General features: G+C 44.1%; 2 protein-coding genes and 1 long non-coding RNA gene across 14 annotated transcripts; 1 reads left to right on the plus strand and 2 right to left on the minus strand.

Moving 5' to 3' along the window:
* Positions 1-8,135: 8,135 nt before the first annotated feature.
* Positions 8,136-145,573, minus strand: TRAK1 (trafficking kinesin protein 1). 10 transcript variants are annotated; one of them, XM_073232487.1, is made up of 17 exons: positions 145,356-145,572; positions 105,671-105,865; positions 61,629-61,705; positions 49,815-49,931; positions 47,453-47,553; positions 46,500-46,608; positions 44,605-44,683; positions 43,572-43,702; positions 42,846-42,920; positions 42,288-42,425; positions 38,591-38,667; positions 31,037-31,273; positions 29,845-30,161; positions 22,700-22,918; positions 13,859-13,961; positions 13,014-13,104; positions 10,802-10,940 (listed from the first exon to the last, which is right to left on the minus strand). In XM_073232487.1, exons 1-17 carry the CDS (start codon positions 145,444-145,446, stop codon positions 10,935-10,937), a joined length of 2,163 nt encoding a protein of 720 aa, XP_073088588.1. In that variant the 5' UTR covers positions 145,447-145,572; the 3' UTR covers positions 10,802-10,934. The 10 variants fall into 10 exon arrangements, 9 of the variants coding, with proteins under 9 accessions (XP_017513622.3, XP_073088586.1, XP_036859327.1 ...); XM_017658133.3 differs by lacking the exon at positions 13,014-13,104 and having other exon boundaries at positions 8,136-10,940; positions 145,356-145,573; XM_073232485.1 differs by lacking the exon at positions 13,014-13,104 and having other exon boundaries at positions 8,136-10,940; positions 22,763-22,918.
* LOC118973375 (uncharacterized) lies at positions 119,579-230,775 on the minus strand. 3 transcript variants are annotated; one of them, XM_073232488.1, is made up of 3 exons: positions 230,073-230,775; positions 149,025-149,321; positions 119,579-120,718 (listed from the first exon to the last, which is right to left on the minus strand). In XM_073232488.1, the coding sequence occupies exons 1-2, from the start codon at positions 230,759-230,761 to the stop codon at positions 149,114-149,116; spliced, it is 897 nt and encodes a 298-aa protein (XP_073088589.1). In that variant the 5' UTR covers positions 230,762-230,775; the 3' UTR covers positions 119,579-120,718; positions 149,025-149,113. The 3 variants fall into 3 exon arrangements, with proteins under 3 accessions (XP_073088589.1, XP_073088591.1, XP_073088590.1); XM_073232490.1 differs by lacking the exon at positions 119,579-120,718 and adding an exon at positions 223,431-223,553 and having other exon boundaries at positions 149,185-149,321; XM_073232489.1 differs by lacking the exon at positions 119,579-120,718 and adding an exon at positions 223,359-223,553 and having other exon boundaries at positions 149,185-149,321.
* A 12-nt stretch (positions 230,776-230,787) lies between these two features.
* Positions 230,788-241,982, plus strand: LOC140848528 (uncharacterized). The gene is made up of 2 exons (XR_012129582.1): positions 230,788-231,282; positions 241,691-241,982. It is a non-coding gene; the product is annotated as an uncharacterized lncRNA (long non-coding RNA).
* The last annotated feature ends 27,684 nt before the right edge of the window (positions 241,983-269,666 follow it).

The following is a 269,666-nucleotide window of genomic DNA, read 5'->3' on the forward strand; positions in this document are numbered from 1 at the left end:
TCATCTGCAAATAGTGACAGTTTAACTTCTTCTTTACCAATCTGGATTCCTTGTATTTCTTTGTTTTCTCTGATTGCTGTGGCTGGGACCTCCAGTACTATGTTGAATAACAGTGGGGAGAGTGGGCATCTCTGTCTTTTTCCTGATGGCAGAGGAAAAGCTTTCAGCTTCTTGCTGTTCAGTATGATGTTGGCTGTGGGTTTATCATATATGGCCTTTATTATGTTGAGGTACTTGCCCTCTATAACCATTTTTTGAGAGTTTTTATCATGAATGGATGTTGAATTTTGTTGAATGCTTTTTCAGCGTCTATGGAGATGATCATGTGGTTTTTGTCTTTCTTTTTGTTGATGTGGATGATGTTGATGGATTTTCGAATGTTGTACCATCCTTGCATCCCTGGGATGAATCTCTCTTGGTCATGGTATATGATCCTTTTGATGTATTTTTGAATTCGGTTTGCTAATATTTTGTTGAGTATTTTTGCATCTACATTCATCAGGGATATTGATCTGTAGTTTTCTTTTTTGGTGGGGTCTTTGCCTGGTTTTGGTATTAGGGTGATGTTGGCTTCATAGAATGAGTTTGGGAGTATTCCCTCCTCTTCTATTTTTTGGAAAACTTTAAGGAGAATGGGTATTGTCTTCTCTGTATGTCTGATAAAATTCTGAGGTAAATCCATCTGGCCCAAGGGTTTTGTTCTTTGGTAGTTTTTTGATTACCGCTTCAATTTCGTTGCTGGTAATTGGTCTGTTTAGATATTCTGTTTCTTTCTGGGTCAGTCTTGGAAGGCTGTATTTTTCTAGGAAGTTGTCCATTTCTCCTAGGTTTCCCAGCTTGTTAGCATATAGGTTTTTAATAGTACTCTCTAGTAATTCTTTGTATTTCTGTGGGGTCCATCGTGATTTTTCCTTTCTCGTTTCTGATTCTGTTGATGTGTGTTGACTCTCTTCTCCTCTTAATAAGTCTGGCTAGAGGCTTATCTATTTTGTTTATTTTCTCGAAGAACCAGCTCTTGGTTTCATTGATTTTGCTATTGTTTTAGTCTTCTCAATTTTATTTATTTCTTCTCTGATCTTTATTATGTCCCTCCTTCTGCTGACCTTAGGCCTCATTTGTTCTTCTTTTTCCAATTTCGATAATTGTGACATTAGACCATTCATTTGCGATTGTTCTTCCTTCTTTAAATATGCCTGGACTGCTATATACTTTCCTCTTAAGACTGCTTTTGCTGTATCCCACAGTAGTTGGGGCTTTATGTTGTTGTTGTCATTTGTTTCCATATATTGCTGGATCTCCATTTTTATTTGGTCATTGATCCATTGATTATTTAGGAGCGTGTTGTTAAGCCTCCATGTGTTTGTGAGCCTTTTTGCTTTCATTGTACAATTTATTTCTAGTTTTATACCTTTGTGCTCTGAAAAGTTGGTTGGTAGGATTTCAATCTTTTGGAATTTACTGAGGCTCTTTTTGTGGCCTAGTATGTGGTCTATTCTGGAGAATGTTCCATGTGCACTTCAGAAGAATGTGTATCCTGTTGCTTTTGAATGTAGAGTTCTATAGATGTCTATTAGGTCCATCTGTTCTAGTGTGTTGTTCAGTGCCTCTGTGTCTTTACTTATTTTCTGTCTGGTGGATCTGTCCTTTGGAGTGAGTGGTGTGTTGAAGTCTCCCAAAATGAATGCATTGCATTCTATTTCCTCCTTTAATTCTGTTACTATTTGTTTCACATATGTTGGTGCTCCTGTATTGGGTGCATATATATGTATAATGGTTATATCCTCTTGTTGGACTGAGCCCTTTATCATTATGTAATGTCCTTCTTTATCTTTTGTTACTTTCTTTATTTTGAAGTCTATTTTGTCTGATACTAGTATTGCAACACCTGCTCTTTTCTCTCTGTTGTTTGCATGAAATATCTTTTTCCATCCCTTGACTTTAAGTCTGTGCATGTCTTTGGGTTTGAGGTGAGTCTCTTGTAGGCAGCATATGGATGGGTCTTGCTTTTTTATCCATTCTATTACTCTGTGTGTTTTGATTGGTGCATTCAGTCCATTTACATTTAGGGTGATTATTGAAAGGTATTTTGCCATTGCAGGCTTTAAGTTTGTGGTTACCAAAGGTTCAAGGTTAGCTTCTTTACTATCTTACTGTCTAACTTAACTTGCTTATTGAGCTATTATAAACACGGTCTGATGATTCTTTATTTCTCTCCCTTCTTATTCCTCCTCCCCCCTTCTTCATATGTTGGGTGTTTTGTTCTGTGCTTTTTTTAGGAGTGCTCCCATCTAGAGCAGTCCCTGTAAGATGCCCTGTAGAGGTGGTTTGTGGGAGGCAAATTCCCTCAACTTTTGCTTGTCTGGGAATTGTTTAATCCCGCCTTCATATTTAAATGATAATCGTGCTGGATCCAGTATTCTTGGTTCGAGGCCCTTCTATTTCATTGCATTAAGTATATCATGCCATTCTCTTCTGGCCTGTAGGGTTTCTGTTGAGAAGTCTGATGATAGCCTGATGAGTTTTCCTTTGTAGGTAACCTTTTTTTTTCTCTCTGGCTGCCTTTAATACTTTGTCCTTGTCTTTGATCTTTGCCATTTTAATTATTATGTGTCTTGGTGTTGCCCTCCTTGGATCCCTTGTCATGGGAGTTCTGTGTACCTCTGTGGTCTGCAAGGCCATTTCCTACCCTAGTTTTCAGCAATTATTTCTTTAAGGACACTTTCTATCCCTTTTTCTCTCTCTTCTTCTTCTGGTACCCCTATAATGCAGATATTGTTCTGTTTCGATTGGTCACACGGTTCTCTTAAAATTCATTCATTCCTGTAGATCCTTTTATCTCTCTTTGCATCAGCTTCTCTGCATTCCTGTTCTCTGTTTTCTAGTCCATTAATGCTCTCTTGCATCTCGTCCATTCTGCTTTGAAGTCCTTCCAGAAATTGTTTTCTGTATTCTCCCTCCTTAGTTCTTGAATATTTCTCTGCAAGTCCATCAGCATGGTTATGACTTTAGTTTTGAATTCTTTTTCAGGAAGACTGGTTAAATCTATTTCCCCAGGTTCCTTCTCAGGGGAAGATGTAGTAGATGTCGAAGCTGTCTGGGTTATTCTTGTCTGGATCAAATTTTTTTGCCTTTTCATGTTGATAGGTGCAATGGTGAGCTATTGGCTCATCCGTCAGTTGGGAGAGCCAAGGCTTTCCACTTGTTCCTGGCCTCTTTATTGGGACAACTGCGACCCCTAGTGGCTTGTGTTGGGCAATTGTGTGTAGACTGTGTCTCTGTATCTTGCCGGGCCGGTATGGAGGAAGCTCCTTTGCTGTGGGTGTGGCCAGCCTCAGGCTGTTGCTCTGCTATGGCCGTGGCCCAGGAGGGGTAATGGATGGGGGGCTGTTTGGCTGTTTACCTCCATGAGGGGTCTCAGAGCTGTTGCCCAGGGGGTTAGTGTGCCTGGAGTTCCCTGGAATTTCCAGCTGCTGGACTGTGACCTGGGATGCTTCCATGCAGTTGTGGGGTCCCTGTCCCTTTAAGACTTTAAGTCTTTTCCCTTTAAGACTTGCACTGTGTGTCTGCACTCTGGTCAGAAAAAAAAGGAGATGAATAGTTGAATGATTCAGAGTTGGACTTTTGACACATGTGTGCAACAGAAGGGTCAGAAAACTTAGAAGCTGGGGGTATTGGAATGATAGGGCATGGTCTAGCCTCGCTAGGAAAACAAGTGAGGAGATGAGGGCTTGGTGGTGAATCAAAGGAGCTCAGAAGTCAGGAGACTAGGTGGACAAGCGGACAGTGGGTAATTGATAGAGAAATTCACGTGCCAAAGGTTGCAGTCAAAGTGGGGTTATTGCATTTCACATTTCAGAAACTGATCAATTCTGGGTGATAACAAGATCAAGGTCTGGCTTTGAGAGAGCTTGACCAAAATGGAGTGATTGAAGGCCAGTGGAGATGAAGAGGTAGAAGAATTAAAGGCCCAGCATCAAAAGGGTCACCTTCCTGGTGGTTGAAGTCACCCAGACTGATAGCAAGGCACATGGTAGAGAAAAATAGAGTAGAGAGTAATGATGAGTCTCTATACTAAATGTTCAATGCAAACTTTCAGTGAATCACATGTACTATTTTCATAATTCTCTTACTTTTTCCTATATTATGTTTGTTTTATATTATTAAAATGCCATTTAATGTCCGGGCAATCATTTCTTTAGAACCTGGGTCCATCACTCAGAACAGCTGAGCACATAGGGCAAGTGCTTCTGCAGTCACGGGCTAGTGGCCCAGCAGTGACCAAGGCCACTGCTGGCAGGAAGCCAAGCAAGCAGGAGAGTCGGGGTCACAGGCTGCCACTGCCACACCAGGCCATAGTGTCACAGGTGACTAACAGAGGCTCCAGGAAAACTAAGGGTCAATTGCTTGGGGATTTAGGAGAACACGTCTCTGCTTTTTCTCTTCTGAAGTGATGTCCCTAAACTTTGGCCTGTCCTGTGTGGGTCACCTCCACCAGTGGCCTCCAGTGCTGCAGCCACCTAGCCTAGAGGACCCACTGAATCCAGCCATCCCTATCCTGCTCACAGTGGGCACTGGGCTCCTGGATTGCTTCCTTTTCCTGGACCTCTCATGTCTACTCACAGACATCGCTGAGCCTCCACATCACTAGTCTAAGCTACAGGCCCTTCTTTCCCTCTATGATCTTCAGTTTTTGGGGACTTTAGAGCAGGATCAGCCTGAACCTTGGGTGTCTGGCATGATAAATGCCAAAGTACCACCCAACAGACGCTTCTTCCAGCTCTGAATTCCATCACTTTGCTGTGGCTAGGTAGAGCTTAGGGGATACAGGCTAATGTATTAAGAGTAAAGGAGTATGGTATCGCCAACTCTCAAATGTTTTTGGAAAAAGCAGAGAATGAAAATTGTTTTGAAAAGGATGATGCATTAAAAGGGGGTGGATTAATTAGCAAAGGTGGAAACCCCCTAGTACAGGACACATTTTGTCCACTCCTTTGCTCTCCTCTGCCTCTTGGTGTGGCAGAAAGATGTTCAGGGTGGCTTCCTCCGATTCTGTGATGAATTTCTTCATTGACACCCCACGCCCGTGTGCATGCTGCCCCTGTCTAAAATGCCTCCCTCAAGTTCATCTAGAGAAGTTGGGTCATACCTTGGTGTCTGTTAGGCATAGTAACCTGCCCTGACTTGCTTTCTAGGGAAAACTGGATCTCCAAGGCCAGTTCTTTTAGGTTTTCTGCTGTCTCCAAGTGCCCCCTACTGACTACAGAAAATACATCCTCTCAGTATGTTTTTCAGCCATGAGCCCAAATGTATAAAAAAAATATTTTCCAAATCTTGGCTTACTACCTAACATGAGCTCCCAATCAATTTACATAATTCAGAATAACTTCTCACCTCCACCAACATCTCCTGAGGTGGCATCAAAGTTCTGGGTGCCAGGACTAACCAGCTGGGGGGAGGCTTGTGCCCATGTTCTTTGTCCTGTTGGAAAGTCTCCCTAGGGCACACCTGCCTCTCAGCTCCCAGGCGGTGTTTGGCCGTGTGTCCCACATCTGTCTGGTTCCAGATACTTCAGGGTCTTCAGGAGATTGTTCTGTGACACCCACTTGCTACCATTTCTACTCTGCCCACCCCATGTGGTCACTGCCCTGTAAAGAGTAGCTACACTTTCTCAGGCACCCCTGTGAAACTAGCTCATCTGTTTGGGGATCCCCAGCCTCACCTGGGGCTTTTCTCAAGACCCTGGTCTTGGCCTAAGGACAGGAAATGTGAAGGGCTCCCACACAGGTTGTGGGCAGGAACCCTCTCCAGGTCCCTCCTTCACGCGCCAGCTTGAGGAAATGGAGCTATGGGAGTAGCAGAGGTGGAATAAGCACAAAAAAGAAAAACTGGCTTACTAGGTTTCTTTGCAGATTTTTTGGTCTTATACCAGAAAATATTCAGCCTTTTCTCTCCTTATAAGTAAACACCAAGAATTTGACATCTTTGTTTTCTGGTCTCATCAATGCCTCTTTGACAACTTCCTCTTGGGTTCTGGTGCCCTTTTGAGCAACCTGGGCTGGGGTGGGGCTCAGGATATGCATGAAGAAATTTAGCATAGACCAGGGAGGACAGACCAAACCACCTCCAGTATTCTCCTGCCTTAGCCACAAGACAGGAGAATGCATCGATTTTTATAGTTTACAAAACACAGGATAGCTTCTACCTTTTGAGATTTCCTTTCCTTGCATCTCCCTTTAAAACATTTTTTTACTTGCTTTTTCCAGAAACATCTGAGAGTGACTTGAAGATGAAAGTCAAGCCCCTTTATCTTAATCCTTTAGTTAGTATCTCCTAGGAAATAAGACATGCTTTTACTTACCCAAAGTACGATTGAATTCAGGAAATTTAACACCGATAACAATATTTTTAAATATGCTCCATATTTAAATTTCTCTAATCCTCCCAATATTTACTTTTATAGCATCTTTTCAATTCAAGAATTCGATTCAATCATGAATTGTATCAGTTTTCTCTTTATCCTCCTTCATTCTGGAACAGTTCTTCAGTTTTTATTTCATGATACTGACATTTGTAAACAGGGCAGGTATCTTGTTTTATAAAATATCCCTCAATTTGTCAACCTCATGACTGAGGGCTGGCATTTTTGGCTGACCAGCACAGTCCTACCCTGTACAAGGAGGCATCTGATACCAGTTTGTCCCAGTGGGTAAAAGGAATTTTGATGAATCTTTTAAAGTGGTGCGCAACAGGTTTCTCCAAGGAGATGCCTTTTTCCCAGGTTGAAAATTAAGAAACTATCTGTGGGAAGATACAATGTGTGTAAATATCCTGCTACCTAACAAGTTCTTATCCAATGGTTTTAGCACCAGTTGTCTAACAATGAGTTAGTTTTATGGTTGCAAAATAGTGGTTTTTCAAACCCTCTTGTCCCTCCTGTATTCATCACTTGCCATTCTACTTAAGAAAGAGCTTAGAAGAATGCATTCTAGGATCTCTCTCCCAGCCCTCCTCTACACCTTCACCTTCTGCTTGAACGTGTTCCCCACCTGACCCATCCTGCCCGTCCTGAAAAGCCCCAGATTCATGGCCACCTTGTCCCAAAGCCTCCCTCACCCCGGTGGGGCAGACGAACCCGCCTGCGTTCTCCCCAGCAAGGTGAGCCCCAGCTGCCTGGCCCTCCTGAGCCCCTGAGGCAGGGGGAATCTGGGGAGGGGGACCCTCCCTCCCGCGGCAGGACTTCCATCCCAACTCCACCTGGGATAGCATGGTGGTGCTCAAACTTTAGTGGGCCCCAAACTCACCTGGAGAACCGGTAAGACACGGGCCCCTGGGCCGTAGCTCTGGGAGTTCTGTGCACTACCCGAGAACCTCACTGCTTAACAACAAAAGTTTGTTTCTCCTCCCAATCATATGTACAGGCGAGTTGGCAGGGAGTCTGGCCACGGTGCTCCCTGCAGGTTCAGGATGATGAAGTCTCTGCCGGTTTGTGCTGTCACCATGTCACACGCAGATGCAGGGGAAGTGTGCGTGGATTGTTCTCTGCTCATAGCCCTCTGGAGAGAATGGATCCTGTGCCTTGCCCATGCACTGCAAAGTGGTTGGGAAACATGAGGATCCGATGGACCATTTGGTGAGCACCAGGGTCTCTGCCTCAACCGTGCTCCCCTTGTCTACTAGCACATAGCCGTGTGGGCCTCCTTTATGTTCCTCAGACACACCCAATACTTTCCTACTGTTACCCCTTTGCACCAGCTACTCTCTCTGCCCCATGTTCTTGTGCCAGATCTCATGTGGTTCACTCAAACGCAAAGTTACGTATTACAGTGCTGTGATAACAAAAGACAAGAATTAACTCAATACCCAGCTGTAGGATACTGGCCCACAGGGGTGTGTATGCATTCACAGTTGGTATGTGATGCTGTGGAACCATACCCAGCCCTGAAAAGGAGGGAACAGCTTTGGGTTCTGAGCAGAAAGTGGTCTAAGGTACAGTATTATGCTAAAAGAAAGGGTGGCCATAACAGTATGTAAAGTATATGGATTTCATTTAATTTCCCCAAAGAGTTGAATACTTTCAAGTCTTATGTAAAGAGATCATCTCAGTGAAAAAAAAAAAATACAAATCAGAACACCAGTGTGGTTTCCATCATATTAATTATTTTATTGGTACTTATTAACAAATAAAATTTTATTGTTGATGTTTGAGGCACCACAACACACTTTTTTGGTAGTGGTTGCACAGTGTTGATCATTTATTTACTATACTAAACACTGCAACCTCCGAACTGCTGATTTTCACGTGGGTGGCTCCTTTGTGATGATGGGGGGCTCCTCTCTGTCGTTACAGGAAGTGGGGCCCTCAGTCCGTGGTTTTTATGTTCTTTTGTTATTCTACCTACTGCTTTAAAATACATTCAAATAAAAAGAGTTGTGTCCCTTCCTTGCACTGGGTGCACATGTACAACCACAAGGAGACTTGGGACATCATCAACCAACACCCTTGTGTTCAGAGAATAAATCTCCTGAAATTGGGGGGCTGAAACTTGCTCCTGGGGACTTTCTCAAGGAATCTTCAGTGGACGTAAGGTTACACTCACTCAAGTGAAGGACACCTCTTTTTGCTAAGGAACAGGGCATACAAAACGACAAGTTCATTTGTACGTGATGCTGTGCCTCCACGAGGACCTGGAATACACGGCCACAGAGCGCGGTGGGGTGCAGTGCAGTCCTCAGACTAGAATGGAATGCCGCAGGCACACTGTGCCCCAGCTGGGAAGGGCAGAGGATGTTTGTTTAAAATACAGCACATACATTAATAAATAAAAGTTCAAAACTCAGTCGGCAACAGCAACAGGCCCAGATTCCCACTCACTTGGGGCTCTCCTCATGAGCACCTCTACCATTTTCCTAGGAATAAAAAGTGGCACAACTGGAAACAAAGGGCTTTGAGGGGAGAAAGTATCTTGTGACCATTCTGTTCTGGAACAAGAGGGCAAAACATGTGGGCATCGAATGGCTGCAAAGGAAGACCACCTACGGGAAAGCACGAGGGCCGGGCCAGGCTTCCAGAGTAAAGCCTGGAGCCCGCGGAACACCAGGGCCTTGTTTCTCCCATGGACTGAGTTAAGAGTATGTTTGGTTGTGGTTCTTGCTATTTTTACTTGTACCAGACTTTTTTCACAATCTGTTCCCTAGTCCCTTTCCTTTTGATCCCATTGTGAAAGTTGTCTTGAGTCTGGTTTAATCATTTTGGTGGCGACCCTGGGTCCCAGAAATAAGCTACCTTGGCGGCTTGGTGTGTTTGAAACTTGTCATAGAGCCACACAGAGAGCGTACACTGTGACTTCCCATCTAGTACCATTACTTAAAAAATAAAAAATATATAAAAAATGAAAAAATATCACACAGAACACACAGTGGCTGCTGAATAGTGCAGTGGGAGTATAAATACATTCTCTTTCAAGTCAGATGTCTGGCCTGACAGCTGATTACAAACATTGAAGGATGACCTCACGTTGAAGACATGGAAAGAAAAAGTCACACCTCAAAACAGAAGCGACTGTCCACTGGTACAGAGCAGTGGAGGTCTTGGAGAAGCTGGGCCACCCGTAAAAGGAAGTGTGGCCCTCCAATCCTGAAAGCTACATGTGGCTGTGGACGGAGGCTCCTTGCACTGTTACAGGCTGAGTGAGGCAACGTGCCTGACGACACTGGGTGGCAGAGGCACTGTGCCCCATGCCCAATGACAGCACTGGCAGCCAGCCACGAATTCACTGGTTTCCTATCCATGGGATAAGAACACACTTGGGAGTTTCAGTGCTTCTCAAAGGAAAGGAGAAAGGACACCTGCCTGCCCCTGTCCCCAGGCCAGCACAGGCAATGTCCTCAGGAGAGTGAGGACAGTGCTGGGCTCTTCCTGGGGCATCTGCAGAAAAGGCAGGGCGGATACAAGGTCCCCAAGTCCTCTGTACACATTTTATAAAGTCTCCGCTCTTCCCCACTAGGCACAAGGTTGATTTGTCTAGCTCAGGATGGGATGAGCAGAGGAGGGAAGAGGGCGAGCGTGCAGTGCAGGAGGAAGACAGGGAGGCAGGAGCCAGACTGGTCTCCTCCGGGAAAGGGCCCCCATCCCAGCCTCCCAGCCTCACCGTAAGCCAGTTTGTTTGGGAAGCTTAGCACCCATCAAGATGCCTGAGGCAAGAGTCACGGGGGCTTTCATCTGCATGCTGGACCCCACCATGGTGGGGAAGCTGCGGTTCCGTCGGATGCCGCTGTGGAGCTGCAGCCCGCCGATGGCACTGCTGACCACGGGGCATCCGAGGGGCAGGCCCTCAGGGACCAGGCCTCCAGGGACAAGGGCCGGTGCTGGGCCCGGCGGCCCGCAGAGAGGCCCCTCATCCTCAGTCAAGGTGGGGACATGGGCTCGTCCCGAGTTCACCACTTTGGCTACACCAAACCTCCTGACTTTGTCCACGAGGTTGAGGTTGGAGACTGACACATCCGTCTGGCTTTCACTGCTCCGGACATTCTTCTTCTCCCTCACCTCCCTCAGGATGGAGCTGGCCGGCTTGGAAGCCAGAAAGTTGTCATAGGGAGGGCTCGTGCACTTGAACTCGAAGGAGGGTGGGGAGGATGTGGGTGTCTGCATAGGTGAGTTGGGTGGGGTGGAGGGGATCACAGCCATCCTGGGTGTGTGGGAGTGCAGGAGGGAGCCCCTGCCGGCCCTGTCCCAGCTCTGGGGGTCATACACAGCCGCGGAGATGCCCCGCTCCTTCAGTAGCCACACCAGCCCCAGAGACGTGCTCATGGTGGTCGTGGACTCACGGATGTTAGTGAAGGATTCTGCCAGGCTCAGTCTCCGTGGAGTGCACGGTGTGGCCACTGGCGTGGACTTCAAGTGGCTGGCACTGCCACAAGCTGGAGTTGGGGCTGAGTTAAGGCTGAGAGGAAAGACAATAGGTCATTCATCAGAAAGGGACCCTGAGCACCCACAAAAAGGGCTGGTAGCCAGCATCCTACAGGGGCACAGGGCAGGTCCAGGACATGAGAGGATTCCCCCAAGCTCCCAGGTACCTCTTTTCATGTCCGCTAATCCTCTCACCCATGGGGGCCTTGGGGTCCCTGAAGTGGAAGCATGGCTTAAGTTAACAGGAAGCTGTGCACAATTGCCTTCTCTCAGTTCTGGAAGGTGGGTGTAACAGGTGGGGGAACCGAGGCTCAGAGTTAGGTGGCTTACTTGCTATCACACTCAGCTATCAAGATCCTGGATTCTAACCCAAATCTGAGTGACCCCAGTGGGAGGAAGCCCTTTGGCAGAGAGGCATTCTTTCCCTATCAAATTTACTCGAATTCCAGCATTCCTTCCTAATACCTGCTTCCTTGAGGCAAGCAGCTAACCGGGACTGTGGGCTAGGAGAGTTTATCCCAGGAATGGCCACAGCAGGTGGGACATCCAGGTGGAGGGCCCTTGGGTGACGGGCAGGCTGAGGCTGAAGGTGCATGCCGAGTCAGCAGCAGACCCCGGCCTCCCGGCTCCACTACGGTGCTCTTCCCTCTATGCTGTGCTGCCTCTTCACCCTCCTCCTACGGTTGCCCAACTCCACCCCGAAGCATGTAGTCACAGGGGCGGAGGAAGCCATGTCATGTATTACTAGGCCCACTTGCAGGGAGCCTACTGGACAAAGGCCACTGGCGTGCGACAAGTGTGTTACTAAGGAAGCAGCAAGAGTCCTTCATCCATGAGTCATGCTGACTGAGGCCTCACCATGTTCTAGGGAGGTAGGACAGAAATGAGTAATAGGGCAGCAGAGGAAATGCTCTGCTGTCTGGGTAAGGAGCTGGAAAGGCCCTCTTTACCAGCTGCTCCAGGGATGGGGTGAAGCTTCACAGGCACGGAAGCCCTGCAAGGCTGCTGGGTGGGCCACCCGGGGCAAAGCTGCACATCCCCTGACAGTGTTATGGGAGACCTGCCCAGGCCCCTGCCCGAGCACGTGGTGCAGGCTGCAGGCATCCCGGGAGCAGGACGGGCAGCAGGGTGGTACCCAGGACCAGGGGATGGAGCCCTCTCCCCCCAGCCTGTAGGGGGAAGGCCAGATAAGTGGGGCAAAGCGCCAAGTGGGGGAGGGGAAAGAAGAGGCCCACTTGGGAGCAGGTCCCTGCAATGACCGGAACGGGGCTCCTCCTAAGGAAGGGGCAGTTCACAAGCAGGCAGAAGCTGAGGCATCACTTGGCTCCGCACTCAAGTGACCTCACTGCTGCTAGTCAGCACAAGGTGAGGAGCACAGAACAGGACTGTCACGCGAGCTCAGGGCGGGGGATGCCTGAGGGTGGGGAGTACTGAGAGAGACATGAGGTTAGAGACCACAGCAGACGCCTAAAGTTAACAGGTGCGCTCTTCAAAAGGCACAGGTGGAATTCCACAAAATGTTGGTGTATAGACAATAGAGGGCAAAGACGTGCTGGACTTAAAATCCTGTTTGTAGGGTCATTCCAGGGAGATTTTCAATTTTATTTCAAGCTGTCATTCTTTCAAACTCAGGCACAAACCTCTTACTATTGGCTGCCCAGGCTTTTTTGGTCCTGACAAGGCCCTATGGGCTTAGAGATGAAGACAGGTATAGTTTTGAGTCCTATGACTACAGTCAGAAGAGCACCAGGGCACCAGTCTCTCTGGGGGAAGCTCTGTCTATGGTTTTAAAAACAACATCTTCAAACATAAAGCTACAGGATGGGGAAGTTGGGTTCTTCAAAGGCAGGAAGGGAGACAGAGTAGACAAGCTATAATAATGTAGAGGCATCCTTCTGGGGCAAACTTTGGTTAGGCCTGTATTAGTGCCGGCACTTGGCTCAACTGGGGCATTTAGATAGGTTAGGGGCATCCACAGTCAAGGCCATGTTAGGCAGGCACAACCAGAGACACATCCATGCCTAGGTCCTGGGTTAGTGGCGGCCCTGCGCGCACACACAGTTCTGTCCACGGGCCCTGCCGGGCAGGCCTGCTGCGGCGTGCTCACCCCCTGCCTCGCCTGTGGGCTCACTCTCTGCCCTACACCTCCTCCCAGCTCAGCGGGGCATAGGGCTGCTTCGTCGTCCTCCTCACTTGACCTGCGGAGAATGATTCATAGTTTAAGGTGCTCCTTGGGATGGCTGCTCCCTCTGAGCAGGCCTGCTCACCTCCCTCCCCAGCACTGCCTTGGTTACACTACAGAGGAAATGGCTGAGGGGGGTCACTTCAGCATGTTAGGGGAGACCATTTTCTCTTTCACTGGAAGCCGTGGAAGGCCCGAAGTCAAGCCCAGCAGACTCTCGCGTGCCAGATGCTGCCAACCTCGCCAGCTTCTTGGAGGCACCGGAGGGAGATGGGCCACGCTGTGCACGTGGCTCAGGGTCCCCACCTTATCATTTCAGTCATGTCTGTGTGGCTGTGGTGCATGGTCCCTGTGGTCTATTCCAGAGGCCTAGGGGCTTCCACAGAATATAGCTCCGTTCTGTGAAAGAGCTCCATGCTCTACTAGCAAACTTCGGGGCAAAAGCCAGATTGGGCCTTAGGACCTGTGGGAGTGTCCGCTTCAGCTGGTTGAGGAAGAGCCTGAGAACCCTCCCTGGACAACTAAAAGGGAAACTAAAGTTGGGCCCAGGTCTCTCTGCACTGGATCTACTTCCATGGGGGCCTCAATCAAATGGAAAGATGATGATTCAAAAGCCAGTACCAGTGACTGCAAGTGCTTCAAGATCTTCTGGTGGCCCGAGCTGGTTTTTTGAATGAGCTTGTCTATTTTGGCTCTCCTGAGCATTAAGTCTTGCAGGGAATGCCCCGACCTCACCACACCCCTGCCCACTCCAGGGCCAGGCCCCTTACCTTGGCGTGACCCGCGTGAGCTCATCAGAAGGATGCAGGATGCGACAGGTGGTGAAGGTGAAGGTGGAGTTGGTCTGTGACATGCACTTCCCAGGGTGGTGTGCTAAATTGGGGGGAACAGAATATATTCCTTGCATCCAAGTGTACCCATGAGAAAGGTAAAAATCCAGCCCAGTCCTCAACAGACGTTAAGAAGCAATGAGCTACCTTTTTAACTGGATCTGGGCAGGAAGGTGAAACACAGATGTTCTGTATCGAAGGTGGTTCCTCAGAAATAACCACACTTTTGAGCACTGTGCAAAGCATCGAATTCCAGCTTCCAACCCAGTCCAGACAGGGTCCCCATCAGTGTTCTGTGGCCAGTAGTGGACCCAGTTTGAGGGGCTAATGGGCCCTTGGGGTCAATTTGGGTTCCCTCCTTCAGAGGTCAGAATAAGCTTCCTTCATTGGCAGACAGGTGTCAGAGTGGGGGGGTGAGGGGAGGGGTGCAGGGCAGGGAGGGGCGCTTGCTGTGACGAGAAAGGGCTTGGCCAAGGTGCTCCCTCTGCTGTTTGCATGAAGAGGGGCTCGGGGAAGCTGGCTCCACTACTGTCTGTGGTTGGCAGGGTGGGAGATGGGATCTCAGCTGCCTCAGCAACAACGCCGCAAGAGTCCAAGAGCCCAGGGCTCTCTGTGGCGCTGAAACTCTGGGATCAGGTCTGGTGTGATGCCCTGTGGTGGGAGCAGCCAACAGTGACCCCAGGCCGCTGTCTTACCATCTCTAGGATGTCTGATTTTAATGAACATGTATGGGAACATGTTGTCCTCAATTTATTTCCTTTTAAGCTCTAAAGAGTTGTTGTTAAGGCAGTTGTGACTATGATCTGGAGCAAAGTAAATCACAGAAGCATCAGGACCGTGATCAGAATGCTGGAAAGAGGTAAGTAGTAATGAGTAGTCAGTGGGACACATCATGATTGTAGGTCATCCTTGTTCATAACTCAAATGTAAAATAAAACAAAAAATTAAAAGAAAAAGGAAAAACAGATGCCGCTCCAAACAGCATGCACGGTGAGGAGCCGGGATAGTCCCGCCCACCCTGCCCAACCCCAGCCCTGCAGCAGCTCAGCCCCCAGAGACCTCCTGGGAGAGACCCATCAGCGAATCAGAGGCCATGAGCACTCTGAAGATTCAAAAGGCTGTGAATTAGAATCTTCTACCTCTTTACGTCAAGTTCTCTCTTGGATTTGACAAAAAGGAAAACAAAACAGAAGAGACTGTTTCGAAACCTACAGGTCTACACACAGGTGACTGCGTCTTAAAAAAAAAAACAACCCAAAAAACAAAACAACTGAAGGCAGGCAGGACAAAGCCAGAGGACAAAAAAGGCGGTGGCGCTGGAGCAGCAAAGAGGGCTCATCTGCCCAGGACGGTGGCCCGGGCGGCCTCCTGGTGTCCAACGGGCTCTGCGGCCCTGGCCTGGCAGCCAACCCCAGCCCCCGCCCCACTAACTCTCAGGCCCAGGGAGCTGGACCCAGCAGGGCAGGAGGGCGGGGTGGGACACACATAAAAACTGCCTTCATGCGTCTTGTTTCTCAACCAATCAGTGTAATGGTTTGGGAACTCAGGTAACTGAGAACTTGCTGCAAGCGAAAGAAAAATGAAACAAGCTATGAAGGAAGGGGAACCAAACAATCACGACTCTGACTGTGTAAGGTTTAGAAACAAAAGCAACAAAAAGCCTGAGAAGAGCATCCCAGACAAGAGGCATGAGGGTTATTTGGAAAGAAGGAAAGAAAAATGCAGTACATAGAATTAAGACAAGGCAGTTGAAAGATAACATTAGAAAAATCAAACAAAGGCAAGGTTCGATTTAAAATTAGAAGCGTACCCCACAAATCAAAAGGTCACAATGTTCGTGTCCTCCTCCACCCTGTTACATATGGGATCTTCAATTACAACAGGTGGTGTGAGATGGACATTTTAGGGACACAGTTGCATCAGCAGAAGCAAAACCCATCTTATGCAAATGGGTTTTGGGACTAGGAAGAGGCTGCTAAAATTCAGAAGTCATCATTCCCCAGAAGCAAGGGATAGCTTTACAAGACTGAGGAAGATCAACAAGTATCAAAAGCGCCCAAGCCAGAGGTTCAGCCCCTCCAAGATACCACTGGGATGCCTGGGCCGGCCAGCTCTCCGCAGTCACCAGTGCCTGCCGGGCTGCTGCAGCGCCTCCCTTCCTTGGGACACAACAACAGAGGCAGTGAGTCGCCCAGGCCCCTGGTGCTCACCACAGAGCCACTGCGGGCTGAAGCCTAAAGCCCTGCGTGCAGGAGAGGGCAGTTTTCTCAATGCAAGAGGCATGTGACACATTCGTCTTGGGGAAGCAGGGGGCTCAGGGTGAAGGCTCACCACTGAACTCCCAGGTCCCCACCCGGCACAGAAACCCTGCCTCAGATGCTGTGTGCTTGCCTTGTGCTGCTCGGCTGGGGCCTCCAAGGCCAGACTTTCTTAGATTTCCTACTGAAATCCTTACTCTTTTTCTCATTCTCACAGGATGACCTCAGAGGGTTGTGAGGAGAGAGTGAACAGGTCAGAGCCTTAACACTGACAAGTGTTCTTCTCATCGAATACTTTATTTCAGAATGAACTTACATTTCCAGAAAAATGCCTGATCCTTTATTATTTTTATTTGCTCCTTCTCCCTCAGGACTAACATTGCACACAATCCTAATCTATCAAAGATAACCTTTAAACTTAATTAATCCTTGATTATCCAAGATCTTCTGTGTTGGCTAACTACATACAGGTGGTGAGCGTGCAGATTTTTCACTGAAAACATGCCAACAGCTTGCAAGCTGATTCAGCTGGCTGCAGGTGGCGCAGAGTTGGAGGGCTTCATCAAGGCAGAACTCACCCCGCTCAGTTGTGCCCTCTGATCTGACTCTGGTGTGCTTTCTGCCTGGAGCAGGTGCACTTGGTAAATGGTACAGAACAGCTGTGCTCCCCTGGGGGCTTGTGGTGCCTGGTACTGACTAGAAAGCTGGTTCCTGGGATCTTGCTGCCACAGCCAGTCATGAGGGTACCCTGACCCAGCTCCCAGCCCCCAGTGAGTTGGGGTTTCCTCCCTGGATGTCCCTGTGGACTGCTCAGGAGTTATCCTCAAGCATGCTATGTAGACCACGGTTGACTAGTCTTGGTGGAATGCTCAGGCCTCCAGGAGAGACAGGTGGAAAGCCCCCTGCTCTCGCCACAGCCCACTGCTCTACTTGTGAGAACGGGAAAGGTGCATGGATAAGGCCAGAATGCTCTGGCAGGGACCTGAAGGATTGAGGCTGTCAGTCTGGCCATCCACTAGCTACGCTTTGTATACACCAGCCCATGCCTTTCAGTTAATCCAAATGATGCTTTCCCTCCCCCATCCATAGGGAAGGCAGGCTGCTAATATGCTGGGAGAACAGGAACTTCTCTTTCTAAAGTGGCACCCAGTCCTAAAAAGAGCCCGCAGCTGAGCCCACACAGATGTCGGAGTGCACTTGTGCACAGCGATTCCTGCAGGGAGTTGCAACACACACATACAAGGCAACTTTAAAGGGTAACTCCGAGGACAGAGAAATGCTGGCATGCCACACATCCAACTGTTTTTTTGCTTGCATACATAACTTCTTAAAATGTGAAAAAAAATTTACAACACATCTCAAATCTTGGAAAAAGGGACTCCACACTGAGAGCCTTCTATGTTCTTTTCCCTGTTCTTCATGGGAAGTCGTCAAACTTGGGTAAAATACCCTTGACTTTTGCCTTTTCTTAACTTCAACATGTAGTGTGAAGCTGCTGTCATGTGATTTGATCTGCTTTGCAATTTCTGTAAACTCATCAGCCAATGCGCGCGCGCGCGCACACACACACGGACGCACCCACACTCCACCCCCTCCCGTAATTACTCCACACACATCAGCAGTGGCACCCACAGGCCAGCCTTTTCTATCCATGCAAAAATAAACCTATTGGAAAGAAAAGCCATTGTCCATCCAGTTTAAAGGTGTGGTTTGAACTACACTGTCAGAACATCAGTACCTTTTTTTTTAAACCTTTTTCCCAGCTTCTAATGACTTCCTTGTCTTTTGTTCAAGGCTGCACTGGGATGGGGGAGGGGCATTTCTTTACCAGCTGTGTGCCCATTAAAAAAAGACAAAAAGCAATGGTTTACAGTTCTTCCTTAAAGACAAAGATACCAAGGCATAATGCTTTGAAGACTTTTTCTGTTACTTCTTTATATAACACTGCCCATTAATTTTTCTGGGGGAAAAAAAAAGTTCTATGATGAGTTCATGTGGGAAAAGCTCCATAGAATCTTTGCCCGAAGGTCCATCATTAACATAAATAGTGTTTGGCATTGATGTGGCTTTAACAAGTGTGCTCCTCTGGGAGGTGAAGAATTAAGAACAGGCCAGATACACATTTCAGATATAGTAGTGCAGCTTTCTTCCCTTGTAAAAAAAAAGGAAACTGATTATTTAAACCATGGAGTGTTACAAATGGTATTTTTTAAGCCCTTAGTTCCAGGTTTCCCACTGGCCGGGTAACTCTTTTTCTCTGCTTCTTAAGCATTTCTTCAACAAAGCCCTCCTCACCAGTCCTGCAGCCCTACAAGGACCCGAGTCCCTGCTACAGACACCCGGTCTGCAGGCATGAGAGGTTTCTGTCAGAGATTTTGAATCAGATCACAAGATCTTCTTCTGGTTTCTGTACACTTTATTTTTAATTCCTACAAAATTAAAATAATTAAAAGTCTACTCTTCCCACTACATCAAGCTGTCTGCTTTCTGTGTCATCTAAAAAGTATGTGATTTAACAGATGAACAATCTCACTGTACCGTGCAGGGAGGGGCAGAAATTCCCTCAGGTAGCCCAGGAGGTATCTTCTGAAGAAAAAGGAACTTTTTTAGAATGCAGTTGAAATATCAAAAGGGAAAAGGCAAAAGTCTCTCCGTAGCTTTCAGATGCCATTACCAAGCCCCGTGCCCTCTGTCCTCAGCCCTTCCGTCTGTGACAGACACCGGCAGGCACGGGAAGCTGGCCGGGCTAAGGTGCATCAAGATCTCTACTGGCCGCAGCTTTGGAAGCCAGCCCAAGGGTGCACATCACCCTGGTCCCTAGGTGGTGCCACAAGATATCTCCAACGCCTGCACCCACCTGTGTGCTCCCTCAAGGGCCCCGCCACTGACCAGTGTCACATGCATTCACCAGCTCCCCCGCAGTCCATGTGGGGCCTCTCGGAGCACTGGAGGCCCTCCTTTGGTCGTCAGGAGTGAGGCTGTCTTAGAGAAAGTGCTCCCAAGCAGGCTTTGTCTGGGACGTTTTAAGCAGGGCTGACTCTAGGCCTTTTGTCTGGGAAAAGTCCCTTCCTTGTTCTCCACTAGTCCTCCCACTGCTGGGCTGCAGTTGGCCTGCCTTGCTCTGTTGTGATGTATGTTCTGACACAAGAATGCAAGGGCTTCCTCAGCATCTCCTAACACTGGGTGTGAGCAGCCCTCTGCTCTGTCCACAGAGGCTAAAGTCTTGGAACTACTCCAAACGTGGGCTAGACTGAAAGGCCTTACCACCAGAGCAGGAGCTCACCCAATGGCCCCTGCCCCAAATGGTGCTGGGGGGCCCCTCGGCCCCCTGCACTTTCCTTCGGGCTCCTTTCCTCCACAAGTTGTTCCACCCTTCCTTGCTCAGTCACCACTCCTGAAAAGACCCTGGACCAATGTATCAAACAAGTAGCCTACAAAAGAAGCCGATTCAGGGTCCTTGCCTCTGGGGCTGCAGCTTCAGGGAATTGTCAAGGGCTGTTTTGACTATATGTGATTTTTGTGGATCTCACCTCCACAGCAGGGCCACTGCTAGATAGGCTGCCAGGATTTGTATGAGCCTGTTTTAGGTATTTCTTCCCCAACTTGAAATGGTCTCCACTTGTATGAGTATTAAATAAACTGATCTTTGCTTTCCTTTATTTATGCTTCTTTAATCCCACATCCTTCTTCCCTTTAAGGGTCAAAGCACCCAAGGTAATTCAGCTAAGATGTCTGTTTAACCACTCATCTACCAACCTAACTGTGTGAATTTAAAACTCTGACCTTTATCCTTTACCACCTGCAGGCTCTTCCCTACACATACATACCTAAAATTCAGAACACTGACAGCACCAGATAATGCTTATTTCTGATAGAATAAACATGAATAAAAACATAAAATATATCACTGAAATAAAGTAGAACTATAACCTAAAGACTGTTTTAAACAATCCATTTTAAATATCTGAATTATTTACAAATATAATAACAGGGAATCATCCTTTAGAGGACATGGGATTATAAAAACCAGTAAATGATGATATAGTAATACATTGAAATATATTAATATTTGTTTTCAATATTCAAAATTTTTTCTCTATGAGTTAGAAAGTTCTGCACAGAATTGAGTAATAAACAAGCCTCCCCAGTTTCCTCCCATAATACCAGTTGCAAGGAAAAAGGATAATCACCTGACTTCAAAGTTTCTCGCTACTAAGTCTTTCCAGGTGGATGGCAGCTCCTGGGATGGTGCTATTTATAGGCCACAGAAAAGTCCAAGTTCAAGGGTAGACCAAGGCAGGGAACAGTCCAGCCCAGATACAAATCCTAAGACAGAAGATGCCCAGACCTTCCTGCCGAAGCTTTTCTATCTACCTGTGACTCCAAGGTTGTGTACATAGTGCCACTCAGGGCCTCTGGGATAATTTATTCAAAGTGACAGGGTTATCACATTCCAAAAATCAAAATGGTCCTGTCACTCCTAATACAGAAAAGAGAGCCAAATTATTGTTTGCACCTTTCCCCTGTGCAATGAATTTTTAATAAGTCTTATCCAGAAATGAAGCTCAAAAGAACTCTTGTCCAAATGATCAGACCTTTCCTAAATTACCTTCAGCAATCTATATTATTCATTTTGATCACACATTTCCAACTACAGATTTGTGTGCCTCTCCTCAAACAAAGTTTCTGGCCTGAATTTGCTGCAGGTTTAAGTAAAGAGAGAAGAGCAATATGTATGTTTCCATTTGTAGTCAGGACTTACGTCCTCCTAACTGATCCCCTCTCTCCCTCTGCCTTCCAAGAAAAGTTCTTGGCTGACTTATTCATCAATTTATTCCTTTGTACAGCTTCCCAAAGATGCACCTCGTGGTGCTTTAAACTTACAGAATTCATCTTCTATTCCACCTGCAGGACTGCAGGAAGGGGTGACCACACTCAACACAGTTCTCACCCCTTCAGCCACAAAATTCACACTGCTTCCTGCACCGTTTCTGCCTCCTACCCAGGGCACCAGTGCCGACAACCAGGACAGGAACAGTACTGCTGCTGGTTTCTCCATTAAGTGTGAAGACACTGAATAATAAACATTTTCATTTTCATGCCCTTGCATGGTTAATCTGGTAACTGAAATTGCTACAAAAAAATCAAAGCATAAATAAACTATATGCTAAACCAATACTTTTTACTTGAAGATGCCTCTAAAGTTTACATCAAAGAAAAGAGAAAAGCTGGTCCCAAATAAAGTCCCTTGGCCACAGGCATCTGAACTTATCCAGGGGTGGAAAATGCCACCGTGAACCTCTATTCTCACCTACCCTGTACTGTATGGGGAGTACTGTGGCCTTCACAAGTGAAAATGATGAGTAACAAAGATGAATGTCCTCTCCTCAAATATGGTGACTTGGGAACGTTGTGAGATGACAATATTGGGTTAATTCATCTTTTTATGGGTCTCTCCCTTTATCCCATAGAAAAGCCTCCTTGTCTTTTTAGCACAAGCAGCCAGATGGTCTAGGGAGCCCAGGGCAAACAGTAACCACGTAACTTCTGACATCCCCGGGCCTGGCATCCCAGGGCCCTGAACATAAAACTCTTCATTCCAGTGATGCCTAGGATGTGTGAGTGATTTGCAAACTCCTGGTCACACCTTTAATGCTTGGTAGGGTTGAGGGTGGGTTAAGCAGTTGAAACTTTTCCAACTTCATTTGGAGTCCTCTCTCTGGAAAAGTTTACTAACATTCTTTTAGGATTTACTGGGTTAAGAAGTACTGCTAAAACACTTTTTAAAATATCTATTTTAAACACATGTGTAAGCTGGAAGGAAAACATATACTGTCATTGAAGTTAGGAAAGTGAAAAGGCTACCTATCAAGTGTCTGAACCCCTGAGCACATCCTGAGCTTCTTCCTACTTTAATGTGTCTCACAGGTAACAGGCTCTCCTTCACCTTCTGAACAATCCAGCACTCACAGTTTCCCCTGAAGCTGCCCGACTTGGCTCAGCTCAGTTTGGCAATCACCAGGGGACTCAAGGGTCTGCCCCTCAGACAGGGAGAGAGATACCCACTAACAGGAAAAGGGGAGCCGATGTCATGTGGGCAATAATCCACTTCTCTTTAGCAGCCTTTCCTGCTCCCGCTTCAAGAGCCCTGCTGGGCCATGCACTCCAAGATGGGCAGGGGGCTATACCCATTAAGTTAAAAACAAGGAGGCATCAGACTCTGTATTAAAAAACAGAAATGCACAACGGGAATGCTTTAATCATCACCCACACAGACGAGTGGAAGCTACAGACAGAGAGCCACTATGGATGGTGCTCGGAACAGAGGTGACAATGGCCCAAAACTCCACCTCCAGTAAAGGTGCCAGATTTACAGGCCTTATCGTGGTGCCCTCACCATACCCCTCCTCCTCCTCCTCCTTCTTGGCCGCTGGCGGCTCCCGCATCTCTTCTGGGAAAGCCTGAGGCTGGCTCGGGTAACTTCTGCTGCCTGAGACAGTCACGCATACCTGGGACCTCTCACCTGAGGTCTCTGGGTGCTGAACTGGCGTGGAGGTAGCTAGGCTCGGGAGGGAAATACGGTCACCTGTGTCATCTTCTTCAAAGTCGTTAAGGCAGTACACTTCATCCAGGTCAACGTCCAGGGTCCGGAAGCCCTTGGTCACCACACCGGGCCGGGGGTCCAGGATGCCCCCGAGGTGAGGCTGGGCCAACTGCTGCCAGTGGTGAAGGGTGGCAGAACCTTGCAGAGAAGAGGCAGAGATGGGGAACAGGGAGAAGAGAGGATTAGGATGGAAGTCTAAGCTGACAGCTGCTCACCACCCTCAACATGTGAAACATGAATCCCAGCAGGCCCCCAGCTGCACAGGTGGCCTTTGGTAGGGACCCTGATGGGTGGTCTTTGCCCTTCATACTGTGCACCAGGCACTAGAACCCTACCATGCACAGGAAGGGCAGCAATTTAAGGACTCAAAATTCATTTCTTACAAAGTAAAATTAATGCCATACTGTGTGCCAAGGATGTTTGGTGACAACCTATTATAATCGACCCCAAACCCAACAAAGAATCATCTTATAAGTAGAAGAAAAAATAAGCAAGCAAGCACCAAGGGGGGTAAGTGCCGATTCCAGGCCAAGGGAGTGCTGCTGCTGGAAACGGGAAATGCAGCAGAGGTGGAGCAGGACAATGTCAGACCGACCCCAGGACCCTGAGGGAGCAAAGCGGAAAGAATGTAAAGCCACAGCACACAGAGGTAAGTGGCAGGCATGACAGTGGCCTCCTTTACTTAAGTTTTCTGTATTCTGCCAACAAGCCTGAGAGGCTTCAGGTTTGGAGAGAGGAACTCTGGCTAACGAGGTGTGATTAAAGAACATGGTAAGTCCACACAGAGGTCTGAGGCAGAGGAGCAGATTTCCTCAGTGATACCAAACCCTGAAACTCAGATGGTATCATGCAAGGTCTGTAATAACACCGGAGTGCGTCCCTGAGGACCTCGAGGGTGACACAGCTGCTCACAAAGAGAAGTGTTCCAAGACAAGTGTGCTTAGGAAACCCAGGTTAAGAAGGGCATTTACTGAGGAACATCTCAGAACCTTTAGTATGTTGCTGTGTCCTGGGATTCTGCCCATCCTATTTGTCAGAGCAACCCTTTTCCCCTCTGAAACACTTTTTACACCCCATATGGCCCTGGTATTGTGGGTACAAGCCCATGAGGCTGGGCATCTATCCCCATTCCACAATTAAAGAAGAGGGCCATGCAAATAAATATTCTACACTTGACAGAGACTTTGAGAGAGTTTCTCAGCTATGAGAACGCATACATGCTTCCCAGTCACTGCTGGTTCACCAAGGGTGCCCTCTGTTGGGTGGACAAGAATCCGTCCAGGCTACCAGGCTGCCCTAGGAAATGTCAGAAAGGGGATGCCAGGGGCCAGCAGCTTAGGAGTCAAGAAGAAAGAGACGAGAAAAAGAGGCAGGCACTGGGGTCAGGGAGCAGCAGATGAATGTGAATGAGATGCGGAGAACTCATGCTCATCAGGGGCTCCCAGACTCTCTGGTGTGCTCAGGGGATACGCTGCCTTCTAAATACCACTGGAAGCAAATTCTCATGGGATAATCTCAGCCAAGAAGTCTTGTAAATGGGCAATTTCAAATCCACTTAAAATAAAAAAGTGTACACACTGCCAACACATGTTTACAAGAGTTCCTTGACACCCACTTTGAGGTCTACCCCAGTCTTAAACATTCACAAATACAATAGCAACCTACTTAACCCGAATCTATTGAATATAAATAGAAAATATTCTATATTCTAAATGCAAACAAGAAGGTAACAAAGAGAGGCATATAAAGAACAAGGGCATCACACACCTGTTCTCTCACTACATGGTAAGACAATCTAAGCAGTGATTCTCAACTAGGGACAATTTTAGGACCCCCAGGACATTTGGTAACATCAGTAGACATTTTCAGTTGTCACAACCATGGAGGAAGAGAGGGTAGCTAATGTCATCTAAGTGGGTGGAGGCCAGGCATGCTCTCCATCCTACAGTACCCAGGACAGCCTCCACAACAGAGAATGAACAGGGCTAAATGTCAACAGCACTGAGAATGAGAAATGCTACCCTAGAGCTGTGGGTCTCAATTCTCAGATCCTTGAGAATCTGCAGGAAGTCACAGACTCTATCCCCAAAGGAAACTCTCACGTAAGCACAATGTGCGTAAACGGCCAGCGCTTTGCAGACACACTGAACCCAGTTCATGGGATCCTGAGTCCTAGGGGTCATAGCACTGCTTCTAAAAGAGGTACCCTTAACTAAGCATGCCTGTATAGCAGCTTGTTTGAACATGTTACATCAACTCACTCTTAAACTGCCTGATGAGCTCATTGTTACTACCCACACTTTACAGATGAGGTAACTGAGGATTGCTGAAGTTAGATAATTTTCCCAAGTCCCTGAATTAGTGGGGCACAGTCAGGGATCAGTGCCAAAGGCCAGATTCTTTCCGTAATCATGCTGCCTGTCCCCCAGAGTCCACAGGTCTAAAAACAAGCAAGGACATCAGTGTTCCGGAAGTGGAAATGGTGGCCTTCTAGGAGGTTGTCTAGGGCCCACCAGGAGACACCCTCTTCCTGCTCGTGGGATTTTCCATGCTGCCTCAGAGACCACCATTCACACTGCATAAAGGGCCCTCGGCTCCCGTACCCCTGGGTGCAGAGGCACAAGACCAGCAACACACCGGCCCTGGGGACTAACACCACGTGACTTCACTTACATGTGGAGCCTGACAAACCACACCAACAAACAAGCAAATGACACAAAACAGACTCAGACACAGAGAACTGGTGGTTTCCAGAGGGGAGGTGGGGTGGGGAGATGGGTGAAATCAGCGAAGGAGATTAAGGGGGTACAAACTTCTGGTCACACAGTAAAGAAGTCATGGGGATGAAAAGCACAGCATAGGGAATACAGTCAATAACACTGACATAGTTTGGATGGGGACTGCACTTATTCTGGTGAGCATTTCATGATGTATCCAGTCAAATGATTGCTAACACACCTGAAACATTGTATATCAACTACACTTCATGTTAAAAATACATTTTTTAGAAACGGCATTGGGGAGAAGTCTTAAAGGAGGCAGTACGGATCCAGCTTGGGACTGCACACACAGGTCTTAGATAAGAAATCCCCGGGTACAGTGTGGCCAGGTCACCCATTCTGGAAGCGGAAGAAAGGGGAAGTCAGCAGGCACTGGGAAGTGAAGACCCATGTCAAGGGAGTGCCCAATCTCCTCATCCTCCTGCAGGGGGTCGAGATGTCTGCCCCGTGCTGTGGAGGAGCTTGGTGAGCCTGGCGGTCTGGGCCTGGATCCTCCATCGTTTCCACAGACAGCCCGTCTCTCCACACCCCGTGCATGGGCTCCACAGAGAAATGAGGTTACAAAGGGTGTGCTGCTCAGAGTTAGAGGCTACAGAAGAGCATGGGGTTATTTGCATTCCCTGAAAAATGACAGCCAAAGAAATGTAGTGAGATTACAACTGAAAAATTATCCAGAAAGATGCATCATACTTGGATTTTTGCACCCTGCCTTGGGCATCCCTTACGTAAGAACAGCCAACCTATATGGAGTACTTACTCAGTGCCAGCCTCTCTTCTAAGAAGTCTACGGTTACTACCTCCCTTCATTGTCATAACCCTATCATCGCCATTTTACAGATGAAGACACTGAGCACAGGGAGGTAAAGTAGTTTGCCACAGGTTGCACAGCTGACAAGTGGCCAAACTGGGATTCAAACCCAGGTTTGTATTTTAACAAACTGTCCATCCTCTTAACCATATATACAGCCTCTCAGCCGATGGGCATCAGATAACACACCCAAGTGGCTTTTCTAATCCTCATACAAGTGTTTTCTGTTCTGCAAGAGTGAATGCTGGTGAAAGCTTCAGCAAATCTATTGAGTTCTGTCATGCGTGGGATACAGGGCGGCTCCACTTCTGACTGGTTCTGAGCCCCAGCAGGGTTTGCTGAGCACCTGAGTAGACACTTCACACCCCCACCTCTCTTCTACTGCCACTGCCTGGACAGCCATGTAGGAATTCTCCCGATCTCCCGGCTGCCTAAAGTCCTTTCTTTGATACAAGAGGGAGTACAAAGTAAAAACTAAACATGGATTGCATCTTGCTCAGAGCCTCTTTCCTAGCCCCCATTTTCCCAGCTCATTCCTCAGTCCAGCTCCCTGTATTTGTCAAGCATGAGGAAGGAGAACCACTAAACGATCAGCTACTTCCCATCACCACCACCTCCTCCTCCCACCCACAGGAGAATGAGGCTGGAGTCAGGCAGAGCAAGAGAAGAGAACCTTTGTGATCCAGGTTGGCACGAAGATCAAGTTCTATTGAACAAGGGCGTGGACATAATTAGTCACTGCCCCTTCCCCTGCTTGCTTTCCTTCCACACCCCAGTGTTCTAACGAAGTTTTCATGTCATCAGAGGAGAAGAAAACTGAACCCATTTGTATCAGAAGAGCAACTGTTGTTTTCAGTTGTAATTCCACTACTACAGAGCCTAGAAGTTAGAATAAAACCTGCTGGGTAACATACAGCTAGAAGTATAGCTTTTCCCTTACTACACATTAACTTGCTTACTTGGAAAGACTCTCTTGGTCAGAATTATCAAACAGGAACAGCAAAATTTGGGGGGTTGGGGGCAAATACTGCCAGACTCATTGTTTTAATGAAGATGTATCTCTTCCAGTCTGAATGTGTTGTTTGTTCCTCACCTACTTAAAACCATAAGGGAAGACTAAGAGATGGATGCTAGCATTCCCCAACACCTAGCCAGTTACTTTAGCTGACACCAATAAGCAGATGGCAAGCTTTAATTAAATAAGGGAGGCACAGATGGAAGACAAAGACTGGCTACCTGCTATGATCCCCGCCGACATTCTCCAGGGACCTCAGCCCAGGTACATTTACCTGCAGAGCACAGGAACCTTACCAGCTTCTTTGTGGGTCAGTGGGAAAGGATGACGTAAGAACAGATCTCAGCACCGTGGAGGTCGCCCCTAGAGCAGGGCAAGTCTGGGGAGCCTAAGGCTTATTTGGCACTATCTGGATGCTGGGCATAATATAAAACATATCATATTTACTCCTCCCCACAATTGTGTGTGGCAAATTTGAGCCCTCTTTTACAAATAAGGAAAATAGGGCTCAAGTGCTGAGGTAATTTATCCAGTGCCACACTAAGAGCTGCACTGAGCCTGGCTGTCAGGCAGACTTATCCTTACCGAATTTAGCACTCCACCTTATCAAATCTAATACAGTAACAAAAAAAAATAATTGTGGAGAGGAGGAAGAAAGAAAATATTGGTTGTATTTTAAATATATAAGAAGTCAGAGAACTACAAAATGGAGCCAGAGGGATCTCTACCATAAGGATGCATTCATTAGAGGCCATAGTGATAAGAGATGATGTCTTAATGGTAGTTATTAAGCTTCCAGGTGAGCAGGGTACTACAGGTGAAATTTATCTTGCATATCTAATGGCATTTCCTATTATTCTCTCAACAAGACTAAAATAAGATTATTCTACCCCAATATTAAAAGAAAAAAAAAGATGAATCGCTCAAAACAAAATCTCTTCCTGCAATATGTTTGGAAAATGAATACAAAAACATATCCTTAGATGATCTAATGAAACACAAAGTCAAATATAGAAAGCAGACAAGATAGAGATGATAAATTCAATGATCTTTAAGAGACAAAGGAGAAAAAAAGAAAAGAAAGGCAAAAAGTAAAATTGCAGAAATGGAAGACTTTATTGAAAGAAACACAAACATAATTGTGGATCAGAAAACAATCACCAAGCTTACAGCTGAATAAGCAATTAAAAAGAATGAACCATCCCTTTTCTGAAATCTAAGAAGGCCCTAAATTATACAATTGAAGAATAATCACAAAGAAAGACCATTAGCACGCCCTCTTCCTTCCTTTGGAGAACATGGGACCCAGCATGTCTTGGGTCCTTAACAAGCATGACGTCACCTTTCAGCATTCTCAGCAGGGGCGATGCTGCCCCCAAGGGGTCAGAAACAGGTTCTGGGGGGGGGGGGTGACAAGAGTCACACTCTTCAGGCACAGAGTATAGATATACATATAGCACATAAACAGTGTACCTGTGGTATTCAACTTGGAGGGGAGCAATTAAGCAGTGATGTCTAAAATAGCTCCATAAAGGGGGCAGTATTTTTTTTTAAGTTGAGAAATACTGCATGACAGAAATTTTAACTTCGCTTTACATCAGAGATATAATCAGAATTGTAAAATACCTTCTCAAACACACATGGGTTTCCAAACTAAAGGAGTCAAAAAATGGAAAGTATAAAGACATAGTGGCTCTTAGCAGGGGAGTGGTAGGTAAAGGGGTGACATTTTATAATGACTAAAAGAAAAAGAAAGGTGAGTTTTTCCGTGAGTTTAATCATCTGGGGGTGTGTCCTTAGCACTAAAAAATAGTCTCTGGAAAAGGTAAGCTTAAGGAGGTACAAAATTCACTTGCCTCCACAGCCACCCCTCTTCCTAGCCCCCGAATAGTGACCATCTAGGAGCCTTGCTCAGAACACACTACCTGGGAAGAAGCCACACCCCCTGTATTTGAAGATGGGAGCAAAACAGTGCGGGCCCACAGACAGGCAATGGTTTCACGCCGTTACTGGGAAGACAACTTAGCATATGCTTTGCACCTGTCCCTGACACTGAACTTTCTGAGAGGTCAAAATGTTAATTCTCTGTGTTTCTCAGACCCCCAGGGTCAAGACCTATTTAATGTCTGAGTATGTTAGCGGTGCCTACCTCTCCAGATTTTTATTTCTAAGGTTCCAAATGCATAAGAAAGAGAACTAGAAAACCACCGCCAGCACATTCTCTTCCTCTCTTTGGCTTACTGGCTGAGGTGAGGTTTGGCTACTTGGGGGCCTTTGCAAACCTGCACAGGGCTGCCCAGGCTGCCAGCCCCTCAGAGGAACTCAAACCAGCAGCGCGGGTGGGAATCCCTGAAGAAGAAGGAGTAGGCGGTGCCCGGGTGCCCCACCGGCCGGTGGTGGATCAGGGCCCACAGGGAGTCGCCGAGGAGGGCGGCCAGAGGTCGAGGCCCCTGGTGATCACCTTCCAGAGGCTTCACGATCTGAAGTTTCTCAGGCAGGTAGGAACGGCTGCTGAAGGACATGCTGGAGAAGCCGGTGACCTCGGAGAAGCGGGAGTGTGTGCCCAGGGACATGATGCTCTCCGTGGGCGTGAGGGAGCCGCTGAGCAGCTCGCCCTTCTCCGCCAGCTCCCTGAGCTTCCGCTCCTGCTCCTCCTCGAAGAACCTCCTCTCTGAGAGGTAGTTCTCCCGGCGGAGGGACAGCCGCCTCAGTGCGGTCTCCAGGTCGTGGGAGCCCGGGGTGCCCGGCGTGCCCGGCTTCTTACTCTGCGCGTCGTTCCTAGAAGCAGCGGAAATGGGGGTGAGCGGGAGCGCCCAGCAGGGGGAGCTGCACACAGCCACGGAGGTCCCCTGCTAAACGCGCGGTGGGTATGTCCAGGCCTGCAGGATTTTCCGGGGAAACTAAGGCAGCAGTTGAAATTTTGTCAAAAATGGGGAAACAAATGTCTGCCCAGAAGAACTGATTTCCTCTGTTGGGTTTTGGCGGGTGTGAGGGGAGGGGGGTGCACTAAAACCACATAAAAAATCAAGTTCCTAAAAACATCTCCCTCATGGGCTATTTCTCTTTCCTCTTGAATTCAAGGACCTGAGAGCTCAAGGACGGTTCCCTTCAAGCAGTATCCCAACCAGTGGGCCCGACAGGTCAGACGAACCAGCTGTACTGTTAAGGAAAACGTGCCCAACAGCGGACAATGTGGGAGGAGGTGTTTCAAAACAAATGGCTGACCGTGCTGAGGAAGGCCCGCTCCAAGGACACCCCGTGCGATGGGCACTTGCAGGGTGCTGCACCCCATCTTCTGAAGCAAACAAGGTTCTGGTTATAAGATGGAGCCTCAGTCCTCAGTCTTTCACATAGCCCAGCTACAAAGGAGTTCATGAAACAAATGTCTACCTACTCTATAGCCTGACTGTGCGGATTAACAGAAGAAATACTCATTTATTATCCCCTTCAGTATTTTACTAAAAAGCTGACTTCTTGGTGCAGCCTGTTATACCTCTTTAAATTGGTCAAAATGGTCAAGAATGAGTATAAGCTTGGAGGATTGGGAAAACAGACCTGGGAACTGAAATGGCGATACTTTTATCAGCCTGCCTCTTCTGACTGTCCCACACCACCTGCCCCCTGCTGACAGCCAAGAGCTCTGGGAGGCTCACCCCAGGCTGGCCGGCTCTGTCTCCAGGACACCACTGCTGGTTCTGTTATCCAAGATGACGTTGTTGACATCACTGCCGTAGAAGCTGGACCGGCGGGTGCTGGCGCAGCTGGACAGGAGGGAGTGCACGGATGAGGACTGGTTGGAGCCGGGGATGTTCATGGGGGACGGCGTCAGAGACCTCTGCTTGACAGCCTGGTTGATGTTCCTCACAGTCTCAAAGACTCGCTTCTGATGACTGGGGAGAATACATATCATCACCCAGGAGTGAGGAATGCAGGAATGACCCAGGAAGACCCTCCACAAACTGTCAACCAAGGAGCCAAAAGGCAGCCGGCCCCCGGGAGCCCCAGCAGCTTGCTGTCCTGTGCCTAACTCGTGTTTTTTAGGGTGTTGGTTGGAATTTGAGAGACCTCCCCCACCCCCGGGCCTGCAGATTCAGGGCTTTACCACAAGGTGTCCTACAGGTGAGGCCCGCAAGAGTGATACTGCTTTTTACTTCCCTTAAGTTTGGCTACAAATACAAATATTTAAGTAGTACTTTTATCTCCCAGCTAGTTTCCTACACTCATGATAGTCCCTAGATGGTGGTGTTCACTGCTCAGCACATAACAGGGCTCAGCAAATATTCGTAGAATGAGTACTGGACCGTATATATATCTATACATGAGAAAGCAAGACTTAAAGTTAGTCTTAAACTTCTATAATGAGATGATAAACACCAGATAAATCTTTTTTTAGAAACTGCTATTTCTGAGAGCAGAGTCACAGTTTGACACTCATTTTTTTTTGCCTTTTAAGGAGAAAAATAAAGGCATGTCGCTATAATGGCCATTTTCTGGGATGCAGAGGGCTTCACACATACCAGTGAGAATACTGGTCACTCCAGGGTCCTATTTAAGTTCTGTCTATGCTGCTTGGGTACAGAGAAAACAATGAAATAGGATTCATAGGTTCCTTCTAAACACTTAAGGGCAGGCCAAGAGCAAGACCTCACATTAGGAAGAGAGATGGTAGAGGCTGATATCCCTAAATGTGCCCAGGAAGGAAATGGGAGCCCTGCTCACACCCCTTGAAGGGCTCTCTGTATCTCACCCTGCATCCTATTTTCATTTTCCTAACTGATGTTAAAATTTTAAAAATACTTTTGATGAAACGAAAGATAAAAGTAAGCAATAAGAATAAAAGAGGAAAGTGGGATTAAAGATGGCAGCATGAGAGGTGAGACAGAAACTCCCTCCTAAAACCACATATAACATGAAAATATAATTAATACAACTAATCCTGAAAAAGCAACAGGAAAGAAGGCTGCATCAGACTGCATACACCTCGACAAAAGAGCAGACCTCACGGAACAGGGTAATATACCAAAGCTGTGACCCGGCGGGGCCCAAGCCCTTCCCCCACCCCAGCTCACCAGCAGGAGGAAGAGAAACAGAGTGGGGACTAGGACTGCTGAACACCTAGCCCTGGAGATCTGCTCTGGGAGCACAAACCTACATTGCATGGTGCTCTGGTGATTAGTGGGGTTGTAAAGCTAAGACAGGCGGAATACCTGGAGAGACAGAGAGTACAGCTGCTTGTGGAAAACAGGGATTCATATCTGGCTGATCTGGATGGGCAGTCTGAGAGACTTCCTAAAAGCGAGATGGCTGGCTGCTAAGGGGCAAGGACTGCACAGAGCTTACTGCTCAGGAGAAAGGACAGGTAGACAAAACTGTTCGGGTGCACTCTGCCCAGCAGGTTGGGAGCTAAAACAATTATCAGGTGCTCCATCCTCCTGGTTGGTTATGCAGCTCCAAGGTGACCCACTGTGATATGCAGCCTGCTGTGTCTTCCTCCTGGCCAGCCCTCACCTGGCTTGTAAACTGGCAACTCCTGCCCTGGCATCAGGCCAGCCAGAGGGAAGCCCCGCCTACAGCAGCTACCAACACAAAGCATAGAGGCTTACCCCTGTGTCTCTGGCCCACTGGTTCTCACAGTGGAGACAGGCATAGCAGCTGGGAAGCAGAAAACAGCCCTTTCCTCCCCCCAGGCACCAATACTGCTCCCCTGTGACCCCCAACACTGCTCCAGGGTCTAAGCTGCTTCAGAGACAAGAGCTTCTGGGCACTAGAGGGCACCACAGACAAATATGAAACATCAAAGGAACCTTGTTCAAAGCAAAATTATGAATACACCTAAGGAAGATTCAAATGAAATCAACCTCATGAATCCTGAAAGTGACTTCAAAATAAAAATCATTAACATGCTCATGGATGTACACAAAACTATTCAAGAACTCAGGAATGAATTCTGGTCAGAGATCCAATCGTTGAAGAGCACAATGTAGGGTATTAAAAGCAGATTAGATATGGTGGAGGAGACAATAAATGAAATAGAAATAAGGAAAGAGGAATACAAAGAAGCTGAGGCACAGAGAAAAAAAGGATCTCTAAGAATGAAAGAATAATGAGAGAACTGGGTGACCAATCCAAACGGAATATTATTCATATTAGAGGGGTATGAGAAGAAGAAGAGAGAAAGAGATAGAAAGTGTCTTTGAGGAAGTAACTGCTGAAAACTTCCCCAATCCTGTGAAGGAGATAGTCTCTCAGGCCACTGAGATGCACAGATCTCCCAACACAAAGAACCCAAGGAAGACAACACCAAGACATAATAATTAAAATGGCAAAGATCAAGGATAAGGACCGACTATTTAAAGCAGCCAGAGAAATAAGATAACATACAAAGTAAAACCCATGAGGCTATCAACAGACTTGTCAGCAGAAACCTTACAGGCCAGAAGGGATTGGCATGATATAGTTAATGCAATGAAGCAGAAGGGCCTAGAACCAAGAGTAATTTATCCTGCAAGGTTATCATTTAAATTTGAAGGAGGGATTAAACAATTTCCAGATAAGTAAAAGCTGAGAGAATTTAGCTCCTATAAGCCATCTCTACAGTGTATTTTGGAGGCACTGCTATAGATGGAAGTGCTCCTAAGGTTAAATACTATCACCAGAGGTAATAAAAAGGGTTAGACAAAGATTATAGAATATGATACCTAATATATAAAGAATGGAGGAGGAAGCAAAGGAGGGGGAAAAAAAAGAACCTTTAGTATATAATAGCATACTAAGTGAGTTGAGTTAGACTCTTAGATAGTAAGGAAGTTACCCTTGAACCTTTGGTAACCACAAATCTAAAGCCTGCAATGTCAATAAGTAGATACCTATCGATAATCACCCTAAATGTAAATGGTCTGAATGCACCAATCAAAAGACATAGAGTCACTGAATGGATAAACATACAAGACCCAACTATATGCTCCCTACAAGAGACTCACTTCATACCCAAAGACATACACAGACTAAAAGTGAAGGGATGGAAAGATATATTTCATGCAACTAATAGGGAGAAAAAAGCAGGAGTTGCAGTACTTCTATCAGACAAAATAGACTTCAAAACAAAGAGAGTCACAAGAGACAAAGAAGGACATTAAACAATGATAAAGGGGTTAATCCAACAAGAGGATATAACCATTATAAATACCTATGCACCCAACACAGGAGCACCTACATATGTGAAACAAATACTAAAACAATTGAAAGGGGAAATAGAATGCAATGCATTCATTTTAGGAGACTTCAACACTCACTCACTCCAAAGGACAGATCAACCAGACAGAAAATAAGTAAGGAGACAAAGGCACTGAACAACACACTAGAACAGATGGACCTAACAGACATCTACAGAACTCTCTACCCAAAAACAGGAGGATATACATTCTTCTCAAGTGTACACAGAACTTCTTCCAGAATGGACCACATAGTAGGTCACAAAAAGAGCCTCAGTAAATTCAAAAAAAATTTAAATTCTACCAACCAATTTCTCAGATCACAAAGGTATGAAACTAGAAATAAATTGTACAAAGAAAACCAAAAGGCTCACAAACACATGGAGGCTTAACAACATGCTCCTAAATAATCAATGGATCAATGACCAAATTAAAACAGAGATGAAGCAATATATGGAGACAAGTGAAAACAACAGCACAAAGCCCCAACATCTGTGGGACACAGTGAAGGCAGTTCTAAGAGGAAAGTATACAGCAATCCAGGCCTATTTAAAGAAGGAAGAACAATCCCAAATGAATAGTCTAAAGTCACAATTATTGAAATTGGAAAAAGAAGAATAAATGAGGCCCAAAGTCACCAGAAGGAGGGACCTAATAAAGATCAGAAAAGAAAAATATAAAATTGAGAAGAATAAAATAGAAAAAAATTAATGAAACCAAGAGCTGGTTCTTTGAGAATCTACACACACAAACAGGATCAGAAATGAGAAAGGAGAAATCACAATGGACACCACAGAAATACAAAGAATTATTAGAGAATACTATGAAAATCTATATGCTAACAAACTGGAAAACCTTGAAGAAATGGACAACTTTCTAGAAAAATACAACCTTCCAAGACTGACCCAGGAAGAAACAGAAAATCTAAACAGACCAATTACCAGCAACGAAATAGAATCAGTAATCAAAAAACTACAGAAGAAAAAAACCCCACACTAGATGGCTTCACCACTGAATTTTATCAGACATTTAGAGATGACATAATACCCATTCCCTAAAGTTTTCCAAAAAGTAGAATAGGAGGGAATACTTACAAACGTATTCTATGAAGCCAGCATCACTCTAATACCAAAACCAGGCAAAGACACCACAAAAAAAAGAAAACTACAGACCAATATCCCTGATGAAGATGGATGCAAAAATACTAAACAAAATATTAGCAAACCAAATTCAAAAATACATCAAGAGGATCATACACCATGATCAAGTGGGATTCATTCCAGGGATGCAAGGATGGTACAACATGCAAAAATCCATCAACATCATCCACCACATCAAAAAAAAGGACAAAAACCACATGATTATCTCCACAGATGCTGAAAAGCATTCAACAAAATTCAACAAAATGGGTATAGAGGGCAAGTACCTCAACATAATAAAGTCCATATATGACAAACCCACAGCCAACACCGTATTTAACAGCAAGAAGCTGAAAGATTTTCCTCTGAGATCAGGAACAAGACAAGGATACCTACTCTCCCTGCTTTTACTCAACATAGTACTGGAGGTCCTAGACACGGCAATCAGATAACACAAAGAAATAAAAGGCATCCAGACTGGCAAGGAATAAGTCAAACTGTCATTGTTTGCAGATGAATGATATTGTACATAAAAAACCTTAGACTCCACTCTAAAACTACTAGAACTAATATCTGAATTCAGCAAAGTTGCAGGATACAAAATTAATACACATAAATCTGTTGCATTCCTATAAACTAATGATGAACTATCAGAAAGAGCAATCAGGAAAACAATTCCATTCACAGCTGCATCAAAAAGAATAAAAATACCTAGGAATAAACCTAGACAAGGAAGTGAAAGACCTATACACTGAAAATTACAAAACACTCCTAAGAGAAATTAAAGAGAACACTAATAAATGGAAATTCATCCCATGATCTTGGATGGAAAGAATTAATATTGTTAAAATGGCCATCCTGCCTAAAGCAATCTACCGATTCAATGCAATCCCTATCAAAATACCAACAGCATTCTTCAATGAATTGGAACAGATAGTTCTAAAATTCATATGGAACCACAAAAGACCCTGAATAACCATAGCAATCCTGAGAAGGAAGAATAAAGCAGGGGGATCTCACTTCCCAACTTCAAGCTCTACTAGAAAGCCACAGTAATCAAGACAATTTGGTACCAGCACAAGAATGGACCCATAGACCAGTGAACAGACTAGAGAGTCCAGATATAAACCTAAGCATATATGGTCAATTAATATACGATAAAGGAGCCATGGATGTACAATGGGGAAATGACAGCCTCTTCGACAGCTGTTGGCAAAACTGGACAGCTACATGCAAGAGAATGAAACTGGATTATTGTCTAACCCCATACACAAAAGTAAACTCAAAATGGATCAAAGACCTGAATGTAAGTCATGAAACCATAAAACTCTTAGAAGAAAATACAGGCAAAACTCTCTTAAATATAAACATGATCAACTTCTTCATGGACATTTCTCCACTGGCAAGGGAAACAAAAGCAAAAATGAACAAATGGGACTGTATCAAACTAAAAAGCTTCTGTACAGCAAAAGACACCATCAGTAGAACAAAAAGGCCTCCTACACTATGGGAGAAAATATTCATAAATGACATATCTGATAAGGGGTTGGCATCCAAAATATACAAACAGCTCATGCACCTCAAGAAACAAAAAGCGAATAATCCAATTAAAAAATGGGCAGAGGATCTGAACAGACACATCTCCAAAGAAGAAATAGATGACCAACAGGCACATGAAAAGATGCTTCGCATCACTAATCATCAGAGAGATGCAAATTAAAACCACAATGAGATACCACCTCACACCAGTTAGGATTGCCATCATACAAAAGACAAACAATAACAAATGTTGGCGAGGATGTGGAGAAAGGGGAACCCTCCTCCACTGCTGGTGGGAATGTAAATTAGTTCAACTATTGTGGAAAGCAGTATGGAGGTTCATCAAAAAACTCAAAATAGAAATACCATTTGTCCCAGGAATTTCACTCCTAGGAATTTACCCTAAGAATGCAGGAGCCCAGTTTGAAGAGGACATATGTATCCCTATGTTTATCAGAGCACTATTTACAATAGCTATCAAAAGGAATCAACTATAAGTGTCCATAAGTAGATGATTGGATAAAGATGTGGTACATATACACAATGGAATATTATTCAGCCATAAGAAGAAAACAAATCCTACCATTTGCAACAACATGGATGGAGCTAGAGGGCATTATGCTCAGTGAAATAAGCCAGGTGGAGAAAGACAAGTATCAAGTGATTTCACTCATCTGTAGAGTATAAGAACAAAGCAAAAACTGAAGGAACGAAACAGTAACAGACTCACAGAATCCAAGAATGGAGTAACAGTTACCAAAGGGAAAGCGACTGGGGAGGATGTATGAGAAGGGACAGATAAGGGGAAAAAGGAGCATTACAATGAACACACATAATATAAGGGGAGGGCACAGGAAAGGCAGTATAGCACAGAGAAGACAAGTAGTGACAGCATCTTACTACACTGATGGACAGTGACTGTAATGGGGTATGTGGTGGGGACTTGATAATGGGGGGAGTCTAGTAACCACAATGTTTTTCATGTAAGTGTATCTTAATGATACCAAAATAAATAAATAATATAATGAAAAAAAAAATAAAAGAGAAAAGGATAAACATAAAAAGATAAAAATGGTGTGAAGATGGAACTTGTATTAATAGATGGGAAGCATCCCTCCTTTCCCAACCTTCTGGATGTTCACAGCACCTCTTTAAAACCTAACATGGGGAGCTGGGTGATGCTGCCAGCTGGGTTCTCTTTCCCTTCATCTGGGAAGGACTGCATGGTCACTGGTGGTGTCTGAGGCCCACACATGGCTAGTTCTGGTCACCACCAGTCACAAGCCAGTCCCCAGAAAGCTCAGAACTTAGGCCGTACATGATGTCGGGCGACTCGGGCTCTTCCAGCTGCAGCTCCTTGCGCATCGTTCCCTCGATCTCTGCTGCCAGCGAGTCCTGGGAAAAGCCAGAAGACATACACTGAGTGAGCAGCAACACAACTGCTCTGTCTCTAAAAGAGATGGGCAGCCAGGCCAGCCACTAAAGTGTAATCTGAGGCCTCAGAAGCCCACAGACTTCCCACAACACAAGGTGGGTTGCTTTCACCACTGTTAGAAACCCTGGTGACCAATCTCCACAGCAAGGTTTGGCTGTAGCAGGCCAGAGGGCACTGAGCATAAAGCTCCTGCACTCCCAGCTACGGGCCTGAAAGCAAACCCTTTGTTGCCTTGGACAAACCATGGAGCCGTGCCTCTGACCATGAGGAGAGGCAGAGAGGTTGGTGGGGGGTGGGAGTCAGGAAGGACCTGAGTCATGGGCACTGTCATCTGGGCCTCTGCTCTCAGGCCTCCCTGGCCTCCTGCAAAGAAAGCTCCTCTCCCCATCAGCCCATCCACCTTTAATGGCCAGCTCACCTCTCATTTCTATGAGCAGTCCTTCACTTCCTTCCCAAGGAGATACCAAACACATTAAATCCTTGCCAGTTCTCAGAGCCTCTGTGGCTTTTTTTACGCCTCTCTGGCTAGGTCATGGATTTTTGTGGGTCAGGGAAAGGCCAGCCACTAGCAACTCCTCACTCCCCCGATGGGCCAGGCCTCAAGCTGAGACTCAACAACAAGCTGCCTGACGAGAGCCCCTCTTGCTGAACCCTCGCCACCCCTCACCATGCGAGGTACAGCCCGACAGATGATCCCTCACGCGGATGCATGCATGCAGTGGCGGGACCAGGTATGTGTGGAGAAGCACCTGCTGAAGCCTCAGAGACACCATGTGGACATTCCTCAGGGAAGGGCTGGCCATTACAGATGCTATTAGCCAACAGGGCTTCCTGTGATGGTGAAAATGCTCTTTCTGCACCGTTCAGCACAGAGCCACTGGCTGTAGGTGGCTACTGCTCACTTGAAATGTGGCCAGTGTGGCTGAGGAGCTGAATTCTTACTGTACTGATTTTAAGTGATTTGAATTTAGGTAGCCACTTATGGCCAGTAGCTTCCCAGCAGACAACACAGAGGGACTCCAGGTGTCAATCCCCACATCCCCATAGTTCACCCTGGGACATTCCAGTCTGGACACTGGAACCAAGTGGGGGAGACTCAACAGGAGCCAGCAGGGAGCTCGAGTCATGCAGGGTTACTGGGCTTGCCTCCAATTCCTATTCACAAATACACAATTTTAGTTAGTCATTATTGCCCACAGATTGCCATTAAACATAATTCTGTGGCAAAGGGCTTCCTATGTGAGTCTGACATTTTTTAAACCAGTTTATTTTCCTTTATGTTATTCACCATAGAGTTTATATTCAGAGTTCCACATAGGGAAAGGACCTGACTACAACTTAGGAGACAAGAGGTATTAAACTACTAATTACAAAGCCATGCTGGAAGAAAATTGCAAGCAGGGTCAATAAATGAATAAAACAGGACTTAAAGGAAGCCAGATTATTGAGCTAACTACTAAAATATTAGTAATAATAGCTGTGATATAGTAATATAGGATCTGGATTCAGGACTGGTAATTACTGTCATTTTGAAAGTGGAGATTAGGATAAATGGTATTTGAGATGCTGCAACTGAATGTGTCATGAAAACAGCTGTGATTTCAACAGGTGACAAAGTCCCCAGGGGTGCCAATATCACAGTGGCTTGTTGCCTACCTTCACACAAGAAGGAAACACTGCACGCAGTTAGGGGTTAATGAACATAAAAGATATAATCTTCCTTCAAAGTTACTGGGCCCCCTGTATATATGTTGAATATAAAGGTTCCTAGCAGTTTGTTTTTCAGGCTGTCCATCCACACACCCAAATCTAGTATCTATTAAACATCTACTTCTGCAACATACCAAGGACTGTGCTAGGTAGAGATTATGAATGCCTGCCATAAGGCAAGAGAAACAGGAACATACCTGAGCAAAAGCTGCTCCTCACTGTTTTATTCAGCAAGTACAAAGGCTGGGAGCAAGAAAGGCCGATCTGGGCATTTTGTTCCAGAAACATGGGCATTGTACAAGCTTTAGATTGCCTTAAATACTTTTAATGTGTAATGCACTTTAAAAATAGCCATCTTGAACAACTGAGCTGTGCCAACAGCTTCAGAAAAAGGCTAACAAAAGCTCTACCTCAGCAAATATGAAAGCTGAGACTCTCTCCAGAAGAAACCCAAATGCAGATTTTCAATTCAACTTTTCCTATGTAATGATTTAGTTTTAAGATACAAATCTGTTCTTGAGAGTGTGTCACACAATGGACTGAATCTTAGGTACACAAGAAACATGGCAGCGCCAGGAGGCCCGTGTGTGAGCTGAGTGTGGTCTGCTGTAGCTGGAGGAATTTGGGGGATAGGATGCTCTTTGCTGCCTTTCCTGGGGTTCCTGGAATCACTAGGTTACCAATCTCCTCCTTAGGAAGCTATTTACAATGTGTCTTTCATTTTGGTTTCATTAGACTTCTATCAAGTTGAAACAGAGTGAGAGAGAGCGTGCACTCTAGCCCGACTTAGATGTTATGAAAGCAAAAAGAACAAGTGATCGTGAATCAGGAAAAGTGGGCCAGACCACAAGAAGTGGGGGACAGTGTCAGTAATGGAGGGGCGGGGTTTGGAGGGAAAGGAACCCACAAAAAGGCCACAGTCAGAAGGTACCATGTCTCACAAACCTTTATACAGCTACCCACTCCTACCCCATTTAGGAGGGTTTCTCTCCAAAGTCCTTCTCTCCTCAAAAATATGGTATTTATCAAACCATGGAAACGGAGGTTGAATATAAAAGTTCCTAGCAGTTTGTTCTTCAGGCTGTCCATCTACACACCCAAATCTAGTATCTATTAAGCATCTACTTCCGCAACATACCAAGGACTGTGCTAGGTAGAAGGTATTAAAGAGGGGGAAGGAAGAAAATAGCAAATAAAATAGTGCTCACCTTCGGGGGGCTTTAGTCTGCTGGAAGTAAAATGAGTAAGCTCACCACGTGTTACAGGGAAATGACCAGCAAAAGGGGCCCAATTTCAACAGGGAAAGGTTAACCTCCTGGAAAATCCCCTTTTCACCATGTTCCCCTAAAGCCCAAACATGAAATAGATCAGGCCAGGGCTAATAAAATAAGATTGTGGGGAAATGACTTTTTTTTAAAATTTAAATGCCACTTCTAGCAGAAAGAGAAATATTTTTTCAGATCACAGATACTGACAGTGACCAAGGGGATGACTAACAAGCACATAAAGAGCCGAGATAACTGTATGGGCAATTCAAGAATTCTGGAATGTTCCTGTGAGGCCAAAAGAGCACCTCCTCTAGGAAGGTCAGAAAAATAATGCATAAATCATGTCTTCCAAATATCTGAGGCTTCTATTTAATTTATCTTTTATGGGCAGGGATGGAAAATAAAGAATCAATTTGTGTCACATAGTTAAGAAGCCACCACCCGGGCACAAGAGCCCTCCACCACTCGGATCCGGATCCAAGCTATAAAATGAGATGCCACCTGCAACTCAGCTCCAGACCCTGCCCCTGCCTCCCTACCAGGGGTTCTCCTGCTGCCCTCTGGGCGGGCAGAGGGGTGCCAGAAAGCCAGCAGGGACTCACCATGGGGAACAGGCCCAGTGAGTGGTAGCGCCGGGGTGTGGTGTTGGGCATGGTCTTGTTCCGCAGGTTCTTGAGCTCCTCCTGCGCCTCATGAAGCATCTCCATGCACTCCGCGTACTTGTCCTCCAGCTCGCGCAGCTGCAGGGGACCAGGCAGATGTGCGGGCCAGGCTCCCATGAGCCCCAGGGGCGTAGTGCACCCTAGGCCCAACAGCCAAAGAGCCCTGGAGGCTCAGGGTGTCTTTCACTCAGGGCATGCTTACAGCCTCAGACATCCCCTGAAATACTAACGGGGCAGCTGAGATAAAAACAACTTGAAACTAATGGCAGAGCAAGCGGTCACACCCGCGTTTCCAACTGCGGCTCTGAATGGCAACTTTCATGTGCTGTGCTCTGTAGCTCTTATTGCAGTGTTTATGGGGAGACAGTAACAGCGGGCGTTACCTTAGGAGTAAGAAAAGCATTCGATTGTATAAAAACGGCTGCTAAGATGCACGTGACCCACAACCTGTCAGAGGAAAGCCACCGTGCCCTAATGGGCATCGGGGGAGCCACTCACCTCGGCTGTGAGCTGCCGCTGGGCATCCTTGGCAGCCCCCAGGTGCTGGACGAGTTCTTCATTCTCCACTGCACACTGAAATGGTGCAAAGCTATGTCAGTTACTCTTTTAAGCTATTTGAGAAATTATAACTTTTACCCCTCATTATAGGATCCATTATGATCCTATCACATTTCTGCAATAAGACTTTTCTCTTATCCTGGGGTAAATTTTCATCTTTTATATAATTTTGAAGGTAGTCTTTCCTACATCCATATTCCTTCTCTGTAGCCCGCCCCCACCCCACCCCCATAGTCACAGCTGCTCTCCGGAAACATTTCTCCTCATGATTCCAGCAAAGGCCTAACATGGAAACTAAATTGTTTTTTGCTGTGTCATCTTAAATCTGAAGGGAATATTGTTCTGCTGCAGAACATTCCAGGTGTGCCATGTAAAAGCAAGTACTAGACTAGATGATTCAAAAGTTAAATTCCCAAACTCCATGTCTATAGAATTCTATTAATTTGCAGATCATTCTTAGAAGATAGGTGCTGATAAATATAATCTCCTCACCAACTCAGGGCAACCAGTTTTCTATTGAATCTATTTCTATTTCTATTGAATCTACTCAGGTTTATCTCCAAAGGGGTTGCACAAACTCCTAAAATAGGCAGCTGTCTTGTCAAATAAATGCCCCTTCTCTGTCTCAGAACAGCTATGTGTGTACTGGCCGGAGAGAAGCCTTACAGCTTTTGCCTTCTTCTGCAAATCCACTATTTGCGAGAGCAGGTGTGTGATCTCCTCCTGCTGGCGGGCAGCATCTTCAGTCTTCTTGGCCAGCTCCTCTGAGATACTGGCAATCTGCACATTGGCGTCTCCTTTGACCAAGGCAAAAGCATCTTTATTAAGAGACAGGGAAGGAGTGGGAAGGAATGTAGAGACAGTGTGCATTTTCCTGCATGGGCTCAATCAGGCATAAGATGGAACAGGACCCCACTATGGCTCCCAGGCTTGGTGTTGGGCCCTAACCCCACTGACCAAAGCTGCCTCCCCAGAGGCAATCGGGCAGGCTTCAGGAGTCCCAGCCAGAAGGTTGCACACCAGCAAAGGCGTGTCTGACTGAATCTCCACACTGCACACGTGCACAGCTCCACGTCACTAACAGGAAGCCATGCTGCTCCCGGTTCTGGCGGGAACCATGGCCCTGCACAATACAGTCCTGTGGGTGTTTTCACTCCATATGCACAGCCATAACTCATTTTACTAGACTTGAACATAGGGTGTATTTCATTTATGTCACATTTTGCTGAAACCCAAAATACTCTATTTGCCTCTTTTGTCTTATTATATAACTTGTAAGCTTAACAGTGGTTTGAGGGAGAATGGGCTGTTTGCAAAGCTGAGAACTCTGGCCTCAACTTTTACAAATCAACCAACCAGAAAATGGGTTTTCACATCTACACAGGACTTCATAGCTGGGCCTTAGTTAAACAGTTCCAATATTCCAGTAGAAAGCTAAAATTCAAATTAAATATCCATCTCAGCAGGAAATTGAGACAGTGCATGGCCCACAGCCTAGCACCCAATGTCTCATAAGTCAGGGTGAGGGGTGCCACACAAGATCAGGGGAGGCCTCTAGCTTTAAGAAAAACGCTGCTGAGCCCAGGCTGGCAGGGACACTGCCCTTTACCAAAACAGATGCAACTCTGTCGAGTCATAACGATGGCAGGTGTGGAAAGTAAGAACAGGGAGTGGGGTGGGCAAGGGGCCAGAGACATACTCAGCTCCTTCACACAGTCATTGACCAGCTGCTGCTCCTTCTCTTCATAGGTGATGGTCTCTGTCTTCAGCTGGCAAGCCTGTGAATAAGGCTCAGGTCAGAGGCCCCACGTTCACACCTGGACTGGTAGAGCAGGCAAAGCTGGGGCACACGGCAAGGACGGTCTGGGAGGTTACCCTTCACCATCTACCCACCTGTCACCATTACCCCCACAAATACAGAAACTCAATCAGAATTCTCCACTTGGTTAATCTCAGATTCTCAAAGCAGAAAAGCTGGAAAATATACCACTAGGGGGTGCCAAACAAACCAATGAGCACAGGTGGCACACACTGCCCTGCTAAAACTGTGAGCGCCACCCTGGTGTCCGTCTGTCTATTCACTCGTGTCTGCTCTGGCTCGTTGACATGGACCCCTCTGTGACGCAAAGAGTGCCTTGGACACAGGTCTGCCTATCATGGGCACCCTGAGGCTGGCCACCAGAATGGCTAACACTTAGCACATTCCCCCTTTGTGCCAGGCACTGTCCTATGAGGTTCTGAGCTGTGAGTTAAGCCAGATGCATTCAGGTTAGCACAAATGAGGTACAAAATGAAAACATTAAAATTCAGAGACCCAAGAGCTATCCCAGGACTGTAGGTAGTTTGCTCCCAGCTGAAAAGCTGTAAAAATAGAGTTCTGAAAGTCTGAATGCCCCTGTTGGAGACACTATACTCTTGAAAGCTGAGGTGAAGTAGCTGGAATGTGTAGCTGTGATCAGATTCCCTCAGCTTGCTTTAGGTGAAGATTCTGACAGAGGGACGAACCACTGCATCCCAGCACTGGAGCATTTACCTGGCACGGTGCTGAACTCAGAGTGCAGAACAATGGGCTATATAGCTCGGCTCGGCCACTGTCTGGTGGAGAGAGCCCTCTGGCTGCTCTGGGTCTGTGTTTTCCATCAGTAAATGAGGGCTGGAAGAGGTGAGGGCTAAGGGAACATGGCCGTGTTCTCGTGCCTAAGAGTATCTGCTTAAGTCCAGACCTGAGGCTCTTTCTAGCATGTGGGCAAGTGCAAGGTAACTAACAGGTGGTCTGCCCTACTGGAGGGGCTTTGGCGCTGTGGGCCAGCTTGGGTGGGCATGCAGCCCAAATGTGACAAACAAGGGCCTAATAAACACAGCTGCACCATGGGTCCGGCTACAGAGCATGAATCCCTGGTAATTAAAACAAGAAGTACTGATTTGCACACATCAGTGTTTCTAGACCGGGCAGCGAGTGAAGCGAGTAATGGGTATGGAGCCACAGGGACATGTAAACCCTGGCTTGTCACTCACTAATTTGCATGACCTTAGCACATCAGAGTGCCTACCAGCGTGGGTCCTCATTTCTCACTGTAAATGAGAATCAAAGTAACCAGCTTCCAGGCTTGTTGTGAAGATTTAGAAAAAAAATAAAATGCAGGCAAAGGACCTAGCACGATGACTAAGCCAGTCAGAAATATTCAAATGCACGAGCTCCCACATTGCCTCAGCTCACCCTTAAGTTAATTGTCTAAGAAGCTGTTTGCAATTTCTCCCGATCTACTTTCTTGGAGCCTGTCAGACCTGCAGTAACAGGAGAACGAGGTTCTCACGCTGGGCCCCCAGGTCACTCCTCTGCCGGGGCTGCGGCCGCCCCGGTTAGACGCCCTGTGCAAACTTGTGCCCTGGCTGCTGGGGGCGCGGAGGCCCGCCCCTCGAGCCCACCGCTCACCCGCGGCTCTGCCCCAACCTGGGCGCGCGAGCAGACGGGAAAGGAAGGCCCAGCACGCACACGAGGCCCGCCCCCGGGCGCCTGCTTCTTCCCGACCGCCGCCCTTGAGCACGGGCAGAGGGCCGGCACCGGAGGGGGCCCGAGCGGGGCGCGCACATCACCTCGGACCGCAGCACGACATTCTCCTCTTCCAGGTCTTTAAGTTTCTTCTGAAGAGAATCCAGATGAAAGTAATTCTGGACCGAGGAGGATGACTCATTCCTCTTCAACCTAGGGGAGACAGCCGGCCGTGTCCTGGGGAGGGACGCCCCGCCCAGCTCCTGGCAAACCCTGGGGCGGCAGCACCGGGGCCGCTGTTTCGAGGGAAATTCATGAAGCGCGCAGGGGCGGAAATGACACGCGGGGAAACAGCACACAGGCCTACCGCCACTTCGGGCCCACAGCGCAGCCCTTTGTCCGCGATCTGTAGTTGCCACATGGCCACAGAATTTGGGGGAATCAATTCTGTTTGAAGCCTACACAACTCCAGGATGCCTGGGAATTTACTTAATACTTAAAATGTGCTTCTATGTTTCCAGAACTGTTTTAAGTACTCTACATATATTAACTCATTTAATGCTTATAACCCTATAAACTATTATTAGCCCCATTTTACAAATCGAGAAAACAAGCACAGAGAGGTTAAATAACTTAGTGAGGAGCCCACAGCTAGAAAGCCACAGAGCACAAGGTCTGACTCAGGCCACCAGGCTCTAGGGTTCATGCTCCTAACACGAGGCTCTGCTGACTCTCAGGTAAGTCCCCACATCGTGGCACCTCTGGTTCCGGAACCCTTTATTATCCTCTAATGGTAGAGCCCCCCCTGTTAATCCATTAACATGACAGGTCAAATCAGTCTAAACTGACATAAGCAAAAAAGACTCAGTATAACTAAAACTTTGTCCATGTCCTACTAAAACAGTAAAATCAACCTATTTGAGGCACTTGGAAATGCTTGGTCTGGAGAAGGCTGAGAGATGCTGGTGAAGGTGACTCTGCCTGGGGAACTCCAGGGACACGGACAGCAGCCAGCCTGTGCTCTGACCTCCAGAGACACAGCCCTGCTGGGACTTACGGGGTTGAGCACACAGACTCGGGCTCGCTCTCCTCCGCGGCACTGGTGTAGAACTGAAGCAGCTCATCCTTCATGGTCAGCTCGTGCCGGAGCTGAGACACCTGTACAAAGGCAGCCGGGCCTGTCATTCTCTCCCCAAATGTGACAACACCCCCACTCATGCTCAGATACATACTGCTTACTGACAGTATCACTATTTTATTTGCTTATTAAAAGTGAAAGTATGTGACTGATTCTGTGCTTGTCATAGACAGGGTTGTATCTGATCCCCTTTAAGAAAGATGCAATCCATTACGGCTAAATTTATAATTTATTATTGTAATTATATAATTAAATTTATAATTATGAATTTATAATTACTTTAGTGAGAGGCAACTGGAAGGCTCTAGAATGATGTCTGGGGGGACAAGACAGCACATGAGCTCTGCAAGTAGCCAGATGACCAGCTGGGCAAATGGCCAGAGAATGGATCATGTTACCAAATGCAAGAGGCCATTCCCTTCTGCTGAAACCAAACACCACCTCAGGCCAGGATCCCAGTGATGCCAGCTCTGGGTGGGCAGCTCTGAGCAGCTTGTTTGCCTTTGCTGTCACACTTGGAAAGCCTCACAGGCTCCCCCTGTGCCTGCTGTGCCCTCACAGGGCTCTCAGCCAAGTTAGGCCAGCCCTTGCTGTATACTCAGTGATCGTGAGACAGGAATTTCAGATACAGGAAGGTAAGAGGCAGCCATCTAGGAACTGGCAATATTGACTACTGCTAGGGCAGTTTTACAGATCACACTGACTTACACTTAAGGTTTAAGGTAAACAAACCTGTGCCATAAAATCTTTTGCTCCCTTTCACCATTTAGTACTAATGAATACAAAACCAGAGCTAGAAGCAAGACCTGAAATTCTCTTTAAATTTTTTATTGTTTCTAATTTGATTTGGGGTCTATGACAATGGTTATTCCAACTTTCCTATACAACACAAGGAGTATATTATGACTTCCATGGAGAACCTAATTTTAAGTGCAGAAAGGCATTAGCTTCAACACGTAGTAATACTTTTAATGATGTGACAAAGGGGAACATATTATAGCTTTCAAATTCAAAGCTTTTCCAAGGGAAAAAGGCCCTTCCATTGCCAAAGAGTAGGATGCTCTTTTTGTGATGTGAGGAAGCCCCAAGCAGGGGCAGTAACACTGAGAAGGGCGACAATCCTTTACTGGTTCCTTTGCTCAGAAGGGGCTGAGAAGAGGACCAGGCTGACCTGGCATGGTTTAATACCCGGAGCTGGGTAAGTCAGGTCAGGATGCTGGCAGGCAGGGAAAGCAGGGGCCTACTTTATTTCTCTGAGAACACAAGTATACTCTACCTTGTCATCTTTTTAGAAAACTTTTCTTATATAGTGGCGACTCTCTTTCATCATATTAAAACTATTATTAATCTCAGGCAATGATAGTTGGAAATAGCCTTAATGAGGAAAAAGTTTGAATATACCTCAGGGACATCAATAAGGGCATTCTCTCCTACTAAGCAAGTTTCTGATAGAAAATAAGGAGAAAGAAACAAGAAGAAGGAAATCAAGTTAAAGTCCTCACAGTTAAAATTCATTGTTTAAAGAACAGGATGATGAGAAAGAAGCTATGAAGTGGGACCTGGCTCCAAGCTTCTCCTCCTTGTTCCAACGGAGCCCTCCCCCTGCCCCTGCAGAGCCTTCCTTCCCCTGCCCACACCACATTCCTTCCGGAAAACCAGTGACACTCCTCTGAAACCTCAGCCCCTTCAGATAAGCCTCAGACATTCATGACCCCGTCACTGCCACCACTGATACCCATCAGACAAGACGGAATCATGGTAAGAGTAGGGTTTCCATCATGAAGACAATAGGCTATTTTTTGTCTTGTTTCACAAACACGGAATCATATTGTAGTGATGACTGTGTAAATCCTGCCTTACTCTGGGGCACCGGCTGGCCCTCCACCAGGGATCCGTCTCCAGACTGCCCGTGCTCACCCCAACGCAGGAGCCCCTGCTCATACTAGGATGCGTGCACTTTTGCCAAACGCTGAGTCATGATCTAGACTCGGAGCACAGGGACTGTGGCTGGCCCAACACACTGAGGCTTGCCTGGGGACTGAGCATAATGGGCCTATTGACTGAGCGAGGGCTGTTCCACACCCCAGGGCGATCCCGTCCACACTGCTGGAAAGAGACACAGGAAATAGGAGGAGCAGCACGTACGCTGCCTTCTACAGGGAGGCCACTTCTGAGCAGGCAGCTTTGGGCCTCAGGACTGGGGCAGGGGAGGGACCCTGTTACGTCATCCATGCCTGTGGCACCCAGGCCCCTCCAGAAGCCTTTGCTGCCAGCTCCTTACCTCCTCCCTGATGTGTTCCACTTGCTCCTCCAGAAGCTCATTCCTCTCGGTTAGTGTCTTGTTCTTCTTCAACAACGACTGGCCAATTCGAGCGGCCAATTCCAAATCCCGCTCTTTCTACAAAAGGCAAAAGCAAGAGTAGAGATTCAAAATCCCCATGCCTGATAGAGCCAACTGTGTTCAGTGTCACCTGAGGAAAACAAGGGCATTCAGATGACAACCGATTCGCCATCCGTTCACCAGCACATGATACCCATTCAGAGAAGCCTAAGCTCTGCCCACACCATGTGCAAGAGCTGAGCAGACCTCATGCAACGAGAGGGATCCTTAAAATCAAATGAAAACAAGCCTCTGCTCCTACGGGAAGAGAATGCTTCCAAAAACATGTCTCTGCAACTGCTTTTGGTACTTGTGTAATTATTTCATAACCTGCCTCTCCAGCCGAGGGCTGACTATTGCAGGGCCAGGATCCAGCACATGGAAACACTCAGTAACAATTTGCTGGATGAATGAATGACTACAGACATTCCAAAATGTTTGCACAATAAAGCCAAGGGCTTACTCAGGGAGGCTGCCTCTTTGGCACAAATTTAGCTGAAATTTACTGAGTTCCTTGTATTTCCCTCCTATCAAACAAAAATGTTTAAAAGTCACACTGAAATATAACATGTTATTTTTATTTAATGGGAGCCCTTTAAGCTTTATTTTTAAAAAATACTTTCAAAATGGAGAGAGAATGCATAAAATTGCCCTACTTGAGAGAGAAAAACTGTGTTAAGGACACAGACTTTTCTGTTAGTGCAGGTGATGACATCACTTAGAGTGAAGCAGCACAGAGGAAAATCTCCAGTGGCTCTAAAGGTACAGCTGCCTTTATGGGAGGACAGATATCCTGACAGTGGGGATGGTGGGGTGGATGTCATCACCAGATGCAGACTTACTACCCCTGCCAAGAGACTCCTGCCACCGTGATTTAGATTCAACTTACTGCTTTTAGGTGGGGGTTAGCAAGGGGAGAACTGTGGAAAACTTGATCATTTAAGAAGCTTATGCCAACTATTCTGTTCAACTGCTATAAAAAGCAGACCAATGGAAATGTGTAGTTCAGAGCAGGAAAAATGCTGGGGAGGAGTGCTGGCTTCTGACCAGCTGTTGACTGACCACATGGCCTCAGGCCAGTGGCTCCTGCTTAACAAGGAACGGATATGCTCTACTTTTTTCCAAACATAGGTTATAAACCATCAGTAGACTGAGAATCATTTTAGTAATAGCAACAGATACTTTGTTTTAAATGAAATTCAACAGTGCAGAATTGAAATACCAAAGTGAATTCCACATGAGGGCATCATCTCACATTTAAACTTTTGTTTAAGTGTATTTACCTAGTTGAGTACTGACTCACAACCTAAGACGTGTTTCTTACAGCAGGTACTGGTCAAGAACTTAATCGCTCTAGGTTAAAACTGTAAGAACTGCATTCTTGTTCATTCTCTTACAAGAATAAACCTAAAACTGCAAGGGTTCAGGTTTTGACTGAACACCCCTAGGGCCCGCTCCCTCACCTGTTAGGTGGGGTAGGTGGGAGGGCAGATGGACTAGCTGAGAGACCCTTGGAAAAACTCTCCTAGCTTTATGACTCATTGAGTCGTGCGATACAAAAACGAAAGTAGCTTTTCTTTCTAGCTTCTTACACATGGACCAAATTATTCTGTGAAATTAAAAAAAAAGTGGTACCCCTTCTGGTGCTTATCAGTCCTCTGAATCACAAGCAGAGGTCAAAGAACAGTTTGGAGATATTCATCTGACCTATTTGGCTCTTTCTTGCACAGAGGTCTCTCTCCCCTAGGTTATCCACAGTCCTGAAACCTGTAACTACTGTCACCACTGTCCTAGAAGCTGGCCAGATGTCACATCAAGTGACCCATAAATACCTCCGACTCATCCCCATATCTGTGTCTCTCCACCATGCCCTCCACATGGAACAGAGGGACCAGTGAGTCTGCCCAGTCAGCCAAGATGGACGCTCATCTCTGCATATTCACCCATGCTGGCCAGTGTCTACCAAGGAGGGTCCTCATCTCAATGGCCCTTTATCACTTCTCTCACTCAACAGTTGTGCTTATTTTTACCTGGAGGAAAGGACCCAAAGGAACTGTGTGAGGGAACCTACCTCTTCAGGAGCTGACTAAAAATTAGCATCTAGTGCAAGGGGTTTTAGAGGACCCTCAGTTAAAACTGCAACACCAATGTCCATTTCCCTGTGGAAGTGTGGTCTCCATAAACTTAACTCACAACTATAAACATCTCCCCTAGAACAAGTTCTTAGACTGAATACACAGCAGGTGCCTCACATCCTTCAGCTCAGTAACATCATGCACTGCCCCACCATCATGTGTCCAGGCTGCTACATCCCAACAAGAGGGGGCATTTGGTATGTTTTAGCCACAGTTTGTATACAGGTTCCATTGCAAACAAATCAAGCAAAAATTTTAATAATGAAGGCTAAGAATGGTAAAAGGGAGGAAAAACCAACGGGGTGGTGCACTCAGCTGTGAAGCTCTTGTCACTCTCATGACACAGGAAACCTCCCGCCAGAGGGACTCCTTGTCCTCCCTGCCCCACAGAGGGGGAGCCCTCACCTCATCATACCCAAAGTCAAATTTTAAAGCAAGAAGGAGAGGAGATTAAAAATGGTGGCGTGAGAGGAGAAACAGAGGCTTCCTCCTAAAACTGGATACAAGCAGAAAATATAGGTGGCGCAACAAATCCTGAGAGAGCAACAGGAAAGAGGACAGCGCCGACTGCACACAATTGGAGAAAAGAGCAGACGTCAGCAAACAGGGTAACTACCAGAGCTGTGGCTCCGCGGGACCCAAGCCCCTCCCCCACCCCAGCTCACTGGCGGGAGGAAGAGAAATGGAGCAGGGAGGGAGTGGAAGGCCTGGGACTGCTGAATACCTAGCTCCGAGATCTGCGCTGGGAGCACAAACCTACATTTCATGGTGCTTTCATGAGACTCACATGACTACTGGGTTGGAGAGTTAATACAGGCAGAGTTCCTGGGAATACTGGGATTCTGGCCGCTTGTGGAAAGAAGGGATCCATATCTGGCTGCTCTGGGACAAAAACTTATACCTGTGTGAGCAGCCCACTGGCTCAGGCAGTGGAGACAGGCACAGCAGCCGGGAGGTGGGGAACAGCTCTTTCCTCCCCCCAGGCACCAATACTGCTCCCCTGCGACCCCCCGACATTGCTTCAGGGGCTGAGCAGCTGCAGAGTAGAGCTTCTGGACACTAGAGGGCGCCATATGCTAACATGAAACGCCAAAGAAACCTGATCGAGAGTAAAATTGTTAATACAACTCTGGAGAAAGATTTAAACCTCTATATGGACCTCGTGACTCTTCCTGAAAGGGAGTTCAAAATAAAAATCATCAACATGTTTATGGAGGTACGGAAAGATATCCAAGAACTCAGGAATAAATTCAGGTCAGAGATCCAATCATTGAAGAGCACGATGGAGGGTATTAAAAGCAGGTTGGATACAGTGGAGGAGATGATAAATGAAATAGAAACTAGAGAAGAGGACTACAAAGAAGCTGAGGCACAGAGAGGAAAAAGGATCTCTAAGAATGAAAGAATATTGAGAGAACTGTGTGACCAATCCAAGTGGAACAATATTCGCATTATAGGGATACCAGAAGAAGAAGAGAGAGAGAAAGGGACAGAAAGTCTCTTCGAAGAGGTAGTTGCTGAAACCTTCCCCAATCTGGGGAAGGAGATAGTTGCTCAGGCCATGGAGATCCACAGATCTCCCAACACAAGGGACCCAAGGAAGACAACACCAAGACACATAGTAATTAAAATGGAAAAGATCAAGGATAAGGACAGACTGTTAAAAGCAGCCAGAGACAGAAATAAGATCACATAGAAAGGTAAGTCTATCAGGCTAACATCAGACTCTAAGCAGAAACCTTACAGGCCAGAAGGGAGTGGCATGATGTATTTAATGCCATGAAGCAGAAGGGCCTGGAACCAAGATTATGTTATCTGGCAAGATTATCATTTAAATTAGAAGGAGGGATTACACAATTTCCAGATAAGCAAAAGCTGAGAGAATTTACCTCCCACAAACCATCTCTACAGTCTATTTTGGAGGGACTACTATAGATGGAAGTGTTTCTAAGGTTTAACAGCTGTCACCAGAGGTATTAAAACCACAGTAAAGAAAGTAGAACAGCTAAGTACTAAGCAAATGCAAAATTAAATTAACTATCCCCAAAGTCAATCAACGGATAGACAAACAGTACAGAATATGATATCTAATATATAAAGAATGGAGGAGGAAGAAAAAGGAGGAGAAACAGAAAAGAACCTTTAGATTGTGTTTGTAACAGCATACTAAGTGAGTCAAGTTAGACTGTTAGATAGTAAGGAAGCTAACCTTGAACCTTTAGAGCCACGAATCTAAAGGCTGCAATGGCAATAAGTACATACCTATCGATAATCACCCTAAATGTAAATGGACTGAATGCACCAATCAAAAGACATAGAGTCACTGAATGGATAAAAAAACAAGACCCATCTATATGCTGCTTACAAGAGACTCACCTCAAACCCAAAGACATGCACAGACTAAAAGTCAAGAGATGGAAAAAGATATTTCATGCAAACAACACAGAGAAAAAAGCAGGTGTTGCAGTACTAGTATCAGACAAAATAGACTTCAAAATAAAGAAAGTAACAAGAGATAAAGAAGGACATTACATAATGATAAAGGGGTCAGTCCAACGAGAGGATATAACCATTATAAATATATATGCACCAAACACAGGAGCACCAGCATACGTGAAACAAATAGTAACAGAACTAAAGGAGGAAATAGAATGCAATGCATTCATTTTGGGAGACGTCAACACACCATTCACCCCAAAGGACAGACCCACCAGACAGAAAATAAGTAAGGACACAGAGGAACTGAACAACACACTAGAAATGATGGACCTAATAGACATCTATAGAACTCTACACCCAAAAGCAACAGGATACACATTCTTCTCAAGTGCACATGGAAGATTCTCCAGAATAGACCACATACCAGGCCACAAAAAGAGCCTCAGTAAATTCAAAAAGACTGAACTCCTACCAACCAACTTTTCAGACCACAAAGGTATAAAACTAGAACTAAATTGTACAATGAAAGCAAAAAAGCCCACAAACACATGGAAGCTTAACAACATGCTCCTAAATAATCAATGGATTAATGACCAAATTAAAATGGAGATCCAGCAATATATGGAAACAAGTGACAACAACAACACAAAGCCCAACTTCTGTGGGACACAGCAAAAGCAGTCTTAAGAGGAAAGTATATAGAAATCCAGGCATATTTAAAGAAGTAAGAACAAACCCAAATGAATAGTCTAACGCCACAATTATCGAAACTGGAAAAAGAAGAACAAATGAGGCCTAAAGTCAGCAGAAGGAGGGACATAGTAAAGATCAGAGAAGAAATAAATAAAATTGAGAAGAATAAAACAATAGAAAAATTCAATGAAACCAGGAGCTGGTTCTTTGAGAAAATAAACAAAATAGATAAGCCTCTAGCCAGACTTATTAAGAGAAAAAGAGAATCAACACACATCAACAGAATCAGAAATGAGAAAGGAAAAATCATGACAGACCCCATAGAAATACAAAGAATTACTAGAGACTACTATGAAAACCTATATGCTAACAAGCTGGAAAACCTAGAAGAAATGGACAACTTCCTAGAAAAATACAACCTTCCAAGACTGACCAAGGAAGAAACACAAAATCTAAACAAACCAGCAAAGAAATTGAAGCGGTCAACAAAAAACTACCCAAGAACAAAACCCCCGAGTCAGATGGATTTACCTCAGAATTTTATCAGACATACAGAGATGATACAATACCCATTCTCCTTAAAGTTTTCCAAAAAAATAGAAGAGGAGGGAATACTCCCAAACTCATTCTATGAAGCCAACATCACCCTAATACCAAAACCAGGCAAAGACCCCACCAGAAACGAAAATTACAGACCAATATCCCTGATGAACATAGATGCAAAAATATTCAACAAAATATTAGGAAACCGAATTCAAAAATACATCAAAAGGATCATACATCATGACCAAGCGGGATTCATCCCAGGGATGCAAAGACGGTACAACATTAGAAAATTCATCAACATCATCCACCACATAAACAAAAAGAAGGACAAAAACCACATGATCATCTCCATAGATGCTGAAAAAGCATTTGACAAAATTCAACATCCATTCATGATAAAAGCTCTCAGCAAAATGGATATAGAGGGCAGGTACTTCAACATAATAAAGGCCATATATGATGAACCCACAGCCAATGACATACTGAACAGTGAGGGGCTGAAAGCTTTTCCTCTGAGATCGGGAACAAGACAGGGATGCCCACTCTCCCCACTGTTATTCAACATAGTACTGGAGGTCCCAGCCACGGCAATTAGACAAAACAAAGAAATACAAGGAATCCAAATTGGTAAAGAAGAAGTTAAACTGTCACTATTTGCAGATGACATGATGTTGTACATAAAACACCCTAAAGACTCCACCCCAAAACTACTAGAAATGATATTGGAATACAGCAAAGTTGCAGGATACAAAATTAACACACAGAATTCTGTAGCTTTCCTATACACTAACAATAAACTAATAGAAAGAGAAATCAGGAAGACAATTCCATTCACAATAGCATCAAAAAGAATAAAATACCTAGGAATAAACCTAACCAAGGAAGTGAAAGACCTATACCCTGAAAACTATAAGACACTCTTAAGAGAAATTAAAGAGGTCACTAACAAATGGAAACTCATCCCATGCTCCTGGCTAGGAAGAATTAATATCGTCAAAATGGCCATCTTGCCCAAAGCAATATACAGATTCGATGCAATCCCTATCAAACTATCAACAGCATTCTTCAATGAACTGGAACAAATAGTTCAAAAATTCATATGGAAACATCAAAGACCCCGAATAGCTAAAGCAATCCTGAGAAGGAAGAATAAAGTGAGGGGGATCTCACTCCCCAACTTCAAGCTCCACTACAAAGCCACAGTAATCAAGACAATTTGGTACTGGCACAAGAACAGAGCCACAGACCAATGGAACAGAATAGAGACTCCAAACATTAACCCAAACATATATGGTCAACTAATATTCGATAAAGGGGCCATGGACATACAATGGGGAAATGACAGTCTCTTCAACAGATGGTGCTGGCAAAACTGGACAGCTACAGTATGGGAGAATATATTCATAAATGACAGATCTGATAAAGGATTGACATCCAAAATATATAAAGAGCTCACACACCTCAACAAACAAAAAGCAAATCATCCAATAAAAAAATGGGTAGAGGATCTGAACAGACAGTTCTCTAAAGAAGAAATCCAGATGGCCAACAGGCATATGAAAAGATGCTCCACATCGCTAATCATCAGAGAAATGCAAATAAAAACCACAATGAGATATCACCTCACACCAGTAAGGATCGCCATCATCAAAAAGACAAACAACAACAAATGTTGGTGAGGTTGTAGAGAAAGGGGAACACTCCTACACTGCTGGTGGGAATGTAAATTAGTTCAACCATTGTGGAAAGCAGTATGGAGGTTCCTCAGAATGCTCAAAATAGAAATACCATTTGACCCAGGAATTCCACTTCTAGGAATTTACCCTAAGAATGAAGCACTCCAGTTTGAAAAAGACAGATGCACCCCTATGTTTATTGCTGCACTATTTACAATAGCCAAGATATGGAAGCAACCTAAATGTCCATCAGTAGATGAATGGATAAAGAAGATGTGGTACATATACACAATGGAATATTACTCAGCCATAAGAAAAAAATAGATCCTACCATTCGCAACAACATGGATGGAGCTAGAGGGTATTATGCTCAGTGAAATAAGCTAGGCGGAGAAATACAAGTACCAAATGATTTCACTCACATGTGGAGTATAAGAACAAAGGAAAACTGAAGGAACAAAACAGCAGCAGAATCACAAATCCAAGAATGGACTAACAGTTACCAAAAGGAAAGGGACTGGGGAGGATGGGTGGGAAGGGAGGGATAAGGGTGGGGGAAAAGGAAAGAGGGCATTACGATTAGCATGTACAGTGCATGGGGGGCACGGGGAGGGCTGTGCAACAAAGAGAAGACAAGTAGTGATTTTACAGCATCTTTCTACACAGATGGACAGTGACTTTGAAGGGGGTAATTGGGGGGGTCTTGGTGAAGGGGGGAGCCTAGTAAACATAATGTTCTTCATGTAATTGTAGATTAATGATAACAAAATGAATAAAAAAATAAAAAAATGAAAAAATAAAAAATAAAATAAAGCAAGAAGGTGTAAAAATATTTAGTGATGAAAAGATTGCACAAAAAATTGCTGTTGTATATCTGCCTTTTCTTTACTAGTGGGACCCACCAGTTGGGTTTCTCTAGAATTACAAGAAAGAAAAAGCCCCATTTCTTACAACCAGCCAACATATGATAAATGTTTACTGCTTCTAAAGACAGGAAAATAGCTAAGAAATGACCAGTGAATTAAACTACAGTGATAATAAGAGATGAAAGGTAAATAATTTAGGCCCTTGGAACCAAGCTACTAAAAGAACTGGCTCTTTCATTCCTCAGGAAACACGGCCAAGTGGAGCTCCTTCTAACCCTGCTGGTGCCCCATTTGTGGCTTTGCTTTGCTTAAAAAGGCTGTGACTTGAGTCTCAGCCCCTTTTACCAATGAACACTGTATTGTCTGGCACCCTCCTCCCCTCACCCCCTGGCGATGGAGAACAGCACGCCTCCTACGCTTAGCGGCTGACTCATCTCATTCACTGATTTCAGGATAAAAAGCATGACTATGGGGCCCAGGGAATAACACTCTCCATAACCAGGGAGGAGGCAGGCTCTGCCCAGAGGTAAATTCCGAACACCAGTAAGCCGAGGCAGGTACTGATTCCTCTTCCCCTGAAACCCAGAAGCAAACTCTCCCGCTGGCTGAGAGCCATGCTGTGGCAACTTGTGCAAGTCCCCCCAGCACCCTGCCTGCGTGTGGCAGGTCTGCAAACCAAAGTAAATGAGCAGAGAAAACTAAATCACAGCCAAGAAAAGCACAGCACAGTGTAGATGTCACATGACTGGGACAGTCAGACTTTACTCAGGAAACACACCTAGTTCCAAAGAAAGGCAGTTAACTCCACTGCGATCCTAATCACAATAAGGAAAAGAATGGTGCTGAATGTAAAGCACACAGATACACACAGACCACTCCCATGCTGACCGGCTAGAAACAAAGGGGGCACAACAACGAGCTGCCAAATATTCTTGCCAGGAACTCAATTTTTTAAAAAGTTGGCAGAATACTCTTTATACAGTGACATCCACTGAGGAAATCAGCTGGGAGGAATGTGGACTGTTGATACCCAAGACCTACAAAAGGGCTGCAGCCGAGGCTCCGCGGGAAGTGATTCTCGCACGTCTAAGCAGAGGCAGGTCTCACCTGTGCTGGGATCGCCCAGCACCACAGCTCAAACTCAGCAGGAGCCAAGAGCTGCGGACAGTGGGCATGCAGAGGCACCAGCTCATGCCTTTAAAGTAAAAGTGTCCCACCAACAATCATCTAACTATATTCCCTAAATTAAATCAACAGGCCACTAACACTACAGCCAAAAGCAAGAGTCCCAGGCACAGCAGTTGAGGGCCTGGGGTGGGAAGTGGCTCTGCACTCCTGGCTGCCTTCTGTCTCTCAGATTCAGGTCCCTTCATGGTAGAATGGGGGAAATAATAGCATCTGAAAGCTATCGTAGAATTAATGAGATGTGCATGGTCAACACAGCCCTCAGCAAAATCTTATCCTTAATGATAAACATGACAACAAAGGCAGACATTTATCAAAGGCCCCTCATTTCCAAGGTTAAAGGGGAGAAAGAAACCATTCAACAGGGTTCCCACCTTGGAAAAGCTTCCAGCTATCCAACTAGAACACAACAAACAGAACTGCAGGATAGCTGCTGTATTCAAGGCTCAGTGGGAGCTACAGCAATGGTGACAGTTTCAAAGGTCCCCAGTGAGCCCTGAACAAACCCAAGACAGGACAATGGCAGCCAAATGGTTCACAAGGTCAAGGGTGGGAGAGCAAGCGGCAGGTTCCTGGTGATGAGTAAGAGGAGGTTTCAGAACGTGACCAGGTGTGTGGCTTTGAACGCTACACCAAGAAGTTCCAAGTGTCGGGGGAAGGAAGGTGATTCCACAGGGCTTGGGATGGCGGCCACTGCGAGGGAGATTAGAGCAGAGAGAAACTAAAACTTCACTACTGAGTCTCCGGGAGTGGAGCGGTGGCCTTGTAATAAAAAAAGAGGTACAGAAGTAGGAGCCCACAGAAGACTTGGCAGTGAACTGGGTACAGGGTGAGCAGCGGGTGCTGTAGACCCTGTACAATCTGGACAGCAGCGGCATCGCTGGGGGAGATGACACGGGAGGGAGGGTTTGGTCGGCAGCTGCTTCCAAGAGTCAGTGGTGCAACCAGGCTGGCCTCCCACATGGCTAATGCCAGCCGCTAAGGAGGCTGCAACAGCAGTGCCATGAGAAAGCCCAAGCCCTAAATGGGTCCTGTCACACAGCCAAAAAAAAAGCCTGATGTCACTTATTTGGGGCTGAGGAGTTTGTAATTTCTCTGGTGTGCAGGTGGTCAAGCAGGTCTTGGCTCCTGCCCCCCACTCAACCCAACTGTGTCTACTGGCCCTCAGGAGATGGGAGAGGACAGGACTGCAAGGCAGGTGAGCCCTCAGGACTCAGAGGGAACCAGAAGGGCCAGCCTTCAGAGCATGTGTGAGAATGCCGGACATGCAAGAGGGAAAACACAGGAAGGGAGACATCAAACATGGGACAAAAGGATGCCCCCTAAAAAACTCCAGGTCCCACCCCTCCTGCCTCGGTCCTCTGCTTCGACCTTCTCCTCTCACTGGCTGAAAATGAACCTTGATTCCTATGCCTCCCGTCCTTCTCTTCTCCTGGAGAAGAGCTAATGCAGGGTCACAGTGAACGATCCAAAGTCATTCTTGATTCTCGAGCAGAAGCAAGGGTGTACAAGTCAGTCTCCGGCGGGGCGGGGGGCACAGAGTTCACAGATGGGCACTTCCACAATAAACACAGAACCTACCATGCTCTGGCCTACTCTAGGCATGGGACACACCCACAGTATTCATCCGTTTCCAGAGGCCTTCACAGCGTCATGATTCTCAGCCGCCACCAAAGTGCTGAGAAGAAATGGAGAAGCTAGTCTCCAAAATACCCCCAGCTCATCTAATCCTAAGCAAGTTTTTAGATTTTTCTTGCCATGCTTGTTTTGCTTACTTCCGTGCTGACACTGCATAGAATATCCCCTTAATTTGATATAAGTAAAACAAAACGAGAAACATTACAAAGATATGGATGATGATGTATTTTTCTGACTTTTTTGGATACACTTAAAATATATTGTTAGAATATATTTTAGGGGTTTTAAGAAATCTAAACTGGGTATTCTAGCAAGTGTTTCCATGCTACCTTATTTTGTGTCATTAATGCATTCTTTTTAAAACCTGAAATAACTTGTACAAAGGTACAGCTACAAAATAAAGCCACTAAATTATACCCTCAGAGGGCCCAATTTCCGAGATTCTTCACTCAGAAAGATAAAAATGTATGCTTTAATCAATGTAAGTTACAGTCAGTCAATTACAGGCAACTGTTTACCTTCCCCTGAAACACTTACCTCTTCAAGAAGCCGAGTAACAGCATCTATGTCATTATATGTTTTAGTCATCTGGCCAACTCTTTCAGCACATAAAACTGCAAGAAACAAAAATGACAGTGAAACTACTGGTGCCACAAACCTGCAACCAAATGCCCCATCTGCACAGCAGCCCTAAAGTTGTGCCCGCGTATTAGGCACAGAGTGTCACCGGTTTTGCCAAGTCCAAGCCACACTACCCAGCACCAGCAGGTTTCCTTTCCCAGATCCAGGGAAGAGCCCCAAACTTTGAGGGGGGCAGTGGGGAGCAACTTCTAATAGCGGCAAAGCCTTGACATTCTGTGTGTGTGTGTGTGTGTGTGTGTGTGTGTGTGTGCTTGCAGAACAAGAATAGTTCTGAGGGCAAGGCACTGGAGCAGAAATAGGTCTGGCCTCATAAACTCAGCAAACTGAAATGGGTCAGCAGCACAGCCACAAGCTGATAAATTTTCAGGACCTACAGCACATCGACGGCAATAACGTACAGACCCAAGCACAGAAAGAGCGGGATCCTTCAGAAAGCAGCTACTGGTATAATTACTGAACAACAGGCTTAGCCAATAATTTCATAAAGGCACAGCCATTCCCCCCACCCCACAAATGGCCTAAATTCTAAGGCTATGAAACCGATCACCATACCATGAAAACTAGGGTGATATATTTTTTTAATCCTTACCAAAAAGACTACAACCATTACTGCTACACGTATAAGCACACACAGAAAGTGAAATTTCACCACCTGTATAATTTACTGTGGTCATAAGAAGCTGCATACAGGACACTTTAGGCCTGTGTGTCTTTGTTATTCTTCAGCTGGAGAAGTTGTCTGTGCGATGAAAGAAAGCTTTAGTCTGATGAAAAATCTCAGGGTTGTTTTATTTTAAATCAATGTCAAGAAATTGACTTGTAGTTCAGCAAACACCAGGAAGGTAGCCTTAGTGTTATTCTGGGCAAAAAGGAGTGAAAGTAAATGGATTTAGGACCAAAGTGTAAAATTTTTTGAAGCCTGCCACTTTTGCAATAAATAATATCTAGTAACTCTTTAAAACTAAGACTCTAGAATATAATCCTCTCAGAGTTCAAGACTTAGTCCATCTTTCACAATGACCCATATTCAGTAACAGCCCAGGCAGGGCACCGGGGAACTGACAGGTGTCACCAACCAAACGCATTGTTAATGGTAAACTGCACCCAGAACCAACAGGTCTCTAAGTGTTTCATTAAATGCAAACAGAGATCATCCCAGTGAAGGAGCTCAGAGAAATCCGATCTGTTGGAAAATGATTTTCTAGTTTAAGGAGGAAACCCAAAATCTGGTTCCAAATCTGAAACCCTACCCTCAGGGCCCAGAGGGGCCTGTCCCCCACCCAGCACCTTATGCCGCCCTGCTGGCTGGAAGGAAAAACACTGCCTCAGGCACGTTCCTTCCCTCTCTCCAAGGTGGCCGCGAGGTCAGGAAAGGCTAGGGAGACATAAAAGGATTGGTTTAAACCAGAATTTAATTTGATGGAGATGGAATTTAGCTCGAATTGTTCTAAATAGTTCATTAGCTCAAGGTCACAAGAAATCCTTAAGATTACTTTGCCGTAGACAGGTCTTTTTTTTTTCCATGCTGTACAGTTGCCGTATGCTGCAGCGTGCTGCTGGTGAAGACACTGGGGTGCGCAGCCAGTGGGCTGCAGGGCTGCGTCAGCAGGCCCAGGGCACCACCCGAAATGCCCGCAGCGGTTACAGAAGGCCTCCGCACTGGATGCACCGTGACTCCAGCGCCCACTGAAGGCCCCCTAGCCGTTCAAGGATCGATCCTCTGGCCGTCCTGGAGAGAAGAAAACCAGGCTGCATTTTCACTGACCTGGCTCTGTGCCACTCCAACAGAGGAGAACAAGATTCGGAGCTGCTTTTTAGTCTGGGACTGTATATAATCAGAAATCACACTTACGTTTTTAAGCTAATTTTTGGAACTACGATCTTCATAGTTAATCGTGTAGATAATAACATGCAGATCTAAGAATTAACATAGAGCCCCTTCTGCCTTTACCCAGCTTCCCGCCATGGGAACATTTTATAAAATTATATCACAACCAGGACTGATACAATCCATGGATCCTACTTAGATTTCCTAGTCCCGCCTGTACTGGTGTCATGCGTGCACCCACATGTATTAAGCTCTATCTATACACTTTTATCTCCTATGCAGGTTTGTGCACCCACTGCAAGGATCCCTTGCGTTGGCCTTTTATAAAGCTAATTTTAAAAGATTTAAAATACTTGAACAACTGAATCCAAGAATGGACACTTCAGCCAGTGTTTCTCTCCCAGCTTTAACCAGTCACCACACACAGTGACAGGAGGCTAGATGTGTCTATTTATGTTCAGTTGGGGAGCAGAGGCACGTAGGGATCTTCTGAAAGTCCTGAGGCCTTTGACAGAGCCCAGCTATGGAAGGCAGAGGCATAAATGAGCACCTACTGCTGACTCTGAGCTATGAAACAACATGCTTTATTATTCCAGTTATGTTTTTAAAAATACATAAAATCCCAATTGTGGGGGAGAAATGTACAGATTTATAATACACAGAAACTAGAATACCCATACAAATACTGACATTTGGATAAAATTACAAATTTTTATTTTATTTTCTTGTGCTTGAAATTTTTTATTCTGTAGTGACCATGCACTGACAGGAAAAACAAATACTTAAAATATCTTTCAAGAAATACACAATTAACTACAGTACAGGGTCCTGGGATGCTCCCTGAGGCAACCCGAAGAGAAATCAGCAGCAGCACAGCTTTACTGAGCACAGCTCACTTCCTGTGGCCAGGCCTTACTCACAGCCTCTGTATAGGCTCTTATTTATCCGCAAGGCAACAAATACTACAAAGTAGGCATTTATAGTAATCCCATTTTACAAATGGGAAACTGAGGCCCAGAGAGGTTAAATAGCTCACCCAATGTCACACAGATAGCAAAATTTCAAAATTAAGAAGAGACTCCCAGTAGGAACAGCCGGTTATCATTTATGGAGTTCCTACTATGTCTGGGGATTTAATGTGCTTTTTAGTTTAATTCTCACAACCACCTGCAGGGTAGGCACTATCATGATCACCACTCCGCAGATGAGGACACTGAGGCTGGAAAAGCTGAGGCCCCAACCACAGCCACAGCAAAGAAGGTTTGCATGGCAGGGACTGAACCCAAGCCAGTCTGGCTCCTGAACTAAAGTGTAGAGCCATGAAGGATCAAGGGCAAGGTGGAGGCTGGCACAAATCAATGATGTTTAGGAAGCATACACAGAGCAGGAAGAACCTGCCATGTAGAGAGAGGAAGATCCTGGGCTCTGGGCCTTTGGTTTTCATAGGAGACGCTACCACAGCCATGAGGTCCTGGACAAGCTGGAACTGTGTCTCGTGTTTTCTCTTCCAAGAAATAAGGGGCAAGGGTGATACCACTGAGGGTGGGAAATGAACAAATGATGTTTTTTTTACAGTAAGACAAGCACCGGCTGAACTTTGCAAGCACTGACTTTCTAAAAACTTCATCTACAATAAAACATGGTCAAGTTTCTCTCTCCAAAGAGTGGTATTCCACATGAAGGTTCCACTTCTAGCTAAGGGGTCTCTACCAAAGAAACCCACTTGACCCCAAAAAGTGTCCGAAAACAAAGTGGAAGAACAGCCATAAACCTCTATTCAAACTTAACATGAGAAAAGTAGGGTTCAAATCCTAGGAAAAGTGCAACACACCTACAGTAGCAAAGCAGATATACAGAACATACAGCACACACCTGGCAATATCGACATAACACTAAGCAATATATATTGCTGGGCACCAGGCTCTGTGCTGAACAGGACAGATGTGCCCTTCTGGGGTGCACAGAAAATGGGCAGCCCACGTGCCAGGCCAGGGCACCCCTGGGCGGGGCTCCAAGGTTTGCAAGGCCTGGCATGCCCCTTTAAGGAGTTGGAACTATTACCATGGGACAGCGGGAAGCCAGTGCAGGGTTTCCAAAGGGGGGAGGGGGGATGTCCACATGACAGTTGTGTTTCAGAAAAGATTCTGGCTGCAAGCAGAGAAATGGTGGGGTGGGGGAGGGGGTCGGGTCAAGGCTGTTGATTAATCAAAGGAAATCCTGGATGGCGCTGGGGGGTGGAGAGAAGTGCTCTCTTTTACTGAAAGAGTTAATAGGTAAGACTGGGTGGGAGGTGAATCAGAAAGAATAGGTTCTGGGCTTCTTAATGGGACAAATGGGACAAGAGCATTCCATTTCCTGTGCCTAGGGCCCCCCCGGTGAGACAGGCATGTGAGGCTGAAGGTCAAAGCAAGATGGAGCTGCCCCAGCACAGTCACTGGCATTGGGAAGAGGCTGAGGTCACCGAAGACGTGCCAGGCAGAGGGCTGTCCACACCCACAGCGGTAGGAGTTGGCGGTAGGTGGCAGGAGTCCTTCCTAGAGCAGAATCCACTTTGAGAAGAGAATCAAGAGCTTATTCCTGGGAGAGCCAGTGGAATCATGAAGCCAGATTCAAATGAGTGGCCTGGGCTGACAGCCCAGACAGCGGAGACTGCCTGAGTGTCACAGCTGACTGAGGGTCGGGGACACGCAGCTCCTCCGTGGGCTTTCAGCTGAAAATCAGCTAAGGTGACTTTTATGCAAATTAAATTGTGCCCCAAACAATTTTAAGAGTAAATGCTGGTACCCATCTCCCAACTCCTGTTCATAGGCATGAGATGCCACCCAAGAAATCCCAAGTACCTACAGTGAGCAGGCCCCGAAGAGAAATGAGTCCCAGCTTAGCGCCAAGGACAGACAGCAGCGGGGAGCTCGGGTGAACGGGAGGCCAAGAGACCCTCACAGGAAAGAGAACAACGGGGCAAGGGCGGGGGCTCCCGGGTTTTGACAGGATTACATCAGATGTGGGCATTCAAATGATCTGTGGGCAGGGCGGCCGGAACAGGAGAGTCAGGCAGAGCTCGTGAGGCCTGACTGGGTGCAGTGGGGTGGCGAGGAGGTTCTGGCCTGGCAACCTGCTCTCCCCCAGGGCCCTGTGCGTCCTGTCATATCACCAGGCTTCATAGGCCCCTGGACATTCTGCCTCTATCAGTCTCCTAGAATCTATGGTTAGCAGGCCTCACTTCTTGTTTGTGGACTCTTTTGGTGGAAAGATTCTCATAAAGTTGTTAAAACAATTAATTGATCACTTCTTAAGCCCATTTTGATAACATTTCTCTCATGTCAGTTTTACGTATCTTTGGAGCAATTAATCCAAAGCAATTGCTTTGGAGCAATGCATGTTTTACACACACATGCACACATGTGTATATACATATACATAAGTGTATATACTTATAAAAATATGCATATATAAATGTGAGTGTATCCCAAACCCTCAGGAGGTGCCATTCCCCTCTATGAAGGCCAAGTAGCTGATATCTCTGAACTCGAAGCAGACACCCACGCCTGCATTATGTCCCTATTTGGGTTGTTTGGGCTGTGTGGGCCACCCTACTTACAGGTGACTTCTTTCAGTAATTAGAACATCGTTTTTCTACTTTTTTTTAGAACCTGGACCCCAGTTTCCCCCAACGCAATAATTTCTCCTATCTTTTGTACCTTAGCATCAGTTGTTCAGTAAATTTTATTTTCTATAAGTTTATTATGAAAACCATATACATACTGAATAAACTTTCAAAATAGATATGTGCCCCCAGAAATCCTGATGTTTCCAGTTGATAGGACCAGGCACTTGAATATCAGAGAAAAGAATGGTCTGCAAATAGGTGGATTATCCCTCTCTTTGACCAGTGATAATAGTTGTCAGCTGAAACTGACATTTGGCCTACATTTGGCCCCTGATACTCCAAGAAGTAAATCTAATACTTACTGTCTGCTCTGTTCACAGGGATGCAGGGTGGAAGGTTTAGGACCTGAGAGCCATAACTAAAATGTTTCCCATAAAATTCTAAATGAGTCACCACTGATGCTAAGTTTCCAAGCAATTACAAAATAGATGTGCTTTAAAGCTTTGTCTACACACATATGAATTTAATTTGTCACTGCTTCACTTAAAAACCTTTACCAGCTCTGCCACTGTCTACAAGCAGCAGCATCACCACATAAGACAACAGGGACCATCCTTACCTGGCTCAGCCTACCTGTCTCACCTCCTCACCTGCTACCCATGTCCAGTCTCCACCACAGCTCATCCACTCCCAAGGATGCCATCCTCAGATGTCCATCTGTATGGACTCGGTCTTGCCTACTTCCCCAGCTGGAAAATTCCTGCTCCTCTCTATGGCCCTGCAGGAAGTCAATGCCTCTGTGTAGTGGACACCCTATCCCAGTCTTGGCCATTCTGTCTAATGTTGTAAAAACTGCCATTTACAGTCAGTCTTCCCTTGGAAGACATCTAGCAGACACCAGGCTGGGAGGAAGTGGCAGAGCATTTCTGACAAGGGGGACATTTTTAAATGGTTGTTTTGACCCAGCTATAAAGCAGCAACTCCCACTTCTCTTGGCAAAGACACAAAACACATATCCCCACACTTTATGGCAGGGTAACTGAGGCTCTGAGAAGTTAGATGAATTGCCTAAGGTCATAAAGACTTTAAAAGTCTCCTCGGTATCTATCCAAGAGAAATAAAAACATATGTCCACCCAAAACTTTGTACAGCAGCATTATAGCCAGAAAGTGGAAACAACCTAAATGGCTCTCACCTGGTGGGCACATAAACAATATGTGGAATGTCCAACAATGGGATGTTTTTCAACCATAAAAAGGAATGAAGTATGGATACACACTGCAACATGGAGGAATGTCATAAACCTCAGAAGAGGCCAGACACGAGAAGACCACATGCTATTTGACTCCATTTACGTAAAGTATCCAGGATAGGCAACTTAGCGAGACAGGAAGCTTCAGTGGTCATCTGGGGTGGGGGTGGAAGTGGGATTAACTGTAAACAGGCATGAAGGATTGTGGCTGGGTGGGTGGGGCACAAATGTTCTAGAACTCAATTATCGTGATGATTACACAACTCAGTGAATTTACTAAAAATCACTAAACTGTCCACCTAAAATGGGTGAATTTTTCAGTATGTAAATTATACCTCAGTATTTCAAGTTACTGAATAATGTGAAAACAGGCATCTCTGGACTATACACACTGTATTCCAAACACCTCCCCATTACATGGTAACGTGAAAACAGTCTTCTATTACCTCAACTTCTGACTGAGCCTTCTTCAGACCACAGGGATGTGCTCAGACAGCAGAACTGTTTAGGGGTAGCAAATCACCCCTTTAAAAACCAGCACTGATAAGGGCACATAAATGTGCTAGTCTGCGCCACATAGAATACGTTATTTTTAATTACATAACTGTCACTGAAATTTACAGACAGAAGAATTTCATGACACATCCTAAGTAAACCAAGAGCCAAATCCCTCCAGTTTTTCTAAGTGATTTTGAACCTGCTTCCTAAGCACGATACACTTCTATCCTTTTCCCAAGATATGACCACATGGAGGTTCAGCCATGTCCTTCACTGGGCTGCTGTCTTTCAAGATCTATCTTCAAAATAATTTAGACTTGGCCCAACAGCACAACTGTATTAACTAAGACCTATAAGGCACACATTATTTGGCTTAAAAAAACAAACCTTCGAGAAAATAAACAAAATAGATAAACCCCTAGACAGACTTATCAAGAAAAAAAGAGTCTACACACATAAACAGAATAAGAAATGAGATCGGTAAAATCACTATGGACACCACAGAAATACAAAGAATTCTGAGAGAATACTATGAAAAATTACATGCTAACGAACTGGATAACTTAGAAGAAATGGACAACTTGCTAGAAAAATACCACCTTCCAAGGCTGACCAAGGAAGAAACAGGAAATCGGAACAGACCAGCAAGGAAATTGAATTGGTAATCAAAAAACTACCTAAGAGCAAAACACCTACACCAGATGGTTTCACTGCTGAATTTTATCAAACATTTAGTGGAGACTTAATACCCATCTTCCTTAAAGTTTTTCAAAAAGTAGAAGAGGAGGGAATACTCCCAAACTCATTCTATGAGGCCAGCATCACTTTAATACCAAAACCAGCCAAAGACATCACAAAAAAAGAAAACTCTGGACCAATATCCCTGAGAACATGGATGCAAAAATACTCAACAAAATATTAGCAAACAGAATTAAAAGGTACATCAAAAAGATCATCCATCATGATCAAGTAGGACTTATTCCAGGGATGCAAGGATGGTACAACATTAAAAGAACCATCAACATCATCCACCACATCAACAAAAAGGACAAAACACACAAGATCATCTCCATACATGCTGAAGAAACATTAGACAAAATTTAACATCCATTCATGATAAAAACTCTCAACAAAATGGGTATAGAGGGCAAGTACCTCAACATAATAAAGGCCATATATTACAAACCCATAGCCAACATTATACTTAACAGTGAGAAGCTGAAAGCTTTTCCTTTAAGATCAGGAACAAGAAAAGGATGCCCACTCTCCCCACTTTAATTCAACATAGTACTGGAGGCCCTAGCCACGGCAATCACAAATAAATAAAAGACATCCACAAAGATAACACAAAGAAATAAAAGACATCCAGATTGGCAAGGAAGAAGGTAAACTGTCCCTGTCTGCAGATGACATGATATTGTACACAAAAAACCCTAAAGAATCCACTCCAAAACTACTAGATCCAGTATCTGAATTCAGCAAAGTTATAGGATACAAAATTAATACACAGACATCCGTTGCATTTCTATACACTAACGACAAACTAGCAGAAAGAGAAATCAGGAAAACAATTCCACTCACAACTGCATCAAAAAGAATAAAATACCTAGGAATAAACCTAATCAAGGAAGTGAAAGACCTATACTCTGAAAACTACAAGACACTTATGAGAGAAATTAAAGAAGATACCAATAAATGGAAACACATCCCATGCTCTTGGCTAGGAAGAATTAATATTGTCAACATGGCCATCCTGTGTAAAGCAATCTACAGATTCAATGCAATTCCTATCAAAATACCAATAGCATTCTTCAATGAACTAGAGAAAATAGTTCTAAAATCCATATAGAAACAAAAAAGACACCAAACAGTCAAAGCAATCCTGAGAAAGAAGAATAAAGTGGGGGAGATCTCACTTCCCAACTTCAAGCTCTACTACAAAGCCACAGTAATCAAGACAATTTGGTACTGGCACAAGAACAGACACATAGACCAATGGAACAGACTAGAGAGCCCTCATATAAATCCAAGCATATATGGTCAATTAATATATGATAAAGGAGCCATGGACATACAATGGGGAAATGACAGCCTCTTCAACAGCTGGTGTTGGTAAAACTGGACAGCTAGCTACATGGAAGAGAATGAAACTGGATTATTATCTAATCCCACACATAAAAATAAACTCAAAATGGATCAAGGACCTGAATGTAAGTCAAGAAACCATAAAACTTGCAGAAGAAAACATAAGCAAAAATCTCTTGAATATAAACATGAGCAACTTTTTCCTGAATGCATCTCCTCGGGCAAGGGAAACAAAATTAAAAATTAACAAATGGGACTACATCATGCTAAAAAGCTTCTGTACAGCAAAGGACACCATCAGCAGAACAAAAAGTCATCCTACAGTATGGGAGAATATATTTGTAAATAACATATCTGACAAGGGGTTAACTTCCAAAATATATAAAGAACTCACACACCTCAACACCCAAAGAGCAAATAACCTTACTAAAAAATGGGCAGAGGATATGAACAGGCACTTCTCCAAAGAAGAAATTCAGATGGCCAACAGGCACATGAAAAGATGTTCCATATCACTAATTAAATGTAAATTAAAACCACAATGAGATATCACCTCACACCAGTTAGGATGGCCAACATAGAAAAGAATAGGAACAAATGCTGGTGAGGATGCAGAGAAAGGGGAACCCTCCTACACTGCTGGTGGGAATGTAAGCTAGATCAACTATTGTGGAAAGCAATATGGAGGTTCCTCAAAAAACTAAAGACAGAAATATCATTTGACCCAGGAATTCCACTCCTAGGAATTTACCCTAAGAATACAGGAGCCCAGTTTGAAAAAGACATATGCACCCCTATGTGTATCGCAGCACTATTTACAACAGCCAAGAAATGGAAGCAACTTAAGTGTCCATCAGTAGATGAATGGATAAAGAAGATGTGGTACATATACACAATGGAATATTACTCAGCCGTAAGAAGAAAACAAATCCTACCATTTGCAGCAACATGGATGGAGCTAGAGGATATTATGCTCAGTGAAATAAGCCAGGCAGGGAAAGACAAGTATCAAATGATTTCACTCATCTGTGGAGTATAAGAACAAAGCAAAAACTGAAGGAACAAAACAGCAGCAGACTCACAGAACCCAAGAATGGACTAATAGTTACCAAAGGGAAAGGGACTGGGGAGGATGGGTGGGAAGGGAGGGATAAGAGGGAAAATGGGGCCCTACGATTAGCACACATAATGTGTGTGTGTGGTGGGGGGCACAGGGAAGGCAGTAGAGCACAGAGAAGACAAGTAGTGACTCTATGGCATCTTACTACGCTGATGGACAGTGACTGTAATGGGGTATGTGGGGGGAACTTGATAATGAGGGGAATCTAGTAACCACAATGTTGCTCATGTGACTGTATATTAATGATACCAAAAAAAAAACAAAACACCAAAGTACTTTAAAGCAGCCCTTGAGATGGCTACAGGAACAGGGTTGAGGGCCCACTACAGCCAAAATGCATCACATTCTTACAAATGTCCCCGGCCCCTTGCCACCTGCACTGTCTAAGCCACATGAAGGGTGTTACTCAAAAAAGTGGAAGATTTTCTTTTATTCCCAGACCAGTGTGTGCAAAGAAAGGCTTGTTTCTAACCAAAAGCACAGAGAGGGTTGGAAAACATAAAAGCCCTAGTATACATCTCATCACCCCAAGTTAAGCTAGTATCCAACTGAGTCAACCCCTCCCATGGCCCCAATCCCCCAGCTTACTGGAAATAAAAAATGAACCATCTGGAAAGGGACAAAATTAAGTCCAACATAACAAAAAGAGATGAAGAGGTAGTTGCTAAGAAAAAAGTTCCATCAACAAGAAAGGCATCAATAATAAGCAGCTCTGCTCATAAGCCAGCTGCAGACAGGCAGAATGCACTGTTACTCCCCTCCAGTGAAAGGTGCTGGCTCATTGCGGCAACCTCCGGGGCAGCAGGGTGGCAGGGGCTGGCCCAGAGGCAAGCTCATGATGAACAGCAGTCTGCTCAGCCTCTACCAGCACCTGTGTGGGACCCGGCTGTGCACAGGGAGGTGGGAGAGAGGCATCGCATACCAAGAGCAGGTACCTGACAGTTGAGCTCAGGCTGTCTTACTGCTCTTCCCAACACTAACTGAAACTTTAGTGTGACTACGGTAATGGCTCACTTTCCCTTGCCAAGGCAGGCTGAGAGCAGTGCACCAAAGCAAGTCACTGATGAGGCAGGGAAGAGGAAATGAAATAACAATTAAGTGTCTACAACATGCCAATTGCTACCTTGGCACTTTACAAATATTATTTCACTTAAAACCCACAACAACCCCATGACACAAATGTAATCCCCACTTAACACACCAGACAGGGGAAGAGGCCAAGTGGTTTGTCCAAGGTCAGGCGGGGCATAACCATGGTCCTAAACCTGATCTGTTAGGTGTTGTAATCACGCACCCTGCCCTAGACCGGAACCCTCAGTGTTGATCTATGGTGGCCACTCATCATCAGGATATTTAATAAGGGCCTATCTGGTGATAACGGAATGGCTCACGTACGACAACTCACCATGTGCTGGCACTCTGCTCAGCGCAGGGCATCTATCATCCCCTTTAGTGTTTATGTTCAGTCCGTGAGGAAAGTATTACCATTGTCCACATTTCAGACATGAAGAAATGGCCCAGGTGACAGAGCTACTATGGGAGGGCCAGATCTATTTCCCCCTGAAGTTGGTACTCTTAGCCAGTCTCTTGGGTAAATAACTGAATTCTACCCTCAAGGAGCTCTCCACCCCCAGAAGGTAGGACGCTTGCATGTAACAGCGGGGTGTAGAGGAACAAGCAGCAAGTGCTGGTGAGCTGTGCTGCTGAGGATTTCCAATCAGGAAGGCTGAGGGCAGGAGCATGAGGGCAGGGGACAGGTGCCAGATGTGGGCAGAGCAGCTAGGGGACCCCAAAACTCACAGACCATGGGTGAAACCTGGTGTGATGCGGTACCCACACCCAGTAAGAGGAGTTCCCTGAGCAACCGACGTTGCCGGTGGGGTTGCCATGGATACTAACCAAACCCCAGGCTGGAGAGAAAGCAATGAGGCCTTTGTAACAGTGCTAAGGTCGGCATTGATAAGCCAGGCCAGCTGCTTCCTCATCCGTGACCCTTTGCATTCTGCTTAACACCCTTAAATGCTGGCAGCCAACTGTGTCAACACAGACAGCAGGGCCTGGCCCCGATGGCGCCTGCTCTGGGGTCAACGTTCCCACTCCACAGTAGCCTGAGGCATCACCACAGCCACCTCCTGGACCAGCACATCTGGACCCAGCTACCCTCCACACGGTGCAGCCCTCCGCTGGTCACAGCCACCTGCCAGACCAGCACATCTGGACCCAGCCACCCTCCACACGGTCTAGCCCTCTGTTGGTCACGGCCACCTGGCAGACCAGCACATCTGGACCCAGCCACCCTCCACACGATCCAGCCCTCCGCTGGTCACAGCCACCTCTTAGAACAGCACATCTGGACCCAGTCACTCTCCACACAATCCAGCCCTCCACTGACCACAGCCACCTCCCAGACCAGCACATCTGGACCCAGTCACTCTCCACACAGTCCAGCCCTCTGCTGGTCACAAACACCTCCCAGAACAGCACGTCTGAACCCAGTCACTCTCTACACAGTCCAGCCCTCCACTGACCACAGCCACCTCCCAGACCAGCACGTCTGGATCCAGTCACTCTCCACACGGTCCAGCCCTCTACTGACCACAGCCAACTCCCAGACCAGCACATCTGGATCCAGTCACTCTCCACATTGTCCAGCCCTCTGCTGGTCACAAACACCTCCCAGACCAGCACGTCTGGACCCAGTCACTCTCCACACGGTCCATCCATCCACTGACCACAGCCAACTCCCAGACCAGCACGTCTGGATCCAGTCACTCTCCACACAGTCCAGCTCTCCACTGACCACAGCCACCTCCCAGACCAGCACGTCTGGACCCAGTCACTCTCCACATGGTCCAGCCCTCCACTGGTCACAGCCACCTCCCAGACCAGCACGTCTGGATCCAGTCACTCTCCACACGGTCCAGCCCTCCGCTGGTCACAGCCACCTCCCAGACCAGCACGTCTGGATCCAGTCACTCTCCACACAGTCCAGCCCTCCGCTGGCAGCCCAGGATTTCCCTCTCAAACTACAGAAAAGTTTTATTTATGCTGCTTCTTGGGGTTTATCTTGGAACCAACTAGAGAACTTGGGATGGCCCAGCAGGATGCAGCTGTGCACACAGACATGCGAGGCTGGGTCCCCACTGCCAACTGGAGTTCCACCATCTCTGCTTTTCCAGAATAATAACTGCTGGTTAGTGCCCAATATCTGAAAACCACCCTGTGCTGCCACTCCTATACTGACTGTCAGAAGCCACATCTAAGGACAGGATGCACACTTACCTGCACCCTGTGGGCTCAGAAAACCTAAACTTGCTGAAAGCACTCAGCAAGGCCCAGAACACTGCACATGCTCTTTTCAAATCCTGCCACCTGAGACCAATCCTGGATGATACTTGTCAGGAACTCAGTGACTAATCTTACAATTGGGTAATAGCCTCAAAAGTGTCCAGGTGAGAAAACACTACCAAGTCAGGCCTCTTTAGGCATGTTCTTAAGAAAGCCATTTCTTGTGACAGAAATCTGTCACATTATGTACCATGAGGAGTGAGAACATGATTTCAGTGTTTTCTGGTGCTGTGGTGCTGCCTGGCATAGAGGGGGCATGGCCTACAACTTCACTTACAGCAACCCTGCGATTTCCCCCTGCACTATCCCACCGTGCACAGAAGGAACTGGGGAATCCAAGAAAAGCCCTCTGCCAAGAAGGCCACTCAGATAAAGTGCTTGTGATCAATTCAGTTTCTGTACCAGACGAGTCTCCAGGGACCAAAAGACACAGAGCCCAGACATTTTCTCTCCCTGAGGACAGTAACAGTAAAGTGGCCTCTATAGATGCATGATCCAGTGTGCTTCTCCGGGCGCCTGGTCCCCGTGAGCACCCACTTCACAGGTTATGAGGATAAATGAGATGATGTGAGGGAAGGGTCTATGACTGGGTTTGCTTACAGCCTGCGTGTGGCACAAGGCAGCCCCAAGGCAGGGTGAGGGCCCTGCTCTGTGCAGGGACTCTGGACAGGGACAGCTGTTGAGCCTTAGGTGCTTTGACAGGCAAATGGAACAGCATTTATTTCAAAGACTGTTTTGAAGATTAAGTGGGAGACATCAGAAAGTGCATATCACCCCACAAGGTCACCAGGAGAGAAGAAATGTCTTCTGTATCCACAGCAATCACGGCAACCCAAATACGAGTTTTGTCCTTCTTCAGTTTTCAAGCAAAAGCAGAAAACCAGGAAACAGTATAGAAAACCACCTAAACATGCTCAGAATCCAGGGAACACAGTTATGTCCACATCCTGCATGTATTCTCACTACTCATAGAGCATGTCTCTCTCACACATGGGACATCCTTCCCATGAACTCAAGACGGGGTGGTATGACAGTGTCAGAGAAAAATGGGGTCCTGGCCAGCAAAAGGCTTGCTCTGGGATATAGAACAGGTTTCCTGCAAACCCAGCCACAGACACTGAACCTTCTAAACCAAACCTCTACATTCCCAAGCTACACCATGGCCTTCCTTCCGGATGGGAGCAAGCCTGTGAATTTCATTTTGCAAAGAAAACTAAGCATGTTGGCAGTTAAGCACCTTTCTTTTGAGGTTACTGTCCTGAATATATTAACACTTCACCTACAAGACAGCTAAAACTATTTTATTAGAGAAAGGAGGGAAATGAAATGGAAACAAACAAGAGAGAAGGAGAGAATACCCTCATAAGATGGCAGGGTCACCCCCCTCAAATGTGATCACAAAGAAGATACCTGATAGCTCTGAAATGTGGACCAGCACAGGACAACGTGCATTGGAATTAGCCCGAGGGTGTGTTGAACAGAGACTGCTGGGCCCCACCTCAGACTGTCTGGCTCAGGGGGTCTGGGGCAGGCCCCAAGAATGTGCATGTGTGCATGTCCCCCACGTTCCTGAGTGGTGCTGCTAAGCGGGGGCCCCACTTTGAGAACTGCTACTAGCAAGGTGATTTAAGAGCAGAGTCCTTGAGCCATTCTATGTAGGTTGAAATTACTTCCTAGCTGGGTGACTTTAGATGAGTTACTTAAGTTTCCCCTTAAAAACCTATGAAATGGAAATTATAATAGTACTTAGCTTCATATGGCTGTTTTAAAGATTAAATGCATGAATCCACATAAAGTACTTAGAATGGTGCCTGCACATAGTAAGTACACAAGAAACACAGGCCATCACCACCACCACCTGGTTCTCAGTTTAAAAAAGAAGTAAAAGATATATAGGTATATGAAATAATGCGGAATACAAGTTCTTTCTTCTCTTGGCTAGGATATATAACACTGCTCCTGAGCCTTGTACACCCTTTACGTTACAATCAGATGGTTCAGAGACTGGTTTTTTAAACCATCTTACTATGCTCTAAGGCAGCTGCTCCTCTCATACTTTAATGTGCACAGGAATCTCCTGAAGATCTTGTTAAAAGGTAGATTCTGCCTCAGTAGATCTGCAGTGGGGCCTGGGGGTCAGCATTTCTAACAAGCTCTCAGGCGATGCGGCACATGCAGGCTGCAAGTGAAGGCCTCGGAGCTCCCCTGGCTGGCCCGGAGACTCTGGGCTCGCCCTACTTCTGCAAGAGCAGATGGAAGCCTTTCTCTCAAGCTCTTCAGGAACCCCACAAATGCACAGCCCCCACGGGTCTGTCACCCCTTTCTTTCCCACCTCTACCACCTTCTCCTTGAAAGGACCAGGTGGGGCGCCACGCCACCGAGCTGAGCCCCTTGCTCTGTCCTGGTTGTTCCCACTGTTTGCCTTTTTGCAAAGAAATATTTCTAACTGTCCTGTAGGTGAAGTGCTAATATTCTCAGGACAGTCACCTCACAAGAAAAACACTTTTGGTATATGGCCAATTATAAACAATTTTAAAAATAAATGTTATGCTGAGACATGGAAATAGATCATCACAGAGCAGAATTTTGAAAAGGTATCCTGACTGTTTTGGCTCAAGACCTAAAGGACATCATGCAGTCACTGTGTTAACATGCTGCTTTGCCCCTAAAATCCCTCTCCCCGGCTGTGGCAGCGGGCCCCGGGGGCCGCTGGGGAAACTCGCACCAGCATTTGGGTCTGTCTGAACGCCTCCTTCTTCCCCCAGCAGCCTCCCTCTGAGGAGCCCAGTGGGGATTCCCAGGTGCTTTTGATGTCAGTCCTTGTACTTTTCTATCTGAACTATTTCTAAGTAAAAAAACAATTCCCAATTTCAAATTACTTTTTAAAAAGTAAACAATGCCAGTACAAAAACATGTTTTATTTAATGACTCAGCCTCTCGTCTACTAGCTTGCCAAAAACCTGTTTGGTCACAAGAAAACAACTGAAACTCTTAAAACACTGTGCTGGAATTCTACAAAGGAAAAAAAAAAACCACTACTGATATTTGCAATAACATGTATGAATTTTGAAGATTGCAGTTAAGCAACAGAAGACTGACAAGGAAATACACACTGATTCCATTTGATTAGATGAAGAACAGACTGAAATCTCAGGTAGTAGGAGTCAGGACAATGGTCTCCGAGCAGGGAGGTGTGAACTAGAAAGAGGTGCAAGGAGACTTACATCTGCTGGAAATGCCAGCTCTCTCATGGTGGTTTTATATGGGTGTCACTAAGCCGTTCACCACCTAAGATCTGTCTACTTGACATTATACCTCAATAAAAAAAATTAAAAAGTGCTGTGAAACCAGTAAAACAGTCAAGCCTACCTAGGCACTAACAGGGAAAGAACCAAATTCGAGCAAAGTACAGAATTTACCCTCTTCCAAGAGGTCCAGGGTATCCTGCTGCTCATCGGTGGGCTTGCTGTTTTCATCTTGGCAGTCACACTCAAAACATTCTTCCTCCCCTCCTGTGTCTCTCAGCGACATTGCTGACATCACCCCAAGGCCAAAACATTTCCCTAAGGAGCTGTCTTTGGGGGAGCTCCTGGCTGCCCACCTGGAGGAGCCATGGGAGCCAGTGCCCATGCGGGCCCCAGACAGAGCCTTGGACCTGCCCTGGCTCAGCTGGAGTGGAGGGTGTGCACAGGGCCATTGGCCAAGCAGCACCCAGGACAGACCGGAAGGGGGTGGCTCCCAGGAGCTGGGAGGAGGGCAGGGCCCGGAGAAGCACCTACTAGAATGGGAATGCTCCCCACACCTTCGCCCCCAGGTGACCCTGCCAGGTGTTGCAGATTCAGAGGAGAGGCCAGCAAACAAGTGCAGAACCTCAGGCAAGTTGTCAGCCTTCAGATTCTTCTCCCCACTCTTCCTCCCCCTAGAAGCAATAAGGAATGGCAGCTTCCCAGAGGTTTCATAGCAACTGCACAGGGCACTACCAGCCAAGCCTCAAGCAGACACACCTGTGTGAAGGCAGGGCTCTAACCGAGGAGCTGCCCTGGGACACGACTGCCCAACGCCCCCAGATGAGAGATTTCCTGTGGGTGTGCTTCAGCAGGTGAGCCAGGTCTGACTGTGACCACAGCCTGACAGAGTGCTGAACAGGGAAGGAGGCGATCCATCTGATTTCTAGTAAAAGGTGGGGGTAAATGGCAGTGACCATTACCTGTGTTAAGCTTAATTCATCCCAGGCTTTTATTTGGTAATAAAACACAGCATTTGTTATTTTTAAATCTGCATTTTATAAATTCTACTTTCACCCTACATCTATGTACTCACAGTCAAACGTATAAAGATCTCTTCTAATTGTTAGGGTAAGTAGGGGTGGTGGAGGAATCTAAAGCCTAATAGCTTACAATGTTGCCTGGACAAAGAATCCACATTTAATTGTGTAATGTACCTCAAAACCAATTCCCTTGCCTGTAACAGTGAAAAAGTGGCAGGTTCTTCCATCAAACCCACTGAAAGGTACCCTGGAGTGCTGGCATCTCAGAGATTCGCAGCACATTCTCCAACATCTGTACTTCAGCCACTTCCCAGTTCCACTGCGGCTGGTTTCCTTGCTTCTAAAAGCTGCACCAGGAAAACCTACTCCACCTCTCTGCGGATTCACTTATCTTAACCAAGAGGGAGGTGCTTAGCGGGGCAAGATCATCATAAAGAATTCTCTGCACAAGTTCAGGGACTAGGTCTCGCTCATTTGTGAATCCTTAGGGCTCAGGATCCCGTTTTGGTGGCTAAAAATGTCTGCTACATTGAATTTCTGCCTCCAAAAAAAAAAAAATGAATATAGGACCATATACAAGTGCCTCTAAACAGAAAAATGGATTACAGTAAAATTTTATTAAAAATTAAAACCTAGAGACATATGCACAGCCTGGTTAATTTTTAGGAAACTAAAAAATGATTACATCATTTTACAATGTTAAAGAGGTATTCTTTGTAAAAAGGAGGTTTTGTAGAAATTCACTGGTAGGGAGTTCAAAGTCACTTTGAAAATCTGCAAAACAAGTACAATGTTTATGAGGACACACACTAAGGAAAAAATCTATTTAATTTCAATAAATGTTATCGAATTGGGTTTGTTAATTCCACTGAATTCAAATAACACTGAGTCTAAAGCCCTGGGGAGGGAGGGAGGCAAGGAGAATGTCCACCTTAAACACTATTTATTTGGCAACTATCAGATTGACTGTAAGATATTTAGGATCCTGTACTGGAAAACAGTGAATATAAGTATAAGGCTGGAGGCACTTGAGGGAGGGGTGAGCACGTCAGACAAGCTCAGCCCTCAACAAATAAAGGGAGGCAGCAAAGTCCCCCACCCCGGCCTAGTAAGGGAAAGAGACCAACAGATTCCGGACTGATGACGTGCCCAAATCCCCGGCTGCTGCCCCCTCCCAACCTGGAAAAGGAGTAGTAACTTTCTAGTCTTTTGTCTACTGTAAGGGCCAATGACACGTGCCTCAGGCTAGCCAATCCTCATGCCACTGTAGACCTATGCTCTCCCTCCCCCTAACTTCTTTATAAACTCACTGCCTGCCCTGCTGGGTGCAACTTCTCTGGCCTATGACTAACCAGACCAGCAAACATTGCCCGGGATTGCGCCCTATTAAACTTTTGGCTCCTTTGTAGCCTCCTCACCTGGTCATTTTGGCTCAATTTTACCTTACAATAAGTAAAATAAAAATTGATTTCATATATTTGAAAATACTCTCAAGTGATTACTCATACATAACAAAGTTGTCTATACTCATTTTTAAACTCAGATCTAGGCCATCCTTAACAAATGATGTCCATGTCTATATAGTATATCATAAACATTTAGGACATGGCATTTTGAACACAAGCCCACCCTAGGCTCTTCATGTCACCCTACTTCTCTGGGTTTAGTCGTTCTTCAGGATATTCCCCACCCCAGACCCCAAACCTCTCCTCCTCCCTCTGTGGGGATGTGTGGGAACTCTCAAACCTTATCCACTTAGCATTCACTTCAAGGGTAAAGGCAGAGATGGGCCAAAGCGCACCTTTGCTGATAAAGCAGTTTTCCCAAAAACCAAAGAAGGGAGAGCCTTGACATCCCTGGACCAAGTGAGACACGGGGAGGCCTGAGCAAGGCCCTGACCTCTGGGGGACTCCCACTGGTGCGGGGTGCGGAGCCAAGGGCGTCCGGCCCTGTCTGCAGAAAGCTGCTCACCCCAGGAAGGGGCAAGGACCAGACACTGATGCCCAGAGCAGGAAGGCAGGGGTGTCAGCTCCCAGTCTGTCTCCTCTGGGAGTGGTGGCTGGGGAGGCCAGAGGAAGGTGTCACTGGCCTGCTGCAGGGGAGACAGACATTGTTCTGTGACTGTCCCTTTCTAGATCTGCTCCACACACCACCACGGAAGTCACTCACTGTCCAGAAGCTCTCCCCTGCACTGTCCAAAGAGTGGCCACAAGCCACTGGGGCTGTTCATGTTTAAATTTAAACTGATTAAATAAAATCTCCAAATTAGTCCTGCTGGTCCCATTCAGCCATTGCACATGTGGCTAGTGGCCCCCATATGTCAAAGCACAGAATATGTCCATCACCACAAAAGTCCCCTGGGCAGAAGCACCCTGAAGGGGCACCCATTTGTGTCAAGATGTGAGTTTTGCCCTTGTCGGCCTCCCCAGCCTGCGCCTCCTGCCACCTCCTGGCCCGCGACTCCTCTGCACTCGACCCCAGGCCACCCGCTGCATGTGTTTCTGTCGAGGCTCTTCACACGTTTCACTTCTCTGCTCACACAGAGAGGAGCAGCCCACACTGAGGGTCATTTCTCCAAGAACCTTGCTGATGTCATTAAAAAAACACATAAGAGAAACATAAGCTCCAACACCCTGGGGCTCTGGGCTTCTGGTTACAGTGTGCATTTATGTTTCATGCCTCAAAAAAATCACTAACAGCCTTGCAGAAAAGTGCTAAGTCTAGAAAGGGAAAAGGCAGCTTCTACCTCCCAAGGTACATCCCATAATAAACAAAGATGAAAAAATGGGGGCCTGCTTACATTGACACAAAGTGCAGGAAAATTAGAAAATCATCTCAAAGACCTAGTAACAGGTTTTCAATTAATGCTTAAAATACCTCCAATAGACGTGAGTGCACACAGCCAGCCAGCCTCCCCATTGGGGTGGCATTTGAGAGGTCACTGCCGGCAAGCCACTAACAGGATGTGTGACTGCCCTTGTGTAGCATCACAGATTCTCACTATTGAGTAAGAAGTCAGAAGAACAACTTTGGTGACCATCTACCTGAGTTTCTCCTTTTAAAAAATCAGTATGAACTACTCCACCTCATGCCCCGACATTCAAATCTGTAATATTGTAAAAGGTGGAAGGGGGGTTGATTACAGAAGAAACTGCTGCAAGAAACAGGTAGTCAACATATTGCATCTTGCTCAGAATACCATTCACCTTTTCAAAGGGATTTTTAAAAAGAAATGAATAACTAATACTATTTCTAAGAAAATAAAAGTAAGCACTGGCCTAGCACTACACCATTTACGAAAAGCTTTTACTTTATTTACACTCCTTACACTCATCATGTGACTCTGGTCGATGTGGTTATCCCCATTTCCGGATGAGAAATCTGGGTTGACGGAGGCTCACAGAGGTCCCAGGATGTGCCCAGACCACACAACCGCACAGAGCACAAACACGCCTCAAAAGCCAGCGCTCTTTCTACCATCCTACCTGTTCCTAGAAAGACTACAGAGGTACACTGTTTCTTTAACTTAAAGACATACACTTTGAGCCCAAGCCTTTCTAAATATTGAAAGAGCCTCACACTCTTTATAACCACATTTTTTTTTTAAATGACCAGTGTAGGAAAGAAACAACCCAAGATTCCATGACAGACTTAAAGAATTATTTTCCAGACCCCTGTGCCTGGGGCTGATTTCCACTGGCATTGGCACAATTTCCCTAACACACCTGATGTGAAATATCACCTAAAACCATGTGCTAAAAGTTCAGATTTCTTAGGGCTTCTCCTGGTCTGAAGTGCATCTGAAAATCTGCTTTTTTTAATCAGCAGGTGATTTTCACAATCTGCTAGCTTTTGGATCTCTGCAATTAGAGCTGGGATACATCCAATGTAGGTAACCACAACCCTGTTCGACACCAGATTTTAAACTGCAAACACTGAGTATATCTGTGCAAATTCTGTGAAGGCTGTGATATACTGTGCCTACAGCTAGCTATTTCAAATCTCTAAAAACTACTTTAAGGAAGGTACTGGGCAATCAACCCCTCCAATTTCTTATTATTCTAAGGACCTGCCTCATGCCCCTTGTTACACCCTCTGGGGTGTTATTGTGTGTTTCAAGGGTGGGGAGGATAGAGTGTAAGACTCCACAACAAAACTGATAAGGGGAAAGGACACAGCCTTCTGTACTGAATAAAGCTATTCTAAACCTCAAAGGGAAAAGAGAACAGCAGCATTTCTTAATTCCAACCTTAAAAGAGGAGTTCTAATTGTCCTGCTATCTATATTACCACCTGCATACATTACTTTTTCAATGCTAATCCTGCAATTTAAGTGTGAGTCAGTAACTCTGACATTAATGATGATTTTGCATTTTTTTCAAAACATTTGACTAATCTTTTGTTATTAGCATGGAAGTTCCCTAGAGTTTCCCTCATTAAAGATTCAAATACAAAATGATGAGAGAGAGAAAGCAGTGCTAGGGCTCTTCTCCTACCTGGCCTCCTCATGAGGCAGGTCAGGACTGAGAAATGAAAGGGCTATTGAAATTTGCAGTTTTAAAGATGCATATAAACAGAGGCAAATGGTATTTCCAGACCAACCTGCTTAGGCCAGGAAACAGCCCAACCACTTAGAAATGTGTACACAACTAACAGGAGAACTAGCACATGCATGAGACCTGCCCCACCCCACTCCACACAACACACACACACACACACCTTTTATGGGTTTCCTAAACTGGATAATTTCTGGGCTTCCATTCCTTTTATTTTGCTTTGCTAACTATCTTTAAAATGGGATTATAAAAATGCCTGTTGTCCTAGTAAATTCTGTCCCAATGGCCTTCTCCTCTTCATCCAATCTGAGATGGAGTGTAAAGACAAGTCTTTTGCTCAACACACAATTAGACAGTAACTGCAACTAACATTTATTTACCCTTGGATAGATGAGCCTCCTCTATTTTCCTTTTCTGTTGGTAGAAGATAGATCTGGCTGCCTCGGGGGCTAAAACTCAGCTGAGAAGCTGTGGGTAGGAAAATCCTTCTGACAAACACCCAGAGAGGAACAGGCCTCCTCTGTCTTCAGACTGACCACCACAAATGACTGGCTGTATTTCCACAGACACGGGGTGTAGAGAGCTGGGCAGTGCAGCAACTGGGTCATGAAACCTTCATCCCCCACTTCTAGGATGGATCTGTGGGAGCCATAGCTGCACCCACACGCACAGGCCTGGGACAGGTGCTCTGCTGTGACCAGTGCTCCCTGACCCACTGGCCCACTGAGGCCCACACTTTGAAAAGTTCTGGCAGGTTCAGTGAGTCACAAGGCACCAAGGAAACCAAGAGAGGTCGGTGGTTTTTCAAAAAGAAGTGTGCCTCTGATGGTCTCCTGCAGTTGGGTAACAGGATGGGAACTTGCTTCAAGAATAATATACCCAAAAAGAAAAAAGAATCCACTCACCTTTTCTCCCTGAGACCCTTGGAGCTGCTCACCATCACCATTACTCACAAGAAAGATGCACACAGACTCAGCACAACATTGTCTTCATCTAATGCTGGGGGACCGTGGGGCTCAACTGGGGATTGTACCTCAGCACAATACCCACCCACCCCTCCAAGAAAGCCTCTTGGTCTCTCTCCTACAGCCCATGGTCGAGGCAGAAATCAGTAGAGAAGAGATAATTATGTAGATCTTCAGCTTGCTAATGAGGCCAGCTCCCAGCCTGTTACATCATTTGGGTTAATGAAACATAGTCATGGTTAGAGCAATCTCAAACTCCCCATTTAAACTCCCCAGTTAACAAGCAAGTTACCTTACCTCCCAATGGTTTGTGAGGCAGGGAACATGTCACTGGGGAACTGACCCTCAAAATATAAATATTAATTGTAAATTGTGTTCTGTGTGTTGTGTGTGTGTGTGTGTGTGTGTGTGTGTGTGTGTGTGTGCAAAGGTATGTGACTTGAGGGTCATTTTAAAGAAAACAGATTAATGTGTCATACACAGTTTTGAGGCCGAATACCACAAGAGCCTCATGCCCCTCCCACGGCCTCCCTCAGAATGTACCTTCCTGCTATTTTCCGTGGGCTGAAACCTCCTCCAGCTTGTCCAGCCACAGAAACTCCACCCTGTCTGCTCTGGAATGTGCCACACCCTCCGTGCACAAACTGAGCCGGTGACAGAAGGAGGCAGTCTCTCCCGGCCCCTCCCCACACCTCTCCACCCACATCTGTGTGGGATCCCACAGGCAAAATTCATCTGAGTCGCCTGCTTGGTGGGAAGCTGCTTCTGCATTTTCTCAGCCTCCCCGCAGCCTCCAAGGCTGGGCTCAGGAAAGGGTGGATACTCCAGGCCTGCTGCTGCCAGTCCAGAGCCACCTCCCGAATACACTATTCCCGAGCACAGAGGACAGGCAGCACTTCTCCCCTTGCACATATACACACACACATACACCACCACAATCGTGCCTCACCCCAGGGACAATTCAGTCCAACAGAATTATCATGCTCCCCTTTTGAGCCCACAGCAATGAGCCCTGCCCACCTGCCATCCCCTCCACCATGCCTTGCAAACTGTCAGAGCCATGCATGCCCGCCGGCACGGCTGTTCCAGTTATACCCTCCTTCTGCCAGGCTTCTCAGAAAGGTTTCAGGACACCCTTCCACCCTCTAGCAGACAATGCCCCTACACATCCTGCTCTGTTTTGCAGGAGCCATAATTACCGTCTGAGCATTCTTCATAATACCAGTCTAGTTCATAATAATCCGCTTCAATAAATTTCTGCATAGTCAGTATTCTTGCAGACTTCACAGCGCCATCAGCATCAAGTCAAACGCTGCCGTGCCTCCCTGCCCTTCCAGAACACTGGGCAGGAGGGCATCCCAAAACACACCAGAATTAAGCTGTGCATTCTTACTGATAGTCTGGAGCCAGATCAGAAAAGGGACTGCGGAAAGAAAAATTCTGCGGGGTTGGGGGTGGGAAGGGTAGCAGGAGCAGAAAGGGCAGCGATTTGCAGAGCTATCAGAGCCCGGCAGCGCAGCTAATAAAGCAGCCAGGCCAGCAGCCCTGAATGGGAGTAGCCGGAACCGTCCTATCCGGATGCGCGGAGGGTGACGTCAGGGACACACACCACCACCTGGAGGTCTCACTCGGGCCTCGCCTCCCGCTCACCGCTCATCTTTCAATCTAACAGTTGCCATAGAAACTGGCTGGCTCTGAAAAATGATGCAGAGATGGAGGAAATGTCTTCCAAGGATGCTGGGCGCAGGGGCTGGCAGATGCCTCACAGGGAGAAAGGGGCATGCAGATGGTGGGGGGTACCACCATCACCTCAAACAAATGTAAGGACAAATTTTTTCACCTGACTCTGGGCCACTACCGAGTCCTCATTTGAAAAATGCCACCTTTTAAAATTTGCAACCATTACCTCTGGTTTTATTTCCTCAGCCTGATTTAAGACATTAAACACCCTTTCTTAACATTTTTGCCACCACCTAAAGGAAATGCAAATTACTCAGAAAATGAAGACATTCTTAGTTACAGTACTGCTCTCTGCTCATGCCTTTGCTTAAACTTCTGGAAAAACAGCCTGCAACATACAAAAAGAGGAGAATGCCATTACAAAGGAGCCCATACTATATGATATACTGTTTCATGAACATTCACATGTGTAATCAAAGTATAAAAATGTATGACAGGAGGAAATAGCCCACCTTTAGGAAGGTGGCTGCCTCCAGGAAAGGAGTGAGGGGATGGGGCTTTGTCCTTATAACTGCGTCTATAATATTTTATTTCCTAAAAAAGAAAAATGAGGTTAACATTTATCAGTTCTGAGTGTTTGGCATGTTTGAAACATTCAATAAAATGAGTAATGGATGATTAGACAGAGTTTAGACCTATTATAGGTTAAACTCCATCCCCAAAAGCATGGTTTTTCACCCTCTCAGTTCTAAAGACATTTGGGATCACATCATTCTTTGCTGTGGGGCTGTCCTGGGCACTGCAGGGTGTTTAGCAGCATCTGTGGCCCTACCCACCTAGACGCCAGAAGCAGCACCCTCTCTCCCTGCAGATGTGACTAACCAGAATGTCTCTGGATGCTGCCAAATGTTCCCTGGGGCAAAATCTCCCCTGACTAACCACTGCCCTAAAGCAAAGCTACCTACAGAACCTCCCCGGCCTGCTGGATGGGCACTGGGACTATCTTCTGTGTAAAAAGCAGCGGCACGACCTTGGGGCAGTTTTCCCTTAATTTTCTACTCAAGACTGTACAATGTGAAAGTGAGTAATAGTAAAAGGCCCCTTCACTCTGGGTAAAGAGGGCCCACTTCTTTCCGTCCATAGGGACCACACAGGGACAGTTTCCCTTTATTTTTCCAATGGCATATGCTAACTTCAGTTAATAAACTTGGAGGAAAAGGTATCCCTCCAGGGCAGGGCTTCCCGAGCTTTCATGTGCATGAATCACCTGCAGCTTTTACTAAAATGCAGAGTCTAATACAGCAGGTCTGCAGCTGGGCCCGAGAGTCTGTATTTCTAACAAGCTCCCACGTGACGGCAATGCTGCTGGTTCCCCTCCCACACTTTGGTGAGGCTCTTCAATGGGATGGGCAGAGTGGGGTGGGTGGAATTTTATATATATATATAGTGTGTGTGTGTGTGTGTATGTATGTATCTCTTTGAGTAGAAAATAGAAAATTAAGAGGAAAACTATATATATATATATACATGTACACAATTACCCCATATACAGAATCTTGGGCAGAATCTACACTGTATGCCAATCTAAATCTTCCTAAATCATTAGAAGTAGATGAGCCTTCAGTGCTGTGTTACAGTCCCTATAATTGGCTTCTTATGTTCCACCTGTGTCCCATAAGTCTCTCCCAACTCTGGGGTGCCCCTCCTCTCTTTAACAGCCTGGTCTCTTTACCAGGCCATGCTTGTACCCCAATGCAGGATGCTACAAGTGTATCTTCCCACTTGCCAGGTGGCTGATGGAGCCCATCTGGTCCAGCCTTTACACTGTGAAAGCACTTGCTGCCTGTGGATAAAATGAGTGTTCCTGTGGCCGGGATTCTCATCTGGCTGTGGTTGACTAGCTCATTGCACACCTGTGGGCAATATATGGCTGTTGGCTCTATACAAAGAGCTCTACCCAGTGCTCTGGGCATGACACGGTGGCTGCAAGGCTACAGGAGAGCAGAGCAGAGGCTGGAGTGGTGGCAGCACCGAGGACAGAGGCCCAGAGGATGGCTGTGTGGGACGACTGTGCAAAGAGGCCCAGAGGACAGCTGTGAGGTATGGCTGTACAGACAGAGGAGTCCAGAGGCAGAGACCGGCTTGCTGCATGCAGACTTGTTCTGAGTGAAAGGGACTTTAGTGACTGACCTGCCACCTGGAAATAAAGTTGGGTATAACCCTTTCACCCCAAGAACACTTTGCTGCCAATTTCTTTGGTCACACTGAATCCATAGTGTACTTGCCCAAGGCTGAAACCCATTGGCAAGACAAACATTAACGTGGTTCCTTGTAGAGTTGCTGATTCCATGTCTTGGGGCAGGAAAAACCCCTATGGGCCTGCAACACCAGCTTGCAAAAAAAAACACAGACTGCTCTAGGAGGTAGGAGTGATATGGTCTAGAAGCCAGCTTAGAAAGACAGTCACTGGCCAGGCTGTGATACTCTGAACCTCAAAAACAGAATCCAGTTAATAACAGCTAAAGGGAGTAAGTCGGGTCTGTAAAGGCCATGGGTTATCAGGGGGCATCAAAACAAAAGGGCTGCCAAGCGAACAAGGCAACTGACATATAAAGAAAAGACTAGAATAGGAGGATATTTTTAATTCATCTTAAGAATAGGGGAGGGTGGGTGTGTATGATTGCTCTGCTTCTGCCACTAATATCTTTCATAAAGCATGGTATGAACATTTCTCTAAGCAGGGTGGCTATGAATAAGCCAACCAGATATGGAGTGAGGGGGCAGGTACAAGAACAGGAAGGCCTGACCTTGTAGTTGCAGACTATTCCCAGGTAGGAGGACCGGGTCCTGCGCTGCAAGCTCTGCTATAGATTCTCTGGTGTAAACACTGAAGAGAACTAATAGATTTGGCCTGCAATTAAGAAAAATCAATAAATACATCTGTAATCAGATTGAAATGTTTAGAAGAATTTAGTAAAATTGCTGTTTCTAATTATTAATTATGTGAGCATATACATTAAATATTCATATACATACAATTTTATATATACATGTACAACAGTTATAAGTAAGTTGCTATTCAATACATTTTTTAAATGAATAAGCACTAACAATTTTGGGTTAAATGACTCATGAGGCAGTTGTGAGTTACCCCACAGTGTGGCAGACGGCAGAGGTCTTGCTACATGCCCCCTTCCTGTGCACCCGCAGCTGATGGCACAGGCCCTGCCCAGTCCCTTGTCAAGCCAACTGAACAAACAGGTCGGCATAAGGGGGGCTCCCTGAGCTCCTGCCTCCTGCCTGGAAGCAGAGCTACTCGGCACTGTCAACCCCTCTGCAAGGTGCTGCCAGTCTCCAGTGCTTTCCTGCCTTTTGCAAGTACTGCTGGCCTTCCACCTGCAGCCAGGAGCCCAAGACAGAAGAGGGAAAAGTCCCAAAGGGGTTTCCCATTCTTGGGTGGGGGACAGGTGGGGAGCACACAAAATAAAACCTTACAAGCAGGCCTTCCTTCTACTACAGAAGACTGACTAACAAGATGCCTCTGCGGGTTCTCTCTCTCTGATCTGTATTTTTTAAAAACATTGCCCCTGCCAGTCACTGAGCGCACACAGCAGAAGGCAGGCTGCTACGAACAGCTTGCTGTCAACTACCTCCCTCCACCAAAACCATCTCTACCTAATTGTAGGCACAGGAAAAGCAGGCACCCATTCCCCTCCAAGGGGCAGGTGGGGGCAGAACAAAGCCTGGCTTTTAGGAAACACACCCCAAGGCAAGGAAACAGAATCCAATAGAGCACTGCAGAGCCCAGGTGCACCCTGGCCTCAGGGCCATTCTCATGAAAACCCGGACATCTGAGATGGATACAAGAGAACACAGCACTGGGGCTTATTGCACAGTTCCAAGCTGCCGCCTGCAGCCAGTGGGGCAGGGGGCTGCATGGGCCATCGCACTCTTGGGACAAGTGGGTCGTGTGGTAGATGTCTCAGGCTTTAAAACACAAACTAGAAGTTCAAAGGGTCCCCAGTTCTGCTCCTGCCATAACTCTGAACTGCTGTGGCTCGAGCCCAACACCCAGGAGGAGCGAATGGGGTGCAGCTGAGCCATCATGTCAATTTCCTACCTGAGTCCATTCCAGCTTTGTCTTAGACATGCTAGATTAACATGAAAAGGAAAATGGTCAATCTGTACAGAATAGCGTGCCAAACATTTTTGTTCTTTAGAGAAAAAGAAAAGATACTCAACATTGGAATCTGGTTTTATGAGAACAATGAAAGCTGGCAGATGACAGATGACAAAAAGTAAGCCTAAGGGCCATGTGGTAGATCAGCCCACCGGGATGAGAACCTGGTTGCCCTGCTTCCCAGGACACTATGCCCAGGAATCTGTGCTGTGAGGACCTGGCTGCTTTTGACCACCTCCCAGAGTCAGGCGCCTTCAATCCTCCCAGCACGTGGTGTCCAGGCCACACCGGATGGAGGCACCGCGACCATGCGTGGCTGACCTGTGGGGAGCACTGCACAGCCAGGGCTTCTCTGCTCCCACCTCTGACCCTGCAGACATCAGTGCAGCTAAAAGTGGTAAAAATGCACGCGAAGAAGAGTCCACTCATGGGAGGAGCAAGCCAGAGATGGGGGAAGGCACGACTGCAGGGCCCACTCAGGACTCCGCCTATAGACAGGACAGCCGGGGTCTAAGGGGCAGCAGAAAGGACGGCTGGGACACGGGCATTCCCATGAGACAGATTCATGGCCACTGTTCATAAGTGTAATTTGTGTATTTCAGTATTGTTTTGTTAGTGCATGATAATGAAAAGCTTTCCCTGGCCATTAGATCCCTTCTCCATTCCACTCCCATGATTTATCTTTCCTTCCCTCACTTAACCACACCCACCACACACAAGGCCCCCGTGAGAACAGATCCTCAGTGTTCCACAAGCGCCCCCACCCTCCAACCCCACATGCACACCCTGTTTTCTCCTAGTCACCACCTCATAAAACTATTGACCCTCCGGTTCACAAGGTCACTCTGGCTGTTGTTTATCCATTTAATTTGAGACTTAGTGCATATTGTGGTCTTTGTTTTTATTTCACTTAGGATTTTTATTAGATGAAGGTGATCTTTGGAAGGTGGCAACAAAATGATCTTTGTACTCTTGAGAGGGTTTTAAGCTTTGTGTTGTTTTTTCAAAAAATATGAGAAAGGTGCCATGTACATAGATAAATCTTAATGAGAAAAGTCCTGGGTGATTTAAAACATGCTTAGAGAATAGGCAAATACTTCAGTAGTGTTCTATTTGAGAATCCTCTCAATTCTAGCTAAATGCCTACAGATAATATGCATTACTGTTCTCTCTCATGAAACTGCCCTTGGTAAGAAGTTTGATTCCTTGATAACACTTTAATTTACAAAAATACACATGCATACACACACGTATCTTTAAATGATTTACCACACTTGCATAAACTTCAGTAATCTCCTTCATGATCATTATCTATTGTTACCATTTTCTGAACATTCACTAATGGGTAGCAACCTGCACAAACTAAGAGAAAAGTCAGGGGTCTTGTAGAAAATATGTAAGATGTGTTCACACTTCCTAAAGACAAAATCTGATGTTTTCAGACAAATTGCTTCTAAATACTGAATGGCCTGATGTCCTGGAAGTAAAAAGGTTTGGTTGAAGCTGAGAAGATCACAAGTCAGAGCTCAAGAAATGTGATATTCTGTCCATTTTAGGTACCTCAAAAGAACATAAGACCTTTTCAAAGCACATATAATATGAAAGAAAAGGCCTGGGCTGCACTGAGGATATCATACTATGGAAGAGAAAGGGCCTGGGCATGGTACAGCGGGACTCAGGCCCTGCCTCTTACCCTTCCCGTGTGACCTTGGGCAGATAACAGAGGGTCCCTCTGAACCTCAGCCTCCTTCTCTTAAAACAGAGATAAAGACAGTCTCCACCTTGGAAGGCTGCTGGCAGGACTTGGAATGCCAGGAACATAATAAACCTCAGTGGATATCCTTTTCATCAATTATTAACCACCTTCATTTACAAACCATGCAGCAGAAACTGGAGGTGAAACCCAAAAGGAATTTTTAAGACCAAACTCCTTTTAAAGACCACTTATGGTCATTAGAAGGCCAGGACTGAGAACTGAGAAAGGGGTGCGCTCCCTGATTCTGTAAACAGAGGCAAGTACCTCTGCTTTCTCAACCTGAAAATCAGAAACAGACACTATCTCCCAAAGCCGCATTTTCCAACAGTCACAGAACTCTCTGTAAACCCACCAGAAAGAAAACTGAGGGACAAAGAGGTTCTGTGATGTCCTCATGGTGACAACAAGAACAGGTTTCAGAACCAGGGCCGAAATGTCAGTTTAGTATCTGAATTTAGGAGAGGGGAGACCATGCCTTTGTGAATGGAAGGATGTGAAGGGGCTGGAGGCTGAGCGCCTGGGCCCGCGACAGCCAGGCAGGCGGTGAGGACAGCTGGCCTGAGGGCGACAAGCTAGTTTCACATGAGGTCCTGACAATACGTCCAGTGCACAGAGAGGGAAACGCCGATGCTGCCTATAAGGCCAGCAGATGCTGCCTATAAGGCCAGCAGCTCGAGCCAAGGAGGTGTGCAACAGGAGACCCCAAGACAGAAGACTGACAAATTTCCACAACTAAGCAAATGATACAGCAAAGAGATTCACCAGAAATGGAAACAAACAAAACCAGAGAATCAGTCTGTGGGGGAGGAGGATTAGGATACTGCCCCAGGTGGTCCAATGACACACAAATATGGGCTGTAAAGGGAAGGCCCAGTGGGACATACTTTGAATAGGGCTTTTGTCTTCTACCATCACCCCAGTCCTCTTTAACAAGAGCACGGAGAGGAAACGTGACTTGTGGTAAGGAGGCTCCACTTACCACGTGTTGGTTAGAATGCAGGAATGCACTACTGGCCTCCTCCTCCTTTTTCTAAGCACACCTGGTTGACCTCTAACCAAAACAAGGAGCCACTGAGCCCGTGAAGGCCCCGCCCGATGCCCACGGCCTGCTGGCACCGCCGGCCAGCAGACCACCACGTGTGCCGGACCACTCGGGCTCCAAGGGATTCGGCCCTTGCCCCACTGACAGTCGTTTGCTCCCAAACCGGTTTGTGTCCATTTTGCTTATTAATGTAAGTATACAATTATGTTTATTAATTCGTGGATAGTACAAAAAGAAAGGTGTTTATATGAAAGCTAAGTTTAATACTTTGAAAGACACAATTTAGGATTAAATGGCCAATTAGATTTGATGAAACAACTGCATTATATTTGAGAAAAACCACGTAACAAAAACAGAATCATATACTTCAAATGTAGCGTATGTATCCTACTGGGCTCCTGGCAAACATGGTAAAAGGCTTAGTGTAAGCCTCCCAAACAGAGCGCACTCAGCATCACTACTGGCTACCACCATGCGAGCAGACAGAGTGGTGAGCTGTGGAGGCGGGCAAAGGAAAGGTAACAGGAGTGGGTGAGCTGGTCCAGGAAGGTTTCTCTGGGGAGGCACACTTGTGCTGGGATCTAAAGAACAGGAAAGAAGGGGAGGAGGGCACAGGGGGCCTCTCCTCCATTAGGCGAGTTTGGAGCACTCACCAGCCTGGCTGATGCTCTAACAGGGAGGGTGGAATGAGGCTGGATGCAGAGAGAGCAAGAGCCAGGTCAAGGGTGCTTGAAGACCCTGCATTTTATCCAAAGAGCAATGGGAAGTAAAGGAGTGGTATGACCCAAATAGGTCTCGAAAAAAGCCCAGCCAGGCCACTGAGTCAAAGGAGAATGGGTGAGCAGCCCAAACGGAAGCAGAAAGGCAGCGCAGCAGCCCAGGAACGAGGGCACAGCAGCTCCATCCAGGGTGGTGGCGGCAGGCTCAGAGAAGGGATCCGAGATGTACTGGCAGAGAGAATTAACAGGGCCAGCTGATGGCCCGGAGGACATGGAAATGGGGTGACTATGTCACATATGGCCAGACAGACATGTACAGAGGGGAAGAATTCCAGTTTTATGTTAAGACAGGGTTTCTAAGCCTGGAGAGGGGGTGGAGGAAGGGAGAGGGGAGGTCAGAGGGGGCATACATTTGGGAGCACCAGCACGTGGCTGGTATTTGAAGCCTTGGGAAGAGAGCACAGAGAGAGAAGCGGGCTGGGCACTAAGCATGAGAGCAGCAATTCTGGTGCCCCGGAAGGTGGACTCACAGGCCACACGAGACAATTTCTGCCAGTGGGGCCTGAGGCAGGCACAGTTTCAAAAGTCCTCTTGGTTCATCAGGGTTGAGGCCACTGATTTAGAAGCTCAGAGGAAAAGAAGAGAAACTGGTAGAAGAGGCCGGAAAGACAGACGGGGAATCCAGGAGCAAGTAAGGTACTGTCCAGACGGAGTGGTCACTGTGCCAACCCGCCCCAGAGCACCAGGAGGAGGAACCTCAGGTATGGTGTGCAGAGAGGGTGGGGTTCAGCCACACTGCCGCCAGGTCACCCCCAGGCTGCACCTCGTCCCAGGCAGACTGCCGCCACCTGCGACGAGATATGTGCGAGTACCGTACCACTAGGCTCAGACAAACACGTGTGATGCCTGAGGCTGTGTGGACACAAGTGAATGAACAGGCAGAAACGGGGGCATGATACCCACTGTGGGTTCCACTTCATGGCCCAACTCAAGTGCTGTGGCGACAAGCAGGGGACCATACGTGGCTGCTGGCCCCGAGCAAGCTGGCCGCAAGAGCTTGGAGTCACTCCACTAGAGGCCTCAGGTGCCCCATCTGTACGATTATGGTTGGACTGTATTCACAGAATTTTTTTTGTTTGTTTAAACTAAATTTTTAAAACTGAAAATGGCATGGGGAGCTGCTTTAATATGCAGGTCCCCAAACCCTGCTTGCTTCTCCTGTAAGAATAGAAATAGGTTGGCATAAGCATAGCCATCTTAAAGGCTTAGAAGCTATTTTCTGAGTATGTGACTTAAAAAAAAAAAAAAACCTGGGCCTGGGTAAGGCCTTGAAAAACAAGTTAATCATGAGCACCAGGTGGTGGGCAGCTGTGACCCTTGGTCAGCTAACCTTGGTCAGTTAATCTTACATACCAAGCTTATCATGCAGAACCTCCCTAACCATTGAGGAGTAGTCTTATCCTGCCCTTGCTTAACTCCAGGATGTATGTCTTGCAAGAATAATGTATAGGTGTAGAAAATTACTATGAGTTAAGTGCTTTGAAAATGCTATACAAACCCTTAGCTCTGAGTGCTCAGGGTCCTTGTTGAGACCCGCTGCGTCGGGCTGACTTGGACCCCAGCTAGCTGGCTGAATAAAGACTTTGCTTGAATTTACATCTCTATGCCTGTGTAGTTTGTTCTCTGGAGAAGCCTCGGAAGCCCGGACCCTAACATTTGGGGGCTCGTCCGGGATACGAGCAGCTTCCCTGAGAACAAAGGACAGCTGGAGGCATGGTCTAATTGTCCGGACGGGGCAGTGTAATTCGAGGGTTGCCCCCTCGTGTCTGCATAAATCCATTATAAAGAGAGAGTCGCCATCCCGTGTATAGTCTCAGGTTAGTGGTCCCAAGTGAATAAGTCCGAGCTGGTAGTTCCGGCCCCCAGGTTAGCGACCCTGGGTAAAGGCCCAGGTAACCAATCCTGGCCCTAAGGTCCGAGTGACTTGGCCTTAGGAAGACAAATCCAATCAGCAGAAAACTGGCGCCCGAGGAGGAAAAGATCGAGCTCGTCACCCTGCGGCAGTCCGAGTGGACGCCCTTCAGGAGAATTACGAGAGTTTTTGAGGACCCTGAAAGTGGTGAGTGTGGTGCGCACCAGAGTGAGAGAAAGACCGGTCCGAACAAGTGCGATCAGATGTGGTGTGTGTGCTTAGTGTTATCATTGACTGTTTTACTGTGTTTTAGTTTCAGTTTATATTTTTTTTGCGCTTCTCATTTTAGGTTTCCTTGTTCTAAAGTTCTCCTGCTCTCTCCGTTCCTCCTTTCTGCCACTACATCATTCCCCGCGGGCACGGGTCGGGCAATTAAGAGCCATTAAAGCACCCACCGCTAAAAGACTCCCGTGACAAGATAAGGGGGTCACAGCCACAAATCCCAGATAAATTTGCGTCCCCCATGGAAAGAAAACTGTGCAACGACAGACACTTGTTCACAAGCACATACAACAGTCATTTTGTTTGAAGTGGCATCTTCATCCTTCGCCTTTGTCTCCCTCATATTCTTTTTCCTTCTTCTTTCTCACCATAGGGCAGACTCAGACGACCCCCTAAGTGTGTAACAAGCGCTTGTAAAAATTAGGTATTCTAAAACTTCCAGAAAACCTGATAAAAAGTGTTAAGCATTAATGCTAATTTGAGTTTGCCTGAGGCGGGCATGTCCTTGTAGTTATCAGCTGCCTAAATTTACCTGAGGTCATTTAAGTCATGTTATCTGCTAAATCTTTTAAGAATAAAATGCTTAAAGGCTTGGCTTTGTCTAATATTCAGTAAAGGTCTTGTAAGTAATCTAGAATAGTTGTTATGAATGAGTGAACTAAATGAGTGTGGCAAGTGAACACCTTTTTAATTGTGTGTTACAGTGTGTATACCTACCTACTGCCTGAGAATCTTTGTAGTAACCTAAAACCTTAAAGTTTTGCTAAGTTAAGAAGATATACTCTATGAGAGATTGTGCTGTAAAGCTCATGGTTACAGAAATTATAAAATGTGTTCATAAATTTGTCAATCTAAAGAATGTTAGTTTAACAATTTACAATAGCCTACTTCTCAGTGTTCACTAGAAATTAAAGTTTCTAATAGTTTTAAGTTCTAATTAAAACTACTTAAAGTAATAAAGAAAACATTTATCTATGCTAAAAGATGTATGTTTTAATAAGAAAAAGTATAAGGAATGAAAACTCTTCTGCATGCTAAAGAATGTGTTTTGTGATAAAAGAAAGTAACTTTGTTCTAAAGTACAGCTATTTATTTAAAGAGAGAAAACAGCGTAGTGCCTTTTGTTGTAGAAGATCCGCTCAGCCTGTTGCTCTCACCGGCTTATGTGCTTGAGACCATGGGGCAAATGAAGAATAAATTACTATATTCTTACAGATATAGTCGTGCCTAGTGAAATTAAAGCAAGTGAGTCTTGATATCAAGTGCACAGCAAAATTAGAATCTCGTTTCTAGTTAAACAGTTTTCTTTAACTGTTAGTCTGCTCTTAATGTTGAAAAATCAAACCAGTTTCTCATGCTTAAAGTCTCAGTGAGTTGCCAGAATATTTAAAAAAAAAAAAAATGAAATCGTAATATTAAAAAGACTAAAAGCTAAAGTTTGTTAACAACTGTATAACCTTTATTTACCTTTGAAATATTTTGTTATTGAAAACGATTGCATGGCCTGAGAAATTGAATTATTTATTCCATATATTTTTATAAGTAGAAAAATCTCTAACCAACAAATAATTAAAGTTGTTACTGATTATTTGTTTTCTTAATTTATCCTCCTAAGCAGAATGGTAACAAAGCTTTTTTCAGCTGATTAAATGCACTTAGTTAACAAACCAAAATTTATTCTTAAAAATTAAACTAGAATCTAGACAAGATTATGTTTCTCCCAGAAAAACAAGTTTCACTGTAAAAGTTTAAATGAACAAACGTGTGACCACTTTTGAGAAAAGTTGTAATAGATTTTTTTGACAACCACCAGGTCTTCTTGTTTAATTTATATGCTGTATGTTTTAAAAAAACATGAGAGATGAAAGGAAAGGAGCGACACATAGCAGCAATTAACCGGAGAGTTCCGCTTTATTAAGGAAAGGTGCTGAGTTATATAGGAAAGGGCATGAATTGATTGAAGTGTCACTTCTACGCGGCTAGTGGCTGTTGGCTAGGTGCTAAGATTGAGAGGGGAGCGAGAAGTGATTGAGCTTCAGGTAGCGCCGGCGGGAGCCAAGGACCCCCCCCCCCACAAAGGGAAGCCGGAAGTTTGCCATCTTACTAGTGGTAGTCCTTCAGGAGACTCTCCATATTTTTTAATGCAAATGATCTTAGAGCTTTTAATAGAATTTGCATAGCAGCTTATATCTACTATTAAAGAGTAAAACATTCTTGAAGCTTTCAGGGAAGACCTGTAGACTTAAGCACTTTCTCTGTTGTTTTTTTTTATCTGGTCTTAAACACTTATGCTAAGTTCAAAAAAATTGCTTTTACCTCTAGTTAACTCTGATATTTTCCAGAAAGCCCCTGGAACATGTCAGAAGAATTTTTTCTCATTAGAGAAAGTATTTGACTAATTTAGCTTATTTATCTGATATATATATATATATTTACCAGGAAAGCACTGTCAAAGAGAATGATGCTAAACTTTGTTACTAAATGTTTTGTATTACAGAAATATCAGAATTTCCTTATGTCAACTGTCTTACAGTAAGCTCTCATCAGATCTTTAACCATTGCCATTTGTAAGTCTTTTGTCATTTATAGTATTATCCCTAAACTAGTAAAGAACTAGATTTCAGCAGAACAAGTATTAGTTACATAAGATTACATAAACTAAAGAAAATGATTTTGTGTCTTTTTGTTTCAAATGTTGCTGATAAAGTGTTTTAACCTTGTTCTCTTAAACTGACAACAGTTTAGTAAATAACTATCTTTATGAGCAGAATTGAAACATCCTTCTCTCTACCTGATCCCTCCAGAGTTTAAAAACTTTCAGTGACTGTTTTTGTATTCCATGGCAGTATGTTTATTTGCATGAGTTCAATAAGAATCTGCTTTCCTTGTGATAAGACTACTTAAAAACACTAGTTATACTGCCAGGGCTTTGACTAGAATGTCATACCTGAGAAACATGTGCATAGACTCAGATGTGAACAACTTTAAAGAACTAAGATTGACTTTATAAAGCCAACAAAACCCCTTAGAAGAACTGGCCTGGTACCTTGCTTACAGAGTTCCCAGCAGCCTTACCAAGTGAGCAAAGAAGGTCACTTCCTGGCAGGTGCAGAGACCTCGAGAAGAGAAGAATTCATCCAAATCTACAGGTACTGCAGGCAAAGCCTGATGGCAAGTCTAGTTTAGCTGTCTGGCCTCAAGAAGCCTTTAAAAGTTCAATCTGAAATTCCTTACAAAAAGTTCCAGCAAAGCATATTTAAAAGAGCCTGTGTAATCAATTGCTCTTCTTGCTGCACTTGTGCAAATGATCAAGCCAGCTGTTAATTATTTTCTTAACCTAGTTACTTCTAATAAAAATGAGAGTAATTTTAGAGAAAAGTATTGTTTCAATAATGGCAGCCTCCTTCCAGAATAAAAAATCCAACTCCAGATGTTGCTACATAACGTAATAACACAATTTGTTTTATCTTGCCTGGAAGCCACAAAACTGCAAATAGTAATAGAAATGAAACCCAGAATAGAAGCGCCAGCCTTCTGAGGCCCTCTCAACTGACCAGTGATAGAAATCTAGCTGCACCCTTTACTGCGCCCCCTGCTCAGCATGAAGCAGCCAGAGCGGTCATCGCCCCTTTTCCCTAGCAGCAGCTAGAGTCCCTATCTGTAGAAGAGAGAATGAAACAAAGACCAAGACTCACTTTATCCTCTGTAAGTAAGCAAAGAACCTGCATTGAGAGAGTTCCTAAAACTTACACCTCCCTCTGCAACAAGACAGAAGTAATCAGCACCACCCCAGCTTATTCTAACAAGTAGTAAGCCTGCCAAACCGGAGTCACTCCATGTGTTACCTTTATCAAAGAACGCATTAGCACCATGCAAATCATAGTGTTGAGACAGAACTATCAGAGTGTTAACCAAACAGATGACCCCTAATTTCATGACTGAAATAGATACAAGAAGAAGAAGAGAATGTAAGAATAGAAATAGGTTAGCATAAGCATAGCCATCTTAAAGGCCTAGAAGCCATTTTCTGAGTATGTGACTTAAAAAAAAAACAAAACCTGGGCCTGGGTAAGGCCTTGAAAAACAAGTTAATCATGAGCACCAGGTGGTGGGCAGCTGTGACCCTTGGTCAGCTAACCTTGGTCAGTTAATCTTACATACCAAGCTTATCGTGCAGAACCTCCCTAACCATTGAGGAGTAGTCTTATCCTGCCCTTGCTTAACTCCAGGATGTATGTCTTGCAAGAATAATGTATAGTTGTAGAAAATTACTATGAGTTAAGTGCTTTGAAAATGCTATATAAACCCTTAGCTCTGAGTGCTCAGGGTCCTTGTTGAGACCCGCTGCGTCGGGCTGACTTGGACCCCAGCTAGCTGGCTGAATAAAGACTTTGCTTGAATTTACATCTCTATGCCTGTGTAGTTTGTTCTCTGGAGAAGCCTCGGAAGCCCGGACCCTAACATCTCCCACATGAGCAAGGTGGCCAACTCCATGTAGGATGCCAGCCAAGTCCTGTAGAGCTTCCTGCATTGGCCCAACCCAGAGCAAAGTCCCTGGTTAGGTAATGGAAGAATATCAATAACGCAGGAGAGGTTTTCACTTCCTTAGCTTGAAAATCTCAGCTGGAAATCAAAACAAATTCCATACAATGTACTCAAAAAATACCTGCTGGCTGACTCATTAATAGCACTTTACAGTAAGGGCAAACAATGGGGCCATGTCTTGAACTCATCTGCTTCATAACCTCTTCTTCTCAGGAAAAAGACTGTTCCAGGTAAACTCAGGTATGGAGAAGACACCAGACCATATGCACTTTAGACACAGAGAGATTTCTTTCCTTGATCAAGGTTCCTTAACAAGAAAGTTACAGAGGAGCTGTACACCAACAGGGCAACCTCCATGCCCGTGTCTGTGGGTGCTACATGACTGGAAAAGTCCTCAGCACAGAGTCACCTCCACCTGACATCAGGGACATACAACCTACAGATCACAGGATGGAGGCAAAAATCACAGGGAAGAAGGAAGCCTTATCTTGAGACTAAGCTACATCAGACTGAGTTTTACGTAAGATAGCGTGACCTTGAGTGAAAAAAAAAGAATTTTGAATACATCAGACTTACATTTTATAAAAAAATAAGTTATTGACATATTCTGAAACTGAGGGACTGTTGTCTTTTCCATGTTTACTAAATGAGCTTTACTCTTAAACTACAATTTTTCTCTCACACGGCTACTCTGAGAGAGCGGTTAAGACACAGAGTCAGAACAGAGAAACTAGGCTGGAGACTCAGCACCCACGCTCAGCGTGCGCCGTTGGGCGAGCTTCTCAGCTCCCTGAACCTCAGTGCTCTCATCTTCAGATCGGGGGCAGCGAGGCTGTTTTATCCAGGGGTCACTGTGAGAATTAAACGAGACGCATGTAAAGCATTAAAAACAGTTCCTGACACACAGGAAGAGCAAACTGTCGGCTATTTCTTCTCGTCAAACCATCTCCTCCTAAAGATCCCGTATTCATGGCACATTCACTTTGTGGCCATTTTCACTTTTTGTGTTTCTCAGACTCATCAGGAGTCAAAAGCCACCTGACTAGGAAAGTTTTGAAATTTTTCTGAAAAGGTCATTCTAACACCTGACGAAGATGGACACTCAAAGCCTTCTTGCTTCTTAAACCATTCTCAGGATGACACGCAGGAAAGGGAGCTCCTCTCCTGACACCCGAGGTGTCTGCAGGGGCCTGGGCAGCACTAGTGTGGACAGCCTGCTCATCCGGGACCCTCCCGAGCGGGAGCGAGCATGTCAGAGCCCCTGGGGTGCACCTTACCCCCACTCCCCCCCACAATGGAGAACCACTGCCCTGATTCATGAGAAAATAAATCTAAAAGGAAACAAAGGGTTATGCTGTGCTCTCGCATACCTAACAACTGGGTTGACACAACGGTGAGTCACAATGCTGTGAGCCACTCCATCTCCTGGGTCACACACATGTAAACAAACAAATGCAACCCAAAAAGGATGCCATGTACAGAGCAGACTTCCAAGCCCCTCAGCCAGTTTATCAAGGCTCACAGACCCCTCCTCAGGGCCACAGAGGAAACCAACCATATTATAGTGCAGGTATTAAAACATGAAAAAAGGGTGTGTATCAGTGCACTAAAAAACAAGGTCTAGCAACAGATCCAATAAGGAATGCAATTTCAAAGCAGTGATGAGTAAAGGCAGTATTCAAAGTATCTGCTTCCCCTGGAGCATGACATGAAAATATCTGTGATTTCTATAGTGGTGACAGAGCCACAGGTCCTAATGCCACAGTGCTTTGTTTCCTGCATTCATCATGAAAGGCGATGCTGCATTTCAGTTAAAAGTTAGGAAAACAGAAATGTGATTTATTTCTTTATAAGTTCATAGAACCCTGTTTCTTTCTGTAAACCCTTTGAGGGTCCCAGGACCTCAAATTGAAAGCCATGCTCTGGAGGGCGCTGTATTTAAGAGTTAATGCCTGATCACTCACGTAATTGATAGTTAGCAAATGCCTACTTTGCTCTAAGCACAGGTACCATAGAAGAAAACAGAACTGAGGCTTGGCTGCCACCATGCTCTAAGAACTTTCAGAATCTCTGCTCCAAATTTATTTTGATTCTTCCCATTTTATCATAATTTGTGTTATCCACTGCTCTTAATATGTAATTAAAATCAAAATTATTTAGCTGAATGACCTTGCTCTTAATATATAATTAAAATCAAAATATACAAACAAAAACATGCCACTATGTCTGTTCAAGCCTACCATTAAGAGGATTTTTAGAAGCTATATATCAGTGTTATGGAACAAATACTATGTGTCCTCCATGCTTCTATTTCCTTGATAGTAAAACCAGCCCTGCCCCAAAGGTAGATGCTTATAGAGATGAAATGAGGCAATTCACATAAAAGTTCTCTGAAAACGGTGAGGCACTCCCATTGGTGGTGCTCCGACCTCATGGGACTGTAAGCGATTACCCAGTGTAGACGAGAAGGGGCCCAGGGGCCCCTGTGGCAGGAATGGCCCTGCAGGGTCCTGGGGAACCACAGGAGGGTCTCTTAAGGAAAACTAACATGAGGATTTATGGAAAAATGATTGTGCTGTGAATCCTACTGTGAAACCGTGAGAAGGAACCCAATATGAATCCTACCAAGGAGGTTACCCTGGACATGGTTTTCCACGTGACACCACATCTCCTTGGTAACGCAGATATTGTGAGTAAACTGAAGTGACTCGCAAAGACACAGCAGAAGTTCTAAAGCTTCAATGTGAACTTTAGTACCAGTCTAACATGCTTCATATCTGCCTTGGTGTGATTATTCTATTTTTATTCCTATTGAAATTAATTATCTACTGTGTTCACAAGGAAACTATACAGTTTCCTGGGTATAAAAACACAACTCAATTTAAACAAAATTCCTTTCTTATTATTATCTAATAGGAAATAGTGTGAAAACAGACCCAGATACACTCTAAAGGAGAAACTTACAGTTCTACCTTGTTCATTATAAATGATTTCATAAATTCAAGAAAACTGAGATTGGTCTTTATTAGAGAAAATAATTGCAGAAAACCTTACAGGTGCATCATAAGCTGGTTTTGAACCAAGTTATCTCCATATAGAAGCAGGATTGCTGTTTTTTTAAAGGTGACACAATGATACAGATATGTAAATGACATTGCTTTGAAAGTGACATCACTAATTAAGGTAGGCCCAAATTAACTTGAATTTTAGTCAGAGACATCAAAACAGAGGACAGCTGGTCTGTTCTACCAACCTCATAGGGCAGCCATGCATTTCTAAAAAGTAAAATTTTCTACAAAGATATCTCTTGAATGAACAACAAAAACACATTAGCATGAGTTTTTTAAGTTACCACAATTTTTTTTCAAATTTGCACAGTTAGGTCTCACACCCTTGTCATCACAAAGACACCCTCCCCAGCACCAGCTCTGCAACAAGATCTGCTACAGGCCACTCTGAATCCCAGATAACCAACCAGCTTAGTGTGTCTGCACACAAAAGCTATCAGCCTTGGAAAACAGCGCATAGATACAGAGATAAGTTGGTGGCTGCATGGGTGCAGGGAGCCTGTCTGGGGAGTGGGAGAAATGGGCAAAGGGGTTCAAAAGGTACAAACTGCCAGTTATAAAATAAGTAAGTCATGGAGATGTAAGGTATGCATGGGGCCAATACTTACTACTACTGCTCTGTATATTTGAAAGTTGCTAAGAAAGTAGATGTTAGGGTTCTCATTACAAGAAAAAAAATTGTTTTTGTAATGATGTGGTGACAGATGGTAGCTAGACTTATTGTGATGATTACTTTGCAATATATGCAATATCAAATCATTATGTTATATACCTAAAACTAATATAATCTTACATGCAATTATATCTCAATGAAAAAATAAAAGAAATCATCAGCTTTGGTATACCTACCTTGCTGTGTCACATAAACACTAAGCAGCATTGATGCTCCCAATACATTTGGTTTAAATGCAGACAAATCCTGTCCCAGTAAGTTTCTAAGGACTCACATGGTACTTTTGGTAAGAGGGGAAAATGGGAGCATTATAAAATTCTTCTGTGTGGTTAAGAGAAAGCTGGCTTAAATGAAAATTCATACTTATCCCCACTACTAAAAAATTTCTATTCAGAACACTTAGAATCGAGGCCTTCTGTGTGACTGAACCCTACAGACACATTTTTTGGAGCATCTTTCCATGGATGACGGGCCACAAGACATGGTGACCAGCACAGGACCTCATGTGAGGCCGTGGGTAAGGACTGGTCACCACACAAAGGGGGAGTGACTTACGGAAGTACTTCAGCGTCTCTTCGATTTGCTCGGTTGTGAGGTCGATGTTGGCATCTGGAGAAATGAGGGGCGTGTGCAGCCAGTCGTCGTGGTCATAACCGTAGATGGTATCAGCTCTTAGCCTGTAATGGGGCAGCTGCTCCTCCAGCAGGCTGATGATCTCGACTTCCGGAAGGTCAGTGCTGTTGCACACGTCTAGGGAGGAGATGGAGAAATGAGAGCCCAGAACTGGCCAGGGCCTTGCTGCTGTGAGTTACCTAAGCTGTGGCCTGAGGCAGGTGTCCTCAGTGACTTACCCATACCATGGAGAGCCCAGAGGAGGCCATGTCAGGGGTCTTTTTCCAATTTAAATTCTACTCTCAAAACTTAGAATTATGAGTGCTCCTGCCAAGACCCACCCAGAATGGTTCCTGCTGCTTAGCTGCACACTTTCTGCAAAGTAAAGCCAAAAGCCTTACACCTTCACCATCTGGACTGTCTTTCTTTCCAGCCTTTTCTCTGGTCATTTTCTCTCAATCACTCTACACTTAAGCCAAACCAGTGATAATTTCATTAATATTACTAACTTTCTCCTGACACTTTTTACCATTCAGGTTATCCCTCCACGTAGGATTTTGCCTTAGTTTGATTCATTCAAAGAACTGTTCATTCATCTGCATTTTCTTCCATCCATTCAAATGTACCCCGAGACCCAGACACCGGAGACACCACGGCAGCACGCCAGTCCCGGGCCCGCCCTGGAAGTCCTTGTGTTCTTGTGGGGCTTCCGACCATCGACCGACAGGACCCTCCTGTCAGGGCACGGAGTGCAGGTCACTCCCCTTCCCACCGTGCTGGTGTTGGAGCGCTCCTCCTCCAGTGAACCTCGCCTCCGCCTTCTGTGTGCTCACGGCGTGTTCCGGAGTGTCTGTTACTGCACTTATGTTCTGTCTTCCGGGTATTTCAATCCAACTCATGTCCCTGATCTGCCTGCTACCTACACCCCTCATGGTTCCTGGCCCAGACTGTGCTCAGGGGTGTACAATGATGACTATTAAGGTGAGTGGGTCCATACAAAGCAGTTACACCGGGACTTTTAATTAGATTGCAAACTCAACAACACAGAAAATGTACCCAGAATGAGGGCTGGTCTTACACAACTGTTCTACCCCCAGGATGAGTGAATTAAATAAATGCTAATGGGTGAGTACTGATTTTATATCAACTAATTCTGACATCAGTCACTATATCAGCACATTTCACAGAAAGCACTCAGCACCTGTGATGGGAAGCAGCCATCTCAGTCTTTCCAACCGGTAAGAAACTCAGATCTCCTATGGTGCACAGAGCTAGACAGGAAAGGAAAGTTAACTCAGTCATTCATTCTAGAAATGAGACTTCAGTGAGAAAAGTCATTCAAAAGATAAGAATACAATAAGATCTATTCTTTAGAAGGTGTTACACCTGTCCTTGCTTGCAGGAAGTAACAAAGGTGGGGTCAGGATCAAAGTGAGTGGCAGAGCGGGACTTCTGCGACGTGCCCTTCTCCAGCCGTAAGAAAGGGCAGGGGAAAACACTCTCAAGACAAATAAAACCACACAATAGCAGGGGAAACGAGGAGGTGCTGACAAGAGACCGACATTGTGAGGCATTCCCAGAACGCAGAAGGCAGCATCCGCTTACAGGAAGGGCCCAGCCCAGACACCACGGAGGCAATGACTGGTGCAGCCGGTGGGAGGGAATCTGGGGCGCTCCGCGCTGGGAGGCGGTGACAAAGAGGGAGCGGAGGGGCCCGGGCAGGAATGCTTCGGAGAACAAAGCAGGTGGAGTCGGGGACCAGTGTCTTTGCTCCTCTCTGCTGAACCAAGGCAAAGAGCTGGCGGGGCGGTGGCCCAGGGCCACTCACACTCAGGAAGTATGTGAGGACACCCGTGCCCCGAAGAGCAGCTGTGCCAGAGACTTCCCCAAATCCATGTCTCCTTCATGTGTATGGAGGGCACACAGCAGGCAAAAAAGTGATGGCATACAGATCAGGAGAACATTTAGTGACCTCATGCCTCCGTTTGGACAGGAGTCTCCCAGTTGGCACCCTCTACTTCCTCCTCCCCCAACTCCTCCTTCTCACTCAATTCAACTTGTAAAGCTTCATTGTAAAACAGTCAGAAAGTCAGCATGGGTGTGGTTTTTCAAGCCCCCAGGAATGAAATATCAAGTAGGAAGTGAAAACGTTCAGAATTTTACGTAGCTCTTTAGGGAAGTGCTTCAGTCCTGGAGGGGGCCCACATCTGAGCTCGGGATTCCCTCCCTGTCTCTTGTGGGAAAGGTCACAGCAAGAAGCACACTTGGTGTCCAGACAGCTGGAAGCCGGACCGGAGCTACCTCGCCACCCTGGAGAGGTCCACTGCAAGCCTACGTTAGGCCCGCCCCTAAGCCAGAGCTCCAGCCCAACCCCAAGACAGAAGATGGTTCATATTTCTCCTTCTCCTCTCCTAACAAAACCACCATCTAAAGGTTCAAGATGGGCTCATAATTAAGCAAATACTTCTTCCTCTCACAACCAAATAAGTAAATGCCCACAAACTCATCCTGGGGAGAGGACTCACAGTGGTAAAAAGGCTGCTACCTGACTGAGGGGACATGGGGTCAAGGAAGGTCAACATCTAACCAGCGGCATCTCTCAACTACACACAGACCAGCTCCAGGCCCCTCCAAAGTGGAGTGCCAGCCTGCCCCCAGGAGAGCAGGCAGGGGACCCAACGCATTCCTGCATGACACAAAGGGCTGCTGCTCGTCAGTGATGGAAAGGCAACGAACTCCAAAAAAAAATCCCTTCTAAGAATAACCTATCACTTGTGAGTATGCTGGAAGCTGCTCAAACACTGAGACTTGACCTGTCCTTCCACATTCCCAGGGCTGAAGGTCATCCTATTTACAGTGCGGGTCCATGTGCCCAAGAGAGATCGTTTTCCTTAGAGCATATGATGACCAGGGAGATAAAGTATCAAAAGGTGAGGATGTGCCAAAATGCCTATTTAAAACACTTTGCATATTTGATTTTTTTATAACATGACCAGCCATATAAACATCAGCAAGTTTTCAGAAGACTGGAAGGCCCAGGAATTAGGGCATTAGAGAGGATTAGAGATAGACCAGCCTGCAGAGCTCTCCTTGACCTTGGCCCTGGCGACCTCCTGTGCAGGGGGACACCGTATTTGTCCCGTGGAGAAGACACATCCAAGGACTGAGGCTGGCTAAACATACCATGAGAGCCCTCAAGGACTCCCCAGGGATGCTTCCACCATGCCAAGCACCAAGCCAAGTACCTCCAGAGCATTCTCTGGCCTTCCCAGCAACCTGGGGCCCAGATAACATTTGTTCTGTTTCACAGTTAAGAAAGCTGAGACTCACAGGGGCTGTGGGATATCTTGCTGGTCAAGGTCATGCAGCTAAATAAGCAGCAGATTCAGTATGGGAGGCCTCTGTTACCTGCCTGACAGCTATACCTTCCCTCTGCCATCTGTGGCTCATCTCCCAGGCGGGCTCGCCAGAAATGCTAGGAAATCCTCAGGATGTTCTAATCAGGAAGTTTTTGTTCTAAACAGGTGAAGATTTCATAAGTATGGTAGGGAGTTTCAATTAAACACATTGACAAATTAGGGAGGTGTCAGAATGACTATCCCTTTAGAGCACAGGAAGCAGAGCTAAGGACTGAAGTCACTTGTCTGCAGAGCCACGAGGGACCAGGGGCCTGAGGAGGACAGCCCTGCCCCACCTCCTGCACCCGCTCCAGCCTGCAGTGTGAGGGCACTGCTGGCCCACCCCAAGGAAAGGAACCTGTTATGCTCTCGACAGTCATCCTTTCTCCACAGCCTGCTCACATTATTAACAAGCCATAAGAAGATGTTTTGGGATAAGCCCCTAATGAAGGCATCAGCATGCTGGTTGGGTGCAGACACCATCAAGTCCGCAGCTCTGGCAGATCTGCAGCAACCCCCACCTGTCAAACCAGCAGAAGGCCAGGCTCGCCCAGGCCGTCAAGTGACTTGCCACTCAGCAGTGCCTCTTTACCAAATCACTAAAACAGCCGCATGGTTTCTGGCCACCCCGCTGCTGGTGCCATCTGTGCAAAGGTGCTTTTTAAAGTAAAGTATTGCCCTGCTTTGGAAACCTCCCAGTTCCCTATAAAGTCCTTCGTGATTCAGCCCACACTTTCCCTGGGCAGAAGTTTCCTAATACCTAGTTTTGCTTCTTCCTTTTGGTAACGTAACCTAAAGGTGTGGCAGGGCACATGGTAACCAGCTGAGCTACATTTCCCACCTTTCTTTGAAAGCAAGGTATGTCCATATGCCTCATAACAGGATGTAAACAGAACATCTGAGTCATGCTCCTTCCAACTGTCTGACCACAGAGAAGGGGCTGGTGCTGGGGCCCCCTTCAGCCCTTTAAGTCAGGTGACATGCAGGGGATCAGCAGAGCCACTCTGGGTGCTGGGGACAGCCTAGTGGAGAGGAGCATGCCGGGGCCACCTTCCCCTTGAACTTTCAAGAGAAAGAAATAAATGTCTACTTTGTTGAAATCACTATTATTTTGGTCTCTGTTAAAGCAGTCAAATCAATACTCAAACGGCCTCTCTTATCAAGCTCAGCCTCTGCTATTTCCTCCAATACCTCTTCAGTTAAGCCACACCAACCTCTCACCATTCTCTAAACACATTTTTGCAGAAATCTTGGTTTTCACACCAACTGTCCTAGCTGCCTAGAATGCCCTTCACTGCCCAGCAAACTCCATCAGAAAATACCACACAAATGTCATCCTGTATTTCAAGCTTTCCTCTACTTCAGCCCTCTGGCTATGTATTTGGTACATAGATTATTTCACTACAAAGTTGTGTTTCCTGCTGTCTCTTCACCACTAGCTGGGGCCTCTCAGGAGAAAGAGCTCTGAATTGCCCACCTTTACATCCAACACAGCCCTCAGCAGCTGGGTGACAGCCAGTGCTCAGTGAGCGCCAGATGAATAACGGGTCAAGGCAAGGGGGAATTAGTGATGGGTGGCAGGTCTACTCTGCCCGCCCAGGATGGACAGGTGCCAGCCTTCAGCATGGGGAGGTGGAGCCATCTGGTACCAAAGGCTTCTCAGGTCCCTGTCAGTACCACCCTAGGTCATCATCCAGCACAGAAGAAGGTCCCCAGGGAAGTGAATGTCACCTCAACCACTCAGCAACTGTCCTTCCAATCCAATGCCCGCCATTCTCAGGGCACCACTTTGGGAGCAGGACATCATGGGTTTTTTCCCCTCTTCAAAGCTATAACCCCTCCTAGGTTTTCCCCAAGTCATGAGGTTTGGAGTAGTTCCCCTAACCGAGAATGAGGGCTACACTTAGGGCTGCCTGAGAGGCGGAAAGAGTCCTGGAGCTGCTCAGTGTTGGAAGGTCCAGGGCTACAGGTGCAGCTATGTCTACCCTGTGTCTGACATGGGTTAGAGCCTCACTCCCAGAGAGGGGCTGGAAGTAGGTCCCTCCACCTAGAGGTTTGCACGGATGCACCAGTGACAGGTCAATTTCATGGAACCCACCAGGTGCCTGAGATAATATCTACATTTTATGGCAGAGGCAGCAGCTCCAAATTAGTGTCCGACATTTAAAAATCAGAGAATCTCATGCAAAAATACAGATCCAGGCCTCTCAGAAGTCAGCATACTAGCACCAGATGTTACATGCTCCGAGTGGGGCTGGGGTAGCTCCACCAGGGCTTCTGGGCCTCCTGCCTGCAGGGGGGTTAGAGGGCTCTGGGCCCAGAGAACAGGGCCCTGCACAGAGGCAAGGATCAGAAGTGGGTGCAGAAGAGCCGTCTCGGGGACAGCATCCTCAACACTCACCCAGGCTCCAGGAGATCCTGGGAAACCCAGCACAGGGGGAGGACAGAATAACAGGCGGGAGAGAGAACAGTGCTGGACAAAGAGGAAAGCTTAATGAGAGAAAACTGGCAGATCAGAGGAAGAGAGCGGAATGGACAAATGGACACAGAGGACAGGGGGAAAGACAAAAGTCAAGAAGTAACAGAATGTGGGGCAAGGCAACACCACCGCTGCCACCTGCTGGACGGTGTGGGAGGTACTAGGTGTGGCCAGAACCTGAGTTTGGAGAATGGGATCCCAGCGCCCCCCACCCCCCGCCGCTCCGTGCCTATCTTCATCTGGTCCCTGGCAGGCACTTCTTCGTCGGTCTGGGGCTCAGTTTCTTTGTCGGTAGATCAAGAACGTGAGGTTTTAGAGAGGCTCCCCTCCTAAATGTGTGAGCACCCAAGGGCCAAATAAAACCTATGTGCCTCCTGGCTGCACACTGTGGCTTCCCACCCTGATGTCTCACTCGGGGCCTTGGGAGGATGTCCTAAACTACAGTAAAGTTGACAAAGAACAGAAAAGGACCCTTAACTCATCAATGACCATATTCCAAAGCCTGTCTCTTTTCTATTTTCCCCCCATCCCAGTCCCACTGCATTTCCTTACCCACCGAGTTCCCAGCAGCTGCGGACAGTGGGTAGGGAGCGTGACTGGTGTCTGTGCTTGAGGAAGCTGACTGGCAGCAGAAAGCCCCTTGTCACCTCTTTCTCTTGGTAGTAACTGCAAACCCAGGTTTTAAAGACCTCACAATACTCGGCCACTAGCAAACCATTTTGTAAAGACTTGGAAACAATTCCTTTTTCTCAAAATTATTAGGATTAAAGGATACAGACTTAAAGACTCACACAAAGGCCATACTGGTGCTGGAGACACATGTGATATTTTGTAACCAGTATCTGACAGACATCCCTCTAGAAAATTCCTTTACCACAGGGTCATGTAGTTGAGGGCCTCACCTAAGCATCTTCAGGGAACTCAGTAATTACCCTCCACACCACTACATATGATTTCATGAACAAACGGACCATCAGAGCTAAAGATTACTGGCTCAACCACTATTTAACAGAAGAGAACACTGTAGTCAGAGAGGCTGAGGAGCAGCCTAATGTCACAGAGCAGCCACGACAGACCCAGCGCACAGCCGGCAGCACCAGGGCCTTGGGACGTGCGGCGCCGCCCCAGGCGCTGCCTTGCTCTCTGCTGTTCGCTTTTCATCTCTGCTGCTGCTTCCTTCCACTCTGCCTGGTGACCAGTAGTGATCACTAAACATTTGCTGAATGATGCAAAGCGCTTCTATCTATTTCTGCATTTCATTTACTCTCACAAACCAGCAGACAGTTTAGAGTGAGGATTAGGAACACACTCTACAAACAAGGAAACCAAAGAGCCCAAGTCACCTCCCTAGGAAGTGGCTGAGCCAGCCCCAAACCTCAGCCAGCTTACTTCCAACCCTAATCCAGACACGACGCACTCCCACTGTCTGTCTCCTTCAAGGATCCTCCAGAGAAGGTACCTGCAAGATTACCTCCTCCCTTCACTGACTTGTACTGAGGAGCTCTCCCCAGACTGTGCATGGGGGAACAGGGCCCTCAGGCAGGCCACCAGCCCCCTGCAAACCCAGCTTCCCTGAGCGGGATCTCCGATGGCTCCAAGGTCCACCCTGGGCCTCCTGTACCAGAATCTTGGCCAGTGGGATTCAAGAATTGGCTTTATATCACATCCTCCGAGGGGGTTTTGCACACCAACATTTGAGTGTTGAGTCAGCCCCTTGTGATTTTAGTTAACCCAATTTGCTTTCTTTAAAAAAATTAAAAATCATTAAGGCACATGTGGCTGAATCTCCAAACATTACATACTCAAGGGCAAGGGGTTTTCCTGCCGGCCTGTCCCTCCCCCACGTCCGCCCTCTCCCTGCTTCCACACAGACTCCTCTCAGAATCCTCACCCCAGCCAGTCCTCCTGCAGAAGGGGAGCTGAGGCCCTCAGGGACCCGGGCGAGGTCTCCAGGCAGGAGCAGGCTGCAGGCTGCAGGCTGGGGCAGTAGGCCCTCCGCCCGCCTCCCTGCTGGCCCCTTCGCCTCCTCAACTCACAGTCCAGCCCAAAGGGACAGACACAAGTCTTTTCTCTCCCTTTTCTGCCTTGCCCCACAGGCAACAGCTCACTTGCTGTGAGGTGCAGAGGGGTCTCCAGGAAGAGAGGGCAGCCGGCGAGGCCCACGTGGGACCAGAAAGAAGAGGCCAACGAACCGCTTCAGAGACAGAAACGAAACCTACCCTGGGGAGCTCTCAGGAGTGCCTGTGGCCTTAACTGCCACCAGAAGTTACTCTAAGAAAAAGGGTAAACAATTACACTGGGTCAATTCTACATAGACTGGGTGTCAGGTTCTGAGCTATCACTTAATCACACTGAGCACCAGCTCCGGTGATCCACAGCCTGGCAGGTGCAGAGCTCACCCACCTAACAGCTGCGAGCAGAAGCAGGGTCTATGACCCGAGGCCAAAGTGCTGTCTCCTGCCACAGTCCACCTGGACACACCAGCTTGCTGAGCACCAAGAGAGACCAAGAAGAGGCAGGACAGAGCAAAGGAGGAAGGACCCCAGGAGGACCCAAGATGGCAAAACCCTGTTCAGGGCTTTTAAGGAAGAATAACTCCCAGCTGGCATTGTACAGAAACCTACAAAAGCGATAGAACACTACAGGTTAGATTGATTCTAATACTAAGACACAGCTTGAACTGTACAGAAATTTATTTTAAAAGGAAAAATTAATATGTGTAAATGCAGCACAGAGTTAAACCTCCAGGAAAATGCTCAGAAAATAGGGAGTGTTACTGTTGATTTGAATTTGTTTTCCTAGGAACAAATAGAAAAAATACTTTGGTTTCTCAATTTTCTTGATAATTTCTCTTAGAAGTGTGTATTTATATCTTACAATTATTAAATTTTCAGGGGAAAATTTTTTTACATGAAAATAGCCAGTGTCAGTATGACTGAAATTAAAGTACTCACAACTGAATTAGCGTTTGGATAGACGGAGCTGTGTAAACTGGAATAACACTTGCAGTAAACAGTCTGACAGCATGTTTGGAGAATCAAAAATCTCTCATAACCCTCAAACCACTAATCTCACATGTAGGATTAAATCTAAGAAAGGAATCCAAAATATTTGAAGTGTAAAACACATAACCATGTTTGCAGTGTCTGACAAAGTTAAAAACACGCATAACCAGGTCCCTCAAAAACTCAGACACAGAATCAGCAGCAATTCCACTTCTGGGTATATGTCCAAAAGTAAATGCAGGGCCTTGAACAGAGATTTCTACACCCATGATCACAGTAGCATTATTCACAATGTCCAAAAGGTAGAGGCAACCCAAGTGTCCATCAATGGATGAATGGATAACAGAATGTATATCCATGCAATGGGATATTATCCAGCCATAAAAGGAAGGAAATTCTGACACATGCTACAGCATGGAGGAACCCTGAAAATATATGCCAAGTGAAAGAAACCCGTCACAAAAAAGCACATATTATATGATCCATTTATATGAAACGTATAGAATGGGTAACTCCATAGAGGTAGAAAGCAGAATGGTAGTTGCAAGGATCTAGGAGGAGGCAGGTATGGGGAATAGGTGCTAATTGGTTTGAAGTTTCCTTGTAGGATGATGAAAATGTTCTGGAACTAGATAAGGGTGATACTTGCACAATCTGAATATACTAAATGCCACTGAATTATACACCTTAAAATGTTTAAGTGGTCAATGTTACGCGTATTTTAACACAATGAAAAAGCTCTGAAAAACAAGCGCAAAACCACTACACACTCACTAGCATGGCTGTCATGACACAGACACCACCATGAGTTAGGGAAGATGTGCAGAAACCGGAACCCTTACACAATGCTGATGGGAATGAAAAATAGTACAGTCAGCACAAATCTGTCAATCTGCTAAAAAACCATGAAATTGTACACTGACAATGGGTGAATTTTATGGTATGCAGATTGTACCTTAATAAGGCTGTTTTTCAAACAACTGACCTTGCATTAACAATGAATCTTCCTAGCTCTCACCCATTATTTAGGAGATCTGAAATCAAAACAATGGAAGTTTATCAAATATAAATGGGAATCATAAGTATCCACAAATTATTTCTGCACCTTTCCATACATTAACTGTCATAACTTCATTACATTTTTTAAAAGACACACATCACATTCCCAAATACAATTTTCATGTTTAGCAAAAAGGCAGTAGTATTTAATTAAATGACATCAATTTAATGGGATATTGCAAAACCATGAAAATCAGTCCCTGTTCATTTCTGGGGAAAAGTCATTTGGGCATAAACTAGAATGAAGGTGGGGGGAACAGGATTCTAAGCACAGAGAGTATGTGACAGGAGCCAGGCAGGGGCAGGGGGAGCCAGCACCGTGAGGAGAAGGGCTCTTGCCCGGGACCTCTGGCCGCGGCAGGGGTCTGAACTCACTCATCTGTGAGGCAAGCAGCTCTACAAGAGGGCCACGATTTGACCCAAGGCTTGAACAGGCCACTATGGCTGCTGCTTGGACACATAGAAGGGGCTACAAGCCAGGGGTCGGAAAGGAGGCTACTGCCATGATCCGGGCTGGAACTGAAGGTGGTTCAGGCCACGGTGACAAGTGGGTGAGGTGGCTGGATTCTGGGAATACCTTCAAGGCAGAGGTTGCACAACTTGCTCATAGATTCAATGCAATTCTAAAGACAACACAGCTGAAGAGAAAAAAAATTGTACATAATATAAAATTAGGTGGGAGACAAGACTTTTTAGATGGACTGCAACTATGCAAAAATCATGCCCCTAGTGTATCTTTGATAGGTGGACCCACTCTTATGGGATCTAGACAATTCCATTAACCTATAAAAACTGTTCTAGGTGGAGGTTTTAAGTAGGCTTTTAACAACTTCCTCTATTTCTCCAATCATTAGATTGTTTTTTTACAAATTACTCATTATAAGAAGTGGCTTTGGGGAGCATTAGAATGGTATATATTTATTAAAATTACATTATTAGTTGTTTTAATAATTATATAAAAATTAAATATACCACAGCTTACTCATTCAAACAAAAATTGCATCCTTCCAAGTAAGGACAGGAAAGAGAGGTCAGAATGCCATTGGAAGGATTCCTCTTCCCAAGCTTTCCTGGAATCTGGGCATACTCTCTGGACTGGTGGCTCCCCTGGGACCGCTGGGGACACATACACAGCTCAAGAAGGTGCTGTGAAAACCAGGACCACTTGGGGCCAAGTCTCCTAAAAAAGGCACAAAAAACGGGAAAACTCTTTTCTAAGCCAGAAGAAAAAGTCAGTGCTGCCGGCAGCATCATTTGCTCTGTTCGCCTTTCGGTGTTGTCTGCCATGTAAATTGACCTGAAGAGTCACACCACTGTGTCAGCAGCAATGCTGCCACCCACAGCTGCAGCCCTGAGTGGGAGCCCTCACAAAGACCACCATCACTTCACCCTGTTTTTGTCAGTAAACCATGCAGTCTGAGTTTTTCCCAGTCGGCCCCGGACAGAACACCTTTCGTAACAAAATTATTCTCTCTCTCATCTGTGGTAGTGACTCAGGGAAAGGTAGGGGACTTTAAAACTTCTAAGCAATATTTCTGGACTTCTAGATTTGCCACCTATTCAGCATCTACATTCCCAGTGTTCATTCTCTTTCAGAAGGAAGGGAGTAAGAGACAAATTCCCAAAGCATCAGTTCCAACCCCCACACCTTCAGTGATTCCCTGGAAGCGCCCATTTCCAAAGGAGGCCCATGCCTGCTCCCATCCCGTCCTCCCTGTGCACTGCACGCCAGGACACACAGGCCAGAAGGCCCACCTGCCAGCCACTGCCTACCTCTCTATGCTTATCAACTGCCTACCAGCCTCCCCTTAACCTACCTTGCACACCCAGACTCACACGCACACACTTGCACGTGCACACACACATGTATGCATGCTCATGTGCTCACCACCGCCCACTTGAGGCTCTGTGCCCTCCACCTGTGCTGCTCATCTTTTCATCCTGAAGTGGCTACACTCCTTCCTGCCTCTGAGCCTTTGCTCATTCTGGGCCTTCTGCCCTGTAACACTTGTCTCTTCCTTCACCTGCCAACCACACCTCTGCCACCGGATCCCAGGCAGACTAACTTCTTCAGGACCATCTGCCTAGAAAACCCAGGCCAAGGCAGGCCCTGATGTTATCCTCTCTGTTGGTACCTGCATTTTCCACTGCTCACAATTTATAGTCCTTGATTCAGCGACTGACTAGAGTAGCCTCTTCCACTGGACTAGAGCTCCATAGGGTGAAGACACAGTCTGCAGACAGGAAATGCTGCAGAAGGAAATGAGGAGCAGGTCTGGTTCTTAACAGGCACCTCTTGTTCTGGGGGAAACTGATGCTTCATAAATACTGGGCAGAGGGGTAAGGACCTCAGTGAATGTCTGCAGGAGACCTGGGGCTTCCCCTAAAATGACACCAGCTCACAGGATGCACGTGACAAGGCTTGCTTTGTCTCTTCCATTCTAACAACCTTCCCGGGCCCCCAAGGCCTGCCTGTCAGATGGCAGAGCTCACACCCTAGCTGTAAAAGGCAAGGGCTGAGCCAGGACAAGTTGCAACACATGATCCCAGACTGGATCTTGAAGCAGAAAAGGTTTTTTGTTTTGCTTCTGTTATAAAGCAGTGATTCTCAAGTTGTGCCCTGTAAGGGGCATTGGGCAACGTTTGGGGACATTTTTGGTTGCCACATCTGGAAGGGGGTGCTGCTGGCATCCAGTGGGTAGAAACAAAGGATGCTGGTGAACATCCCACATCCTACAATGCACAGAACAGCCCCCACAACAAAGCATTATCAGATTGAAAATGTCAGCAGTGCTATGGTTGAGAAACTCTGCTCTCAGTGAGACAATGGACAAAATCTGTGGAAGGGCTGTGTTTTAGGTTATAGTACACTGTTTGAAAATAACACTACAGTTACACAAGGGCATGCCTTTGTTTTTAGAAAAATGAATTTTTAAAGACAGTAAATCATGATGTCTGCAACTTACTCTCAAAAGATGGGGGTGGGGAGAGAGAAATGTTAAAACAAATACAAACATTTGGGAAATAAGAGGTGTGGTATGTCTGCAACATATCTGTAAGTCTAAAATTATTTTAAAAATTTTTAATTAAAAATATTTTGAAACAAAAAAGTCAAGAGGCTATTACAAATCAACCTTGTAGCTCATACTTCTGTTATTTCACAGACATACGATCAGACATTCTTAGACAACTTCACAGGCAAGATCGCACAGACTGAAATGGAGGAAGAAGAAAAGGTCCAAAAGCACTGTACAAAATTATTACTTCCAAAACTACTTTGAAAATCTCTTTTCTACTTCCTTTGCTTTTAGGTCTTTCCTTTCCTTAGGCCTCAGATGATGATGTCAGTATGCACAGATACTTCTCCATGACAAGGACCTATCTCTCTTTTAAAACTTGCATAGCATTCCATTTTCCAATATGTGCCCCAATTTCATTATCCAATCTCCTACTCACAAATGTATCATACTTTTGCAATTAAAAAACATGGAAATAAATATCCTTCTTTTACCAGATCTCTTCACACTTGTCCAATTATTTCCTTCACATAAATTCCTAGGACTGAAATTATGGGGAAAAATTCATGTTCGTATTACCAGACTGACTTCCAGATAGGTACCAATTTATATCCCACAAAGAACACAAAAGAATTTCTGTTTCCACATTCTCAACTGTATGTTTTTTTTTTTACTTTTTAAGTCTTGCCAACCCAATAGATAAACATTAGTATCTTTTCATTATTTGTATGATTTTACTTTCATTAATAAAATTTGTATTTTGTTATTAGCATTTATTCCTTTAGTTTTCCCAGTTTTATTAAGCTACAATGACATATAACATTGTAGTAGTCCTAGCTGTACAACTTAGTGATTTAATATATGTTTATATTAGAAATAATCACCACAGTAAGTTTAGTTAACATTGATCATGTCATATAATTAAAACTTTATTTTCTTGTGATAAGAACTTTTAAGATCTACTCCCAGCAATTTTCAAACATACAATACAGTATCATTAACTACAGTTACCATGCTGTACATTATATCTCAGAACTTACTTATCTTATAACTGGAAGTTCTTACCCTTTGACCACCTTCACCCATCTCACCCATCTCCTAACACCCACCTCTGGCAATCACCTATTTGTTCTCTATGAGCTCAGTTGTTTAAACTTTCACATGTAAGTGGTATATAGTATTTGTCTTTCTCTGACTGACTTATCTGACTTGGCATAATGCCCTCAAGGTCCATCCATGTTGTTGCAAATGGCAGGATACTCTTCTTTGTTATGGCTTAATAGTACTCCTCCACTGGATGGAGCTATATATACATATATATCTCCAAGACATGTAGGTTGTTCCCATGTTTTGATTATTGTAAATAATGCTTCAGTGAACATGGGGGTGCAGAGATCTCTGTGAGATGGTGATTTTGTTTGTATATACACCCAAAAGTGGGATTGCTGGATCTTATGGTAGGTCTATTTTTAATTTTGGGGGGAACTTCCACACTGTTTTCCATAACGGTTGCACCAAGTTACATTCCCACCAAGAGTGCACGAGGGCTCCATTTTCTGCACATCCTTGCCTATGCTTGTTATTTCTTGTCTTTTTGATAAAAAGCCACCCTAACAGTTGAGATATCTTTTTGTGGTTCTGATTTGCACCTCCCAGATGATGAGTGATGTTGAGCATCTTTTCATTTGAGTATTGGCCATTTGCATTTGTTTCTTAACAGTATGTAACATCTTTTCACAGATATACTGGCCATTTGTGTTCTTTTACAGAAGGCTCTGTATGTCCTTTTTCTTTTTTATTTCTGGGGTTGTTCAACTCTTCATTATTGATATATAGAAGACCTTTATATTAACCCTTTACATTACAAATACACTGTGATTGCTTTTCCCCCACTTGTCCTGTGTCTTGCAACCCTACTTGTCTTTAATTTATTCCCCACACAGCCTTGCTCTGCTGCAACAGGACTCTCCCTCACGAGCTCATAGGAAAACGATGTCGATGTGGATGTTGATTTGATTCACATACAATTTTTCCTAGGAAAGAGGAGTCAAACAGTGAGAATGATTACAACGTTCAACAGAAAGAAAAAGGCCCTTCAGCTCTAGTACTGCAGAAACGGTAGCCCTTCTGGACCCTTTTAAAAGAAATAACCTCTGCACCCAGGGCTCCACTTCCTTCTATGCCCCCTTAACAGTCACCACGGGGGCTCACTGCCCGCTTCCTGCTGCATGCCTCACAGCCTTCCCCCTGCAAGGTTTGTGTGGCTCCAGCCACAGGGAGTGGAGCTGGTGTTACATCATTTCCTAATATACTGTTTTCATTAGTGTTCTGGTTACAAAGTCACATAGTTCCTGTTACTTTTTGCTCAATTTTGCAGAATATGCAAGTTTTTCAGGAACAGACATACCATGTTACAGCAAGAATGCCAGTATGAAGTATAAATTTTGTATAGTCAAACTGATCCATCATTCTTCATTGTTCTAGGCTTCATGTCATACTTAGGATGGCCTTCCCCATTTCAAGGTTATTAAAATATCCAGCAATATTTACTTCAAGCACTTCTATGACTTCATTTTTAACGGTGCTGTTTTAGAACCATCTGGATTTTACTGGGTTTGAAGGAATTGTGTTGGGATCCAGCTGTACCTCTTATAACAATAACAAACATAAGCAGTAACAGTGCAAACATGTATGGACTGCTACCATCACCAAGCACTTATACCCACTAACTCATTTAATCTTCCGAACAGACCTAAGAGTGGAGAGGCTTACCACTCCCACTTTACAGAAGGAGAAACTAAGGCATAAAGACCCATATCACACAGCTAGGAAATAGTGGACCTGATTCGCTAACACCAAGTCTGCACGCAGCAGCCACAGTCCCAACCACAACCCACACTGCCTCTGACCCTAAAGACCCTGGTCAACTGATGAAATAATTTATCCTAATAATTCTCCATTCTCTAAATTTTCCTCCTATTACCAACTTCCACTCTCTTCACTGCTTTAAGACTTCCTTAAACATAGCACAGAGCTAACTAAAGCTTCAGTTTTTTACCCATTCTGAGGCTTTGTTTTCAAATAGGAGCCTTATGGTCATACCAGATGTGACCGGTCTTCCTTCTGTCATGCCTCCTGGTGGTCCCACTTTATTGAGGTTTCATTGCTTGACAGTCTTTTGTCTTGTAGAATATGTGACACCAGGCTCCTTTTTTCTAGTGGACAGAGCTTCCTCAAACAGTGCTGCCATGGAGGGTACCAGGTAGTGTCCCGGCTGGCCTCCAGCTGTCAGCTATTATCACCATTCACTCCTCATGCTATGCAAATACCTTTCTTACACGGGTTATAATGTGGAAGATGAAGGAACACCAATTCTGAAGATTCACATCATATCTTTCAAATTCCTTTCAAGGAAACATGGTAGACGCTGCTAGTGGCTTTCCATTATCCATACTCCTCAGTAGCAAAGCCCCATGCAAAGATTACATTTCTCAGCCTCCTTTACAGCAAGGTGTGACCATGGGGATAAGTTCTGGCTAGGGAGATATCAGCAGCTTTCCCAAAGGCTGACTGAAACTCAGACATGACGGCTGGAAGTTCAGCAGCCTTATTAGACCATGTGATGACCTGAAGAATGGAAACTACAGCTAGTATGGTAGAACTTAAGGACAGGAAGAGCCTGGGGCCTGAGGACGGCAGAGCAGCACCAGTGCTGCAGAGCCCTCCTCTGAACGTTTTGTGAGAGAAAACTGAATCCTATCAGGTGGAGCCATTGTTTTATGCAGTCAAACCTAATATTTACTCATTTAAAGACTGTCACCTTTAAATTACTGGGAGATAAATCTGTATTTCTCTGATTACCCTTTAACAAAAGTAGGACAATTCCTCTCACCAGTCTTCCTCCCACCTCTTGGGTTTTGTTGCTCTCATCTGGGGGTTCAGATATAGTTTCCTGTTTTCAAATTATTAACCTTTTATACCTACACTCACCTTTCTGTTTTCCAAAAACATTTATACCCAATATTTTGGAGGCAGCCCAGGCAGCTGCCGGAGTTCAGGACCCACATCTTTCCACCTGTCCTCTCTTCCCCAAAGTTAGCTTTTATTATGGAAAGAAAGTCCGTTAGCATCATGGGTAATCTCTGAGACAAAGAATTACATACTGAATCAGAAAAAATTTACTAAGAGAAAAATTTTTTGAAACCACAATACCTACTGTACCTCCACCATTCAGGGCAGTCAGCTGTCTCATTGTTAATCTAACTTTCTTCCTGAACAGGAAATTCTCTTTATAAATGAACAATGGTTACTTTTTCAAAACATCAAATGAGATCATCTGGATATTAAAAGATTTCAATGCCACCCCAAAAAAGAATCCTACAGCCTGGCAATTAGCAGTGAAAAAACACAGGTAAAATAAAACCTGACAGTGCAAAGATTCCGGGTTACCTGAACCACATTTCAAACCAACACAAACATAAATTCAAAGTGGAAAATTACAAAGGACAACTTCCTGCAAGCAGAATGCAGATGAAGAAATAAAAAGCCGTAATAAAGGAAAAACTTTAAAGTTATGTCATCAGGTGACATGGTTACAATACACAAGTATTGGGGCAATTAAAGTATCTAATAGGTATATACTTGAATAGCACAGTGACTGCAAGAGAAGGTCTCTCACTCTGCTCTCCAAGTCGGGCTGCAGAGACCAAGATGCGAGCTCCAAAGGCTCATTAAAGATGCAGCCACAATCAGGGGGATGGGAGCGGACAAGGAATGGCGGCCAAAGGGTAAGGCGGTTCTTCTTGGGGGAGCAAAAATGTTCTCAAATTGTACTAAACCATCTAATACACTAAACATACTAAAAAGCATCAAGTTATATGCTTTAAGTGGGTGAATTACACCTTAGTGAAGCGGTCACACTCACAAAATGCAACCAGAAGGAACGTGAAAGCAGGGTCATCAAGCACACCCACTACACTTAGCACGTCTCCAAATCTCCCGCCAAACTGTTCATGAAAGATAAATCTGAAGTCACCAGGAAGATTGAGTCACCTTCCCTACACCGTTGGAAAGCCCACGGAGCTCCTGGTGCCCTTCACCAACATTTCGACTGAAAATGAGATTTCATACTTAGAAATAATTATCTCTGGCTGCAGGGAGAATTCAATGACAGGGATCAACTGTTTATGGCTCAACAATGCTGAGTGGGTGGGGATTACTGGACTCACCAAATAGCCCTTTGAATTTTTCTGGCTTTCCAACTGAAAAGGGCTGTTTTCCTCTCTTATTAAGTCGATGTCCTGATACAGATCAGGGCTTGAAGGTCTAGACCAGGAGTCAGCCAACTATGGCCCATGGTAAAAGTGAGTCCTTTGCTTGTTTTTATAAATAAAAGTGTTATTGGCACACAGCTACACCCATTCTTTTAGGTTCTGTCTACAGCTACCTTCAGCTACAAGGCAGAGACCAGTCATTGTGACAGAGACCATGGAACCCGCAAACCTTAACTATTTACTCTCTGACCCTTCCTGGCAAAGTCTGCCAACCCCTGCTCCAGGCCACAAGGCCCATGTCCTTCCCCCAACCACCCCACCCCAGCTCCTGGCCCAACAGCGTTAAGAGCATGAGTGAAGGGCTTAGAGGCCACTGACACCATGAGGCTTTCCTGAAGGCTACTACAGACCTCAGCTGTTCAAAGCTGCGCCTATTACCTGAGGATCTTCTAAAATCCAGGCTGTCCGTCTTGGTCACAATTCTTTCTTCACTTCCACCCTTGCTATGATTCGCTGTGAATGCAACAGCATTTTGCAGCTCTCTGACTTTGAGCGGGGCCATGGAACTTGTTTTGATCAATGGGATGTGAGTAGACATCAAATATTGTGTCCATGTCCAACCAGCAGCTCTCACTGCACCTGTGTGGTTGAATTTGTTCTCTGGAGCTCCTGTCCTGTACCAGAAGAGTAAGGCCCTGACAGCTGCTGCCACTTTAGCCCAAATCCTCAAAATTAGAGACAAGAAGAACAGATCTGAACTAAAGCCCAGGCAATCCTCAGGTACCTACAGCCACGAGCAAGGAGTAAATGTCGCGGTACCCACGGTGGATCTGGGAGTCATTGTTACCCAGCATTTCTACTGCAACCCCTGACTAAAGTGCACCCAATTTAAAATCATGAAAAGTGTGACCAACCATAGCTAGAATAAATTTCGCCACATGGAACTGAATTACACCATCCTCGGGATTTCCCAACAAGCAGTCTAAGCAAAAGAGCCATGGCCACACTTGGATCTCATAGGCCTCCCTTACAAAATCAACTTCTGGAATTAACTGGCAAAAAGCAGATGGGGGTAGATTAAAATAAAGGCAGATGGATCAAAGAAAGAAGGGATGTGGATTTTTGTTCTACACAACTTTTGGTTTATACAACTGAAGTTGCCTGCCTTACCTGTCAGACCCTCCAGATAATTAAATTAACTCTTCTTTCCTTCAATACCTTTCAAAAGTTGCAAAGCCAGATGATGCAGGTATAAGGCTGCCACTCCACTCCTGCAGCTGGTGCTTCCCTGGCCCACTAGGTGGCGCTGCATCTGCACCTGGTCAGGCGCAGGCCCTCCCTCCAGGCCCAGCAGCCTGGCACCAGGAGTGGGCACCAGAAGACCTCCAGGCCCTTTCTTGAAATCAACTTTGCCCCTTCCCATTTCTACTCACCACAAACCTCCATGTACATAGGGAGAAACAGCTGCAGTAACACTGAGCGAGGAAGTTCAAATCTGCAGCTATGATGACCTGAACTGCCTGTTGTGAGGTTTCCTTGATACAGAAAAAATACATAACTACATTTATTCTGTAAACTGAAACCTAACACGTGGGATTAAACATGAGAACAGCAATTCCTACCAAGAGGATTATCAGGGTCCGCCCGCCCATAGGCTTAGCCTCATCATCATCTTTGCAACCATTAATAAACAAAACCTTCCTTCTTCCCTCCCTCTAAGAAAGTTCCGTTTGGCCCACCCATATTCCACCAAAGAGATCAAAACCCAGCTGGGGCTGAAAACCTCCTGGAAGACGAAGCTGTGAGTCTTGCTCGGAGCCAGCTCACTCAGGATCTGGACTTCATGCTGGCTTTTTCTGGATCTTCCAACTACACCCAGATCACTTTCTTCCATCTTTAAACTCCTTGTTCACTGGAGACACTCGTCCGTGCCCCCTTGCTTAAGCGGCTCTTCCTCTCCACAGTCCCTCGGCCGGAGGCATCAGGCTCGCGGTGATGCTCCCCACCAAGCCCAGCATCATCCAGCTTCCCTCCCGCCTCCACACAAGTCCCCTGACGCTCAATTCCTGGACTTCACACCACCACTGCCGGCCATACCTGGGCCGCCTCTGAAACCTGAGGTTCATGCCCCCTCCCTGACTGTGACCATGACCCTCAGTTCTCACAGTTCGCCTACATTTATTCCCACTATGCCACGTCAAGACCCTGCCCCTTGCTTCCTCCACTTCGCCTTTACTGCCTGCTTCCCACCCAGCTGGAACCCACACCCTTTGCTTCAGCACCCCCTGCTCTCGCCCCATCATTCCTTGGTGTTCTTGTGGCAGGGACAGGACAGAGCCCGATTCCGGATGAAACCCAGGGTTCCCCTTCCTCTGCCCCGCTGCTGGGCTCCTGGAGGCTCCAGGGGAAATCATGGAACACAAAAGGGGTGACGGAGAGCCAGGGGCTCCGTGGGCTCCCATCCCCGGATGCCCACCAGGCTCAGCACAGTGCCGGTGGTGTGGGGAAGGGGCTGCATGGGGTCTGAAACAGCCTCTCAGCCGGGCAGCAAGTTAGCAGGAAACCCAGAGCCTGCATCCACTGCCCAGAGCCTGGGCTGGGCTGGCTGGTCCTGCCTGTCCTCCCACACTCACTCCCCCACCCGCCACTGCGGTCGGGTTCCTTCTCAAAGATTTCCAGGACTCATGGCCTTCAGGCCTCCAGTTTCACTTCATTCAAACTCTCATCCCTCCTCCCCATGAAACTCCATCTAAGAACTCGGAAGGCCTACTGCACACTGCGTGCAGGCAAGAGGTGCTACCCGGACTGGTCACGTCCTCACCTGTTCACCCACCTGCAACCCATGTCTGGGACACACCTTTCCTAAGCTTCCTGCCTTTAGCTAAACCCCAGTGTATCCCAACTGAGCATCAGGAAGCCCCTTCATTATCACAGGATGATCAAGTAACGTGAGAGGGTGTCCGTTACCCAGAGAGAGGAAGAGGAGGAGCAGGGGAGGAGAATGGAGGGGGAGGGAAGAAAGAAAAGAAAGGGAGGAAAGGAAACCTGGAAATTAAAGTCCTCCTAGATGGCATGAATGCCCACTGGCCACAGTGCTGACGCTGGCGCGGAAAGGCTGAGGTTTGCCGTCAGACCGTCAGAGCCCTGCCAGCCTCCCCAGCACGCCTGCAACTGCGAGCGCATCAGCATGCGTACGTTCAGGTGTTTTCTAGGACAGAAGTCTAGGAAAGTTAAATACGTGGTGACCCCTGCTTACACAGGCACAAGGGATGCCCACTGGGTGCTCCAGAGCCCGGCTCCTCGCTTCTGGAGCTCAAACTCAAGTTGAGCAGCGAACCATCAGATGTGGGTGATGAGCAAGGACTGTAACTGGATTTCATGGCAACTGGGCTGGCTGGAAGCAGCTTCACAGAAATTGAGAATCAAACTGACCATAAGTATAGAGAATCACTAATATTTATCGAACACCTTCCATGCACCACATCACTAGTGTTGCCATACTGAACTTCAGCAACCACTCCAGGGCTCAGATCCTCACGCTGCAGAGGCTGGGTCCTACACTAATTACCTGCTCAAGGTCACACTGTATGTGCTGCAGCCACAGGACACACCCAGCCTTCTCAGCACCAAAGCCAACAGGCCTTAGACAGCAGGAAGCCAGCTGCTTCTCCCGCGGGAACACTGTTACACGGTCTGCTCAGGCAGAAAGGCAGGGGTAGAGCAGATTTCCCACAGGAGCAAGTTCAGGCACTTCAAGAAAGTGCAGTGGGCCAGCGTTCATTTATTTCCTCTTCAACCCCATGTATGTCCACTAAGGTTTTGACAGAACCATTAAGATGAGCTTACAAGAGCAACCTATATTTATTAAAGGGAAGCAGGCAGGAGTAGTCAAAGGACAGAGTTTTACCAAAATAGCTACTTGGTGAAAATCCAATGAAATTGAGCTTCCTAGAAGCCAAAGCAAAAAAAAGAACACCTCCACACACACCACCATAAATACTCATTATCTAATAAAAGGAAGCATACATAGCAGAAAAGAGGAGAGTTCTAGCAGGAACCTCGAGAATTCAAGAAGTTTTTGAGACAAATCTAAATAATATAATGTGAAGTATCTTTAAATCATTTTTTACAAACAATGCAGAGATGACAGTCACTTCTACAATCAAGTAATAGTTTTTTTAAAAGAAGGGGTCCTACCCTAAAAGTCTATGAAGACATTTTAATGGAGAATATTTTCACCACTGCAGAAGGTTCTATTAGACTTCTACAGAGATCTGAGTTTTCTAAGCATTTTCACAAAAACTTGTCACTTGCTTTCCCCAGTAATTCCCGTAATTCCCATTGTTCCCATCAGACAGAGAAATAATCTTGGCCTCCTCAACCACTCCAGATGCCTCCAGGCCTCCACCCCGCCACCCAAGGTCCCAGCCTGTGGCCTCCAGCAGACCCTCCAGATCGCCAGGCCCTGCCACACCCCAGAGCAGGCAGCACGGGCTCTTACAAAGGGGAGCCTGCCTCTGAATGCTCAGAGCAGTGGAGGAACAAAAAGGCACAGTTAGGAGGAAGTGAGAGAGCAGTCATCAGTGGGGAAAAGGCAAGCCCATTTCTGAAAGACAGACAGGATCAGACTGGCAGCAGAAAACAAAGCAAGCCTGGAGCCCAGGATGTGGAAGACAGGCTGCAGGGCAGTCTCAGAGACAACAAGAGAGGAGGAAACGGAGGTCAAACTGAAGGGCAACCATTAGAATGACTGCCCAACTGCAGTTCCTCCCTGCTGCCCCAACTGCCCTAGGAGTCCTGGGGTTTCCCTCCAGGACAAATACAAATGAATAGATGGACAATGACAGTGACAGGCAGGCAGAATGGGGAAAACACAGATGACAGACAGAAAAACAGGCAGGCAAGGCAGAGCCAAGATGGCGGCGAGAGTAAGACAGGGGGAATCTCCTCCCAAAAACATACATATTTTTGAAAATACAACAAATAAAACTAATCCTAAAAGAGAGACCAGAAGACACAGGACAACAGCCAGACTACATCCACACCTGTGAGAACCTAGCGCCTGGTGAAAGGGGTAAGATACAAGCCACAGCCCGGCGGGACCCGAGTGCCCCTCACCCCAGCTCCCGGCAGGAGGAGAGGAGTTGGAGTGCGGAGGGAGAGGGGGAGCGCAGGACTGCTAAACAGCCACTGCTAGCCATCTGCACCAGAGCGCAGACACAGTGCATGCGTGGGGTGCTGGAAACTAGGGAAACAGGACAGTAAGACCTTTGAGCAGGTCCCGAAGGTGGCGCCCCTGGGACAAAGAAAAGTGAGTGCTTTTTGAAAGTCTTAAAGGAACAGGGACCCCACAACTGCACGGAAGCATCCCGGGTCACAGTCCAGTAGCTGGAAATTCCAGGGAACTCCGGGCGCACTAACCCCCGGGGCAACAGCTCTGAGACCCCTCACAGAGGTAAACAGCCAAACAGCCCTCTGTCCATCACCCCTCTGGGGCCCCGCCATAGGAGAGAAGCAGCCTGAGGCTGGCCACGCCCACGGCAAGGGAGCTTCCTCCATACAGGCCGGGCAAGATACAGAGACCCAGTCTACACGCAATTGCCCAACACAAGCCACTAGGGATCACAGTTGTCCCTGTAAAGAAAGGCCAGGAGCAAAGTGGAAAGAGTCTTGACTCTCCCACCTGACAGACAAGTCAATAGCTCACCAGTGTACCTATCAACATGAAAAGGCAAAAAAATTTGATCCAGACAAGACTAACCCAGACAGCTTCGACATTTTCTACATCTTTCCCTGAGAAGGAACCTGGGGAAATAGATTTAACCAGTCTTCATGAAAAAGAATTCAAAACAAAAGTCATAACCATGCTGATGGACTTGCAGAGAAATATGCAAGAACTAAGGAGGGAGAATACAGAAATACAAAAAGCTCTGGAAGGACTTCAAAGCAGAATGGACGAGATGCAAGAGACCATTAATGGACTGGAAAACAGAGAACAGGAACGCAGAGAAGCTGATGCACAGAGAGATAAAAGGATCTCCATGAATGAAATAATTTTAAGAGAGCTGAGTGACCAATTGAAATGGAACAATATCCGCATTATAGGGGTACCAAAAGAAGAAGAGAGAGAAAAAGGGACAGAAAGGGTCTTTGAAGAAATAATTGCTGAAAACTTCCCCAAACTAGGGTAGGAAATGGCCTCTCAGACCACAGAGGTACACAGAACACACATGACAAGGGATCTAAGGAGGGCAACACCAAGACACATAATAATTAAAATGGCAAAGATCAAAAACAAGGACAAAGTATTAAAGGCAGCCAGAGAGAAAAAAAGGGTCACCTACAAAGGAAAACCCATCAGACTATCATTAGACTTCTCAACAGAAACCCTACAGGCCAGAAGAGAATGGCATGATATACTTAATGCAATGAAACAGAAGAGCCTCGAACCAAGAATACTGGATCCAGCATGATTATCATTTAAATATGAAGGAGGGATTAAACAATTCCCAGACAAGCAAAAGTTGAGGGAATTTACGTCTCACAAACCACCTCTACAGGGCATCTTACAGGGGCTGCTCTAGACGGGAGCACTCCTAAAAAGAGCACAGAATAAAACACCCAACATATGAAGAAGGGAGGAGGAGGAATAAGAAGGGAGAGAAATAAAGAATCATCAGACCGTGTTTATAATAGCTCAATAAGTGAGTTAAGTTAGACAGTAAGATAGTAAAGAAGCTAACCTTGAACCTTTGGTAACCACAAACTTAAAGCCTGCAATGGCAATAAGTACATACCTTTCAATAATCACCCTAAATGTAAATGGACTGAATGCACCAATCAAAACACACAGAGTAATAGAATGGATAAAAAAGCAAGACCCATCCATATGCTGCTTACAAGAGACTCACCTCAAACCCAAAGACATGCACAGACTTAAAGTCAAGGGATGGAAAAAGATATTTCATGTAAACAGAGAGAAAAAAGCAGGTGTTGCAATACTAGTATCAGACAAAATAGACTTCAAAATAAAGAAAGTAACAAAAGATAAAGAAGGACATTACATTATGATAAAGGGCTCAGTCCAACAAGGGGATATAACCATTATAAATATATATGCACCCAATACAGGAGCAACAACATATGTGAAACAAATACTAACAGAATTAAAGGAGGAAATAGAATGCAATGCATTCATTCTGGGAGACGTCAACACACCACTCACTCCAAAGGACAGATCCACCAGACAGAAAATAAGTAAGGACACAGAGGCACTGAACAACACACTAGAACAGATGGACCTAATAGACATCTACAGAACTCTACAACCAAAAGCGAAAGGATACACATTCTTCTGAAGTGCACATGGAACATTCTCCAGAATAGACCACATACTAGGCCACAAAAAGAGCCTCAGTAAATTCCAAAAGATTGAAATCCTACCAACCAACTTTTCAGACCACAAAGGAATAAAACTAGAAATAAATTGTACAATGAAAGCAAAAAGGCTCACAAACACATGGAGGCTTAACAACACGCTCCTAAATAATCAATGGATCAATGACCAAATCAAAATGGAGATCCAGCAATATATGGAAACAAATGACAACAACAACACAAAGCCCCAACTACTGTGGGATACAGCAAAAGCAGTCTTAAAAGGAAAGTATATAGCAATCTAGGCATATTTAAAGAAGGAAGAACAAACCCAAATGAATGGTCTAATGTTACAATTATCGAAATTAGAAAAAGAAGAACAAATGAGGCCTAAGGTCAGCAGAAGGAGGGACATAATAAAGATCAGAGAAGAAATAAATAAAATTGAGAAGAATAAAACAATAGCAAAAATCAATGAAACCAAGAGTTGGTTCTTTGAGAAAATAAACAAAATAGATAAGCCTCTAGCCAGACTTATTAAAAGGAAAAGAGAGTCAACACACATCAACAGAATCAGAAACAAGAAAGGAAAAATCACGACGGACCCCACAGAAGTACAAAGAATTATTAGAGAGTACTATGAAAACCTATATGCTAACAAGCTGGAAAACCTAGGAGAAATGGACAACTTCCTAGAAAAATACAGCCTTCTAAGACTGACCCAGAAAGAAACAGAAAATCTAAACAGACCAATTAGCAGCAACGAAATTGAAGCGTTAATCAAAAAACTACCCAAGAAAAAAAACCCTGGGCCAGATGGATTTACCTCGTAATTTTATCAGACATACAGAGAAGAATAATACCCATTCTCCTTAAAGTTTTCCAAAAAATAGAAGAGGAGGGAATACTCCCAAACTCATTCTATGAAGCCAACATCACCCTAATACCAAAACCAGGCAAAGACCCCACCAAAAAAGAAAACTACAGACAAATATCCCTGATGAATGTAGATGCAAAAATACTCAACAAAATATTAGCAAACCGAATTCAAAAATACATCAAAAGGATCATATACCATAACCAAGAGAGATTCATCCCAGGGATGCAAGGATGGTACAACATTCGAAAATCCATCAACATCATCCACCACATCAACAAAAAGAAGGACAAAAACCACATGATCATCTCCATAGATGCTGAAAAAGCATTCGACAAAATTCAACATCCATTCATGATAAAAACTCTCAAAAAATAGTTATAGAGGGCAAGTACCTCAACATAATAAAGGCCATATATGATAAACCCACAGCCAACATCATACTGAACAGCGGGAAGCTGAAAGCTTTTCTTTTGCGATCGGGAACAAGACTGGGATGCCCACTATCCCCACTGTTATTCAACATAGTACTGCAGGTCCTAGCCACGGCAATTAGACAAAATAAAGAAATACAAGGAATCCAGATTGATAAAGAAGAAGTTAAACTGTCACTATTTGCAGATGACATGATGTTGTACATAAAAAACCCTAAAGACTCCACTCTGAAACTACTAGAGCTAATATCAGAATTCAGCAAAGTTGCAGGATACAAAATTAACACACAGAAATCTGTGGCTTTCCTATATACAAACGATGGGCTAGCAGAAAGAGAAATCAGGAAAACAATTGCATTCACAACAGCATCAAAAAGAGTAAAACACCTAGGAATGAACCTAACCAAGGAAGTGAAAGACCTATACCCTGAAAACTATAAGACACTCTTAAGAGAAATTAAAGAGGTCACTAACAAATGGAAACTCATCCCATGCTCCTGGCTAGGAAGAATTAATATCGTCAAAATGGCCATCCTGCCCAAAGCAATATACAGATTCGATGCAATCCCTATCAAACTACCAACAGCATTCTTCAATGAACTGGAACAAATAGTTCAAAAATCCATATGGAAACACCAAAGACCCCGAATAGCTAAAGCAATCCTGAGAAGGAAGAATACAGTGGGGGGGGGGGGGGATCTCGCTCCGCAAATTCAAGCTCTACTACAAAGCCACAGTAATCAAGACAATTTGGTACTGGCACAAGAACAGAGCCACAGACCAATGGAACAGAATAGAGACTCCAAACATTAACCCGAACATATATGGTCAAATAATATTCGATAAAGAGGCCATGGATCTACAACGGGGAAATGACAGTCTCTTCAACAGATGGTGCTAGCAAAACTGGACATCTACATGTAACAGAATGAAACTGGATCACTGTCTAACCTATACACAAAAGTAAATTCGAAATGGATTGAAGACTTGAATGTAAGTCATGAAACCATAAAACTTTTAGAAAAACATAGGCAAAAATCTCTTAGACATAAACATGAGCGACCTCTTCTTGAATATATCTCCCCGGGCAAGGGAAACAAATGCAAAAATGAACAAATGGGGCTATATCAAGCTGTAAAGCTTCTCTACAGCAAAGGACACCATCAATAGAACAAAAAGGTATCCTACAGTAAGGGGGGAATATATTCGTAAATGACAGATCTGATAAAGGGTTGACATCCAAAATATATAAAGAGCTCATACACCTCAACAAACAAAAAGCAAATAATCCAATTTAGGCACTGAATAGACAGTTCTCTAAAGAATAAATTCAGATGGTCAACAGACACGTGAAAAGATGCTCCACATCGCTTGTCATCAGAGAAATGCAAATTAAAACCATAATGAGATATCACCTCACACCAGTAAGGATGGCTACCATACAAAAGACAAACAACAACAAATTTTGGGGAGGTTGTGGAGAAAGGGGAACCCTCCTACACTGCTGGTGGGAATGTAAATTAGTTCAACCATTGTGGAAAGCAGTATGGAGGTTCCTCAAAATGCTCAAAATAGAAATACCATTTGATCCAGGAATTTCACTTCTCGGAATTTACCCCAAGAATGCAGCACTCCAATTTGAAAAAGACAGATGCACCCCTATGTTTATCACTGCACTATTTACAATAGCCAAGAAATGGAAGCAACCTAAATGTCCATCAGTAGATGAATGGATAAAGAAGATGTTGTACATACACACAATGGAGTATTACTCAGCCATAAGGAAAAAACAAATCCTATCATTCGCAACAACATGGATGGAGCTAGAGGGTATTATGCTCAGTGAAATAAGGCAGGTGGAGAAAGACAAGTACCAAATGATTTCACTCATATGTGGAGTGTAAGAACAAAAGAAAACTGAAGGAACAAAACAGCAGCAGAAGCACAGAACCGTAGAATGGACTAATAGTTTCCAAAGGGAAAGGGACTGGGGAGGACGGGTGGGAAGGGAGGGATAAGGGTAGGAAAAAAAAGAAAGGGGGCATTATGATTAGCATGTATAGTGTCAGGGGGGAGGCGCACAGGGAGGGCTGTGCAACACAGAGAAGACAAGTAGTGATTTTACAGCATCTTACTATGTTGATGGACAGTGACTGTGAACGGGGATGTGGGGGGGACTTGGTGAAGGGGGGAGTCTAGTGAACATAATGTCCTTCATGTAATTGTAGATTAATGATACCAAAATAAAATTTAAATAAAGAAAAAAGAAAAAAGAAAAAAAAAAAGAAAAACAGGCAGGCAATCGTAACAAAGAAAATAATTAACTGAACACTTAGTGTGTGCCAAGAGCATGCTAGTGTTCTGCATGTATTAACTCATTTAACCTTCCCAGAAATCCAGTGGGGCAGGTCCTACAATGTGACCAACTCTACAGTTGGTAATAAAGAAAGTAAATATAATGATCATTTAGAATTATGGAGGTAATTGCTCCATGAGCTAAAAGCAGAAACTGAAAAGAAGCATTTACCTCATAGCACAGAAAATAAAAATAAAAATTGCTCTGGGAAATACCAAAAGATGCTCAACCTCTACACATTAAGAGGAATATAAATTGTGACCACAGGCACTGTTTTACACAGCTCAGTAGGCAAAGAGCAAGAGGTTTGCTAATGCCTGGAATGTGGAGGGTGCAGTCCCAGAAATTCCCACTTTATCTGAACAATTCAGAAAGTACAACGTCTCTAGCAACATCCATCAAAACTGAATTTCCCAAAAATCCATCAACATCATCCACTACATCAATAAAAAGGACAAAAACCAAATCACATCTCCATAGATGCTGAAAAAGCATTCAACAAAATTCAACATCCATTCATGAAAAAAACTCCCAACAAAATGGGTATAGAGGGCAAGTACCTCAACATAATAAAGGCCATATATGATAAACCCACAGCCAACATCATACTGAACAGTGAGAAGCTGAAAGCTTTTCCTCTGAGATCAGGAACAAGACAGGGATGCCTACTCTCCCCACTGTTATTCAACATAGTACTGGAGGTCCTAGACACGGCAATCAGACAACACAAAGAGATAAAAGGCATCCAGATTGGCAAGGCAGAAGTCAAACTGTCCCTGTTTGCAGATGACATGATATTGTACACAAAAAAACCCTAAAGAATCCACTCCAAAACTACTAGAACTGATACCAGAATTCAGCAAAGTTGCAGGATATAAAATTAATACACAGAAATCTGTTGCAGTCCTATACACTAATGATGAACTAGCAGAAAGAGAAATCAGGAAAACAATTCCATTCACAATTGCATCAAAAAGAATAAAATGCCTAGGAGTAAACCTAACCAAGGAAGTGAAAGACCTATACTCTGAAAACTACAGGACAATCTTGAGAGAAATTAAAGAAGAAGCCAATAAATGGAAACACATCTCAGGCTCATGGACAGGAAGAATTAATATTGTCAAAATGGCCATCCTGCCTAAAACAATCTACAGAATCAGTGCAATTCCTATCAAAATATCAACAGCATTCTTCAATGAACTAGAGCAAAGTCCTAAAATTCATATGGAACCACAAAAGACTCCGAATAGCCAAAGCAATCCTGAGAAGGAAGAATAAAGCAGGGGAAATTATACTCCGTGACTTCAATCTCTACTACAAAGTCACAGTAACCAAGATAATTTGTTACTGGCACAAGAACAGAACCATAAACCAATGGAAGAGACTAGAGGGCCCAGATATAAACCCAACCATATATGGTCAATTAATATATGGTAAAAGAGCCATGGATATACAATGGGGAAATGACAGCCTCTTCAACTGCTGGTGTTGGCAAAATTGGACAGGTACATGGAAGAGAATGAAACTGGATCATTGTCTAACCCCATACACAAAAGTAAACTCAAAATGGATAAAAAAACCTGAATGTAAGTCATGAAACCATAAAACTCTTAGAAAAAAACATAGGCAAAAATCTCTTGGACATAAACATGAGCAACTTCTTCATGAATATATCTCCCTGGGCAAGGGAAACAAAAACAAAAATGAACAAGTGGGACTATATCAAGCTGAAAAGCTTCTGTACAGCAAAGGACACCATCAGTAGAACAAAAAGACATCCTACAGTATGGCAGAGTATATTCATAAATAACATATCCAATAAGTGGTTGACATCCAAATTATATGAGAGCTCATGCACCTCAACAAACAAAATGCAAATAATCCAATTAAGAAATAGGCAGAGGAGCTGAACAGACAGTTCACCAAAGAAGAAATTCAGATGGCCAACAGACACATGAAATGATGCTCCACATCACTAATCATCAGAGAAATGCAAATTAAAACCACAATGAATATCACCTTACCTGTTAGGATGGCCAACATCCGAAAGACAAACAACAAATGTTGGCAAGGATGTGGAGAAAGGGGAACCCTCCTATACTGCTGGTGGGATTGTAAATTAGTTTAACCATTGTGGAAAGCAATATGGAGGTTCCTCAAAAAGCTCAAAATAGAAATACCATTTGACCCAGGAACTCCACTCCTAGGAATTTACCCTAAGAGCACAGGAGCCCAGTTTGAAGAAGACATATGCACCCCTATGTTTATCACAGCACTATTTACAATAGCCAAGAAATGGAAGCAACCTAAGTGTGCATCAGTAGAGGAATGGATAAAGAATATGTGGTACATATACACAATGGAATATTATTCAGCTGTAAGAAGAAAACAAATCCTACCATTTGCAACAACATGGATGGAGCTAGAGGGCATTAATGCTCAGTGAAATAAGCCAGGTGGAGAAAGACAAGTATCAAATGATTTCACTCATCTGTGGAGTATAAGAACAAAGAAAAACCTAATGGAACAAAACAGCAGCAGACTCACAGAATCCAAGAATGGACTAACAGTTAACAAACAGAAAGGGACTGGGGAAGATGGGTGGGAAGGGGGGCATAAGGGAGAAAAAGGGGTATTATGATTAGCACACATAATGTAGTGGGCAGGGGACACCGGGAAGGCAGTATAACACAGAGAAGACAAGTAGTGATTCTATAGCATCTTACTACGCTGATGGACAGTGATTGTAACGTGATATGTGGTGGGGACTTGATAATGGTTGGAGTCTAGTAACCATAATTTTGCTCATGTAATTGTACATTAATAATACCAAAAGAAAAAAAAAAGGAACAACAGCAACAAAAAAACTGAATTCCCCACTTAAGGAATGCTCCTCATGAGCACATTTAGCACAGATTTAGTGAAATATGCGGGAACACAGATATCCCCTGAAACCCCATCTGTATCTGTAAACTACCAGAAGCCTACATGTCTACCAACAGGGGATTGATTAAAATCAATTGTGGGTCTTGCATGCAACAAATGATATGCAGCCGACAAAAAGAGTGTGGTAGATGTAAGACTGTCAGAGAAAAAGGTCTCCAATATATATTACTAAGTAGAAAAATTAAGTCACAGAACACTGTATGTTGTATATGTTCCCATTATAGAAAATATTTGAAGGAAGTGGGTACAGACATACACACCCACATGCACAGAATATTTTTAGGAGGATGCAATAAACAAAGCTTCCTTTGGGAAGAAAAATACAAGGCTGAGTACATGATGGTGTGCAAAATCTGAAGGTCCAGTCTTTAAAGTGTTCGCATTTTTTATGTTGTACCCTTTTTTAGGCTAATGTTTCTAAGGGTTAGCTCTAGGAAGCAGGACTGGCTGCGGGAGATAAAGCATGGGGATCACTGAATTTCAAGTATTCTAAGTTTCTGTGGAGATAAAATAGCACAGTGCAAGATTTTTCAAGCTGCAAAGGGGCAGGAAAACAATATGGTGGATCAGAATTAGCATCCGTTTCCTAAAGAAAACAGAACAAAATATCTATGTGAATTTGCAAGCAATAAAGGTGAAGTTATTTAGAGGAACTTCATGAGGATGCAGCTCATGATATAAAATAAGATTTCTTTTTTAAAGTGTGGATCACAGTCAAAGCTCATAAAATATTGGTAATGGTTAAGAAAGCAGACCCTAAAGGCAGACTGCCTGGTTTCCTACCCTGGCACCACTAATAAGCTGTGTGATAATGTCAGGTTACTTAAGCTCTCTGTGCCTCAGTTTCTTCATCTATAAAATGGAGATAATGATAGGACTTAATTTCAGGGACGTTGTCCTTCACCTGCCTTTGTGGTACCCACCCACACTGAACCATGACTAGCCTACAAGTCCAACAGAATATGAAGGAAGTGACCACTTCCCAGGCAACTGCGTGAGCCACCTGGGAGGTAGATACTCCAGCCCCAGGCAACACTTCATCTTTTAAATAACAATTTTATTGAGAGATTATTTAAATACCATTAAATTCAACTTTTAAAGTGTATAATTCAGTAGGTTTCAGTATATTCACAGTCATAATACCATCTACAGTATCTAATTTTAGAGTATTTTCATCATCCCAAAAAAGAAACCATGTACCCATGAGCAGTCACTCCCCCCTCCCCTCTCCCAGCCTCTGGTAACCACCAATCTACTTTCTGTCTCTATGGGTTTGCCTGTTCCGGACATTTCATATGTGACCTTTTGTGGCTCCTTTCACTTAACATACTGTTTTCAAGTATGTATCTGTACGTCATTCTTTTTATTGCTGAACCATAACCCATGGTATGGATCTACCGCAAGTTGTTTATCCACTCATCAGTTGACGGACATTTGGATTGCTTCTACTTTTCGGCTATTATGAGTAACACTGCTTGGAATACTCACATATAGGTTTTGTGTGGGACTTATGTTTTCACTCCTCTTGGGTATGTAAGTAGGAGTAGAATCGGTAAGTCATACGGTAACTATGTTTAACCTTTGAAGAACTGCCAGATGACCGTTTTCCACAGTCGTCAGCTTCCATCTTCACTGCAGCACCATGCGAGACCCTGAGTTGGAAGCACCCTCCTTGGGCTACTCCTAAATTCCTGACCTGCAGAAATATGTGAGACTATACATGTTTGTTATTTTAAGTTGCCAAGATTTGGGAAGTACATTACATACCAATAGACAATTAATATACAATAATTAAATGATGTTAGACCTAAAGGCATTAGGACATTGGCTAGCACACAGTCAATGCTCTCTTCATGTGAGATGCTACCATCAGTATCTTCCCACCACAAGGCCTTTGCTCAGGCTGCTTCATTGCTTGAGATGCTCTTGCCCTCTCTCCCTGCCCTGCCAACTCCTATACTTCCTACCCTTCAGCTCATTCCTGCTTACATACTGCTTTCCCACAGAAGCTTCTTGGAAATGTCACTATAAAAATCCCCTTCAGCACCTGTTCCCTTAGCACACTGTACTTCTGTGAATATCAAACATAGTCATAGTTAAACAGTAATTTGTGTAACTATTTTAAAGACATTTTTCCTCCTCTGAAATATAAAAACAATCTCAACCTGCCCTATCCTCTGTACATACCATAGAAATTCAACAATACCTCTTAGAGGTCAACAATCTGTTAGAGAAATGAGCAAAGAAAAAAAATGCTATTTGCAGAAAACAAAGTACATTAGAAAAGAGGCAGTCTACTCATAATTTGAAAGATACAAAATAAGGCGAAATACCATTTTTCATGACTATCTGATTAACCAAGATGAAAAGGGTTGATCATGCCCAGATCTGGCAGGAAACTGCCACCCTCTCACAGTTTGTGTGTTCAGGCTCTCTGCAAGGCAAGGCTGTGATGTATACCAAATCCTAAGTGCCCCTGCCCTGTTAGCTTCCAGACATGCATGACAAGTGACCCAAAAGACATCCCCTAAGAATGTTCCTTAGAGCATTGTTAAAAGCAACAATGGGAAACAGCTTGAAACATAGATCAAGACGGCCTAGGAAAGTGGCTCCTCAGGGACCATGAGGGGCCAGCACAGTCAGTTGCCTGTATGCTGCCACCTTCAGAGCAGTTCTGCCTGCAGGGGCAGGGCCTGTCACTCATTATGTGTCCCAGGGAGGCCCTGTCCACACAGCTGAAACTGACATTTACATGCTTCCATTTTACCCTCTCCCTCACATTACTATAAGGCGTGACACTGGTTCTTTTAAAATTGTGTGTTTAGCAGGATTGGTTAGCTATTAATTTCCAATTAATAGAGGAGAAATTACAAAATGTTTGTTATAAAAGGGAACATTACATCTGAGAACTACTGGTTTAAATAAATGAATGCAGTACAACAAAAAGGCATCCTACAGTATGGGAGAATATATTCATAAATGACATATCCAATAAGGGGTTGACATCAAAATTATACAAAGAACTCATAAAACAAAAAGCAAATAATCCAATTAAAAAATGGGCAGAGGAGCTGAACACACACTTCTCCAAAGAAGAAATTCAGGTAGCCAACAGGCACATGAAAAGATGCTCCACATCTCTAATCATCAGAGAAATGCAAGTTAAAACCACAATGAGATATCACCTCACATCAGTTAGGATGGCCAGCATCCAAAAGACAAACAACAACAAATGTTGGTGAGGATGTGGAGAAAGGGGAACCCTCCTACACTGATGGTAGGAATGTACATTAGTTCAACCATTGTGGAAAGCAGTATGGAGGTTCCTCAAAGAACTAAAAATAGGAATACCATTTGACCCAGAAATCCCACTTCTAGGAATTTACCCTAAGAATGCAGCAGCCCAGTTTGAAAAAGACATATGCACCCCTATGTTTATTGCAGCACTATTTAAAACAGCCAAGAAATGAAGCAACCTAAGTGTCCATCAGTAGATGAATGGATAAAGAACACGTGGTACATATACACAATGGAAATCATTCAGCCATAAGAAGAAAACAAATCCTACCATTTGCAACAACATGGATGGAGCTAGAGGGTATTATGCTCAGTGAAATAAGCCAGGCAGAGAAAGATAAGTATCAAATGATTTCACTCATCTGTGGACTATAAGAACAAAGAAGAAACTGAAGGAACAAAACAGCAGCAGACTCACAGAACCCAAGAATGGACTAACAGTTACCAAAGGGAAAGGGACTGGAGAGGGTGGGTGGGAAGGGAGGAATAAGGGGAAAAAGGGGCATTATGTGGGGAGGGGCACGGGGAAGGCAGTATAACACAGAGAAGACAAGTAGTGACTCTATAGCATCTTACTACGCTGATGGACAGTGAGTGTAATGGGGTATGTGGGGGAACTTGATAATGGGGGGAATCTAGTAACCACAGTGTTGCTCATGTAATTGTATATTAATGATACCAAAATAAAAATAAATAAATAGATAAATAAATAAATAAATGGATGATGATATATACAGCCAAACGATGGAAGACTTACTAGCAATTTTAAAGAATAAGGCAACATTACATGTACTGTAATGAAAAAAATCAATTTTTTTAAAATGCAGGTCAGGGTATATGATATGGTCCCATCTGCACTTTTTAGAAAAATAATTACATGCATAAAAACTGCTTGGAATGATTTTTTGTTTTAACAGTTAAACTGTGTAGATGGTAGAGTGAGTGTAACTCTACATTGACTATGCTTTGGTAAAACTTCAAGCTGCACTACTTGCATATATTATTTTTACAGTTTAAAACCCTAGTTAAATGAAATTATTAAAAAAGAAAAACCCACAGTGAAGGAAGTTAACTTAAAAAGGGTCAGAGAACAATACTGCTGGGTACAAACCTCAAGGATCCCTGTTGCCCAGGAGAGGACAAACCACTCCACTCTGCACCTCCTTAAAGGTGCAGCTGATAATAGTCCCTACCTGCCAGGGTGGTACTGAGGGTACTGAGGGCAAATGAGTTTCTGGAGCAGTGTCTGGATGCCTACCAGGCACACAGCAACTACTCAGTAAGTTGACAAATCCTTTGTTAGGATTTGTGATGGTTTATTGTCACCTTGACTGAGCCAGGGGGTGCCAGATACTTGGCCACTTTTCTAGGTGTTTCTGTGATGCATTTTTGGATGACATTAACATTTAAATCAGTAGACACCTTAAAGCAGATTGCCCTCCCCAATGTGGGTGGACCTCATTCAATCTGCTGAAGGTCTGAACAGAACAAAAAGACTGACAATCCCTCAAGTAAGAGACAATTCTCCCTGCCTGGCTGCTTTCAGGCTGACATCAGCATTTTCCCGCCCTTGGACTCAAACTGGAAGGAACACTGGCTCTTCCTGGGCCCCAAACCTGCTGGTCTTTGAACTGGAGCTATAATGTTGGCTCTTCAGCTTGCTGCCTGTACATCTTGGGGCTTGTCAGTCTCCATAATAGTGAGAGCCAATTCACTACAATAAACCTCATTTTATATATATATATATATATATATATGCATCCTGTTGGTTCTGTTTCTCTGGAGAGCCCTGACTAATATAAGATTTATGAAATTTGATTCATTCCAGGCCTAATTATAGTTACAAAGTTTCGGTCCATGAGAGTTTCAACTTGACTGACTTAACTTTGTCAAAGTTCACCTGCAATCAAGGGTGGGAGAACCGTGGGCTGGGGGAGCACCCAAACCCTCTGGCAAGTCCTGGTCCCAGCAGCAGTGCCCCTCCCATCCTCCCTCGTGATTCCTGCAGAACGCCCACAGCAGACCTCAGCTGAGTGGGCAAACCAGCACGTGGAGGGCAGAGGCCCATGTCTGACCCCTCGGTCAGCAATGGTTCCTGAACCCTGGTCTGTCGTCCTAAAGAGAGAGTGCCTTGACAAAGTGTGTATGAAACAATGCTTACTCCCTCAATATGCCTGCAGATCAACTTAACGTAAATCCATTAGGAGAATTTAGCACCTAAAAGGACACCATTAGAAATGCTATTTGTGGCTAGGATCAACGTTCTGAAGACTTTGCAAAGCATTTTGATTAATTCTTTAATAAGGTTACTCTTTAATTTTTTAATTATAATTTACTACTTGCCAGCTTCCTAAAATGATTTGAAGTGGGCAAAGATTAACACTAATACATCAGATGCATTAAAAATCTGTTTCAAATTCAGAACAAAGATCAATTAGGAGAATAAAAACATATCAAGCACCTGGACGTGTAACTTGCCAATCCCATGTCAAGAATCTTGCTAACACACTTAGCTAAACTGTACAATGTATGTCAACAACCCTGTGTGACAGTCTGCCCCTCACCTAGGAGGAAAAGAGGAGAAGCAAGACCAGCCGGTGGCTCCCAAATCATTCAGATGTTTAAAAGACAGATGAGAATGCTTCTGTTTTTTGCTAAAGATAAAATGGTTAGCTCTAGAAATCAGCCTAAGAGGGCCCTCCTCCCACACTCCATTTGCAGAAACAAACAACTGTTTAATAGGGGAGATTCCACTGAGAGGAGTGGAACATTTCTGAATTATGAATTTAGAAAAAAATTTTAATTCCCTTGATTCTAACTCACATTTTCTCACCCTGTAAAAGAAGGGATATTTCATTGCCCATTCTTTTCTGTTTCACTTAGCCAAGTAATTACCATTTAAATAGTAAACTCTCAATGGAAAACACATTAAAAATTTATCCTAGACAGGAATTTATAAGCAAAACCTGAAACATAATTCATAAAAGATGTCTACAATATTTTATTTGAGCATATTTTCAGAGGATAAATTGTCAAGTTTGATGGCTAAAATTACTGACAAAAAGGAACAAATCCTAATGGTGGCCCTGTGATAAAGAGACTGCCCAACTCCTGTCAGTGTAGTTGGGGCCATTCCTGCCAGGGCCACAGCTACTCATTCACACATCCCCCACCGCCAGGGCTCTGAGGGGCAAACCAGCGTTAGCAATGCACCCCAGCAAAAAGCTGGCCTTGACTGGATGCGGATTGAACAGAATTACTGAATATGCCTGAAGATCCTGTGAATACTGCCCCAACCTGCACCCCGCCCCCGCATTCCCAGCATGTTCACAATCTCTCATCCAAAGTCTCAAATGTCTTGGAACCTAAAACTGAATGGAGCAGAACAAGGGGAGCTCGCCTCTCAGGAATTTACTGGCTTTTGGCCCAGACGGCTCCTGGGTAACAATTTATGGACAGGATACACCAGATGGGTCATTGGCCACTGGACTCAGATCAGCCCAGAGAAGTGAGGAGCATACCAGTCCCACAGAAGGGAGACAAGCCAGAACAGAACCGATTAGCAAGCTCCCATCACTGGGTGTGGATCAGAGGTACAAAGCCAAGTACATTTAGCAATGAGAAAAAAAAAAAAATAGTAGCAGAAAAGAGGGAAGGGAGAAGGGAGATATCGTCTGACTGTTCCTCACCTTTTAAAAAATTTCTTGCTGACCCAGACACCAGAGAGAGTCCAGAAAACCGGGATGAAGACACAAAATCAGGAAAACCAGAGCTGGAGAGGCCAGAGGGAGCCTGAGAGCCCTTGTTCAGCTGTCACCGGGCACTGAAAAGGGGAAGGTAGGGGGTCCGGCACACCTGGCCCCAATCCACACCTGCCGCTCCTGGCCCTGCCTTCACCTGCCTCCTCTGAGCCTGGTGAGGGCTGAGCATTCTCTAAGGTCCCTCCACTCTGCCTTTCAATGACTCAATATTGCAATTTCCCTGCCACATGTCCAAGGATAACCTGCCAAGCAGAACAGAGCAAGAAACTGTTTCTCCTGTGGGCTTTTCTCCTTTCTGGCCACACCACAAAGAACACAGATAGCAGACACACTCAGCAAACACACTTACCACCCAACTGTGTCCGAATGGGTTTGTCTTGGCAGAGTCCTGGTGGGGGCTGGGCCCTTACGGGCTGCCCCAGTTGAAGTACCAATGCCATGTGCAGAAATAAGGAGTAACTCCAAAGGCAACTCAGAGAGAAAAACGATTCTCCATGAGAGCCCAGCCTGAGCAGCACCTCAGTGCAGCCACCCTCCTGTGCCTTCCTCAGCAGTTTCTGAGTCTGCTTGTTGGGGCAAATCCTAAGATTGAGCTGCCCTGGAAGCACAGTAGGTTACGTAACTTCAGGAGCCTGGGCACCCTATCAGCTCATCTTATTAAACCACCCCAAACAAAATGACACATCCCAAAATGTGATATCCCCAGGTTGGGGGTAGCAGAGAAGAAGGGGGAGCAGGGCTTTGTGATGGGCATTTGGCTTTGCCACAAGATTAAAGAGGAACAAGAAGTCTGCTGTTCATCTAGTGCTCACTGGGAAGTGGGGGCGGAGTGTATCAGAGGCCAGATGCCAAGTAGCCTCTCGGGACTGCACTTGGCAAAGCCCTCGGAGCCCACATACACATTCTTAGGGATGTGCCAGGTCTCTGGGAGAGCATATGTCATCCTGGGCCTTCCTCTCCATGGCCATCGCATAATACTTTAATCTGAGCATATACTGCACCCTCTGACTGCCCAGTACCCCCAACCCGTAGCAGTACCAGTGTTTACGCCCATTTACTAAGCCATCGCCAAATGTGACAGCACTGGGCTTACTTCTCAGCCACCCTACAGGGCCTGCTAGGGGTGTCCCAATGAAGAACCTCTGGTCACACAGCCTGTAGGGCTGGAAGCTTCGGCACCGCATTCTGCCATATCCTTACCCTCAGCTGTCATGTCTGAGGAAGGTAAAACTACTTTAATAGGCTGGGTGTTTCCTGGGATTTCATTGGCACAGAGGCCACTAGAATCCCAGGGGTTAGTTAACATGTGTGGACAAATGAGAACATAGTTGGGTTAGTTGGGACACTGCCTCCTCTGAGAAGCTTCTGGGTCCTCCTTTCCCCCTGAGGCTCAGCCAGGTAGCCTGCCTGCTGCTGTCCCTGTGCCTGCCCTTTCCCTGCACTAGTCACCGTGCACCATCCACTGCCACTCGCTCACTGTTTACCCCGCTGGGCTGCATTCCTGGGTGGCAGGGATGTGCCCCAGGGGGATGCACTGGATGCAAGGCTCACCCCTCAGAGCTCACAGGATGTGAACCTTTTGTGATTTAGTCCTATTACCTATAAAAAGGGGTAGCAGTCTCCACTTCAAGGGACTGTAGTAACCATGGCATTACAAGATTTATTCACACAGTAAATGTTTACTGAGCACTGGCCCCATGCAGGTGCTATTTTAGTCACTGGGAATCAGAGGAGCACAAAGTCTGTGCCCTCAGGGAGTTTCCATTCTACTACAATTCTGGCAGACAAAATACAAACACATTGTAGCTCATTGGCTAAATCTAGAAAACAGAACAAAGCAGGGAAAGGATATGGTGAAAGGGACGGGTCACACTCTTTATGTAGGGGGTAGTCACAAAAGGCTGCTAACAAAATGCCAGCTGGAGAAAGTGAAGGGGGGTCATGAGGGCACCTGAGGTCGGGTGCTGAGGTGGGATGCCCCTGGCGAGCAGGAGTAGCAGGGAGCGCAGTGTGCCTGGAGTGGAGTGGGCAGAGAAGAGACACGTCAGAGCATGGGACAGCCCTGAACTTAGACCCTCACAGGCCACAGTCAGATGGGAGCCTGCCTGAGGTTTGGGACAGATGAGTTAAAACCACCTCACTTTCTATTTAAAAAGCCTCTCTCGTGCCTGGGCAGAGAATGGATTGCACAGAGGCAAGCAGGGAAGCAGGAGACCACTGCCATGACCCAGGTGTGAGATGAAAGCGGCCAGGGCCAGGGGCTGCTGTGGAGCTGGTGAGAACCAGTCCGATTCCGGAAACACTGTGAAGAGAGGGCCAACGGACTGCCCGGCACACTGGGGGGCAGGAGAAAGGCCGAGGTCACGGATGCCTCCAAGGCTGCTGGCCTGGAAGGATGGCAGCAGCACTGACAAAGACGTGGAAGACCACAAGGAAGGCAGGTGGAGGTGGCAATCAGGAGTTCACATTTTCTGGGTGAGTCTGAGCTGCCTACGGCATCTAGGTGAAAGAGCGGTATGTAGAGTCAGAGCCACATGTCTGGCCTTCAGGGAGAGGCCCAGTCTGAGGCCCGGAGCTGGATGGTAGTCAGTGCAGAGGCAGATTTTAAATACTGGAGCCTGGACTAGATCCCACAGGGCAGAGGTGCACGGGAGAGCATGGGGCTAGGAGGACTGAGCCCAGGTGCTCTGCCGAGCCAGGCTCAGAAGAAGAGGAAAGGCCAGCAAGGCAGGAGCTTTGGGAGCAGCAGGACCTGAGGCCAAGGGAGGACAGCGCAGGAGAAGGAAGCGGTGTGCCATGTTGGCTCCTGCTGGGGGTGGCGGGGACAAAGGCTAGGCAAGGCCCTCAGCACGGGCACGGCAGTGCGGCCACAGCCTGTCTGTACCAGACGCAGGACACAGCAGAAGAGAGACTGGAGTCAGCAGACCAAGGAGCAGAGGCAGGGGCTCTGGCTGTGCAGAAACTGGGGCCAAGGATTCTTCTCCAAGAAGGGCAAGATCTTGGCATGTTCCTGTGTACACAGAAACGGATGACACAGTAGAGGGAGGGAGATGTCAGAACTGTGTCCTTTGGTAAGAAGGCAAGCAGGGTGGGATCTGGCGCACAAACGGAGGGAGGGCCACTCGTGGGACCAGGAACTCAGCACAGGGCCAGGCACCCAGGCTGCAATCCTGGGCCATTGCTGTGCCCTCCCCTCTACCCTCAGGAACTCCTGACACACAGGAGGTCCTCATTGCTTCACTGGTGAGACACAGCAGTGGAAAGCCGGAGGAATCATATGTGCGTATTTTACATTATCACTGACCATTTCTTAGTCAGGAGGACAAAAGCAAAATGAGGACTTTAGTGTGAATGTAACAGGAGTTAACTACAGTCCTGCTCCTCGCTGGCTATTCCACACCCCACCCTACACCATTTCCACCCAGGGTTCTCCTGTGCTGGCTCCAAGCTCTTGTCTCAAGGATCCCTTGGGGAAAAAGAAACAAGCAAGAGCTCGAAAAGGATGTGCCTGAACAGCAGATGCTGCCAGCTGACTGGGAGCTGATTAACCCTATCCTGGGACACTAGGAATGTAGAACAGCCTCAGGAATCTGTAAGAATATGTGTCTTCACAAATCTGGCCAGTGACAGGCACACTGCCTGCAGTTCCCCATGTTTATACCCTCCAACACCGTGGCATGTATCTCCATTACATCTATCTTATGCTGAAGGAATGAGCCTCAGAGAGGGGGAAGGAACGCCAAGCATTGCCATAGGCCACCACGGTGCTTAGGGTTCATTTCCCATCTTTACCTTCACAGTGATTCTATGAGGTGCTGTCCTCATCTCACACAGGTTGGTTCTGGATGGCAGGTGTCAGGATCCCAAAGCTCAGCCTCCTTACACTTTGGTGGTTGCTCCCCACCCCACATCACCTCTCCCAGGCCTATTCTGTGCCTGCACCCTGCCCCAGCCCTCACTGACTGGGGCCCCCTCTCTTCCACCCTTCCTCCCTCCCTGCAGGGAGAGGCCCCCATACCAGTGATGGTGCAGGCATCCCGGTACCCTCTGCAGCTGGGAGCATCTTCCACAGCCTCGCTTACATAGTGCTCCTCTGGGAGGCCCGGGCTACAGGCTAGGACTGCATGGTTGCATGCCTCCGAAGGGGGCACAGAGTTGGCCAAAGTGTCGTCGTGCAGAGCTGTGGCGTCCAGCTTGGCAGGTTTCACAAGGGGATGCCCACTGCCATTGGGGGCCCCACTGCCGGAGGCTGGGGCAGTCAGGTTGATGGGCCCCAGCAGGTCTGGCACGCCAGCAGTGGCTCCTTACAGGAAATCTAGGGGATAATGCAGAAAGAGGAGCTTAGTTACTTAGGGTCTCTGAAAAAAATGGACAAAATCTTTAGAAAATAAAGGCCCCAGTATGATGTGCATTCAGATTGCAAATTCTGAAAAGTGTTTCTTTCAAGCCAAAGTATTTCTAATCAAATTCTTCAGTTTCCATAAAAGAATTGCAGCAAAGTTCCATCCAACCAGTCAGGTACCAACGCAGACCAAACCACAGAGCACATGACTTCCCCACAAACGAATACCTGCCCCGAAGCAGCTCAAAGCAAGTAAACGACCCACACACACCACAGCTAAAATAATGCACGTGCCCTGCAGTAAGGACATCCATGACACCTGGTGTCACACCACGTGAGAGGACGGCTGTGTATGTCCTCTGTGGGAGGCACATTGACTGACTTCTACAGAGTTTATGTACCACTTGTACCTGTACACTGAATTTTTCTTAAACTCTTTTCATGTATCTCTTACACCCAACACATTCTCAACTCTCCAGGAACTTTGAGGCATGCCCATACCCTAAACTATGGCAAGAAATTAGGGGACTCCTTTAAGAATATGATAGAAACTGCAGGCCTTATTCAAAAAAATCACATGCAACTTCAAGAAGATATATGTATATGAATCAGTATAACATATATGAGCAATAGCTCATGCAATTCAGCCCATTCATGGGCTCTGGAAGATCTGCAAAGAGCAGGTTAAGACCTGGGAGCACAGCAGGCCAAGCTCTCTCTAGGGCCATTCCAGCAACACCAGCCTAACCTGGGAATTCACAAGCTCAGCTAATATCTGCCTGGGGCTCAAGGCAACTTCTGGAAAAGAGATGCGCACCACAAGGCTGCTGAGGACTCCACCACGCTCCAGCCACAGCAAATCTACAAGCAAGGGGTTTCTCGACACATGTCAGGGCAGCACTCCTGCCTCCGGAGAACCTGTGCCTGGGTAACAGCCCCTTCTCCTCCCAGGCCACCTCCACACAAGTGCACATGTATGTACACACGAACACATACACCCAGCAAAAATGTCAAACACAAGCTTAATGAACAAGGTGGCAAGCCTGAGAAACAGTCGTTAGCACAACCATTCTCAAAGCGTGGCCTGAGAACCCCTGGGGTTCCCCGAGGCCAGTTTAAAGGGTCCATAAAATCAAAACTATTTTGTAAGGTACTTTGGCTCTCATTCTCTTATGGATTCAGTGGAATTTCCCAGAGGGTAATGATATGTGATAACATCTTTGCTCTGAAAGCTCATTAATAAAATGTGTACTGCCCTTTTTCTTGTGTTTTAAAATCTTCAGTTTTGATTTCTAATACAATATATATGAATCAATACAGCACATATGAGCAAAAGCTCTTTGGGATCCTCAATAATTTTTAAGGGGTCTGGAGACCAAGAAAGTTTCAGAATTACTGTGCTTTTATATGATGCATGTATAGTACATTTTTTAAAATAATAAAGAAAAGGAAAAAAAAAAGAGGCAGAGAAAAGAAAGTTAACACTTTACCCAACGGGCACATTCACTTGTGAATGAAAACTACAGCCCTAAGCCTGTTCCATTTTCCCTCAACGTTATTTACTAAAACACACCAACAGTTCCTATTGTAAATGAACTCAGCCTACATGATAAACTTTCTGCCCTCGTTAAAATGAACACATAAATATAAAATGGGAAGGGGGTTAAGGGAGCCTGCATACCTCTGGTGGAAAGTGAATGGTAACCAGAGATAAAACCAGTTGTTAACACCTAGCCGGTGATTCAGATACAGACAAACGGATAGGCCACCTGGTAAGAAAAAGCCTAGAATTCCCAAGCAGAAAGACATTATTAAATATTTAAAAACTTAAAGACCCCAATACTCCTGAGGAGCACCAGGCATGCTGACCACCCACTCTGGGCTCTCCCTAATGAACAAATCCACATAAAGAGCTCAGAGGTGAAGAAGACGTGCTGAAGTCAGAGAGGCAGTGAAATCAAACCAGGAGCACTTGGGATTAAGGTTTGCTTGATACACATGATTCACAAATGGCCCAAAAGAAAAAAATGGGCAAAGGATATGAAGATTCCCTCCTCCTGCCAAAAAAGAAATACATAAAATACACACAGCAAACATGCTTAGGAGCCTTAATAGTGATCCAAAAAAATCTCTTATCAGACTGACAAAAATTTTTTTAATTATAGCAATGTTCAATTTGGCAAGAGTTTTAAGAAACTCATGTCTTTTGCATTACTTTGGGGAGGGAGAGAACAAATTTGGAAGGAGAGCCTGGCTAAATTTATGAGGCTCTTTGGCCTGAGTATATATGGGCCAAGGATGTTTATCATGGTGAAATTCTAAGAATAAAGTGCAGCACAGAGGACTGAGTCAATCACAGTGCCACCAGAGAGAAGTCAAGATGCGACCAGGAGGCTTCAGAGCAGGTATGAGTTTATGAGCATGGACAGACACCCTACATGGAGAAATGATAGGTAATGAAAACAGGGACTTCCAAAGGATTTTAGAGGATTCAAAACCCTCTCCCTCACACTTTCTTTAATCTTGCCTTAGACATATTCTATAAGATCCTTCCACAGAAGTTTGAAATGTTTTCTCTCTTTGCAGAAATGCCATTATTCTATTGAACGCTAGGAAAATTCCATTCAAACCAACATGATTTTTTTAAACAAAGGGTCTGTAACACACAAAGCTTCTTAACAAGGACTTCAACCACAGACTACACAATTTTGACTTTCATCGTCTATAAGAGGAGGGAGCTGGCCTAACCCCTGATCATTAGCCCTAAATGGCTATTGTTTCTCCTCCTAGTACCTTTGTTTCCATTTACAGTTGTCATACACTTAACCCAGAAACATACTGTTATAAAATGAATACTTCTAGTACGTACAGGCACTTTCTTAAAAAAACAAATTTTGGAGACATCAGCAAATGCTCAGGCAAGCCTCAAAAGGGAATGCAAGCAACCATTCTGAAGTGCAAAGTACACTTCACTGGCAACAACTGTCAGAGCCTTCAAAAGCTCAAGAGACCCTTGCTTTTCTTTTCTTAAAGTAGAACAGAACTACTCCCATTTATTTTTTTAATCACAAATCCCAGTTAAAAAAAATTAAGTCCACAGGTGTGCACATTCATATACATACCACGCTTAAGGTACATTACATCCCATGATTTGAATTGGTGCATTTTAATTCTCACCACATGAACACAGGTCAGCAATGGCCATTTTGCAAGTGCTTTGTTTTCCAGAGCAAAGACTGCATTGGACCTTAGCTGTGTGAGGCCCGTCTCTTCCGTGTAAGTTCTCACAGAGTTCAGCACAGATCTGCGAAAAGGTTCTCATCACAGAGAATGACTTTCCCTTTTAAATACAACTCTTATCTTTCAGGACTGAGACTGTACCCATTAACCAACAACTGGCTGCCCCCCTGGCCACCACCAGCCTACTTTAGGCCACTATGACTCTGGCCACTCTAAGTACCTCATACAAGTAGAACATCTGCCGTTTTGTAACTGGCTTATTTCACTTAGCACAAGGTGCTCAAGGTTCATCTGTGTTGTAGCTAGTGTTCTTTTTAAGGCTGAGTAAGATTCTACTGTACTGAGGAGCCCCTCCTGAAGTGAAAAGATCAATCTTTAGCTCACTAAAATCAATCAGGAAAAAACCTAAATTCTATCAATACCAAAATAGTTATAAATTATGACACATCTAAACCACCGAATTTTATAAAATTAGATCATCCACATAGGTCACTGACCTCCAAAAAATTAGATAATCCACACAGGTCACTTACCTCCAACACATAGAATAACTATTTTTTTACTCATGATACCCTTTTTTCTGCTAATAACTCATGCTAAGAGCTCCAAATCAGAAATGAACAGAGCCAGGCACTCTGCAAGCCCTACCATATACCACCTGCCACCTCTACCTCTAAGCTGGGTGCTGTTACCCACCCCATCTTATAGTTGAGGAAAAGACTGCTCAGAGAAGTTCAATAACTTTCCAAAGGTCAGAGCCACAAAAGAGAGAATCCAGGTCTGGACTGGGACAAGTGACGGGAACCCAATGTGGTGACAATCTTTGGCTCCTGGTTGCTGACCGTGTCTCTTGTCTTCCAGTCTCTAAAGCAGGAAGGCACTGCTCCACACAGGGCTCAGGAACGATGCAGCCATAACCCTGGATGCTCTCTGGCTCCACCAAACCCTGAAGCACCAGGCAAAGGGCTTCTTTCGGGCAGAGGAAACAAACGAGGCTTAAGCTAAGTGAGGAGATGATGGCCCTGAGAGATGAAAGTGCCTCTGTTTCATTATTGAATTCTGGCTTGGGAAGCCTGCAGGAAAGAGGGATTTTTCTCAGCAGAGGAGTAAGAAAAGTCTGCAACCTGGTCAATTTTTCAGCAAAAGAGGTGCCAGGAAGAGAAGCAGGAGAAAGTACACGTGGAGGCGGCTTTGCATGGGAGCTGACAGAATCCCCTACCTCGTGCCCAGGACCCTTGGCCTAGGTCCTCTACCTCACTCTCCTCCCGACTTCATGGTCAAAGATTCCCCAGGTTTCCCCAGGCCCCAGGCTGTCAAAGACTACTTGACAGGCTACTCGAGCTTATTCTGGTTTGTTGCTGAACTTTGCTGACAAAGTACGTGTATGCAAGTTCCTAAGATTTCCTCCCCCTCTGTGTGTGATTTTTGTGGCTCAGAACCTGACTGAAAACCCAAAGTGCTGTGTGACACTGAGGAGATGGCATCCTTCCACTGGGCCTCAGACGCCTCCTCTGAACAAGGAAGGGCTGGCATGATAGCTGAGCCTGCAGGGCACCCAAGAGTGGGCAGGTGGAGCTGCAGGAGGGCTTCTGCACCCTGGCCAGCCCTTCCCCTGCTCCCCCTGCTATCACCATGAAGCCTCTCCTACCCACATGGAGACAACATCCAGCATGACAGCCGGGTGATACTGTGCAGGCAGAGCTGCCCTTTGTGAGCACAAGGCACACACTTGCAAAGGGCTGAAAGAGAGCTTCCTCTCGGACAAACTCAGGTTACCTGGAAAAACAGAGCAGAGCTCCGGGTCAGAGGCCCAACAAGTGACAAGGAGAAGCCAGGGCTGGGTGACCCCCTCCACGGCCAATCAGACAATCCTGGGTAATCTCCCTATTCTAAAATCATGTAATCAGTAACCTTAATTCCATAGCAAAGTCCCTTTGTAGCAGTATCTAAGTTAGTGCTTGATTGATTAACGGGACAGGAATCTTGAAAGACCGACTTCAGCCCTTTGCCTCCCACAGGCCCTATGGTTCTGAAGGTGCAGCACACCCCAGGAACCCGTGTGGCCCTGAGCGGAGTGAGAAGTTGGCCCGCGGCCACTCAGACACTTTAGGCCCCTGGGGAAGATTTAGGTCCAACACTGTGACCCAGTCTGGCCTGAGTCTGGTCCCAGTTCAGCATCACCTTGGTCAGGGTCCAAGGTGAATCTCATCTACAAAATGCGGGTACCACCAACTGGCTGCCAAGTTGGTGGAGGAAGCAGACACAACAAAGAGGCCTACCTGCCAGGCCTGGGACAGCAGGTCTGAGACTGAAACCAATATTCTGAGACCTGCCCTAGGCACTGAGCAACTGAGCAAAGATACAAACACAGGTACAATACATTGTATCTATCTCAGAATTGATGAGGCCAGGTAACCTACAGGCTGTGGTAGCCCTAAAGGAAAAGAGCCACTCAGGGTGAGCCCTCCAGGACCTGACACTCACCTAAGGACGACTCACTCAGGAAGGCCCTTGACTAAGGTATGACCAGCACTAGGGTCTCCCACTGTCCGGGCCAGGGCCGTTCCTTTCCTTGCTTTCTTACAGCTACTTCTCTGAGGAAACAGTTGCCTGATTAGAAGGCAATGAGGCCTACATGTCCTATTTTAAAGTGCAAATAGCTCCAACATTCCTGTAACTGTAAAATGAGGTACTGAGCTTAGTAATTTACATGTGTGATCTTATTTAAGGATCACAACCTATAAAGTAATACCAGTATCTGCCTTTTACAGTTGAGGAAACAGGCTCAGAGAGATTAAATAACTAGCCCAGGATTTGAACTTTAATTTGAATGGCTCCAAGGATGCTGGTCTATCACAAGCATGAGCAATATCACTATTAAAATGTGTTCACCTTGATGTGGAGACATTCCATGTGATCCTTGATCACTGTCTCTCAGAACAACCCTCTTGCTCTAACAGGAGCAGAGGAACCCAAAGTGAAGACCCCACTGAGACCACTCAGGTCCATATAAGAAATATTCACAACTCAGCCAGCCCGAAGATGCGGTCTGGCTTCCGGGGCCAGGCTGGGCTGGCCATGCAGGCCCGCTTCCCTACTTCTCAGCTTACCACTCCCCACCTCAGCTGACCTTTCTGGCACACCCATCAGTCCAAGCCAGCTCCTTAAATAACCGGACAAGTGGCTAAGTAGTGGAAAATATCATGTAAGATAGGGACAGCTGGAGGAGGAGGAGATGAGTTGCAGTTTTGCGGTGATGGTGCCAGGGGGCAAGTGAGCCGTGCTGCCAACAGGCAGGCGCTGGCCCTGCAGGGTGACGCAGCTCCCTGTGCTTTCACATGCATGATGTCACTGGTTCTGTAGAAATCATCTCATTCCATGAGGCAGGGTGGGGAAAGGTTATGTGACTTGTTCAAAGTTTTATTTCAGATAATGGTAGAAGCAGGACTGGGAAGCATTTATGATTCACTCAAAGATTTCAACTACTGCTACGCCATGCTGCGAGGGGAAGAAACATCCTGCGAGAGGACACGTGTGACAATCCATAGAACAAGAGAGACTATTCGGAGAAGCTGGTATCAGCCACTACAGCAGGAAGGCAGGGCCACATTAGAGTAACGAAGGCATGGAAAGGAGATGCCAGGGACATCTGACAGGGTCTCCCGTGAACGCCTATAAGGGCCTCCTATAGACCCTTGAAAAGAAGAGGCTGGGGTGGCTGGACAGCAAGCAGATGTTGGCGGTGTCACAGAATGACTTCTGGGTGCAGCAGGGGCTGTACCCATGTGCCTACCCTGTGTGTCTTTCTTCCCATGCTCTCACCTGCCCACCTTCTCATGCACACACATAAACACACATATGAAGTAGATGCCATTTTTAAGCCTATACTGTTCTCCAGTTCTAAACAAAAGGAATCCCCAAAATAGTTTTTTTTTTAATATTAAGAATCACTCAAAAGAAATTTCCATAGCTCAAGGCAAATGGAGAAAGATGACTGACTCAGGTTAGCCCCACAGCTCAGCTTCTCTTTTCTAAACCTTGCTTGTACAAAGGTTAACCCACCTCCGGGCACTGCCCCAACAAATTCCTATGAAGGACATTTCCTTCTGCTCAATCAGCGCTCATCAGTGAAAATTGCTGTCAGGTGACCAAATTCCCCAGTTTCCAAAAGTAATTCTGCTGCATTTGAGAGAATAGAAATGCCCAGCAATGCTGCTTTCTGTGAACCCAACCCTATCTTCCGGAATAAGGAAGAAAAATGAATAAAAAGGCAGTGCTCTCTGGCAGCCTTACGTAACAGTCCCCACCCCTCTCTAGCTGGCAGCGGCAGATTTATAATGCACCATAAATAGCTCCCTCTGCTGAGAAAGGAGACCAGGCTGGAGGCTAGGTTGCAGGGCCGCTCTCACGCCCTGCCTTTCCTCTTTCATCCACATCGGAACCTTTATGTGCTTCCAGCACAAAGTGAGTCCAGGGAGGCCAACTGACCCTGGCCCAGCACAGACATGTGTCACCTGACAGACCCTAAAAGCTGAACAAGACACTGAAAACTTGGCTGTCAGTCCTGAGGCAGTGTTCCCAGACCAGGACAGAAATGGTTGACTCTGTACATCACTCTGCAGGTGGGCTCCCCCAGCACGCCAGGCCGAAGGGGCCGCTCTGCGCTCTCAGACAAACTCAGATTAAACAGTGGCCCTTGGATACTTCATTCTGCCAACCAGGGAGTGAGAGTCCAGCCTGGCAGGTGGCAAGCAGCACGGACACAGTCCTCCTCCTGCACCCTGGCTGTTATGTTCCCTACCCCACTTAGCAGCCCAGTCAGAAAATCCAAGCCTGCAGCAGAGCTCTCTTCACATTCCCAGGACACCAGGAAGAATTTTGGAGGCTGGCCAAAGCCAGAGAGGGTGACAAGAGTGGTGACTTCATCCCGAGTCACCGTGGGGTTGCTTGTTGGAAAACTAAGTTCCCAGTCTGGAAAGCTGTTGCTCTGAGGAGGAAACCTCCCTAGCAAGAGCCATATGTCCTCCGTCAGGCCCTGCAGCTCACACTGCTTGTGCCATCACTCTGAAGGGGCCTGGGGGTCCAGGGACAGGAGAAGGGAGCTGAGAGCCACAGGGAAGGCAAGGGTGGGGGGACTCACCTGCCCCACCAATGTCCAGGCCTAAGTCAGCAGTAAACCTTGCCGGCCAGGAACAGTGGCTGCCAAGCTGTCACATTCTAGGATAAAGTTAATGTAATAACCAGAGTGCGAAGGAGGTCCAGGGATGTGGGACAAGGGTGGGAGAGGAAGAGAGGGGAAGAGTGCTCTGCACGTAACTCTGCAGTCCCAGCCTTTGTGTGGAGCAGTCTGGCTGTTAAAGAACCATAACAACCCCAAGCAAGAATAAGAACGCTAACAGCCCCCACTTACCGCACAGGGGCCATGTGCCAGGACAGGCCTGGGCGCCTTACCCACGGAGGCCCGACCCAAAACTCCCAGCAGCCCTCCTCAAACTGCTGATGGGGTAATGGGCTGGAAATAACTTGCCCGCAACCCAAGAATCTAGAGGTGGGGCCGGTACTGAACCCAAGTCTATTTAACACCACAGCACACATCAAACAAGCCTTTAAATGTGTAAGGGAATTCTTCTCTTACCATGTCTGCAGACCTGAAAATTTTCAGAATAGCTGGGACATAAAAAGAGCAACCTACATGAAAAAAAAATTTTTAAGATTATAAGAATACTGTCGATTTCAAGACAAATGCTTTTAAAGAAATTGTGAAGGTCATTTCACACTGAAAAATGTTAAAATTCCCAGTAAAAATGCTCATGTATGAAACATTATTAAAGAAAACGCAGTTATAATTTTCAAGAGAAAAATCACAAGTAACCAATGAAATGACAATTAAAACATGTATGCAATATATCTTGTTGCCTGTCAAATCGGCACACTTTTTTTCTAGTTTAGCCCGTGCTGCTGATGAGGATGCAGGTAATGAACTCGCTCATGCCCAAGGGCATGCATCAAAAGCAATTCCACTTCTACAATTATTTCCTAAGGAAAAACTGTAACTGTGTGCAGACATTTAACTTTCCTCTTCTTGGCACTGCATAATAAAAAAACTGGAAAATGAAAATATCTAATAGTATGGGTTTCAATTAAATAAAACTTGATCCATTCACATAACACATCTGCACACTTCTCACTAAAACAGCATTTCTAATGACCCTGCAGAGAAACACATGGTGGTCAAGCAAAGATGCTCAAGACAGACGAAGTGGAAAGAGGGCAGATCACAAAACAGGGTATAGATTTGGTGTCTCTGTTATATAAAAATGAGCCACAAATATAATAGGAGAATAATTCTTCTTCACAGGCATCCCAACCTCATGCTTTATCCTCCCCCCCCCCACAGAACTACACCCAACAGTCCTGTTTCCTCCTCATGACGTCACTGGCTGTCCTCCAGCATGACAGTAGAGCCCTCCCCTCACCACTACACCATTCTACCTGCCCACAACTTTCAAACGGCCTGGATGTGCACACAGTTTCTCATCACAGCCACAGAGGCACAAAGCACATCACTACAAGCTCAACCCCTTTGGGGACAAACAGTCACCACTGGTCATTGTGTGATGTTGAGCTAGTTAAAGTTAGTTAACTTCTACAAACCTCCATTTTCCCATCTATAAAATGGGAAGTAATATGCAGGCGTGGCACAAAGATTAAATAAGATAATACACTAAAGTAAAATAAAATGCACTCTAAGCATACAGAATAAATGATGGCTCTGCTCAAACTTCTGAGAAAACTCCCCATAAGGGGGAGTTAGACTGTGGGGGAACGGGGACCCTATGTCAACAGGCATTTTCCTACAATTGGGCTATATATAAAGTTCAAGCGACATGGTTTATATTCCATGCCTAATAGTGTATGGGCAAAAACTGATAAGGACACTTTCTGCCTATTTTGTTCACTAGTGTGTCCTCAGTGCCTGGAACATAGTAAAAGCTCCATGAGAGTAAAAATTAAATTAATAACAGTTCCATGAGTATAGAAAGAATTAAATTATTCATCCTACTGAATATAACCAACCCAACTTCTGTCTTAATTACAACTAGACAAGAGGCTAACCATAATTGTGGTGACTATAACTAACAATGGATTTCAACTGAGTTATGCGTCATATTAGGAAATGAGAAAGAAATGTTTGAGGGGGAGTCCTGAGTGACAAAACCATGGCCAGCTTCTGAAACTGACCCACAAAACTTGAGAGTTTGAAGGCAAAAAACAAAAAAGATGCTCATTTAAGCATCAGAGGATAGGAATTTTTGTTTTTCACTTGTATTGCTGAATAATGATTTCTATTTCCATATCAGCTTCTCAATGTGCAGTGAACTACAGTGAAATCATAGTCTTGTGTTGTTGAAAACAGATTCTGCAGCTATAGTAACAGCAGTTGTCACTGTATTCTGATTTCACTGTAGGATCAAGTGGGAAGAATCATCTCTCAGCTTGGACACAGCTAATTAGCTACATATACTGTTCTTTTCAATTACATACTTAAGCGTAATTAATAAAGCCCTTACCTAGTTCTCTAAACAAATTGTAGCACACAGAAGTTCGTTAAGCTAGCAATTCACACTTCAGGAACATGTATAAAAATGTATCCTATTCCTGAGTTTATTGATTCTAAATAATCCCCCAAGAGGCAAGTGGTTGTTCCACATTAAAAATCAGATTCTGGACTTAAACTAACTTGATGGCAAAGAAGAAATTTTCTACAAAGCACTAACACAGGCCATCTGGAAAGGAATGGGAAACCGCATCATCCACTTTTGGTAAGTAATCCACAGCAGACCTTGGGATTACTCAAGAAGTAGCACAAATAATTAGGAATGCATGGTATTTAGGGTAGAAGCCAAAAGTCTCTGCAAGAATATCCCAGAAAGCAGTGGGTTGGAGACCAGAGCCACCACAGGGCTGAAGGAAGCATATCTTTTTTTTCAAGAAAATGGTGCCTGATTAGTCTTTCTCACTGAAATTAACAGGGTTGTTACTAGGGAACTGGTCAAAACAACCATGTACACACCGAATTAATGTTAACAGCTGGGCCCTCAGTCACACAGATTCAGGGGATGTCAAGGTCTCTGAAGGGTGAGTGGGCCCTGATAAGCACAACACAGGTAGGCAACAGGAAGGCAGGACAAAAAGGAGGAAACACCCCGCCAGGGGGCAGGGAGGACCTGCCATCCCAAGTAGAGGTACTGGGGCCTCGCAGGTCCCCTCCAGGCACCACCACCAGGGATGCCAGCAGTGGGGGGCCCCACGGAGGTGCCATCATCTGTCCGGCACAGAGGAAATGACCCATCCCAGGGCTTTGGCAGGTCTGAAGCCACTTCCTTAGAGCTCCCTCTACACAACTGAAGTTTAACAACACGACTTTGCTCACAGCTTCAAAACTACACCATCCACATGGCTTCAGGGGAACTCATGGGGTCACATTTCCACAACTGTGTTGTTTGGCCTACACTGTTGTTAATTTTGAACTAATTGCCAAATCTTAAAAGTCTAAGGTTTTCACATTAAAAAAAGTCTGGATTTCTTGGCCTCTCTTGATAAATTTGGAGATCTGACCACATCAGGCTCACCTTCCTAAGATGCTGCTAGGATGGAGGACTGGGTCAGGAGCCAGAAAGCTGACCTCCAATTTTTTCTTTTTTTTTGTGGTATCATTAATCTACAATTACATGAGCAACATTATGTTTACTAGACTCCTCCCATCGTCACATCCCCCCCCACATCCCATTATGGTCACTGTCCATCAGCGTAGTAAGATGCTATAGAATCACTACTTGTCTTCTCTGTGTTGTACAGCCCTCCCTGTGCCCCCCCTACATTATGTCTGCTAATAGTAATGCCTGCTTTTTTTCCCCTTATCCCTCCCTTCCCACCCATCTTAAGCTGCCGTCCAATTTGCCACAGTCCCCACCACTTCCCAGTACCTGATACCCAATAGTTTCATCCCTTTGTGTTATCTGCCTGGCCTCTATCAGCACGTTATAAAATAAAAAAGGCAAAGCTCTGAAATAGTTTTGCTTCTATTAACACAGAATGGTTCCAATCTTGGCAGGTACCCTTTTTCATAGTAATATCATTTTGTAAAATTTCAATCTCTGGAAATGGGATTGGTTTTAGATAAATTTCTGGTTAGCTTATTGTTTATACTTATAATAGTGAACATATAACCCAATATAAAAGTTTTTAAGGAATCCTTAGACTTCACAAAATGAGAATTTTCTCCATCAAATTCTATTATTCAATTTAAAATCAGAATTTCATAGGGAAATTCTATTAGGCCTTCAAATACCAGATAACCCAATTACATGTAATTGTTCCAGAGCACAGGAAAAGAAAAAAAATCCATTTCTTTTTATGAAACAAATATAACACTGACACATAGACCAGATTCAGACAAAAAATGTAAAGTGGAGGCTAATCTTACTTGTGAATATAAACAAAAACATCTTGAGATAACATAAGCAAACAAGATCCACACACATCATGGGACCTATTCCAGGAATATAAGGTTTGGTTTGGCATTTAAAAATCCATTAATATATCCATCTATGAGATCTAAGAAGAAAAATCATTATCTCCATAAATACTAAAAAACTGCAATGTAATTCAACAACTTCTTCCTAATAAAAACACTCCATATAAAAGGAATTGGTGGATAATGCCTTAATATGAATATACATACACACTACACACAGTTCTAAAGCCAACACCTGACTGTGGGGAAACACTCGCAGTATTCTCAGTAAAGTTAGGAACAAGGTTAGGACTACTGTGTAACAATGTGCTGGCTGTGTTAACCAATATAGTTAGGCAAAAGAAAACAATTAGCAGCATAAGAATGGGAAATTGATCTCTTTACAATGATACAATCATATATTTGGGAAAAAAAACAAGAGAAATAACAAACCTAACTTAAGTAATAGAGGAACTCAGTACAGCAAGAGGATATATTAGCTAAAAAGCCAACAGCTTCCACATCCACAAGCAATAACCAGCTAGAATATATAATGGAAGATGAAACTCCAAATATGACAGCAAAATAAAATGCTTAGAAATAAACTGAACAAGAAATATGTAAACTATAGAACATTAACAAACCATACAAAGTTATTCATTCATGAATATAAGAGTAAAATATTAGAAGCAACCTAAATGTTTACATATATAAGTTTGTTCACCCCAACTATGGAATACTGTACAGCAGTAAAGGAAAAAATATATATATATACATATATATTTAATAAGAATATAAGTGAAAAAAGAAAGGTATAAAAAGGTTATTACTATTATTACTACTTTTTGTACAAGAAAGAATAGGAAATAAAATATTCCCATATAGGTAGCTATCTATTTTTACAAAAAGAGATGCAGGATGAACTAACAGCTAATAACCTTTAGTGGGGGTGGGGATAGGAACACGATGGAAGAATTGAGAGGGTAATGAGCCAGCTCTGGGTATAACTTGTACACTTTGGTCTCTGGATCATGTTAGCATTTTACATAATCTAATAATTAAAGTCAATGAAGATGGCTCTCATACTGCATGTAAAGATTAAAAAATGAACATAATCATAGAGCAAATTATCATTAGCACTCAAAAGACAAGACACTATCAAAATCAGTCTTGCACACAATCCTCTGTACACAATCACATACATTCTAAGGACAAACAGAACTGCAAAAAGTAAATCTTTAATTTTATTTAGGTGTTTTGATGGTGGTGGTATAGGTATATCCAATTTTTAAATTATTCAGGGTGCAATGAGTAAACATATTAGTGTTGTTTACAAGCATCTGTTTTTTAAAGCAAGGTTTTAGGGTTGTTTAATTGCAAGGACAGGGAAGACACTTCTGGCAGAAGGAACAAGAAAACACTACAAAGGTTCAATGTGGGTGGAACTCAGGATTCAAGAGAGAGAGCTGGAGGAGGAGGGGCAGATGCAAGGTCAAGGCATTACACAGCTCCAGGGGGCACTACTCACTGTACTCTCTGGAACTGTGCACTAAGACAGCCCATGCTAAAGAGAGCTTGGCCCTTATCCAACAGACAAATAACCCACCAAGGCAGACATTCTTAGACTGCGAAGTTTGTTCCGAGAAGCTCAGTGAGTTAAATAAAACCATGAGCTTTGGCATGAGAGAGTTTCATGGCCAGGCAGTCAGGAATGCTCAGCACAAACAAGTACCAGAGATTCAGATCTGCAGAAAGGCATGTTTTAAAACCTGTTCCAATTCTGTGACCTCTGATTAGAATCAAACAGTATCAAATTGAACAGCCTTTACCCAACATACCCATTAAAAATAAGCCTTTAATACTCAAAGGCAAAATCAATTCTTAAGTCATTTTCAGAAAAGTTTTTCATCTCCAGGAACTCTAACACAAACATTTTAACTTCAGTATTTTAGGAAACATGCTGTAAACTGCTTAAAATATTTATTATTCACTTGCTTTTCCATGATTAAGCTCATAATAAAGCAGCATTCATTATTTTCTTATTAGTCTAGAATCACATGGTAGCTTCCCAGATTCAGTTGACAATATTTTAGGGTTCTTAGGAATGGCATGTGGGTAACTCAAACAGCAAGTTCAAAAATGTGTTTCATATGGGAGAATATATTTGTAAATGACATATCCAACAAGGAGTTAATATCCAAAATATATAAAGAATTCACATGCCTCAACACCCAAAAAGCAAATAACCCTATTAAAAAATGGGCAGCAGATATCAATAGACACTTCTCTAAAGAAATTCATATAGCCAACAGACACATGAAAAGATGCTCGACATTGCTAATTATCAGGGAAATTCAAATTAAAACCACAATGAGATATCACCTCACACCAGTTAGGATGGCCAACATAGAAAACACTAGGGACAACAAATGCTGGCCAGGATGCAGAGAAAGGGGAACCCTCCTACACTGCTGGTGGGAATGTAAGCTAGTTCAACCATTGTGGAAAGCAATATGGAGGTTCCTCAAAAAACTAAAAATAGAAATACCATTTGACCAGGAAATTCCACTCCTAGGAATTTATCCAAAGAAAACAACTTCTCAGGTTCAAAAAGACATATGCACCCCTATGTTTATCGCAGCACTATTTACAATAGCCAAGATATGGAAGCAACCTAAGAGTCCATCAGTAGATGAATGGGTAAAGAAAATGTGGTACATACACACAATGGAATACTATTGAGCCATAAGAAAGAAACAAATCCTACCATTGCCCCAACATGGATGGTGCTAGAGGGTATTATGCTCAGTGAAATAAGTCAGGCAGAGGAAGACAAATATCAAATGACTTCCCGCATTTGTGCAGTATAACAACAAAGCAAAACTGAAGGAACAAAATAGCAGCAGACTCACAGACTCCAAGAAGGGACTAGTGGTTACCAAAGGTGAGGGGTGGGGAGGGAGAAGGGGATTGTGGGGTATCATGATTGGTGCACATGGTGTGTGGGGGGTCACAGGGAAGACAGTGTAGCACAGAGAAGACAAGTAGTGATTCTGTGGCATCCTACTACACTGATGGACAGTGACTGCAATGGGGTATGGGGGGACACGATAACATGGGTGAATGTAGTAACCACATTGTTTTTCTTGTGAAACCTTCATAAGAGTGTATATCAATGATACCTTAATAAAAAAAAAATGTTTCACACCTCATCTTCCAGCAATGACTGGAGACTGTCTGCGAGAGAACCACCCAATCCAGAAGGCATTTATGGCATTTCCCCAGGACTTCTCTCACCTGGTCTTAAAGCATATCTGTTGTATAACAAACTACCCCAAAACACAGCTATGAAAAACAACAATGAATGTACTCTCCCTCAAATTCCATGGGGGTGCCAGAAGTCCACTGGGTGGCCCTGCTGTTCTCATTTGGGGTCTCTCATGAAGCTGTGGCAGACGGTAACAAGGGGTTCACTTGCATGCCTAGCACCTTGGCAGGAATGACTGGAAAACTGAGACTTCTCTCATTTGGAAACATGTTGTTTCCATGTGGCTACTTGGGCAGCTCATATGGCGACTGGACCTCAAGAGGTCAAAGTCTGATGCAGAAATTACAGATCTCTCTAGGTCTTGAAAGTTACAGTGTCACTTCCACCATAACCTACTGGTAAAAATAAGTCACAAAGACAGCCCAGATTCAAGGGGAAAGGATAAAGACTCCACTTCTTCACAGGACTGTGGAAAGAAACTGTGGCCCACCCAGCCAGCAGCAAGACGTAATCAGGCACCTTAGCAGGAAGGCGCAGCTGTGCCGCCTCACCTGCTTTCGCTTTGTTCACTGTTTGGTTCACACCTTTTCAAAAGAGCAAGAACTTGGTCACAAAGGCTTTCCTGGAAGTAAAGTCAGATAACACATAGCCGGAAGACTTCTTCAGCTATGGTCTAGGACAAGGGTTGGTAAACTGTTTCCGTAAAGGCGAGATAGTTAAATATTTCAGGCTTTGAGGGCAATGTGGTCTCTGTGGCAAGCATTCAACTCTGCTGGTTACCAGAAAGTAGCCAGAGGCAATATGTAAATGAAAAATTGGTCACTGTGTCCAATAAAACTTTATTTACAATAAGTGGTGGGATGAGGTAATTTGCTGACCCCTGGTCTAGGAGGAACATTGGATTTGGAATTGGAAAATCTGTCCTGGAATTCTGACTTCACTACTCACTACCCATGGGACCTTGGTTGAGTTTCTTTCTGGTTTACCTTTCACATATAAAACACAGGGATAATGTAATCCATCTCCCAAGCTGGCTATAGGGAGGCATACACAGGGAAGTGTACCCTCTCAGCAAAACAAACACACCTTACGTCTAGCCTGCAGGTTTTAAGAACAGCTCCCCAGGAGGTGATCATAGGAAAACAAAGCTGAGCAATAGAAAAGGGACCATACTGCACTGTTTTCCAATGAAATGAAATGTTCACTGATGAAAATTGTATTTTGCAACAGACTGAACAGTCTTTCTTAAGACCTGGCACTGTTTCACTCATAACAGCAAAATACCTTGTTTTAAGGCATACATACACAAACAAGTAGTGCACATGGTCAGTGAAAGAAAAAATATGCCAAAATAAGAAAGCCTCACAAGTATTTTACTCAAATACAAACTTTCTTCAAAGGCACAGCAGTACTGTCATACTATATTTAACCTAGTTTTCTAGTGTCTGAAAGATGAAACAAAAAAGTCTCTGAGACAAGCATATTTTTAAAAATGCTAAAAGCAAACAAATTTTTTTGACCACGTGAGTGCAAGCTTTACTTTTCTGAAATTGACCCTGGCAAAAAAAAAAAAAAAATGTATTCAAAAAAAATTATTTTAATCGCCTTAGCCGAAAGGAATCAAAATCAGTAAAATATTTCATTTGCATCCTCATGAATAGGACAGCACTTAATATAAAAATAGTCCTCTAAGATAGTAAGAAATTTCCACATCAGTAACACGCAGCTTCTGTTTTGGTGTTTGGAAATTCCACTTCATCCACAGGAAAGGAGATATATCAGAAATTGGGTGACTTGCTGTGGGTAAGTTGGGGTTCCTATGGCCAGGATTCTCACTGAACTTAAACCACCTGGTGATGTAACTGGCCTGTTCCTAGGCTGCAGCTTCCACACTTTTAGGCAATAAGCTATTATTGCACTATATAGAGAGCTTGGCCCAGTGCTCTGGGGGGAAGCAGAGATGCCAGTGCTTGACTTACCACCGGGAGAACAAGCCAGGTAATAAACCCTTTGACCCCAAAGAACGTTTTGCTGTCAATTTCTTTGGTCACACTGAATCCATAGAGAACTTGCCCGGGGATGAAACCCACTAGCAAGACAACTGGCAAAGTCGGCAGGGTTCACTGTTGACCAAGTAAAAAGACAGGATGCCCTTATGGGAGGAGTACTTCAGCGGGCTACCCCTGTGAATGGGGAGACAGTGGATTGTTCCCCAATGGGTATGTGGTATGAGGTGGTTTGCCTCCTAGAGGACTGGGCCCCACCCCAGGAACAGAGGCAAGTGGAGGTGATACCTGAGGCAGGAGGGGTAACCCTTAGTACAGTAATTAGGTCTTTTGAGAGACAGAGTGTCCGCCCATGAGGCCGTGGGGACTGTGGGTTGGCTGCTTCTCACAGTATTAAAAAAGTCTACAGAAGAGAAGGACATGCTCCTGAAAAAGACCCAAGAAAAGGCAGCATGAGAAGGTGAGCTACAAACTTCTGCGAATTCCCTGAAGAAGGAAATGGCACTAATGTGAGAGAAGGCAGCACAAGAATGCCAGCAGTGAGGTGCCACTGAAGAGGTAAAAGATTCCTTACAGAATGAGATGGCAGCACTGCCAGGTGCTCTGAAGGAGGAAAAGGCCATCAGGGAAAAAGATGAACTCCTAAGGGAAGCACAGGCAGAGGAGAACAGCTGCAAAGCATTGAGGTGAAGGTAACATAGCTGCTGAAGACTGAACTAGCATTGCTGCAAGGCACAGAAGAAAAAGGTAAAGGTTGTAGCAGAGGGTAGAGAAAGGTGCTATAATCCCCGGAAATGGAGGAGCTGGGGAAGGATGAAGTGGTGGTGCTAGAGGCACTGACTCCCTCCTGTACTGAAAGCACACTCAGTGGTTATAAAGAAAATAGACCCAGCAGCGGAAAGTTCCCCAAGGAGAGGAGCAGCCCCCTCCCCAGGTCCTGGAGCACTCTATGCTCCACCCCTATACTCAGGCTGAGCTGGTGGATTTGGGCTCCCAGTTTAGGCAGAAGCCCTTGGAGTCAATATCAGCTTGGCTCCTGCGTCTGTAGGACTTAGGGGTGGATGGAATGGTTCCGTCGGGATCAGAGATGGGAAAGCTGTCTTCTCTGACAGTGCAGCCCGCCTTGAGGCAGCAATTACAAAGTGCACATCAGACCCCAGGAAGTCACTCCATCCTCGATTGGCTTAAGGCTGCACTTCAAGCTGTGTGGCCCAATCCGGGTGATCTGCCATCCTCTCCTGTTAGATGGCAGACATATGCTGAGCTCCAACAGGTGCTACGAGAGCTAGGCATAAGAAATGCCATCTATAGTCCAAAAAATTGTAGCCCAGATTAAGAAATTTTCACTTCTGGGATGAGAAACACTGTACTTCAAACAGCTCCCACATCCCTCTTTGGGTCTCTAGTGGCCATTCTTTCCCCTCACTTAGGGCATCCCATAAGCAAGGTGACACATACAGTAGTAGACTTAGGAGAGGCTGAAGCAATGAGAACACAGAAAGAAATAAGGTCTGCTTTACTCACAACAAGAATTTAAAGGGCCCCGTGGAGGTTACGAGGACCCAGATGTGGGTTCATTTAATACAAGCAGGAGCAGGTGGAAGGAAATTAGATGGGAAGTCAAATAGGAGTGTACTGGGGCTATGGCAACAGCTGAAACCAGAGCAGCAGTTCCAGCCATTAACACCAAAGAGGCAGAGGTCAGAGACAGAGCCATGAATCCAGCCTGTGTGTTTGCAAGACTTCCTGATGGAGAGGGAGCCAACCGCACTCAAGCCCACACAGGAAGATGATTGGGGAACATGGTTTGACTGAGGGGAAGGTGGAGGTATCTGCCCTGCAGGACCAGAAAGGGACCAGAGGCCACATGTTAAAATAGCTATCCATTGGTCCCCAGTGAACATACAATGTGTCCTGGCTCTGATGGGCACAGGGGCTGAATTTTCACTGGATCATGGTAACCCTGGGAAGTTCCCTGGGATGCCCACTATCATAGATGGATACAGGGATAAGGCTATCAGAGTGAAACAAGCCCATGGCTTATTAAAATCTGGACTAAAGTCAGATACAAATAGTCTGCTGGAAAGGTCAGTCCGCTTATGGACTGTGCTACAGCGTTTGAATGTGAGACTCCAAAAGGGAGCCCTGAGTCCTGAAGACTTGTTAACATATATGGCTGCCTTCCTTATACAACTGCAAGTACAAACCAAGGAAGAATCACTGAAGCTGAGGTTCAGCCACCAGAATGACATCTTGCTGTCAGCATGAACTGCACTGAACCCCGGAGACTGCATTGAGTGGATATGGCCTTGGACCTTTTGAAACATGGACCAACAATGGCTGGCTCTCCTGACATCTTGGGGACAAGGCCTGGAAGCTGGCCTCCTGTGTATTCTTGGAGTAACAGCAGAGTAGCTGGCGAAGGTCACAGTAGTATATCCTGAACGGCCAGAAGGTAGGAGCATCTTACTGCGGAGTTTTGTTTTATCATTATAGCCAGTGCATGCACCTCCAGAAGCAATATATATAGACCCTTCAGTAACCCCCATGGGGAAAGGAGTAAAAGTATGGTATACTAGACCTGGAAGGGACCCCCTTCCTGCTACAGTCCTATCACAGGACCACTCTCTTGCATGCATCCTACCTGATGGACAAGATTTGCTTATGTTGGTGTCATTAAAACATGTGTCTTATCACCCCTAAGGTCTTTGTGGATTGGGAACTTCCTCTGGCTTGAGGATTATTATAATTTTTGTTACCTGTATCAAAATCCTGTTGTATTTTAATTTTTGTTATTATGTCTATGTTGTTATCCTCTGTTGCTGTTGTGGAATCTGGTTACAGTGCTCCAGCTTTCTTGCACAGCGACCACTGAGGAATACTGAGAGCATGTAGACTGTAAGGCGAGAATCCTGGAGGGGTGGACTGTGGGGAATTTGGGGGGCCTATGTCCAGGATCCTCACTAAACTTAACCACCTGATGATGTAACTGGCCTTTTGCTAGGCTACCGCTTCCACACTTGTGGGCAATAAGCTATTATTGCGCTATATAGAGAGCTCGGCCCAGTGCTCTGGGTGGAGGCAGATATGCTAGTGCTCGACCTGCCACTGGGAGAACAAACCAGGTAATAAACCCTTTCATCCCAAGGAACGTTTTACTGTCATTTTCTTTGGTCACAGTGAATCCACAGCAAACTTGCCTGGGGCTGAAACCCATTGGCAAGACACTTGCCCATTGTCAAAACCTTGCCTGGTGCAGGATTGTGCTGATGCACACACATGAGCAGTGTCTGGGCCATGAGTCCTCCTGCAACTTCACATCCCCTTCTCACAGAGTTGGGCTGCCCTGGCCAGAAGCAGCTGTCCCATGGCCTCCCCAAGAGACAGATGTGTTCTATAGCAATGGCACCAGCGACTGCCTAAAAGGGCACGGACTCCTAAGCCCCAGGGTGAGTGCTAATGGGTACCATCATTTGGATTGAATGTCCCTTCCAAAGCAACCTGGACCACTTCCAAAGCAAAGTACACTAAATAAAGTCAAACTCCAGAAACATATGTGGATGAATGGACTTGTTTGTCTGGATTCACAGATAAGAAATGGCATATATTGTTGGTCTTCTCATTCAGAATTAGATGGGAAAGACATGAGATAACTTAGCATTAAGAGAAGCAAAAATAAATATTTCCAAATTCCCTTGTATTTGTGCTTGAGCAGAATGGAATCCTCACATGATAGCTTGGATGTCTATATTAAGTATCTCAGGCCAGTCTTCTACTAAATAAAGTTCAAGTGGCACTGAGTTCACATGATACTCAGAGTTCTCCAGACAGCTGATTGTGCTCCCCATATCTCCTGTTTTGAGACTTGAGCATCAAAGTAGCTCCTCGTCTGCTTCTGCCATGGCCAGAGTCCATTCTGTACCCAGGAGGTGTGAGTGTGACAAGCTCCCAAAGGACTGACAGATAACATAGCTGCCTCTCTCATGCCCTGTGGTGTGAGTGTTTGTCTAATTGAGTGCATATTTACACACAAAACTCATCTCATAAGGTCAATGCCATGTAAGATGTTAACATTAAGGGAAGCTGGGTCAAGGGTGTATGAGAACTCTCTGTACTCTCTTTGCAACTTTTTTGTAAATCTAAAATTATATCATGTTTTTTTAAATAACATAAACACTAGGTCAACTTGAAGGCCTGAAGCATGATTCTGATTTTCACAGGCTCCTTATGTGTAACTCCTCAGATGGTCACTCTATTTAGCCCTTAAATGAAGCTGAGGACATCCCGAAGACACAGAAATACACCTGACAAACAGTGTGTGATGGTTTAGTGTTAAGGTTAAGGCTTCTCCCCCTGACAGGCTGCCAACTGTAAGCCAGTAAGACTGCTAAGTGAAGCCATGACTGGAGAACAGGCAGTCATCACTCATTATGTGTATGCCATCCCATGTATTCAGTGTCCCCATCTCCACCCTCCCAAATGCTAAGGGGCAACAAACATGAAGGGATGGTCCTTTGACTGCCCTTTATCATTTCAAATGCACCTCAGTGATTTTTAACTAGTTTTCACAGAGCTGCCTAGTCAATATTTAAAAGAATATTTCAAAACAAGTAACTTAAAGTCTGTTCTTCAAAGCTCTGGGTCTTTGTATCTAGTCCCACTACCTGCAATTTCCTACTCCAGGTATCTTCAAGGCCTTCTCTTTCTCTCACTTTTGTTCAGATCTTACTAACCCATCAATCCTTCAGTTGGCCCTTTCCTCACCACCTTGTTTAAAAATGTATGTGAATCCCAACACTGAGTATCTCTTTCACTCCTTCAATTTTTTCTTTCACTTGAGAAGAATGACTATCCTGCTACTTTTGGGTGGAGTGTTCTGTAGATGTCTCTTAGGCCCATTTATTCTACTGTGTTGTTCAATGTCTCTGTCCCCATACTTCTTTTCTGTTTGATTGATCTCTCTATTGGTGTGAGTGGTGTGCTAAAGTCTCCTAAAATGTATTTGTTGTATTCCCTTTCCCCATTTAAATCTGTTAGTATTCATTTAACATATTTGGGTGCCCCTATATTAGGTGCATAGATATTTATAATATCTTGCTGGACAGACCCCTCTATCATTATGTAATGTCCTTCTTTGTCTTTTGTTACTTCCTTTGTTTTCAAATCAATTTTGTCTAATATAAATACTGCTACTCCCACTTTTTCTATTATTTGCAAGAAATATGTTTTTCCATTCTTTCACTTTTAGTCTGTGTATGTCTTTGAATTTGAAATGAGTTTTGTGGGCAGCATGTAGATGGGTCCTGTTTTTTCTTAATCCATTGTGTGAGTCTATGTTTTTTGATTGGTACATTCAGTACATTTGTATTTAAGGTGATTATAGATAGGTATATACATACTGCCATTGTAGTCTTTAGATGTGTGGTTACCAAAAGTTCAAGGATATCTTCTAGAAGGAATAACTTTTAAGAAAAAAGTGGAGGGACATTAAACAAGATGGTGGCATGAGAAGTGAGGCACAAACCTCCTCCCCAAACCACATATAACACAAAAATACAGGAAATAAAACTAATCCTGGAAAAGCAACTGGAAAGAAGACTGGAACAGACAGCCTACATCTAGGGAAAGGAGAAGATCTCATGGAAGAGGGTAAAGTAGCAAAGCTACAATCCAGTGGTTCCCAAGCCCTTCACCCACCCCAGCTCACCAGCAGGAGAAAGAGAAAAAAGAGCCAGGAGGGAGTAGAAGCCCAGGACTGCTAAATATCCACCCCTGGAGATGTGTCCCGGGAGCATGAACCCACATTACATAGTGCTCTGGAAAGTAGAGGAGTTGGAAAGCAAAGACAGGTAGAATCCTCAGGGAGAATGAGACTCCAGCTGCTTGTGGAGAATAGGTACCCACAACCAGCCACTCTGGGGGAAAAGAAAGGTGGGCACTTTGAAAGACTTCTCAACAGAGGGCTGCTAAAGGGGCAAAGATTACACAGAGCTTGCTGCTTAGGAGAAAGGACAGGTGGACAAAATCGTCCTGGCACACTCAGCCCAGCAGTTTGGGAACTTTCAAGAGCTTCACATGCTCCACTCCCTGGCTGGCAAAGCAGCACCAAGGCCCCTGACTGCTATATGCAGCCTGCCGCTCCTTCCTCCTAGCCAGCACCAGTTTACAAAAGTCCTCCCCACCATCACGCCAGGCCAGCTGGAGGGCAGCCCCACTTACAGCAGCTACAAGGGCATAGCACAGAGTCTTCTCCCAGGACACTCAGCCCAGTGGCCCTTGCAGTGGAGGTAGGCACTGCGGCCAGTAAGCAAGAAAGAGCTCTTTTCTCCCTGAAGGCACTGGAGCCACATGCCTAAGACACCCGCCATCACTCCAGGGGCTGAGCAGTTCCAGAGAGTAGAGGTTCTGGGCACTAGAGGGTGATGCCTACACTAAGTTATTATTCCATAGTAACCATTAGGAGTATGAAATGGCAAAAGAACTTGGTAACAAACCAAAATCTCTCAATCACCAAAAAAAGGGCTGAGTGAAACTGAAATCACCTATCTTCCTGATAAAGATTTCAAAATAAAAATCATGAACATACTCACGGAGCTACAGAAAAATACTCAAGACCTCAGGGAGGATCTCAAGAGAGAAACTTTGAAAAATACAGTATCTAAAATGAAACATACAATGTAGGGATTTAAAAGTAGATTAGACAAGGCACAGGAGATAGTAAATGAAATAGAAACTAGAGAACAGGAATACAAAGAAGCTGAGGCACAGAGAGAAAAAAGGATCTCTAGGAATGAAAGAATATTAAGAGTAGTCTGTGGCAAAGCAAGACAGAACAACATTCTACTTATAGGGGTACCAGAAGAAGGAGAGAAAAAGGGAAAGAAAGTGTCTTTGAGGAAATAATTGCTGAAAACGTCCCCAGTCTAGGGAAGGAAATAGTCTCTCAGGCCATGGAAGGGCACAGATCTCCCAACACAAGGGAACCAAGAAAGAAAACACCAAGACATATATAATAATTAAAAAGGCAAAGATCAAGAATGAAGACAGAGTATTATAAGCAGATAGAGATAGAAAAAAAAGATCACATAAAAAGGAAAACCCATGAAGCTATAATCGGACTTCTCAGCAGAAACCTTACAGGCCAGAAGAAACTTCACATGCATTAAACATGATATATTTAATGCAATGAAGCAGAAGGGCCTCGAACCAAGAATACTCTACCCAGCAAGATTATCATTTAAATTTGAAGCAGGGATTAACAATTTCTGCATAAGCAAAAGTTGAAGGAAACTGTCTCTACAGTGTGTTTTATGGGACTACTACAGGTGGAAGTGCTCCTAAGGCTAAATAGCTGTCACCAGAGAAAATAAAACCACACTAAAGAAAGTAGACCAAGTAATTACTAAGCAAGTGGAAAATTAAATAAACACTCACAAAGTCAGTCAAGGGTACACAAAGAGTACAGAATATGATACTAATACATAAAAACTGGAGAAGGAATAAAAAGAAGGGGAGGGGAAAAAAGAAGAACCTTTAGATTGCATTTCAAATTGCATAATGAATGAGTTAAGTTAGACTGTCAGAAAAGAAGCTGCCCATAAGTCTTTAGTAACCATGAAACTAAAGCCTGCAATGGCAATAAGCACACACCTACTAATAATCACACTAAATGTAAATGAACTGAATGCACCAATCAAAATGTATAGAATGGATAAATAAGCAAGACCCATCTATATGCGGCCTATAAAAGACTCAATTCAAACCCAAAGACATATACAGACTAAAAGTGAAGGGATGGAAAAAGATATTTCATGCAAATAATAGTGGGGTTGGGTGAAAAGGGAGTTGCAGTACTTGTATAAGACAAAATAGACTTCAAAAGAATAAAAAAAGACATTATGAAACGATACAGGGGTGGGTCCAGCAAGAGGATAAAACCATTATAAATATCTATGCACCCAACACCGGGGCACCTAATTCTGTAAAACAAATACTAACAGAATTAAAGAGGGAAATAGAATGCAATGCATTGATTTTACAAGACTTCAACACACCACTCACTCCAAAGGATAGATGAACCAGACAAAAACTAAGAAAGAAGACAGAGGCACTGAGCAACACATTAGAACAGATGGACCTAATAGACATCTACAGAACACTCTACTCAAAAGCAGCAGGATACATGCCATTGTCAAGAGCACATGGAACACTTTCCAGAATGCATCACAAACTAAGACACAAAAAGAGCCTCTGTAAATTCAGAAGAACTGAAATTGTACCAACCAGCTTTTTAGACTACAAAGGTATGAAATCAGAAATAATTTATGCAAAGAAAACAAAAAAGTCCACAAACACATGGAGGCCTAACAATATGCCCCTACATAATCAATAGGTCAATGACCAAATAAAAACAGAGATCAAGCAATATACCAACTCAACACCCCAAAATCTGTGGAATGTAGTGAAGGCAGTTCTAACAGGGAAGTATACTGCAATACAGGCTTATCTCAAGAGAGAAGAACAATCCCAAATGAACAGTCTAAACTCACAATTAATGAAACTAGAAAGAAGAAAAATAAGGCCCAAAGTCAGTAGAAGGAGGAACATAATAAAGATGAGAGGAGAAATAAATAAAACTGAGAAGAATAAAACAATAGAAAGAATCAATGAAATTAGGAGCTGGTTCTTCGAGAAAAAAAAAAAATAGGTACACCTTTAGCCAGGCTTATCAAGCAAAAAGAGTATGCACACATAAACAGAATCAGAAATGAGAAATGAAAAATTACTAAGTACACCACAGTTATACAAAGAATTATAAGAGAAATGTATGAAAAATTATATGTCAACACATTGGACACCCCAGAAGAGATGGACAACTTTCTAGAAAAAAAGAACCTTCGAAGACTGACCAAGGAAGAAACAGAAAATCTGAACAGACCAAGACCAGCAATGAAATTGAATTAGAACTCAAAAAACTACTCAGAACAAAACTACTGGACCACATGGCTTCACCACTTAATTTTGTCAAACATTTAAAGAGGACCTAATGGCCATCCTCCTTAGAGTTTTCCAAAAAGTAGAAGAGGAGACAACACTTCAAAACTCATTCTATGATCCCACTGTAATACCAAAACCAGGCAAAGACACCACAAAAAAAGAAAATTACAGACCAATATCCCTGATGAACACAGATAAATACTCAACAAAATATTAGCCAACTGAATTCAAGAATACATCAAGAGGATCATACACTATGATCAAGTCGGATTCATCCCAGGGATGCAAGGATGGTACAACATTCGACAATCCATCAACATCATCCACCACATCAACAAAAAGGACAAAAAACACATGATCACCTCCATAAATGCTGAAAAAGCATTCAACAAAATTCAACATCCATTCATGATAAAAACTCTCAACAAAATGGGTATAGAGGGCAAGTACCTCAACATAATAAAGGCCATATATGCCAAACCCACAGTCAACATCACCCTTTACAGCAAAAACCTGAACACTTTTCCTCTAAGATCAGGAACAGGACAGGGATGCCCACTCTCCCCACTTTTATTCAACATAATTCTGGAGGTACTAGCCATGGCAGACAACACAAAGAAATAAAAGGCATCCAGATTGGTAAGGAAGAAGTTAAACTGTCACTGTTTGCAGATGACATGATGTTGTACATAGAAAAACCAAAAGAATCCACCCAAAAACTACTAGAATAACTGAATTCAGCAAAGTTGCAGGATACAAAATTAATACACAGAAATCTGTTGCATTCCTAGACACTAATGATGAACTAGCAGAAAGAGAAATCAGGAAAACAATTCCATTTACAATTGCATCAGAAAGAATAAAATACCAAGGAAAAAACCTAACCTAGACCTATACCCTGAAAACTACAAGAAACTCTTAAGAGAAATTAAAGAGGACACCAGTTAATGGAAATCTACCCCGTGCTCATGGATAGGAAGAATTAAAATTCTCAAAATGGCCATCCTGTCCAAAGCAATTTAGATTCAATGCAATCTCTATCAAAATTCCAACAGCATTCTTCAATAAACTAGAACAAATAGCTCTAAAATTCATATAGAACCACAAAGGATCCTGAATAGCCAAAGCAATCCTGAGAAGGAAGAATAAAGTGGGGGGGATTATGCTCCCCAACTTCAAGCACTACTACAAAGCCACAGTAATCAAAACAATTTGGTACTGGCACAGGAACAGATTCACGGATCAATGGAACAGAATAGAGAGCTCAGATATAAACTCACACATATATGGTCAATTCATATATGACAAAGGAGCCATGGACATACAATGGGGAAAAGACAGCCTCTTCAACTAGTTCTGGGAAACCTGGACTACTACATGTAAGAGAATGAAACTGGGTTACTGTCTAACTCCATACCAGAAAGTAAACTTAGAATGGATCAAAGATCTGAAGGTAAGTGATGAATGCATAAAACTTTTAAAACAAAACATGGGCAAAAATCTCTTGAGTATAAACATGACCAACTTTTGCCTGAACACATCTCTTAGGGCAAGGGAAACAAAATTAAAAAAAAAAACAAGTGAGACTACATCAAACTAAAAAGCTTCTGTAAAGCAAAGCCCACCATCAGCAGAACAAAGAGGCATCTTGTTCTGATGGGATGAATCATGTCCCATACATGAATGAGTATAGGAGACTATATTCATAAACAATTTATCCAATAAGGAGTTAGCACCCAAAATATATAAAGAATTCACATGCTTCAACACACAAAAAGCAAATAACCCTATTAAAAAATGGACAGAAGACCTGAACAGGCACTTTTCTAAAGAAGAAATTCAGATGGCCAACAGGCACATCAAACGATGCTCCACATCATTAATCATCGAGAAATGTAAGTTAAAACCACAATGAGATATCACCTCACACCAGTTAGGATGGCCAACATCCAAAGGACTAGGATCAACAAATGCTGGCAAGGATTCACACAAAGGGGAAGCTTCCTATGCTGTTGGTGAGAATGTAAATTAGTTCAACCACTGTGGAAAGCAAAATGGGGGCTCCTCAGAAAACTAAAAATAGAAATACCATTTAAGCCAGTAATCCATTCCTACAAATTTACCCAAAGAAAACAAGATCTCTGAATCAAAAAGATATATGCAGCACTATTTACAATAGCCAAAATATGGAAGCAACCTGAGCGTTCATCAGTAGATGACTGGATAAAGAAGATGTGGTACATATACACAATGGAATACTATTCAGCCATAAAAAGAAAACAAATCCTACCATTTGCAACAACATGGATGGAGCTAGAGGGCATTATGCTCAGTGAAATAAGCCAGGTGGAGAAAGACAAGTAGCAAATGATTTCACTCATTCGTGGAGTATAAGAACAAAGCAAGACTGAAGGAACAAAACAGCAGCCAACTCATGGACTCCAAGAAGGGGCTAGTGGTTACACAATGGGAGGGGTTGGGGAGGAAGGGAGAAGGGAATTAAGGGGCACTATAGTTAGCAATTGCAGTATGTATAGGTCACATGGAAGGCAGTACACCATGGAGAAGACAATTAATGACTCTATAACATCTTACTACGCTGATAGATGGTGACCACCATAGAGTGTGAAGACTTGACAATATGGTTGAATGCTGAAACCATCGTATTTTTTATGTGAAACCAAAATAAGATTGTATATCAATGACACCTTAGTAAAAAAAATAAAAATATTTTTTTAAAGTTACTCCTTCTAATCTATAATTTACTCATTTGTTTACTGTCTCTTTCCCCCAAATAGAAATTATTTTTTGGATGAGGTTTTTTTATGTTTTGTTCACTGCTGATAGGATTTCTTAAAAACCCTCTATGGAGAGGTATTCCATGTTCATGGACAGGAGGTCTCAGTATTATCCAGATTCAGTTCTTCCCAACTTGATGCAATTCCAATCAAAATCCCAGTAAGTTATTTTGTGGAAATCAGCAAACTGATTCTAAAGTTTATATGGAGAAGCAAAAGACTCAGCATAGCCAACACAATACTGAAGGAGAACAACGTTGGAGGACTGATACTACCCAACTTCAAAACTTACTATAAAGCTATAGTAATCAAGGCAGTATGGTACTCACAAAAGAATAGATAAATAGATCAACAAAACAGAATAGAGATCCCAGAAATAGACCCCCATAAATATCTGATCTTTCACAAAGGAGCAAAGGTAATACAATGGAGCAAAGATAGCCTTTTCAACAAATGGTGCTGAAGCAACTGGACATACACCTGAAAGAAAATCAATCTAGACACAGACCTTATACCCCTCACAAAAATTAACTCAAAATGGATAATTATAAAATGAAAAATTATAAAATTCCTAGAAGATAAATATGAGAAAAACTAGATGACCTTAATGTAGCAATGACTTCTTATATACAACACAAAAGGCATTATCCATATAAGAAATAATCGGCTGAACCTTCATTAAAATGAAAAACTTCTGCTCTGCAAAAAACAATGTCAATAGAATGAAAAGAAAACAGAAAATACTTGCAAAAGACACATCTGACTGTTTTCCAAAATACAAAAAACTTTTAAAACTCATCAATAAGAAAACAGATAACCCAATTAAAAAAAGAACTGGTGATATACAGATAGTAATTAAGCATATAAGAAGATCTCAAAATCATATGTCATCAGGGAAAGGCAAATTAAAACAACGAGATATCACTACACACCTAGTAGTATGACCAAATCCAGAACACTGACACCACCAAATTCTGGAGAGAATGTGGAGCAACAGGAACTCACACTCATTGCTGGTGGGAATGCAAAATGACACAGTCATTTTGGAAGGCAGTTTGGCTGTCTCTTACAAAACTAAACATACTTGTACCATATGATCTAGCTATCACACTCCTTGCTATTTATCCAAAAGAGTTAAAAATGTATGCCCATAAAAAATGCTACACACATATGTTTATAACAGCTTTATTCATAATTGACAAAACTTGGAAGCAACCCAAATGTTCTTCAGTAGATGAATGGATAAACTGTAGTATATCCAGACAAGTATAATAAAGTATAATGAAGCACTAAAGAGAAATGAGCTATCAAGCATGAAAAGACATAGAGAAACCGTAAATGCATATTACTAAGTGAAAGAAGCCAATCAGAGAATACCACATACTGTGTGATTCCAACTATATGACATTCTGGAAAAGGTAAAACTATAGACAGTAATAGGCAGGGTTGACAGGGGTGGGAGGTGGAGGGTAGAGATGACTAGGCAAAACAGTGGAATTTTAAGGCCATGAAATATTCTGTATGATATTATAATTGAGACATGTCATTATACATTTGTCCAAGCCCACAGAATGTAAAACTGGTGGGAATGCAAAATGGTATAGTCATTTTGGAAGGCAGTTTGTCTGTCACACCAACAGTGAACCCTAAGGTAAATTATGGACTCTGGTCTATAATGATTTATCAATGCAGGTCCATAGATTGTAACAAATGTGCCATAATGGGGGAGGCTAAACCTGTGTGGGGTAGGAGGTATATGGGAAATACACATACCTTCCATTCCATTCAATTTTGCTGTGAACCTAAAACTGCCCCAACAAAATTGTCTTTTTTTAATTAAAACATCAAAAAACTTTAAGCATGTAAAAAAAAAAAAAAAAAACCTCTTCATGGGCCTGACCCTGTCAGCCTTAAGAACGCAGTGCTCTGGGATCGACAGGAGAACAGAATAAACAAGGATGTGTTGTATGCACAGAAAAAATAGACATTATGAACAATCAAGCACTTTCTGAATCAGTGCTAGGGCTTACAATACTGTCCCCTCATCCTTTTAGATATTATTTTATGTCCACACTAAGTGTATGTCATTTTTATCTGAATTATCTCATTTACATATGAAAGCAGGTATTATTCCCATTTCACAGAAGAGGAACTGAGGCACCACAAGTAAATGGTGAAGCCATGAGAGAATCCACATTACCCAGCATGCTGCTTAGAACAATCTCTACCACAGGTAAGCTCTCTCTCTGTAAGGAGAAAAGACACCCTGAAATCAGGTGTTATTTTTTCTAGAAAATAGTATTTCTGAGTTGGGCAATTTTTTAATGAAACATATATTAAAGAAAATCATACATGACCTATCCCATACATTTTTGTATGAAAATGTAATGAAATACTCACAATGGGACAAAAGGAAAAGCCTGTGGTCCAACTCACCCAACAGACAGCCCTACTGACAGGCACAGGGAAAACTCTCAGAGCCAGTACTCCCAAAGCGTGGTTAGAATTCATCAGGACTACCAGACAGCATGCCAGTCAAGACAACACCCAGCTTTCTAGTAGGCCCTGAAGACCAAGGCCTACTTACATCTCCTCTGTGTGTGTGTGTGTGTGTGTGTGTGTGTGTGTGTGTGTGTGTGTGTGTGTGACATGTAAATTTCTTTTCTTTTAAATTAGTGAATGTGCACTTGTTTTTAAAAGTCACAGCACAGGAGGCAGATGACTAAGAGTAACTCTCTTAAGACGCCTATTATTCACATCTTCACAGCTCTGAAACTGCAGTGCATCTTATAGCCAAAGGTACTTTACATTTACTTTGCAGCATTTTTTACTTTCTTAGGGACACACTAAGAAATGGAGTGTCTTATCATCTTTTGGTGGCATAAGGCAGGCCCACATTTCTTTAATACAAAAGGTGGCATACTCGATACACAGTTGCAACACATTGCTTTTCTTGCTTAGCAGTGTATCCTGGATTATGAGTGCACCGAGAGATGTCTTTTCGACTTTTACAGATGTGCGGTAAGTCACTGAATGGACAAACCATCACTTAATCAGTTGCCTAGCAGTGGTAACTTAGACTGCTGTAAATCTTCTGCCATATAGTGCAGTGAATATCCCAGGACAGCTGTGTGCATTCCTGAAAGCAGAGGACATGTTCCTAGACATGGAATGGCTGAGTCAAATGGAATCATTTAAATAAATGTAAGGCACTCTGCCAGACAGAAAGTAAAAGGAAGGGAGGGAGGGAAAGGAGGGCAAGGTCAGCTCAACAACACAGCAGACCCAAAAAACAATGGATAAAGACACACTTAAGGGAGATCCTGCAGCAGGTAGGAGACAGGACAGCTTGACTTTAAGGATACCATATGAATGATGAGCATGATAAAATAGAATTTAAGGAGAAAAGGATACTTACGAACTTTGTGTCATGTGATCACCATAAATGTCAGGCAACATGGGTGTGGTCTTGTCTTGCCAATGGGTGTCAGCCCCGGGCAAGTTTGCTATGGATTCAGTGTGACCAAAGAAACTGACAGCAAAACGTTCTTGGGGTAAAAGGGTTATAACCCAGGTTTATTTCCAGGTGGCAGGTCAGTCACTCAAATCGCGTTCACTCAGAGCGAGTCTGCAGGCAGAAAGCCAGTCTCTGCCGCTGGGCCCCTCTGTCCACACAGCTGTCCTCTGGGCCTCTCTGCACAGTCATCCTGCAAAGCCGTCCTCCGGGCCTCTGTCCTTGACGCTGCCACCACTCCAGCCTCTGCTCTGCTCTCCTGCAGCCTTGCAGCCTGACACCGTGTCATGCCCAGAGCACTGGGTGGAGCTCTTTTTATAGAGTCAAATTGCCCACAGGTGTGCAGTGGGCTAGTCAACCAGGGCCAGGTAAGAATCCCGGCCACAGGAATTCTCATTTTATCCACACTCCACCCCTCCAGGATTCTCTTCTCTCAATCTATGTGCCCTTAGTCCTCTGCAATGGTCCCTGTGCAAGGAAGCTTGAACATTGTTCTCCAGCCTGTCCAGCAAAAAGTCTTGCAGACACACAGGCCAGATTCATGGCTCTGTCTCTGACCTCTGCCTCTTTGGTCTTAATGGCTGGAACTGCTGCTCTGGTTTCAGTTGCTGCCATAGCTCCAGTAAGATCTGATTTGGCTTCCTGTCTAATTTCCTTCCATCTGTTCCTGCCCGTATTAAATCAACCCACATCTGGGTCCTCATAACCCTCATGGGGCCCTGTAAACTCTTCTTGCGAGTAACAGGTCTTATTTCTTTCTGGTTTCTTGTTGCTTTTGCCTCTCCTAAGTCTGCTACTGTACGTGTTACCTCGCTTATGGGATGCCCTAAGTGAGGGGAAAGAATGGCCACTAGAGATGCAAAGAGACATGTAGGAGCTGCTTGAAGTACAGTATTTCTCATTCCAGAAGTGAAAATCTCTTCATCTGGGTTATTATTCTCTGGACTATAGATGGCACCTCTTTTTTTTTTTATAAAACTCCAAATTTATTCATGATTAAAAGCTACAAAATATTCTACAGCAAAATAGGTATAAAAAGGTGCTTCTTAACCGTCTAACTTAACTCACTTATTGAGCTATTATAAACACAGCCTGATGATTCTTTATTTCTCTCCCTTCTTATTCCTCTTCCTCCATTCTTTATATGTTAGGTGTCTTATTTTGTGCTCTTTTGTGTTTCCTTTGACTGCTTTTGTGGGTAGCTGATTTCATTTTTGCCTTTAGTTAGTATTTGGTTGGTCTGCTTTCTTTGCTGTGATTTTATTTTCTCTGGTGACATCTATTTAGCCTTAGGAGTGCTCCCACCTAGAGCAGTCCCTCTAAAATACCCTGTAGAGGTAGTTTGTGGGAGGCAAATTCCTCAACTTTTGCTTGTCTGGGAATTGTTTAATCCCTCCTTCATATTTAAATGATAATTGTGCTGGATACAGTATTCTTGGTTCAGGGCCCTTCTGTTTCATTGCATTAAAAATATCATGCCATTCCCTTCTGGCCTGTAAGGTTTCTGTTGAGAAGTTTGTTGATAACCTGATGGGTTTTCCTTTGTAGGTGACCTTTTTTCTCTCTCTGGCTGCCTTTAAAACTCTGTCTTTGTCCTTGATCTTTGCCATTTTAATTATTATGTGTCTTGGTGTTGTCCTCCTTGAGTCCCTTCTGTTGGGAGTTCTGTGTGCTTCCATGGTCTGAGCGACTATTTCCTCCCCCAGTTTGGGGAAATCTTCAGCAATTATATCTTCAAATACACTTTGTATCCCTTTTTCTCTCTTCTTCATCTTCTGGTACCCCTATAATGCAGATATTGTTCCATTTGGATTGGTCACACAGTTCTCTTAATATTCTTTCATTCCTGGAGATCCTTTTATCTCTCTCTGCATCAGCTTCTCTGTGTTCCTGTTCTCTGATTGCTATTCCATTAATGGCCTCTTGCACCTCATCCATGCTGCTTTTAAGTTCTTCCAGAGATTGTTTCATTTCTGTATTCTCCCTCCTTAGCTCTTGCATATTTCTCTGCAGTTCCATCAGCATGGTTATGACTTTTGTTTTGAATTCTTTTTCAGGAAGATTGGTTAAATCTATCTCCCCAGGTTCCCTCTCAGGGGATGTCTGTGTGATTCTGGTCTGGATCAAATTCTTCTACATTTTCATGGAGATAGAGGTAGTTGTGGGCAGTTGGTGCATGTGTCAGCTGGGAGAACAAAGTCCCTTCCCACTTGCTCATTGCTTTCCTCTCCCACAAGAACGGCGACCCCTAGTGGCTTGTGCTGGGCAGCTGTGTGCCGACAGGGTCTCTGGGTATGGCCCAGGCGGCTGCGGAGGAGGGTCTGTGTGGCTGCTGTGGGTGTGGCCAGTCTCAGGTTGCTACTCCGCTATGGCAGGGCCACGCCGGAGGGGGAACGGACGGGAGGCTGTTTATCGCAGTGAGGGGCCTCTGAGCTGTGATGCCGCCCAGGGGGTTAGGGCACCCCAGGATTCCCAGCTGCTGGAGCTGAATGTGCCGGGACACTTCCATCCAGCTGTGGGGTCCCTGTCCCTTTAAGACTTTCAAAAGGCACTCGCTTTTCTTTTGTCCCAGGGGCACACGGTGTGGCAACCCGCTCGCAGGTTTTACCGTTCCGTTTCCCTAGTATCCAGCACACTGTGTGTCTGCGCTCCCGGTGCAGATGAGTAGGGCTGGGTGTTTAGCAGTCCTGGGCTCCCTCTCCCTCCCTGCTCCGACTCCTCTCCTCCCGCCAGGGAGCTGGGGTGGGGGCACACATGGGTCTCACCCACCACGGCTTGTATCTTACCCCCTTTGTGAGGTGCTGGGTTCTTGCAGGTGTAGATGTAGCCTGGCTGTTGTCCTGTATCTTCTGGTCTCTCTTTTAGGAATAGTTGTATTTTCAAAAATATATATGGTTTTGGTAGGAGATTTCTGCTACTCTCCTCACACCACCTAAATGGCATTTCTTACGCCTAGCTCTCATAGCACTTGTTGGAGCTCAGCATACATCTGCCATCTAACAGGAGAGGATGGCAGATCACCTGGATTGGGGCACACAGCATGAAGTGCAGCCATAATCCAATCAAGGAGGGAGTGACTCCCTGGGGTCTGATGTGCATTTTGTAATCGCTGCCTCAAGGCAGGCTGCAGTGTCAGGGAAGACAGCTTCCCCACCTCTGATCCTGACAGAACAATTCCATCCACCCCTAAGTCCCACAGACACAGGAGCCAAGCTGATAGTGACTCCAAGGGCTTCTGCCTAAACTAGGAGTCCAAATCCACCAGCTGCCCCTGAGTATAGGGGCTGAGCATAGAGTGCTCCATAACCTGGGGAGGGGGCTGCTCCTCTCCTTGGGGAGCTCTCAGCTGCTGGGTTTTTATTTTCTTTACAACCACTGGGCATGCTTTCAATACAGGAGGTGCCAGTGCCTCTGGGACCACCCCTTCATCCTTCCCCAGCTCCTTCATTTCCGGGGCTGATGGCACCTTTCTTTCCCCTCCCCCGAGTGCCTCCTCTGCTACAATCTTAACCTTTTCTACTGTGCCTCACAACAATGCTACCTCTGTCTTCAGAAGCTCTCTTACCTTCAGCTCAATGCTTCGCAGCTCATGTTCTCATGCCACCTCTGCCTGTGCTTCCCTCAGGAGTTCATCCTTTTCAAACCTTGAGGTACTCTTCCTCCTTCTTAACACCTGGCAGCGCTGCCATCTCATCTCCAATGGCACCTTGCTGCCGGCACTCTCGTGCTGCCTCCTCAAGGCCATCTCCTTCCTCAGGGAATCCACAGAAGTTTGCAGCTTGCATTCTCAGGCTGCCTCCTCCCATATCAATACCATTTCCCTCCTCAGGGCATCCACAGAAGTCTGCAGCTCCCGTTCTCATGCCGCCTCTTTCAACAATGCCACTTCCCTCCTCAGGGAATCTACTGAAGTTTGCAGCTCACGTTCTCGCGCCGCTATTTCTTGGGTCTCCTCTGTAGACCTTTTTAAAACTGTGAGAAGCAGCCAACCCACAGTCCCTGCTGCCTCCCTGGCACTATGCTTCTCAAAGAATCTCAAAGAGATTCTACCAAGAGCCACCCCTCCTGCCTCAGGTGTCACCTCCACTTGCCTCCAGTCCTGGGGTGGGGCCCACTCCTCTAGGAGGCAAGCCACCTCAGACCACCTACCCATTGGGGGATGATTCACTGTCTCCCCATTCACAGGGGCAGCCTGCTGAAGCACCCTTCCCATAAGGGCAGCCTGTCTTTTTCCTTGGTCAACACTGAACCCTGCCAAGTTTCGCCAATTGTCTTGCCAATGGGTTTCAGCCCTGGGCAAGTTTGCTATGGATTCAGTGTGACCAAAGAAATTGACAGCAAAACGTTCTTGGGGTAAAAAGTTATACCCAACTTTATTTCCAGGTGGCAGATCAGTCACTAGAATCCCACTCACTCAGAGCGAGTCTGCAGGCAGAAAGCCAGTCTCTACCTCTGGGCCCCTCTGTCCACACAGCTGTCCTCTGGGCTTTTCTGCACAGCCATCTTGCACAGCTGTCCTCCAGGCCTCTCTGCACAGTCATCCCATACAGCCATCCTCTGGGCCTCTGTCCTCAGTGCTGCCACCTCTCCAGCTTCTGCTCTGCTCTCCTGCAGCCTTGCAGTCCTGCCACCATGTCATGCCCAGAGCACTGGGCAGAGCTCTTTTTATAGAGTCAAATTGCCCACGGGTTTGCAGTGAGCTAGTCAACCAGGGCCAGGTAAGAATCCTGGCCACAGGAACTCTCATTTTATCCATAGGTCTGCATTTTAAAGATAAGGAGAGAGGCACAGATGACTAATTTGCCCAAAACCTAAGCACCAATCTGACTTCCCACCAAAATGCCCAGTGGTAGAGCAGTAAGAGTAATGCAAGCCACCAGGAGAGCTCAAAGGTTCAATGATAACCCCAACCTAGGTAGGCAGATGTGGGGAGTAAGGGAGGAAGTGAGATCTAAGCTTGGCCTTAAATGACACGTTCAGGTTCACTGCTATTTAAAAAGAAAACATCTTTCAGCTGGTTGCATTTTCTGGTTTCTTCAAATGAGGTGAACAAGGAGCAGGACAAGTTAGCAGGTTAAACAGGTGAATTCTCAGGATTATGGACACCTTACCGAGGAGGGACATACAGCCTGAGACGCAGGTGAGAGTTGGAGCCAAGCCACTACCCAGTCCTCCCCTCCTACTACATGGGCCACATGATCAGGCTGGCTCCCGTCGGGGCACGAGGTGAGGGCAGCAGATACAGTGCTACTTGCAGACATGCCAGTGTCTGGGAGAAGGAAAGGAGCCATCTCCATCACATGCCCCCTTCCTACCCATGAGAGAGCCTTCCTCAGGAGACCACGCAGGCTTACCTTAAGCACAACAGCCATGTCAAAGCCATGGTGGAGGGAAGGGGACCACTGTGATGGACCTGGACCAGTCAACACCTGCCTCCACTGCAGCTGCTGCAAAGGAGGCTGAAGAGGGGAACAAAACCCAGGTTCTGTTAGGAAAGAGGAAAGTGTGCTAGAAGATGGACATATGGGTTGGGAGTCGGTTGCTGCTACTGCCATCCTTCATTCACTCATAAATTCATTCATTCATTCATTCATTCAAGAAACCCCACTGTGATCCCGCTATTATTGGTCTATGTGCAGAAAACACCTGCCCAAAGTTGAATTCGAGCCCTCCTGGAGCTTATGGTTCAGTCATATTTACATAAGAAAATTCTATTTCCTTGAAGTTCAGAGTGGCACTGGATATCCAGGTGGTCTAAATACCAAAGAGTAATTTACCAGTTTTAGAGTAATTTTAATTACTGCCCTTAAAATGCACCTGTGCCCTACTTCCACCACTCAGTCTGAATTGGTTGAGGCTACACAAGGTACCCTTCACCAGGCCTGTGCGTAACTCGGGTTACAGGTTGGTTTCAATCCATATAAAACTGGCTCCTCTGACTAAGGCAATTTCGGTACTTTGTGTCTCACACAAAACTTTTATTTTTAAAACCCTAGTATTGAAAATAGAAATGTCAATGTTGAAGGTATTAAAAGGGATGCAGAGCAGTCTATTATTACAATCTGGGCCAGAAAAAAAGTACTTGTTAACAAAAAAAAATCCCAAGTACTCAATATTGTATCCTCATGCAGCACACATTTAATGCCTAAGATATTAAAAGTACACACTTTTAGGCTGCATTTGGGACATTAAAAAGCAGGAAATCTTACCTTACTACTACAAGATTTCTGAGTAAACAAAAATTAATGCTTTTAATTTTATAATTTCTAATATTCACCTGGGTGAAATAATCTATTTACTGTCAGTTAATATGTAAAATATATATAACTTAGAAACAATAATATGGGATAAAAGGGTGTATTTCTATGTATGTTGAAATATTTCAAGCACTTACTGAAGGATACTTACCCAAGATATATAGTGGACCCTCAGACACTGCTTGTGAGAAAATGTGAAATGATGCAGCCACTTTGGGAAAGAGTCTGGCAGTTCCTCAAACCCATGAACAACACAGGTTTGAACTAGGCGGGCCCACTTAAATGAGGATATTTTTCAATAAATGTGTTAGAAAAGTTTTTGGAGATTTGCAACAATTTGAAGAAACTGGTAGATGAACCACATAACTGAGATAAAAAGAAATAAAGAGAAAGCTGGGTTTGTCATGGATGCATAGAATATATGTAGACATTAGTCTATTTTATCATTTACTACCATAAAATCAACAGTAGGCTATTAGGAGTTAACTTTTTGGAAAGTCCAAAGTTACATACACACAGGGTTGGGACCCCTGATCCCCCTCCTGTTCAACAGTCAATTGTATTTCAATTAAATAAAATGATTTCAAAAGTTTGTGTGACAAATGCCCAATAAGCCATCAGGGAAATGGAAATTAAAACCACATCACACTCACTAGGATGGCTAAAATCAAAAAGACAAATAAGCGTTGGTAATAAGGATGTACACAAATTGGAACCCTCACACACTGATTTGAGAAAATGCAAAGTGATGTAGCTACTTGGTAAAACAGACTGGCAGTTCCTCAAAAGACTACCACATATTCTCACAATTCCACTCATAGGTATCTACTCATAAGGGATGAAAACATATCCACACAAAAATTTGTCTATGAGTGTTCACAGCATTATTCATAATAACCAAAAATTGGAAATAATCTTAAAGTTCATCAACGGATGAATGGATAAACATTTATATACTCATACAATGGAAAAAAATGGAATGAAGTGCTGGTCCATGCTACAACATGGATGAACCTGGAAAACATTTTGTTCAGTGAAAGAAGCCAGTCACAGAGAACCACGTATTATATGATTCCATTTAGGAAATGTGCAGAACAGGCTAGTCCATAGAAACAGAAAGTAGATGAGTGGTTGCCTGGGGCTGAAGGACTGGGTGAAATGTGGACTGACTGCTAATGGGTACAAGGTTTCTTTTGGGGCGATGGTCTAAAATTGATTGTGGTGATAGTTGCCTGCTCTGTGAATATACTAAAAACCAGTGACTTCTATATTTTAAAGGGGTGAATTGTATGATTAGTGAGTTTTATCTCAATAAAGCCATTTGTAAAGCTTTTTAAAAAGTCTGTGGGAGGGGATAGCTATAACCACACAGGCCCAAGGCAGCTTCCTTGGGGAAACAGAGCCACTCCATGTCCCGGCAGTGGTTATATGACTATGCATGTGTTAGAATTCATAGAAGTGGACACCAAAAGAAAAAGGTCTATTTTGCTTATGACAATTTGAAAAGTAGAGTTTTTTCGTAAGTCTATGGCTTTGGGCATCCACAGCTGATATATTATCAACAACTGTTCAGAGATAATCATGCCAATGATTAGTCTGAAAAATGGGGAATAACTCACTTCTTGTTGACTTGGCTGTTGCCTCAGTGAATAAAATTACCAAGTCATCCCCACTTTTCATCACACATAAATTGTAAAATACTTTTACAATATTCAACCATGCGGGGAACAAGTTCAATGGAGGTAAAGCAGCAGAAGGCCATTTCTAGAGGAAATAACAGTCTTCCAATATAATGCTGCTGCTTCCTGTCACCAGGTGAGGAGTGGGAAGTTCCTGACTCTTGGTCTGGCTGTACAGCTGGTTAACTGATGGGCAAGTGACCTGGGCTAAGTTATTTCTGATCCTCCTGCTTAAAACCAGCCACAGCCTCCCATTATTGATAAAATTATGACTCAAGCTCCTGATTCTAGCCTACAAGGCTCTCACTATGCAATATGCACATACATATGTGCCTCTCTGCACCAGGCAGGGGGCCAGGACAAGGCGGGACGGCAGGGTGGGCCACAAAGCCATCCAGGCCAGACTCTGCTGCCAAAGGGTAGACTGAAGGAAGGCACCCATTCACTCCGGGAGGGCTGACCGATCATGCTGACCAAGCATTCAGTGCAGTAACTGGCACAGGAGCCTCAGCAGGTGTAGCTACTGTTACTGTCATAGTTACACACGGCTTTGTACACACACACACATGGATGTCAGCTTCACATGGACAGAACCCTATCCATGATGTACCCTCAACAACCAAATGGCAACAACAGCAAGTGCTCAATAAACACTGACTTCATGAACCTGGTCTTGGAGAACAGAGGGAATATTCTTTAGAAGTCGGTGTATTTAGAGAAATTTCTACTAAAATTGAAAGAAGACTTTTGTGCATCCCAATATCTTTTGTCACAGCTTAAATAAGTGTCAGGGTACAGTGGGGTGTCTACAGGGGCAGAGATTTTGGTTCCCAACTGTGTGGGATGAGCAATAAATCCATCACCAGTCTCGGAAAAAGTAAAAGGGAGCCAAGCAGATAGAGGTCTGGGGTCTCATTTCACTCAGAGAAGACAAATCAGACAGGAAGGACAGGGATGGTCCTTGGATTCGGAATACCTCTTCGCTCAGGCCAGTTTAGGCCTGCACTACCTGAAACCCACGTCAAGCAGGGTCAGAACTTGCTCTGAGCAGGCCTTCGTCATGGGTGCCAACCCAGCCTTGGCTCCCCTGGGCCTGGATATCAGGGGCAGGGGGCGGGAGGCAGTGGCCCCTCTGACAAGGATTTTTCCAGGCTTTGCCTGGGTGCTGGAGGAAAAAAGACCATGCCATGGAATGGGGGCCCTAGCAGAGTGTTCCCAGTGCCCCCATCAGGAGGAGAGATGCCTCCTCACCCAAAGCAACCACTTGTTCCAGGGGTCCTCTTTTACCCTCTTCCTCTGCTAACAACTTGATCCCTTCCTCAGAATGGGACTATGATATTTTCTCTCTCAAAGAGTCTCTTTTTCCTGGGAAGAGAGTGTGTCATCATCCACCTTTTCTGTTTCTTCATGCAAAGAATGAGCTTGGCTAGCACCGCACTAACTGTAAACATCAGACAAAAGTCAACCAGACAGAGTCCATAAGGTCCACCAGCTTAAACAAATGGAAAAGAAAAGACTTCATTGTGTGGGACACTGCCTGGGAGAAGCAAGAACTCATAAAAATAGCCATTGTTCAGGAGGAAAGAATCAGACAGCTTCATTCCAGGCAGCACATGAAAAAGCCACATTGAGCCAGCCTGCAGTGTCAGGGAATCTAAATGGCAATGGGGAGGCCTGGTCTGCCAGCTCCCCTGCTTTCCGCCTGGACAGAAGGTTCAAGATGAGCTCAGAGCATCAGCAACTCCAAATGCCATGGGAAAATGACTTCTCAAGGGCCTGTACCCTCAGCTCCCATTCTTCTCAGAGCACAGTGTCTCTGGCAACTGGAACTCAAACCCTGGGGCCCTGAACACCTGGGTGCCCTGAGCAGCACGGGCTCTTCAGTGGCCAAAGGCAGCACATGGTACAGGGTGAAGCTACGGTGTGATTTCGTCTGGGTTAGATGCACATCCCATACCCACACGCACACAAGAAAACCTGGAGGGAAACCCCCAGAAAGCCAACTAGGCTCACTACTGGTGTCCACACACAAAGACCTCATGAGTTCTTCACAAGGTACAGAATAAGACAAGTTATTTTTTTTTCTTCAAAATTTAATTTGCTTTAGGTCCAGTTGACTATTTTCACAAATCAGAGGCTGAAACTCCTCAACAATGGCACAGGAGGCTTAGGCAATGACGTTGGCAGGGTCTCCCCTTAGGAAGACTCAGGCAAGATTACTGCTCTTTCTAACACCAAAACCAGGCAAAGACACCAAAAAAAAAAACAACAAAATTACAGACCAATATTCCTGATGAACATAGATGCAAAAATACTCAACAAAATATTAGCAAACCGAATTCAAAAATACATCAAAAAGATCATCCATCATGATCAAGTAGGATTTATTCCAGGGATGCAAGGATAGTACAACATTCGAAAATCCATCAACACCATCTACCACATCAACAAGAAGAAGGACAAAAACCACATAATCATCTCCATAGATGGTGAAAAAGCATTTGACAAAATTCAACATCCATTCATGATAAAAACTCTCAACAAAATGGGTATAGAGAGCAAGTACCTCAACATAATAAAGGCCAAATATGATAAACACAGAGCCAACATCATACTGAACAGCGAGAAGCTGAAAGCATTTCCTCTAAGATCAGGAACAAGGCAGGGATGCCCACTCTCACCACTTCTATTCAACATAGTACTGGAGGTCCTCCCCATGGCAATCAGACAATACAAAGAAATAAAAGGCATCCAGATTAGCAAGGAAGAAGTTAAACTTCTTCTAAACTTCTTTCTAAAGAAGTCCCTGTCTGCAGATGACATGATATTGTGCATAAAAAACCCTAAAGAATCCACTCCAAAACTATTAGATCTAATAACTGAATTCAGCAAAGGTGCAGGATACAAAATTAATATGCAGAAATCTGTTGCATTCCTATACACTAATGATGAACTAGCAGAGAAAGAAATTAGAAAAACAATTTCATTCACAATTGCTTCAAAAAGAATAACATACCTAGGAATAAACCTAACCAAGGAAGTGAAAGACCTATACCCTAAAAACTACAAGACACTCATGAGAGAAATTAAAGAAGATACCAATAAACGGAAACACATCCCATGCTCATGGATAGGAAGAATTAATATTGTCAACATGGCCATCCTGTGTAAAGCAATCTATAGATTCAGTGCAATTCCTATCAAAATACCAAAAGCATTCTTCGACGAACTAGAGAAAATCGTCCTAAAATTCATATGGAACTAGAAAAGACCTTGAATAGCCAAAGCAATCCTGAGAAGGAAGAATAAAGCAGGGGCAATTATGCTCCCCAACTTCAAGCTCTCCTACAAAGCCACAGTAATCAAGACAATTTGGTACTAGCACAAGAACAGACATAGATCAATGGAACAGAATAGAGAGCCCTGATAAACCCAACCATATATGGTCAATTAATATATGATAAAGGAGCCATGGACATACAATGGGGAAATGACAGCCTCTTCAACAGCTGGTGTTGGCAAAACTGGACAGCTACATGCAAGAGAATGAAACTGGATTATTGTTTAACCCCATACACAAAAGTAAACTCGAAATGGATTAAAGACTTGAATGTAAGTCATGTAACCATAAAACTCTAAGAAGACAACATAGGCAAACATCTCCTGAATATAAGCATGAGCAACTTCTTCCTGAACCCATCTCCTCGAGAAAGGGAAACAAAAGCAAAAATGAACTCATGGGACTACATTAAACTAAAAAGTTTTTGTATGGCAAAGGACATCATCAACAAAACAAAAAGTCATCCTACAGTATGGGAGAATATGTTTGTAAATGACATATCTGACAAGGGGTTAACATCAAAAATATAAAGAACTTACACGCCTCAACACCCAAAAAGCAAATAACCCAATTAACAAATGGGCAGAGGATATGAAAAGACAGTTCTCCAAAGAAGAAATTCAGATGGCCAACAGACACATGAAAACATGCTCCAGATCACTGATTATCAGGGAAATGCAAATTAAAACCACAAAGAGATGTCAGTTCACACAAGTAAGGATGGCCAGCATCAAAAAGACTAAGAACAACAAATGCTGGCAAGGATGCGGAGAAAGGGGAACCCTCCTACACTGCTGTGGGAATGTAAGCTAGTTCAACCATTGTGGAAAGCAATATGGAGGTTCTTCAAAAAACTCAAAATTGAAATACCATTTGACCCAGGAATCCCACTCCTTGGAACTTACCCAAAGAATACAACTTCTCAGATTCAAAAAGACATATGCACCCCTATGTTTATTGCGGCACTTTTTACAATAGTCAAGATATGGAAGCAACCCAAGTGTCCATCAGTAAATGAATGGATAAAGAAGATGTGGTACATATACACAATGGAATACTATTCAGCCATAAGAAAGAAACAAATCCTACCATTTGCAACAACATGGACAGAGCTGGAGGACATTATGCTCAGTGAAATAAGCCAGGAGGAGAAAGACAAATGCCAAATGATTTCCCTCATTTGTGGAGTATAACAATGAAGCACAACTGAAGGAACAAAATGACAGCAGACTCAGAGACTCCAAGAATGAACTAGTGGTTACTGAAGGGGAGGGGTGTGGGAGGGTGGGTGGGGAAGGAGGGAAAAGGGGATTGAGGGGTATTATGTTTAGTACACATGGTGTGGGGGATCACGGGGAGCACAGTGTAGCACAGAGAAGGCACATAGTGCATCTGTGGCATCTTACTACACTGACGGACAGTGATTACATTGGGGTGTGGGTGGGGACTTGATAATATGGGTAAATGTAGTAACCACATTGTTTTTTCATGTGAAACCTTCATAAGAGTGTATATCAATCATACCTTAATAAAAATTTTTAAAAATAAATATATATATACATACATACATACATACATAAATAAATAAATAAAGATGACTGCTCTCTCAGGAGACAGATTTCCATGCTTTGTGGAATTAACCCCCAAATCCAAAACAACTGACTTCTGGGTGTTCTACAGGATCATCTAAACCAGGTAGCATGCAACAGAACCTTCTGGAGGGCTTGTTAAAACACAGATTGCTGGGCCCCACGGCTGAATGTCAGCAGTCTGGTCCAAGAATTTGCATTTCTGACAGTGCCCATGTGAGGCTGCTGCTGTGAGGGCTCATTAGGGCCACTGCTATAAACCAACAAGCAATTCCATGTCAAACACATCCCTGAAGACACCTATACCCTGAACTCTCCGGCACAGGGTGGATGCCATGCCCCTTAGAGCTCCACTCAGGATAGGATGTTTTGACTTTGAATATCATCTTTAAATTTTTTGACAGTTTGGACTTCACTAATTAACTCTTGGCTTCTGATGTGTCTTGCCAAAGGGTTTCAGCCCTGGGCAAGTTCACTATGGATTCAATGTGACCAAAGAAACTGGGTGAAAGGATTATACCCAACTTTATTTCCAGGTGGCAGGTCAGTCAATAGAATCCCATACACCCAGAGCAAGTCTGTACACAGCAAGCCAGTCTCTGCCTCTGGGCCCCTCTGTCCGCACAGCCATCCCTCACAGCCGTCCTCCGGGCCTCTCTGCACAGCTGTCCAGCACAGCCATCCTCTGGGCCTCTGTCCTAGGCACTAACGACCACTTCAGCCTCTGCTCTGCTGTCCTGCAGCCTTGCAGCCCTGCCACCATGTTGTGCCCAGAGCACTGGGCAGAGCTCTTCAGATAGAGTCAACAGACATGTATTGCCCACAGGTGTGCAGTGAGCTAGTCAACGAGGGCCAGGTGAGAATCCTGGCCACAGGAACTCTTTTTATCCACAGATGGAACCAGCAGACTTAAAAATTCAAAGGCTGGGCATATGTTCAGGTAACATATCACAAGGTCATAGGGGAGCTTCCAGTCCTGAAAGGCTTCCGAATGAGTCACCAAGGTGTTGCCAGGTAGTAGAGAGGATGGGACTAGAATGGGAGGACGTTTCATAAGGAGGAAAAAAATCTCAGCACATTTGGACAGCAGCCAGAACTTCACTGCCTTTCATGATTTAAAAGATGGAGGGCTCATAGTCTCCAAGGCCACATACATTTAACCCATAGCTGTCCTTCCCTTATTACTCATCTCATCCAACTGCAGTGGCAAAAAGCTGGCCATCCTCTGTAGTCTCTGAAGGCCACCTCACTAAGGCCTTAGACCATCAGACAGCTACCTAGTGGCTCAAGGTGGTCCCAACGTACAGACGAGAGGCCAAGCAAGAAAAAATGCAGCAGATGCTGGCCCAGGCTGAAGAGACAGCTGCAGATAAAGGGAAGTCCCCACTAAGAGAGCACCTGGCCTTTGAACAGGGTTGACACTGTCCCCGCTGGAGAGGAGCATGAGAAGGCATGGGCCCCACTGAGCTGCCTGCCTTCTGTCTTCCTACCACTGAGACAGGGACCGTGGGTGTAGTCAGAGTAGGGTGAGGGCCTCTGGAAAAAGACCCCTACCAAAACTCCGTATTAAACAATTAAACAAAGTCAGAGTCACATTAATACTCTAAAGTAAAATATCAAACTAGGAATATAAGCATTTTTCAGTGAAGATTAATTAAAAAGCCAGGAGTAACCTGGCCTGGAATGTTTGAACATCCCCCAGATAAGAAAATACCTCAGCATAGCCCATGTTTTGTTTGTGTCAATTAAATGAGGCTATTGTATAATTTACTTTAGCCTGCTAAAAGGCCCAGTTTATCTTTAATTTTACCCAGATGCTGCTTTTCCTCCTCCAGCCCTATTCAAGTCAATAACTCAGCTCACCTTGAAAGCAAGACAAGCAACCTTGACTGATATACTCCCAAACCAAGAAACTGCTATTCTGAAAAAGGATCAAAGCAGTATATTTCTTATTTTAACTCTGCAAAACAGTCCAGAAACCTGATAAGAAACTAGTGTCTCTTTAAAGACAAACATTTAGAGACCATCTGGTGGGTCTGCATCCCTAGCCCTCTGTCTCTCAACCTCCTATAGACCCCCTAGACAGCTCACGGCCTGGGGCTCTCCGGTCCCTCCTGGCTGGCGCCCAGAGCTCTGTCTGTCCTGTCGCTGTGTCTCAATAAAAGTCTCCCTGGCTCTCCTACCTTGACTGTTTGCTAAGTTCATTCTTCGACTCCGGAAAAAAAGAACCCCGGCATCACCACCAAGGGCAAGGAGTGGAGGTTCCCCACTGAATGATCAAAGGACAGGCCAGGGAATGATCTGCACCACCTCCATCCTCACAGAGGTTAACTCAGAGCTTTGGCTGGGCTGGTGAAAGCAAAAGATACAACAGATAGGCTGAGATTCCCCATCACTGGGAAGGTGACAGCTAAAAGAAGCTGCCTCCAAACTGGACTGACTGGACAATATTAGCTTTTCTGTACATAAAAGTTAAATTTCTCATAGTAATTTACTATGCTATTCATTTTGTGTGGTTTTCTCTGTTTGATTTTATAATAAAATGGTTTTTTAAAAAGTGCACATTATTGTCTTGATAAAAATGAATTACTTAAAAATCAACTCAAGCAAACATCATACACACAGAAGAATTTCTGGCAAGATGTTCTCTGTTAATCAACATTGGGAATTTCTAGGTGGTGTGACTTGAAATAGTTTCTTGCGTTCATCTCCGTTCTTTCCTAAATCATCAGACCTTAAAAATGGGCTGTTCCACTGAAAGAGTCATTATTTTAAATTTAAAAAGCCACCCCTAGCTATCTAGAGGCTGATTATTCAGATCCACAGGTGCTGGAGCTTTCTTCTTCCACCCGACTTCACATGATTAATGTCAAGCCCAGAACTGAAAGCTAGAAATGCAAAAAAGGGAATCTTAAATGAGCCCATTTTTCTACCTTCCAGATCTGCCAAAAGACTAGCTTGTATGAGACTACTTACACCCTCCCCTTACAGGGATATGTCAAACATAAGAAGATAATTCATGGACATAATAATCATGCATTTTAAAAACTGCTTTATTTTTTTTAAAAACAGGCTGATATCTTCGCTATGCTTAACATAAAGAATGAATTTAAATATTATGCACTAAAATTTTATTCTCATTGGATACGATGTATATATGTGTGTATAACATATATCTTCAATTTCAAAGTTTTCATCATCCCTTAAAAAGTAAATTAAAATAAGGCAATCCTAATGAACCAAAAATAAAATTATTTCAGGGTCCTCAGAAAATACCAATATTCATGACATTCAGAATGGATAATCAAAAACCATATGCTTATTGGATAGGAGGGGAAAACTACTTGATTAGCACCAGAAATACAATCCATTAGTGCTTTATGGGTTTACGATTGGGAGTTAGTCTTAATGGAAAACATTACATTTCTCCCTTCCAAAACAAGTACTGTAAATTCTAACACACACTGTGCCTTCTAGTCAAACGTAACAACTGTAAACACACGGATTCATCTCCCCTCCCTCAGAAGGGCTTCGAGCACTCAGCAGACATCCGGACCCATCTTCCAGGAGGAGGACACTAGCGCCCGAGGAGCTCCGGGCACCAGCTGGTCTATTCTCCTGGCTGCTGGGAGGAGCCAACACACCCCTCCAGAGGGGGAAGGCCTTGGATACGCAGCCCGGTGAGGCAGCAGGGGAGCCCCTGATCAGAGAACCCCTCACATCTCCCTCGCTGGTGAACTCCACCCTGACTTCACAAGATACAGCCTTTGGAGGGTGTCTTGGGAGTTCCTGAAGGATGCCAACAGTACATGTGATTTTTCTTCCCATGTGCTATGGAGCAGATTAAAACTCCAAAAGTTGCTCAGTCAAAACCATGATTATTGAGGAAAAGCTTCCAGTTCCAAATCTGGTATCTGCTACCCAGCTGAGCTCCCCCAAATTTTTATCTGTTTGCTATTCAGTTTGGGCAACCCTGCCCCAGCACACACATATTCTATCCTCGCAAAGAAGGGAAGGTGATAGGGAAAGACAGCAATACTCCGCAGGCTCAGAGGCAGGACTCCACCTATATGAGATGATAACCTGGTCAATTATCTAAACTTCACATAACCAAAAAGCTGAAATACACAGATTCTTTATATTATCTTTATATGCAATGGGCAATTATAACAATAGCTCGGGAATATGGACCTGATTAAGAAGTACTTCTGAATAAAGAGTCTACTATGTAGCATTTCAATTTACTAATAGACACAATGGCCTGATTTCTAACCATCACAGAAAAAGTCTTGGTAAAGGGTAGAAGCTAGATGGCATGCCTCAGGATCACAAGAGAGCTGCAGGCCCAGGTGAAAACCGGACCCGGTCTGGGGCGCACCCATGGCTGTGAAGCGAGAGCGGGGTGGACTCAGCGGCTCTGCCTCAGCTCCAAGCATTAGCATTAGGCAAAGGATGTTCTCCCTTCACCCAGATTAGATCCAATTTGCCCCCACTGCACAGTGTTCGGTTTTTGTTTAAATGAATTGAGAAACAGTGTGATTGCATCTTTAATACCTCTCCTCTGAAACAGTTTCCACAGGAGTACCCTTGAAATGAAAGTTTGAGTCCAGCTTCTAAATGGATTATAAAATGAAAAGGATTCTAAATGGATTATAAAATGAAAAGGTACATATTTATAGACACTATAAAATGTGTCCTTCTGAGCAGAAGTTTATGGTAGCAATGTATTTCTGCCTTGAGAAATTCTAATACTTATATTTAATTTTAATCACCACATTTCAAAAATGCTATATCTTAAGAAATAAAAATTTCAAGAAACACAGAGGTGACCACTGGTAGGGATTTTTATTTTCTTGAGGTAAATTGGTTTTGCAGCTTTAATTTCTTAAACTGGACTAACTTAAAAATCCAGAGAAATCATGTAATTCAAGTGAAATAACAGAGCACAAGAAAGAAAAAGAAAACTGGCATCAGGCTTATGGCTGTTTCAGTGGCTGACCTCTGCTGCTAAATACTGTCAATAACTAATAGACTGCCTTTATTAATATGTATTTAACCTGTCACCTCCCCTAAACTTCACTGCCCAATGAAGAAGGCCCCCCCATCTCAGCCCTACCAAGGAGACCACCACTTTTGCAGCTTAAGATACGGCAGGAGGCACAAATGGGGCTTGAACCTGGGCAGTTTGGCCCCAGAGCCCAACCTCTTGGAACAGCAAGACACTTCCCTTGTGCTGGCAAATCCAATCTACTAACTCTACTTTCTAGGACAGCTGCCCTCTTACACAGAGGAAACTCCTTCCACATAACATAATGGTATTTACATGGTCTTCAGAACAAAAAGCCTGAGAAGTATGGAGAGGAGTGGGTAAGACGCTGAGATAGAACTCAACAAACACCATTTCCAGCATCAGTTTCAGGTCCAAAGCCTAAGACAACCCAGAGCCTACGGCCACCTCAAAGCTGTTTCTATGCAGGCCAGAAGCCCAGGACATCTCAGTTCCAGCAACTCAAAAGAACTAGCTGGTCGGTGGGCCACCCTTTCATCCCCAAATCAACCCACTTCTTCAAATAAGACAAAGAATCACAACCAGATGGCAAACACTTGAGTTACCATTTTCAAAATACTGAACTATGACCACAGCAATCATTTTGTTTTATTTGAAATATACTGCCTCCTGCCAACCAAAGGCATTTTAAAGGGCCAGGAAGAAAGCTGTTCATCAAGTCATCCAGCACTCTTAGAGGCCAAAGCATTGTCCTCTTTCAAATCTTTCAATCTGTGTCCCCTGGGGAAGGACTGAAGGGGACTCCTACCACCATTACAGGCCACTGTGAAAACTGAAGAAACGGACCAGCAAAGCCAGGGACTGGCTCAGAAACGGCAGACCCTGAGACAGGGCCTGAGGCCACGAAAACTGGGACCCCCTTTTTTACTCCCCACTCCCATGTAGAAAACAGGACACATGGTCTCCAGTTGTAGAAACTCACTGGTGCAAAGTCAAAGAAAACATCCATCAGAAACTGGAGAGATTTGCTCACAGGGCTGCCGGGTTTAGGTGGGTAGAGGGGGCTGAGGTCACAGTAAGGACAAAGGATTCCCAAGACAAAGGGGGAAGGGGGAAAGGGGAAAGGGGAAGGCATGGGTCAGGGGAAGGGGACTAGGAGGAGAAAAGGAGAAGGGGCCAGGACAGAAGAGAAGGAAGGGGGAAGGAAGGAGGAGGGAGTGCAGGAGAGGGAATGGGGGAAAAGACAGGAGGAGAGAGGCGACAGGGAGAATGGGGAATAAAGGGAAAGTGGGAGGAGGGTGAGGAGCAGAGGCAAACTGAGACAGCTGAGTGCCAGAGAATGGTTGCTAAGCTGCTGCCCAAAAACCCACAATCAGGGCTGCAGATACACTAATCCTCATCCGGAAGTGGAGCAAAGATGAGCAGGGACTCTGAAGCAGAGTTCCAGGGATCAAATAACACATAAGAATCCTTTCTAAGGTATTCTCTAAAAAGGAAGGAACATCCTCCGCTAATAAGAACCCAGGATCATCATCCTTCCTAAAAGATGAGACAAGATCAGTGTAATTAACAACACCTCGACACCCTGACAAGTCAGGGTTTACTTACACGGTAGAGACAGCAATCTCTGGATGATCATCTTACAGAGGCAAACGGCCCCGGCCACCAGCTTGAGGAACTGCATTCCTTCTCTGGGACATATACAGTGACACAACTACTTTCACGGGTTCTTTTCCAGAAGAAAAAGAACAAAGAACCTTAGTTCAGTAAAAGCAATTTGCAAGCAGAAATTTCTACTCAGAAGTTTCTATTTCATTGAAAAGAAGTATTTTCACTTACTGAAGTCCTGAAAAATGATATAAAAAAGTAACTTGAAAATTATTTACTGTTAATGTACATATTAATAAAGGACAAAAGCCATACAATCATCTCAATAGCTAAGAGAAAAAACATTTAACAGAATTCAACACGCTTTGAACAATAGAACATTCAACAAATTGGAAATAAAAGGGCAATTCCTCAACCTGATAAAGAGGATCTGTGGATAACCTATGACTAACATCAAACTCAACAGTGAAAGATTGAATATTTTTGCCTGTTTGTTCCCCTATCAGAAACAAGGCAAGGATGTCCACTATTGCTACTTCTTTTCAACATTGTACTGACGGTTCTAGCAGAGAAAGTAGGCAACAAAATTAAATAAATAACACTCACATGAAAAGGAAGAAGTAAACCTATTTCTATTTGCATAGGACATGATGCTATAAGGATCCTAAGTGTAACCCACTAAAATCTATTGGAATTAATAAACAATCTCAACAACATTGCAAGATATTATTCAATATATAAAAATCAGTTGTACTTCTATACAGTAGAATGAATATTCCAAATATGAAATTAAGAAAACTCCCATTAACAATAGCATCAAAAAGAATGAAATACACAGATAAAAAATTTTTTTCTTGGTATCATTAATATACAATTGCATGAGCAAACTTGTGGTTACTACATGCCCTCCATTATCAAGTCACCACCACATTCTCCATTATAGTCACTGTCCATCAACATACTAAGATGCTACATAATCACTATTTGTCTTCTCTGTGCTATACTGCCTTCCCCGTGCCCACCCCCTACATTATGTGTGCTACTCATAAGACCCCTTATTCCCCTTATCCCTCCCTTCCCACTCTTCCTCCAAAGCCCATTTCCCTTTGGTGACTTAGTCCATTCTTGGGTTCTGTGAGTCTGCTGCTGTTTTGATCCTTCAGTTATTGCTTTCTTCTGATAGGAAACAGATGAGTGAAATCATTTGGTACTTGTCTTTCTCCACCTGGCTTATTTCACTGAGCATAATACCCTCTAGCTCCATCCATGCTGTTTCAAATGGTAAGATTTGTTTTCTACTCATGACTGAATAATATTCCACTGTGTATATGTACCACATCTTCTTTATCCATTCATCTACTGATGGACACTTAGGTTGCTTCCATTTCTTGGCTATTGTAAATAGTGCTGCAATAAATATAGGGGTGCATAAGTCTTTTTCAAACTGGGATCCTGCATTCTTAGAGTAAATTCCCAGGAGCAGAATTCATGGGTCAAATGGCATTTCTATTTTTAGTTTTTTGATGAACCTCCATACTGCTTTCCACAATGGTTGAGCTAGTTTATATTCCCCCCAGCAGTGTAGGAGGGTTCCCCTTTCTCCACATCTCACCAGCATTTGTTAATTGTTTGTCTTTTGGATGTTGGCCATCCTAACTGGTGTAAGGTGATATGTCATTGTGGTTTTAATTTGCATTACTCTGATGATTAGCGATGTGGAGCATCTTTTCATGTGCCTGTTGGCCATCTGAAAGTCTTCTTTGGAGAAGTGTCTGTCCAGATTCTCTGCCTATTTTTTAATTGGATTATTTGCTTTTTGTTTCTTGAGGTGTGTGAGCTCTTTGTATATTTTGAATGTCAACCCTTTAACGGATGTCATTTATGAATATATTCTCCCATACTTAGGATGTCTTTTTGTACTACTGATGGTATCATTTGCTGTACAGTAGCTTTTTAGTTTGATACAGTCCCACTTGTTCATTTTTGCTTTTGTTTCCCTTGCCTGCGGAGATATGTGCATGAAGAATTGCTCATGTTTATATTCAAGAGACTTGCCTATGTTTTTTTCTAAGACTTTTCTGGTTTCATGACTTATATTCAGATCTTTGAACCATTTTGAGTTTACTTTTGTGTATGGAGTCAGTTTCAGTCTCTTACATGTAGTTATCCAGTTTTGTCAACACCAGCTGCTGAAGAGGCTGTCAATTCTCCATTGTATATCCATGGCTCCTTTATTGTATATTAATTGACCATATATGCTTGGGTTAATATCTGGATTCTCTATTCTGTTCCACCGGTCTATGGGTCTGTTCTTGTGCCAGTACCAAATTGTCTTCATTACTGTGGCTTTGTAGTAGACCTTGAAGTTGGGAAATGAGATCCAGCCTGCTTTATTCCCAAGGATTGCTTTGGGTATTGAGGGTCTTTTGTGTTTCCATATGAATTTTAGAACTATGTGTTCCAGTTCATTGAAAAATGCTATAGGAATTTTGATAGGGATTGTACTAAATCTGTAGATTGCTTTAGGCAGGATGGTCATTTTGACAATATTAATTCTTCCTACCTAAGACCATGGGATGAATTTCCATTTATTAGTGTCCTCTTTAATTTCTCTTAAGATTGTCTTGTAGTTTTCAGGGTATAGGTCTTACACTTCATTAGTTAGGTTTATTCCTAGGTTTTCTTTTTTTTTGATGCAATTGTGAATGGAATTGTTTCCCTGAGTTCTCTTTCTGCTAGTTCATCATTAATGTACAGGAATGCAACAGATTTTGGGCATTGATTTTGTATCCTGCAACTTTGGTGAATACAGATATTAGATCTACTAGTTTTGGAGTAGATTCTTTAGGGTTTTTTATGTACAATATCATGTCATCTGGAAACAGTGACAGTTTGACATTTTCCTTACCAATCTGGATGCCTTTTATTTCTTTTTGTTGTCTGATTGCTGTGGCTGGGACCTCCAGTCCTATGTTCAATAAAAGCGAGGAGTGTGGGCATCCTTATCTTTCCTGATCTTCCAGAAAAAGCTTTCAGCTTCTCACTGTTAGATATGATATTGACAGTGGATTTGTCGTATATGGTCTTTATTATGTTGAGGTACTTGCCCTCTATACCCATTTTGTTGAGAGTTTTTATCATGAATGGATGTTGAATTTTGTCGAATGCTTTTTCAGCATCCATGGAGATAATTGTGTCGTTTTTGTCCTTTTTGTTTATGTGGTGGATGATGTTGGTGGATTTTCGAATACTGTACCATCCTTGCATCCCTGGGACAAATCCCACTTGATCATGGTGTGCGATCCTCTTTATGTGTTCTTAAATTCGGTTTGCTAATATTTTTGTTGAGTATTTTTGCATCTATGTTCATCAGGGATATTGGTCTGTAGTTTTCTTGTTTTGTGCAGTCTTTCCCTGGTTTTGGTATCAGAGTAATGCTGGCTTCATAGAATAAGTTTGGAAGTATTCCCTCCTCTTCTATTTTTTGGAAACTTTAAGGAGAATGGGCATTATGTCTTCTCTAAATGTCTGATAAAATTCAGCATTGAATCCATCTGGCTTGGGGGTTTTGTTTTTTGGGTATTTTAGAGGGACTGCTCTAGATGGGAGCACTCTTAAGGCTAAACAGATGTCACAAGAGAAAATAAAATCACAGCAAAGAAAGCAGACCAACCAAATACTAACCAAAGGCAAAAAATAAAATCAACTAGTCACAAAAGCAGTCAAAGGAAACACAAAAGAGCACAGAATAAAACACCTAACATACAAAGAATGAAGGAAGAAGAATAAGAAGAGAGAGAAATAAAGAGTCACCGGACTATGTTTATAATAGCTCAATAAGCAAGTTAAGTTAGACAGTAAGATAGTAAAGAAGCTAACCTTGAACCTTTGGTAACCACAAATCTAAAGCCTGCAATGGCAATAAGTACATATCTTTCAAAAATCACCCTAAATGTAAATTGAAAGACACAGAGTAATAGAATGGATAAAAAAGCAAGACCCATCTATATACTGCTTACAAGAGACTCACCTCAAACCCTAAGACAAGCACAGACTAAAAGTCAAGGGATGGAAAAAGATATTTCATGCAAACAACAGGGAGAAAAAAGCAAGTGTTGCAGTACTAGTATCAGACAAAACAGACTTCAAAACAAAGAAAGTAACAAGAGATAAAGAAGGACATTACATAATAATAAAGAAGTCAGTCCAACAAGAGGATATAACCATTATAAATATATATGCACCCAACACGAGCACCAGCATATTTGAAACAAATACTAACAGAACTAAAGGAGGAAATACAATGCAATGCATTCCTTTTAGGAGACTTCAACACACCACTCACTCCAAAGGATAAATCCACCAGACAGAAAACAAGTAAGGACACAGAGGGGCTGAAAAGATGGACCTAATAGACATCTACAGAACTCTACATCCAAAAGCAACAGGATACACATTCTTCTCAAGTGCATATGGAACATTCTCCAGAATAGAACACATACTAGGCCACAAAAAGAGCCTCAGTAAATTCAAAAAGATTGAAATTCTACCAACCAACTTTTCAGACCACAAATGTTTAGAACTAGAAATAAATTGTACAAAGAAAATTGTAGAGGTGGTTTGTGGCAGGCAAATTCCCTCATTTTTTGCTTGTCTGGGAATTGTTTAATCCCTCCTTCATATTTAAATGATAATCATGCTGGATACAGTATCCTTGGTTCAAGGCCCTTCTCTTTCATTGCATTGAATATATCATGCCATTCTCTTCTGGCCTGTGAGGTTTCTGTTGAGAAGTCTGATTATAGCCTGATGGGTTTTCCTTTGTAGGTGACCTTTTTCCTCTCTCTAGCTGCTTTTAATACTCCGTCCTTGTCCTTGATCTTTGCCATCTTAATTATTATGTGTCTTGGTGTTGTCCTCCTTGGGTCCCTTGTGTTGGGAGTTCTGTGGGCTTCCATGGTCTGATTGACTATTTCCTCCCCCAGTTTGGGGAAGTTTTCACCAATTATTTCTTCAAATACACTTTCTATCCCTTTTTCTCTCTCTTCTTCTTGTGGTACCCCTATAATGTGGATATTGTTCCTTTTGGATTGGTCACACAGTTCTCTTAATATTGTTTCATTTCTGGAGATCCTTTTATCTCTCTCTGCGTCACCTTCTATGCATTCCTGCTCTCTGGTTTCTATTCCATTAATGGCCTCTTGCATCTTATCCCTTCTGCTTTTAAGTCCTTCCAGAGATTGTTTTATTTCTGTAGTCTCCCTCCCTACTTTGTCCATTAGCTCTTGCATTTTTCTCTGCAGCTCCATCTGCATGGTTATGACCATTACTTTGAATTCTTTTTCAGGAAGATTGGTTAGGTCTAACTCCCCAGGTTCCCTCTCAGGGGAGGATGTCTGTGTGATTCTGGTCTGGATCAAATTCTTCTGCCTTTTCATGGCGATAGAGGTAGTTGTGGGGAGTTGGCATGTGTGTCAGCTGGGAGAACGTCCCTACTTGCTAGTTTGTGGCCTTCCTCTCCTGTAAGAATGGCAACCCCTAGCGGCTTTTACTGGGCAGCTGCGCGCAGATGGGGTCTCTGATTCTTGCCCAGGCTGCCGTGGAGTAAGCTCCACGCAGTTGCTGTGGGCGTGGCCGGCCTCAGGCTGCTACTCTGCTATGGTGGGGCCTCGCCAGAGGGGGAATGGGCGTGAGGCTGTTTATCACCATGAGCAGCCTCCAAACTGTGCTGCCGCCCAGGTGGTTTGTGTGCTCGGAGTTCCCTGGGATTCCCAGCTGCTGGGCTGAGTGCGCCGGGACGCTTCTGTCCAGCTGCGAGGCCCCTGTCCCTTTAAGACTTTCAAAAAGCACTCACTTTTCATTTGTCCCAGGGGCACTGGCTGTGGGGACCTGCTTGCAGGTTTTAGGGTTCCATTTCCCTAATATCCAGTACACCACATGCTGTGTGTCTGAGCTCCCAGTGCGATGGCTAGGGCTAGGTATTTAGCAGTCCTAGGCTCCCTCTCCCTCCCCGCTCTGACTCCTCTCCTCCTGCCAGGGAGCTGGGGTGGGGGGCGCTCAGGTCCTGCCAGGCTGCGGCTTGTATCTTACCCCCTTCGTGAGGCACTGGGTTCTCGCAGATGTAGATATAGTCTGGCTGTTGTACTGTATCTACTGGTCTCTCTTTTAGGAATAGTTGCATTTGTTTTATTTTCAAAACTATATATGGTTTTGGGAGGAGATTTCCACTGCTCTACTCATGCTGCCATCTCGACTCCACTCTCTCCAGTTGCCTTTTATGCAGAACTTAAATGGTAATTTTAAAATTCAAATGGAAATTTAAGAGATCTGGAATAGCCAAAATAATCCTGGAAAAGATAAATAGAGGTAAAGGATAAACACTGATTTCAAAACTCAGTACAAAGCTATAGTAATCAAAACAGTGTAGTACTGGCAAGGATATACAGATCAATGGAACAGAACTGAGAACCAGAAGTATATACCCTTCTATGTATTGTCAGTTGACTTTGGACAAGGCACTTCAGTATGTAAAGAATTATCTTTTCAACAAATGGTGCAGGACAAGTGGATAGCCACATGCAAAACAACAAAGTTGGACCCCCACCTCACCCCATACACAAAAATTAACTTGAAATGGATCGTAGTCCTAAATGTAACAGCTAAAACTATAACCCCTTTAAGAAGAAAACACAGGAATAGATCCTTCATGTTAAGACTTTAAGTTAGGCTAAGGTTTCTTAGTTAAAACAACGTAAGTACAATGACCAAAAAATGATAAGCTAGACTTCATCAAAGTTAAAAATTTGTGTTGCAAATGATACCACCAAGAAAGTGAAAAGATAACCAGGACTAATCTAAGACTGACCGGCACCTTTGGCACATCACACCACACACAAGTCGCGGCAGGGAGGAGGAGAAGCATGACCTCTGGAGGGAAGCTGCCAGGGCTCAAACCCCTCACCCAGCTGGCATGGTCCCTGGACCAGTCACTCAACTCAAATTGGTTTCCCAGAACCCCCCACAAGGGGGTCACTAGGAGGATAAAAATGCTATAATCCATGTAAACACTAACTAAGTGTCATGTGCTGTGATCACTAAGGGAGAGGCCGGGGTTAGAGCAAATTTCAAGGGCAGAAAGACAGCATCTAGCTGGTTCTTCTAGCCCAGCCAGCCTCCCAATGTGGATCATGCTGCTCCCTCCATCTGACGGGCCTCACCCCTCCCTTTGGCTGTGTATCTTTCCTCTAGCTCTCCACTCCTCAGGGGACCTGGCCAAACTCCCTAAGCCCAAAGCACCTATGACAGCCCTTGGAGCACAAGGGCCTCCCAGTCCCAGGTACTTTATGTTGTTTGTGAAACTGCATTCATGTCCATTGATACAACTAGAGTGTAACCTCCAGAGAGCAGGGGCTATGTGTCTGCTCACCAACCTCAGCACCCTGCTTGCCTTTCAGTCAACAAAATACTGTACAAGGCACCATGCTAGGTCCTAAGCATCCCCATTGGGCCCCATGGGGAACTTCTGGGAATATCACGGATGAGGCCTTCAACTTGCAGCAGCTTCCATTCTCCTTTAGGAGAGGGCTAGAAACAAAACCCATAAATAAGATGGTTAAAGCACATGGGAATAAAATGAGTACCCCATAAATGTCTGTCCAATAAATGGATGAGGAAGAACATTACTTGAATCCTAAAACTATAAAAGCAGCTTCCAGTTGTATCACACCACAATAGCACGTCTCTGTCCCATGGTACCACAACACCATCTACTGCACTCTGCCAGGCTAATTTCAAAGGACTATAAAATCCCTAGAAAGTTAAAATGCATTTCAGTGCATAGAGCCAGGCCTGGTCTGAAAGACAGGAGACTCTGTCTCCAATTCTCAAGACAAGAAACATGTCAACTTTCCCCGCTGGGCCACGAGTCAGAGGAGCCACAGCTAGCTGAAAATGACAAACAGGAATTCTGTCACACAACTTGTAATTTTTTGAAGGTCCACAAATGTGTGAAAGAAGAGCACAGAAAGGCTGCAGAGAAAGTCGGCTCCAGTGGGCCAGCTCCTGTTTCCAAGTCCGTGCCCATCCTTCAGCCCGGCAGGGGGATACAGCAACTTAAATCAGCATCATGGACACAACCAAGTAGAGACCAAAAAGTTCCCTTTTGCTCTTCAGACATTCGAGAAATATCTATTGAGTACCTGCTATGTTTCAGGCACTACTGTCTACCTCTACTAGTACAGAGAATATGGCAGGAAATGACTCTGACAAAAATTCCTGCCGTTGTGGAACTTGTAACGTGTTGGGAGGAATTCCCTCAATAAGCTCTACACCCTATGATACACAGACAAGAAGAGGCCTCTAGGTCAAGTGCTGAATGCCAGGTCAGATGTCTGCATGTCCTCCGCTATCCAGCCAAAGCCTCTCAGGGATGCTCTTTACCTTCAAGGGGCTGTGGACAAAAATATCAGCAGTGAGAGGCCGCTGAGAAAACTGCTGATACAGACGGGTAACCTGGGGTCAGGAAAGGCTTCCCAGGCCAACCTCAGGTCAGACCTGAAAGGTGAGCAGGAATTAATTACCAGGCTGCCAGAACAGGCTGTGCAGACAAAGGGGGCGGAGGGAGTACAAGTCAGGCTTAGGCAGAGGTCACAACAGAGGAAAAAGTCTAAGAGAAGGGAGAGAAAGCATAAGCATGGCCCAGTTAGGGAGCTGGAAAAGCTCTGAATGGCTTTAATGAAGGACGAAGGGGCAGCGGCCTCCTTGGCACCAGAAGGGAGTTCCTGAGCCGATTTTAAGCTGGGGAGTGAAGACACTCAATGTGCATTTTAGAATGTCACCTAAGCAACAGAGTACAGAAAATACTAGAGCCCCCAAACCCAGCAGGGTACTCAGAGAGATCTAGAAGGTAACTGCCAGGAGGAGGGGGCAGGACAGAAATGGAAAGTCAGGAAAAGGCCCAGGTGCCTGCCCGAGCAGTGGGTGCCCTCTATGTGATGCGGCTCACAGGCAGACCCTCGTTACAGTGAGGAGGAGGTGAGGGGAAAGCAGAGAGAGCAAGCAGCTAGAGTGACAATGAGCTGGCAGGGTTTGCATATTCTAAAATGGAGGTGAGCAGCGGGCAGGCAGGTAGATAATGGGTCCAGAGCTCGGGAGACAAGATTTGGGTAGTGATGACAACGAAGGTCCCAGGCATGGCGACCTCCGGGGCCACTGCACAAGGCGAGCACTCACCTGAGGTAACACAGCTTGAGGACACCACATTCAAAGGCTGCTGTGAAAGGGTGCTACAAGAGTAGGAGAGAGGCCAGGAGGGCACAGCTTCCCAGGAGCCAAGGGAAAACAGCATTTCCATATGGAGAGGATGTGAGTAATGTAAACTCTGCTGTCAAAGGTCAAGAATGCCAGGACTGGATGTGCCCTGGACTTAGTTCCAAATTCACCGAGTTGTTGGTAGTGGAATAATGTGCTCTGATATCTGACAGCAATAGGGTCAGCGAGCGGAGGCAGAGGAGGCAGAGGAGGCAGGGGGCATTTCAGGGAGACTGGCAGTAAAAGGGGAGGAAAAAGTGGTGATGGCTCAGGGGAGACATGGGGTCTAGAAAGATGGGGTTACAGAATGGCAGGATGGGGTCCCTAGACACGGTGAGGCTGAAGAGACAGAAGGAAGGGCCAAGTGACTAAGCACCATTTCTGACTAGGGGGGCAAGGATGAGATCCAACAGCATGATGTAAATCAGCCTCAGGCAGGAAAAGGGTCTCTCCTCCACCTAACAGGACTTAAGATAAAAGAAGGGCATTGAACACCTGGACAGGGTGGGATGGAGGCAGCAGGTCTGCAGGCTCCCGCTCACTTTGCTAAGTGTATCTACTAAAGGCAGGGAGTAGAGTGTTTGGGGAAGACATCTAAGTCTGGAATAGCCTGGCAAAAGGCAGACTGAAAAACCTAAGGGCACACCAAAGACGCACTGGGCAGAGCCTCTGGCCCGGCTAAAGATACTTTACAGGGGCATCACGCTGCATGATAGATCATGCGACTGCTCCTGCAGTCCTCAGAAGGCAGGTGTAGAATTCTGCCAGGAAGGAAAACAGGTACTCAGGCACCACAAGTTGGGGTGCAGGGGGGATGATGGGAACCGGAGGGGGCAGAGAACATGTGTAAACGTAGAAGGCCTGGAGTTCAGAGAGCAGAGTGGTTATGCTTCGAATTTCAGAAGTGGAACTGGTAACTCCAGGACATGACACAGTCCAGGCTGTGACTGGTGGGTGAGCAGCGTAGAGAGGCCAGCACTGGAGAGATGGTCAGTGTGAGGTGAATCATCAGAATCCAGAATGAAGCAGAAGTAGTCAGGGGAAGATGACCTTAACCCAAAAGCCCTGATCTCCCCTGATGGAGGCAGAGAGCCTGGGAGTGGAAGGAGGAAGGAAGTAATAATATACGAAACGTCACCAACCCCAGAAGGAAGGAGCTCAGAGCCCCCCTTCACTAAATAACTGCTACATGCTGCCAAAGAGAAAACACAAGGTAAACCTTCCTACACATCACCTTAGTTAATCCCTACAATCATACTAGACAGTCTTGTTCTGCAGATAAGGCTCACCAGCTAGGAACTTTCCCGAGGTCGTAGAGCCTAAACGTGCTGGACCCAGAATATGAGGTCCAAGCTTCCAAACACCAAATCCAAGAAGCCCCACATGCACAGAGAGACAGGGTAGATTACATTACTTATGCCCCAGCAACCACTTATCCCCATTCAGGGGTTCTCTAATTGCGCCTCACACCATCTCCCGGGAGGAGGGGTCAGGGGCCACCCTCTGCTGGCTAATAAGCAACCTGCTGTCCTCCTGAATGGCTTACTGTACTCGCTGAGATGGGAGGCCACAGCAAGTACTGAGAGCCCATTAAAAAGAGCCTGGAAGGTGATGTGCTAATAGTTCCAGAACAAACACATTGAAATAACAGTTTTTAAGGAAACACTGGCCCAGAATTTATGTTTCTAAAAGTGCTGACTTGATCACACTCAACAGGAAAAATCCCTTCTTTCCTACATTTCCATCCAAAGCAGCCAATGTTTTGATCCCAATGACAAAGGAGCACAGGAGGCTATCTTACTTGTTTTAAGTAGTTAAAAAATACTGGTGACACAGTTTTAGGGTGATAAAAAAATTTTTGAGGAACTAACTGGGACAATAGCCTTGTTGCCAACATCAATATGGAAATGGACATCAACATTCATTTGGTTATTAATAATTTGCTATTTATTCAGATGCTGATAAGACATAATACAAAGGCCTAGAATAGTTCAGAGGTTGGAAAGAAGTGTTTTCCGGTTGACAAACTCTAGGTGAATTTGAGCAATATCCTGGGGGTTCACACCATGCTTGAGAAGATGTGCCTGGCCATAAACAGCATGGGGCAATGGACAGTCCCTCTGTGATGCACATGGAGGAAACACAAGCCCCATGGTCACTGCCTGGGAAGCAACCACACATTCTGGAATTAACAGGCATGCTCCACTCATCCTCACTTACCACAATCCCAAAATAAGCCCAGCTCTCATGTTGATTATTTTTACCATATTCTACCAGAACACAGCATGATTTTCTGTCCTCAAACCCTTCAGATTCGTAAAGAATGCACTCCCCACATTCTTTACTGACAACCTCAGCTCTGACCCACTTGAAGCAGAGGCACATGCTTTAAGAGGGAACCTGCTAAGCATTCCTAACTCAGCCCCTCCAAGCCTGCAGGTGGAGGAGCTGAATTCCCCATTCACCCTCTGGAGCTGTGGCAGTTGGGATTTTCTCCCTAAATCCAGGCCTCGTGGCCGGCAGCCTTGCAGGCAGGGAAACAATCCGATTGTTGAGATGAGCAAGACTGATCATGAAGAACCTTGGATCAGCTGTTTAATCACTTTATAATCTCCTGGACCCTGAAATTCTGATCCTCACTGGGGGAAAGTGCCATCACCTACATCATGAGGAAACGGGAAACGCACCTCTGACAATCCAACTCTAATTTGTAAGAGAAGCATTTTTAAAATAGTAGATTTCAAATAGGGCATTGTATCTAGACACAAAGAAGCCAATTGGCAACAACACTGAGAAAATACTATCAAATCACTTTCAGAATCTTTAGAAAGTTTTCGTTTTGAAAATGCAAAGTGCTACAGTTACCTATAATCAATTGTTATTGACACTGTGCTCTGAGACACATTGCTCCTTTTTTCTTCATAATCTGTTTGATGGTAACTTCATGCTCATTGATTTGGGATGAAGTTTGACATTTATCTTCTGCCGAGAGTCAAGTCTCAGATATAAAAGAATAGAACATTCTCATTCCTCCTGCCTTTGCATCTAGCCTGAGATTGATTTATTTCTTTGTTATCAGGAAAACTTTGACCCCAGCAGGCCCTACTAACTACTGGACTGACAAATTACATATAACAAATTTTAAATTATGTAAATGGCTTTTAAATTATGTAAAGTTTTCTGATGTTAAAAATTCCCTTTAGAATGCATTAAGATCTAGGGCATCCCACTGGATTCTTTGCTCCTCATATCCATGGCCAGCCGAGCTGAGCCCCTACCCCAGGGTACAGCACATCCTTACACTGGCCTTGAGCGGCCACTACTCTCCCTGGCCCTCTACCATACAAAACCTTCTCTGTCCTCCCTGCTTCCACACCCTGGCTCTCCAGACAGCAGCTAGGGGATCTGTGAAAAAAGTGTATCAGCTCACATCACTCCCCTGCTCAGAATCCTCCAGCAGCCTCCTTCTAATCTACTGAGATTAAAATCCCAAGTCCTGACCACCGTGCAGGTCAGCGGCATACATGCCTGCTCTAACCGTCCCCCTGATTTGTGCCCACTTTCCCAGGGCTCTTTGCCCTCCTGCCACACTGGCCTTCTTCCAGAGGCCTCGGCTCTTGCTGTGTGCTCGGCCTCTGTAGTTCCCTATGGCTCATTACCCCTGCTCCCATTACTGGGTCTCTGTTCACCTATAGCCTCCCTACACACAACTTCACAGCCACTCCATCCCCCCTCACCACCACCCCTACACACTACCCGGCATAACATCCTATACCTGTTCATCATTTGTGTCCCAGACCTGGAATGTCTAGTCTACTGTCGGACCTTAGTGTGTGGCCCAGAGAAGCCACTCAGCATGCACTCAGCAACCATCCTTCTGCATAGATATCCAGCTCCCCATTCTGCCTAGAATGCCCTGGCCCCAGCCAAAGGCGACTCTTACCCGCTGAAGACCTATAAAAGCAGAACCAGCCATGTGTCTGGAATCAGCATATATACCAGGATGTGGCAGGTACACAACACCAGGCTGCAGCCCGGAGCTCTGGCACGGGCACCCGCCTCTCTGTGACAGCTGAGGATGCAGCCCCGGGAGGAGGTTCCTGCCTGATGGCTCCCTCCTTCAGATGAAGTTAGGGAAGTGAAAACGGTGGTTGCTGGTTTTCCTTCCCAATCTCAGAATTAGCAGAGAAATCAGTGTGAATGATCAGCTGTCCAGTTCAGAATCTCTCTTATACTGATTTCACTGTATAGTTTGCACACAGAGCTTTTTTTCTTAATCTTTTTTGCAACTAAGTAATTTTTAAAACTCAATAGAGTATTTTTTTAAACAGTTACAATTTACTTTCTTTTGTAGAAAATGCCCAGGTTATAGAAGATTTTCTTAAAATCTACTTCTGACAGTTGTAGCCATTATTAAAGAAATGACACTAACATAGGCAGGTGTTATTTCACTTTTTTTGAAATAAATGATTTTGTGTCATAACTACACAATTAATGTAAATAAATACAATGAAATACCAGCACTTTGAAATAAGAAGTAGGAAACTTCCCTAATGAAGCTTGCATCACTCTGAGCTTTAAAGAATATATACTGAGGTCATATCACAAAGTGGCACATTCCCTGTAAAACTCTGGACCCCTAGAACAACAAATTAAGTCAGTTTGATACTGATTCTACCTCGAGATTCCAGGCTTAGACGCGGGTTCTATAAAAACAAGAGGGGAGGGCAGGGCCACCTGGAAGCTGCAGGACAGCAGCTGGTCAGTGAGGGGCAAGACAAGTGGCAGGGGAGGTCACCAGGCCAGGGATGCACAGACTGTGCAAAAATAAACAAAAATAACCAGTGATCCTGCTCGCCCATCAGCCTACACAGGGGGCCCGACGGCCACCGCTGCTCCTGGGCCTGAGGAGGCCAGGCAGCAAGCCAGCCGTTTACAGCAGGCTCCGTCCGGACGGTCTCGAGCAGGACCCTCAGACATACCTGAGCGCCTTACGCGTTCTACGCAGCGCCGAGGTTCGCTTTTAACCCAATGGGCCAACTTTCTTCACATCCCACATGTCCTTTTCCAGTTCACACAGAGTTCAATAAAAGGGTCTCAAAGGAGAAAAGAAGGAAGTATGAGAAGAGGGGTGCGGGAGGGAGAACAACACAGAGACTGGCAGAGAAGGCAGAAAGCGCCCAGGGAACAGAGAAAGAGACAGACAGACAAAGAGGGGGAAAGACACAGAGATACAAAATCAGAAAGAGAGCCAGAAAAAGAATGAGCAGTTTAGAAAGAGAAAGAAAAGGAATAAGTTCATAGGAAAAAGTAGTGATATTTTCCATGGAAAAGCTGTTTGTCACCGACGGCTCTTTCCCATGTACTGCATCCCGCCGCGTGTGGGAAATGAACAGGGCTGGGCCTCCGCCGGGAACATCTGCCACAGACTCAAAGCCCTAAGAATAGCACAGCTGGGGTCCCGGACCAGTGAGCTCACCGCACACGTGACCGCGCCTTCCCCAGCAGCCCCGCCCCTCCGCCCACCCCGACATCCGGGCTTCATTTCTTCCTCGGCCTTCAGGCTTTCTTCCCTGAAGCCACTCCCGCCGCTTTCCCCGCACTAATTTGCTCAGATACTTTGAACAGAAGTGTCCATAACATGAACGGTAAATATCAGAAATAAAGGATGGGGACATCACTACAGATCTTCTGGATATTAAAAGGAGAACAGTTTTGCCAATCAACTTAACGGCTTAGATGAAATGGACAAACTCCTTGAACTATGCAACTTCCCCAAACTATCTCAACAGGAAAGAAAAGTCAGAATAGCCCAATATCCATTAAAGAAATGGAACTCCTAAGGAACAACCTTTCTATATACAACGCGGGCCCGGTATGGCACCATGTGTGCTTTGCTGCCAAGGTGCTGGGTACAGGTCCTCCAGGAGACCCGGGGGCTCTTGGTCAGCTTACCTTCCCCACTGACTGCTGCGCGTTGCTAGGGGAAAACCATGCACAGCAAAACTGGAAACGGGTTGAGATGTGAACAAAGTGATGTTTTACAGGGCTGGCAAGTTTTAACCCTCTCTGGTATAATTTTCTGAAACAAACTTCCATCACAGTACACTTTTAAAAGCCCTTTAGCACTTGAAAGAACCGTACCTTGGCAGCAGGAAGGGCAAGTATTTCAGCTTTTAAGGGGAAGCCCATTGAAAAGTGACGGAGAGGAGACTCCAGCTGGACCTGATACGGTATCCATAGGAGTTGGAAGAGGATAAAGAATCTGGGTCGCGTCCCTCTCAGCTCAGCCTGAACCCGACGAAGAGCCAAAAGGACATGATACATGGGGCTTATTCACCAGAAAAAGACAAAGGCGGCCACATTTTGGAAACCACGCTTGTAACTTACAAGAGTATGGATGTGTTTGTAAGCATGCAATATGTGGGCTAGCAAATTACTCAATACTACCCTGCCTACCAGGTAACTGTATCAATAGCAATCACATGATCTGCTAAAAGGTGGGCAATCACGTTTTCTACTGTTACACACCAAAACAGAGTTTTTGTACCTTGGTTAATGACAAGAAGAAGTTACCTAAGCCTTGACAATTTCCTGTTTTGATTTATGACACCAATACGACTCTTGCCATATTGCAAAATTCAAAAAGTATAAAGAATTACAGTATTTTAAGGAACGTCATAAATACTTTTATACATTATTCCCTTTTGTTGGAATGTTTAAGACACTGAGAAGAATGCTTTCTAAGACACAACACAGTTGTTTTCTCTTCACACAACACTAAAAGCACTAAGAAAATCCATTGCTATTCAGTCTTCATCCACCTGGTCCTTTCACTCTCACTACCACTAGGCCACACATCCCCTTTCAGTCTGTGTCTCTGCAGCCCACAGGAGCACCCTGGAAAGCCCGATCTAGGCATGAGGCAAAAGGAAAAGACAGTAATACCAATTCTACCCTTATTCAAAATGTTCGTATTTTGTTCATCATAGATTTCTTTGCATAATTTAATATTTTTTAGAAATAATGCCTACAAATTTTTTTATCTTGATTATATTTTCTGGCAACTCCTCCACCTTAAATTTTATACCTTAGGCTCAATCATTTCACCCAAGGCCAGGCCCTGGCCCACAATAAAAGCAATACACCCTAGGAGAACCAAGGGAAAAAGACTGAACACCCAGACTCCCTTAATCATCCCAAAGACTGGTCAACAGCTATCTTAATGGCCATCTCCTAGGGCAGTGTGTGTTCTAATGACTCCAGTAGGGACAGGAGGAAGGGTACCTGGAATGAAAACCACAAGTTAGAGCACAGGTAAATTCTGTGGAATAAATATCTTACACTATGTTGCATTAAACTCTAATAGTTGCTAAATTAACTAAAACCTTTAATTATCTTATGCATTCAGCTCCATTAATTTTTACTTACATACACAGCCATTACCTCCTAGGTAATCATCACTGTTCTGATTCTTCTTACAGTATAGCTTTGCCTGTTTTTGAACTTCCTGAAAATGGAATTATACAGCATATACTTTTATGTCTGGTATCTTTGGCTCCCCAATTTGCCTGGAACTTCATTCATGTATTCCATGTATTTATATTTTGCTCCTTTTTATTGCTGAGTAGTATTCCATTGCATGATATATCACCATTTGTTTATAGAGTCAACAGCTAATGAACATGTGGGATTTCCCAGGTTGGGGCTCTCATGAGTAAAGCTACCATGAGCAAAGTGCACAGTACTCGTTCTTGTTGAGAACATGCCCAGGAGTGTGGCACTGGGTCATCACATGTATGTTCAGCTTTAGAAAATCTTGCCAATTTTCCAAGTGATTATTCTTCTTTACATGCAGTGCATGAGGCTTCCAGCTACTCCACATCATCACTAGCAGTTGGTATTGTCAAGTTTCTTATTTTTTTTCATCCTGATGGGGCTGTGGAAGTATCTTTGCTAAAACAAGTGATTTCTAATTCCCTCCAATTTTACCAGGATTTTGCAGCTCCAATAGTACAAACTGTAAAACCTCAAGAAAGATATGCAAGAATCACAAGAAAATGCAGTAAAATCTCCAATTCAGAGTTCACTAATTTAAAAAAACTCATAAAACATGGACCCCACGAGCCAAGTCTATCTGAAACTTGGCAAGGAAACCTGCCAATTTTCACAGCCACAAGACTCTTACAGTCAACATGTTACTATAAGATGTTCACAAAGCTGAACAAGGATCTCTTCTGAACCACAGAAAACCAAGCGATACAGATCTACAAATACCTGCATATCTACTATGTATAAACACCCCAAAGAATGCCTTAGCCTTTCCTTGGCTTCTCACAGCAGTCACTCCATGAATCCTACTGTCACCACAAGAACACACCCCCTGCACTTCTGGCCTCCAGGCCGGCCTCCGGTCAGTCCTCTGTGAACTCTGCTGCATGAGGTCTCACAACCGCCCACAGGGGGCGTCCCCACACCCTTATCTCACACGTGGATCTCTCTTCCAAGTGTCAGGACCAGCTGACCCTCTGCCCTAAGCATCAGGATCTCGGGTTCTTACCCCTGCACGACTGAGCTGTTAATCAAATTCAGAAACTTCAGCCTCATCGCTGGCTCCGCCCCTCCATAACCCTTCCACTGTCTCTGCAGAGAGCTTGCCTTATCTCTCAACACCATTCAAAGGAATGCACTTCTTTCCATCTGCACTGCCACTTTCGGCTCCAGATGAAATCACCAAACCCTCTCGCCCTGAGTGAAGCCAGAGCTTCCCCTGCCAGTCTTAGTCATTCGGAAGGTGGAGGAGGCCTGGGCATGACCTGGCCGGGGCACACACACAGAGGAGAAGCCAGCTGATTCTCCCGAGGTCACGTGTGCCTGCCGTGGGTCTTCTGTTTGGAAAGTCAACAAACCGCATCCCTTTCCCACCCCAGTGAAAAACGTGGATATATCTTCTGAGTCTATGAGGGAAATTCTAAGACTTGATTATGCTGCTCATTCTCTGCCATGCTGCCTCTTGCCAAATAGAGAATTCAGTATACCATAAAGGCTAAAGTCTTATTATAAGATACGCAAACTCCCAGGAACATTTATTTTCTTTATTCCCTTCCATATGAGATCACAGCGCAGCTACAAGTTAAGTTCTTCAAGTTCACATTCAATAGTTGCTATGGCATTCCCTAGTACTTAGAATTTCTCAATTAATAATACAAACTATTTTCCTATCTTACAAGTACAGTATAAACACACGTACTACATCAGTCAGCATTTTAGTCTATTTTCCCAGTGATTTGCTTGTCCCACCTTTTATCCACTGTTATAATAGGACTATTCTGCTTATTTTCTTGAATAGAAAGATATTTTCTCAAATACCTAACATCAAACTACAGTTCTTCCACAAGAGACCTTTGAAATGTCGATATTTGTGTCCAAATATCAAGTCCAAATGAATTTCTCTATTGCCTTGGGATCCTTGCAAAGTTAATCCTTCCTCCTCAAAATCAAAGAAGGGAAGGTAGTTGCCAAGTGAGCCGCAGCCACAGCCCATACCTCAGCACCTCAGGTCACGAGGGCCGCGCCTGTCACAGCTGCCATGACAGTGAGGGCCTGCACAGATCTCCAGGGTGTGGCACAGAATATGTGCTCTGAAATTATCTGCAGGCAAATGGATCATAAGGAGTTCAATGACAACAATAATAATGGCTACCACAAAATGCTTACTCTGAGGCAAGCATTCATATCAATTCATGTAATCCTCTTAATAATTACCATGTGAAGTTATCACATAAGGTAGTGATTCAAGAACTGGCTGTCATAAACAGTTCTTTGTTTGCTAGGTTCACCACACCTATCCCTAACAAAGCACCAATCTTAAAGAGAAAAAAAAAGGAACACAGCTTCAAACACATCAGTAGTGCCCTATAGTTTGTCCAGACAGGCTGTTAAATCCGGAGGTTTTAATTTTTTAACAAATAAATGAAAAGGCTACACCCCACTCAGGTACATAAAACAGAACTGTACAATTCCATAGTATTCAGCATTTTATTTAAAACATATTCTAGATGCAAAGTGAAATTACATCTGGATGACACTCCTCTTCTGTGAACGCCGGTAACTGTCCCAGAGACTCCGCGCCCACATGTACACTCACAGGCTCGGTGCCGGTGAGTCACACAGACAAGATTGTTCATCTTCCTTCCCCCACCTTTCCTCTAAATCATTATATTGCTATTCCTGAATCAGAGGTTTGGGTTTTTGTATGTTTTTTTGATCTTTTTAATCCCCAGTCACAATGCTTACCAATTCCAACTTCATAACATGGCAAGAATCTGTCTGTCCCTTTAGTTTAAGGAAACTTCAAAATCTGTTCTCAGGTTTGAAATCCTACAGTGCAGGCAAGGCCTACATCTTTGCACCCCTCTTTTAATAAAAAATGACCTTTGACATTGTAACTGTGCTGCCAGATCTCTGCAAATGTCAGACCACCAAACACCACTCAAAGTCAAGGTGCAACAGGCAGACCACGTTTATTCTCAGAACCCTACATTCAGGATCACAAAATATCTTAACTGAGTTGCCCTTCTGTTATCCTCTTTGATCCCCTAACTCACACATTCTTGAACCCCATTCAAAATATAAGAAACGAGAGGGAAGAATAGAAGGCAAGACCGTAAACACACAGACCTGCAGACATTAAAACACTAGCAGCTACTGGAAACCTTACTAATGTGAGTCCCACTACACTTACTAAATAAATTAAATGCAATGCCTGCAGAGTTAAACAGCAATAAGGAGGAAGGGTTGAAGCAAGGTACTAATAGCCACTACTTTTCATGAATTCCTCCCAGTTCAAAGCAAGGCGAAGATCCTGGCAAGTGTTGGGAGAAGAACCAAATGGAGAAAAGTGATTCAAAAGAAATATCCACATCACACCCATCAGGATGGCAGTTATCAAAAACAAATAAATAACAAGTGTCAGAGAGGATGCAGAGAAACTGCAACACTTGTGTACTCCCGGCAGGAATATAAAATGGTACAGAGGAAAATGGCATGGTGAATCCTCTAAAATTGAACATGAAATTACCAGGATCCAGTAATTCCACTTGTGAGTATATATCCAAAAGAAGTGAAAGCAAGGACTCAGAGATTTGGACACCCATGTTCACAGCAGCATGACTCATTTCAGCCAAAAGGGGGAAGAGACCCAAGTGTCCAAAGGCAGATGAAAGGATAAAGAAAATGGCATACATAACACAATGGAATATTACTTGGCCTTAAAAAGGAATGAAATTTTGGCACATACTACAACATGGACGAAACCTGAAGGCATTGCACTAAGTAAAATGAGCCAGACACAGAAAGACAAACCTGTATGATACCTCTTACCGGAGGCTCCGTGGTCAAATCCATTCTGTTACTCAGTCCTGCAACCTCCCAGAGCCACAGTGCACATGACCTGGCACTTTAGATTTGCTCAACAAAAGGTAGGTAAGCGTGTGGGTAAATGCTTCAACTACTTGGCTAGAATTTAGGAAGGACTGCCTGCTCACTGGTCTAGCATCATTTTAAGAATTCAGAACACCAGCCAAGGTTTTAGACGTGCTTTGGGAAGGTAAACAACAAGCTGGATTTGGGCTGCTTTTCCTTACTCCTGGGTTAGAATGAGTCTGCCCTTTCCTCCCTGGGTCCTCCCATTTTACAGCTCACTGCACATAATTTAGGAAGGGAAGAGGTGGACACTGGGGAAAGAATGTGATCCACAATATTTTCTGATTAACCCTAGCCCTTTTCCTTTCAGTGAAGGTTAAGAGGCTGAATCCAACTTTGAGCACCAACCCTCCCAACAGGGCAGAGAACAGGGGTGTGCTGGCCACTTGTTCTTACCTCATCTGGCCTCATGTCTCAGGAAAGAAAATTCTGTGTAACCATAACGGGGCATCCAATCATTAATACTACCTGTGGATATGGTTACACTGCAGATTCAAATTCAGCAGGTCTTGGTCAGTGTCTGAGATTCTGCAGGTCTAACGAGCTCCCAGGTGATGCTGACGCTGAGTTGAGCAGTGAGGCCTCACACTGCTGCAATTAGATGGAACCATGCAACCAAAAGTCAGGTATCAGCCTTGAGGAACAGCAATAGTGAGGATCTGCCTCTCATGAGCATCACCCTCTTCCCACTGCGCTTCTCCACCCAGGCCACAGCCACTTGGTTCTACCATGAATCTGGACTCTAAGTCCCTTTGATATAAATGGCCGAACCATTTGCATTAACTCACTTCTTGACATTCTCATCACAATGAGGACAACCAAGGCTTCTCGAAGTCAAAGAAATGTTTCCTCCCCACTCCCCAAGAATGTGTCCCAAAGGCACTCAGACAAATTCAAGGACGGCTTCTGTACTCCATGCTCACCGGCTCCTCATGGTTCAAATTAATGATTCAATAATACAAATGAAATCAAACCATTCCCAACAATCTAGGAAGACACTTTATGTTTGACCACATCCCAAACTGGAAATTACTTTATAAGGACTATAATAAAAGTAGGCAAGCCTGGCTACACCACGCCTTCTCTGCTTTCTGCAAAACTTAAAAACTGAGAGCTTGCAGAATGTTATCATCAAAAAAAATCCAACAGCATATGCTCTTGATGTTAAAGAACTACCTACAAGGACTTTTTGATTTTACCAAAATAACCAGAGGAACTGATGGAAAATGTCTAAAATCCTAGCATTCTCTGTATGTATAGATGCTAGCTTTCTCCAAACCTGGAGAAGATAAAATAAAACTCTGTATCTTTATTCTAATTAATATCCATTTGAAGTGACATAAATAAACGTACATCTATGTAACTGAATGTAGGATTTGCTTATAACATGTGTGACATTAGTCAGGAGACAGTGACGTTTTTTAATCAACATAATCACACCATCTAGTAACTAATTCTAGTCATTAAGGAGGAGCGCAATAAAGAAAGAGGTGCACTGAAGAGGTTAGGCTAACAGAATACTTTTCAGAAAAGGTCAAAGCACTTAATCCATATGTTCACAGTTATTTTTAAACTAATTCTTAGGGGAAAGAAAATATTTCAAAGTCCACTTACTACTCAGAGCATGGTCTTCCTTAACTTTCAAACCCAGATGATTTATATTCTGCTGTATTTTTTAACTTACTAATACACCTATTTTCCTTTGCTACTGGGGTATCCTTTTCAGGTGCCAGTACAAAATCCACTGCCTCTAGGAAGGAGATTACCTACTGCTTTTCAGTTTCCTGGCATATCAAAAAGTCTGGAGAAGAAACCCTAGAAATAAGCAGTTCCAAGATTCTCAGACTGGAATATACATGCTGCTGTGGGGAGTCCCAGAGTCCCAGGGAAATTAAGGAACATCTTTCTTGACCACTTTTTTTTTTACTTAAGTATAATTGGTATACAATCTTATATTACTTTCAAGTATACAACACAGTGGTTCAACATTATTATATCCTCACCCCCAACAGGGCAGTTACTGTCAACATAGGAAGACGTTACAGAATCACTGCCTATATTCCCCACTCTGTACTGCCATCCCCATGATAACGTTATATTATGATTGAGAATTTTTGTGCCATTTTATCCCCCTCACCTTCCCCACCAACCCCTCCCCCATGGTAACCACGAGTCACTTCTCAGTATCTGAGTCTACTGCTGTTTTGTTCATTTTGTTTTATTTTGTATTTATATTCCACAAATAAGTGAAATCATGTAGTATTTGTCTTTTTCTGCCTGGCTTATTTCACTGAGCATAATACCCTCTAGCTCCATCCATGTTGTCATAAATGGCAGGATTTCTTTCTTCTTTTTTAAATTTTTTTATTTTGGAGTCATTAATGTACAGTTACTTGAACATTATGGTTACTAGACTCCCCCTACTATCAAGTCCCCCCCACATACCCCATTACAGTCACTGTCCATCAGCATAGTAAGATGCTATAGAATCACTACTTGTCTCCTCTGTATATACTGCCTTTCTCGTGTTCCCTCCAACCGCTATATTATGTGTGCTAATTGTAATGCCCCTTTTTCCCCCTTTCCCTTTGGTAACTGTTAGTCCATTCCTGGGTTCTGTGAGTCTGCTGCTGTTTTGTTCCATTAGTTTTTGTTTTGTTCTTATACTCCATAGATGAGTGAAGTCATTTGGTACTTGTCTTTCTCTGCCTGGCTTGTTTCACTGAGCATAATACCCTCTAGCTCCATCCATGTTGTTGGAAATGATAGGATTTGTTTTCTTCTTATGGCTGAATAATATTCCATGTGTATATGTACCACATCTTCTTTATCCATATATCTACTGATGGACACTTAGGTTGCTTACATTTCGTGGCTATTGTAAATAGTGCTGCAATAAACATAGAGGTGCATATGTGTTTTTCAAACTGGGCTCCTGCATTCTTAGGGTAAATTCCTAGGAATGGAATTCCTGGATCAAATGGTATTCCTATTTTTAGTTCTTTGAGGAACCTCCATACTGCTTTCCACAATGGTTGAACTAATTTACATTCCCACCTGCAGTGTAGGAGGGTTCCCCTTTCTCCACATCCTCGCCAGCATTTGTTGTTCCTAGTCTTTTCTATGTTGGCCATCCTAACTGGTGTGAGGTGATATCTCAATGTGGTTTCAATTTGCATTTCCCTGATAATTAGCGATGTGGAGCATCTTTTCATGTGCCTCTTGGCCATCTGAATTTCTTCTTCAGAGAAATGTCTGTTCATATCCTCTGCACATTTTTTAATAGGGTTATTTGCTTTTTGGGTGTTGAGGTGTGTGAGTTCTTTATATATTTTGGATGCTAACACCTTATCAGATATATCATTTACAAATATATTCTCCCATACCGTAGGATGCCTTTTTGTTCTGCTGGTGTCCTTACAGAAGCTTTTTAGCATGATGTAATCCCATTTGTTCATTTTTTATTTTGTTTCCCTTGTCCGAGGAGATACATTCAGGAAAAAGAAAATTTAAGAGATTTTTACCTATGTTTTCTTCTGTGAGTTTTATGGTTTCATGACTTACATTCAGTTCTCTGATTCATTTTGAGTTTACTTTTGTATATGAGGTTAGACAATAATCCAGTTTCACTCTCTTCCATGTAGCTGTCCAGTTTTGCCAACACCAGTTGTTGAAGAGGCTGTCATTTCCCCATTGTATGTCCATGGCTTCTTTATCATATATTAATTCACCATATATGCTTGGGTTTATATGAGGGCTCTCTAGTCTGTTCCATTGGTCTATGGGTCTGTTCCTGTGCCAGTACCAAACTGTCTTGAGTATTGTGGCTTTGTAGTAGAGTTAGAAGTCAGGGAGCGTAATCCCCCCAGCTTCATTCTTCTTTCTCAGGATTGCTTTAGCTATTCAGAGTCTTTTGTGGTTCCATATGAATTCTAGAACTATTTGCTGTAGTTCATTGAAGAATGCTGTTGGTATTTTGATAGGGATTACATTGAATCTGTAGATTGCTTTAGGTAGGATGGCCATTTTAACAATGTTAATTCTTCCTAGTCAAGAGCATGGGATGAATTTCCATTTGTTAGAGTCCTCTTTAATTTCTCTTAAGAGAGTCTTGTAGTTTGCAGAATATAGGTCTTTCACTTCCTTGGTTAGGTTTATTCCTAGGTATTTTATTCTTTTTGATGCAATTGTGAATGGAACTGTTTTCCTGATTTCTCTTTCTGCCACTTCATCGTTAGTGTATAGGAATGCAATAGATTTGCGTATTAATTTTGTATCCTGCAACTTTGCTGAATTCAGGTATTAGATCTAGTAGTTTTGGAGTGGATTCTTTAGGGTTTTTATGTACAATATCATGTCATTTGTAAACAGGGACAGTTTAACTTCTTCCTTGCCAATCTGGATGCCTTTTATTTCTTTGTGTTGTCTGATTGCTCCAGAACTATATTGGGCCTCCAGAACTATATTGAATAACAGTGGGGTGAGTGGGCATCCTTGTCTTCTTCCCAATTAAAGTATTTTTATGTTAAAATAAACAAGATGAACCTGGAATCTGTTCTTATTCAAAGGAATCACTGAACTAACACGGAAAAGCTCACTTAAAAGTGCTGGAAACCTCAGGCTGAGACCCCAAATGCCCCTTTCCAGTGTTCCGTGTCCTGAAGGTTATGGGACAAGTTGAAGAAACTTCAATGTAATCCATTTGACAGTGTGAGACAGAAAAGACTCCCAAGGCTGTGAGCAGCCACCTGAGAAATCACTGCTATTTGTCATTCTTCATCAAAGATATTTACAGTGCTTCTCAGGAAAGCTCTCACCACTAGCAGGCAAGGCTGGGAGCGGCCCTTCCTAGAATTCTGGACCAGATACCCAAATAGATTTTAAGAGTTCACCTTCTAGTCCTGTTGTTGCACCCTCTTCCACACCAGGTGCACTATTAACAAACACATAATTAAATAAGCTTCTCAATGAAAAATAATGCCACACAGCCCTTTACAGAATATGTCAAAGCCTTTCCTTAAGCAGCTGCACAGCGTTTGGTATTGTTAAGTAGCTCAGAGGCATCTAGATTTCCACATATGTTATATTTACTATCCCTTTGCTAAAACTTTGAACTTTTCAACACTGCAGGTGGCTTCCATTTGGATACACCTAAGAAGAAGGCAAGTCAGAAGAGGGAATATTTGTTCAAAAAGAAGGAAAAATCAGGGAGAAGACATACTGATCAACAGTATGTCTCTCTACAACAGACACTCATCCAAGAGTATAAAAGAAAATCTAAGAACCCACATGAGATGCTTAGTTCAAGAGTCATCTAACAATTACAGAGACCTACTATGTGCAAGGTCAGAGGCTGGGGCAAAAAATGCAATGAGAGGAAGAAGTCCACCTCAGATGGCAAACAGTATGATGATGCTATTAATTTAGAAACAAAGTTTTAGAAACACCTTTCAATGGAATCATTGCTCTTTTATTTTCAAAGCCATTTTACATTATTTGATCTGATCCTCACAATAAACCTGTAATATAGAAATTACTATTATACTATTACTTTATTATCCCTGCTTGGGTCACAAGGTCACCAAGTCACACACCTTGTCATACTGGATGAGACCTGAAAACCCTCCCAAGTCACTCACTTTTACAGACAGATGCTTTCATTTAAAACACTCTTTGTTTACTTTGGATGGAAAGGGGGAACCCTGAGGTCAGAGAAGTTAAATAAGGGCCCAAGGTGAAAGAGCTATAAAAGAGAGTAGCTGAAATCTGAATCCAGGTTTTCCATTCCAAGGCCAGTGTCCTTGTAGAACAAGCATAAGCAACACAACCAGGATGGAGACACCCTCCAGGGAGAGCTGGGATGGGAAACCAAATCTCACAGGTCCCTAGGGACTCAGACAGGAAGGAGACAGGCTGAAGTCCAACTGTGGCCAAACCTGCTGCGCATGGACACGAGCTTCCTAACCCAGTACAGCATCTCAAGCCCAGCTCAGCTCCCCGGGTGGCTCAGTCTGTCCTTACATGTGCACTTCTACGCTAAAGCTGGGATCAGAGATCAAAGGGCACATGAGTGTGACCTTTCCAAACCAAGTGAGGAAGGCGCCATGTTGTCACTCCAGGTCCAACTCTATATGCCAGCCAAGCTTCCTGCCTGTCATGCTTCCCTGGAACCCGGGAGACCCTCCTCAGCGCAGACTGCTCTGAGCTGAGCCCTGCTCTGTCTGGCCACCCGTCCCTCTGTTCTTCTTGTACTTGGAAACTGCAAGGACACTGTTCCTAACTTGTTTCTCTCTGGTGTCTGTCACCCCCTGCCACAGTAACCAACAGACACTCCAGGGCAGGGCACCCATCCTACCTACACACCCGCAGAAAACACTAACAACACACATGTGTTTTAAGCAACTAAATTCTAGTGAAGCATATGAGAAAAATACTTCTTTAAAACATCTGAGGCCTAAACACATACTTTGGAGGTGTTCAAAGTGGATGCTCATTCAGTTTCTGCACAAGTGCAGGGAAGGGTTTAAAACACTGGGTCTTACCCAGGAGGGTGCATTCGCCGCAGCCCCATGCGCAGCTGGGCTTTCGGTGTGTTCCTAAACACAACTTTGCAAAAGAATAAACAAAGCATTTCCTTACATGCAAGAGACTATCCTTGAAGATTCGGAAAGAATTTACAAATTCATCATCAAAAAAGTGACAGGGTGAACTTAACTCTCAGAAACGGAAGTGAGGGTCCTAAAAGCCATTTGTCCGGTTCAATACACACTCAGAAAATGCAATTTACATTAGTTTTGCGAATGGGAATCCGGGTGCTGCTCGCGCTCTGGCCTGGCTCAGCTTGGGGCTCTCTGAAGGTCACCTCACAGAGAGGAACCCGGAATCCAGGCCACCCGGCGTTACCAACACGGTCCCCTACGGCCACCTTTCCCGGTCCCCGAGGGCCTCCCGCAGGTGCGTCCGCTGCCGGAGCAGGGCTGCCCCCGCTGGGTCCCGGCGCCCGGCCTCTTCCGCGGCCACCGCATCAATGGCCCACACTCCAGGAATAGCGGCGTCCTTCCCCACCGAACCCCCGGGCCCGAGGCGCGTCTAAGCGGACCCCGCGCTTACCCGCGGGGTGCGCCCGGAGCGCGGTCCGGTAGCAGACGCCGTCCCGGGGGCCTCCGGCGCGGAGCTGCCCCGGCGCTCGGCTCTCCTGGCCGCCGCCTCCTCGCTGTCCTCGGGCCAGCCCCGCCGCCCGGCGGCCCCGGTTTCCTCCGCAGCAGCCGGCCGGGCGGCACCGGGGCGCACGCGGTGGGGTCTGGCTTCGGCGATTCCTCCGGCTGCCTCGCGCCGGCCGACCTGGCGCTCCCGGGCTCGGGTCCGGGGTTCCGGGATGCAGGGGTCGTCGGGGTTCTAGGGCTCCCACGGGCGCCTCGCTTGTGGTGCGCGGGGGTCAAGGGCTCGCGGCCCGCGGGGAGGGCGGCCGGGTGGACCCCGGGGCGGCGGACGGGACTGCAGCGGACGCGGGCGCGGATGCGGGTGCCGCCGTGCGGCCTCTCGCCATGGCTCCCCGCCGGCTGGCGGCTCGCACCTCCCCTCCGCGCTGCCGTCACCGCCCGACGCGCGCCGAGCCCTCCCCTCCCACCGCCCCGCCTGCCGCCCGGCGCTGCCACCTGCGGGCCGCCCTCCAGGATGCCCGCCGCGTCCCAGCGCCCGCGGCTGCATCGCCCCTGCCTCCGCTGCCGTCGCCCTTGGCCCGGTCCCGCTCTTTTACCTGTGCCGCTGGGCACGAAGTACCAGTCGGGAAAAGCTATCATACCCCTCCCCGAACTCTTATTTACTTTAGCACTTCTCGGTTTCTCGGTGTCCGTCTAGAGCCGGGACTCGCGGTCACGAGGGAAGTCCACGCGCCGCCTTTCTGCATGCCGGGGAGTCTCCTAGGAAAGCAAAGCTAGAGGCTTAAACGGAGGGAGGACAGACCTGGGAGGTGGCGAGGAGGAAAACAGGCAATCAGAACACAATGCCACCAAAGGGCGGGGGAGGGGCCGGGATGAGGGGACTCGGGAACCGGTCCCGGAAGTAAGGGCGCACAGGCTACTCTATTATGCAAATCACTGGTGGACGGATTCTCGGCGACCAACCCACATTAGCTCATTTCCATTTGAGGCTGCTCGGTCTACGGGTTCAGCCTAGTCTCTGGCCAAAGAGCATAGAGGACCGTGGAAGGGCATGGTGAAGACTCAGACCAGAACCAAAGACGCGAGGAAACTAAACTGTGGAAAAACTGGATTCGAGTCCTCAAGAGGACTTGAAGAGACACGTGTGAAGAGCGATTCAGGCAAGGATCATCTATGCATGCTAACATTAGGAGGGATTTTACTGGGGTTTAAGTATTGGCTTGGGTTAACGTGTACCCCAATTGATGGTTTAGGCTTAGTAGCAGGAGGAAAATATTTACTATACAAAGCAGCGGAGAGCACCTTGACCAGCCATCAAAAGTATCATCACCAGTGAGAGTAGATGGGTGTCATGTCCTCAGAACACATCACCTATGCAGTATCCCCAGGGAGAACACATAACCTGAATATAATGGTGGTGAAACCTTAGACAAACCCAAAACATCAATTAAAAAGGGAAAGGGCTGTTTTCTTCAAACTTGTCAATGTCATAAAAGACAAAAGAAAGCTTGTGAAATGTTCCAGATTAAGGGTGCTAAGAAGTCATGATAAATAAACCTGCTGGGGTCTGGAGTCCGTACTGGAGAGGGGAAATGCTATAGAGGACATTCCAATTGAAAAAACTGGAATCCCGATAATAGACTAAAGTATTGGATCAATGCTAAATTTGCTGATGTTGATAACTTGTGCTGTGAAATATCCCTATTCTTGTAAATACACACTGTGGTGTCATGTAGACAGAAAGACTCAGGGTGTATACAAAAATTAAGAAAAAATGCTAGAGTGAGTGAATCAGTGACACGGGATACAGGGTGAGCTGGAACATTTCTAAAAGGTTGAAATTATGTACAAATAAAAAGATAATTGGAAACCACCAAGTGGGGAATGAGGTGGAATGGAAGGCAAAGTGCAGTTATAAAAGGAATCTTTATGATTTTAGAACTTGTGGTTTTACAACAGGGGATAAAATGTATACAGACTTTAGACACACACAAATAATTACAAGAAAACTGGAGAACTCTGAATAGATCAGTGGATTGTATCAATGTCAATATTCTAGTTGTGATAACATAGGTTTTGTAAGATGTTTTCATTGGAGGGAACTGGGCAAAGTGTATTATTTCTTACCACTGAATGTAAACCAATAATTATCTCAATAAAAACTAGAAATAATCACCTATGTGCCAGTTTGGCAGGTAAATGGCCATGGCTGCCAAGGAGTGTGCAAGAGCAAACGTGCAGCTGTCTCCTAGTTGGGTTTAGAGTAGACCTGGCGTTGCCACCAACAGGGAGCAGTTTTCAAGGAAAAAAAACACTGAAGTATACCAGACAGATAAGGTTCTTTCCAGTTCTGCAATTTAAGAATCGTAGAGCTGGGAATCTCTGAGAACATCAGTCCAGCCTTCTCATTTTCAGGAAACTGTGGGCAGAAAAGTGGTACATGACCAGAGGAGCAATGAATCAGTGGCAGACCCGTAACTACAGCTTTTGTCTGCCAAGTATGTCCAGTGCTCTTTACACCTTTACCAGCTGCCTGTCACTATCTGTATCTGTGAATTTCAGTCATTTGGTATCACATTTTGAGGTCACTCATTTACTCATGTGGATCCCTGACTACGGCCTTGTGGTAGCAGGGTTCTGATATGTGGTTTCCAGCACCAGATAACAGATAGGTGGATCTGCCTTTAAGGAGGAGGGGCTGGTTGCCCTCTCCCACTACCACCTTGAAGGAGCAGGTGAGCCCTTTGAGTGAACCCCCAGCTATGGCTCCTGAGCCATTTCAGAGCCTGATGATCTGCCACTTCTGGAAGTCAACAGTGCAGGGGCCTGGAAGGGAAGCAGGCTGGGTTCACAGAAGGAAAAGCAGTAATTACCCTGGCAGGTTCCAGCCATATCCAACATTAGGCAGAAGCCCTGCATCAGAAGGAGCTCTGGCCTCCCTAGGGTCACAGATTGCTGCCATATACTTTCCTTTTGTCTAGTCAAATCAAAATCAACATGTGTTTACTGATATTTTCCAGGTCCTGAATTAGTAACGGTGAGAAAACCCAAAGAAGAGTATCTGATCCCTGCCCTGTAGGAACCCAAAGTATAGCCAGAGACCCAAGATGGAAATGTAGAAAATGGAGAGTTGTATGTAAAAATGTAGAAAATATAGAAAAAGAATTTAAATGCTAGCTTTGTAAAGCAGTATTGGAGAAGGACTGTAGGGCAGGTAGTTTCTTTTGGGAAGTGATCCTATGACATAGGGGTTGGAGAAGGAATCAGGACCAGGAAAAACAAAATAGGGAGAGAAAGCTCATACCAGGATGTGTAATCTAGGGGGTCACCTCTGGGAACAACTAGGGTTCAGTCCCACTGGGGCCATCTGAGGATTTGCATAGTACCCAAGATGGAAGAAGGGAGTCTTTATCCACTAGTATCTACCGCCCATTGGTCAAGTGCGCGCTGAGTAAAAAAGTAAAAGCAGCCTGTGGGGGGAGATTTTGTGTGTTTTATTGCTGCATTCCCAGCAACAAGAACAGTGCCTGATTCATAGTAGATGCCCAGTCACTAGACACAGAATGAATGAAATACTAGTTCAAGTCAAGAATAGAAGAAATTTAAAGTAGATGCATAAATCATTTCTTAATTTGTGTGTGTTCGAGTCTGTGTGCCTGTTTCTGCCCTTATTAGATAGGCTAGAGTGGCAGTGAACAAAGAAGGTACAGTGTTGGCCCTAATAGACCTTTTAAAGAGTCAGGTAGTGATACACACATACATATTCCCTTAGCTCATGACAAGTGTTATGAAGAAAAGGATGCAGGCACTAGAATTAGGATGATAGGAGAATTTGTGATAGATTCATTGGTCAGGAGGACCTATCTAAGGAAGTGACTCTTAAAGCTGAGACCAGAGGAGGGACAGGAGCCAGCCATGCAATGGGTAGGGGGAAGCATCAGACAAGAGCCCTCAGTGACTACAGCCATGGTGGGGTTTCAGGGAAGAGCCAGGTAGGTCATGGGTCCGTGACAGGGTGAGGAAACACAGACTACTTCTGGCCTGGTCAGAGAGACTTAAGCTTCCACAGCATGAATCTCCATCACCACCACAACTGCTACAGTAATATTTTGGTAGTATGCTGCAACCCCACTCCTACATAACGGGGCACCCAAAATCACCTGGTAAAGCATAACTAAAGGTTAATCAAAACCAGTATTTCTCAGATGATCTCACAGATCACCTGTGGGGAAAAGGGGGGAAAAAACATTTTCTATGAACTTAATAAACACATAGGAAATAGACCATTTATTTTTTTAATTGAAGTATCATGGATATATGATCATATATTGGTTTCAAAAGTAAAACACAGTGGTTCAACAGTTACCCATATTATTAAATCCTTACCCCCTCTACTATGGTTACTATCCGTCAACATAGAAAGATGTTACAGAATCTTTAACTATATTCTCCATGCTGTACTACCATCCCTGCAACCAACTTATATTGTGATTGCAAATTATTGTACCCCTTTATCCCCCTCACCCTCTACCTCCACCTGCCCCAACCCTTCCCCCTGGTAACCCCTAGTCACTTCTCAGTGTCTATGAATCTACTGCTATTTTGTTCCTTCTGTTTTGCTCTGTTTTTATAGTCCACAAATAAGTGAAATCATATGGTATTTGTCTTTCTCTGCCTGGTTTATTTCACTGAGCATAATACTCTTTACATCCATCTAAGTTGTTGCAAATGGCAGGATTTGTTTTCTATTTATGGCTGAATAATATTCCATTGTGTATATGTACCACATCTTACTTATCCATTCATCTAATGATGGACACTTAGGTTGCTTCCATTTCTTGGCTATTGCAAATAGTGTGGCAATAAACAGGAGTGCATGTGTCTTTTCTTTTCCAATCAGGGATTTTTTTTTCTTTGGGTAAATTCCAAGAAGTGGAATTACTGGATTGAATGGTATTTCTATTTTTATTTTTTTGAGGAAATCGCATACTGCTTTCTCCAGTGATTGCACCAATTTACATTCCCACCAGCAGTGTTGGAGGGTTCCTATTTCTCCAGATCCTGGCCAACACTTGTTATTTCTTGTCTTTTGGAGAGTGGCCATTCTAACTGGTGTGAGGTGCTATCTCACTGCGGTTTTCATTTGCATTTCACTGATGATTATACTGTGAAGCATCTTTTCATGTGCCTGTTGGCCATTTGTATTTCTTCTTTGGAAAAATGTATGTTCAGATCCTCCACCTGTTTTTTAATTGAGTTATTTGTTTTTTGGATGTGGGGCATAAGATTTCTTTATATATTTTGGATTAACAGCCCCTTATCAGGTAATTCATTAAACGAATATATTCTCCCATACTGTGGGATACCTATTTTGTTCTGCTGATGGTGTCCTTTGCTGTACAGAAGTTCTTTAGTTTCATGTAGCCCCATTTCTTTTTTTTTTCTTTTGAGAGGGCATCTCACAAGTAATCCCATTTCTTAATTTTGTATTTGTTTCCCTTACCTGGGGAGATATTTCCAGGAAAAAAATTACTCATACTTATGCTCAAGAAGTTTTTTGCCTGTGTTTTCTTCTAAGAGTTTTATGATTTCATGACTTAGATTCAGGTCTTTGATCCATTTTGAGTTTACTTTTCTGTATGCAGTTAGACAATAATCCAGTTTCATTTTCTTACATGTGGCTGTCTAGTTTTCCAAACACCAGTTGTTGAAGAGGCTGTCTTTTCCCCATTATATAATCATGGCTCCTTTATTGTTTATTAATTGACCATGTATGTATGGATTTGTATCTGGGCTCTCTATTCTGTTCCATTGATCTATCTGTTCTTATGCTAATACTATACTGTTTTGATTACAGTAGCTTTGTAGTAGAGCTTGAAGTTAGGAGCATAATCCCCCCAGCTTTGTTCTTCTTTCTCAGGATTGCTTTGGCTATTTGGGATCTTTTGTGGTTCCATATGAATTTTAGAACTATTTGTTCTAGTTCTTTGAAGAATGCTGTTGGTATTTTGATAGGATTGTATTGAATCTGTAAATTGCTTTGGGCAGAATGGCCAATTTTGACAATATGAATTCTTCCTATCTATAAGCATGGGATAGATTTCCATTTATTGGTGTCACCTTTAATTTTTCTCATGAGTGGGACATAAACCATTTATTATAAATAAGCATCAACGTAAACTGAATTGAGAGCATCCCAAATGACTATGGGGTACTTCCCTAAAACTGCCTCCCATACATGTGCCCTCCAAGAAAAGAACATGAAGCAGCTGCCTCCACTCCAGGACAAGAATGAAGTTCCAATCATGTTATAGCCACATTCACATTATCATTGAAAGCCTTGTCAGGGGTTATTAATGAAACATTTATTGAGCACACATATGCACCAAACACTTTACTAAGCAATTTAATGACACCAGTTCATTGAATCCTCATGGGAAACCTATGGGATAGCTATTATCATCTCAGTTTATTGGTGAGGAAACAAGGTCTCAGAGAAGCTAACTAACTACCCAAAGTCACACACTGTTGACAAAATCAGAATTGAATTCAGGCTTCCAGCCCCATATGACTGATTAGACACTGCTTTTGTCCTGCAAAGTCTTGGAAAATGGGAAGAATGAAGAAGTGAGGATTGGGATGGGAAAGGAATTCTGGAATCAAGACATATAGCTTCATGTTTAGAATGTTGACCCATTGCTCATAGATTCCTTAGAAATAAGAAAACAATGGATTAGTACCAATAACTTCCTTATTGCCTCTGGTGTTATTCTCCAGGCTTTAAACATCATCTCTGAATAGATAATTCCAAAATTTACACTTTCAGCCCTGACTTTCCCTCCTGAACTCTAGACTCATATAAACAAACTTCCTACTTGACACTGCCATTTAGATGTCTATCTAATAGCTGTCTCAAACTTATTATGCTCTAAGCTGAATTTTTTATCTTTCTACAACTTCTACTCTTCCAGTCTCCTGGATTTCAGTTGCTCAGGCCTAAAACCTTTTAATAATTTTTAACTTCTCTCTTTTTTCCTCCCCACATCCAACCTATCAGGAAGCCTGCTGGTTCTAACTTCAAAATATAATCCGGAATCTACTTCTCACCATCTTCACTGCTTCCATCCTACTCAAACCACCATCATCTCTCCTGGACTCCTACAAGAGCATTCTAAACCCTTGTGTGCTCCCTGGTCCGCCTACCTCCTCCCAGTCCATTGTCAATACAAGAGTTAGTAATGTTCTGTAAAATGTGAGTCATTCCATGGCCCTCCTCTCTTAAAACCCTCTAAGCTCCCCATATCTCCCAGAATATATGCAAGATTCTTTCCTATTGCCCATAGGACCTGCATGGTCTAGTGCCCATGCCCTGATCTCATTTTTCTCTTCTCTGTAACTCACTCACTTCACCCCACAGGCAAGTGCCACAGACACTCGCACCCAGTACTTGGCATCACTGCCTCTGGAATGCTCTTCCTCTACAAAGCCTCATGGTTTTCCTTTGCCTTCTCAATGAGGCCTCCTTGAACCATCTCATTTAATATTGCCACTTCTGTTCTCCTGGCGTCCCAACCCCCCTTGCTCTCCTCTATTTTTTTGTATTTAGCACATTTTAATATATTTTATTATTGTTTCCTTCCTATCTCCTCTCTTGATTCATGAGGCAGTTTTATTCCCAGATGTATTCTCAGCACAATGTTTAGAACATGGTAGTTGCTTAGAAAATATTTGTTGAATTATCTTCAGAATCTAACCAAAGATACACCTGTCCCAGACTGCTTTCACTAATTAATATTTTACTTTTAATATTAATATTTTATGTTTTGTTGGGGGTGGAGAATACAGTCATTTTTGTTTTTTATATTGATGTTAAAAGATCTTGACAATATCTACTGGGCGTCATTAACTTCCCTCGCACAACCCATTTTAAAACGACCATCATCTATCAAAACCCTACTAGATCCTATTTGTTTTCAAAATCTACAGTGCTGTAGAAAGGAAGGGTCTTTTTTCCCTAAAAGAACTCAGTTAAGTCAGCTTCCATTCAGAAGCCTGTCTGAAGCCGCCTCCACAGTTGCACATCCCAGTGCCATGCAGAAGAAATGACAACAATTTGAGGAACCTTGAAGTCACTGTTTCCCCTATTCACCCTCCATTTCAAGAGTTTGCTGCATAGAAAACGTTTTGTTGATTCATTTCCTCCCTTTCTCAATTTACTTGAAAGTTTTACAAACGGCTTCTATTTCTTTAGATTTATCCTTAAAATTTTAACAAATGTGTATTTCTTTGTTAAAATGAGATGTTAATCTTACTTGAGGATATATTGTAGGAAAACAAACAAAAATAAATCCAAAAAGCGAAAGATCACATATGAAACAGTAATAAAATACATGTGTACCTAGAGCATCTTGTAGTGCCAGAAAGTAAGAAGTGCTCAAAAAACAAAAAATCCATGGTAATGGGTATGTCAAAGGGATGCAGGAGTCAACTGAAAGAACTTCCAAAGGCCAAAGCTGAAATAATTTGAGCACCAAAATAAAGTAGTATTGAATAATTTGGATTAGAACCCATAAATCCATACTGACATAAATAAGTAATTGAATGAATAAATACATGGGGAAAAAGAGACAAATCTCCCACGCAGAACAATCCCAAAGTATGTATTTCTCCACTTGCAAGGGGGTGAGGCATTAGCTCCCCACTCTGTAAGCGTGGGCTGCACACAGTGACTTTCTTTCAAAGAGTCAGTATAGAAAAGCGGCTAAGGAGCACTATGGCAGAGAGACCTGATAGACAGAGAGATCTCAGTCAGGTGGTCGATATTTACATCAACAGTGATGTCATGTTGATGGCATGTCCCTTTGATATGCTGTAATGAAAAGGGCATCTTGCCTCTCTGGTCATTTTCCCATTAATGCCAGTCAAATTATGAGAAAAATATCAGACAATCGCAATGGAGATAAATAGAGGAAACTAAGTGTGAGGCATGTGGGAACTCTTTTTACCATCTTTGCAACATTTCTATGAATCTAAACTATTCTAAAATGTTTTTATCATTAAATAGTTTATATTTAATCATTATTAAATATTACTTGATAATATGTAATATCTATTAAATATCTAAAATATTTTTAACATGGTGGCAAACATTGAAACTGGTATGATTTAAAGTCTAAATAATATTTTAATAAAATGAGAATGTTTAATGCACCACTTATTAAAGAATTACTTAAATGAAAAAAATTAGTAACTTGAAATTAAAATATAGTTTCCACAAATTGGAACACTATGGTTTCATCCTGTGTAATGTATGAACTTGATGGAGAGATATGAACTTTTTCAGATGTTAAGGGTAATTGCTAGATAAATTGAAGAAGGTGCAAATCAATAGAAAGAATAACAAGCATAATAAAGTCAAAACATAAAATATGGTAAGAATAAGGCCAATGAGTTACTGACGGTCACAGGAAACATCAAAAGATCAGTCCTTCCTTAGGAACAGAAGGCTCAGCCTGGGTGAAAAAAGAGAGTTCACCTTTCTGGTGTTTTAGAACATGATTTTTTTTAAGTTGAAAATAATGAGAAGGGCAAAAATATAACAAAAGCATCCACAATAAATTAAGAAAAGAGAAAATAAAAAGAAAGCATAGGCTGGTACCTAGAATTATCATGTATATAAATGTTCAATCACTGTGTTGTACACCTGAAACTAATGTAATACTGTGTGTCAACTACCCTTCAATAAAAAATAATTATCTAAAAAAAAAAAAGAAAGCATAGGCAACACCACTAATATGGCAGCAGCATCCTCGAGGTCTCTATGCAGCCTTTCTCAGTTAGCTCATACACCTGAGTCCACACAGGTCTGACCTCCCAACTCTACCCTTCTCCCCAGTAAATCTGAGGATCCTGGAAAATGTGTGCATTTTCCCAAGGTCCATCCATTGTTCTTGTCACTGCTGTGCTGGGCCTCTAAATAACTCATTGCAGGCCTTTGCCTCTGCAGGTTTTTGGTCAGGGCCACTCTGAGGACCCCCACCTGTCTACCCAGGCACAGCTAATATAAGGCTGTCATGTTTAATTAGAGGTGACTAAGACCTCAGGAAAATAATTACATGTTAGCCAAGTTAACCAGATGAAAAGACTTGATTTTGTGGTGTCCTTTATCCTCAAATTATTCAGTGAATTTTATGTAATCCCAATCACTTGCTGAAGAAACTTTATTTTTATTTTTATTTTTTTTTGAGAGGGCATCTCTCATATTTATTGATCAAATGGTTGTTAACAACAATAAAATTCTGTATAGGGGACTCAATGCACAGTCATTAATCAACCCCAAGCCTATTTCTCAACAGTCTCCAATCTTCTGAAGCATAACAAACAAGTTCTTACATGGTGAACAAGTTCTTACATAGTGAATAAGTTTGAAGAAACTTTATTTTAAGGAAATTACAATGTATCCTAAAGTCCTGGGACAATTCAAAGAAAAGACTTTTCAAAAAGACTCTCCAAGTGCTCTATCCTTCTCTAACTGATTCTTAGCTCTTTTACCTCTTTTTAAAGAGATGATCCTGATAATACATATTTAGGGGCTTTGCTTCATCCTTTGATATTCCAAGGTTAACAGCCATCACTTATACATTCAGCGGCTTTGTGAAAACTTGTGTTATGGAAATTTCCAAACATAAAAACAGAGTCATATATTCACCACCAGTTTCAAAAATTATCAATACAGAGCCAATCTGTTTCTATCCTCACTCAGTTCCCTTGTTCCTTGAATTATTTTGAAGTAAATCCCAATCCTATACATTGTTTAATTTCATTCACAAGTATTTCAGTGTGTATCTCTAAAAGATAAGAAGTCCTCTTATGACAAGTTGCCTAAAATGTACATATTATCAAGTGAGGTTGGGTTGATGAATTTATTATGACTTGGCTTTTTGGGGGACTAAAAATCTTCCACAAATTTTCTATTTCTTCTTTAGTTGTTGTTGTATTATAATTTCCTCTTGATGGTTGAGGTCATACTGTTAGTTTGACTTCAATTTTATCAAATTTTTTAGTTTTTCATGAAATTGAATCAAGCCAGAGAAAAAATTTAAAACACAGCAAGTTCATGCTAGAAGAACAAATTGAAGATGCAGGAGACTTGGAGGAGCAAAGGCTCTATTTAGATGACAAGGGATGGATCCAGGAAACAAGTGCAGAGGCTGCCCTTAAACAGAAGCAGTCCATCCATTGTTTAAGAGAGAAGACTAAGTTCATGGATGCAGATAGATATAAATCAGATATCACTGACTTAGTGATTCTGCTAAAATAAGGAAAGTGATGTGACTATCAGAGGTTCAAGGAGAGAGAAACTGTGATATTGTTAGCTCAAAGAGGGAAAAAGTGAATTGTGTAAGTAAATGTAGATTTCCTGGAGACCTGAGAGGCCATTTGATATTTTATGTTCTCAAGTAGGGCTAGATCTGCTTGATAGTGTGTTTTTCTGCAGCCATATGCTCTGCTCCACCCTGGCAGAAAAGGAGGAAGATAGTTTTGTTTAAACAAGGTTCCTTTTTCCAGATGTGTTGGGAGCCGGGGCTATGACCCTTCCCCCACGTCTGAACGCAGCATGGGAAAGCACAAGCTTGAGAGCAACCGGTGCAGTCCTTGGAAGTTATCTGCTCACAAAAACATATCTTATCCTTGAAGATGGGCCAAGACTCCTCACTCTGAAAATAGGGAGACCTTGAGGATGTGTGAAAACACCTCCCCGCCAGCGCCACCTAAGGTCCAATTATCTCCTGACCCACCCCTTACTTGCTACTTGTATAAATTGAGCCTGTAAACAATAAACTTCGCCAGCTTGATCAGACATCCTGTCTTGCTGGTCATTCTTTGTGTCTCTTGCTTGTCTCATTTCTGCAGGCTCTCCGGCACACTCCACATTCGTCCCGCGGGCCGGGACACAGATGAGTTTAATGAAGAAAGAGAAGAGTAGGGTACTTTCAAGTATATTTAGGGAAGTAATTTTAGTGCATGGGAAAGTTAAAACAAGAAAGGAGTGGTAGACAATGAAAAACTCATTTGAGGTGTGAGAGAGAAAAATAGCCATGCTTTAAGAGGGTTGTAGGAGAAGCAGTGTCTTCAGGGAACACCTAGAGTAGAGGGCTGATGATACACTGTGAGTCCCCAAGCCATGGTGGAGGGACTGGGAAGGGGCCCTGAGGAAGGAAGTGGAAGATTTCTGCACTGAGTGTGTCAGGACAAGAAGACAGAAAAGGAATGATGGCCCAGGAGGCTTTCACATCTTGTGTCTATTAGTCACTATCTATGAATCTTCTTGCTTTTTGCTGTAGGCATCTGCTCTATCCAGAGAGTGGATTTGATATTCAAAATTTCTCTCACTGGGACGATTTTCTTTCTTTCAGTCTTCAGCATCTGTTTGTCTTTCATGTCCATAAAGTCAAAGCCATCTGCTTCTGGTCAGTGGCAGAGAAAGTTATAAGTCAGGCTTGAATATTTCTCTTTTAGTCACCTGGCCAAAGAGAACTCCAGAAGAGGAATAAGCTGTAGGTTAGGAAGGGGCTGACATGCATCAAGAAAAGGCATGCTGGGGGGTGGGAGAGGCACTCCAGATGGCAGCATGAGTAAGGCGGCAGAAATCTCCTAAAAAAACCAGATATATTTCGAAAATACAGCAAAAACAACTATTCCTAAAAAAGAGACCAAAATATACAGTACAACAGCCAGGCTACATCTACATCTGTGAGAACTCAGAATTTCACAAAAAGGGTAAGATACAAAACTGTGACCCAGCAGGACCCGAGCACTCCCCCATCCCAGATCTCCAGTGAGAGGAAAAGAATCAGAGTGGGGAGGGAGGGAAAGCACAGGACTGCTAAATAACCAGCCCTAGTAATCTGCACTGGAAGCACAGACACACATTGCATGGTGGACTGGATATTAGAGAAATGGAAAAGTAAAATCGCAGACAGAGACTGCAAGCAGTTCCCCACATCTGGCTCCCATGAGACAAAAGAAAATCAAGGACTTTAAAAGTCTTAAAGGGAAAGGGTTTAAAACATGGACAAAATTGTCCTGGCACACTCAGCCCAGCAGCCTGTGAATCTTAAGGAAATTGTGTTGCCAAAACCCCCTGGATGGCAATACAGCTCCAAAGCCACTCATAGTGATAAGCACCCTACCATTCATTAGACCCCACTGGCACTGCAAGCAAACTGGTGGACCCCCATTGCTGTGGACCAGCCAGGGAGCAGCCCCACCCACAGCAAACACACAGAGTCTTCTCCTAGCATGCAGCTAACTGGGCCACACCCAGAGGCTGCTGCCAGCACACAGCTACCTGGCACAGACAGAGGAAGACAGCACAAAGTCCACAAGGGTAGAAGGAGTGCTGTTCTCACAGGAGAACACATGCTGCATGCCTGCAACACCTGGCAGTACCTTAGGCTATCCCAAGGGCCATGCCACCCATGGCAGCACAAGGGATTAACCAAGAGAAGGCACTCTGTGTGTGGGCAACTGGCACAGTCAGCAGAGAAGGGCAAGGTGACCAGCAAGCAAGAAAGGACTTTGTTCTCTAAGCTGACACATGTGCCACTTGCCGGTGAACACTTCTATCACCATGAAAAGGCAGAAGAACCTGGTCAGGTCCAAAATCACTCAAACAACGCCAGAGAAAGGGCCTAGCAAGAAAGATGTAACCAATCTTCCTGGAAAATAATTCAAAATAAAAGTCATAACCATGCTGATGGAGCCGCAGAGAAATATGCAAAAGCTAAGGGATGAAGTCTGGAGGGAGATAGCAAATGAAACAATCAATAGAAGGACTTAAAAGCAGACTGGATGAGGTGCAAGAGACTGTTAATGGAATAGAAATCAGAGAAAAGGAATACAGAGAAGCTGAGGCAGAAAGAGATAAAAGGATCTGTAGGAATGAAAGACTTTTAAGACAACTGTGTGACCAATCGAAATAGAAAAATATTCACATAATAGAGGTACCACAAGAAGAACAGAGAGAAAAAAGGATAGAAAGTATATTTGAAGAAATAATTGCTGAAAACTCCCCCAAGCTGGGGAAGGAAATAGTCTCTCAGACCATGGAAGCCCACAGATCTCCTAACACAAGGGACCCAAGGAGGACAACACCAAGACATAATAACTAAAATGGCAAAGATCAACAAGGACAAAGTATTAAAGGCAGCCAGAGAGAGCAAAAAGATCACCTACAAAGGAATACCCATCAGGCTATCATCAGACTTCATGACAGAAACCTTACAGGCCAGAATGGAGTGGCATGATATATTCAATGCAATGAAACAGAAAGGCCTTGAACCAAGAATACTGTATCCAGCAAGATCATCATTTAAATTTGAAGAAGGGATTAAACACCAGGTAAGAAAAAGTTCAGGGAATTTTCCTCCCACAAACCACCTCTACTGGGTATTTTAAAGGGACTACTCTACATGGAAGTATGCCTAAGGCTAAATAGATGTCACCAGAGAAAATAAAATCATAGCAAGGAAAGCAGGCCAAACAAATACAAAATAAAGGAAAAAAGTAAAATCAGCTATCCACAAAAGCAGTCAAGAGAAACACAAAAGAGTAGAGAATAAAACACCTAACATATAAAGAGTGGAGGAGGAAAAATAAGAATGGAGAGAAATAAAGAATCATCAGACTGTGTTTATAATAGCACAATAAGTGAGTTAAAGTTAGATGGTTAGATAGTAAAGAAACTATGCTTGAACCTTTGGTTTGAATCCAATGCCTGCAATGGCAATACATACATATCTATCGATAATCATCCTAAATATAAATGTACTGAATGCACCAATCAAAAGACATAGAGTAACAGAATGGATAAAAAAGCAAGACCTATCTATATGCTGCTTATAAGATACTCACCTCAAACTCAAAGACATACAAAAACTAAGAGTGAAGGGATGGAAAACAATACTTCATACAAACAATAGGGAGAAAAAAGCAGGTGTTGCAGTACTTGTATCAGACAAAATAGACTTCAAAACAAAGAAAGTAATAAGAGATAAAGAAGGACATTACACAATGATAAAGGAGTCAGTCCAACAAGAGGATATCACCATTATAAATATATATGCACCCAACACAGGAGCACCAGCATATGTGAAACAAATACTAACCGAATTAAAGGAGGAAATAGAATGCAACTCATTCACTTTAGTAGACTTCAACACACCATGCACTTCAAAGGACAGGTCAACCACACAGAAAATAAGTAAGAACACAGAGGCACTGAACAACACATTAGAAGAGATGGACCTCACAGACATCTACAGAACTCTACACACAAAAGCAGCAGGATACACATTCTTCTCAAGTGCACATGGACCATTTTCCAGAACAGACCACATACTAGGCCACAAAAAGAGACTCAGTAAATTGAAAAAGACTGAAATTCTACCAACCAATGTCTCAGATCACAAAGGTATAAAACTAGAAATAAATTGTACAAAGAAAACAAAAAGGCTCACAAACACATGGAGGCTTAACAACATGCTTCTAAATAATCAATGGATCAATGACCAAATTAAAACAGGGATCAAGCAATATGTGGAAACAAATGACAACAACAGTACAAAGCCCCAACTTCTGTGCGATATACCAAAAGCAGTTCTACGAGGAAAATATATAGCAATCCAGGCCTATTTAAAGAAGGAGGAAAAATCCCAAATGAATAGTCTAATGTCACAATTATTGAAACTGGAAAAAGAAGAACAAATGAGGCCCCAAATCAGCAGAAGGAGGTACATAATAAAGATCAGAGAAGAAATAAATAAAATTGAGAACAATAAAACAACAGAAAAAAATCAATGAAACCAAGAGCTGGTTCTTTGAGAAAATAAACAAAACAGATAAACCTCTAGCCAGACTTATTAAGAGAAAAAGAGAGTCTACTCACATAAACAGAATCAGAAATGAGAAAGGAAAAATCACTACCGACACCACAGAAATACAAAGAATTTTTAGAGCATACTATGAAAATCTATATGCTAATAAGCTGGGTAACCTAGAAGAAATGGACAATATTCTAGAAAAATACAACCTTCCACAACTGATGAAGGAAGAAGCAGAAAATCTAAACAGACCAATTACCAGCAATCAAATTGAATTGGTAATCAAAAAATTACCCAAGAACTAAACCCCTGGGCCAGATGGATTCATCACTGAATTTTATAAGACGTATAGAGAAGACATAATACCCATTCTCCTTAACATTTTCCAAAAAATAAAGAGGGAATACTTCCAAACTCATTCTATGAGCCAGCATCAGTCTAATACCAAAACCAGTGAAGAACTCACAAAAAAAAAGAAAATTACAGGCCTATATCCCTGATGAACATAGATGCAAAAATACTCAACAAAATACTAGCAAACCGAATTCAGAAATACATCAGGATGATCATACACCATGATCAAGTGAGATTCATCTCAGGGATGCAAGGATGGTACATCATTCAAACGTCCATCAACATCATCCACCATGTAAACAAAAAGAAGGACAAAAACCACATGATTATCTCCATAGATACTGAAAAAGCATTCAACAAAATTGAACATCTATTTATGATAAAAATTCTCAACAAAATGGGTATAGAGGGCAAGTACCTCAACATAATAAAGGCCATATATGACAAACCCACAGCCAAAATCATACTTAACAGCGAGAAGCTGAAAGGTTTTTACCTAAGATCAGAAACAAAACAGGGATGCCCAATCTCCCCATTTTTATTCAACATAGTACTGGAGGTCCTAGCCACAGCACCCAGACAAAACAAAGAAATAAAAGGCATCCAGATTGGTAAGGAATAAGTCAAACTGTCAGCATTTGAAGATGACATGATATTGTACATAAAAAAACCCTTAAGACTTCACTCCAAAACTACTAGAACTAATATCGGAATTCAGCAAAGTTGCAGGATACAAAATTAATACACAGAAATCTGTTGCTTTCCTATACCCTAATGATGAACTAGCAGAAAGAGAAATCAGGAAAACAATTCCATTCACAATTGCATCAAAAAGAATAAAATGCCTAGGAGTAAACCTAACCAAGGAAGTGAAAGACCTATACCCTGAAAACTACAAAGCACTCTTAAGAGAAATTAAAGAGGACACTAACAAATGGAAATTCATCCCATGCTCTTGACTAAGAAGAATTACTATTGTCAAAATCATCATCCTGCCTAAAGAAATCTACAGATTTAATGCAATCCATATCAAAATACAGACAGCATTCTTCAATGAACTGGAACAAATAGTTCTAAAATTCATATGGAACCAGAAAAGACCCCAAATAGCCACAGCAATCCTGAGAAGGAAGAATAAAGCAAGGGTGATCTCACTTCCCAACTTCAAGCTCTACTACAAAGGCATAGTAATCAAGACAATTTGGTACTGGCACAGGAAGATACCCACAGACTAGTGGAACAGAAGAAAGAGTCCAGATATTAACCCAAATATATATGGTCAATTAATATACGATAAAGGAGCCATGTATATACAATGGGGAATGACAGCCTCTTCAGCAGCTGGTGTTGGCAAAACTGAACAGCTACATGTAAGAGAATGAAACTGGATCATTGTCTAGCCCCATACACAAAAGTAATTTCTAAATGAATCAAGGACCTGAATGTGAGTCATGAAACCATAAAACTCTTAGAAAAGAACATAGGCAATAATCTCTGGACATAAACATGAGCAACCTCTTCATGAACATATCTCTCCGGACAAGGGAAACAAAAGCAAAAATGAACAACTGGAACTATATCAAGCTGAAAAGCTTCTGTACCACAAAGGATATCATCAATAGAACAAAAAGACATTCTACAGTATGGGAGAATATATTCATAAATGACAGATCCGATAAATGGTTGACATCCAAAATATATAAAGAGCTCATGCACCTCAACAAACAAAAAGCAAATAATCCAATTAAGAAATGGGCAGACTATCTGAATAGACACTTCTCCAAAGAATAAATTCAGATGGCCAACAGGCACATGAAAAGATGCTCCACATGGCTAATCATCAGAGAAATGCAAATTAAAACCACAATGAAATATCACCTCATGCCAGTAAGGATCACCACCATCCAAAAGACAAACAACAACAAATGTTGGTGAGGATGTGGAGAAAGGGTAACCCTCCTACACTGCTGGTGGGAATGTACATTAGTTCAACCATTGTGGAAAGCAGTATGGAGGTTCCTCAAAGAACTAAAAATAGGAATACCATTTGACCCAGGAATTCCACTCCTAGGAATTTACCCTAAGAATGCGGGAGCCCAGTTTGAAAAAGACATGTGCAAACCTATATTCACTGCAGCACTATTTACAATAGCCACAAAATGGAGGCAACCTAAGAGTCCATCAGTAGATGAATGGAAAAGGAGATGTGGTACATATACACAATGGAATATTATTCAGTCATAAGAAGAAAACAAATCTACCATTTGCATCATGGATGGAGCTAGAGGGTATAATGCTCAGTGAAATAAGCCAGGTGGAGAAAGACAAGTATCAAATGATTTCACTCATCTGTGGAGTATAAGAACAAAGCAAAAACTGAAGGTACAAAACAGCAGCAGACTCACAGAACCCAAGAATTGACTATCAGTTACCAAAGGAAAAGGGACTTGGGAGGATGGGTGGGAAGGGAGGGATAAGGGGTAAATAGTGGCATTGCAATTAGAACACATAGTGTAGAGGGGGCATGGGGAAGGCAGTATAACACAGAGAAGACAAAAAGTGATTCTGTAGCATCTTACTACACTGATGGACAGTGACTGTTATGGGGTATGTGGTGGGGGGACTTGATAATGGAGGGAGCCTAGAACCATAATGTTGCTCATTTAACTCTGCATTAATGATACCAAAATAAAAAACAAAATGTAAAAAAAAATAATAATAAAAGAACAGACATGCTGGGAGTATAGCCAGCGTGCTCAAGCAACTTACTAGTGCCTTCAGGGCCTGTGATTAAGGATGCAGTAACCAAGGACACACCTGTCTTTATGGCATGGTGAGTCATATAACTCAGTTCATGATAGGCAACTCATATCCTAAGGGCACCTGATATCCAGTGCTGTCTACCAGGCCTCTCTAACAAGGCAAGAACTGTCTCTCAAAGGAAGTTGCTTGAGGAAGAAAGGATGTCCCGTTTCAGATTCACGAGCTCCACTCCTGTGGTGATGCTGTAGAGCCAGCCATTGGGTCAATGAGGACACTTAGTGCCCCTTTGCATCCTTTGGGATGTGGACCGAGTCACGGAGCTACTTGATCATTAGTATTGACAGTATGGCAAACCTCTTTAGTTCAGGGACACACTCAGATTTGGTATCCTTTTCATGTCATTTAGTAAATTCAAAAACGTTGACATTAAAAATGTCAAAGTAATTGTGTGAACTTGGAAGTACACCAATCTTATTTTGTAAATTCTGATTTCTTTCACCATTCGTATGTAATACTGAACCACTTGTAGATTTATTTTTTTTCTACTGCATTTAGGAAGTATTCTAATAAGCTAATTGAATACTTGAACCATAAGAGGTCCAATAAGATCACTGTTTAGATTTGCCATAGAGTACACTGCCTGCCTTAAGTGAGGAAATCAAAATGCTATTACAAAGTTTAAAATCAAAAGGCTTATAAAAAGTAATTTTTTGGTTCACTATTGAGACCGTGAAGATACTTTGTATTGTTCTATTAGTGTTATATGAACATAAAAATGCATCTGTGATGTATTGTTCCTGGCAATAAATTTTGAAAAGTAAAAAAAAGTAAATTTGGAAAGTTTGAATATGGTATATTTTGATTCAGAAATCCATAGACGTCTAGCAAACATTGTGCATCTTTCTTAGTGGTTGGGATAAAAGCTGTGGAGATTTCTTCTTTACCCTGAAGTATGGTCACTGGCTTGTCAGAAAATTCAACTAGATAAAAGGCCTCTGAATATTCTTAGGATGTATTTCCTATCCTCTGAAGGTAAATGTATATATTACCACGGAATCTAGAGGACCTGCTATTTCCATCTTTCCTGATTGGGTCAGCATGATGGCCTCAGTACAGTGAACTAGTGTGGTACCTTGTAAGATGTTGAAATGGTCAATGTTGCTGTGGAATGAATTGTGGCACAGAGTCAGAGAGTGGACATAACCCCAAAGAAAATTTCAAAGTAACTATTCACCCTATCTGGTGAAAGAAAACTGCTCTTGTATTCTCTACATACTGGAATAAAGAAGAATGGATTTGTCAAATAACAAGTTACATACCAGATGCTAGGAAGGTTGATTGACACCATTAAGGAAAATATGTCTGGAAGAGCAACTGCCATCTATGTAATTAATTGATGGAGCCTATGGTGATCCATTGACATCTTTCCAGAGCTTTTGATAAGAATTGCTACTCACATCTCTGTCCATCTTTTATGGTAGCAGATCCCAACTGGAGACAGTATTTGTTATTTCAATGGATAGAAATAGCTAGGGGAGTGTTTACTTAGTCCTTTTAACCATAATATTCCACAGTTCAAGGGATATATATTCTGCAGTTGCTGTATTATTTTATATATATGTATATAAAGTACAGGTATATATTTTAAATACATGTAAATACATACATTTTTAACTTCATACTTGGGAGCTGGGAGGATAGTCACAGGATATGTCTATAGTCCCCTGGGCCTCCTGTGGGATGGACACCAAGGGAACCAAACCCCACTCATCCCCTAACACCAAGAAGGTCTCCGCTAATGGATGGGCCTCAGTGGATTTTGGGACTCCTAGTGTTACTGCTATCTCAGAGCTAGTGTCCAATATTCCCCTAACAGTCGGGGCATTTCCCTTTCCCTGGTACACTGTTACGATCAATGGTTTCAAGTCTTACTGGGAAAGACTGGGAAAAAGATACACTGTAAGTTCCTGTGTGTTACTGAAGTGCTTTTTTCTCGTGGGCATTTGGGTCTCTCTTTCATCCAAGGACTCCATATTCTGGTCTGTCTTAGGTCTGGACCCGGGTGAGAAACTATGATCCTCCAGCACAGTGTCTAAAATGTAATCAAATTTCTCTGTTTTCCAGACCTGAACTCTTTTGAAGTCATGTGTTGGGGAGGAAGAAATTTCCTCCACCCTCAAGGTTCTAAGGATCAAATTAACATGAGACAGATTAACAGGAGAAAGAAACAAAGTTTAGTCATGAGCTAAGTGGAAGCCAGAGACAAGGGTCCAAAGACAGTCAGGGAGAATGAGTTCTACATGTCATCTTGAACCAAGGAGAAGGGGGTGGGCATCTGGGACATCAAAGGAAAAGGGAAGGAATATACAGGAATATGAAAAGAATAAATATTTGATAAATGTTTGCTGAGCCACACAGAAACACTGGGGATGAGGGTGCACAGAGAGGAGTTCTAACAAACTCAGTCGCATGCTGCCTACCACACTTAGTTCACATCACAATATAGCAACTCACAAGGACAGCCCTCCTCCTGGAGTGGTTCCTCCATCTAAACTCTTCCTCTGCAGCTGTGGGTTGCGTGGGGGGAGGTGCTGAAGTGTCCTCCTGAGTCTTTTAGGCCTTGATGTTTTCCAGCTGAAAATAATCTGCATGTGTGGGGAAGTTGGGGTTCCTATGGCCAGGATCCTCACTGAACTTAGACCACCTGATGATGTAACTGGCCTGTTGCTGGGCTGCCACTTCCATACCTGTAGGCAATAAGCTATTGTTGCGCTATACAGAGAGCTCGGCCCAGTGCTCTGGGCAGAGGTAGAGACGCTAGTGCTCCATCTACTGCCAGGAGAACAAGTCAGGTAATAAACCCTTTCACCCCAAGAATGTTTTGCTGTAGATTCCTTTGGTCACACTGAATCCATAGCGAACTTACCTGGGGCTGAAACGCATTGGCAAGACAATTGGTAAAAGTCGGCAGGTTCACTGTTGACCAAGGGAAAAGACAGGCCGCCCTTATGGGAGGGGGGCTTCAGCAGGCTGCCCCTGTGAATGGGGAGACAGTGGATCATCCCCCAATGGGTGGTCTGAGATGGCTTGCCTCCTAGAGGACTGGGCCCCACCCCAGGACTGGAGGCAAGTGGAGGTGACACCTGAGGCAGTAGGGGTGGCCCTTAGTATAGTATGCAGATTCTTTGAGAAGCAGAGTGCCCAAGGGGCAGCAGGGACTGTGGATTGGCTGCTTCTCACAGTATTAAAAAGGTCCACAGAGGAGACCCAAGAAATGGTGGCATGAGAACGTGAGCTACAAACTTCAGTAGATTCCCTGAGGAGGGAAATGGGATTGATATGGGAGGAGGCAGCATGAGAGTGCTGGCAGCAAAGTGCCATTGGAGATGAGATGGCAGTGCTGCCAGGTGTTCTGAAGGAGGAAGAGGCCATCAAGGAAAAAGACAAGCTCCTGAGGGAAGCACAGGTGGAGATGGCACGAGAACATCAGCTGAGAAGCATTGAGCTGAAGGTAAGAGAGTTCTGAAGACTGAGCTGGCATTGTTGCGAGGCACTGTAGCAGAGGAGGCACTTGGGGGAATGGAGAGAAAGGTGCCATCAGCCCCGGAAATAGAGGAGCTGGGGAAGGATGAAGGGGTGGTGCCGGAGGCACTGACCCCTCCTGTATTGAAAGCACACCCAGTGGTTGTAAAGAAAATAAAAACCCAGCAGCTGAAAGTTCCCCAAGGAGAGGAGCAGCCCCCTTCCCAGGTCGTGGAGCACTCTATGCTCTGCCCCTATACTTAGGCTGAGCTGGTGGATTTGGGCTCCCAGTTTAGGCAGAAGCCCTTGGAGTCACTATCAGCTTGGCTCCTGCGTCTGTGGGACTTAGGGGTGGATGGAATTGTTCTGTTGTGAACAGAGTTGGGAAAGCTGTCTTCCCTGATGGTGCAGCCTGCCTTGAGGCAGTGATTACAAAATGCACTTCAGACCCCAAGGAGTCCCTCCCTGGCTTATGGCTGCACTTGGTGCTGTGTGCTCCAATCTGGGTGATCTACCATCCTCTTCTGTTAGATGGAAGATGTATGCTGAACTCCAACAGGTGCTACAAGAGCTAGGCATAAGAAATGCCATCTATAGTCCAGAGAATTATGGCCCAGATGAAGAGATTTATACTACTGGGATGAGAAATATTGTGCTTCAAATGGCTCCTACATCCCTCTTTGGGTCTCTAGTGGCCATTCTTTCCCCTCAGTTAGGGCAGCCCATGAGCGAGGTTACCTGTACAGTAGCAGACTTAGGAGAGTGTGAAGCAATGAGAACATGGAAAGAAATGAGGTCTGCTACTCACAGGAAGAATTTAAAGGACCCCTTGAAGGTTACGAGGATCCAGATATGGGTTGATTTAATACAGGCAGGAGCAGATGAAAGGAAATTCAATTGGAAGCCAAATAGAATCTTACTGGAGCTATGGCAACAGCTGAAACCAGAGCAGAAGTTCAAGCCAATAAGGCCAAAGAGCCAGAGGTCAGAGACAGAGCCATGAGTCCAGCCTGTGTGTTTGCAAGACTTCCTGCTGGAGAACAAGTCAACCTCACTTGAGGCCACGCAGGAAGGTGATTGGGGGACATGGTTTGAGGGAAAGGTCAAGGTGTTTTCCCTGAGGTACCAGGGGAAGACTGGAGGCCACATGTTGAAATAGCTATCCATTGGTCCCCAGTGAACATACAATGTGTCCTGGTTCTGGTGGACACAGGGGCTGAATGTTCACTGGTTCATGGTAACTCTGAATGGTTCCCTGGGACCCTCACTATCATAGATGGATACAGGGGGAAGGCTATCAGGATGAAAAAAGCCCAGATCCCTTTGGGAATAGGGCATCTACTCTCAAAGGAGTATACTGTGTATATATCTCCTATTCTTGAGTATATTTTAGGGATTGATATCCTGCAGGGTCCATGGTTGCAGACCACTGCAGGTGAGTTCAGACTGAGATTACGTGTGGTGAAGGCAGTTCTGAGGGGACATGGTAGGCACCCACCGATAGCTTTGCCTCTTCCCCAGTGGGTGACTAATACCAAACAATACAAACTGCCTGGAGGGCATAAAGAGATTGGAGAAACTCTCCAGGAGCTGGAAAAGGTGGGTATTATAAAGCCCACCCATAGTCCTTTCAATTGCCCAGTGTGGTCAGTAAAAAAGCCTGATGGCTCCTGACATATGACTGTGGATTACAGAGAACTGAATAAAGTCACACCTCCTTTGCATGCTGCTGTCCCCTCTATTGCAAGCCTGATGGATACCCTCAGCCATGAACTAGGAACATACCAGTATGTGGTAGATCTTGCTAATGCCTTCTTTTCCATTGACATTGAGCAGGAAAGTCAGGAACAGTTTGCCTTCACATGGGAAGAATGGCAATGGACTTTCACCATCCTTCCACAGGGATACCTCAACAGCCCCACCATCTGTCATGGACTTGTAGCCCAGGACTTGGCTACATGGGAGAAACTGCCAATGGTGTGGCTGTACCATTATATTGATGATGTCATGCTCACATCCAATTCCCTTTCAGATCTTGAAGGTGCACCACCTAGACTGCTGCAACGTTTACAGGAGAAAGGATGGGCTGTGAACAGCACCAAGGTACAGGGACCTGGTTTGTCTGTTAAATTCTTGGGGGTCGTCTGGTTGGGTAAGACAAAAGTTATACCAGAAGCAGTTATAGACAAAGTACAGGCCTTTCCGACCCCGACAACTGTAACATTGCTACAGGAATTTCTGGATCTTCTAGGCTACTGGAGAGTGTTTATACTGCGCTTGGTGCAAATTCTGAAGCCCTTATACCAGTTGGTACAAAAGGGTGTCAGGTGGAACTGAGATGAGACATGTGCATCTGCCTTTACTACAGCAAAATGGGCAGTCCAGGCCGTGCAGGCCTTGAGTGTGATAGACCCATCAAGGCACTGTGAGCTGCATGTTCATGTAATTGAAGATGGTTATGGCTGGGGTCTCTGGAACGGCTTGAATGAAGTCCCCAACCCGTTGGATTCTGGTCACAACTCTGGAAGGGTGCAGAGGCACTTTGATAGAAAAACAACTGGCTGCTGTGTATCACGCCTTGCTGGCTACAGAACCCACCACTGGAATGGCCCCAATAAAGGTAATAATCACCTATCCCATCTTGGGGTGGGTACAAGACTGGACCCAAAAGCCAAGGAGTGGTGTGGCACAAACACCCACACTGTCCAAGTGGGTGCTTACCTATAGAACTGTAGTGCCCTCTCTAGTAGCCCTTTGAGTGAAGAACTCCAACGCTTGTTGGGGCCAGTGACATATACTAGTGAAAAGCAGGAAAAACTTGCTTTTGAACCATTAGTAGCAGAGAGTCCCTATTGGGAGGGAAGAGCACCTATACCCAAAAATGCATGGTATACAGATGGCTCCAGCCATGGGCAGCCCCCAAAATTGAGGGCCATAGCTTTCCATCCTAAGACTGAGACAATATGGATGGAAGATGGTGAGGGGAAGAGCAGCCAATGGGCAGAGTTGTGGGCTGTGTGGCTTTTGATCGGCCAGGAGCCCTCCCCTATAGTCATCTGCACTGACAGCTGGGGTGTCTATCAGGGCTTGACCCTATGGCTACCAACCTGGTACCATGCCAACTGGCTGATTGGTTACCGACTCCTTTGGGGGCAAGAATAATGGCAAGACTTATGGGCCTGTGGTCAGACCAAAATAATTACAGTATACCATGTGACAGGTCATTTGCCACTGGCATCCCCAAGAAATGATGAGGCAGATAAATTGGCCCAGATACGTTGGTTAGAAGGAAAGCCTGCCTCTGATGTAGCCCAATGGCTACATCAGCATTTGTTGCATGCGGGGCAAAAGACAATGTGGGCTGTAGCCCGTCAGTGGGGCTTGCCTTTGACCTTTGAAGAAGTTAGTAGAGCCCGGTAGGAGGGCGTCGTGTGCTCCAAAAAAGACTTAAACCAAGTTCCACAGCAACATGGAACAATAGCTAAGGGGCCTATACTCCTCGTCAGGTGGCAGATAGACCATAGTGGGCCTCTGCCTGTGTCAGAAGGATATCGGTATGCCCTGATTTGTGTGTACACAGCTACTGGACTTCTGGTTGCTTTTCCTATCTGTTGTGCAGACCAGCAGGCAAACAAAAGAGGCCTGGAGTGTCTCTTTGCTGCCTATGGCCAACCACAGATGATTGTGAGTGATCAGGGCACCCATTTTACTGGACATACACTGCAAGAATGGGTATGACAGCTGGGAATCAAGTGGAAGTTTCATGTGGCATACAGTCCTACTGCAGCAGGCATGATAGAGAGGCACAATGGCTTGTTAAAATCCGGACTAAAGTCAGATACCAATAGTCTGTGGAGATGGTCTGTCTACTTATGGGCCATACTATGTCATTTGAATGAGAGACCCTGAAACAGAGCTTTGAGTCCCGTAGACATGTTAACACATATGGCTGCCTTCCCTATACAACTGCAAGTACAAACCAAGGAAGAATCAGTGAAGCCGAGGTTTGGCCACCAGAATAACATCTTGCTGTCAGCACCAACTGCACTGAACCCTGGAGACTCCATTGAGTGGACATGGCCTTGGACCTTTCGACACATGGACCAACAATGGCTGACTCTCCTGGCACCTTGGGGAAAAGGTCTGGAAGCTGGCCTCCTGTGTATTCCTGGAATAAGAGAAGAGGGGCCACCAAAGGTCACAGTAGTATATCCCAAATGGCCAGAAGGTAAGAGCATCTTACCGGGGAGTTTTGTTTCATCATTATGGCCTGCGCATGCACCTCCAGTAGCACTATATATAGACCCTTCAGTAACCCCCATGGGGAAAGGAGTAAAAGTATGGTATACTAGACCTGGAAGGGACCCCCTTCCTGCTACAGTCCTATCACAGGACCACTCTCTTGCATGCATCCTACCTGATGGACAAGATTTGCTTATGTTGGTGTCATTAAAACATGTGTCTTATCACCCCTAAGGTCTTTGTGGATTGGGAACTTCCTTTAGCTTGTGGATTATTATAATTTTTGTTATTAGGAACCTCCTCTGGCTTGAGGATTATTATAATTTTTGTTACCTGTATCATAATCTTATTGTATCTTAATTTTTGTCAGTATCTCTGAGTTGTTTTCCTCTGTTGCTATTGTGGAATCTGGTTACAGTGCTCCAGCTTTCTCGCACAGCGACCACTGCAGAAGATTGAAAGTGTGTAGAATGTAAGGCGAGAATCCTGGAAGGGTGGAGTGTGGGGAAGTTGGGGTTCCTATGGCCAGGATCCTCACTGAACTTAGACCACCTGATGATGTAACTGGCCTGTTGCTGGGCTGCTGCTTCCACACCTTTAGGCAATAAGCTATTATTGTGCTATATAAAGAGCTTGGCCCAGTGCTCTGGGTGGAGGCAGAGACACTAGTGCTTGACCTACCACTGGAGAACAAGCTGGGTAATAAACCCTTTCACCCCAAGAACGTTTTGCTGTCGATTCCTTTGGTCACACTGATCCATAGCAAACTTGCCTGGGGCTGAAACCCATTGGCAAGACAGCATGTCACAGTGGTACCTCTAGTGCAGTGTGCACTTGGTCCCCCCCACACAAATCAAATGGTACCTTATCTGCTTTGTAATAGAGATTACATGATCAAGTAGCCCCATTTTAAATATCCTTTTAGGTGAGCACATTCCCCTTCTCTCCCCACCCCTGCTGGCTGTTAAAGTGCTGTGACCACCTTGTCTCTGACAGTCAAGAGCTGCTGTTTGATGAGACCTTCCTGGGATCCTGCCATTTCCATTGAAATGATTTCAAGTGTAACATTGCCCACTAGGATTTGCAGCCTACAGAGAAAAGCCAATTAAGTGCTTTTCAAAGTTGTTTATGCTCCTCTCCCAGAATATTTATCAAGACATTGATGAGGTAAGGGTAGTCTATGCCCTGTTGTGGCACATATTTAAGGGTAATTAGGGCCTTTCTTGCAGTCTTGGAGTCCTTTCTCTATATCAGTGGCTCTGAAAGTGTGGTCCAGGGACTCCTGGGGGTCTCTGAGACCCAGTCAGGCTATTTACAAGCTCAAAACTATTTTCATGATAATAGTGTGGTGTTATTTGCTCTTTCACTCTCATTCTCTCGAGTGTACAGTGAGGTTTTCCAGACACTACATGTAATGACACCTCAACAGACTGAGTGCAGCAGTAGATATGAGAATCTAACTCCTATAACTCTAGATCCTGAAGAAATTTATAAAACAATGCTACTTTCATCACTAAAGTTTTTCATTTGCAAAATACAATTCTATCAAAGTTTGTTGCTTACCTGAAATTGCAATAGGCTTATTCTTTTATTAAAATTATTAAATACTTCAAAATTTTTGAGCTTGAATTGCTGACATGATAAATATGAATAGCTGCAGCACACATAAACAAAAGCTCTGTGGAACCTCCTGCAACTTTTAAGAGGGTAAAGACATCCTGAGACCAGCAAGTTTGAGGACCTCTGCTCTATTATATCTCAGAACTTCTGGCATCACAGGTCACTGTGGAGTCCAGGTTTCAACTAATCAACTAAGAAAACAGACAACACTGTAAATTCAGCTGATGCAATTTACAATGCATAGAATTAAACTTTGTTTCCATTTTGTCTTGTGGTTTTAAAATAAAAGATTCTTCTACCAGAGTCGTATAGGTTCCCTAGGCTTTGTTCTATGCCTCAAATGAATAATCAAGGAACTTCCGTCCAGCCCTATTAGAAGAAGCTATCTCAAGTGAAAGGTCTTAAAATCTTTGTTGGGTGTGTGTGTGTCCACAGCAATCATTTGTTACTCTAATTCCTTTTTTCTAGTGTATATTCATTTTAGGTGACTATAGATAACAATTTCATTGTTTTCCCACATTCAGCTTCAGGTTGCCAAATTCTGATCTCTTAAAATGAACTAGATTTCATTGCCTTTGTCCCCAGGCAGATCTGGTATCTATTCCAAGTTTCTTCTGAAATTTTAGGATTTTTCTTTAGCTTGCATTTACTCTTGGTACCAGTTTCTACAGTCAGGGCTCTTAACTGGAAGCAACAGAAATGGACTTTGATTAATTTAAACAAAACAGGAATATATTGCAAAAACTCTTGCAGCTCACAGATGTAATGGAAAAACTGGAGAACTGGGTTAAAAAAAAAAAAACCAAGGAAGGATAGAGAGAACCACAGGACTAGGGTTAAGGTTAGGGCTGATGCCAGAGTTATGTTTGGGATGTGGCTAAAGTCAGGGTTACAATTAAGGGCTAAAGTTTGGTTTAGGGTTGAAACACGGTCAGACTTAGGGTTATGGCTTAGACGAGACATGTTAGCTTTATGACAAAGAAGCCATAGAGCTAGAGGTGGGGCTCCATCCAGTGCTACACTTAGGATTAGGGTGAAGGCTAGTGTATGGCTCGTAGAGTCAATGTCGTCCATGCTCTTGATTTCTCACCCAGATTTTCTTTTCCTGGCTAGTGCACTCACCTCTATTTACTTCCTTCTTCTGAAATTCATTATATACCAATAGTAAATTCATTGCATACCAATACCAACAGTAACAATCTCAACCTGGGAAATTCGGTTGCCTATTGCTAGTAGCGTGCTGCCAATGCTTGACTGCTATAGGCATTCAAAAGTGACACCCCTGCCTTCAGCTGGACTATCTCTGAGCTGCCGTACATGGCTCAGAGCTCCCAGTGGGTCCAGGCCAAATCTGGACCACATCCTTGCTAAGCCCTTGCCTTGGGCCTGTCCTAGTTTCTTCACTCCCTTCCTCCTTCGAGCACTTCCCCAATAAATCACTTGCACAAGAATCCCCTTCTCAGGTTCTATTTCTGCAAAATTCAACCTAAGATAATGAGCAATAATCCAAATATGAGATGGTTTATGTTCTGAGCTGCTAAAAATTGGTATCCTACACAAAGCCTATCTTAGTAACAGAAGAAAACAAGATGCATGAACTCCATTGATTACGTATCCTATATCAGGAACAAGATTTCTCTCTGTACTTCAGTAGGCTTTAGGAGGCAGAATCCTATCTTTTGTTCACCGCTTTACACTCAGGAGCTAATGTTGTACTGGACACATTGTAGGGCATCAATATATATTTGTTGAATGAATCCATGTGTAATACACAGAATTCTTCTGATTCTGCTCCTAGACTGCTGCAGACGCCGGAGAGTCACTATGCTGGACCTTCTCTCTCATGTGGTGTGTGCCCCAGCCACAGGCAGGCTAATAGCACAGCTCAGCGCTGCAGCACTCTGGCCCTGAAGGCCTCCCAAGGCACGCGTCCTGCACTGCCCTTCCTGAACCACTTCCTCCTTCTTGATGTTTTCATTGTTGTCTCTGCCCCTTCATTCTCTGCAGATAAATTTTCTCTCTTCTGTATTGTAAAATTTTAAAACCACAATTATTAAGAACCATCTCCATGTAGTTAAAATATAGCTCAACAGAATAAAATTAATAAGCTAGAAACAGACTTTAGTGTGCATATTAAAAAACTGGTCTCTAGTGAAGGATCTATCACAAACTCCCAAGGGAAGAATGTTAGTACTCTCTTAAATGGTAAGGGCAAATGGTTAATTATTATGAAATACAATAGTTATTACCTAATTTCCCAGTATTCACCAAAAGAATTCCCGATGGCCTAAATAATCTGAAAAAATAAAAGTGGTAAAATAGGTGAATACTTAATATCCACATACGAAATGATTCTAAGCTTAAAATTCTTTTTTAAAAATCACAAAGAAAGTGTTAAACCTTTGACACCACCCTATTATATATGAATTTATCCTTAGCTTTAATTACAGGTTCTTGCCAAGAGGGATGCATAAGAATCCTCATTTCAGTGTGAACTTTGTTTCAGGAAAGAGGAAAGGAAACTGCTTTTATTCTGGACAAGGAAAGCATGCCTCTTGCTTTCCCTGTTAGAGACTGTTATGGAGGCTGGTCTAATAATTTGGTCTGACATTTGTAAGAGAAAACTAAATTTAAATGATCTGCAGATTCTTTGCATTGGTAAAGGTAAACCTCAGGAGTGGGCAACATTTGTTTAGGCAAACTTCTTAATGACCTTGGTGATGAAGGAAGCTTACCTGAAGTCACTTCTGTCTGGGGTGAGGGGTTACTGGGTAAGGAGTTCAGATGAGCTCCATCAGATAAGACAATGGGACTTCCAATTTTTCCCTGAAGATGAGGAAGAAAAGGGGGTGAAAGCCCTGGACTGATTGGAAGAGGTGAGAAGGGAAAACAGAGCTGTTGGAGAGTCCTGGGGAAGAGGGTGGTACATGGTTACTTGCAGAATGTAGGGGAGTCGCACTCCATTTTGTCCATTCATATGTATATGTATATATGTGTATACATACATAATTTAAAAATACATGTATGCATAATTGTGATATACAGATTAGTATAGTCAATGTGATTTCAAATCTGAACTGTACAAAATGCATCAGTGTTCTGCGCTTGTTGCCTCCACAGTCAGCAGCTACTGGCTTCTTGTGCTTGCTTTAGATGTTGGAGCTGTTCTTTGCATATATGAGCAAATACCTACATATATTCTTGTCCCTCTTTTCTCTCTCTCCACAGATGGTAGTATATTAAACTCAGTGTTATGCACCTTGCTTCTTCCTGTTAATAACTAGTTGTGGAGATATTTTCATATTAATACACAGGGAGCAAATTCATTTCTAACTTAATAAGTCTCTTGCTGATGAACATTTGAGTTGCTACCAATTTTTAAAAATTACAGACAAAGCTGCAGTGCACATTTTTGTGCAAGTCATTTGGCAGAAGTAAGAATATATCTATTAGATAAGGTTTTAGAAGTAGAATTTCTGGGACAATGAGGACGTACATTTGTTATTTTGATAGATATTGCCAAATTGCTCTCCCATCAACAATGTGAAAGTGCCTGCTAATAGAACACCTTGTGATCAACATGTCTGGCATTGACTTTTAACTCGTTTCCTTTTTGTGATGTAACCTGCCTCTGTTATTTCCACACCTCCAGTAAAACTGGTTTCACTCAGTAGCATGGGCTTTGGGGAAGGAAGAAGAAAGCACAGTCAGGAACATGAGGGATAGCAGAGTCAGGGATGACTGGGACATGCTGGAGATAGGATGGTGAGAAGGGACCAACCATTAAGGAATTTGTTGCAAGAAGTGACCAAAAATATGATTTCTCTGGAAATCTAGTCCATCCTAGATTTGCCACAGTATATATAATGGATATTAGTGACTGGTTTTGTTGCTACAGGAAAACGCATCCCAGGAGGCCAGAAATTGTAAGGACTATGGGTTAGTATTATAAGGTTGAGAATCTCCCGTCAAAAAGGAAAGTGGTGTCTGGCTATTGCAGTGTATCCGCACTAGTGATAGTGAGCTGGTGCTGTGGGAATGATCGTGCTCCCGCCCAGGCCTTCCAGAGTGGTGGACAGCACCAGTCCTCGGCTCCCAGGCTTCAGCTTCTCTCTCCGAGGAAATCCATTCCTGGAGCTAGTGACCTGAGAGGAAAACACACCACTTCTTAGGGACAGATGGAGACCCCAGGACCCCATGGCCAGCATCTGTGTTTAGTTCCCTGTGGGAATTACAACCTGGAAGAGGACCATGGAGACCATCTCCTGCCTTCTGAGTTTATACCCCTCTTTAGTGGATTTTCTCCCTTTGGTTTCATTCATTTCTGTTTTTTTTTTAACATTAAATACAGCATTTATTTTTAGGGCTTTAGGAGTGACATAGAAAAATCACATACAAGAAAAACTAAAATGGAGTAAAATCAACCATTTTTTTAATGACCACCTGTTATTTTTCCAACTATTACTCATCTTGCCTCTCCAACTGAGGATGACAATTTAGGTGATGTTTTAATGCAAACTGCTAACATTCACTGAGTGTCTTGGGCTTAGGAAATGTTTAGATACTTCTGGAAGAGCTGATGTTTCAGTTTCTGGGGTTCCAGGTCTGGGCTTAAAGAGTTCATAAAGTGTGAACCAGCTAAATTTTAACTACTTTTCAAGGCAGTGTGAAGTTATTTTTTTTTTGAGAGGGCATCTCTCATATTTATTGATCAAATGATTGTTAACAACAATAAAATTCTGTATAGGGGAGTCAATGCTCAATGCACAATCATTAATCCACCCCCAGCCTAATTCTCATCAGTCTCCAATCTTCTGAAGCATAACGAACAAGTTCTTACATGGTGAACGAATTCTTACATAGTGAATAAGTTCTTACATGGTGAACAGTACAAGGGCAGTCATCACAAAAACTTTCGGTTTTGATCACTCATTATGAACTATAAACAATCAGGTCAAATATGAATATTTGTTTGATTTTTATACTTGATTTATGTGTGAATCCCATATTTCTCCCTTTATTATTATTATTATTATTTTTTTAAATAAAAAGCTGAAGTGGTAGGTAGATGCAAGATAAAGGTAGAAAACATAGTTTAGTGTTGTAAGAGAGCAAATGTAGATAATCAGGTGTGTGCCTGTAGACTATGTGTTAATCCAAGCTAGACAAGGGCAATAAAACATGCATGGATGCAGAAGATTTCTCTCAAAACAGAGGGGGTGAGGTTCTAAGCTTCACCATTGTTGATCCCCAATTTCTCACCTGATGGCCCCCCTGCGACTGTGCCTGTCTTAGGTTGTTCCTCCCTTGAGGAATCTTACCCATCTCTGGCTAATCAGTCATCTTTTGGGGCCATACAGGGAAATGTAAAGTTGGTAAGTGAGAAAGAAGCAATATTCTTTGAAAAGGTTAGCTTTTTACTTCTTTGCAGATTTATGCCCTGTGGCTTCTATGCCCAGCATTTGTCTTGAGGTATCTTTACCACTTGGAAGAATTATGATACTCGGTGAATTCGATATGAGGCACGAATTCTATTTAAGGGTTGTAATTAGGAAGGAAGAAGAAAAGCTATAGGAGTAGCAGACGGAAGAAAACATGGGAAGATTGATTATTTCTTTGACATATCTTCTTGTAGAGTAACTTAAGCACGTATAGGTTTTAAACTACTAATTAAGTTGCATACACATATAGGTTTTAAACTACTAATTAAATTGCATACACACATTAACATAATTGGAATACAGTTACATAACCAAAGCAGACCTATAATTACCAGCCATCTACAGTGAAACCAAGAAAACCAGTTAGGCACCCTAGGTATTTGTGAAAACTTATCTATGATATGGTGGATATTGTCCAACGGAACTTGAACAGTCTGACAGAAATCAGACAAGTTAAGACAACCCATTCCTGGGGACTGTTCACATTCCATATGTTCTTTTAACAGTAGATAGTCTGTAGTCATAAGATTTTGGAGCGCTACAACTTGCACTTCTCCTAATTCTTGGTTGAGTTCTGACAATATAGATCCAGTCAAATTTGTTGTTTTACTGTATGCACAGGCCAGCTTAGATATCTCCTTCTTCATTCCAATGGCAAGTTCAGGAACTGGTGCGATGAATGCAGCTACAACTGCAGCATAACCTGGATCTTTGTTGAGGTTTTTTGATGATCATCTTCTGGTATGACTCTTGCAGAGAGTGCTGATGTTGGAAGTTCTTCTTCATATCGTATCTTAGTTCATTTTCTGGGTAGCCAAATTAGGCTTTGATCCTCTGTATAAACACAAACAGACCCTTTGCCCACACTTTGATATGCCCTTTATACCATTGTGTAGAACTCATTGGAGGTCACCACACATGAACTGCTTTTTTTTTTTAAGAGAAAGGAATATTATCAGAAAAGTGTACCTCCATAGCCGATCATCTGATACTCTTTAAGTGATCAAAATTAAGGATATTTAAAGCATGCATTAATCGTTGATTTACAGTTAGTTTTATCCTATCAAGGAGTAATCCCCCTTCTCTTTCTTTTTTTTTGTTATCTTTAATCTACACTTACATGAAGAATATTATGTTTACTAGGCTCTCCCCTATACCACGTCCCCCCTATAAACCCCTTTACAGTCACTGTTCATCAGCATAGCAAAATGTTGTAGAATCACTACTTGTCTTCTCTGTGTCGTACAACCCTCCCCTTTCTCCCACCCCCCCATGCATGCTAATCTTAATACCCCTCTTCTTCTCCCCCCCCTTATCCCTCCCTACCCACCCATCCTCCCCAGTCCCTTTCCCTTTGGTACCTGTTAGTCCATTCTTGGGTTCTATGATTCCGCTGCTGTTTTGTTCCTTCAGTTTTTCCTTTGTTCTTATACTCCACAGATGAGTGAAATCATTTGGTATTTCTCTTTCTCCGCTTGGCTTATTTCACTGCCAGGTCCATCCAGGTCCATCCATGTTGCTGCAAATGGTAGGATTTGCCCTCTTCCTATGGCTGACTAGTATTCCATTGTGTATATATGTACCACAGCTTCTTTATCCATTCATCTGCCGATGGATATTTAGGTTGCTTCCAATTCTTGGCTATTGTAAATAGTGCTGCGATAAACATAGGGGTGCATATGTCTTTCTCAAACTTGATTGCTGCGTTATTAGGGTAAATTCTTAGGAGTGGAATTCCTGGTCAAATGGTAAGTCTGTTTTGAGCATTTTGATGAACCTCCATACTGCTTTCCACAATGGTTGAACTAATTTACATTCCCACCAGCAGTGTATGAGGGTTCCCCTTTCTCCACAGCCTCGCCAACATTTGTTGTTGTTTGTCTTTTGGATGGCAGCCATCCTTACTGGTGTGAGGTGATACCTCATTGTAGTTTTAATTTGCATTTCTCTGATAATTAGTGATGTGGAGCATCTTTTCATGTGTTTGTTGGCCATCTGTATTTCTTTTTTCGAGAACTGTCTGTTCAGTTCCTCTGCGCATTTTTTAATTGGGTTATTTGTTTTTTGTTTGTTGAGGCATGTGAGCTGTTTATATATTCTGGATGTCAAGCCTTTATCAGATCTGTCATTTTCAAATATATTCTCCCATACTGTAGGGTTCCTTTTTGTTCTATTGATGGTGTCTTTTGCTGTACAGAAGCTTTTCAGCTTAATATAGTCCACTTGTTCATTTTAGCTGTTGTTTTCCTTGCCTGGGGAGATATGTTCAAGAAGAGGTCACTAATGTTTATGTCCAAGAGATTTTTGCCTATGTTTTTTTCCACGAGTTTAATAGTTTCATGACTTACATTCAGGTATTTGATCCATTTTGAATTTACTTTTGTATATGGGGTTAGACAATGGTCCAGTTTCATTCTCCTACATGTAGCTGTCCAGTTTTGCCAGCACCATCTGTTGAAGAGACTGTCATTTCACCATTGTATGTCCACGGTTCCTTTATCGAATATTAATTGAACGTATATGTTTAGGTTAATGTCTGGAGTCTCTAGTCTGTTCCACTGGTCTGTGGCTCTGTTCTTGTGCCAGTACCAAATTGTCTTGATTACTATGGCTTTGTAGTAGAGTTTGAAGTTGGGGAGTGATATCCCCCCTACTTTATTCTTCTTTCTCAGGATTGCTTTGGCGATTCAGGGTCTTTGGTGTTTCCATATGAATTTTTGAATTATTTGTTCCAGTTCATTGAAGAATGTTGCTGGTAATTTGAGAGGGATTGCATCAAATATGTATATTGCTTTGGGCAGGATGGCCATTTTGATGATATTGATTCTTCCTAGCCATGAGCATGGGATGAGTTTCCATTTGTTAGTGTCCTCTTTAATTTCTCTTAAGAGTGACTTGTAGTTTTCCGAGTATAGGTCATTCACCTCTTTGGTTAGATTTATTCCTAGGTATTTTATTCTTTTTGATGCAATTGTGAATGGAATTGTTTTCCTGATTTCTCTTTCTATTGGTTCATTGTTGGTGTATAGGAAAGCTACATATTTCTGTGTGTTAATTTTGTATCCTGCAACTTTGCTGTATTCTGATATCAATTCTAGTAGTTTTGGGGTAGAGTCTTAAGGGTTTTTTATGTACAATATCATGTCATCTGCAAATAGTGACTTTACCAATCTGGATTCCTTGTATTTATTTGTTTTGTCTGATTGCTGTGGCTAGGACCTCCAGTACTATGTTAAATAATAGTGGGGAGAGTGGGCATCCTGTCTAGTTCCCGATCTCAGAGGAAAAGCTTTCAGCTTCTTGCTGTTCAGTATAATATTGGCTGTGGGTTTATGACATATGGCCTTTATTATGTTGAGGTACTTGCCCTCTATTCCCATTTTGCTGAGAGTTTTTATCATGAATGGATGTTGAATTTTGTCAAATGCTTTTTCAGCATCTATGGAGATGATCATGTGGTTTTTGTCTTTGTTTTTGTTGATGTGGTGGATGATGTTGATGGATTTTCAAATGTCGTACCATCCTTGCATCCCTGGGATGAATCCCACTTGGTCATGGTGTATGATCCTTTTGATATACTTTTGAATTCGATTTGCTAATATTTTATTAAGTATTTTTATATCTACATTCATCAGGGATATTGGTCTGTAATTTTCTTTTTTGGTGGGGTCTTTGCCTGGTTTTGGTATTAGGGTGATGTTGGCTTCATAGAATGAGTTTGGGAGTATTCCCTCCTCTTGTATTTTTTGGAAAACTTTAAGGAGAATGGGTATTATGTCTTCTCTGTGTGTCTGATAAAATTCCGAGGTAAATCCGTCCGGCCCGGGTGCTTTGTTCTTGGGTAGTTTTTTTATTACCGTTTCAATTTCTTTTCTCGTAATTGGTTTGTTTAACTTTTGTGTTTCTTCCTTGGTCAGTCTTGGAAGGTTGTATTTTTCTAGGAAGTTGTCCATTTCTTCTAGGTTTTCCAGATTGTTGGCATATAGGTTTTCATAGTGGTCTTTAATAAGTCTTTTTATTTCTGTGGCGTCTGTTGTAATTTTTCCGTTCTCATTTCTGATTCTGTTGATTTGTGTTGATTCTCTTTTTCTCTTAATAAATTTGGCTAGAGGCTTATCTATTTTGTTTATTTTCTCAACGAACCAGCTCTTGGTTTCATTGATTTTTGCTGTTGTTTTATTTTTCTCAATTTTGTCTATTTCTTCTCTGATCTTTATTATGTCCCTCCTTCTGCTGACTTTAGGCCTCATTTGTTCTTCTTTTTCCAATTTCGATAATTGTGATGTTAGACTATTCATTTGGGATTGTTCTTCCTTCTTCAAGTGTTCCTGGATAGCTATATACTTTCCTCTTCGGACTGCTTTCGCTGCGTCCCACAGAAGTTGGGGCTTTGTGTTGTTGTCATTTGTTTCTATATATTCCTTGATCTCTATTTTAATTTGTTCGTTGATCCATTGATTATTTAGGAGAATGTTGTTAAGCCTCCATGTGTTTGTGAGCCTTTTTGTTTTCTTTGTAGAATTTATTTGTACTTTTATACCTTTGTGGTCTGAAAAATTGGTTGGTAGAATTTCAATATCTTGGATTTTGCTGAGGCTCTTTTTGTGGGCTAGTATGTGGTCTATTCTGGAGAATGTTCCATGTGCACTTGAGAAGAATGTATATCCTGTTGCTTTTGGATGTAGAGTTCTATAGATGTGTATTACGTCCATCTGCTCTACTGTGTTGTTCAGTGCATCCATGTCCTTACTTATTTTCTGCCCAGTGGATCTAGCCTTTAGGGTGAGTGGTGTGTTGAAGTCTCCTAATATGAATGCATTGTAGTCTATTTCCCCCTTTAGTTCTGTTAGTATTTGTTTCACATATGCTGGTGCTCCTGTGTTGGGTGCATATATATTTAGAATGGTTATATCCTCTTGATGGACTGAGCCGTTTATCATTTATGTAGTGTCCTTCTTTATCTTTTGTTACTTTCTTTGTTTGAAGTCTATTTTGTCTGATATTAGTACTGCAACCCCTGCTTTCTTCTCACTGTTGTTTGCCTGAAATATGTTTTTCCATCCCTTGACTTTTAGTCTGTACATGTCTTTGGGTTTGAGGTGAGTTTCTTGTAAGCAGCATATAGATGGGTCTTGCTTTTTTATCCATACTATTACTCTGTGTCTTTTGATTGGTGCATTAAGTCCATTTACATTTAGGGTGACTATTGAAAGATATGTACTTATTGCCATTGCAGGCTTTAAATTCGTGGTTACCAAAGGTTCAAGATTAGCCTCTTTAGTATCTTACTGCCTAACTTGGCTCGCTTATTGAGCTGTTATATATACTGTCTGGAGATTCTTTTCTTCTCTCCCTTCTTATTCCTCCTCTTCCATTCTTCATATGTTGGGTGTTTTGTTCTGTGGTCTTTCTAGGAGTGCTCCCATCTAGAGCAGTCCCTGTAGGATGCCCTGTAGAGGTGGTTTGTGGGAAGCAAATTCCCTCAGCTTTTGCTTGTCTGTGAATTGTTTAATCCCACCATTATATTTAAATGATAGTCATGCTGGATACAGTATCCTTGGTTCAAGGCCCTTCTGTTTCATTGCATTTAAAAAATCATGCCATTCTCTTCTGGTCTGTAGGGTTTCTGTCAAGAAGTCTGATGTTAGCCTGATGGGTTTTCCTTTATAGGTGACCTTTTTCTCTCTAGCTTCTTTTAAAACTCTTTCCTTGTCCTTG

This window comes from Manis javanica, chromosome 3 (assembly GCF_040802235.1).
Source record: "Manis javanica isolate MJ-LG chromosome 3, MJ_LKY, whole genome shotgun sequence".
Lineage (NCBI taxonomy): Eukaryota > Metazoa > Chordata > Mammalia > Pholidota > Manidae > Manis > Manis javanica.

What these genes read in the sequence shown, in the direction of transcription:
- LOC118973375 (XM_073232488.1), bottom strand. Translation starts at nt 230,761, where the DNA reads ATGATAGCTTTTCCCGACTGGTACTTCGTGCCCAGCGGCACAGGTAAA. An exon ending in GCTCCGGGCGCACCCCGCGG is followed by an intron (nt 149,322 to 230,072) that starts GTAAGCGCGGGG and finishes ATTATCCCCTAG; the next exon opens with ATTTCCTGTAAGGAGCCACT.
- TRAK1 (XM_017658133.3), bottom strand. Translation starts at nt 145,446, where the DNA reads ATGGCATTGGTACTTCAACTGGGGCAGCCCGTAAGGGCCCAGCCCCCA. An exon ending in CATTCGGACACAGTTGGGTG is followed by an intron (nt 105,866 to 145,355) that starts GTAAGTGTGTTT and finishes TCTCCTCCCTAG; the next exon opens with ACGTGTGCAACAGCACTGAC. An exon ending in TCAGCACCCAGAGACCTCAG is followed by an intron (nt 13,962 to 22,699) that starts GTGAGAGGTCCC and finishes CCCCCAATTTAG; the next exon opens with CACACCACCCTGGGAAGTGC.